The sequence below is a fragment of the Misgurnus anguillicaudatus genome, chromosome 14 (assembly GCF_027580225.2).
Source record: "Misgurnus anguillicaudatus chromosome 14, ASM2758022v2, whole genome shotgun sequence".
In the NCBI taxonomy this organism is placed as follows: domain Eukaryota; kingdom Metazoa; phylum Chordata; class Actinopteri; order Cypriniformes; family Cobitidae; genus Misgurnus; species Misgurnus anguillicaudatus.
The window spans coordinates 35,362,428-35,595,248 of NC_073350.2; the positions used below are offsets into that span (position 1 = coordinate 35,362,428).

The window sequence follows — 232,821 nt, forward strand, 5'->3', positions numbered from 1 at the left end:
ATCACAGTAATAAATAAACCTTACAAATAAAAGAAAAATCTATATTTAGAGCAAAACGTCATCTGTTTCAAAAGCTTGAGAAAGCAGAGTATGACTGTTCAGAGATCAGTTAATGTTGTTGTAGTCTGTTGTGTTTTTAAGCATCACACATAAGAGCTTTGAGCACAGAATTATACAAATCACAAAAACATTCTTAACCTTTAAGAAACTCAATCTGCAGGCTTCTTTCTCACAGTCATGATTTGAACTTTTCTTCCTCATGTGGCCGTCTTCATTTACACTTCACACGCTAGGAAAACCTTTCTTTAGTCCTTCATCTCTAGCTGACCCTGAAACAGTTTCAATGTTCATTTATCTCTGGTGGTGTTTCAGAGACTCAACAGTAACGTCCAGACAAGTCCATGTTCTCCATTAAATATTTCATCCGATACTTCACAAGTTTAAAAATCCAGCTGTTTCAACACAATGACTGCTGTTACTCCACAAACCAGCATGCAAATATGATGCTATAGCTACAAACACAAGAGGAAATTTACTGTAAGAGGCAAAACCGTCCGTCTCTCTTTTACATTAACACAAATGAAAGTAAAGTCACTTTTGAACACTTTATAACTTCTGACCAAAATCTCAGAGAATCACCATCTGACTCACAGTGTAGTTTTTAAAGGTGACCTGTAGGCACGAGACAATGATAAAATCAATAATAAAACACTAATAGACGTCTGTGTTAAAATCAATCTATACAAACAACAAATACATCATCTGAAAGTGACACTGCAGCAGCCAATCAGACATTCAGTAGATGGATTGTGGGCGGTCCTTGTGTCTGATTATATTAAATAAATCAGTGACTAAGAGATCAACACATGTGCTTAGTCAACACCAGCTGCTTTTAAATCTGTCAGATCATCTAGATGGATTACATGAAGAAAAGGTTTATAATTCACTGGCACAAAAAAATGAAACCCATTTTAAAAGCATAAAGATTATTTTGAATTTTATTTCATTATCATGTTAGAAATACATCACAGTTTAATGAGCACTCTATAGGAAAAATGTGTTTGATTGTCAAGAAAATAATCTCACAAGTCTTTAATGGTTTCTAAAGAATAAAGATGCTTCATGATGTCAAAAAACTTGTAACATCTACAATGTAAAAAATACTTTGCTGCCTTAAATTTTTTTGTTAAATCAACTCAGATTTAAGTCATGTCAACAGAGATGAGTTGTCACAAATATAGTTGAGAAAAGTCAACTTAATTTTATAAGTTATAACAACTCATCTCTAGTCAAGATAAATAATAGTAAGTTAAAATGACTTGTAAATCCGAGTTGATTCAACAAAAAATTTTAAGGCAGCAAAGTATTTTTTACAGTATAAAGATGCTTTCTGTTATTGAGATTATAAACATTTTACGAAAGAAATGAATCTTTCAAGAACCTTTGACTGAATTGTTCTTTGAGGAACCGAAACAGATTCTTTTATGGCATCACTGCAAACCTTTCAATCAGTTTTATTTTTAATAGCATTGTTAAAACAAGCAGCATTATCTTTAAGCTAAATGTAATATTTGTTGTTTTGATTTTGAGGTTTACACGACCTGGATGGTTTCTGGTTTGGTTTTTTGAGGGATTTTATTGAAAGGGTCATTCCTAAAATAAATCTCAGAGAAAGAGGGTTTGTGCAGTAAATGAACACATAAGCGGGCACAAAAGATGCATGTAACCCCTCGTGGGGGGCGTCTAGTTTAAGATGAATTACGAAATCGATATGTCACTTTTCACCTGATGGATCGGCCCACCCTCCGTCCTCATCTATAGAGCTCCACTCGACTGAATGAAACGCTTTTAACTCTCCACTAAATTCTCTCAGTCGTCCGCTTCATAAACTAAACCTGAGACTAACAAATCTATTGTGTCTGACCTGACTGCCCGCTATCCCACAATGCTCCTCTGTTCAGCGGCCGTCCCAAAAGAATGAGACGTAAAGAATCCTGATGCCCGTATTACAGGGTTCACGTAATGCTCAGGGTCTGGGGAACACATCCAGAGTTTCCCATCTCATCCAGAAAAGCATTCTTCTGTCCTCCGACTGCTTATCAGGTTCCAGAAAGAGAAAGAGCCAGCAGAACAGATTCAACATCCTTTAAAGTCTCTGTTTCTCTTAAATTCCTAGAAATAAAAATACACATAATGAGTCAAAGTTAAATCTACACAGCTATTAAAATAATGTGGATAGCAAAATTCATTCACCTCCATCAATTCATTTAATCTCACTGCTGACGAGCAGAAATAATTGTGTTTCATTTAATGAATGAGATCTCATGTATGATTTCACTTTTCTGTGTGTGAACACCAAACAATGACAACAATAGCTGATGAAGAGAGATTGTGTTGAATGAGAGAAATGAGTTTGGTGAAATATGCAGGTTTTTTTCAGGTTATATGAATAAAATGAACTCATAAGACTCTTAATATTAGTTTAACACCCTGCAGAGAGGTTAAGATATTGAGCAGAAGGTCACAGCTCTTTATCACAGCTGATCAAAAGGTCAAACATTTCATGGTTTTCCAAATAAATTTGTCATAAAATCGGATTAGAACTGCTTTATCTCGGTTATCATGTGTTTGGCCCTTCTTCAACTCAATCCATAGCATCTCTGAATCCAAAAGATTTTGTTTTTCTAAATCCATTCTGTTGTGGACTTGCTCCGGTGTTTTGGGTTATTGTCCTTCATGGTGTCCTGGAATCCATCCCCTGCTTGTTCCGTGTTTTTTATGTATGGTAGACTCATGAACAGAGATGTTAGCAAGTTCATGCCTTCAAATCTTTGTCTGTCATTCAGGGTTGTTTCTTTACCTCATTAATGAGTCTTCATTGTGCTCTTGGTGTAGATTTTGACTCTTCTTGGTAGAGCAACAGTCCCAAAGCGTCTCCATTTGTAGATTGTTTGCCTAACTGTAGACTGGTGAAGTCTTTGAAATAACTTTGTTACCCTTTTTAGCTTTATGTAAAGCAACAATTCTTGATAGTAGCTACTCTCAAAACTCTTTTCCAACCTGTTCTCACAAATTTCTGTGAAATAGTCACGCATTATTTTGCTCAGTTTTGTGTGGCATTGTCACATTTCTTTTCCATGTCAGTTTCACGTATTTGTTACTTAACTGTTTTTCCTATTTTTGAACAATTGTCGCTTCGGTTTGGGGTTAGATTTGCTGTTTGGGTTAGGATGTCACTTTAAGTGTTGGTTTTTATTATTTTTTTCGTATGCTTTTTAAAACATTGTCACCTGACATTAGGGTGAGAGTTGAGTTTGTGTAAGGATGACATTTTATTTGTTCTAACCCCAAACTGAAGCAACAGTTGTAGGAAATAGAAAAAACAGTTGAGTAACCAATACGTGAAACTGACACGGAAAAGAAATGTGTGGCACGGGCACATAAAAGGGTGGAAATACGTGACAATGTCACGCAAAACTGAGCAAAATAATGTGTGACTATTTCACATATTTTGGGAGATCAGGCATCTTTTTGATGAGGAATGGCTCACATAAGCGTGTTGCAGAGCACAATTCCCTTGACTTAGATGAAGATCAGATCACATATTATGACAAATTTATTCAGAAAACTATCAAATTCCAAAAGGTTCTTTTTCTTGCCACTGTACTAATGATTATAAATTGTGTTTGACACAAAATACACTGATAAGAGATGAAACTTCAATGCATACTGCGCACTTTTTATTCAAAATAACAGTAGGCTATGTCAAACAGATGCAGTATAAACACTGAAAAAATGATTCTCATCCTAATTCAAATTAACATAATCAAAATATTAAAAAATATATAAATAAATTCCAGTTCGCAGCATGCTTTACATGAATAATGAGAGTAAATATCAAAAGAAAGGGTTATTTCATGCAGTTTTAATTACAAAAAGAAAAGTTGGGGATTTTGTTATTTTATTATTTGAAAGACTTTCATGTTTTGTTGTTGGGTTTTTACATGATTACCATTGTGCACTGTGGTTAGTACAGTTATTTAGTGTTGTATGATTAGAGAGCATTATACTGTAAGTGTACATGTCTTGATTTGAAACCACTTACATTAGAAATATTTATGGCATATAATCAGCTTCTGTTTCAGTTGAGTGTTAGTTACTGTATGGTTAGCTTATGTGTGCTGTTGCTGTATAACTTTATATTTCTACATTTAAGTAGAACAAGCATGATTCTCATGATGCATTCTACTTAATTGTGCTAAGGTAACAAAAGACAATTGAGTAAGTTAAACTAAATACATATATCTACATTAAGATCATTTAATTGAGTGCAACCACTTACCTTAAAAAATGTGAGCAAATTCAATAATTGTATGTTCACATCAAGATTTTGGTTCATTCATCATTCTGGACATGATTGATTGCAATGCATTGTGGGAAACAGCAGTCACATCATTATGTTCACTGTGGTATACAGCAGATGTCAGCAGGTGCAGCTCATCCACAGCAATAAACACAAAATTTTCTTATGTGGACAATATACAAATACAAAACAAATAGTGTGGTTGTGTCGCTCTGATTTGTGTGTCAGATCAGGACCGCTTGAAAACATCAACTTATTATCCTTGATTATAAAACTGCTTTACTTGACACACAAAGTCACCAAACCACATTTACTGCTGCTCATATAATTATTAATAAAGATTCATTTCTGCTCATCAAGATGTATTTTCTTGAGGAACAAAATGACCTAAGTAGGTTTTTAGACATATACAATTTAAGTGAACTTGTCCATAAAACAACAACAACAAAAAAACTTTAAATAAGTTTAATTTAAGTTTACGCTTAATTCAAGTAAAATGCTCTGACCCAATTGCTTGTTTTAAGCGCAAATTTACTTAAATTTGATTTTTTTTGTCTAAAACTTAAACTTGCTTTCTTAGGTCATTTTGCTCACCAAGAAAATTCATTTTGATGTAAGAAGTTTTAGATATTTGTACTAAAAACAAGACACAAATACTAAGTAAGAATGTCATTTTGTTGCAGTGTAAAATAAGAAAACCGGGTTGGTTTGATTTAAACCCTAGAGACGGCAGGTGCTGTGACTATAAACTCATTAACAAACTGAGCTTCAGTGACTTTACACACAAAGAGTCACGGTTTACAGCAGTTTGTTAATCCTGGCTGCTGGTTGAATGAGTATTATTACCACACATCATTAATAAAGTCCTCATGCTTTAAGTCGTCTGAGATCAGCGTTATTCATCCCAAGAGCAGAACATCAGAGGATTTGTGTCACTGGATTATTAGCTTGTGTACGACTTTCCCACTTTAATATCTGCAGTGCTCGCTGGGTTCTAATATTGACCCAGATAAAACTTCATCTATCAACTGACTGTTTGTGGAGTCAGCATCAAAAAGCAGAAACACATGAATGACACTTAAATCACACAAAATTCATAGCATGCATCAATTGTTGTCTCTCATTGCTCTTAATGTGTCCAGATGTCCTCCCTGCGCTTCTAATCTAATTTGTCTTAACTAATCAGTAACCGTGTTGAACTTCAAACACACCGTCAGCTATACAGAGATGGACTATGAATTATTTATTTATGCAAATTGAGAGCTTCAGTATGCGTACACTAATCTCTTCCCCAACACACACTTCTTTACAATAACAAAAACTTTTTATTGCTCTTTTTCAGTACATTGACATTCTTGAGGTTTATCCACAAACATTTGTTGATGTCAACAGCTCGTGTTTTGAAGGCTTTGGCTATGACTGAAATATTTTCTTTAATGTCTTTTTGTAATGTGAACAATGATATCGGCCCACCAGCAGATCTCGGTTTCAGGCGGATGCTATCAACTTACTGTCTGTACGCCTCACTGGCTTCATCAAATGATCGTGAAGAGAAGGCAAACAGATAAGACACGAAACCCTGTGGCTTTGTGTTAACACATCAATATAATCAACTTCAGTCCATATAAGTTTGTTTGGGTTAATATTCTGTGGAAAAAGTTTGGATTCTGTCATCTAAATACTTCAATACAAATAAGGTTAAGGATGTATCATAAAAATTACTTTTTATACCCTGTTAAACTTTATTTAAAGAAAATGTTTTCCAGATATTGACTCACTACGTTCATTTTGAATCTATCTTTCATCTTTTCTGGGAATACACATACACATCTTTGTTTTTAGGAGGATTTCCATATTTTAGTTTTTCATTGTTACAAACTTTTTCTTTGTCATTCAAGGATATTTTATTTGCTTGTCATAATTTTGACCGTACTATTCTGTAAAGGATCAGTATTTTTAATACATTTCTTTATCTAACCAATTTTTTACACAAATGTAAATTGCAAGGTGCTAAGCCATATTTTTCTTTTTTTTTTGTAAGGATCTTAAGTCCTACTTGCATGAGGCTGTTAGTTAAGTTTTATTCTGTAAAGATAATGACTAATGATTAAGATTAATGTTTAATGTTCATTTAACTTTGAACAAACTATTGCCCGTAAATAACATCAGTTTAAGTTACTGGCAAACTGCTGCATAACTACAGCATTATTTTTACTGTAACAATAAAAAGTAATAAAATAAAATAAAAGTTACAGTAAAAAGTAATAAAAGTAATAAAATAAAAATAGTGTTTAAAAATAATAAATTGTTTCGGTTCTGTAACCCTATAGGCTACTCATGGTGATATGTAACTATACAATAATGGATAAAAATGAGAAACACACAAGGAACATAGTAAACCCTAGTAAATATTAAGAACTAGCTAGAGCGTCTCAGTTTGTATGTAAACAGACGCGTGTTGGATGTAATGTTTAACTATCAGCTGTGTTGAGTTTACAATAAATACAATTTTGCAAATGTCAACTTTTAGATATTAAAATACTTCCTTCTATCACTGTTTGAGTTAACTAGAAGTTTAACTAGTCACTCTTCAAAAATGTTCAAATATACAAACAGTCACGCTTTTAAAAGTGTGGTTTAGATCGTATCTAACCAACCGCTATCACTTTGTTTATGTAAACAAGGAAAAGTCATATCACTCCCCGGTTAAATACGGTGTACCGCAGGGATCAGTTCTAGGCCCTATTCTGTTCTCCTTACACAATACTGTATGATGCTTGCATTACATGTGAACGGCCCCTATACGATAATAGGATTTGTTTCTCTTTCCCTGTCTCATCCTCAATCCCAAAGCCAATAAAACAGACCCAGTTAATTTTAAATGTTTTAATTCCCAATGAAGCTGTATAAAATAGTATCTATTATAACGTATATCCTCTATAGAATCAGCTATGTCTGGCTCTCTCTTTCAGGGCATTTTCCTCCTGACAAATCTGGTCAGTTTTTTCTCCTAGGAGTTTTTTTCCCAACCCCTAGTGCAGTGTGACCAACCCTGTTCCTGAAGATCCACTCTCCTGCAGAGTTCAGCTCCAACCCCAATCAAACACACCTGAACCTGCCAATCAAGCATTTCAGGGCTTCCTAAACATTAGAGTCAGGTGTGTTGAAGCTGGGTTTGAACCAAAAAAGCTGCAGGAGGGTAGATCTCCAGGAACAGGGTTGGTCACCCCTGCCGTAAGGAGTCAGCTGACATTGGCTTAACTTGAACTCTCTTCTATACGTTACATTATTACTACACTCACTAGTACGGTTTAATCTTAGTCTATGTACTCTGCTTTTATGTTGTCCAATGATTTTTCTGTGTATTCACCTGCTTCTTTTAATATAAAGCTGCTTTGAAGCAATGAAACAATTTTGAAAAGTGCTATATAAATAAAATTGAATTAAAACATTGCTTAATTATTTGCTTCATATTGATCCAATACATCCATTTCACCCTCAACCAATAGTGTGACTTTGGGCGGGACTATCTGTTCACTCAACCAATGAAAGATAGAGCAAATGTTTAGGAAAGCCATTTGGTGACCTTTTTTATTTTTGCAATTCCTTTTGGTCCAGAAATGAAACAGTGAATGTAAAAGAATAAAAAGTAAAAACCCGTGAGGCATTAAACTTTGAACAAAAGGATTAGCGCTTTAATAATTCAATCCTTTACAAATATTCACTGTATACAGCAGCCATTGGCATGAACACAAGAGTCCAGGTTTGATGGATTCAGCCCTTACAGAGACAGAGATCAGACACTTTTGTCATATGACCTTTCATCTCTTTAACCAGAGATCAGATTATCATACTTCTCAATAATTCTCAACACAAACATCTCACAGATATTAAACAAGGCGTGAAATCATAAACATCACCTCATTTCTACTTCATGCCTGTTGGGTGAATCTCACAGATCAGATTTCACCTCAAATAAAAAAATTCATTTTGCATAAACATGTACCTACATTTTTTTTTGAGCCATTGAGATTACGGCTGTCAAAAGATTAATCGCATACAAAATAAAAGTTTGCACAATATATGTGTGTGTTTGTGTGCAACCACTGTGTGCATGCATACACCCATAAACACACACACAATAATTAAAACACATACACATATGTTATGCAAACTTTTGTGTGTGTGTTTATGGGTATATACATACAAAACAATTACACACAAACACACACATATATTATGCAAACCCCCACTTTGTATGCGATTCATTTTTTACAGCCCTAATTGAGATTTGTGATCTTGCATTGTGTTATTCTCTGGACAATAAAACGCATCAGTGTTCATTCTTCTCAGATGTTTTTTTTTGTCATTCTCATTCTTAATAGTAATTAATGTAAGATTCTCATTACTGTAATAGTGTTAAAATAATGCCAAAATTTAGATTTAAATTAGCAGAGAGGCATTACCACCATAAACCTTACAACTTAAACATTTTATTCACACATTTTATTCAGTGATGTGAAAGAGTTATTTTTATGACAGTAATAAGAGTCTGGGAAGAGAATGAACTTCATCGTGGAGAAGAACGTTGGTAACACTTTACAATAAAGTCTCAGTTATAAACATTATTAGTTAATGCATTTACTAACAATAAACAACAAACAGCTAGTGCATTTATTCATCTTTTATAAGGTTAATTATTCATTGTTCATTTATGTAAATTCAACTCATGTTAACCCATACAACTTTAGATTTTATAAATGCATTGGTTAAATGAACATGAACTAAGATTAATGCCATAGGAATATTGTTATTGTTCATGTTAACTAGGTAATGTTAATAAACTGAGGTTTATTGTGAAGTGTTTGTATTTTTGTCATATCTCCACGGCTTTCCTGTCGATGATCAGACAAGACTGCAGGAGGAGAAAACATCTCAATGCATTACTAAAGAAAATTCATCTAGTCCTGAATCGAGTTGAACTAACATGTTAAGGGTGTTAGTTTGCCAAAACGACTAGTTACTGATGTACCAAACTAATTGACTGTCTAGCTATGGAGAAGCTGTGTATGTGTTTGCGTGTCAGTCCCTCGCTCGTGGCGGTTGGTAGTACTGTTGTGTCGGTCGAGATCGGCGAGGTTGTCCGTCTCCTCCTCGACGAAATTCTAGAGAATTCTCATAATAAACATCTTCATCTTCCTGCAGAGCAGTTACCAGGATGTTACTAATACAGTAAATACAAGTGTAGTTCATCAGTCACAAGAAGTCACAGAGACACAAACACACACACACACAGTTTCATTTTTATCATTAATGCAGAAATGCTATTACACAAAAATAAAAGCTCAGAGACAAAACCTGAAGGGCTGCATTACTGTTTAATGTCTAGCAGCAGATCAATGACACCATGAACACCAAACATTTCTGACCATAAATCCCCACCACCCCATTATATTAAAAACCCCGCTGGCCCGTTTCAAATCTCTTCAATATCACCTCAGCTCAGTTAGCTGTATCTGTTAGTTGTCTGTAATGTAGACGACTAAATAGATTTCAAGCTAGCGTTTGAATGAAGTCGTGTTAATGTTTAGTTCCTCACTCAGTTAAGATTTGAACGAGAGGTTTTGCTCCTCACCCATACGTCCACATTCAGAGGTTTGATGTTTTGAAGCAGAACCTCTTCACAGTTCCCATAATCACTGAACACAACCACAGCCGTCGAGCCCGAGGGATGAACCGCATCGATCCTCGCACGGTAAAACTAAAGAAAACACAAAGAAAATACACAAACTATAAGAAGAATAATAATGTGCATCTGAAGAGCATGTAAAGATCAGATTAGAGATGTCACGATTACTGGTTTAATAGTTAACCGTGATTAAAATGTTCAACGGTTAGTATTACACTGCAAAAAATTATTTTCAAGAAAAAATTGTCTTAGTAATATCTAAAAATTATTTTTCGTGATGAGCAAACGACCCAAGAAAATAAGTTTAGTTTTTAGATCAAAAATATTTAAGTGATTTTGTGCATAGAACAAGTAGAAAAATCTGCCAATGGGAGATTGATTTTTTCTTAAACACTAAATTCAAGAAAAAATCAATCTCCCATTGGCAGATTTTTCTACTTGTTTTATGCACAAAATCACTTAAATATTTAACAACTAGACTTATTTTCTTGGGTTGTTTTTCTCATCAAGAAAAAGCATCTTAATTTAAGAATTTTTGGATGTTTTTGCTGAAAACGAGACAAGAGCGCTAAGAATTTTTTTTCTTGAAAATCATTTTTTGCAGTGTACCACTTTATTTTTAAACCCCTGTCCAGTATCATGACCAATATAAGCAATATCATGAGACAAATACATTTATTCATACACATAAAATCAATTTTAAATTTGGTTTGCATCAGTACTTTTTTACATTTGTAGAAATTGTTCACAAAACCATGATAATATTGATAATCGTGGTGATTTTGGCCACTTTAACTTTGATGTAAAATGTTTATAGCATTTTATCTCTAGATCAGATCATCAATGTATGATTTTGGTTTCTGAAGGGTTTGAATGATTTAATTGTTTATCTTGAGGTCTAGTTCGCATCTGTAGACATTCACATAATATTATATAACACAATAAAGTCACATACAGTAAAGAGCTTCAAACATCAAAAGATCATTTTTGTCTGTTTTTTGAATACTGCATATAAATGTCTGGTTGTGTTTTAATAAAGAGACTGAGATATAATACTCAAATCTAATGATGTCAGTACTGTAGATGTCAAACGCTCATGATGAATTCATTTAATGGTTGTATTCAGGTCATATTGTAAATGGACTAACAGTTATTACCGACCTTATTATCTTCCCAGTAAAGCGCTAGACACTGGTCACCAGGTTTCCAGTTGCCATGATTCTGTGTGTCGACTGCATGCGCCGGTGGACCTTTGATTGGTCCTGATCTTTTCTGCGTGTGACTTTGTTTCTGAGATGTTCCTGTGGACTGGGGTTTGATGGGACCACTCCGTCTGTGTTCACAATCACCGTTAGGAAGTTGAAGGTTTGAAACTCCGCCTCCTTTCACCAGCTGATCGTCTGTACAGTCTTTTCTCGTGGTCGTGCCGCCCGGTGCGTCTTGGGTACGATCCATGTAGCTTGAATTGGGCCTTTCTGGTCTACCTTTCTTTCTGTTGTTGGTCTCGTATCTACCTTTAGGATCTGGAGCAGCGGGATTTAATGACTTGGGTGCAGACGGACCGTTCGCTTGGTTCTTCCTAAACGACGATGGATCGGATCTTCCCGGTCCGTCCTGCTCTTTCCATCCGCCACCGTGAGACTCCTGCTGGAATCCTTTAGACCCCGCGTGTTCCCTCGACCCCTGATGGAAGTTTCCAGAAGGACCCTGCTGTTCCCTGGACCTCCCTGCAGAGAAAGATGAGTTTACACGTGAGCTTTTATCATCCCGACATCTCGACCAATGAATCCACTAACGGTTCTCTCCCATCTCTCCATTTCTGTTGCCCTGAGAGAGCGGAGGAGGGCGTTGGGTTGGGTTTTGGAAAGTCTCCATCCCTCAGGAAACGTGGAGGTCTGTCGTTTCTCTGTGATCTTCCATCATTTCGTGGAGGGTGTTGTTGTTGTTGTTGTCTGGGCTGATAGCCGTCTCTGAACGTTTGGTCAGTGTTGATGAAGCTCATCTTAGTTTGGTGATCTTGTTGTGAAGACTGGTTCTTTGACTCTAAAGGGTTAATAACAAAAAAGGGGTCATCATTTCAACCAAACAGCAATTGTGGTCAAATATATTTCAAATGTTTAATGCAGGACACAATTTCTGTTCTACTGAATGAACACAAGGAGGAATATTTGAATCATTTTAAAGTGACTGTAGCAGAAATCACAGCTGAAATGTACTTAATGTTTATTTAACAAGATGCATTTGAACACATGATAAATGTTACGTGTCACACTTTCTCAGTACAAATGAATGAGTTGTAAATAAGAGTCAGTATTAAAATCTTTGTGTCTTGATGCTTTCAGATGGGACACATGACTGGATTGTGAAATCTTAACTACCAAATAAAAAATGCATTAAAGTCACTGCAGTATTCATGATAATGTGATTTTATATCACCCCATTATAATCATGAGATATTAATATTTATCTACGCTTTAGTTAAAGCACACAACGGTTTGATGGGTAAAATCCTGTTCAACAGACAGATTTGTGTTGTATAACAAGAGTTTGATGTGACAGTGGAGTCATTACAGCATACTAATATATCTGATCAAACACGCTCTATACTTATTAACCCTGCGGGGGTCTTCCTAAAGCCATATGTCTGAAAGAGAGAGAGAGAGAGAGAGAGAGAGAGAGATTAATGTAAAGCTGACTAATAGAAGTGTCTTGATTTGGGAGCGGCCATCTGTTTAACAGCATACTGAGAGTTTAAGATAAGAAGAGATTATAAACACTGATAGAGCTGTGAGATTGTACTGAAAACAACACAACTGTTAGTTTATAATACTAGTAATAATCTACATTTACATTTTGTCATTTAGCAGACGCTTTTATCTGCTCTTCTTTGTTTATGGACGTGACATCATCACGCAAAGATGAATGACGTTTTTCCCGGGAAAATTGACCCAACAGCTCAAATTATAAATCATTATTATGAGCAGGATTGTGAATTGGGGCAACGTAAGGAGACTGTTTTCTTTCTTTCTTTTTTAAACGCCCTGACAGATTCTAAAGCTATATTCATGGCGAGAATAAAGTCAAATGATATAAAGTAAGACTAGAAAAGATGTTTAAAAATTATTTCTAAATATTATAGAACTAAGTTTGGATTATCTTGAATTCTTGATTAAAAACTTTTTGAAAATATCAACAGAATATAAAAAAGGTTTCTCAGAGGGACAGAGGTCATACAGTCCAGCAGAATAAAGCCCTTTTCACACAGACATTACAGAAAATGCGTCCGGAATTCGTTTGATTTTTGGTTCATTCACACTGCCAATGATTTTCTAGAATCGGTGCGTGCATTCACACACATACTGTAAAGATCCCGTAAATACATGTGATGCATTTAAAGATCTGAACCATAACTTTACTGTGTGGATGACACTAATGTCCTCACTACGCCACGCCCCTTACAGCATTGTTTCTGTCTCTTGTTCACACAGAATGCTTTCTGTGAATGTTACTGAAGATTCTCTTTAAAGGAGTGATTTTTTTAAATTGATGTGTGATTTTTAATAGTCCTAATCTGCATCTTGAATAGATGTCTTGATCCCAACACTTTTTTCCAAATATCAGGATTTATTTCATGGATCTTATTATTTAGACATTGATCCCATTCAATTCCTGAGTCTCCAGGTACCCATCAAAAGATGATGTTAAAATCCTTTGCTTTGAGCATTAATATTTTATAACAAAGATCTTCATTATTGCTGGATAATCAGTTTTTATATTTTCCAGTGAATCCAGGAATGATTTTGAGTCAGAAAGTTATCTGTGAAGTGGTCTCAATGAATTTTAATGCCAACAATAAAGCATTTGCTTTTGCAGTGAAGACTGAACTTTGATCAGAAATACATATTCCCTGATATTATTCATTCATTTCAAAAGCTGTCGCTAAAGGATTTTTCCTACATGTTCAATAACTGAATTTTATTCATTTTTAACACAAAAAAAATAGCAGGATGCAAACTGGTTTCCTCAGGCATCAATCTATTTTCAGTTATTGTTAGAATTTGTAACCAATTTCAATCATTTTATTAGATAGATTTTATCCAATTTATTTCACTAGAAACTCATTTTCCTCTTTTACCTAGAGATGCACTGATGTATCAGACGCTTTTTGATCAATTTAAAACCATCAATACATCAGCTACAGCATGAAGAGACGGATACGACAGACCCATAGTTTAAAAACTGTGTTTAGTTGTATAATGTCTGTTGTGTAATCCAGTGTTTATCTCTGGATCAAATAATGAAAAAACAAACAATGTCCTAAACTGCAGTCAGTGTTATTTGATTAGTGTAAATAAACAGAAGAAATCTCATTACCATCAATAGAAAACGTTCCCATTTTTGACTCCAGGAAGTCGAAGAGCGTGCTGGGAGCTGACGGTCTTCCTCCAGCCTCCTCATCCTCACCCTGACGTGAACGTCCACGTCCTTTTCCTGTCACAAATCATCAAAAGATCATCAAATTAAAACACATTTACCTCAAGAGCAATGCAAACATCATCTCTAAAACAACATGTTGATGTTTGTACTGATCTAAACAAAGCATGTTTGTACCCGTGAATAAACAAATAAAGAGTTTGGCAGCGTATCGTTTCAGTGTTAATGAGCGTGTCACCTCGGGCTGGCGGACGGCTCTGATCGGTCTGGACTGGTTTGGGTTGGTTAGTTCTGGTGAGCAGAAAGTTAAGTGCTGCCTCTAAGTTATTATTGTTATCCAACAGAGCCTGTCGGGCTGCTTCTCGGTTAAAACCCATCTCCATGATGTCTCTCAGAGAGCGTTCATCAACCTTCACAAAAACAAGATAACAGCATCATAAACCATCAAAAACACATATCATATAAGTGCATCTAAATCCATCCTGTAAAGATAAAAGAAGAGACGCAGAAACTTCCTCAGCACTTCAACTTCAGTACTGTTCACATCAATCTCATAAAAACTACTTCAAATCCAGAATTAAAGACATGCGTCATAAACAAACAAAGCAGATGAAGAACTGTGAGAACATCAGATTATTATTATAAACGTCACTCATCTTGTATTCATCGTGTCTGACGTGACTCAGAAATAATTGATGAATAAAAGCCCACTTCACTTCTTTATGCAAACTTTATGTGTGTTTATTACTGCTCATGTCCTTTTATATCCAGACACAAGCAGACGCCAATATCCATTAAATCAGATTCATACAGAAAATCATGCTAATACACTTCATCTGAACACACAACTATAAAGATACACAAGTGGACAAAACTCAACATCACACATGAATGTGTTTGGTGAACTCTTCATTTTAAATCCAGAGATGTGCTGATATCAAATAAAAATCAAGTTAAGATCCTGGGACAGTTTTCTGAGGTCTTGGGCTCATCCTAATGTCTTTAAAGGGATAGTTCGGCCAAAAATCTTAGACTCCTCTGTATTCAGGAGCAGAGAAACCTCCATAAGTTGCGTAAGCTCTCATCCTGAATGTGGTCGTGACTAAGATGGCAGTGCTACTGGAAGGTAGTTATTTTCGTTAAAAAAGATTTAAATATGGATATTTCTACAACAACACCGCACAGATTATCCTCAGAAGACCTTTGTTTATCATCGTGGAGCTGTTTGGATTTATTTTGTGAAGGATGGACGCCCTTTTTTTGGACTTGAAGGTCGTGGACCCCGTAACGTCACATTTAATTAACTGAAAGATCTAAAACATTTTCTAAAATATCCATTTGTCTGAAAAGCGATGGACATATCCATCTCGGACAGCTTGGGGGTGAGTAAATCACGGGTTTAATATCATTTTTGGCTGAACTATCCCTTTAATAGACTTCAGGTCTGGACTAGACTCATTTCTAGATGGATCTTGACTCTGTGTGCCATATAAGAGAAACTGTATGATTGTATATCTACATGCTTCACTTTATCTATCTCTTATTGATTTAAGAATGTTTAGATATTTGGACTAAAAACAAGACAAACATACTAACTAAGAAAGTTAAAAACTTCATTTCTTCTTCACTGAACAAAGTGAGTGAGTAATTATCAGAATTGTGTGTGTGTGTGTGTGTGTGTGTGTGTGTGTGTGTGTGTGTGTGTGTGTGTGTGTGTGTGTGTGTGTGTGTGTGTGTGTGTGCATCTTCTCCCAGCATCTTACTGCATTAATATTTCATTTCAACACAGAAAACATGACACCAGTGTTCATCATAATGATCTCTGCTTCATCAACCAAATCTCTGTAAACTCCTTCTGGTTTGTTCTCCGTCCACGGCTTTTCTTTCTCATCTCGTTTTCTCTGATAAGCGTCTCGGTTCTTGTAGGTGGAACCTGGATTGGTGAGATTTCCACCTGCGTTACCTCCACCGCCAAACGTACGAGTCTGTCCAGAAAGCATCAGTTAAAACATAAAACCATTACAATCAACATTGCTATAATCAAACCTCTAGATCAAAACAGCTCAGAAAATATGAAGTAGTTCAGTGCTTTGTGTTACGATCACCTCAGCGTTTACAGTTTTATTGTAGGCAGAGTATTAAAAGACTTCAAGATTACATTTGCAAGTTGAAAATCAAACATTTTATAATGAAATATTGGAGAATATTAAGTTCACTGAAGGCCTAAGGATGGATGCAGGTAAATTCAATGATATATATACATGGCTTTAATTCATCAATATTTCATCATGGAGAGGTCGTAGTATATAATGAAAAACAACATGAAGGATTAACATGAGTTTATGCATGCAGGACGCCTCTGATAAGTGTTGTGTATGTATGAGTTAAGATTGTTATTTCTCACTTCAGATGATTCTCATAAATCGCTGAATAAGGGAAAAACTTGTGCATCCATGTTCCTGTAATCGTGTGAAGCCAGCCAATCAGATTAGATCTTATCATTTTCTTGTTTACATCAGGCAGCGTGGGTGGGCCGATCTTTCAGATCATCTTTACACCAAATTCATCATGTTGTCCACATAACTCAGATAATGACAGATCACCTCTTTACTCTTGGCCACCTCCGCAATAGCGGCCGTTCTCTGTTTGGCAAACTCATCGTTGTCGTCGGCGTTTTTGATGGCGTTGGTGGTCTGAAGGGTTTTCCGCTGGTCTAGAGCTTTACTGTCCACCTGCTCCTTATGAACGCACTTCTGAGGAAATGACATCACGATACATAAACCAATGAGAATCATTTCACAGCACATAGCAATCCAGAATTGATCTAAAATCTCATCTAAAACATAGAAAATCTGATACAAACACATCAACTAAATATTATATTTACTATATTCCCGACAGCGTTAAAAAAAAGTTGCCAGCCAGCGGCAGCATTTTTTATGATTTTTTACAAAAGTTTAATGCCTTTCAGAAAATGTTCTTCTTTAATTATATAAACATGTTTATACATCTGCTTTCAAACAAACAAACAAAAACTTCATTTGCTCTCTTTTATCACCTCTCAAATATGGGTCGGTTTCTTCAAAAATATCAAATTTTGAGCAAAAAGCTAAAATAATAGCATTTTTGTAAAGGACTTTTAGAGATCAGATTCAGATTGAGAGCGATGTTCAAAACATACACAGAGTTTTTACTGTTTTTGGATCAGTGGACGCTTCAGTGTTTTATAAGTTGGATAAGAGCGTCACCCAGTGGATAATAGTGGAAATTTAGATTACTGTAAAAACTCATCATTGGCAGGGAAGCGTTTTCTCTTAATTGATAAGAAAACTCGTCAATGGAAGGGAAAGAGTTAAGGGGTCAAGTTGCCTAGATTAAAAAATGGCTTTTAAGTGTTATATAGATTAGTTGTTGGATTGGATGTTGATTGCACCCTAGTTATGATTTGTTCATTAATCTTTTGTTAAATAAGCCAGTGGCTTTTTTGTGTTTATATCCTCGACAGTTTTAGAATGTGTATGAATTTTGTCTTTTTGGGCTTATTATATTTTTTTAAATCTTGTCAAATAAACAACAAATAAACAACAAACAAACAAACAAACACACACACACACAGTAACTTGTGTAATGAATTACACTGCTCAGCAGAAGAATAGTTTATTGTGATATTAATTGTTCTTTTCACTGTTTAATAAAAAATCATTTTCAGTTTAAATTATATAAATTCAGATTCATCTCAGATTTGGTCTAACACAACTACACTTAACACAGAGACACACATAGACTCTTACCTGTCCAAAGGGAACAAAGGGAGGCGGTCCACCTTCAGCTGCGATGTTTCTTCGGCTGTGTTTGGCGAGGCTCTTTATCAATGAAACGGTAAAAGATCTCATTAAAATCCTTCATGACTAACATCAGAAGAATGAATAAAGTTGTCCTGAAACTATCTGAACATAAATCATCTGTTTACGCATCTGTCATGTCTTACTGATCAAATATAACAGATGAAGAAAATTAATGAGACTTCTGTTCCTGTATAACACACACACATCATCACTCTTTATTTCTCTCAGGACTACACTTATAATATTAGTCAAGATGTCTTGAATCAAATTAAAATCATTATTAAATTATCATTCTCTGACCATTACAACTTGTACATCTTACAACTATGATTTTAGTCTCGATTATAATCAGCTTGTGGGATGAGCAGCAATAAATCACTCTTTAAAGTCTTTGTTCATTTGACATCATACATTTACACATCATAGAATTGAGTGTCAGTAAAGAGACTGGAAGAGTTGTTTTGAATATGAGAGGAAGTCTTTATAATACATCAAACAAAGTAAAGATCATATGTTTTTGTTTAATGGCTAATTGAAATCTATACTGATAATATTACAGGTGATAAAGCCATTCTCCAGCCGAATATCAAAATGACCGGCATGATTTACTGACCCTCAAGCAATCTGAGATACAAATGTCCATCATATTTTAGACAAACACATTTGGAGTGATTGTAGTAAATGTCCTTCCTCTTCAAAGCTTTATAATGATAGAAAACAGGGATCAGGGAACAACTTCTGATATTAATTATTCATCCTTCACAGAAGTAATCAACACGGCTCCAATGGGTTAATAAAGGTCTTCTGTGGGCCATTGATGCAATTGTGTAAGAAAAAATATCCAGATATTAAACTTTATCAACTATAATAACTAGCTACCATTAACAACGCCATCTTGGACTCATGTGATTCATGACAGTCACTGCGTTGGAACCGATGACAACCAACGCTCATTACGCTAAAACTCTCTTTGTGAGTCCAAGATTGTGTGACCGGAAGCTTAATTATTATAGTTTATAAAGTTTAAATATGTACATTTGCATTAATTACCCACAAAAGACCTTTATTAACCCGTTGGAGCCGTGTGGATTACTTTTGGAAAGGATGAATGCACTTTTTCTGGGTTTTAAGTCAGAAGTCGTTCTCTGATCCCTGAACATCATGGTGTCATTTTGATATTTGGCAGGAGTATCACTTTAAGGCAGACTCCTCACCCTCTGAAACTCCCATTTCTCAATCATGTGATCCACTTCACCCCCAAGAACAGAGATCTTATAATCATCCAATAACAGGATCCCATTCTTAACCTCCACATTTCCCAGAAGTTTCACTTTGGTTCCAGGTGGAGTGTTCAGACTGAAATAAGAGCAGAAATTTGATTAACAGATGTGTTTATATAAGAAAAGACAAATACTTCAGCACAACAAATATTACAGTCTAATGCATATTATTATTAATGGATCTATTATTATACTTCATAGATGTTTCATTGACTTTACAGCAGCGAGAAAACGTTTGTTAGACCTCTTTAAGCACAATCTAGTTTTTCAAATTTAAGGAAAAATAAATGACCAAAAGAGCATCTCTTTACAGATTTCATGATATATATACACACAAATTCGACTACATTTTGCTGATATGGTGCCCTTGTTGCCTTTTCCAGATATGGCATGAGACTTTAAAATTCAGCAATTTAGCATAATTGCAGTTTTCCGTGGTCGTTCTTATTTCCTGGCTGTCAATCAGGTTATTTTCTGGGATATATTTTAGCTGAGCTTCAAAAAGTCTGAGGCATTTGCTGTAAGTTGGGATTAAAAACTGACTGTATGACTTTAATTAAAGATTAAAGAGAAGAAATGGAGAGAGAGAAAGAAAGAGAGAGAGAGAGATATTTTCCTCACAAACGCTGTGATATCCCGAGGAAAAGCTCTGGGAAACAGTGAATTTTCCAAAATGTGATCTTATTTTCTGAAACCGGTCTCCTTCTCTTTGATGAAATCTTAACCCAAATTATTAAAAATCCATCCCATGCACACTTCTGCTCTCACGCACTGCCCAATAAATGCTCTGATTCTCTCATTATAAACGTCTGCAGGATTTATGGCACCAGATTGTGATGTGAACATGTCAAACATTTTTTACAAGCTTATGAGGATAAAATCACCAACATGAAACTCCTAAAAACAAAAAGGTGTCAAAGCCACTGAGCTCTTATTACTGATCTCTACAGTTTCTGCTCTCAGACAACATTCAGCTTTCATTTAAAGATTAAGTGTCTCATTTCTTCAACACAAGTACATCTAAAAGAAAAGTAGGCGAAAATAAACTCTAAGTTTACACGGTCTCAGAAAATAAAGTCTAGTGTTTGTCCGTGTGAAACTCATCAGAACAATGCTGGGGGGTGTTGTGGGTGTTTATTGTCCAGACTTCTGTTCTCAGTCGCTGTTCCGCTGTAACCAAACTTCACTTTAATCAATAACAAAAGAGTCCCTTTATAGCAGATTATTTCTGATAAAAAGATAAATAAATAACCAGTGTTTCCTCTAGGATTTTTTCCAGCTGTGGCGGCAGGGGCGCCCATGATGATTATAAATGTACATCATTTTTTTTTATGTAGTGTGGATGACAGGTGTAACCAGGGGTTAAATTGGGATTTGTTATGTGGGGGGGCTCTGCGGGGAGGGTACTTTAAGGGGTGACATGTTTAATACTGATGACAGCAAAGCCACTGGTGTGTTTAAATGACATTCTGGACCTCTGATAGGATTTGATAAGTTTCAACTTTAAATCTGTGCCAGAGATTGACCACAAATATTTTATAAAGAGTGTCTGAATTTTAAATTATGCAAATCTATGAGTTTGACACCCTATATCCATTTGTTGCACATGTCATTATGCACAATTGATCAAACTTTAAATGAAGTAAAAGGAATCAACCTCCTTGAATAATTCTATAAGATAGGCTACCCAAAAAGATTAAATTGACAAGAAAAGGTACAACACACAGTATTGTATCATCAACATGTCTAATAAATTAGCAATAGAGCTTCCCTATGCTGGTCAGCAGCTAAAACAATTGTAAGGTTTGATTTGTGTAATCAAAATACATAAATGTATTAAACTATACAAAGAGTTATATGAAGTGTTATCCAGTTAACATACTGTAATTAGATGAGTGACATACATACTTTAGTCCTTAACACGTTTCTACTCTTCTATTAAGTTTCCTCGACGTGGGCACCATTATTACCTCTCTCTCTCTCTCTCTCTCTCTCTCTCTCTCTCTCACGCTCTCTCTCTTGTCTCTACAATGTCAAATGATCCTGTGTGAAAGCGCGTTCTTGAAGTTCCTGAGTTTTTTTGCTCGAGTTGCATAACTTGCGCGAAGACGCGTTTAAAAGGAAAAGCGCGTTTTTCCGCGGCAATTGCGCTGCCCAATTCGCGTCATTTGCATCGCCCCGTGGGAGGGCGCGTCTGATTGCGTCTTTGCATTGACTTTGTATGTAATCTACTCGCGCAAATCGTTGAACTTGCATTGGTGAGTATGCCCCATAATGAATGGAAACACATTATTCCCTTCGCGTCAGTGCACACGCACCAGCGCAGCGAGTACACACGCACAAGCGCAGCGGGTACATTGGCACGAGCAGAGCGAGACCTTCAACCTATGTGCCGGAGCTTAGCCCCGGACGGCCCCGGCCCAATTTAAACCCTGGGTGTAACACTGACTAATGTAATGAGTTTTAAATCTAAACACACTAATGTAAACGCATTGTAAAACTCCAGATATGGCTCGGGCTTTTTACCCAATACATCATTCATTTTAAATCCAAATTCAAATAAAAATCATTTTCACTTTTAAGAATGGCACAGATCATCTTTAAATGCCTATTTATTAATGATTATAAAAGATATATTTATTTCCACATTCTGTGCTTGTATTTGTGTGAGTGAGTAAATGAAGGAGATGAAATGAACAGTGGATAGTTTGATTCTGCGAGATCAATGACAGGGATGAATGGAGAGAACGAGGGGTCGCTGGAATAAAAGAGGGTCTGTTCTTCAAACAGCGGGGCAGGACCACCACACAAAATCCACCTGTACCCGCTGGCCGATCGCCACCACCACGGCTGATGCTCGGCCAGACCGGTAATGGAGACGGGATTGGTGGGGTATTAGCCAATCGGAAGGTTTCAAACTGGGGTTAAAGAAAGGGGAGTCGAAGAAAAGGGCAGAAAAGGTGATTTGGGTTCGAGTAGAGAAAGGGGCTTTACACGACTACAGTGTGTCAGATTTCCTCAATTCACCTGAGAACACCACATAAAGACTGATGGATTGAGAGAAACACTGAACAAACACATCATCTCATATATCACTGCAGTCTGTTACTCCTACAACACTACAGATGTCATACAGATATCAATCATTTCAATAAACTCAATCACATTAAAGGTGCCGTGTGTACATTTTAGTGCCATCTAGTGGTGAGATTGCGAATTGCAAACAACAGCTCACCCCTTAAAGAGCAACTATTGTCCGATTCACATTTTTACATTTCCTTTAAGTAAGTGTGTAATAGTTCAAATCCCAAAGTAAACGATGATGTGAGTTATTGTCTCTGAAATAAATCTCTTTTTTTGGACTAGAACAAACACACGGATTGTAGGCATCAGTTTACTTCCTGGGATTGGTGATGTAGACAAGACCGACATGATCATAATTCCTCACGTTTCAGACTCGGCTTGTAAGTTAACTCCTGTTAGCAATGAAATCTTTCAAACATGGTAAAGAGCGTCACGTTTCCGGCTGACGTAAGAGGTATTCAGGCCAATCACAACGTACAGATTAGCTGGCCAATGGGAGGAGAAAATGCTTTTCAGAAGATCGATGACTTTTGTACAAAATCAATGCATTTAAGGAAGGCAGGGATATCTGGAGCAACAATAATGTACAGTATGTGGAAAATAATGTGTTTTTTGAACCATAACCCACGCAAACACATTGTATTTTACCAAATACACAAAATAAATGAAATAGGTGCACTTTAAGTGTTTTGAGCGCTTTGAAACAATTCATTTTTCAAAGCAATTGGTTCAATCATGATGACACTTCTGCACAGGCACAAAGAAAGACTTTGACTTAATGTTGTATTACAAGAAGCACTTTGAATTTTAAATCTTTTTTGCTATATACTTTTTCTTTTATAGTAACCTATCTATCAAGCATGCACAAAATGCATTATGTGTCACATTCTTGATATCTTAAATCTGTTTTTCTCATTTTAATGTGGCATTGACATCTAAAGAGTAAATGAAATAACATAACACTCAGTCAAAAGCAGCAGCTTATTTCAAACCTCACGGACCCTGCAGTATTTTATAGTCAATACCAGAGTAAAAGTACATCACCAGTGTCCTTCAGTCTGATGTAAGGCCATTACAGGAGCTTTTATTAGATTAAGAGTTGCGTTGAATCAAACTGAAGGCTTCTGGCCTGATCTTGAGCCACTTGACTGTGTCTGATGGGCCGAGACATTATTTCATTACAATAATAGAGACCAATTAGACATGCTATGATTAAATATCTCTCTTACTCAACTCTACAGCCATTCATTTAAGACAAAAACCTTCCAAGGAGAAATCTGCGTGGTATTTATAATCCTAATCACCTTGATTAGTCAATTACAACTTTACTAACTTTCATGTTTCAAATCAATCACGCTGACTGTTTCAAACACAAGAGTTCTCAATCTTTATAAAGTCACACACACACCTGATTTTAGTCATCTGTTTCATCTCAAGGGCGTTGCAGGTAACGTGACCGTCTGTCATCTGCAAACGCAACATTCTGGGTGCCGCCTGGGACTCTTCATGATCTTTAGGAGCCGAAGCGTTACGAATCTTCTGTACCTGAAGAACACAAGGACCCTCCAACTGTGATGGAGACAAAATAAAAGACATTAGATATCGTTTTATAGGAAGTGATCATGTAGATGTACACAATATGAACAGAAGTATTGAGCTTTCTACTATTATCACCCATTTGTTTTGGGATTTGTGCAGGCCAGACACGTTTTCCCAAACCAGACACAGTGAATTAAATGAATATGGACCCGACTGTGTGCACTGAGGCATCGTCATGATGAAACACATGTATTCATCCCCAAACCACTGAAATAAAGTCAAAGCACACTGCGATCTAGAACAATGGTTCTCAATCTGGGGTTCTTAAGGGCCAGAGTTCACAGTGGATCATTTTATATTAAAATCTTTTTAAACTTTTTTTACCCTTATGCTTCCAATGGCAAGTTAATATAGTTAAAAGTTAGTTCTCTGATTTTCTGCCATCTAAATGTGCTTGTGGACGTAATGGCAAAATAAAAGGGAAAGACTTATGTAGAGATTTGGGGGGCTTAGATTGTCATGTATGTACATAAGGGGGTCCCCAAGCAAAAAGGGTGGGAATCACAGATCTAGAATCTGGTGTAACATTAAAATTTGTGCTCACAGAAACGATCACAATAACGCTGTTTTTTTAGAGTGGGTGTCCACATGCTTTTGTATTTATTTCCCAAAACTTAAGCATCCTGGAAGATGTACACATTTATATCTGCATTAAAACTCTCTTTTCTTTCTTTTCTTTTTAACACCATGCCAGTTTCTATTGCTATGTTCACAATTATAAATAAGAAAACTAAATAAGTTGTTTAAGATTCATTTCTTCTAAAAAGAAAAAAGCTTAAGCTCAAGCTCAATGTAATTTCAACAGATAAATCATTGAATGAAATACTTCCACCAGTCATTTCTGGCATTTACATAATCATTACATTTCATTTAAGGTTGTGTGTTAAATTAATGTAGCATACAAAAGTTTGAAATGTTGATCTCACCCAAATGCACACCAGCCTATTTACCAAATATAAATTAAAGAACGATAGTGGTCCATTCCCACATGTCCCCTGTTATAGCCTTAGCTTAGGGCAGTGTTTCCCAATCCTGGTCCTCGGGCACCCCCTCCCAGAAAGTTTTAGATGTCTCCTTATTTAAAACACCTGATTCGACTCATCAGCCTCCTTCTAAAATGGTAAACATGTGTCCCTAACAAGCTGATGAGTTATATCAGGTGTGTTAAATAAGGAGACATCTAAAACTTTCTGGGAGGGGGTGCCTGAGGACCAGGGTTGGGAAACACTGGGTAACAGATCAGTGTTTTTATAACAGTAGCGCCATCTTGTGCGCCCCACATGCAAGTGCATGACTCAGATGTATTTACTACCTGACAATGATTTCTCTTTCTGTCAATTCTTTGCATATCTGTCAACAAAGGCACAAGTCAAGCAGTTTTTTTAAACACAAATGTACCTTTTCTATTCGGCCACTGTTGATGTCTGCAGGCAGGAAACTCTTTCCTATTGGTCTCAGATCAGTCTGTGGATTATATAAAGCATTATTTCTGTTTTGTTTATCAAGGTGTGGTGCATTTTTGTAAAGCCCACACCCATTACACAACACAACACAACACAACAGAAAGGCATTAGTGTTGTACATACAAGACATCAAAACATAAATGAGATCAGCCCTATGACAACATCTGTCCATTAACGCACACACAATCATTTACAAAACAGATCAAGCACATAGACATCTGTTTAATGATAAACTTCAATCACTTTATAAATCAAATCACAAGACAAACTTACATTTAATGCTGCTTGAATGATGTGAGCGAGTGATTCTTTCTGATTATCTGAAGCACTTTTACACTCCTCGATTCCTTCATCTGTGAGATACCTGAGAAAAAACATCAAACCATCAACCTTCAGCATAAAAGAAATCAAAGAGAGACACTCAAACTAATATTACATTCACACCTGACATCACTTTTCTTATGCTTTTTTTAATATTGTACATTTTTGAAGTTGATGTCTTGCAGTGTCAATTTTAAAAGAGTACAAATATTATGTAGGTTCTGAATAAACATGAACTCATACAATTGCATGTACAATTACTACAAATTTAATCAAACAATTAAAAAAGATTCAACTTAACATTTATGTAACTAACTTATCCTGACTGACACAAAACTCTTATAAGAACTTTAAAACTGTTTTGAAAGATGTGAATGACGTTTACTTGACCAGGACAGATTTAAATAATCAACTTTATCAGCTGACGCATAAACTATCTGAACTATAACAAAAACACAACACACACCAATGAAATATTTCACTTAGTTTATGTGTGCTCGTCATTCAACCGCTAACAGCAACCAAACACTTCAAAGCCGAAAGAAACCGACATTTCTAGAATGACTTTAAATCTGCACCGTTTCGAAAAATGATAACTAAGTAATGCAAATCAAACTCTTTTATTTTGTGAGTGAGTAAATGAATGTAAACATGAGATAGCACGAGCAGCATGCTAACAACATGCTACAGAGTTAGCCGTCAGTGCGCGTGAATGACTCACCAGCCCTCGTGAACGAGCGCCGCGCGCAGATCACACATCTTCTCGTGAACTGATAAGCGATCATACAAATAACCGTGTCTGATATCGCATCGTGTATCGTTTAGCGTTTATTCCTGCACGATTAGCTGCTGCTACAACTGCTCGACAAAGACTGATGACGTATGCCCAAACTTCTGACACGTCACAGGTCACCGTGATGTGACGTAGACCGCGGTGACGTCTATTGCTAGGTATGTTGCTAAAATTTTCAAAATGGTTAAATGCTAAAACGAGTTGTTCAGATAGAAAGAGCTTGAAAAAAGCTTTTAAATGAGACCAAGATCATGTATATGGGTTAAAGAATAACAAAATACTGGCCATTTGAAACGCGAAAATCATCACTTTATTTGGTCCCATGTTTTCCATTAAAATTCAAGAAAATGTGTGACCGAATCATGAAAATTATGACGTTTTTAGCTATAACTTTTTAAATTTTTAAGATATTGACCTGAATCTTTCAGGATAAGCTGTTTGCCATATCCTCTACATATTCTACTTCTGAAAAGTCAGATATATTAAAAAACAAACCACTAATTACACCAAATAACACTCTTTATTCAGTCTATATACACAGACATCTACTACATGGCTATAGGGCTGCGTCCCATTCTTTACCATTCAAGCAGATTTTGGTAGAGGTAAAACCACCTGTGGTAGTCGTTCAAATTTATAAAAATTTCGTTCACTTGTAGTTTAGCAACTAAACTAACTGTCTTTACAATTTCAAGAATGTCTTTACGCAACTTCAGTAAAAACAGCGATGATTTTACAAACAACAGACTTTGGCGAGCTCGCACGGCCAGTAGTTAAACATAAAAGGTGGTGACTGAAAACGAGAAGGTACCTATGCTTCTTCCGGTGATGTTAAGAATTAAAACTCAGAAATTTCACCATCAACAAACCAACAGAAACATTATTTTCCACAACACCGCGCGCCGCCTGAGAAAATCTTGAGTTTCGTTGAGCGGAACCAAAAAGTCCGCCGCGACAGCGGAGTTAGCAACATACCTACTATTGCCCTACGTTCCTCTGTGCTTATTTCACTTTTTGAATAAATATTATTTAGCTAATAAATTAAGAGAATTGCACAATATATATCCCTGTAATGCACTTTTGTCCAAATATTGTGATATATCTGATATATGCACCTTCTGTAAAACATTTCTCATCTATTTTTTTTTTCATGTAATGTTTCAACACTTTTCTGGAGTGATTTGAGTTCTTACTGTTTCTCTAAAGTTCATATGAACTATAATTTATGCATTAAGGATGTTGTTTGTAATTTTGAACAACAAAACAAATATTTAGATAGCCTACTGTTAACCCTTTTTATCCTTATGGCAACATTTTATTTTCACAAAGGTTTCTTTAGAAAATACCTGTACTTTAGTAGAATTCTTATGTGAAGTATAACATTTAATCAAATCATTAAGAATTATTAATAATAAAAAGTGTGATTCTTTTTTGGAAAAATTATATTTTGTGTGTGTGTGTGTGTGTGTGTTTTGTTTTGTTTTGTTTTGCTTGCATAGACATAAATGAAGAAACTTCATACCATTAATTAAGTTTATTTGTCATTTTTATATCACATCAAACTGTTAACAGATATGAGACCCACATGCTCTCTAAATCTCTAAATACAACCATATGGATCAAGACTTAATATAAGATTTATTTTAATTGTATGATTATTTATTTTAAGCTTTTATTTTATTATAGTCTGAAACCACACAGCGTGTCAAAGACAACAAGATATGTTACTCAATGATTAAAAAAATCTGTGAAATCATTTTACTATGATGTTTAATAAGTTTTTTGATCCATTCAAACACAATGATCTGACAGCAGGCGTTTAGGGATCGTGTTGTTTCCTGGCACAGCAAAAACAACAAATGAGCAGATCATGGTCTGAAAAGAAGAAACATTCAATTACAAGTTACATATAATGAATATTAATGTGTTAACATTAAATAAATTCAACTCTTGAATGCATATTTTATTTCAATAAAGATAATGTATTATAGGAGACCATCATTATTTCTCACAAGCTGTTGTGAGGAGGATCAGAAGCTTCAAAAACATCTTGACAGCATGAAAGTCTGTAAGAATAAAAGCATGATGTGAGATTTAAAAACATCTACTGTACCATCAGAAAGATTGTGTCAACATGAATGAATGTCGACTGTACCTACCCGAGGACTCCATAGACTCATTCCTGGTTAAAGCTGTGACTCCTCCTGTCTTTGTCATCAGGTTTCTAAGAGCGTCAGTGTTTCAGTCACATGAGAGATTGTGTTGCAGCATCTTGCTGATGGAGGATGTTTGTCGAGTCAACACTGTCAGCTTGTATCTACATGCACTCATATACAGGACGACACAAGATGTTGCTGAGATGAAGATTATCCTCCATGATGTCTCCTCACAACAGAAGCAGAAGCAGAAGCAGTGATGTGTTTGTGTCTATATCAGGTGGTCACATGACTGAATGTTAAAGGACCCATGATGACTGTCCAGAATATCTCCTGTTGAAAAACTCATACGTGCTTCTCAGTTTTTACAAACACAGAGTCAGAGATGTCACAATATTACATTAATGGCACTGTACACACTTGACAGAAGGCTTCTTATGTTATTAGTTTTTTTTTAATTAATTTAGTGTTTTATAAGAATTATCCAAATTTCCTGTAATCTTTGCTTGACAAGATTGTAAAGAACAGACTTTATGGCATTATTCTTTGAGAATGATATATCATACTTTCCCCTTTAAAAAACACTTCTATGTTTTTCTTCTTGATTTATGGAGCTTATGTTTCTCTACATCTTCTTTGTAACATCTGTGTACAAGATGATCATTGTAGGGACTGAGGAACTCAAACAAGCTGTGATCATATTAAAGCAGTTTTTTTCATCAAGGTGTTGAAGTGTTGGATTATTGTGACATTAGCGTGTTGGTTTCACATTGAATGCATGCAGTGTTACACAACTGTTTAGTAATGCCCTTGCTTTACTAGGTTTATGGTTGCATATTCAACAAAAATTGAGGAACACCTAACAATTTAAAACTCATTGCAGACAAATGGACAGATTATAATGGGGCGGTTTCCCAGACAAGGATTAAGCCAGGACTAGTCTTAGTTTAATTAGGAGATATAACTCATTTTAACAAACATGCCTTACTATACTTTTGTGCATTTTGAGGCAAAACAAAGAGCACTGATGTATTTAAGTGAAAGTTGTCTTACATTTATTTTAGTCTAGGACTAGTCTAATCCCTGTCATTATCTGCAAACCTAAGGTGAAGGTAACATGACAACTAAATGTGAATGACACTAATTTCAGTATAGTAAGATGAGCACAATAACAAAAATGAGGTTAAAAATGTGTTGTGTTGTGGTTTGCAGTTGATTAAACAGAGGGGTCCTGCTGGAAAAAACAGCAAACCAGCATTGTGTTTTGGTGAAGGTTTGCTAGTGAACACCAGCTAAACCAGCACCAAACCAGCATACGCACCAGCATCCCATGCTGGTCATACCAGCCAATGTTGTGTTTTGGTGCTGGTATGCTGGTGACCACCACCTAAACCAGCATAGACCAGCGTATCATGCACATCTGGTGAACAGCACATGGAAATATGGAGGAGATGCCAACAATTACAACTCAGTGCTGAACTACATTACCCACAATCCTTCAGTGTGTATTATAGAGGAAAGATTCGGTGTCCTGGCTGCTTGGGTTACTCTATACACCCTCAATACAGACGTAAAGGTTATGTCAAATGACTGGTGTTAGTCATATCCCAAAATCTCCTGGAGCACAGATACCCTGTGTGTATAGTTTTCACATCACTGGCCTTATCAGACTATAAATCTGTGTGGTTTGAGCTGAATAAACAAGAGAACGAATAAATCAAAGAAGAATACTCAATATAAATACACATCATTCAAAATCTTACTCAGATTTACACAAATTCAATTTCAGTAATGAAGCAATAAGAAGTTTTTAATCACTTCTTCATAATTAATAAATATTTAAAAAGTTAGATAAAAAAAGTTAGATGAATACATTTTATACACAACCACCAAACACATTAAAGTTTGTTTGTGTGATCTACCGTTATTGTACAATTACACCGAAACTGACAGGAGTGCAAACGTTACCCCATAGGTGAGGTTCATTATAACAAACGGGTTTGTTGTAACAATTGCTAGAAAATTTAGTTTAAACACAAATAATTCAATTAAATTCTGTCTATATACTAAAGGTGGATATTGTTTATATAGCGGACTATAATAGATAGATATCCACACATTCATCCATCATTCATCCTTCAAGGTTTGGTTGAATGGTTCCACCTGTAACATCTGAAGAACCTTAAATGGTTCTTTGTGGTGATTAAGAGGAAATAGTTCATTGAGCAAGCAAAAATGGTTCTTCTATGACATCACTGTGAAGATCCCTTTAGACACCTTTATTTTTTAAAGTGTAGATTTTGAACTTAGTCTTGTATAGTTTTTACTTCATTTAACCACTCCGAGATCATTGAAACTTGGATATATTTGACTGAAGATTTTTTAATGGAGATCTGTAGTAATAACTCCAAACACATATAAATCTTGTTTTTATTAGCTTTAGTATATCCTACATTAGAGTACTATAAAACAGTACAAAGTTTATATAATGTAGAAAATCTCTAATATTCTAAAAACAAATGTACAAAACCTGAATAAGACACACAACACATTCTCAACAAATTATCAAAATAACATGTTTCAGTTTTAAGTTTGTACTTCCCTTGATCAAGCAAACATTTCTGCTCGGCTGTCCTGTGCTGTTGTGTATATAAACCGCTTTTAATTTAAATCAATTTAGGCTTAAAAAATAAAAAAGCTTTGTTTCTAAAACTGAGTTTTACCTCAAAGAAGTTTCAGTAAAACAATATAAAGACATAATGCTGATCTACAAACACGTCTGAAGTGAGTTAATATAATAAATAAGATTAAAATGCCTCATGACCACAGGCACTGTAAACCAAAGCAATGAAGGTTATAAAGTCAATCTGATGATGTTGAACACACAGCTGTACTGCTATGAGCAAGACTCCATATAAACTACACAAACACTTTGGTTAAATAACGTCTGCAGTCCTGGAGATCCAGTCTGCTGATGAAGACGTCCTGATGAAGATTCAAGGGAGTTTTTATTAAAATGGATGTGATGATGAGACTTGTTGGCAAATTAGTTCAAAGTTAAAGTGGCAATGCAAGTTGAGATAAAGGCCACTAAAGAGAGGCTGCGGCTATGAGTCCTTCACTCGACTGGATGTTGTGATGAAGTTCTGCTTTGCATATCGTGGGTTCTGCACAATGCATTGAGCTGACAGCAGGAGTCTCCTCATCACCTATAAACAAAAACAAAACAGAGTCTGAGACCTGTCGTAAACATCTACACCTTGAAATATTCATGCACATACAATTATGATGTACAAAAATCTGCTAAATAAATTCAAATGTGTTAAACAGCAGTGAGAGTTTTGCAAAGTTACTGGAAGCAAAAAAAAAAAAACATTTATCCGATTAGCACATTTAAAAACATTTACAGAAATGCATTTTTTATTCTGCAGATTTTGGCAGGCACGGATTCTGTCCCGCTGTATTTCTGCCAAATCTTCTGCTAAAATCTCACCGATTCCTGAGGAGGATGAAACGCTGTCGGCCAGAGAGCAGATGTCAGCGTGGTCCGGTGAGAGACCCTCCATCAGAGGAATTGAAAGTTCTGAAGATGGCACAGAAGAGTCATAGATGCCCGAGTCTCTCGGCATCTCCGGAGGGCTCGCCGAGCCGTCCGTATGAAGAACGGGCCTCGGTGAACCCGACGCTTCCCGACTCGATGAACATTCCCCGATTTCATCCTGCAGCGCGCTCGAGGAGGGACCCGAGAGAGACATCACTGCTATTTTTGGCACGGTCGGCAGGATGAGGACGTTGCTCCTAACTTGGCAGTCGCTCTCTGATGGATGTTTTAATCTGACTTCATTAAGCACCAGTCCAGAGTCCAGCTTCTCAAGTCCACCGCGCTCGCGTTTGTTGGGAGCAGGAGGGGGCATGAGCTGCCTCTCGAACCAGTCGGGCTCTTGTGCGATGTGCTGGTGCATGTTGCAGATGGCCACGTAAAGCGACCGACCCGACTTGCTGCGGAAATAATTGCGCTTGCTGACGTTGGGCGGCTGCGGCTCGCGATCGGTCAAGCTGAGCTGTCGAGAGTGAAGCCGGGCGAACAGCTGGGGCAGCTGATCCATCAGTTTGAATTTGGGGGCCAGGCTGAGCGAAGCGGGAATGTCGCTCTCGTGGGAATAGTCGAAGTAGACCGCCATGAAGCGCGACAGATCGGAGGACTTCTGATGCACCTCGCGCATTTTTTCCGCAATCATGGACGTGGCCGCGATGAACAGATCTCTGCTGCTGGCATCTACCGAATTGGAACCAGGGGACGGTTCTCTGTTTTTTTCCTTGGATGTGGCTTTGCCCTTCCGGTGTTTCTTCTCCACAAAATACTTCAGGCCCTTCGAGCAGACGGTGATGATATAGTGAGCTTCATTAATGCGTCTGCTCAGCCAATCCATCTGACCCTCTTTACAGATCTCCAGATGCTCCCAGAGGTCCAAAGCTACCTCACATCCAAACAAAACACAGAAGACATTTAGACACAACACGTCTGAAGTGACCAGAGGTCAGGGGTCACAATGGTGAGGTCTTTATTCATCCAGAACTGAATTTAGAGCTGAATGTGAGTCTGCAGTGGATTTACTGACCTCCTAAAACATTGAGTCACCAAATATATCCTTGTGTGGAGTTATTGTTGTAATCATCTTTTATAAACATACAGGTGTGTATCTTGAGACAAATGAATGGCACTGGATTATTTTAAGATCTCTCAGTGAAAGTTATTTTCAGTTGAGTCAGCTCAAATATGTGTTTTAGTCTAGGACTAGCCCTAATGTCTGGGCTGTGAAACCAGGGGTAAAACTGTCATTAACCAGCATTAAATTAATAGTTAACTAGTGGATAGACAGCATTACCCAGCCTTCTGCAAAACCAACAGGTGACCTTTAGAGTCATTTATGAGATAATGTTAAATATAAAGTTGGTAATAATGTGTTTATGTAATAGTGTGGATTACTGAACTATTCCTTAAACAGGTCTGGTTATGGTTAGTTCTGCTTCTTTTATTGTATTGCCACTAGGGTGCGCCATCTGTTCACTGAATACATTTCTACCTCATATCAAACCTGTTTACAAACTTTATATCAGGGGTTTTCAAAGTTTTTTGTCAGCTGAACGCCCTTGACCCACATTATTTACTTGAAACCCCCCCCACCCCCCCCCCCCATAACACATTTGCATGTTTAACTTTAATAAAATGTATTTTTCATCCATTTTACAGTTTTTATCAGTAGTATTTCACATAGTTATTGTTTATTAGTATCTGTTATTGAAGCTTCATCAGGAACTGTTCTTTTATTGGTCCATTAAACGCATCTGTCCAGTTCTCAGTTTTCTGATATATTCACTTTAAATTCAGTACGGAGCCCCTAAGGGGACATGGAGCAAAAATTAAATAAAGTTTAGTTCCGCGTGCGCACATGAAACTATCACTTGCGCACACGAAACTAAATGCGGTAGTTTTACATGCGCACGCAAAAGTTTCATGTGAACACGCGATACTAAACTTTATTTAATTTTTGCTGCATGTCCCCTTACGGGTTCCGTAGGACAGAACACCTGTTGGGTTGTAAATAAACCTATGCTAGATTGTAGTTAACCCAACCATGAGTTGAAACAACCCACTGCATTAAAACTATCCAACATAGGTTTATTGATTAACCCAACATGTGTTCTGTTCAATATTTACCCAGTATTGGGTTGAAAATAACCCAGCAGAATGTTGTTGTGGAGTTGTATAATAGTTACATGACATGCAGATTAAACAAGTAAAATATATCTTTTGTTCGTGTTTTATTTCGATGTTTTCAATTTTTTAATTCCCATAAAATTTTATAAAATAGTTTTTATTATATAGTATATCTTGTCTCTCTCTCAAGGGTTTTTTTCTTCTGAGGACTTTTTCCTCGTGACTAAAAAGAGACCCCTAGGGAGTCAGCTGACATTGGCTTAACTTTGAACTCTCTTCTATTAGTTATACTATTACTACTCTCACTAGTATGGTTCAATCTTAACCGCTGGATTCTCCTGCTTATGTTGTCCATTGATTTTTCTGTGTTTTCTCCTGCTTTTATTAATGTAAAGCTGCTTTGAAACAATTAACAATAGTGAAAAGAGCTATATAAATAAAATTAAATTAAATGTAATTATTTATTTACATTTTATGATTTAATTCTATTTGATCAACACACAAAACCCATGCAATTCCACGGATAAGCAGCAGGGGTTTGTAAAACTTTTCTCTACACGATTTGGCTTCATAACAAATCCTTTGTTAGACTGAGAATGAGTTTTCTCTGTGAAACATAAAACCACTCCTAACACATTCATTTCCTTCTGTCAGCTAATAAATCTGCTAATACAGGATCATCTGGTGTCAGTTGTTATTTATAGTAATTGAATAAACACAGAATGATGATCACCTCACAGCCGCAGAAGTCCTGCAGGAAAAAGGCGAAGCTCTGGATGACAGCGAGATGTTTGGGACAATCTTTACTAGAGTAACAGATGAAGATCTTGGGTCTCGGCCAAGGCCTGTCAGCATTCAGAGCGGTGGTCTGAGAGGAAGACTCTGAACTTTCTTCATCCAGGTGGGAGTAGATGTTCTCTAAAGAAAAGTTCATGATCAGAGAGGTCAATCTCAAAAGTGGATAAAGAGTGCAATGCTTTTATTGTTTCCATATGATAACTACTGTACCTTTAACCATATCTAACCTTAGTTATCAATTTTAATGCTTTAGATATGTCATTCAACACCAAACCCACATCTACACAACTTACATAATAAAACCAATGCACAAAATACTGCACTGAAAGCTGATAGCTGTTACTATTTTCACTTGATGCTGCGATGGATAAAACTGCCAAAATAAATCCCATAAACAACATCACAGCAATACAGACTTTACCCTAATAAATAAATCTATTATAATGTTTTCTAACATTCATGCTGTACTGACAGGATTACAGAAGAAACAAGAAGAATGACACAAAGACTTTAGATTCCACCGCACATTAATCCAAGATTAACACAGATCACTTTACACATTCTCAACAAAACTCAGACTAGGATGAAACATGACACTCAGTAATGACAGAGAGATGTGAAGCAGACACACACGCACACGAATGCAAACAGAGAAAAAGAGAGAGAGATACACACACACACACACACACACACACACACACATTTACACACCTTGTTGTTTCTTCCGACACATGACGGTGAAGAGTGTAGCAAATGCTGACAAGATGACCAGAGGAACTGTGATGGCCATGGCACGGATCGGTCCGGCCCACGGAGAATGAACTGAAACACACAACAGACATCAGCACAAACACAACACTTCATTGATTTATTTTCTATATTATTTATATTGATCATAAGACATCAGTAGTGTATATATTGATACCTTGGCTCACATGATACTGCGTCTGTTTTCTAGTTGTGTTGTTATCATCACGGAGCTGCAGAAATGAAAACATGGATGTGCTGAAGTTCACTATTGATATATTTGATATATTTAAACAACTTCTCATGGATTTACCTCGATGGCATAAGTTCCTGGTGTGACGTCTTGTAAAACACATGTAGTTCTGGGGCTGTTTGGTTCCTGCGAGAGAGATAGAAACATGATGTCATCATATGTGATTTACACTATCTGCAATCTTATGTCTTATTTGTTGCTGTGAGATGTTAAGAATAAATATTTCAATTCAAAACGCACTGATGCCCATAAAGAAACACTTCACAACTCAACATTTGATTTCAGGCCGTGAGAACATCATCCATTTCATTTGAACCGCTTCTTACTGAAATTTCCTACAGCAATTATTCAGGGTGTGAGTATCTATAGAAGGGTCATCAAATACATTTATAAAGAGACATCGTGACTGAAACTGAATCTCTGAGAGATCCATAAAGCATCAGAAGTCAGGAATCCCCCGCTGGTGGCGTCGCTCACCTCAGATTTCAATCTATTATATCTACAAACACCACCACCACCCAACCCAGCTGCACAACATCTCACTGTGATCAACTTCAGCTTCTCACAACAATACTTTGATATTTTTCAATGAGGACATTGTGTGAATAATGAAGCTTGAAGATACTGCATCAGTAAACAGCTCACATCAATATAAACTACAAGTCTGTAAATAAACACAAACACTGTGATTTAAAGCCTCACCACTAGGGATCTGTTCTGTCAATATTAACTAATGCTGAGTTAGTCCTAAACCAAAACAACATGAATGTATCTTATAGTAGAGTTTGTAAGTGACACACAGTACTGCTGTGAAATCATTCAGGGCTTTAGATTTACATTTCCATGAAGAAACTTCTGTTTCCAACAATGAGCTGAACGTTGAGATCAGCCGGACACGAGCGTACTGTATATTACTGCAGCTGTCTGTGAAGATGATAAAGATTAACCCTGAACATCATCTCAACCTTAACAGCTGCTGCCTTCTCACACAAAACACACATTACACACGATCACAATAACACTAAACACAGTGTTGTAACTCCACTTCATGCTTTGCGCATTAACACCTTGAGTGTGTGTTATTGTCCAATAATTTAACAGCGCTCCGTCAATTATTACTTACATATTTGACAGGTCAGGTGTGCAGGTATAGACCTTTTGCGTGTTTGCAAACAGAGATGACGTTTTTGTGGGCGGAGCACAACTGGTGGCAGAAAGTGAATGCTTCTCAATAGCTGTGTGAAGTGTTTTAGCGTTAAACTGTGATTTTTATGGATCTGGTGTTCTGTAGAAGTCTGTTTCCCCTATATTTCTCTTAAGTGTAATGTTTCTTATAACGTTTTCACCAAGTTACATTTATTTTTCTAAATAAATTAAAAGTTTAAATGGCTTGGCTACTAATTGTTTGCATGTATGTATTGTTTTTTATTTTTACAGTATGAATCGCTGAAGTACTTATAAGAGCAATACTATCATGTATTCTGTATAATATCATTTATTAAATATTTCATAATTTCCTGTTTTCAATTTCTTCCTTATATTTTTAGCCTATGTGTTTGATCTAAAACTATTATGTTTACATACGTTTATCTTCAAATGGTGTCTTCGATGACGGTATACTATAAAAATGAAGGTCATCTATTTTGGCATTCCTATTCTGACACTCAACAGCACAACAAAACATTTTCTAGTGAGTTATATTGTTCGTTTCACTCGTGTCTCATTCATTTCCACTGTTTTTCTGCCACCACATGCGCGCGTGACGTAACTGTGACGTCGACTCGCAAAAGGTCTATTGCAAAATAATGCATACCCATGAAACATTTTTCAACCAATCAGAACAACCAATCAGAACAAAGCCTTACTTCAACAGTATAAAAGGCACCTAACCTGTCCCACACTACCCCAACCCCAAAACCAATTGGACATCTTGAACCAAATTCTAATAAATTATCCACCTTGTAAAGTAGTTCTGAAGATCCATTACATTGTGTTGCAATATTTCACACAATTCTTGTAAACCCAGCAAATATTACTCACAACAAAAAACAACAAATCTCAGTCTTAACTCTGCATATCAGCATGGACACATCACATTTGGTTTAAATACAACAAATAATGTTTATAAATAAACTTAGAAAAATCTTTTTTATTCTCTTCATCTCACAAATCTCATATGACTTCAGAAACTGTATAAGTAAGTGGTTAAGTAGAAATTGCTCACAGGTTTGCAGCGTTTGAGTCTGAAGGGAACTTCCTGTCTCAGCTTGTAATACAGGTAATAAATGCTGAAGCCAAACGTGGAGGGGGCGTGGTCAAACACAATATGCAAATTAGATCCCAGCTGAGAAACACTGAGTATCTTTGGCTTCCAGACTGTCAGAGAAAATACAAATCATTCAGGTGAGTTTCAGATGAAAGATTCCTACACAAGTGATGAAATCTCTGAAGAACTCACATGGTTTACAGACGAGGTTATCTGGACCGAGCAGCACTTCACAACCTGTGAGAGAAAGAGACTTCATGATGACAGTAACACAACTTCAACTAGAACTCAGTACTGATGGTAGATGGTAACATTATTGTTTTATTTATATTTATTATAATGTTCACGTCTAAATATAGGACAGAATAACAGCAGACTCGTTATACAAGTACATGAAGACAGATGTGAAAACACGTGCTCCACAGATTCAACACAACACGTCTATCTATCCACACTGACAACAATTACAGCCCATCAGACTTTACTGAGATACATGAAGAATGAATAATGAATGAACATCGACCATAGATGTAAACAGGAGAACACATTATATTTAATAATTGAATTGTTTTTATCTTTAGTTTTTTATTGTAATACAGGAAAAGTCAAAGTTTTAGGTGAATGCAGACAGCAGAGAGACCGGCAGGAGATTCATGTTTACTTCTCCCAAAAGCAGACACACATGAAGCTCGCGTTATGAATCGCATTTCAGAATGTAATGTGTAAAATCATTGTATTTGTGTTTATGTTGTTGTGTGTATGAGACACTCACTGTTAGTGCGGAGAAACGATGGAGGAAAGAAGCTGTCATTCAGGAAGGTAGGAAACGGCACAATTCTGACCATGTAGTCCGTCTCAAAGGCCAGACCTGTGAAGGGTTGAGAGCTCATCTTCTGTTGGGAAAAACATCAAAATAGCATCATTAGGATAAGTGACCGCTTCACTAATAATATAAATGTGCTGTGTGAAAGACTTACAGCAGTTTTATAAGAGAAGTTAAGCTGTCGTGGATCTTTGAGGATCAGATGTTGACACTGTTTTCCTTCAGGATTTTTGTCCTCCAAATATACTCTGAATCCTCTGATGTGTTCAATACCTGGTGAATGAAAGGAAGTTAGATTTGATAAAAACTCACGGCTTGAATGCACCTGATATGAACAATATTTCAACATCAAGTGCATTAAATATTAAAATCATGTTAAACATTGTTGTTGAACTTTTATAACGTTACTCAAGGTTTGTGGTCAAACTGAAGAATATTTTAAGCTTTTCATATAATGTCAAACTTTTTTATGAATATTTAAACGTTCAGGACGTCTGGGTGCTTGCTGTGGCTGTCAATGCATCGCTTTGTGGTTACTGGGCTGTTGATGTTCTTGTTTAAAAAGATCTTTACTTCTTATTTTGTCTCCTTTATCACCAACTTTAAAGTAGAAATTGTTTTCCATCAGTTATATCCAGCACAGATGTTGTACGATGTTCTCAATACTTCCATAAAACCTGCTTAACCTGCCATACACCTCCAGCACTGGAAATGACGCAAGACTCAAACGCTTGAGGTCAAAGCACGACATCCCCAAATCATTTCTCTTTCATGTTTATTCTCCTCTTTATCCCAGTTTTTAGCACCCCTGAAGGAAGAGAAGGGACATTTCCAGGATGAAAGTATGTGCGCCAGTGAAGCGTTCACGTGTGCCAGCCGTCCTCTCATTTCATTACACTTCAGTCTTATCATCACAGAGGGAAGAAAAATCTCCCGCACTCATTCCGTGTGGTTCCGATTACCGCGGCAGGGAGCGGGCGAGAGGGACGGGTCTTTGTACCGGGGTGTAACTCCACACCTCCATCAGCCGTCAGATAACATTAATAGAGCCGCACTATCACACAACCATCAAAAAAAAGCTGTAAAACTGCCTGTGTGCTCTCGGTTTCTCATTAACAAATCTCCTACAGATGGGAACTTAAAGGTGCTGTAGAATATAAAACTGTATTTATGTAGGCATAGATGAATAATAAGAGTTGTGTTCATGGTAATGACATATTAATTGTTTCCTCCGTCTTATGTAAACCTCATGCATGCAAAAGATCGCTGGAAAACAGACCATTCTCAACATAACACCAATTGTGCTTTACAGTTAAGATGTACACCACAATATTAAATTAATTACAATGTTATTATAATGATAAAAACAAAGTTATGACTACAAAGTTAGCACTATATGCTAGTTAATGCTATATGCTAACGTTTAGGCTCAGAAACGTCCATTAACAATCTCCAAACAATTGATTATTCCTTACAAATCTGTCTCTTCATCTGATACAGACTCAAACATAAGATATGTTTACACACACACAGAGCTACTGAAAGAGAAACAGCCAATCAGAGCAGAGCTCAACATTAATATTCATGACCCTTTCAAATAAGTAATAATAGAAAATCCTAGGGTTGTAAATAGACATGAAAAACTGACTCTGGATCATTTTCTGTGTAGATATCAGAGAAGAATTAACAGATTATTACAATGCATTCTTTGGCACCTTTAATATACTGTACATGACCCTGTCTGTGAAAACCAAACTTAGTCTCAAGTAATTTTTATGATCTAGTTCATATAGTCAATGTGAAATGAAACTTAGATGCTCCTGATCTCAGACTTTAGTTTGGATTACACAAAGAGTCGTATGAATTTTAACGACACACTCAGAATTGTCATTTTGAAATGAATTTTCTCTTTGAGCTCAGATCCTCAGGAAAGACCTCCCACTCAATGCTTTCACCTTTAAAGAGACCTTTAATATACACCTGAGCTGTGTCCAGTCCTGCCCCAGTCAAAGGATTAACCTCCAGTGAACAACAGCACACATTGTCCCGTTCGCCAGGAGAAAGCTCACATTACCAAGTTCAATAGAGCGCTGGCAGACGGAAGCCAAGGACACCCCCGCGTTTCTCTCACCACACACGCACACATTCCTAACCAGGACAAAAAATATCACAGCGTCCCGGTGTGCCGATCTCTCAGTCTCTTGGACAGATCTGCAGGACTGTCAGAGAAAGAGGAGGGAAACTCAAGCTTTGATCAGAAAGAGCAGGAACTCACTTTGAAGCCAAGCTGAGCTCCTCTCCTGTTCCCCTCGCTCGCTCTCTCTCTCTCTTTAGACTGGAGATAGACAAGAGATAAATCACCTGTGTGTGTGTGTGTCTGTGTGTGTCTGTGTGTGTGTGTATAACCACCCGTCTAACACACATGCACTTAAAAACACATCTGCATTGTTATGGGTTTGTGGATGTTAATGGAAAGCACAGACATGACGTCTCAAATGAGTTTTAGGACCGTTTGGGGACACAAACTTCTACATTCATTTGACTTCAACATTTCCAGAAGTCCTGGTGAAGCATTTAACATCCTGATGACGTGACTCTGCCCTTCAAGAAAATTCAATTCAATTTCATTTCTTTTTATTCTTACAAAATTTTGCATTGTTGCAAAGAAGCTTTACAGAAAATACATTTGAGTACAAACAGCAGAGAAATAACTTCATATAACAATACAGAAAATAGGAACCATATAAATACACAGAATACGTGTTAAATATATTTTAATGTACATGTCTGTAGGATCCTTATATTCATAACACTATAAGTTTATCTGTCTTAATATACAGTACAGACATGTAGTGAATGATAAGCTAAACTGGTAAACATAGTGATTATTGTAAAATCATAATTGATTGAATATAAATATATTTACAGCTCTCTAAAATGCTTGATTCTGATTGGCCAGTCAAACTATTCCAAGGTTTGTTCTCTTCAGATAACTACCGCTCAAAACTAATAACACACGGCAGAAAATCATTTTGACAGGTACAGTTTAATACATTAAACAGAAATTAAATATAAATATATCTTTTAATAACATATATGCCATTATATTTACAAATGATTAAACTAAATAGTGTGTTCCTGACATCTTATCTTGTCTTAAAACGGAAAAAAGTTTTAACCCCTTGAGTGTGAAACAAGACCCTCCGCTGATACCCTCATCACTGTTAGGGATTATTTCAGTGATTAACAACCTGCCGTCTATACATTACACCTTACGAAACAGAATCTATTTGTCATTTTGATCCCTGTAGCATCACACAGAGAAAATGTGGTTAATTCGTGTCTGTTGGTAACTCTTGGTGGTAATGTAACCGATTACTTTTAAAGGGATGCAGAACAAAAGAACAGCTTTTAATCAAGTTCACCATCATGACCAGATTCAAACAGAAGAAAACGTACCGAGAGGACTGGCCATCCATCGGACCACCACGGCCGCCTGGCTGTCACAGGACAGATGACTGTACGTGATGTTCCTCACCTCATGGATGGCGTGTTTACCCACTGGATTCCAGTTTATAGAGCAGTCTAAGAAGAAGACAGAGAGACTGAATGAGACCGATAGATGGACAGACAGCAGCTGAAGTTTTCCACATGAGAACAGCGGTGAGATTTTTTGGCAAGCTGAAAGTGAAAGTATGCAGTGATGTGTTGTGTTTTTCTCCTGAAGAGCAGGTCGGTTGTGTCTCTTTCAAACACTGTCACTTCTTAAACATGAGCACAATTAGGATGCTAACAAGATGATCTTTTAACCGAGGGCATTCCCATATGTAGTCGCACACAATGAGGTTTGAATGTCAGGATTAGCTACAGGATGGGACTCTTTAACAATTATAGCACTTTAGGAGCTCTTTAACAGAATGCTTAATGAAAATAACTTTAGACATTGACAAAAAAAATTTACATGAAAAGAAACTGAAGAATTACATATAGGAGCAATGTTTTGGGGGCGGTGGGTGTGATTTTTTTACTGTGGGTGCATTTGTTGTCTAAATAACGTTGGGTTAGGGTTAAATCCAAAGAATAATGAAACATTGTAATGAAACTAATGAGAACCACCAAATGGGCTGAGATGATGTTCTAAACTGCAACAACTAATCGATAAAATCAATAATGAATTTAGGTCTTCTGTCTTTCAGTGGAGTTCTGAATTAGGCTACTAAACTGTTTCCCCATGTTGATGTTTTCTGCGTGTTAGAGATGAAGGATTTGGTTCATCAGTTGTTGGTATTTGAGCTGTGAATATTCAATGGGATGCTTTTGGATTGATTTTGAATGGCCATTGGGCTGGTTTTGTAACGTGGATCTGGCAACCCTGACAGGACAATGATGAAAGCAAAAGAAAGCTGGTTAATAAATTGAATTTCGTCCTTTAATAGAAGTGAGTTTGTATTTGTTTATTAGTTGTTGGGTTTTCATAAAAATAGTATTGAACCACAAACTAATCATCGGTTTTAATATAAGGGGGAAATCCAGGTTTTTATTACTGTAAGTAACAACGCATTTATATCACTTTCATATCATAATGACTCATTTATTTTGGTAATAATGAATAATGTTATCTCTCAAAAAGGTCTAAAGTTGAAGATTAAAATTAGTTTATTAATCTGTGGCTAAATTTTCTCAGCACATCCCTGAAGACTTCATTCATTTGTTTGTTTACTATTTAAAGCTACACAAACTTTTATATTTACGCCTTAAAATCAAAAAGATGATATGAGTAAAACTCTGTAGTGTTGTGAGGATTTTTACACATAAATACCCTTATTTAGCTTTTAATAAGTGAAAAATCAAATTAAGTAAACATTAATGTTTTGTGCGATTAGTCAATTAATCAAAAAATATAATCGCCTGATTAACCGATTATGAAGATAATCATTAGTTGCAGCCCTATCTTCAATATATATAATGTTTATACTGTATATGCGCAATTGAGACTTACTGTCATATCGAAATGTGACTCCAAGTTTGCGAGCAGTTTCATCAGAGCTGGACGAGTATATTCCCTGCAGAGAGAGAAAGCAGAAAATCTTTTATTACACGCCCATCACTTCCACTTCATGTAGATATAAGATATAAGATGTAAAGTTCAGTGTTGTACCGAGACAAACAGTAAGTTGTGTAAGAGGAATGTGAGCTGAAAGCACCCGCACTTCATGTGGTGACAGCCAAAGCACAGAATACCACAATTATGAGACTCCTGGTATTCAACAACACTGAACCCTGTGCCAAACACTAAAGACCTCCCTGATCCAGAATCAGCCGCTTCTACACAACCCATAAAGACACAGGTGAGATAATGAGAGGTTACAGCTGATTCAAGAGCAGAGATTTAAGGTGTGTATCAAAAGAAGTCAAAACAAGAAGGTTTGCGTGACAGCAGCAGACAGACACTACACGAGACCCGAGCGCTCTATAATCAACGTGACAGATCAGGACGGATGTGTAAAGACAAAAAGATGAGAAATAAAATCAAGACTTTAAAATGAAAGCTGTATATATTTCAAGAGAGAAGATGTTAAATCTGTTCTCTTATCCTACACATCATCTTATCTTTCATATAAAGGAAGTCGTTTGACTGAGAACTCCTCCCAGGAGATGAACATTAACAAAACTTTACAAGATAATGTGCTGAGAAAACTCTCTTGTCCTCTCAACAAAGCACAGATTGTGGAAGAAATTGTCAAACGTTAGCCATCCGCTCAATAATAAAGCTCTGTAGTCAAAGACAAAAATCTTTTCATCTCAATAATACCAAAATATTTCTTTATTTCAACTGAATCAATACAAACAAAACAAACCCAACAATTCTAAATTAAGTTGAATTATTAGACCAACAGACCCATGATGATGTTTATGATATAGATGAGAAATTAATTATTATGTGTAGCACAAACATAGCTGCTAAGTTAACAAGGTGTCTTAAGACCAACTAGTAGTTACTTTTTGGTTAGGGTGCATAACAATCACAACAAATCGTTTGCAAAATAAAAGTTTTTGTTTACATCATATATATGTGTGTATGTGTACTGTGTATAATTCTTTATATAAAATATACACACATGCATGTATACATTTAAGAAATATTTGCATTTATATACATTATTACACACGCACGCATGCACAATTATTTTTAGTGCTGGGTAAAGATTAATTGCTTACAAAATAAACGTTTTTTATTTGCATAATATATGTGTGTGCTGTGTGTAATTATAATATTTATTTTAACACACACACACACACACACACACACATGCATGCATGTATTGTATACATTTCAGAAAATTTGTATTTATATATCTTTTTTATATAAAAATCGACCTTTCCATGTAAACTAACTGAAAAATCTATGACCAGTCCTTAAAAAAATGAGATGGCTAACTAGATGACCACTGGTTTACAGCATAACTTCACATATAATCTTGGGAACATTAACCACACATATGTGTGTGTCTCAATATAAAAGCATGATTTTAAATATGACCTTTGTGTTAGAATTGTCCTGTAGTTTGTGTAGACTAAGATGTTTTAATTGTATTTATTCTAATCAGATGATTTAATCGTATCTCTGTATGGTGCTGCAGCTGCCAATCCAGTAAACATGAATGAGATATTTTTCTTACATTATTGTAATTTATGTAGCTATGCAACATTTGAAACCATAGACTCACGACTCTTACGCTTTGCCTAAATGACACGTGGGAACACACATTGACGTACGGTTTATAATGGTTAGTTACCAGATCTGTGGACTTCCTAACTAAACTAATCCCAGTGGAACTGACTGATCAAATAAGTGTCTAATTTAGCATAAACACTTATCTTTAATACCAAAAACATCCCGTTACAATTACTTATCTGCTTAGAAACATGCTGTGAATGAACATATGCCCAACGCTCTTAATGACATCCTCTGACCCATTTCCACAGGATGTGTACTGATGAGGGCACGACCTCCTGACCCGGCCGTCTCACTGACCGTGTACCTGGACCAGATGTACAACCTCAGAAAGACAGACGGACCACCGTGAATTAACAGAGGAATATTATGTCATTTATTCACCTTCATGCCACCAACCAACACTCACTACACTAAAACTCTCCAAGATATCGTTGTTACCAGGAAAAGAGTTATTGCGGTTTGTAAAGTTTGGATATTTTTCATACAAAGTATCATCGATTACAGTCAGAAGTTGTTCCTTCATCCCTGTTAAGCTTGCAAGAGGAAGTATTTTTACTCTAATAACTCCAAATGTGTTTGTCTGAAAGATGATGGACATGTGTATCTTAGATTGGTTGAGGGTCAGTAAATCACGGGGTCATTTTGATATTTGGCTGGAGTATCTCTTTAATGAACTAAAGGAAATAAAAGTACAAAACAAATTTGGTAGCAAAAAACATTTACAGCTCTGGTAGGGAAGGGGGTCGACGGGCCAATTCCTCATTTAGCATCAGAATAAAGTGAGAAAGTCAGCAGGCCCAGAGTTACACTAATGGCCCCTGTCGTCCTGTCCTGGGGTTTTTAACACCGTAAGCCCAGCAGGAGACCGAGGGTCACAGTACAAACAGCTGCGGACCCCTAATCTAATACACACACACACACACACGCACACACCTGTAGCTAATCACAAGAGACTCACACCTAAGAAGGCCATTCATTTACTTCCTCTTATTTCTCTCTATATATGTACAATTTCTTTCTTTTATTTTGGATAGCCTCTTGAGATGTATCATCTCATTTTCAAGAGGATCCTTAAGTCATTTAAACAAACTCAAAAAATATCAAACCTCAGGAAGATGTCCTTTCACTTATACTATTACACTAACTAGATTTGATTAAATCGCTATTATTTCTGCATCTCATGTTTGACATTTCTAGAATAATTCAGTTAATGTTGGGAGTTCTTTCTTTGTGATGACGTCAGATCTCTTTTTGTGTAAATGTGTTTTGGGTGTAGGGGTGCACAAAGCCTCCTAACAACTCTGTCGCTCTCCATCCAACACCTTTTTACAACCTTTCTCAACAAGCAACACCTCCTCCACTCGTTGGCTTTGTACCTGCGGGCTGCATTCGTCCCGCTGAGAGCCGAGTCTTGAAAACGTTCAGCAGTCGTTCGGACGTCTCCGTGTGTTAAAAGCCCCAGGAGTCATTTGGCATTTTAAAACATCAAATGGACACTTTGGTGCTGGGACTGAAGCCCATAAACTCGCTGCATCCCATGTGACAAATGAGCAGAAATGTTGCCCATGAGGTAAAACCAGGAGGTCAGTATTGGGTCAAACAAGGTTCCCTGCGTGTGATTAGGCCTTATTAAGTGACTGTAAAAGAGAAAAGACTGTGTGCCTTTTGTTTATTAACCACGGCCATTAAATGCACAGTGAAAATGACGAGAACACACAATGTCCCGAGTCAAGATCAATCTAACGTGTTCAGAAACTGCTCTGGCTCTTACAATCTGCACTTAAACAAAACGTCACTATGTTTTTGGATGTGGGCAACGGTAATATGATCATTATTTGGGTCATGTACTATAGTAATACTAGTGGTGGTCATTTTGTTTTAATGGTGAATATAAAACTCAAACACTGTAAATAAAAAAATATGATGTGCCTTATTTTATTTTGTTAAATCTACCGAGTAAACTACAAAAAGTCATTCTTATTTTTTAACCAAATATTGAGTTAAAAATAACATAAATGTGAGTCATTTGAGTATTTCTAAATGAACACATTGAGTAAATTCAACTTACAATAATTTTATCATTTATAATCCACTTAAATTTGTAAGAAGGAAATGAGCATAATAATTTTGTGTTGAAACTACATAAATGATTTTGGTAGACATAACAAACTAGGCAGTGGACTTGTAGCTCCCAGAATGCTTTGCATGGAGACTTGTAAGTGTTGTTAAGTGAGATTTTTCTTTGAGTTTTGTAGTTACCATGTTTCAGAAGAGTGCTGCTTGTGTTTAGACTGTACGTGACACAATGACATTCTGCTTACTGTATTTTTTTCAGTGTATCAAATTAGAAATGTGCATAAAAGTCTTGAAATTATATAATTAAAACAAACCACAATTCCATATCTCCATGTTTAAAGTTGACTAACAAGATAAAATGACAAATATTAACTATTATTAATCAGAAACGCTACTATATATCACCACTGAATAGTAAAGTACACTGGAGTGCCATTATAAGAGATGTGTATGTACAAATCTGTTCATTACAGAAAAGGTCAGTTTAAATGTGTAACTAAAACATCTCTCATTGAACACACACACAGACACAGACACACCTGGCACGGCTGATAGAAGTCATTATGATGTCTATTGTGTGGATGTAAACATGTCTGAACAGAGTAAGAGCAGGTGGGAAATGAAGAGCTTCCTGTATCAGAGCAAAACCTCATCTAACCAGGTGTTCAACAATCTGTATAATTATATCCTCTAATACTCCATGTCTCTTATGTCCAAAACCAGATCAACGCTAAACTCCAGGTGAAATACTCACTAAACATTGATGAACTTAGATCTGTGATAAAAATACAGTATAACACTTGACTGAAATGTTTCCCATGATCTTAACAATCTTTTAATCTAAATGTGTTTTTTATTATAGAAATATGAATCCATTTCATTAGAAAACTAAAATGTAATTTCTTTGAATAATTTCTGTCAATTAATGAACTCCTTCAATATTCTTTAAAATGCATATTAGGGTAAGACCTCAATTTAGCAAATTCTAGTCAAAAGTTTTGAATTTATTTTGAATGCTTTTGTTTTCCACATAATTCCTATAGTTGTGTTATTTCATAGTTTAATAAGATTACAGTTATTCTATAATGTGAATATAAATCAAGAATGATGAAGTGTTTTCAAACTTTTGACCGATACTGTATGTTTGTGTAAGTACCTGGTTTAGGAGAACTGTGTGTTTTTCTCTTGGCACGTTACCTCACAGATGAAGTTAATTTAATGAAAACTTTGCCAGCTATGTTACAAGTGTAGATGGTTCTTCTTAAGAGCCCAATTAGCTTTAACCCATATGGAGACAATGCCAGACAAGCCGGCACAGAGCGTTTTTCCCCAAAGGGAAGTATTTGTTTGATCTTTCGCTGGTAAATGCATCCCCCCTGAGATTTTGAAAAGAGCATGTATACTATCAGTTTCTTTTACTGAAGGTAAGATGGGGCATGATGGGATATCTGACCAGCCATAATCAATCAGAAGAGACAGTGCTGCTATTCATCGGTCTAGAATTGTGAAGAACGCAAAAAGCAGAAGGGGCTTTTAGGGACGCTAATCTCTCTGTCATGAGAACCGACTGAAATACTGAGTAGTCTTTCATTTAAAGTCAATGTTCTGGTTTTTCAGAACATCATGGTATCTTTTCAAAAGAACTATATGCAACTTATAGATACCAAATGATACATGACACACATTCAAAGTGAAAAAAGTTTTGATATCAAACATAACATTTGTAGGGCCCTATGAAATCAGTTTTATTTATTCCCAAATTCCATTTTTCTGTTTTCTGGATTCTGTGAATTAGTGCTGGGCAATTAATCTGAATCAACCCGCAATCGCAATGTGAAAAGTTGCAATTAGCAAATCGTGAAAGGATGCGCTAAGAAATATGCAGCGAGTCTTTGTGACAGTCTAACCAATTGAGTGATCGTGAGTATGGCCGTGCTGTCTCCGTATGAGGCACATCAACCAAAATGGCTCTTTCCTAAACTGACGAGCGGTTAACGTAAACACTAAATGCGCTTTGTTGAGCAGTTTGTCCGTATAGCGCTACTTTAGAAATATGAAGGCAACTTCCACCCGCGGTGCATATAGATAAAACGTCTCATTGTAAGGTAATAAAAACAATATAGTTCTTTATGTAAGCTCTTTATACACCACTGATAATATACAGTAGTCATATAGATTATATTGCTTTTCTGTCAAGAGATCTTTTGAAAAGTTACACAATACATCTTTAATAAATTAATTTTAAGTAATCAGAATTATTGTTTTGCATTCAAAATTACATTTTGGTAGTGTTTTAATATTTGTGTATTGCTTACAGAATGTCCTCTCTTACTGTCAGTTACCTCAGGAACACATTTCTCATATCAGTAAACTTACTTAACAGTAAGATCAAAAACATTAAATCTTTTGACTAATTTAGACGGTCTCTTCGACATGGTTTTCTTTATTCAAAATGATTGTTTATAGTTGACCGAGAGTAATCATGTGACCATGTTGTGTCCCGCAAACAGTGAAATGTTTCCTCACATTTCCATCATTTTATTTGCCATTAAGAATATCAGTTCTTTGATGTGGTATCACAATAAGTTTAAAAACGGTTTATAAACAATTTGCCAAATTCCATGAAATTCCATTTTCAATGCTCAAATCCGTGATCCCATCTGTGTTTTCTGAAGGGCAGAAATATGGCCCTACATTTGTTATTTCATCAGCACGACATGTAACGTGTGAAATGTTAATGAGAGTAAAATCAACTATCTAGAACTAACATGTGCTCTCATAAACTTAACTAATTGACTAATATACGAGACAGATTAATGCCTAAGGTAAAAGACATCCACTCATATGTGATAAATCCAGTGAAGAAGAGACGTCACATACAGTACAGTTAAAAGGGTTTGAGAGAGACAGCGATTCTGTGTTTGTTCTATCTACTAGGGGTGTAACGATTAACCGTGCAAATGCGCGTTTTCTCAATAAATTAATTTGAATGAATTACGGTGAAATCCAGGCACATCCAAACTCCCGTGCAGAAACTCCCTTTGTGCCACAGAAGAAGTAGCATTACGAATGCTATTCCAGGAAATGTCTACAGGAATATTTATATCACTGTTCTTCAAATTGTTTTGGGTATTTTCATGATAATATTGAATATTTTATATGATTTTGTTTAACAAGTGTTGCTTTTTTAAATGCACGTTATAAACGACTCCGACTCGTTATGATTTTAGATTGGTAAGGACTTCCTACTGACCAAATGCTGTAGTAGACGCACAAGCTGTGCATTAAACAAAGATCGCAGCCTTGCGATTCAGAATCGATTTCAGACAGGCATTTTTAATGGGACACACGGTTGAATCGTTACACCCCTACTATCTACACACATTTATAATCTTATTAAACTTTAGATCTTAGATCTTTAGAACGTCACCTAAATGGAGAACTGACTGATGTGTGTTCATGTTAAAGTGCTCTTGAGGGTCTTGTTCCTATAAACTAAACCCTCAGATCACATCTCTCACTGGTGTTGGTGGAGAAGATTACTAAACTTGTGGGTGATTTTAGTATAATAACATTACAAAATGTTATCAGTTGTTTGAAATCAAATCTTTGTCCTGACTTTCTAAAAAACACAACATTGCTAAAATGCATATATTTAATAACTTGTTGTTTGTTGGTTTTTGTGTTAAAGTATGTTGTGTGAAAGTATATTAACTTTGTATATCTTCTAAAAGCTTATGAATGGTTTTTTTAATCAATATTAAAAAGTTACACTTTATTTAAATAAAATCTCTCCTTTAACGTCTAAAGAGAAGAGAAACAAGGATTGTTTAGTATTTGATGGGACAAACCTGACCACAAGCCTGTTGAGCAGATCTTTAACACACGCTTCTCATTAACCTCACATATGTTTCTAATCTCATATTCAAAAGAGAGATTTTCTAGGACAATCAGATTTGCTTGTTTGCTGTTATACTGCATCATCACATTGACTCTTTTCCAGTAAAGATCTCACACTGATATAATACACAGCACTCACCAATGAAATTAATAATAAATAGTATATAAAGTTTAGTATATTATCATTTTCTAAAATCAAATCTCTTCTCATGGTAACACTGTGATTAACAGAAACACATCTAAGCTAACATGTTGACATCAAACACACATCAGCGGCTTCACCAGATACTTTCCTCGTGGATACAAGCGCTCATATCATTTCTTGCAGTTGTTTGAAGCTCAGAAATGTAATTTGTGTGGCGACGTTTCCTTCTGCAGGCTCATAGCTGCAGGTGATCATGTGACATTAATGAGTGGGTATCAGTTTTCCTCATCTGTGTAATTACGGCCAATCAGAGCACAGCTTCAGGTCACCGGCTACAAACATCCTGCCGCTCAGACCCAAAAAGAGATTTTAAGAAAAACAAATCTCCAAATGTGAATGAATAAACAAATATCTCTACATACATTTGCTCTCAAACTGTTAAATCGATATCTAAAGGAGCTAAAGGAGCATAAGGGCAAATATATATTTAAGCAAAAATAATGCAATTGAATTGAATTGTGCAGAACACTCAACCAATTAATTTCCTTTCATCTGAAACAGTGAAGATAAAGCTGATATATGTCTCGCTCACACTTCGGGTCAGGAAGAGCGTCTGAGGCCAAAGAGAGGCCGGATGAGGAGGTCAAAGGGGAAACATCTAATGAAGGTCTCTGTGCTGTTTGGTCAAATGCTGGAGGGGACCAGAGATTCAGTCCGTTTCCCATAATGCTTTTCCTGTCTTCCCAGGACCCTTCTGTCACTAAAACACTCCCATATGCTCAAACATTTTCCCTGATGATGTTAAAGGGATACTTCACCGATTTAGCATTCAGCTTTGTATCTGTAGAAACCCGGCAGTATTACTGAATGACCATGTTTCCCTCCATCATTTCCCCCTGAGAGGAGAGATATCTGCATTTTGGTTCTGCAAAAAAGTCCTCCGATGATGCAAAAATCGTCATATTACATCATCAGAGGACTTTTTTGCAGAACCAAAATGCAGATATCTCTCCTCTCAGGGGGAAATGAGGGAGGGAAACATGGTCATTCAGTAATACTGCCGGGTTTCTACAGATACAAAGCTGAATGCTAAATCGGTGAAGTATCCCTTTAAGCACCTCATTTTCGTAAACACAGCCTGTTCACGCACACTCTTGATCTCAAACACGATACACAACATGTAAATCAACGTGTGCCTCTGTGGGAATCAATCACAGGAGGGGTGAAGAATTTCTGTGTGACGGGCACACGGAGATCACGCTCACGTGTTTAACAGACGGACAGCCGTAAGCGGTGATGGGTTTTCCAGCCACCAAACCTTTACACTGATCTAAGATCATAACCCAGCAGCTCTTGACCCTCACAGACACTGAGATGAACTGACCTTTGAACCATCATTCAGTTCACCTTCACTGTCCTGCAACACGTGGCAAACACTACGCTAAAGAAAACCATTGTGATCATTAACAGCAGATATAACACCTAAATAAATACTAACTGGGTTCAATTCAGAGGATTCATTTACTCAAGTTGATCCAAACCCGTATGAATTTGTTGCTAGCTGTTCCTAAATTCAAAGTTTGTTTTACTTTATTACACTGATCACATAGAAAAGTAATAGTACAAATCAAAGCAATAACAATAATTGTGTTTGGACAAACAACATCTAACTACGTGTTATGATAAACTGTTAACATGTTTCTAAGATTGAGGACTCACGTTTCACCTGAAATACAGGTCACACCTGACCACATTACAAATACAAAAACACTGGCTTATGTCAGTTACGCTTCAATCGGACCTTTAAAGATCTTTTGTTGCTCGAGTGCTTTCAGCATTGTGATCATCACATCTTATTTTGGTTATTGTTCGAGATTCACGTTACTTTAAAGGATGTAAACACAGCAGGCAGAAACTTCCAGAAACAAGTCCGGTCAGGCTCGCTGAAACTGAACGACACAAGAGACCCGGCGCTCAACAAAGCCCTTCGTTTTTAACTTCTATAGGACTGGATTAATATTGTGCGGTGATAAAACAGACATTGTGTGTCTGCGCTGCGAAAACACCCAGCGACACACAAAGAAAAGGAAGAAAACACATCACGCCGGCGAAACAAACAATAAACGTCCTCACATGAGAACAGGGGGCTTGTGGGATTTGAAGTTTTGTGTTTCACATGTTAAGAATGAGCCGCTGCCCGCCCCGGGGGCTTCCAGAAATCCATGACCGTGAAGGAAGATCATCTCACAGCTCTAATGGAAAACACAGAGGCCGTGCCAAACACGATGGACGAGACACAAGAGAGGAAAACGCAACACACGTGATGAACTTTCAGCCCTTCATAATAAAGTTACTTCTGAAACTCAGCACAGCCGATCTACAACTCCTCAAATCCACTATATTCGCATCTCATTGCATTGCAATATGTGTCTGAATGGGATTTATTTGGCAAAGCATGTGTGCACTTGTGTTCTTAAAAGAGGTGCAGATGAAGGAACAACCTGAAGCGCTAGACAATTTGTATAATGTTATTAAAGAGTAATAAACATATAAAGAAACTCTGCAAGATGGTTTTCAAATTGTTGCTCACCACAGCAAAGTGTTTAAACATCCACTACATGGCAACACTGACAATTCAGCTCTTTTCTAATCTAATGCATTTCTAAATTAAAACCTATAATAAATGTAGGATGATTTTTTTGATGTTATGTAAACTCATAATACATTAAAAAAGTAAAGTCAAAAACACACTTGGATTTGACAACTGGAGGAACCTCTGGACTTTATTAATGCTGAAAGAAGATCATAACACACAAAGTTGTGGTTTCAATCTACACACCCGCAAACTGGGGACATGAAAGACGCATCCACCCCGAAGCTCAAAGCAAGAGTCGACTGCAAACTTCTGTCCAGGACAGACGCTGTATAATCTCAAATCATTGCCTGAAACCTACAGACAGGAAGTTACACAGCACCAGATCCTTGATTAGACCCGAGCAAAGAGCGACTAATTGATTATAATGACTTCAGTATGTCAGAGAGAAAGAGAGAGAGAGAGAGAAAAAGAAAGAAAGAGACCAGCTCTCTTTACATAATACAAACGTACTCGAGTTTCAGCCCTGAGGGTCACTTAATGATCAGAAACAGCATGAGGTTACGAATCAAGCTCAAATAGCATAAATAAATGCTCAAATTTGTTGCGTATTGAGTTTAGCTGACATTTTATCCATCATACAACATTTTTTACAGTATGATATATACAGGTAGAAGTTCTGTTAAACCGCATTATATTGCTTATATAAAAAATGTGCACCAAGCCTTTAGTTTACTCTGTCCACTATCACATACAGGTGCTTTCAATATTAACAGTTTGGTTGATGATAATGGGAGTGTGATTTAGCTTTTCAACATCACAACTCACTGCATTATAAAATTAAACTGATCTGTCACATGCATGTGTGCGTATATCAGATCAGAGTTTTACAAACAAATGTTCCACTTTCATGCTTTTGAAACCATGATAATATTCATTGAGTTAGCATAAAAGAGTCAACATACAGTAGCATTATAATGTAATATTTCCAATCTAAAAATAATGACAATGTAACATTACTCAAAATGTGAAAACCAAGACTAATGAAACCTCTTACACAGTATCACAGAAAATCATTGACCAATCACAGGCATCCAACCGTGCTGAACAGAGTCAACGTTTAATTCACATACCCAAGTTTACCAATGACATCTTACCATTAAGGTGGAGCGGCAGGGGCACTCGTCCGCTCTAAAGCAGTGTTGTCACTAAAAGACCCCCATCCCACCATTCAAAGCGGTTCACCGAACCGGCCGATTCAGAACTAGCCAACCAGTGATTTTCCCACCGCACAACACAGGACACGGCCTCAACGCTGACGAACTGCATGGATGGTTTTCAATGCACCCTTAAGATGGCACAGAAACAAGTCAGACCTACACCCCCTATTCTGTCTCTTTACCGTGAAACAAACCCCCATCCCCATCATTCATCCCCGGCCAGATGTTACGAGAACAAGGAACCAGAATATGTCAGGGTGTTTTTTTAAAAAGCACATACAGAAAGGCAGGATGTCTGCCGATTGGTTCATTCATCTATCAGGCTTTGCATGAATTTTGAGGAAGTAACTTTAGTTTTAATCCAGTTTAACTAATGCTCCAGAACATACAAATATAACGAATAAATCAATTAAATTATGTTCTTGTTTTTATGCATGCATCCACTCGCCCATTAACTGCATGTCTGATAAACATCAGTCGTCTGGACCACTAATGAATGAGCAGCTCTTGTTTCTAGATTCTTCTCATCCGACTGCTTTCCTTTGAGATTTTAAGAAAACACAATGGCCTGCGTTAAACACCTGTAAACTAAAAACCCATCAAAGCAAAACAAATAGGATTCATTTACATGAGAAGAACTTCAGATGAATAAAGCAGCAGAAAACAGCTCTGTCTTATAGTTAAAGGTGTTTATGGTTTAATACAGATCTCAATGCTTTTCAATTTAATGGTAAAATAAGGAAGAGTTCTCCAAAAATCTTCATTTGTTCAACTTCAAGTTGTTCAGACCCCTTCTGTATTATTATTTTGTTTATTAGTGGAACGCTGGAAGCACAAAACTGCATAAAGTAGCCCATATAACGGTTCAAATACATTTTCTTGCCTTGTATGAAAAGGTCAAGCTGGACATCATTAGGTTGCAAAATTCCAGAAATTTTCAAGGCTGGAAACTTTCCATGGAAATTAAAGGGAATATATGAGAATTAATGGGAATAAACTAGGAAAAATTGCAGAGTTGCCTATAAAATGTAAGTGAAATGTAGTTAAAAAATCTTGCAGCAAAATTTTGTTTAATACGACAAGATTTAATGCAATTTCTCCCCTGCACATTCTTCATTCACATGCACACTGCTTACTGAAGTGAGGTCAGACACCCTGCATGTACTTACATTCATCCATAACATGCACAGATCATTTCTTCAATCATGCACACAAAATAATGTCAAAATGTCCATATGCAAATAACATCAATTTGTTTAAAACTTATTTGTGCTGCATGTTCATTTTAGAATGATTTCTGGAGGGTTTTTGATCAAATAAATCTAAGGCTTGATGATTGATCGCAAGTATCAGGATTCTTTAAAATTTGTATTACTTTGCATGCATGTCTGCTTACGATCAAACTAAATCTTTATTTATGTTTGTATGTGATATACTTTATATACTTTCCTAATAATTCCCATAAATTCCCGTTAATTTTCCAATTTGTATGTGATATACTTTATATACTTTCCTAATAATTCCCATAAATTCACGTTAATCTTCCAATTTGGAATATTTCCAAAATTCCCCAGATTAAGTTCCCATGGAAAGTTTACAAAAATTTACCAGAAATTTACTGGAAACTTTCCGCCCCTTTGCAACCCTAGACAACATCTTTGGCGTTTTACTGAAAAAGTAAAATCATTCAGGACTGCAATGACATAAGACACGAGTGACTGATAGCAGATGTTTATTTCAGGGTGAATTATTAGTTTTAAGGTTTCTTGGAGAATAAACTTATAAGTATTCAAAAACCACACAAACTTCAGTACAGGACAGTCTGCATGTTGTAATATATAAAGCTAAGTTTAAAGATGAATGTTTGTGAATCCATCTACTACACAACAATCCTCAGAGGTGAATACATGAAAACACAGACCCCGATCTCTCGCTGTGTCTCACTGACAGAAAACACTGGAAACTATCCTGAGATACAAGCTAATGTTTGTGAGCTTTGGCTGACATCACACTCAGAAACCATCACTTAACCAGATGGAAAGGTAACGAGAGGTTTGTTAAAGCCGTTACACAGCTGGTAATATCCGTCTAGTAATGACTTTCATTTCTATAACAGAGATATGAAACACGAGGTAAGGAAAGTTATTCTCATTTTTGTGACTTAAGAAATCCTTGGCAGCTGAAATTCTCAGGGAGCTCATCGGAAAGCCGAAGTCAGGATGCCATTGAGCCGAGAGGCCTGGGAGTTCCGGACAGAACAAGGACTTTAATCCCAGTCCAAAAGGCCCCCATCTGAGCTCCAATTGAGCCCCCTGTACCCTCGACCTGAGCCAAGCAAAGCTCAAGAGACATTTAAATATCTACCTTTGTTTTTCTCACACTCCAGAGTCCAGTCGGATTGTGAGGCACACAGGAAACAATTCAGAAGGTTTATGACACAGAACTATAAACATTTTATCTTTATTTCACAGACAACTTTGTTTAAGAAGATGATTTAGAGTCCAGAGGTGATTTAAAACATCTAAATGTCTTCCTACATCTATGCAAACATGGCTGGAAACTAACAATTACTTTAAGAAAACAGTTTTACTTTAACCGTGTTTATACAGTTAAACTATTTTAAAAGATTTTACTGATTCACAAACTGAAACGGCTTGTAGGAAAAGCGGATTAATTTACACCTGAAGTGTTTTCACAGCTTTAATGTTACAGTGGGGGGGGGGGGGGTGAGCTGTGTTTCCTTAAAGGAAACGCCAAAGAATTTTAATAGAGCAAACCGTTCCCTGACTTCCTATAGGAAATGACTTCAAAGCAGCGCTCCACCTAAAAGACAATGAGATTGTGGCAATCTGTCAGTCATTGACCTGCATGCCATCAGCAAACACACACACACACACACACATAAACAGGAAGAGAAACACAAAACAAACACAACACAAAGGTGTGGAGACTCTTTTATAACAGGATACTTACTACTCGAAACAACAAATAATCAACTCTTGAGGAATACAATAATAAACTCTCTAACTAAAAGCCCAAAGTTACTACACAACAACAACAACAACAAATGATTATTCAAAACAGTTTTCTGCAATATTGTTATGTGCAACAGATTCAACCATTTACTTTACTTATTACAAAATAAATATAACCATATATATATATATATATATATATATATATATATATATATATATAACCATATATATATATATATATTTATATATATATATATATATATATATATAACCATATATATATATATATATTTATATATATATATATATATATATATATATATATATATATATATATATATATATATATATATATATATATATATATATATATATATATATATATATATATATATATATATATATTTCATAACAGAAAAGGTGATTAATAACAGTAATAAAACCAACAAGCAGTCAAAATCAATTCCCCTCAACACGATCAGCAAGCTTTAGTTGTGTTATATTAAAACATTGCACCTTGTTTAACATCATCTGTTTCTCTTCTTCTGAAGTTGTTTCACATTGAACTCTGAAGATCTACCAGAAGTTGTACAATAGCGACATAAAGAAGTGCATTGATTTGAATGGAGAAATCTCTAAAGCCTCTTTTAATTTCCATCTTCACATATAGTGATCCCAAGTGTAGCACCATTCAACTTCATCACAAAAGCATCAAAGGTTCAGGTCAACTTCAGCTAATCTCCAACAACAACAGAGTCACTCATCCACACATCTCTGACCATTACACAAATCTGACACAACACACTTTTATATCAACACAGATCTGATACAGGTTTGCTCTTAAAATACAGATTCTCAGTTGCTTAACGTGTTTGGCTCTACAGGTTTTTCACATCATTTGTTAGTGGATTTTGACAGAACAAGAGTTAGAAAAGTTTATAAAAACTTTGTTTAAGGTTCATCTCGCATCATGTTTTTAACCCTTTGAGTTTCTAATAGAAACCTTTATTACCGAGTGCATGAAAGCCAACAAACACATTTGCCCTCTTAAACCTCAAAGTTTTCAACTTTAGAGTTCGTAAACTTCAGTAAGTTACTCAATACGCGACATTAGACCCAAACTAAACGAAGATTTATCACAGTATCTCTTTAAAGTAATGCTAAAGTACTTTAAATGTTTCTCTTGAGGTAACCTGACATGACGAAACATGTTTTCTCTGTTGTTGACAGCATTGTGTCCGCGCGCGTTGTGCCTTTATGTTAAAGATTTAAACCCAATCGGTTTTACCTTGTAGTTGCATTTGTCGGAGTTTGCTTTCTTTCCTCCGTTCACCGCTGCGTTGTAGCACAGAAACACGAATAAAGCCGCGATGAGATGCACGAGCCTCGGTGATCCCGACATTCTCACCCGCACATGAAGCTCCGCGGAGGACAAGTGAAGAGAGCGCTCGAGGTGCACGAGCCTTGCGTGGTGGAGCTGTGTGTGCGCGCACGCGTCCGTGTGGGTGTGTTGCATAGACCGATCAACATGTGACATCATCATATCGCGAGAACGATTCAACGGCATACTGAAGAACCTGCACTCTTAACGCTCTCGCGGTATTTTATATCATAAGCCTATCATCTGCGCAACACCGTATGACGTCAAACACACCTTCCATGTAGTACTGTTGTCACATGACCTTATTACTTTGCGTGGTAAAATAACTTACAGTTGTCATATAAAAATTATTTAATATTTTTTTGTGTAAAAATATAAAGGAAGAGACAAACACACTAAATTGTGTAATACAATATTCCTTGCAGTATATAGTGGTGGCCAATGGTGGCAGGCCTTGATATCACAAAACCAATAATTTATTTTAGAGTATACATACTGCAAATATAGTGCTCCAAACATAACCTGTGTGTGTGTGTGTGTGTGTGTGTGTGTGTGTGTGTGTGTGTGTGTGTGTGTGTGTGTGTGTGTGTGTGTGTGTGTGTGTGTGTGTGTGTGTGTGTGTGTGTGTGTGTGTGTGTGTGTGTGTGTGTGTGTGTGTGTGTGTGTGTGTGTTATTTGTGGCCCCCCAAATAAAATGTATGACATAAAACATTTTAAAACTTAAAATTTGAATTAAATAAAGCATATTAAATTATACAATGCATTGCTGTTTGTTAGTAGTCGTATTTTTCTGATGTTTAATTACACACAATTAATGATAAATTCATGTATTTTATAAAATGTAATAAAACTGAGGCCCCCCTGGCACCATTATCACGGCCCCAGGTTTGAGAACCACTACTCTATGCAGTCAGATATTTCTATACTATACTATATTACACCTGATACTATGAAAGTAAATGTGTCTTTCTGTCAAGCTTTAGGATTAGCAATGCTTTGGCTAGTAGAATCAGTATTAGTGTGTTAGAAAAAAAACTGTATTTCATTATTTTTATATATGCAATATGACTATGTTGCTGAAAATGTTTTAAACACAAAAGAAGCAAAGACATAAAGTTTGTCTCATCTGCTCTGTAGCAAACAGGCACAATGTGCATCCAACTATCCAGTTTCACTTCAAAGGAAGCAAACTGGAGGCAAAAGGAATAAGGGGCATTTGAGCCCCTCTGTCTGTGCAGATACGCCCAGATCTTCTTTCCACTTAAAGCTTCTGATACTATTGACACATACATGAAAGAACATGACCACCGGCAATGCCACAAAAACATTTTTATGATACTTTCATTATGCAGGACCTACATAAACCTGTAAACTAAACAACACTGCCTTAATATTGTGTATTGTGTTTGCTTAATCTTTCTTTCTTGCTAAAAGAAACATGTAACATTGATTATATATTATCTCATAGTTTCTATAAGATGCTTTGGGTCTTCTGCTATGAATGAGTCTTTTCTTATGTTATTTTTTTTAGCCTTTATCAATCTGCAATTAATTTAGATGATTTATTTCAGAGAAAAATCAGTTTATGCCTGGCCTTTAGTCTGTACACACACAGTGCTTTACTTTCTAGCGCCACCAAGTGTTCAGTTATGATTTCAAACTTTGGCAATATTTTGTGTTAATGATCACATCAGTAAAGTATAACATTTAAAATAATAAAGAAATAAAATAATACTAGATATGCTTATATTTTATCATTTATATATAATACATTTACATTTTTAAGCAAATCTTAACATAAATGTGTTAAAATTGTTATAAAATTGGGCAACAACCTTTAGTTACTCAGAAACATTCAATTATATAAAATTAACTTTATAAACTGAAATGTGTAAATGGTAAATCCTCTAACTCTGATTTAAATGTGGATGTCTAGATAGAAACCCCCTGTTGCTCCCTAATCAATACTTCATGGGTTTACAGAGCCCTAAGGTTACAACACATACATTAGTTTAACGAGGGGGGGTGTATTTACCTTAAGATAATGTTAACCTTACCACACTTACAAAAGGACATTCAGAGTTTACCTACATTTAAAAAAATAACAAAACCTTCACGAATAACTGACATGTTAATTCTGACAATAAGCAAAATCATAGCAAGATATTGTCAAAATGTTTTAATTACATAATTTGGTAGAAGACAGAATATATTACATCACAACATATAAACAATAAGAGTAAATGTGAATATTCAGTGTTTTTCTCTGCTGGTTTGTAAATCATTGAGGACATTTTTCACCATCATGAACTGAGATTCTCGATGTGAACGCTTCAGTTTTGCTCTTCTGTTCTGGAACCAAATCTAGAAAACAAACACAGAAAAACATCCTTCAATCATCCACAACAAACACATCATAGACCTCTTATCTATTGAGCTTTATGTAAATAATCCAATAAAACACTACTAAACTAAAGAAAACAAGTTTATTTAGTTAATTAATTCAATAATTTAGATTTTCTATGATATTGTTCTTTAAGATAAACAGGATTATCAGAATTGATTTTAGAAATCTCTTTACCTGAATTCTGTCTTCATCCAGGTGAAGTTTCTTAGCAAGTTCTTCACGTAAATCGATGCCCGGGTATGAGTTCACCTGGAAAACACTCTCCAGTATCTTGATCTGGAGAAAAAAAAAATACAATTAAAGCCTCAAAGTATCCGTTTAAGTGTATTATAGTGTATGTATATCCATGGAAAATATAAACCTTATCAATTAGCAATGTCACATATCAGTAATATGTATTTAAATAAAAAAACTGAGTAAATTAGCCCTGGACTCTCATATATTCAATCACTAGATAATAAAGAATTGAACTATTAATATACATGAATCATTTATGTTTATAAAAGTGTCACAGATGTTTACCTGAACACTTGAGAAAGCTGTCCTCGGCCTGCGACCAATGTACCAGTTCAATGTTCTTCTGTAAGTCTCTCCTGATGAAGATTTAATGTAGTCTTCATTAACCCTTAAATCAACTGAATCATCACTGTCTGAAACAATCCGACGCGTCTGACATCCAGCTTTCACATCTGAAAGAAATAAAGGATTATACGTGAGCTGTAAGGAATCGAGTCAGTTTAGCCAATCGATTCGTTCGGACAGGTAGGCTACTTAAAATGAATCGGTTCAGTTCTCGAAATATAAACATTATTAATTCATTTCTAAATGTCATTTATTATTAATGTTGTAAGAATATTGTTTACACGTCGTTATTTTAAACGCCACTCTATTCGTTCATCATCAACAAGAATCGGCTCAAAAGAATCATTCATTTTACCTGTCCACGGTCGATAAGGAGCCGAAAACACTGTTCTCTGATCAGGTCTGTCTAATCCAAGGATGCTGTCGATGGTGAACACGGACTGTCTGGGCATCGGATTGTCTTGGTGCGCGTTCATGGTAAGAGAAGTCATTTGGAGATGCCAGGTGTCTTCTCGTCTGGTTTGATGTGAAAGCTCGAGTCTCGGCTTTATAAACCCAAGCTAACGTCACTAATTTAAGCTCGAGTCTGAATGTTTTACATGTGAATCGCCGGACCTCACCATGGGGTGTCTGGATCTGCAGGTAATTCAGTGTCCCGACCTGAAGCACCAACCTGTTATCTCTTCTGGGGACACCGAATCCTTTAAAGCCGCTATTGAAGGGGACAAAACAACGCTGATGTGCCATTATTTTTACCCACCAGGTAGAAAATTAGGCCCCATTCCCAGGAATTATCTTCTTCTCATTTCCTTCTGCAGCATCTCCAGCATTATGAGAGCACAGTCAACTAGTGCTTAATCTTATTTACCTTATTTTCTACCACACGAGTTTACAATAATAATAAAGCCTAATGCCGTTTAAACTAATCCTGCTGAATATTCCCTTTCTCTCTTGACATGCATGGAGAAAGATGCTGTGGAGCACAAAGGCACAATGCCTGCTTGGCAATTTGCTGGAAGCCGCGTGCAATAATTGTTTCATTCAATGGTGAATTGATCGCGTCTCGTTGCTTGGCTGCTTTTAATAAATGAGCTGCTTGTTTATTTGTCTTGGGCTCTTGGAGAGCATCAGCACAGCTCCTGTGTGTATCTCCATTGTTTTGCAAAGAAATTACCAATTAGAGTTGTTTAAATGCAAACCGAATGAAAACTCATTAGAAATGAATGGCAACTATTAACACAAAGAGTTAAGGTGCAGTATTGTGTTACTGAGTTTAGCAAGAAAACTGGATCAACATTTATTATAAAACTGTTAAAGGCAAAGCTAAGTTTATATATAAGGGCTGGGCATAGATAAATCTCATATAAAATAAAAGTAATTCTTTGCATAATACATGAGTTTTTGATGCGTATAAATATTATGTATATTTATACACACACACATACATGTATATAAATGTAAGAAATTTTATTTAAATATCTTTTTTATATAATTTAGAATATATAAACATATAAGAAAATATATATACACATATAAATGTTTCTTAAATACATACATGAATGTGTGTGTATTTATATATACATAATAATTACACACAGCACACACTCATATTACTTTTATTTTGTATAAGATTAATCTAGATTAGTCTATGCCCAGCTTTAATATAACTATATAACAAAAAGAATCAGGTGAAGCCCAACATTAACATCTTTCCTATAAAACTATAAACCAATGAAAAGGTAAAGATGAGCTCACAATGTACACAAGGACAAACAACTCATTTCAAACAGATTTTTAATACCAATATCTTAAATGAAACCCATAAATCATGGACTGATTTTGCAGAGACATTTACACACAACACAAACATTTCTTTACTGTTTTTGAATCATCATGATGTGTGAATCAAAGCATCATTCAGCCGCAGTAACACATTGGTTGTGAATGAAACTCTGAAAACTGAAATGATTCTTTTAAACGCTTAAAGCAAGCAATGAAATAAATCAAGGCAATGAATGACTAAATATTTCAATCAGAACTTTGAGTCAGTTTTATCCCTGTCCACTTAAAATAAAGGCAAGATACAGATAAGAAGTTAACACATTAAAATTTAAGTTGAAACATTTGCTTGGGTTGAACACAATATATTGTCCCAGTATGTTTAAATGCAAAGATTTACTGAGGTCTTTAATACAGCTGGATCATAAAAAACAAATATAAAGAAAAAAAGTAACTACAAAAATATGTGTTTTAGTGTTTCCAATTCAAAGAGAAAGAAACATGACAGTGATGTGAAATAAATTCAAAGTGCAGTGTTTATATTAGAGTTTACTAACCATGATCATTTAGATTATTCAACTTAAATCTTAAGAAATATAGAAAGTCTTAGTAATATAACCCCATGAGTGTGTTTGTGTAAATACAAAAGTCAATGAGAAAACACCATATAACCTTATAAAATCTTATTGAATTCTCTCACTGTTAATGTGACATGAAGAAAACACACAGCATTAAAACATTAAACACAGTATTAATAATGTCATTCGTATATGTGCAACATCTTCAAAATAAAGAAACAAGGTCAGCGTTATACTGTATGTGTTCTGTAATGGTAATAGATCCCAACACACATACATATAAAAACCCTTTCAAAAGCTCATTTCATTTCAATAACGGATATGGTAAAAAATACAGGATTCTTACAAATAACACAAGATTTGGGGAGGGTCCCAAAGTGTCCACATATCAATGCATTCATTTTGAGTTGGTTTATAATCTGCAGTAACATCAAATCTTTCATCCTGCTGGAAAACCCTTTAAAAAAACCATAAAGTGACGCTGATTTTTGTAGATCATCGTGTTTTTACCTGACTGTCAGGCCTCGGATTCGCCTTTTTTCTGTCCCTCCTCTCCAGTTTCGCTGTCCTCTGATGGGCTGTTGCTAAGCACCAAGAACTGTCCGTCAGCAGCGGGTGGGTTGGGCCGACTGGAGGCGGCTATTAAACGGCTCTGTTCTTCAAGATCCTGTGGGGTTTAAAAGACAAATAAGAAATTAAATGTATTTATATGAACCAAACCTGCTCAATACTGACTGGATGATCCTGGTTTAAAGTTGCTGTGACCACCATAATATTTATTATTGTTAATAACTACTGCTGTGAAATATATACCTGTATCCCGCAGTAAAAAACAAACAACGTTTATATATTTGAACTAACCTGCTCTGTGAACATTTAAACTCAAGATTTACACATTTAGGAATTGTATTTTTTTACACATACAGTTATATAGGTGTACAAACGTTTTTCAAACACTCGAGGTCAGAAGTTTACAAAAGTGGTTCTTAAACTGGGGGGCCGCGAGATGGTGCCAGGGGGGCCCCAGTGTTATGACATTTTATAAAATACATTAATTTATCATGAATTCTGTCTAATTAAACCTAAAAAAAAATAAGGCTTCTAACCAACAGCACTACTTTGTATAATTTAATGTTTTGTTCAATTAAAATGTTAAGTTTTAGAACAGTTTTTTGTCATAAATTATCTTTGGGGGGCGAAAGAATGCACCGTACACAAGGGGGGCTGTGCGCTGAAAAAGTTTGAGAACCAGTTTCGAGAGTCACTCACCTTTTCTATCTGTTTCTGTTTACTGAGCTCCTCCTTCTGTTTCTCTTTGACTTTATTCATATCTCTCTCTTTCTGTGTGGCTTTGCGGTCCTGTCACAACACACACACACACACACACACACACACACACACACACACACACACACACACACACACACACACACACACACACACACACACACACACACACACACACACAATTCACTATCAGTAAAATCCAGGGCTGTATGGACATATCTCAAATACACAAGAATAGTTAGTAAAATAACATGATATTTGTATAAAGAATAAAGTACTTGTTAATCAAAACTTTAAGGTACACAGTTAAAGTGAGCGTTATGAAGGGAATTATAATGTACTTTTTTAAATAAATGAATTTTCTCACCATCTCAGATTGAAGGGCAATTTGTTTTGCCAGTCCCACGCTGTCACAGATCTGAGCCAGATACAAAGAGCTTACAAATGCTTTTTGGTTTTATATTCTAAATGCAATTATGTGTCCAACAAATATGTTATATTTTATGGTGTGACTACAGCAGTAGCTAACATTTACTTTATTTCTGTACAGTTTCTCTATCCACACCTGAATCCATACACTAAAGCTGTGTCACAATTTGAAGGCTGCGACCTTTAAAGGTTGTATAAGGTAGCAGCACGACTTAAGTTCAGTAAGGTTGTCCCGATTTGAAGGATGCTTAAAATGAAGCCTCACAATACGTCCTTGTTTCTTAGCGCTGTTAAAGGATAGAACGAATGGATCCTTAACATCCCAAGACGTATTGCACGCCTGAAACAGCTGAATATAAGCTGGATGTTTTAAAATAAACAATTAAAACCTTTATTAAATAAAAGTGTGTATTTAGCAGAAAAATGTTTTAGTATTATAAGTTATGTTTTGTATTAATATTATTTTGTGTATGTGTGCGTATAGGTTGATTAGATGTTGGTTAATTTAATCTACATCAACATGTCATATTTTCTAAAATAAATAAAAATTTTCTGGTTCCACAGCAGGTGACGCCAATTATGAATCCTCCGAGAGCTAGATCATCTCATATCAGTTCTCTTCATGGACTTTGGAGGCTGCGACCTATAAAGAACTAGTACTCGCTTTCGAGGTCGCGTCCTTCTAATGACCCAGCCTTCGAATTGGGACACAGATTATATTAACAGCCGTAGAGAGAGACAAAAGTTTTGCACCTTTTCTCCATCATTGTTTGACTCAAACACATAGCAGACTGTGACGGCTCGTCCATCCACTCCACCTCCTGCCGTCTGCAGCACGAAACCAAACAAACGTTTGTTTTCTTGATGAGTTGCACACAACACGACACTGGATAGAGGAAACTGTGACACAACAGATCATCAACACAAGAATCACAATATTTTAATATACACTACAATCATTTGTTTTAACATGAGCCCGTGTGCTGTTAAATGATTGGCTGATGACTCACCCGCAGTCTGGTGACTTGTGTCTGTGGGTCAATGAGTCTGAAAATTAACAAACAAACTGTTAAAAGTCACAGAAAACTGTTAACCGCCTGTATAAATTAACAACTACAGATACATGAGTGCTGGTTTCCAGGGTGTTGCTATGCAGTTCAAACAATGAAGTGTTTTTAAATGTAACAATCTGCACTCCATTCATTTATCATTTATCCAACAATCAATCCATCCATTCATTAATTCATCCAACCATTCATTTATCCATCCATTCAATTTATCCATCCATTTATTCATCCATCCAACCATCCATCCATCCAACCATTCATTTATCCATCAATCCATCCATCCATCCAACCATTCATTTATCCATCAATCCATCCATCCATCCAACCATTCATTTATCCATCAATCCATTCATCCATCCATCCAACCATCCATCCATTCATTCATCCAACCATTAATTTATGCATCCATTAATCCATCCATCAATCCATTCATCCATCCATTCATTTATCCATCCATTTATTCAGCCAACCATCCATCCATCCAACCATTCATTTATCCATCAATCCATTCATTCATCCATCTATCTATCCAACCATCCATTAATTCATCCAACCATTAATTTATGCATCCATTAATCCATCAATCCATTCATCCATCCATTCATTTATCCATCCATTTATTCATCCATCCATTTATTCATCCATCCAACCATCCATCCATCCATCCAACCATTCATTTATTCATCAATCCATTCATCCATCGATCCATCCAACCATCCATTAATTCATCCAACCATTAATTTATGCATCCATTAATCCATCCATCAATCCATTCATCCATCCATCCATTTATCCATCCATTCGTTCATCCATAACTCACTTCAGAGAGTCACATGTGACGAGCAGATGAGATTCAGTCATTCTGAAGATGTTGTGGATGGCTCGAGCTGCCAGGATCTGTCTCATGGTCTCATAGATAACATCTACGTTCTCTGTGGCCTTCACCTCCATAGAGCCCAAGAACCTCACGATGAAGAGCTGGTGCAGGATCGAGTCTGAAGATTCAACACAACCTCAAAATGAAGAGCATCATTAGGCATGAGTCATGTGCGATTCATTGAATATAAGATGCTGTACCTTCACTCTCTTCAGGCTGTGATCCTCCAGACTCTCCAAACGGGTTAATTCTTTTTCCACCAAATTGAAAATATGACAAAACTTTACACAAATTCTGTCATGTAAATCAAGAGGTAACTTTTACTTTATAGTCACAAATAAATGCACAGACCTGCCCTGAGCACCGCTCTTCATCTGACTCGTATGTTCCTCGGTGACGGGCGAGATGATGTCAAACTGAATGGGCGTGTCCGGAGCCACCAGCGAATCCAGAGAGAGAGAGGACAACGCTGGAGAATCAGAACCTGCGGAGCACTGACTGCCCGACCGGACCGCTCTGGGTCGACCTTGACTTTATAGGTAAAGAAAAGTGATGAGAGAGAAAACATGGCATGATATCAAAAACTGTGAGAGAGTCTGAGACGTACGTGTTTGGTCTGAAGCTCTCGTGACGCTGCTGGAATGAAGGTGATGGTGTGACGGCCTCAAGAGCAGACTGATTCACTCGCGCTGCGATTTCCTACCGACAGAAAACTTCACACTTAAACAAACGCTGCATGATCTGAATCATTTTAAACGGTGATTTTACCACAGGTGTACGTGGCTGAAGTGTACGATTTCTTCTGGATTCTCACTGAGATATATCCTCTTAGAGATGTTGTTTATTGTTGCAATCCACTGAAAAGATTTAAACACAACAGAAAACTCTGAAGATAAGATAAAGCCTTTAATATACTTTACAGTCATCATGAGATTTGAACAGTGGCGGCCGGTGACTTCTCTGTCTAGGGCCGATGATGTGAAGCTCGTCAAAACATGTATTTATGTGTTCGCCCATCATGTATATGCATCATGTTAAAATATAGGTTTGTGTTCGGCGTGTAGTGTGAACCTTTATGCATCATGTTAAAATATGTGCCTACTGTAGATGCTTTAAAGGGTTTATGATAAAAGTGACGCTCACGTTTGATTAATCTCATGTGTAATCAGAGTTTAGTGTTAAATTAGTGTCTTGCGAGTATTTTGCGAGCATGAGCATCTTTTTAATCATAAACCTTTTCAAATCATGGATTTTGACATGACACACTTCTGAAGAGAAGTCACCGGCCACCACTGGATTTGAATGCTTTTAAATGAAAAAGATGAAATGAGATCTATGATCCGTTACCTCCTCACAGTCTTTTCTGCTGTCTGCCTGTAATATGGCCGCCCTGCAGTACAGACAGATACTCGTTGAATTAGTTTGTGTTATATACACACAGTAAGAGGTTTAAGATCTGTTACGTACTTCTTGCCATCAAACGCTGTGATTTGAAAGCAGAACCTTCGATCCTCACAGTCGACCGCCATAACAGAACAGTTATCAATGTCCATGACCAAACCTCCGGCCACGGCTCCACGTGATTGGCTCATGAGATTTCCACCCTGGGTGAAGAAGTACTGACGCTCCCACGTTGATGAAACCAGACCTGTTTTACTGTGGGTGAGAAACACAGACTCGTGGGAAATCCTGCTGTTTATATGAATGCTGATGTGATTGACAGGGATTTATATTTTCCTACTTGCGGCAGTTGAGGTATCCGGCCTTGCGGGTCAGATTGCGGTTGACCGGGATAATTTTCGGGTCGGGGTCGGGCATGTAAAGGGGGTCGCTGGTGTTTTCCATGTCCTGAATCATCTGCTGCATTGTTTCGACTTCACTGTCCATCTCTCTGCGAACGCTATAAACAGAAAAAGAGATGAACTCACTAATGTCTGATTAAACACAGATATATAATATCTGATGGGGGAGAACGAAAGGAACAACTAGTAATGTTGTCCTGAACCCTGTGACCGATCGGAGCAGACAACTAAACACAATTTATACTCTAGCTGTAAGGTTCTTTGAATAACAGTCAGCAAACAGATTTTATGCAAATGTATGCAAAAAACAATCGTCTGCATCAGAAAACCACAAGTTAATTATTACACAGCGTCGTACAATAGTTTACATACAGTAGGGTATTACATTTAACTATTAAAATCTTGTTATAATGTAATGTATGATGGCAGATTCATCAATCCTGTACGTGAGGATGATGATGATGATGGATTTACTTCTGTACGCTGGTTCCAATGTTTGTGAGAAAATCCTCCCATTGCTGCGTCAGATTCTCAGATCCCAATTTAAAGAAACTGATCTGATGAAAAGAGAGAAAAATCCTGTTATCATGAACTATAAGAGATCATATCAGATGTTATCAGACATGACATCAGAATAAAGACCTGTGCCTGCATATAACCCAATAACGGCTCCAACATCACCATCTTCTTCTTGTACTGCAGTGTATTGAGAGAGATGAAGTAGTGCATCATGGTCTGGTGTTGCTTTTTCCTGGACGTATAAACGTCCTCCATCACTTCAGATTTCACCTGCAGTGGATTTCAGATTGAGTTTAATCCCCAATAAACACATTTCATACTTTCATTTCCATAAAGTCAACATAAAAACACACTTCTTTCACTTTTATATGTATGTAAAGGGTAACTAGATTTTCTTCATGTGGAAATAATTGGATGGTAAACAGAAGTCTGGTCTCAGTTTATACGACAGAAGTGATTACATTTTCATCTACAAACGTTTTATCTCGTGCACTGATGAATTGTTCACAATAAGGGAAGTGTATTAATAAAGTAAACAGAGTAAAGTGTACATGTAAATTAGTCATCTAAAATAAAATAAGTCAGTTCAATCATTTTAAAAACACAGAAATCCAAAACCTTTTCATTTTCCTTCCGTTTAGATAGACGACTGTATCTGTTAATGGCCACGTCATGATCTGAAATGTTCAAATATGCAGCATCAATAACTTCTGCATCATTTTACACATAAACTTGAAAATAAGATGATAATAATAATAATAATAACAGCTTCTCACCATCACTGGCGATCTGAAACACTTCTTTTAGTGTGAGAATTTCTAAACAGAAAAATGTGAATAATATACAGTCAGTTGATCTTTATCACTAAACAAACAGCTTTAGCAAACAGTAATCTACATGCTCCTGCTTAATAAATAACAGACACAACATTATGCAAAACAGTCAAACTCAAAGATATTTCATTAGAGAATTAATATTCCAGCTGTGTATTGAAATGTAACACAATCCCCCATAATGCATTGCTGTTTCGTACCTTTCAAGTCCCTCTCTTGAAACTGCGTGATGGGAAACATCATAGCGTCGGCCAGCTGAGTGGACAGAACCGCATGACACGAGCTGAGCTGAGACACAACACAAACATCAACTGTAAGAGAAATCTCATCCAACAACAGGATGTGAACCAAGTGTGTGATGTCATTCTGACCTCATCAATGACTTTGGCAAACTGCTGCAGAGTCGAGCTCATGACCTCATCATCACTAGCCAGAGGAAAACGCTGACAAATACAGAGAAAGACGTAAGGAATAATTGATGACTGGCTGTTGAATTATTAGAAAATAAATGCACACCTAAGGTGGAAATGTGACACGACGTGAAGCAGAGTTACACCGCAGGTGTGCATTATTGCATATTAAAAATCCTCTTATACCACAGACATTGATCTGGTAGTTATTTTAAGACATTTGACAGGTCAGGTGTGCGTTTATCGAAAAATAATCAACACCTGTGGAGCATTTCTCAACCAATCAGAATAAAGCATTCGTGGTATAACACAATAATAACAACAACATGAGATATGATACAATTGAGAGATAAACTGTAAAATGATGAACATACAAACTGTGATAGATAAATTAATTAATTAATTAGGGCTGTTTACATAATTATTATACACAGTACATGGACAAATATTATGTATATATAAATTCTAACACATGTATGTATAATTTTAAGGAAAATATATTGATATAATAAATATTTACAAATATATACAAATGTTTATACACATGCATGTGTGTGCATTTATATATACATAATTATTGTACACATTACAAACACATTTAATATGTAAACAAAAACTTTTATTCTGCAAACGATAAGTCACGACTAATCATTAGGCAGTTCTAAAATAAATGTGTAAATCACCTGTTTCTCATAATCCTTCAGTAGTTTAGAGGTCAGATGCGTCGCTGCGCTCAGTTCATTCTGCACACAAACACATAAAAGCATGAATGTTATGAAAATATTCACACATGTCAACCCAAAATCAAAATAGATCTAAATAAAGAACATTACATTTACATGCATGCATTTGTGATAAGTTTAATGTTTGAGGTTGTGATTTATGACAATTAAGTAAATAATACAGCAAGGCAAATACACAAATGACATGTTTAAATCATAAATAATCTTTCAGGCAACAATCTTATTTTCTTTCTTATATTTAGTGGTAAAGAAACAGCCATGTTTATGACAGATTTGTCTGTATGTATATGACCTGTGCATCATAGATCCTCTGCATGGCTGTGAAGAGTTGACTGAAGTAACTGGAGATAGCAACTGCATCTTCTTCAAAAACACCCAATAAAGAGCGCGTCTAAAACAACAAACATACAGAAATATTTCTGATCCTTTAAAGAGCTTTTACTGGCATGACAACTATTACTCATTAACAAAAGAAAGGTGGAGCACAACAACAACACAAGAGATGTTTGACATTATAAACAACCTCAAATCACTTTCACACTGAACTCATGCACAAACTTCAATGATCTCATTGTGTTATATTTCACATTATGAACCATAACATTACAAAATTACTAAAAAGGTGTTGCTTATTTCAGTTTGCATTCAAACCAATACTAATAATAACCATTAAATTAATTTCTGTGGTGTTTTTATTTCATCAGGAAAGATTCTGAATATGTTAAGTCGGAGTAAATATCAGGCTGTCAAAACCTCGTCAAGCTTTCAGTCTAAAACGGAAATGCCATTAATGACATATAAACCCATCATTCACTCTTTAATCTTTTCTTATATTATATTCAAACAATACTTTTACACCATTACTAATATATCTTTAAAGTGTTCTTCTATCATATGATTTATATGTCTGTTTGTTTTGTAATAAGTGTTGTTGCCAAGTCCACCACCCATCATAGCAAAAGCTAACCAGCTGAAAATCAGTCGTGTAAAGCCAGAATCAGTCCGATCACACTCGATCAGACACACAGAGTCTTGATCTGATTTCTTTTAAGTAATGAGATCAGTTGATCTTTGATATTAGTTATGTTATATGTGTTTATTTTCATTAGCTTGCTGCTAAGTGATTGATGATGTTTTACCTGCGGACTGTCTTCTAGAGTTTCTTCTATCGGTAGTTTGTCGATTCCAGGCATGTCTGCGATATTAAAACTAACGCAATAATCGATCTGTTTATTTATTAAGAGTTAAATATTTACGGTTACATTCGCTTTATTCCTCACAAATCAACACCCACCCGGATCCACCCACAAACGCGGAAGTCCCGCCTCCTTCTGTCCGCTGATTGGACGAGGCGCTCTGGACTGTGATGACGTCCATGATTTGTTTTTGATAAATAAAAGCCATTTGTTTGTAAAAGTCTAATTAGTTGTTAAAATATTAAATTAAATCTTGATTTACTTGTTTATGTTTTGTCGTTTGTATTGTGCAAAAGCCTTCCACCAATACGATATTATGGTTGTCACCTTTTCATTATTATAATAATTTGTCTTCCTAAATGAGTTTTTTTATAATAATCACATGCAATGTTAGTAACGTGTTAAATATTGCTGTTGATGGTGTTTATGTAGGTTTATGTTTGTATTATAATTTATACATTTCTTTTTAAAAAAAACTCCAACCTCTATACGTTATTTCTGTACCCCTGCTGAAAAAACAATTAAACCATTACAGAAAATTCTAATGGTTTCCATTTAAATACCAATAGGAACCATTAGCTTTTACCATTAAAACCACTACACTGTAGTGTGTTTTGGGACATTCCATTAGAACCAATAAATTCTATGATGGTGTCTATTGGGTTTTTTTTTTAGCAGGGAGGGCTTTAAAGTCCATTCTTGAGTTTAGCTTTCTTTATAAGTAGATATGTATGTGTGCACAAATGTATGTTTTTATATTTATTCTCTACTATAAAGAGCACAGCAGTAATCCTCTCTAGATCAGACTCTAAATCAAACTTTATCGGCACGTGGCCCCTCTGTGTACGGTGCATCCCTTATTTTTCTGAGATTTAATTGCACAGAATTTATAAAAAATGTATGTATTTTATAAATGTTGTTCACTGCCTCCATGTTGTTATTGTGCTGCACCTTCTTCATCAGACCACAGACTGAATAATGTTATTGCACAAAAACATCCATTATAAAACAATATGCAGGGTTCCCACGGGTCCTTAAAATCCTTGAAAGTTTGTGAATCTAGGAGAAAAAATTCAAGGCCCTGGGAAAATATGAAAATATATGTTTTTGAAAATATACATACATAGATACAGGTCAATGAAAGTGCTTGAATCTATTTTATGCAAGAAGTTTTCTGGAAAAAATCCATATTATTCCCGGTGTAGTGTAGGGTAATATCATAAAATTCTAGACTTTTTAAGCACACGTGCTAAACTGTTCACTTTAAATGCTTATATCTTCTGTATGTGAATGTTGATTCATACCAAAATGCTTTTTTGCATAGTTATGTTTGACACATGAAAACGTCTCGGGTTACGTATGTAACTGTTGTTCTTTGAGAAGGGAACGAGACGCTGCGTCTCTCTTGCCATACTTCCTGTGTCCCTGTAACGCCGTCTTTGGCAATATTTCAGATAGCGATATACTTCCTGGCTCACCCTGTCTTTGTCGTTAAGCCTCATCATTGGTTGAATTTGATATACACATTCAGACGCACTTACCCCTGGAGGCATACCCAAAGTGTCACCGCAGTGACGCAGCGCGAGTTCCCTTGAAAGGGCACTGTAACAATGTATCTTAAAAGGTTACACGATGTAACCTTGCTCTCACTTGAAATGTGACCCCACATTTAGTCCTTGAATTTGAAGTTAAAGGAACAGTATGTAGGATTGTGGCCAAAACTGATATTGCAATCACAAAACTTGTGGTTAAAAACTGGTACTGCAATCACACAACTGGTGGCCAATACACAACATGACAACATAAACATCAGTTAGGGGCTGCAACTCCACTTATTAAATGACAATATCCTGGCCGGACCACTGTTGTCAGTGTTATAAGTATTTGAAATGAAAATGATTTCTTAATGTCTAGTGAGATATCAGGGCCATTTTGTGATTAATTGATATACATTTCTTACATACTGTTCCTTTAACTAAGGTGTGTGAACCCTGAATATGAAAATATCCCCAAGCAAAAAAAAAAAAAGGTTTCTCTCCACATTACTTCGTTCCTAATCTTCACATTACTGGGAGCATCCCATCCACATTCATCTAAATCTCATTTGCTTTGACACTGCTGACTGTAAAGATCATATTCTTTATATAAGATGTATTGTTTCAGTCGGTCTGGCAGAGGAAGAAAACTCATGAAAACTGGAGCTCGTAAACGCAGTCGACCCAAACAGCTCCTGATCTTCAGCCTACAGAGATGCTGCAAACAGCGGACGTTCTCTTGAATACACAACAAAAACAATCATTTCACAAACCATTCAGAATTAAAACGTTATATTAGTAGGTCATATTTTACTTCTGAATCAAAACACAAAGTTAAAGTTTGCTTGTGTTGTGAAATTGCTTTCATATTTGCAAGTATTTTTTTTGCATTTCAAGTGATGAGAATTTTTCAGGACACTCCTGGTCTTCAAATGTTTCTCATATGATTTTGGTTTGAAATATGATTGACATGATGTTTTGCTATCATGACACCATGTGTTTTTGTCAACATTGTTGCCATACAAACCTTGAATTTGACAGATTTCTGGCCACTGTTTCTGCTCCATGATGACAGCCTTGAGTTTAGCACAAAAGCTCACGTGATCGACGTAGTCCAGCATAGCTCGCACCACATTCCCAGAGAGATGCTTCAGCCACGAGACAGAGATGACCTCACAAAACTACAAAGATACAAACAAATCATTTACTTTCACTGTCAAGAAACGTTACTAATAACATTAACATTCTTAAACTCTCAAATCACCAGAGTATCCTTAATGACCGTATTACTCCAGCCTTCATAATCATCAGGAACGTGAGAGCCCTCTCCATACGGACAGTCGAAGCATCGCATCACATCGTAACCATAGTTACACAGCATCCGTAGCACGACATCATCCTTCAGGGCGTACTGTAACGCCGATGGAAAGTGAGTTGTGTTCACCCGACAGTAGTAGTTGACGTTGGCACCGTATCGAAGCAAGATGCTGATAAGCTCATAGTTGCCCAGGCGCAGCGCCACCTGTAGGCATTTCACTGGGTCCTGGTTGGGCATCGCCCCGGCCTCCAACAGTACCCTGGTTGAGGCGACGTCGTCGTTGGACACGGCAAAGTACAGGGCCGACTGGCGCTTGTCGTCATAGTTACGGCGTACCCACGGGTACAGCATGAAGTTGGGGTCGTAACCGGCCTTAAGCAACATCTCCAAACAGCGTGTGTGTCCACCAGCCGCCGCTGAATGTAGAGGACTCATCCCACTGTCATCCACAGCATCACACGTCGTCACGGGTATCAGAAGAGCCAAAGCTCTGAGACATTTAAACATACAGAGAAAATAAAAGTTGCATAAAAATGTGTCAAATGTGTATCAATGATTAATCAAAACTTGCTTTCAAATCGCACTTTTATATTGGGTCTGCACAATACTGAATATTTGTGTCTGACAGAAATGACTAAAATCTTGAAATAAAGCACACTTGTAACTGTGACAGCCTCTGAAAACAGCAAAAAAGCATCTGAAATCTGAAAAGAAGCTGTGTGGTTGAAGGGGTGATGGGGGATTATTTCAAAGTCTTTGTAGTTAAAACAGACTGAAGTAAGGTTTTACATGACAGAGGATATCTGATATATGGCACTTACTCCCGGTGTCCGCGGTGAGCCGCTCTATGGATGGGTAGATGACCGGTGTGTCTGGGTACATTAGCATCAGCTCCGTATTCCAGCAATAGAGAAATCACATCAGGGTTTCCTGAAGCTGAGGCCTCAAACAGGATGGTAGCGCTGTCTTGAGCCTGAGACTCCACATCAGCTCCTAAAGATCAAATACTGCTTATATTCTCATCATTCACTTTCACATCACATACACAGAAAGAGTACAGCACTAAATATCAGATGAGTCTACATAGATCTTATAATTACATTTTCATGACTGTCTCTATCCATTCTAAAAGTATGCAAATGGTGCATTTCATCGGTGCATGCTATTCGAAGAAGAATTAGTGATGGTTCTCTTTTGTTTTTGTTTTAAAGTGATGAGAAATGTGGGACTGAACTTAATACAAGTAAAGTCACTTTAGACTTTAGATAGATGCCAATTCTTAGATATAAATCTAAACCGAGCATGACAAATAAACCTGTGGTGTAATTTATGCCAATGTGTTTTATTAATGCATGTCTAATCACATATGTAAAGTATATACTTTCAGTGTATAGTATAGGTATCATATATAGATATATGTGATCTATGAGGACGTAGATGTTGTGCATCTGTGGTATATTATTCTGCAGTTTTTGACCTTTCTGTAAGAGTGTCCGAACAATCTCCAGGTGTCCAGCCTGTGCCGCTAACGCTAAAGGTGTCAGGCCGTAAGAGCTTCTGGGATCAGGATGAGCTCCAAACTTCAACAACAAGTCCACAAAATCTTTCAGGCCCAGCCGGGCGGCTTCATGCAGAGCTGTTCTGTTGTGCGCTCCCTCTTGATTAACTTTAGCATTGAAGTTTAGTAGAAGCTTCACCATGTCATAATTGTTGTTTCTAATGGCTGTGAAAGAAGAGATTAGCTTAAAAAGATTAAACCTAACTGAACTAAAAGAACCTAAACCTTGTCTGCATGGGTGTGTATACATTTTATTCAAACAAATACGCTCTATAATGAGAATGTCCCTGTCCTAATATCATGATTGACTCTTAATAGCAGTAAATCACATCTTATTTTCTATACATTAATTAAGTTCATCCAACAATTTCATAGTGTTTTAAATGTCTTCTGTAAGCATCATCACACTTGGACACTTTACTGGTATGTACTGACCTACAACAAGAGGTGAGTCTTCCTCATTGTCCAGGCTATCTGGACTACAGGCGTTGGCTAACAGAAAACAGGCGTTGTCTAAAAATCCCTTCTCCACAGCTAAGAAAAGAGGCGTCTTACCCCGACGAGTCCTTTTGTCCTTTAACTCCACATGAGAAGCTGTTGAAGGTTCAGTACAGACAGTTATTCATCTCTGGAGGTCAGATGAGAAGAAGATAACCCTTACGAAAATTAACCATGGTTTTATTGTGGTAAAAGTATGGTTTTTTGGTCAATTGATTACTATGAGCAAAACCATGGTTTTACTACACTAACCATGTTTTTTTGGTCTTAACTGTAGTAAAACCATGGTTAATTTTCATAAGGGAAACACATAGAAAAGTAATGTGAAGCTCATAACAGACCAGTAAAAGTGATGTGAAGGATGCTCTGGTTGCTTTGGCTTGCTGCTTCATGTAAAGGGATGTAACCGGTGTTATCTTCTTCACTAAACGCATGCTGGTGAACCGTGAGCTTCATGAGGGAACCTTCATCACCTGATAACTCATCATCATCATTATAATCAGGAAAGAGTCAAGAGTAATGTTTGAGGCAAATACTGTTAGATAAACACATACTATCACAATATTAAATGTTGGTTTAGTTGTATTTCTTCTTTCTTTACTCTTGTTTTAATAAAGTGCTAATAATAATAATAACATTATATGTGATGTCATCAAATAGCTTCTATATCATATTCTTACCATGTTTAATAGCATTGAAAATCTTCTCTCTCTCTGGGCTGATGTGAATGATCCTACAGATAAATAATGAAAAATCTTCTGTATTAACAACATCACAGACTTTATGTTTTGAAAGATGTAGCTGTTATTTTCACCTGCTAACATCAGATGAAGAGTTTTTCACTTGGGTTTGCTTGCGGCCCTGCAGTAGACTTTCTTCAATCATGAGCTGAGTTGCCACATCCTGATCTAAAATCCCTCCTAATGTCTCCTGATCCATGACACTGTGTTAGATTGATATATTAGGATGATGGTTTACCTCTCCACAGATATTCTCTCCTGTGAGAATGTTAAAGATGTCATATGACCTCCAATACGTCTGACAACTTTCTGCAGCTCATGTGATCGCAAACAAGATAAAGGCTCGCACGAGGTATTATTTACAGTTTACTGGACATCAATGTAATGTATTAAACTTTGTGTGTGTGTCCTTCACATTTGTGTGTCAACATAATATTATAGCACAATGACAATGAAAACAGCACGCTTACTCGGTCTTCACATGTAAAAACTAAACAAACCTCCACACATAGACTTCAAGTAATCAGCACAACCAGGACTATAAGAGAATAAACACAAACGCGCACGCATGCATGCACACACACACACACACACACGTTGACTTTACCTTTCTAAACGAAGGAGTTGTTGTTGTTTTCTCTCTCTCTGTGTGTTTTGGTGGACGTCGTCTCACTGCACAGCTGGGTTATTTAGGTCACACTTCTTCTATAAATACTTCAGTGAATCCAGACCTGTGATGAGACCCTGTGATGAGACCCTCGCACACTTTAGAATGTTGTATGCAAACTACAGACATACACAACACAATCTGCAAAGACAGATCTACTGTCCATAACTGTTACCTTATCTCAGATAACACAAGACAACAAAAAATTATTAATAAACCTTTCATGTATCAATAAATCAACCTTTATGAGACTAAATCAGCAAATACTAAATATCTCAGATGTCTCACTGCTGCTGAGCACTAGATGGAGATATTACAGTTTTTTTCGATTGCTAAACGACAGTGAGCACAACTGGATCTACATGTGCAAAACTCTTACTGTCTGCATTACCAAAAGTCACCTGAACACAACTCTTAACACATCAGACTCAAAACAGCTAAACACAAACCTCACTGAGATAACACACACTGTCACTCACAACAAAAACACTAACATCAAACACCAATACACAAAATACTAACTATTTCAGTGACCTCATACAAAGTAATGTTTTCTTCAAAGAATGATTTATTTATTGATTTATCACATGATTTATTCATTTTTTTTTTTTTTATAATTCTTTAAGGTAAATGAAAATTAGCAGTTTGCTTCAGTAGTCATTTCAGGAGTAATTTACGAAATTACAGTAATGAGAAAAAAGGTAGAAACTAAAAGTACATGAAAGGTAATATTTTATATATGTGAAATTGGAATTTATATTTATATGAAATTGCAGTCAGCAGTGTTTGAAAGGCACAAGTCTGAAATCAATTCTGTTTTGAATGTGTGGTTCACAGTTTTGACAGAAGTGTGTTAGCAAAGTGCTGTAAATCCACAGTGTTGTGCAGGTTGTGGTTAAAGTCATGGGATAAGTGTGTAGAGTTTTGAAAACTGTGTTCAAGCAATGAAAAATGAACTAGAGTTTGGTCCACATGAACTGCTGCTGTGCAGACTGTAGTTAGAGTTTTAAACATGTGACTTCAGTTGTGGCCACTGCCATTTAGCAATCGAATAAAACTGTAAACTGTTTGTATTATTCAGTGAGCAGATGTATATACTGTAGTAGGCTACTCTTCTGAAGTATGCAGTCTGTCTAATGTATGAAAAGTACAGTATACCTGTATAATCTCATAGATTGACTTTGATTGAAGCGCAAAATAAACAAAACAAACCCCTAAAGCACAATATAAAATCACACATTGTACTGATCACACCAACACTCTTATTTCAAGTGAATGGGCTCTATCTTACACCCGGCGCAATGCAGCGCAATGCGCGACGCAAGTGTCTTTCGCTAGTTTCCACCCTAATTTTCACGTTTAGCGTCGCGTTGTTTAAATAGCAAATGCATTTGCGCCCCCTTTTGCGCCCATGGGCGTTCTGTTCTGAAAACGAGGCGTGTTCAGGCGTATTGTTGGCGCGTTGCTATTTTGAGGCAACTAAATTAGACTACGCCATTGACCAACAAAAACCTGGTCTAAAGTCTAAAGTCAATGGCGCAATGTGTTTTATGTTATTTAAAGAGCGCATTAGTAATATGCGCCTATAAACGGGAGGACAACGCGGGTTTGCTTATCACAAAGTACATGAATGCGCAGCAGCACAAAAATGCTTTTAAATATGAAAGATTAAAGGATTGAATGTAAAAGATTATTATTGAGTCTCTTGGACATAAATGAGGAGTAATTATGAGACGTTAGAAGGCGCAAAGAGCTGCTTCACCTGTAGACTGGTAAGTAAATAAATGCTTGCTTTAAACAAATGAATCTGTTTTTAAATGGTTTTTTTAATGCTACCTCACGGATTTAGTGTATATAATCACTCTGTACCTGCGGATATGGTGAGATGAGAAACATTTTAAGTAATGCTTAAAAAAAACTCTTTGCTAAAAAAACGCTGTCCAAAGTGCTGAAACGTGAGGAGAGCCGTTTGTAAATTCTTTATCTCCTGTTTGTTACAAATAAAGTATTTTTAGAGTACAAACCTTATCTTACATACTTGTAAATTATGCTTTGATGATATTGGATAGCCATACATTTAAAGCAATTTCAAGCCTGCTTTTTTACTTCCATGACTAAAAGAAAACGGGTTTTAAAGGTTTTAATAAAAAAATAACAATTTCAATACAAGTGAAAAACAACACAATTATTTAACATTAATCTTAAACTGGGGATCTTCTTCCTCCGCTTAGTTTTTCAGTTTACAAAGTCCGTCGTCTAAATAGGGATTAGACATAGCGCCAGCGCAACTTGCTTTTAAAAGGAATGAGAGCTGTGACTCTCATTGGTTTACTGCACGTTACGCCCAAAATACTCCCATTACAATAGGACCTACCCTTTTCGACCATGCGCTCGGCGCAAAAATAATTTTTCCCGTCGTTAAATTAGCAAAAGTGGATTCGGACACGCCCATTTAGACGTTGCGCTGTGCGCTTTAGACAATGCGCTTAGATCGTTAAAATAGGGCCCAATGTGTTTGTTAAATCAGTGTGAATTAGACATTACAGAATAAAAGCTGACAATAATCCCCAACACAAGAATGTAATTCAGTTTGAGAAATAAAACAATGCCTGAATAATTGAATCAGCCATTAAATTAAAGTAAACACAAATAAAGTGCAAGACAAAATATAGACGAACACACATTTTAGATGTAAGGTTCAAAACAATGAAATTCAGCTTCTCGTAGCACAAAATGATATTCTGGGTGGACACCAATAAAACATATTTCATCATTTCATAACTCATCTTATGTGTTCATCTCCTAATTTTACGGTCTTATATTGCATTTGTTGATTTTGGAAACAGGTTTGACTCTTTTTGCTAAAGCTTCCAATTGAATCAAATGTCGTTTAGGTTGTATTTTTTGTAAAAAGGAATTAGCTAAAAAAACATACAGAGCATCTGCAACAATCCAACTGTGACAGACTTCAACATTTCATCTGAATGATATTAATAAGAAATGAGTGATTGATACAGGTGGAAAAGTCATAGACTGGTAGATAACACAAGACTAGAGTTAAAACAAGCTTTTCAAGGAGGATCATTAAACTTTCCTTTATGTCTAATGTTCCTGGTTCACTAAGAATCAAATAATCACTTATAAGTATTGATTTCTACACAGTTTACTATGAGTCTCTTACACTGTCCAGACTGAGACCTCTCTAAACAATAATAATAATAATAATAATGAATTGATCTCTGTGAGAAATGATGACAGCTAATAACAGATGAGAAAACAGACCGTAGAGGTGCATTGAGCGTCTGCCAAATCCTTCAGTAAGAGAAACTCAACACAAACACACTGAGTGTGAAATTAAACACAACAAATACACAAGATTTCACTATGTAAGCACTGTTCCTGTACAGTAATCTGTCTGTAATCAACTAATTAAGCTATTATCTAACTTATTTTCTATGTACTAAGACAAGCATCACTAGGATTAGTGATTTGAACCAACCTGTAGGACTAAACACTGAATGTGTGCTATATCTTGTATTACAGTTTTGAACTGTGGTGGAAAATAATGTATTGCAATAGCTGTTACATCTATCAGTGTCAAAAGTTTTATGACCCTTGACCTCTGACAGCATGGACACACTGATGATGACCCTATTATGATTTATTGCCCACCTCTATTTTGTAGCTTCATCTGTGTGTTACTGCTCATTTTATTTTATCCATGAAAAACTCACTAGCACGCAGCTGGAGTAACGTCATGTTGATCTCATCTTTTAGGTGTTGGAAGCACCTTTCTATGTTGTAAGGGTGTTGTTATGCAGTCACTGAGGTGTCTTAAGACGTTTTAGTCTCTGTCACAGCTCAATTTCCTCCTTCAATGTAAATGTAAAAATGTTTTACTTGATTTTTTATCCAGCAGGTGAAAATCAATATAACAGCAATAAGAGTTATTGTTATACACAATGTGCCAAAGGTTTTCTGACCAAATGATAGGTGCAGCATAGCAGCTTTACAAAGAATATAAATCCTAATAAGTGAGCTAAAGGACACTGTAGTGAGAATTTGCCCACAACATCTGTGACTGACTGATTGGCAGTCAGTGTGTTTTTCTCACTACAGTGTCCTTTAGCTCACTTATTAGGATTTATATTCTTTGTAAAGCGGCATCTATCATTTCTAAGGTCATTGGCACATTATCGACATTAGGATCGTTTTCATTTTAAATTTCCGTTTTAAAACTCAAATGCTGTAATATAAACAGGGCCTCTCAGTGACAGCAAAACAACACCCTAACAACATAGAAATGTGCTTCCAATACTTAAAAGACGAGATTAACATTATGACAATATACTCCAGCAGTGTGCTAGTGAGTTTTTCATGGACAAACACAATTCACATTCTCTGAAAACTTATGTGATATACAAAACGGAATTTAAAAATAGCCTTTATTAGGATTATAATAATTTTCTCTGAGATTTAAGTGATGTCTTGACAACGCAGTCAGTCAGAAAAAAATTTAGTTGACATTGCAGATGAAATCAACTAAGAGTTTGTGCTTTACACCCATGCACACTTTGAAGGGTAATGTTGCAGAAACTACAACAACTGCTTCTGAGATCATTGACCTAAAACACAAAACACTGCTCGAGCACAACTCAAACACACACAGAGTCAATAACAGATACACACGCTAATAATACAAGATCTTGTGGTGGTGAGCTAAGAAATATTACCTTTTTCTAAAAAGAGTTTCTGATTTAAATAAACCTAATTACAAAGCATAAATGTAATCTCTCAAGATAATCCCACCAGTTTACATCACCACCACATTATTCACAAACTTTCAAAACTGCAGAAACAAATCACACCTGCTCACTTCTCCAGATACACATAAGAATATCCAAACCAATGAACCTCAAGCACCAGCAGGGTTCAGATTAAACTTCAGTGGTTATAACAGATGACAATTTTAAAGCAGAACCTCAACATGTTGACTAATGTGCTCTTGGTCCCAATAGATTTGTCTATTATTATACTGGTGCAGGTAAAAGACTGGGCAGACCCATCTGGACTCAAAGTAGAATATGGTGCACAAACACACACACACACGTTGGCAGAAACAAGCTAATTTCCCCATATCTATACCGGAGGAGAGTGAATCCTTAAATGCCATGCCAGCTACTGCAGCTGTTTTTAACACAAGTCAGGTTTAATTTGGAAAGATTTTTACCCGTTTACCTGTTGTACTAACGTTATTCCAGAATCTGCTAATTAAATGTTGTATTTAGAAAGAGTTCCATTCCATAAACAAAGACACAACCATATAACTTTAAACTTTTCAATAAAAAAAACAGAGACGGCTTATGGAACTGAAAAGCATTCCTTTTATTGTGGATTCAACAAGAACAGTTTATGATCTGGGTCTCTCCTTCTTGCCTTTGTACAGAGCCAGAAGGGACACGTTAGCCACCTTCACAACCTTGAAACGTACACCGGGAATATCACCCACGGCATGTCCCTTACGACCGAACCCTGCAACCAGAACCTCATCGTTTTCCTGCAACACAACAACAACACATGAAGTCAAATCTGAGTTTCCTTGAATCAAGTGCACATCAATCCAGTGGATACATCTCTAAATTGAATATTTACCTCAATGAAGTTCAGGCAACCGTCGTTGGGAACGAAAGCTGTGATCTTCTTGCCGTTCTTGATCAGCTGGACTCTGACGCACTTCCTAATAGCAGAGTTGGGCTGTTTGGCTTCAACACCACTGCAAAAAGAAACAGAAAAAGTGAGCATTTGACTGCAGACGAATGCCTTCATCACTTCACATGTGACTTCATGTTAAAAATCTTACACTTTCTCAAGCACGATGCCTTTGGCGTGAGAAGCTCCACCGAATGGGTTGGCCTTCAGAGCTGTGCCCAAATGAGCTTTCTTGTATTGTTTGTCATGCCACTTCTGCTCACGGCGGTGGTTACGCAGTTTTCTAGCAGTACGCAGTCCACGACACTTGCCTTTAACAGGAAAAAAACACAAGTGTCACATTGTGTTAAATATGAGCAAAAAAGTTAAAAATGAGCACTGAATGTATTTAACACTTCTGTTCATTACCATGGCCCTGGAAATCATATTCAAGTTATTATGTTGCTAGGTTCCTAAAAGAACAGTAATTCCATTAATTATTAACTATAAATATAAACCTGTGAGCACAGATTAATAATATCATCATAACAAGACTTTATAATTAACGTTACTTCCTACAGACTTGATGCATCATTAACATTTGGTGGGCAAAATCATCATGAATTAGCATGAAGCAACGCGAAAAATCGCCATGTATAACAAAAACTGTGAATTGAAAGGATCATGACTATAAAAGTTAAACGTTAATCCTCCATCATCCTAAAACATTGAGGTTCATGGACAGGTCTGTAACATTACGAGAAGCTCATGGCCGCCGCACGTTGCTCTCATAATACAACAAAATTATCTACAATTATTACTTCATAGCAACCATTTCTACATTTACACGTGTGCATAAAACTTTTAACGTCTTCTATATGCGGACAGCATTGTAATTAAACCTAAAACAAGATGGTTTTGTGTGATTTTATTTTCGCTTCACACGTACCCATGATCGCGTGCTCCGAGTCCGGACAGGAAAGAGCGATCACGTGACGCTCTGCGGAAATGACTGCTGAAAGGACCCCAGGAGTAGCCAAAACGAATGCCTGTGCAAAAAACAAAGTCATTAAAAGCATGCTTCTTAACGCTTATCATATTGCAAAAGTGTTCAAGTACACATAGTACAGGAATAGACTATATAATAAATAAAAACAAATGCAATACAATGTGCATGAACTTAGCCGCACAACATTATTTAAAGCAATATATCGCTCATTACAGTATGCATTAAGTATATTCAAAGGAATTAATTTCTTTATCTGAGGCATTTATTCACGATTAACTAACCAGCAGTTGAAGGAAATATTAAAGTATGTTTTTTAAAAGTATGTTTAAATAAGGTAATTTGCGCATACCCTCCCATCATATTATTATTAGTTATTTCTCTAACAGTAAATAAGGAAAGCATGAGCTGTATGATATGGACATCACTGTGTAACTCTTAATATGTGTAATCCTTAATATGCAAAACAGTAGCAGCAGTGTAAATATTTATTTTATTTTTTACTGAACATAGTTGTATCATTACAACCAAAACATAACAACAATTAGGAGTAATATCATAATAGAAAAACAAACAAACAAACAAAAACAAAGGGAAAAATAATAAAAAGAACAAAACAAGAATTATCATAACTCAAATAAAACAAAACAAAAAGTATACAATTAAAATGAGGGCATTGTCAAGCATTGAAAATGGTCGTGCAAACTGCACATGTTCTGAGTGATTTCTTGAAGAGAAAATAAAATTGTCTTTAAATACTGTTTTATCTCTTGTAAAAAGTGCTTATGTATATAAAATCTATTTTTTTTTATTATAAAACCATTTAAATCTCATTTAAAAAAATAACAATTTTAGGACTCAGCAGTGTTAATATGCTACAGCCGTTCACAATCAATGTCATTATCTTTTGTTAGTTTTTACACAGGTAATTAGTTTAGTTTTATGGATCAGGCTTGTTTTGTGTATCAGCAGCAGCAGCGCGCACACTCTGGAAACGGGCGTGGTCGTGTCGCTCCAGTACCTCCCCTGCTGAACGCTGATTGGCCTGCGCGCCTGTCAATCATCAGGCTGAGGTTGCGCCTGTTATTCAGTCAGATTATGAAGCAGCGGAGCAGAGCAGCATCACTGGCATTCTCATCTGGATGTATACATGGCATCACTGTGGCGCCCAATGTTTCTTGCCTTATTTGCTTTGATGATCCTGCAGATGTCTTCGTCTTCTGAGCAGCTGGCTGCCTCTATGGAAGGGAGGTGGGTCGATAGTTTTATTTGAATTCTGTGGTCTTTTATTCTTCACATTTATTCATAAGGTGCTTTAGCTGTGCAATAGAAGCCATGAGACACAAAGAGCATACATACTGTGTGTCTTTTATATTCAAATGGTAATAAACTGCAAGTGTATTCTTTGTCCACCTTTCATACACATTGAGTCTGAAGTGAGACTGAACTGAAGGGCTCTTGCAGTCAAACACAGGAGAAAATCCATCGGCATCAGTTTACAAGGCAAATCCATATTTGCTACTAAAATTGGAGGCAGAGATGATGCAGGAATGATGAGCATCACTGTTGGAATGTAAAGCATCTCTCACATAACATACACTGTCTGTCTTAAACCCATCCTTATCAGATGAATGAGAAATATAAAATGTGTCATGATGAGAAGAATACATCTGTCATTTCATGTTAATGCATTCATTGATCTGCTGCACGTCACATTAAACACATAACAGCTGTAAGATTACATCATGAATATGATCATTTATTATAGAAATGGCCTTATGAATGTTTATGATTAATAATTCATATTTTAATTTTTTTTTTTTGTGAAGGCGTTTGTTCATTTTTAGCCTACTTGTTTATAGACAGGCAGATGGATATACACAATATCTTACAGACACCACAATACAATATATGAGATATTTGGTAAATAACGAAATTAGAATTAGCCTACATTTAGAAAAAGACTTCAGTTTCATGAAGATTGTACTTTTTAATATTATATGTATCAAAGATCTATTCAGCAAAAAGACACGTGAGTTGTTTTATTCAGCTGTAGCCTGTCAGGGTCTAAACTACTTTATATGCTGAAATCTTTGCACTGAACTTTATATTGCAGTTCTTATTAGAAAATAATAATAAAAATAATTTCTCAACAGACACAGATGGAGTTTGAGTTCATGTAGGCCAGTCCAGGCTTGATCTGTGTATGAACAGATTTAATATGTTGGAGTATGAGAAGTTTAATCAGATGGTCTCAGCCGGACGCCACACTAATGTGTGTGTGTGTGTGTGTGTGTGTGTGTGTGTGTGTGTGTGTGTGTGTGTGTGTGTCTGTGTGTGTGTGTGTGTGTCTGTGTGTGTGTGTGTTTAAAACAGTAAGCATATTTCATAGATTATATAAATGTGTGCCCGCTGCTGGACCACATGTTTAGATAAGCAGATCGACAGGAGGATTTGTGTTTTCTAGCTTTACATCTTCATCTCATTCAGTGGTTTGTTTTGTTTAAGAGTTACTATGTTTAATGTTTGCTTGCGACAGACAGACTCTCTGTTTGACTAATAAATATAGTTATGTAACGATAACACAACACAAAAAACCCTCACACAGCTTTCCTGTGCCTGTCTGTTTGTCATGGCAAAGACTTAAACATCCAAAATATGATTACAAAATAATGTCTTTAACTGATTCAACAGACAAACTAGTACAGGACATGTCTAGATGAGGTTAATAGTGCTGGTAAACAAATAGCCACCCCGTGAACACAAGGGCACTTTGACAGGGTCACACTATAGGAGTCCTGCAGTGATACTGGCATTCACACAAACAACACAACACATATCTGCATTCATTATTGAGAAATGAGTGGTCACGCTTTAGTATCCCAGCAAGCAGTTTTGTGTGCACTGAAAAAATCTTTGCAGCCATCATTTTTTGTTTGTTTGTTAAATCAACTCAGATTTACAAGTCATTAGGGGTCAAGCCCAGAATGGGCGAGACCCCTATTGGGATTGTTAGTTTTCTTATTATTATTATTATCTATTATTCTTCTTCTTCCGCCATTGCGTCTATGGCAGCCCATAGAACCGTACGTAGGAAAGTTATGAAATTTGGCACACTCATAGAGGACATTCCAAATAGTCACCACACCAAATTTGGAGTGTCTATGTCAAACCCAATAGCGCCACCAACAGTCCAAATTTTCACTTACATTTTTGGTTATAACTGCTGACCCGTACGTCATAGAAACGCAATTCTTGTTTCTTCTGATTCCTTTGCTCATGCCGATTCGATTGCACCATATGACGTCATTTCCTTTATGCTAATTATTTCGATATTTTGAATTGTTTGTAAAACCTACTTTTTCGAACTCGTCCTAGAGCTTTTGTCCAATTTGCGTAAAGAATGTGTGTGTAAGATCTACAGACACTCATGGCAAAAAGTTATGGAATTCGTGTTGATTCACCAATCCGTTATCGTATAACGCGTCAATGAATTTTACGTAGAGCGCGAAAAAACGGATTTGAGGCTGTATCTTCACCAAAGTTAAGCGTATTCATACGAAACTTGGTAGTTTTGATGGCAGTCACGACCTGAGGGTCCATGCCCAGTTTCGTCACAGCGCCACCTAGTGTTCACGAGATTTGAAAAACGGCTATCTTTGCTTATAACTACTGCAAACTTGAGTCTAAAATTATAAAAGTGCTATTGTTAGATTTCTTGAGGCATGCCGAGTCAAACGATACCAAAAGGTTTTCGGTCGGCCATTTTGGGGGTCAGCCATTTTGAATTTTAACTTTTTTTGTAGGAAAGTTATGAAATTTGGCACACTCAAAGAGGACATTCCAAATAGTCCCCACACCAAATTTGGAGTGTCTATGTCAAACCCGATAGCGCCACCAACAGTCCAAATTTTCACTTACATTTTTGGTTATAACTGCTGACCCGTACGTCATAGAAACGCAATTCTTGTTTCTTCTGATTCCTTGGCTCATGCCAATTCGATTGCACCATATGACATCATATCCGTCATGCTAATTATTTCGATATTTTTAATTGTTTGTAAAACCTACTTTTTCGAACTCGTCCTAGAGCTTTTGTCCAATTTGCGTAAAGAATGGGTGTGTAGCATCTAGAGACACTCATGGCAAAAAGTTATGAAATTCATGTCGATTCGCCAATCCGTTTCCGTACACCGCGTCAACAAATTTTACGCAGAGTGGGAACAAACGGATTTGAGGCAGTATCTTCGCCAAAGTTAAACATATTCACATGAGATTTGGTAGTTTTGATGGCAGTCATGACCTGAGGGTGCGTGCACAGTTTCGGTACAGCGCCACCTAGTTTGAGCATGTTGATGAGCATGCCGCAATGGATTTGCGGCTATATCTTCGCAAAAGGTTTGCACATTCAGTGGTTCAGGGGTTAGTGGTGGTTGTCTACAAATCGGAAGGTTGGTGGTTCAAACCCCAGCTCCACCTGACCAAGTGTCAAGATGTCCATGAGTTATATGCCATAACAGTCATTGAAAAGTGATTTTTTTTTGCTTATAACTACTGCAAAATTTAGTCTAAATTCATGAAAGTGCTATTGTTAGATTCCTTGAGGCATGCCGAGTCAAATGATATCAAAACGTTTTCTGTCTGCCATTTTCAATAACAAAGCATACCCACTTTTTCAAAACTCCTCCTACAGCGTTCGTTTGATTGGCTTGGATTTGGTACACACAATCTAGACTCTAGAGAAAAAGTTTTTGTCAGTTGTTGTATAGCACATCAACAAATATAATGGCGGGCACAAAAATGGATTTGAGGCTATATCTTCGCAAAGGTTTTGCACATTGATGTGTGTATTGGCAGTGGTTCAGTGGTTAGTGTAGGTTGTCCACAAATCGGAAGGTTGGTGGTTCAAACCCCAGCTCCACCTGACCAAGTGATGAGGTGTCCATGAGTGAGACATCTAAGCCCAAATGCTCCCGATGAGCTGGATGGCTCTTGTGTGGCTGACACTGTATGAATAGGTGAATGTTTCACAACTTGTAAATGTCATGAACTGAGGGTGTATGGAATGTTTTGTTACAGCACCACCTAGTTCATCAGTGACATTTTTTGAAAGCCCTTGTAAACTTTTCAGTGCCCCTACTGGTTAGAAGTTTTGAGGCTTTATCTCCAGATCACTTTATCGTATGTACACCAAATTTGGATTTGTCATCACAATCATGACCTGAGGCACCATATTGTTTCGGTGCAGTGCCCCCAGTGGTCAAGTCATTTGAGGCTATATTTCAACATTGCTTAATCATATGTATATCAAATTTTGTGGGTGTCATCACAATCATGACCCAAGGCATCATCTATTGTTTCGGTGCAGTGCCACCTAGTGGTCAAGTCATTTGAGGCCATATCTCCACATTGCTTAATCATATGTACACCAAATTTGGTGGGTGTCATCACAATCATGACCTGATGCACCATCTATTGTATCGGTGCAGTGCCTTCTAGTGGTCAAGTCATTTGAGGCTATATATCAACATTGCTTAATTGTATGTATATCAAATTTGGTGGGTGTCATCACAATCATGACCTGAGGCACCATCTGTTGTTTCGGGGCAGTGCCCCCTCGTGGTCAAGTCATTTGAGGCTATATCTCAACATTGCTTAATCGTATGTATATCAAATTTGGTGAATGTCATCACAATCATGACCTGAGGAACCATCTATTGTTTCGATGCAGTGCCCCCTAGTGGTCAAGTCATTTGAGGCTATATCTCCACATTGCTTAATCGTATGTACACCAAATTTGGTGGGTGTCTTCACAATCGTGACCTGAGGCACCATCTATTGTTTTAGTGCAGTGCCCCCTAGTGGTCAAGTCATTTGAGGCTATATCTCAACATTGCTTAATCATATGTATATTAAATTTGGTGGGTGTCATCACAAACATGACCTGAGGCAAAACCCATTATTTCTACACAGCACTCAGGATTTGAAAAATGGCTATATTTGCCTTAATCTACTGAAAACTTCTTAAATCTTAAATCATGACGGTCATCAACCAATACTTCATTCTGTGCCCTTTTCGGCTTGACCCCGGCATCGCTGCTTGCAGCTATATTTTCAACTTACTATTATTTATCTTGACAAGAGATGAAGGTGACATTTTTCAACTATATTTTATAAGTTAAAACAACTTATCTGTAATTATAACAGTTCATCTCTAGTCAAGTTAAGTGATAGTAAGTTGAAATGACTTGTAAATCTGAGTTGATTCAACAAAAAGCAAATAAAGGCAGCAAATAATTCCTTACAGTGTGTAAAAGACATCTAATATCCGTCCATACACTCCTAGACTAAAACAAGAGAGAATTGGGGCTCTCAGTGATAATTGTATAGATGTCTATCTAACCATATAGCTCAAAAAATAAATGAAATAAAATAAATCACTAAATAAATGACAGCAAACAGCTTGTAAACACTGTTGACTTTGATTGAATATCTCACATTTATTTATCACATTTATTACATCTCAGTTATTTTGGTAAAGCAGCACGCATAACCAAATTCAAGTTTATTTTGGCTTGTATTTACAACTCAATGTCTTGATAAATCCTATTTTTGAATTTCTATGTGGTTTGGGGTGAAACGTTTTTTGGGGTGTTGCTGCCTTCTGGGTCTTTATATTTAAACATTACCTATTGTTCTTGTGTGTGTGTGTGTTTATATATGAAATTAAACTTTTACGTGAAGACATCTGACTTTTATCCAGTGATATTTAGATTGACCTGCTGTCAGTTCATCTCAGCGTAATCTCTCTACAAAACAACCTGTAGGAAAGACTGAGATCACATACAGCATTCATTTAAAGTCTTACTGTGAAGTGTCCTACTTCTCATATTATATATCCTGAGACTTCACCATCTCACGTGTGTGTTGTGTTGTGTGACAGAGGAGATCTAAAGATGTGAGATATGTTCTCTACTCATTAATGTTATTGCTTTGATTTAGTTTTTATTTGAAGTATTTTGGTGAAACACTCGAGATAAAGTTGATACCGAGGAGAAAACCACAAAAAAAATCAACCTCTGAGCAATAAGATTTCCTCTGGGATCAAAGTGAAGCATAAAAACTGACTTGAAAGAATGTTTGTCCGACTTTATGGAGGTTGACGTTGTGACTCACACACCATCAAAGCTTCTTCATATTTATCTCATTCATATTCATGATGTCTGAAGATCAGATCTGCTGGAGGCTTCTGCTCCAATGACAATCAAAATGAGTTGTTGTGAACATGGAGGTTATTTATTGAGGTTTTATTAATACACTTCACATCTTACATTTACAGCTCAGATGAGCCACCATCCCAAGACATCGGTCAGGAAAGTAAGTTGTTTTGAGAAACTAACAATCAAAAGAATCAGATTATCACTGTATAAGCTTCTTGTGTTTTTGTTTCTGATTGTAGACAAAAATAAAGCACTAAAGAGGATTTGCATTGTGACATGATGCTAAATGCTTTATTTATTCTAAATTGCATATGTAATTGAATTGTCTGATGATTTGGACAGACTCTCTGATTGGTTGTGTTCTTGTACAGATGGTGTCGGTGATGAAGGTTCAGCATTTAAAATTGATCTCAGACGATCTCTGCAGGTGAGATGAGACACAAGAGTCAATGTCACCTTGTGCTGTGCAGATTTACCTCAAACAACATCAAATTAATAAAAAAACAGATTACACAAATGCTACATTTTCCAATCAGTAATGTGATTCTCACATCTCACCTTATTCACTTTCTGAATGGGTCAAAGGTTATATGTCAACTGTTTAATTAGTATCATTTTTATGAATTTTACTAGCCTACACTATGTTTGTATTTAGCCGTACGGATGGCACCTGCACGCTCCGTCACACCGTAAGTTACTGCAGACTCCAGGAGCGCTGCTTTATTCTCCTCTGAGCGTCGTGCACAACGGGAAAACCTGCATCCTCTTTAGAGCCCGAAAACTGGCCATCAGATACAAGAACCACAGTTTAGTGGACCTGACGGACCGAACCTTCGGCCCAGCCGCAACGGTGGACACCAAAGGGTCATTCTGCAGTAAAGATAAAGCCATGTGAGTTCAGATGTTATTTATTTCATTCATGGGTTTAGATGACAACAATAAAACAATCAAGTCCATTATGTTCATATAAGCACTTTTTCCACCAACATTACTGTATGTTCTCAGTGGTACACTCCCATATACCATAAACATGCCGTCATGTGATGTTTTTATTCTCCAGACTAAATCTACGTTTCGGTGATGTAGAAGACCTCAGAGGCCTCTCCATCAGGTAGCACTGAAATGTTGCAGTTATTAATCTACAAATGCTTTGATCTCAGCAGTGCAATGCTACTAATAAAAGACATCTTTCATGTGTGATATAATGAAAACTGTCTTTATATCCACAGGCTACAAATGTCAAACACCTTCTACGAGTCAGCAGGACAGAACTGGTTTACTCTGGATAACGTTCACATCCACTACAACTGGACGTACGAGGCCACGTTTAACGCCACGGATGTGTACGCACCCTCCACCAACTCCTACCACTGCCAACATGTCAGCAGTCTCCAGAAATACGACACGCTGCTGGTACCCAGCGCCGGCACGGATCACGCGGCAAACTGGCACATCACATTCACCGACTTCCAGGTTGGCAGGCAACACTTATTGTGGGGTCCATGAATGGTTCAAGTTGGAATTGTAGCATCTTGTGTATTTTTAGCTGCTGGTGGGTGTCGTGTGATTACACAAACATAAAAGCATCTTTAAGAGAAGTGTGTGGTGGAGCATACAGCAAATTTACTTTAATGTCTAAAACTAGGAATTATTCTGCTTCCCAGGACAAACACTTGTGAATGAATTCAAACATGTTTATGTCAATGTAAGCCACAGATGATGAATGTGATGTGACATCGCTGTTTCTCCTTCATTTTCGAACAGATTCAAGCATTCAACCTTCACTCCAGTAAGTTCGCATCGGCCAGCGACTGCGCGACCTTCTTCACTCCAGCGATCCTCATGGGTCTGATCACATCTCTGATCCTGCTGCTGGTGTTGGCGTACGCTCTGCACATGGTGGTCCATCTAAAGCACATCGACCGCTACGAAGAGCACAAGACCACCGTCTACTTCCCTCGCAACACAGAAGCCACAGAGTCCATAGAGAAGAACAACTCCTAAAGACTCTCAGCAGATGAACAACAGATCTCTGAACGAGAGCTCGGGAAGCCACGGCGGCGGACGCAGATTTGACTGTAACTGTAAGAAACGTCCCAGCTGTTTAGGACTGACTGCACCACGGCAGTGACGTCATTGTGGTGGGACAGTGAAAGTCCCAATCAGGTTCCTTTGGGAGCTTACAGACTCACTATCACAGAGGATTTCTGCCGGTTCTCACCAAAAATCCAGAATCTGAAAAAGGTTTTGAAAGATTCAGCGTCAGGTTTCGTGAGTTGTGGATGTCTGCTGGAGCTCATGAATGAAATAGCACAATAATCATATATTCTGCGTTTCTATTATCTGTCTTTGCTTCCGTTTGACTGATAATGGCAAGTTTGTATTTAAATATGATGCTTCTTTACAGTCAACATGAAACGTCCGCATTTACGCAACTGTAACGTGACATATTTCAGATTGAAACAGGATATTTCATGTAAAGTGCACAATTCATAATAACAACACAAACCATTCAGACTTCATGTTGACTTTAAAATTATAAACTGTGAATAAACCGTTGTGATGTACTATTGTTTCAATTTGCCAATCCATTCTCAATTTCTTGCCATTAAGAATTTAACTTTTAAAAGCGTAATGCATTTCTGTACTGTTGGTGCCGAGCGACCAGAAAAAGCTCAAACTGAAGCTAACTATTATTTCAATATATTGTGTAAGATTTTCCATACAGTGTGTAACCAGCATTTACAACATACATCATTAATAAAAATCCCTTGAGGGTTTGCAAAAAATAAGTCATTTTAATCATTACCAATGTTACTTTCAAAAGATGTATTTTTGAAATGATTGCGTTATTTTTTGTTATTTGTAATTTCTTCTTTCATTAGTCCTATGTGAATGCTTTTAAAGCTACACTTTTGGCAGTGGTAAAATACATTTTTTTATGAACAACTTCAATTTTTATCAACAATGACTAAAGCTAAACAACAATGAAAGCAACATAACACGTGTTGTGTAGTTAACCTGCTGCATGCCAAACCCATAATGTGCTAAATAAAGGGGAAAAGATGTTTAGTTTTTTTTTTAATGTACACAGATTAATAGTTTAACTTATTGGTTGAGCGGGCATTTATCAGATAAATGAAGATTGAAATGAACTATGATGTATTAATGTTTGATTGATTATTATTGTCCTATCAGTTTCTGTTGAGTTTAATAAAACCAGCAGCACAATAATAATAACTATGTGTTTTCTTTAAACAATATGAGATTACTTGAGCTTTACATGACATGCAGTTCATCTGAAAAGTGTTGTGTAAGATTGCACAACAATAATACAGTTTCTTTCATTTAGAGAGAAAACGTGAATAGCATTGAAACAGAGCAACTAATTTAAATACATAATACATAAATATTTATTTATGGATATAAAACACAAATTCAAGTATTTGCAACATATGAAAATTCCTCAAACTAAAGAGCTTCATTACTGTGATCTAATAAAGTTTACAATCTAAATATGTAAATCCAAAGAATGTTTTAATCATAGATTCATTTTTTGGTTGATTATCATGCTGTCTAAAAATAATTTTTTGTTTAATCGTTTATTCTCTAATCGTCCCAAACTTTTTCCCTTGGGGTTTAAAGGGGACATATTACGAAAATCTTAAACTTCCATGTTTAAGTGCTATAATTGTGTCCCCAGTGCTTCTATCAACCTAGAAAATGTGAAAAAGATCAACCCAGTAACTTAGTTTTGGAAAACCATTCTCTGCAAGCATGTGAAAAAATAGCTCATTGTAATTTGGCTCCTATTGTGATGTCAGAAGGGGATAATACCGCCCCCTTTATCTGCACTATCCAACCACAACACAGCTATTTAGTACAGAGAGAAAAAGAGAGAGAAATTAATTCACAGCACAACTGAGTTTCAATTGCAACAAACCACCATCATTGTGATCAGTGTTTGCACTTCATCCGCTCATTTGCATTTTTAAATGACACACCCAAAAACGGCACACTTTTGCTCAGGCCTACAAAGTGGCAATTTTAACATGCTGTAATTAATTATCTGTGAGGTATTATGAGCTAGAACTTCAATTAAGCACTCTGGGGACACCAAAGATTTAGTTTACATCTTTAAAAAAAATCTCATAATATGACCCCTTTAAGTAAATAAACGAGGCTGAACTCTGGCGCCCCCCTAAGGAGGTTGGTAACCACTGCACCAGAGGAATCAATGGCCATTGTAGAATTATTGCGTACAGTTGTATGGGGTATACTGTACTTTATATACAACTCTCGTGTTTCTTTTGTTTGTATTGTCTTTCATATATTTCTTATAAATAAAATTAACAAATATTAAATGTTCATAACATTTTATTTTCCAAAAGAACTGTACGAGTTTTATTATTGAGACAAGGGGTTTCGTCACAAGTCTTAACATGATTAAGCATACGCTAAGGTGTAATAGTTACAATAACTAATAATAAGTAAAGAAGTAAAATACAGTAAGAAAACACATAAACCGACTTGTTTTATAAACAATTCCCATATAAAATATGTCGAATCTGTTGTTTTGAATGTCACGATCGTCTGCATTCGGGCAGTGAGTGAGTGACGCGCGCTGTTTGCTCACCGTGTCCTCATGTTGAGTCTGGTGTCGGGTCTCTCCGGCCGATTATTTAATCGTTTTACGTCTCCGTCATCGGTTCTGACCCACATCAGTCGGTTTTATAGGAATATGGAGAGATGCGTGGTGCGGTGCGTGCCACACGAGTCCAAGCTGACCATCTCCTTCAGTCTGGACGGCAGCAACAAACAGATGCTAAGAGAACAGACGGAACCGCTGGAGAAAGTTCTGGCCAGAATATCCAACAGTATCATCAAAGCACAAAACAAAGAGAAGAAATCAAAACGAAGTCGAGGTGACGCAGCTGAGAAACCAGAAATCCGTCTGTGCGTCAATGGAGAGCCGGTGGCTTTAGAAACCCTGAACTCAGACGCCTGGCAGGACGGAGCTGTGCTGCATGTGGGAGAAAATCAATACAAGGTGGAGAGAAACCCACCGACATTCACTGTATCTGAGTTACCTTCATCTCTCATGGCTGGCTTTCCTGTCTGTCCTAAGATGGAGGTCGAGTTTGGACACGTGAAGGACTGTGAGTTCAGATGGTTCAAGGAGAGCTCACCAAACTCTCAGATGTATGGAGATCAGGACCGATGGAGGGAGGCAGGAGATGAACGCGTATTCACACCATCAAATCTAGACATTGGGTTGAAAGTCATGCTGAAGTGCACACCAGGGAACGGATCCAGGTTTGGAGAACCCAAAGAGCTCGTGTCTGCAGGTAAAGTGGAGGCTGGTCCAGGCACGTGCACGTTTGATAACAGACACATGTACACCCAGAAGATCACCGATGAGTCTTCAGTGAGGGTTGTGTCTTATAATATACTAGCTGACATTTATGCTCAAACAGACCTCTCCAAAACCGTCCTGTACCCTTACTGTGCTCCCTACGCACTGGAGATTGACTACAGACAGAATCTGATCAAGAAGGAGCTCTCGGGTTATAATGCTGACATCATTTGCCTTCAGGAGGTCGATAAAGGGATTTTTACAGATAGTTTGTGTCCTGCGCTTGATGCTTTTGGGATGGATGGTGTTTTCAAGATCAAGGAAAGACAGCACGAGGGTTTGGCGACGTTTTTCAGAAGGTCCAAGTTTAAATGCCTCAGTCAGTATGATATTGTGATAAGTGAGGCTTTGAGGACCGACCCTCTTCATCAGGAACTACTGGAGAAAGTGTCCACCAACCCCAACCTTAAGGAGAAGATAGAAACCCGCTCAACATCTCTGCAGGTATTTTATTTCATGTGTAAAGATCATTCATTTATCTACAAAGCCCAAGAAACTCTCTACAGCTCTGGTATTCCTACTGCAAAATTCAGCCAAGACTGACATAAATAAGCTGGTTTAAGGTGGCAGTAGCTGGTTAAAGCTGCTGGGTCTGCTAATCTTCCAGCCTGACCAGCAAAATCCAGCTAGACCAGCTTAAAAAGTGACCAAAACACAGCTTGACTAGCAAAATCAACTAGCTAAAACCAGCTCACCAGCTTATGCTGGATTTTTCTGTAGGGATCCCACAATTCTTTAGTGCAAAACTAAACTAACCTGCATGCGTCTCTACTCCACCTTAGGTGACTGTTTTGCAGTCATTATGTGACCCATCCAGGGTAATATGTGTCGGAAACACGCACCTGTACTGGCATCCTAATGGTAAGTTTGAAATTATACTAAATATTTGTAGCATGCATTTGTTTACAAAATGTTTTTAGGTTATGAAAAAAAACAACTTTTGAAGATGAGTTTCAAAGCCAAGTTTTTGAAAACGACACCATTATTGTTTCTTTATTCGTTGTTTCTTCGCCACTTTATATTGCAGAGTCCCAATAATAAATAATATACACAATAATGTAATAAATCAACCATCATTTTTCGAAACAAAACTGCTGGAAGCTTTCGTGTCTTGATTGTTTGTATTTGCTTTGTTGGGATGGGAGAAACATAGCTTTTCGAAGATGATTCACTCAAAATCTAAATATGGCACAACCTGCTGGTGAAAAACAACAAGATCTCAGTTCAAATATTTGACACTTTTTACTAAATAATTGCAAAGGTTTATCTAAAAAATATGTTAAGCCAAGAAGTAAAATTGTCTTCTGTGTTTTTAGTTTTATTTAAAGTAAACAGATCGTAAAAACTCTAGCTCCTATTTTAATTATTCACATGTTTGTCATTAGTCAAATCACCCGTCACTATCCCTGTGTAGTGTGTGCTGTTTCTTTACAAAGTGACATCGCCATCTACTGGCCTATCACGCAGCATTTTAATCATGTTTGCAGATCCATGTCAGCTAGGCTCGTTTTGACAACGTTGTATTTTTTCTGTTTTTAATACAATCGTAGTTGTGTGAACGTGTACCCTGAGTTAGTAAAAGTTCCTTCTCTGTTGTCCAGGAGGAAATGTTCGGCTGGTACAGATGGCTGTAGCCCTGAAACACATCAAGCAGGTGGTTACAGAGAATCATCCTGGAGCTGCTGTGATGTTCTCGGGTGATTTTAACAGCACACCCTCCTCCGGACTCGTCCAGCTCGTGTGTCAGGGATCCATCACGGAGAACCACGACGACTGGGCTTCCAACGGTCCAGAAGAACTGGTTCAGATTGAACTGTTAAATCCTTTCCAGCTCTTCAGCGCCTGTGACTTTCCAGTCTACACAAACTACGTCGGGGGCTTTCAGGGGTGTCTGGACTATATTTTCGTGGAGCCACACGTTCTGCAGGTGGATCAGGTCATTCCTCTGCCCAGTCATCCAGAAGTCACGGCCTGTCAGGCGTTACCAAGCGTCTCGCATCCTTCTGACCACATCGCACTGATCTGTGACCTCAAGTGGAAGTGAATTACATCTAAATGTATTGTGTGATGATGTCTACAGAAAATGTTTTATAATCAAGATCATATTGATTTTATCAATTAAATGATTTTAGTTCTGTATTTCTGTGTGATAGAAACTAATATTTATGAAGAGTGACTGTGTGGGTCATTCAGCAATAAACAAATCTTATTAAGATATTCACTGCGTTTGCATACAGCCTGTAATCAATGTTATCTTTCTTATATTATTTCTTATCTTTGACAGGATGTCTGGTAACATCTCTATACTGGTAGTAAGTTTCTCCATAACTTGCTTTAGGTTTACTGAATGTGTAAAGACTCATTTAGACTGTAAAGGAGACTCATTGCAAACTACACAGACTGAATAGCTACGTCATGTTTGACACATTTCATTGTTATATTGCATTATTAATGACATTATTATAGTAAAGCAATGAATGTTAACGTATGTAAAAGGTTCCTTTTATGCAAGTACTAAAACAGCCACATTTGACTCAAACCCGCAGTAATATAGTTCAGACTTTTATTTGAAAGGTTTGGTAATATTAAGAGTTAAAATCTGGGAACATCAGATGAATATCAGCACAAATTCATTCAAAGTTTCAACATATGTGAGAATAAATGAGATGTTTTACTCAACTGGTTCATGTTCAATTGAAACAATGCTAATATGAAAATAAAGGCAAACACATTCACATGGTAAAGCACGGTTGATTTAAGGCAACTGTGATTCGACTCCAAACATAAAAAACTTCTTATTTACAAAACTGATGTGAATAAACGCCTCATCTGTTGCCAATCTATCTGATCACTGCTATAAACACAATGTTCTGTTAGATATAATGAACTGAGTTGTGGGAGCAAAAATAATTGAAACATTTTTATCATTGCTTAAAAACAGAAAGGTCAAGTTTGGTTTATAGATAAAGTTGTTCTGTTGTGTACTGTAGTACAATGAGAGTAAATCAGAGCAAAAGCTCTTCAATCATTTCATATTTATACGACTACAAACTTTTAGTGGAATGATAATGAAAAGAAAGAGAGCAGTAAATGTCAGTCAGGTTAAGAATCAAAACAGAAACGAATTACAAGGCACTGCCAATGAAGACGTTGATGTATGAATTTTTGGTAACCGCTATCCTTGTCCTTTGAGAAAATGAGCGTCCTGGTTGAGTTTAGCGTTTTGAGAGCTGGTCAGAAAGCCAATCTAATCCCTCATATAAACCGGTTCCTTGAGTCGCACAGGTTGCCTGGACGTACCACTGATGGTTAAAGAGAAAACCACATTAAATAAGTTATAGATTATACCTCAGAGGGGTATTCCAGAAAGCTGCTTATGAGACATTCCCGGGTATGTTTGAAATTGAAAATGTTTATGTATTTACTGTGTGCGCACATTAACTCTAGGTTACCAGTATGAACTAACTTTTAACATGTGTTTTGGAACCAACATGATCAGGGTAAGCAGGTTTTAGGTCAATCGAGAAAAAGTTCAGGGTTTCGGTGATGATAAGTTAACTCTGCTTTCTGAAATACACCCCAGGACAAGAAGTTCTTGTTTAAGTACTTAAAATGTACAATAAATCTTATACGTGAGGAGGATTGAATGCACTTTTGTAATAAAGATGAACACCAAAGACTCACAGTTCTGCTCCTGAGCGTCTGCAGGCCGAGTTTGTCGGTCATCTCACTGATGGCCATGGCGTTGGGTAAATCCTGTTTGTTTGCAAACACGAGGAGAACAGCGTCTCTCAGTTCATCTTCCTGGAGCTGTGTGGAGAGAGAGAGAAACAGAAGATCTGCAGATTGAGTCAACATGAAACACAAACACCTCTCGTGAACTTTCACAACTGATGTTTTTACTGAACATTCACAGAAACATCAGGGAGATTTTAATAAAAGAGTAAGTGGTGGAAATGTTAAGTTCATGTTGTCAGTCAGTGTCTGGGGTTTTGTTGTGTTACAGGTACAGCATGAGTAAAACAGAAAGAGGTTTTGTGTGTATTATTTACGGTGTGTGTGTGTGTGTTTTGATAGGAAGGGTGTGTACTGTTACGTTTCCTCCTCACCATCTTCTGAAGCTCCTCTGCAGCTTCTTGTGTTCGCTCACGATCATTACTGTCCACAACAAAGATCAGACCCTGAAGACAACAATAAAGATAAACATCAAAATCAAAATGGATCAAATTCAAAAAGATGTCCCACCCTACCGATAGAGACATCATCTCTCACGTCCTTATAGTGGTTCACTACAGGAACTATCTGACATCATTCACAAACATCACACAGCTCTTAAAACTTGATAAGCTATGAATGAGTGTAGTACTCCAGAAAACATTACATCACTCCAGAGAATTTATCTAACGGAATGAAGATTTTATCTTTAACACTTCAATGAAACCATTTCATCTTTATCTATAGAAATATACCAATCATGTTTAGTTATACACGTCAAACATTCATTCTAATGAATTTGTATTTTGTACAATGGCAAACCTGGAAGAGAAGAAAGAAAACAGAGAACTATGACTTCTCTAAATGAAACTTTAACTTAAACACTGAGCTGAGCTGCTGAGTTAACACTAACCTAATCTCAGTCTAAACACTGACAATCACTTTGCTGTTTTCTTCACTTCTTTAAGTGGCTTTGAATGAAAGCATCTCATCAATACCCAAATACTGACATCCTCCTCATTTAATGAACACATCAAGTCAAATATAGCTACAGTCACGTGTGTGTGTGTGTGTGTGTGTGTGTGTGTGTGTGTGTGTAGTGTATAATGACATGTTAATTATGCTATAACCATGGTTTACGGGGACACAGGAAGTTTCCCCCATAAATGGAAACGCTAAAAAAACATAATAAATGTTAGTCATAGATTAAGGACTGGCAAAAGGGTTTTTGTGACATTGGGGTTAGGGACTGGTGTGGGTTAGGGGAATAGAATATACCAGTTTGGACAGTATAAAATGCATTGCGTCTACGGGAAATGTCCCTGTAAACCATGTATGCCTGACTGTGTGTGTGTGTGTGTGTTTGATAAGAGTGAAACTCAATTATGAGAGAATGAGCAGCGAGCACAGATCATCTGCTGTGAGATAACATGAGAGACATTGATTTATTTACCTGTGTATTCTGAAAGTAATGTCTCCATAGAGGTCTGATCTTATCCTGACCACCGACATCCCATACAGTGAAGCTTATGTTCTTATACTCCACCGTCTCAACATTAAAACCTAAAACACACACACACATACACACACACACACACACACACATATGCACACATGATACTTTTGCAGAGTAATAACAGTGATGTTTCAGATTGTTAACATTAAGATCCACAGAGCTTTACTGAGATACACTGAAACATTTAAGAAGCTCAGATGTAAAAGCCTCTAAATGACACCTCTGTCAAAATACAGATGATGATGATGATGATGATGATGATGATGATGATGATGATGACGACCTCTCAGCACATTTAATACATTCATTAAATACTTGCTCTTCAAATCAGCCTCAGGTCATTCAGAAAATATCTGATAAAAATGCTCATTTACAAGAAAACATGAGAAGCACTGAGAGGGTTTTGCATCTGAGCTCCTCAATGATACGTTTATTCTCACAAACCTGTCAGAATATTTTATCACTGTAAAATCAGAGTAATATCTAGCAGGATTAATGTAAACTACCCAACAGTATACAAATCCCAGAATGATATCTGATCATATTAAATGAATATTTTAACATCAGTTTAAGTCTTTCTGTTTTACTCACCTATAGTTGGTATAGTTGTGACTATTTCTCCCAGTTTGAGTTTGTACAGGATTGTTGTTTTCCCAGCAGCATCCAGACCAACTTAATCAAGAGAAAAACGAAATCAATCATCTATTGTTAATCTTTCATATGCTTGGCAAACAAACTAGTTTAAAGTGACCCATTCATTAAATGGTGACCAGCTTGACTTTAAAATGAACTCACATCAGTCACACAATGACATTTATATCAATATTATTTTCAGCATTTAAAAACATTTCATCAACAAACACATTAACAATTTAGATGCATTAGATTTGTCAAAGTGAACTGACAGAAATAATCAGATTTAACTTACCCATGAGAATTCTCATCTGTTTCTTTCCAAAGAGACGAGAAAAGACGCTTGAAATAGTCAGACCCATGTTAACGTTAACTTAGTCAAAGACGAAAGAGAAGAGAAGTGTGAGAGATATAAATCAACAGTTAGCCTTTAGCACAGCGCGTGTCTCTCTCTCTCTATACTTCACAAACTCTCTCACTGCAGCTTCACTCAACACCCTTCACAAGCGAACTATAATTACTCGTTTTTACTGTTTATTCTCTCTTTCTTTTTCTGCCTCTCGTGCACTTATTTCTCTCTCTGCGCTGCGGTGCTCGCGACTCTCTTCTCTCACACACACACGTCACACTGTTTTCGCGGCGGCGGCTCCAACGCGGTCGAAATGACGTCACAGGTGCCACATCACGCAAAACGGATCGATGCCAAACTGTATCGAAGTCACTTTAGGTAGTGATGGGAGATTTGAAGCTTCGAATCAATTGAATCAATTGCTTCGAATAATGACTCGAAATGACTGTTTCAAAGCGCAACAACTCGAAACAGCTAAATATGGCGCCACCTGCTGGTGAATACGTTGTAAAAGCAACAAGATCTCAGTCCAAACATTTGACATTTTTTACAAAATAATTGCAAATGCTTATTTTAGAGCAAACAACTCATTAACACTCTAGATCTTAATTATAATTATAATTATGTTTGTTAAATCTATCTATGAACAAAAAGTAAATCAAATGGTAGCGTTATCATTCAGAAGGATGAACGTTTTATGAACTTGCATTATTAAACTGACCCGATTCATTTTAGACGCTGATCAACTCCCCCTAGTGGTAAACCGTCGGATTTTCGAAACGTTATGACGTAATGAAGCCTCGTTTGCTAAAATCACGTGACTAGCCCAGTTTGAAACACGCTCCGAACCACTGATTCAAAACAAAAGATTCGTAAATATTTATTTCACGAAGCACTGGCCGTTTCTCAATCCATTTGTCATCAAGACTTATTTCAGAATATTAACAATTATAAAGTTTACTGTTATACTTAGTTAATCGTTGTAATATGGTTATGACTTGCGAATGTAATGCTCAGTTAACTTAAATAAACCAGGCATGATGACGTATGGAGCCTGCATGCGACCTCTGAAGGCTGCAGGCTTCGGATTGAGAAACGGTCAATGTTTTGAAATCGTCCATCAATAAGTTTAGGAAAGTCTCTCTATACAAGCCTAATTAAAGTCCTTCCTACTTGAATAGAGGAAGATATAACTTTAAATCGCGCATACATAAGAACACGTGTCAATCATCTGATTCATATTTTAAGTTAATGTTATGCACTACACTGAGATCAAAGAAATGCCCACAGGCCAAAATGCAATTTAGGCAAATTGGAGATACCAAATTGTCCCTCCCCCAACCTGTGGGTCAACTGAATAAAACTTGTGTATGGATTATCGCCATGAATATGAATTGGGTTAAGAATTAAAGGAAGAAGAAGATCAAAGAAATGCAAAGAGGAGCATAATCTTATGCATTGAATATAACATCATTTACTTTCCGAATAAACAATTCTGTTATTTATTTATTTTTATCTTTTATTATTCTATCTAGGCTATCTGTCTGTTTACCTGAAAGCAATTAAAGTATACACTTTCAGTTAATCTCTAAATGATTGACATGAATGACACAATTTAATAGAATATTTAGTTGCAATGTCCTTTATTAGAAAAATATTCAGGCAAAAATTCATATAAAATACATATAGCCTACTAATTCAGGCCAGACCTTTCATAACAAAACAAAATCTCCAGATTTATGTAACAGTAATATACTGAATGTAACATACAGAAAAGTGCATCATTTAAAACTCGGTTTTGGACAGAAATCAGGATCTCGTATTTTCTTCACAAACAGTTCATGCTACTAACAGATGAAAAATAAAGTTTGACATTGGTTATCTTTTGGTTAGCTGTTCAGAGAGCCATTCCAGTCCTTCATATAAACCTGATCCTAGAACTGCACAAGTTGGCTGAACGTACCACTGAGAGACAAACACAGACACATTGTGTTACTTCATATACAACTGTTATTACATTTCACTATAAAATATACAACTAACATCTTCTAGTTATATATGAACTAAAGAGTGTGATGATGAGCTCACCTGTCTGTCTATGAGTGCATGTAAACCCAATCTGTCTGCCAGCTCATGACTCGACATGGCTTTGGGTAAATCCTGCTTGTTAGCAAGTACAAGCAAAGCGACATCTCTCATCTCATCCTCCTGGAGCTGAGAAAGAATACAACAAACCTATTAAATATAGACACTCCTGTATATTTATAATGAATAAATATAGATTCTTGTTGAGAAGTTATGATGTATACAGACAGAAAACAATGATGGGGAAATATTTAAGGAGATATGAAAGAAAAGAATCATATTGAGTTCTGCTGCTGCTGTCTCAATTCTCTCAAGATCACTGCTGTCCACCACAAAGATCAAACCCTGAATTACACAAATAACTCAGATCCACATAACTAAAGTGCTTTACTTCATATCATGATGTGAATGTAATAATGTTCCTCTGTTATCTCAGTGTTTGAATAGTAATGTCTCCAGAGGCTTCGAATTTTGGTCTGACCACCAACATCCCAAACAGTGAAGGAGATGTTCTTATGCTCAACCGTCTCCACATTAAAACCTAAAGAGACAATCCACAAGATTCAGTAAACAGGACAAAATAAGCTTTTATTTGTTAACATGAGTAAATGCATTAGCTAACATGGAATAACAATAAGCAATACTGTTTTTCAGCATTTATTAATCTTTGTTAATGATAGTTAATTCCAATACAATTTTTCACATCAGTTTATTGTGCATTAACTCATGTTAACAGTTACAACTTTTAATAAAAAAATGTTTAGGTAAATGCAGAAATTAACATGAACTAAAATTGTTGTAAGAACTGTGTTAGTCCATGTAACAGTTGCTAATGTTAACTCATTAACAAAAACAACCTGTAAAGTGTTATTTTTTTAAATATTTTTTATTCTTTAAATGTACTGCCGCCAGAGGCGATTCTAGGGTTAGAGCTTTAGGGGTGCTGAGCACCCAATGAGCTCCGCTGCCACCACCCGCTCTTTTTTCCTACAGAAACCAATAATATGTCTATTGTAAAATAGCTTTCATTTTAACATTGGTTCAACTAACTCCAAAATAAAGATTTTTTGGAGACCTTTCAGGCATGAAAATGGGTCAGGGGTGAAAAAGATGAGAAGAATATTACCCCTCTAGGGTCCGGGAGCATGCTCCCCCTTAGAATTTTTTTAAAATTACATATTTTAAAGCATCAATCTGGTGAGTTTTCAGATGCATTTTTTGCCAACCTTTTTATTTCTAATTAATGGTGAGCTAGCACATTTTTGCCATTAATGCCATATTAAAGTATCAGGACAAAAGGTGGGCTACACCAGCAGTGTGGGTATGGCTTTATGTGAATATACAGTGTATCGTTTGCCTTTGTCAAAATGACAAATCTCCTAATTTATAACTTTTATGCCTACAACATATGGTAGGTTTATTAATAGTTTGTTAATTTGCAGCTTTTCTTTTAACAGTCCTTTAAGTGAACCATTACCTTTACTATATGTCTAAAACAAAACACTTGTGACTCCTGCACTAAGGGTTAAAGACGTTATCACCTTCATATTAGTCTACATGTGACAAACTAAAAAAATATTTATTGTCTAGTTTGATAGTCAGACAGTTAGTGATTTCACACATAACTTACCGGTAGCCTACTGGTGGTATACAGTGATATGTAGTTGTGATATGTAGTTTGTTTTCACTCTGTTCCAAACGCCATGTTTTCATGACGACTGACCAGAAAAGACGCCCGTGATATCATGTTTACATGACTCCCGATTGTTAAAATAAGTCTCAAATTAACGATAAATCATACAATAAACTTTAACAACGGAGACACACGTATGCAACTTCGCACTGCATGCGTCTTGCAGAAGAACATTGTATCCGGCGCTACTTCTCTCCGTTTAAGTCTATGGATGGACGAGTCACCCAGGTACTTTGCTACTCCGCAGCGCGCGGGTACCAGCCGGATTTAAATAATCCGAAAATAAACACTTATTATACGTGTACCATGGTGATTCATTATAAGACAAAAACACGACTTGAAAGATTGATTCGTGATGTACTCGCTCATTATAAACATAACGTAAACATTTTGTAAGATTTGAACAAAAAAGTTGCATCACAACACTAACTGATTCTCACTCTGCGTGCGTGTGTTTCACGCTGAATGACGGACGGGCTAAGCGCTGCAGGTACAGAGAAGTAGAAGAGGATGACACCATTTGCTAAGCGGGGAGGTTTTCATTTTCTACCTTATTATACATTTTAAACCACAAACTACGGAGTATGTTTTGGACATTATTTAACCTGGTCAAAGACGAACGAACATTTTAGAATAATTAAATTTCTTGCCCCAAGTTTTAGGGGTGCTAAGCTCCTTTTTAGGGGTGCTGAAGCACCCCTAAAAAGGGGCTAGCCTCGCCCATGACTGCCGCTATGTCTTGAGGTTCTTACCAATAGTTGCAGGCACGTGCACAGATAGGGCTCAACCTGTGCAGAACACATGCCCTTTTTGTCCTTACACTCCGAAGTGCCCTTTTTTTTGGAGGTGTTTTATTATTTTTTTTAATATATATAAATTAATGCTATTGTCAACCATTTACGTCTGTCTGTGTGTTTTACAAATATATTTATCAAATAAAATTATTAAAAAACGAAATCTTTTAGGATCCGCTCAAACTGTCTGTCAAACCTCTTTACTCCGCCCCCTGAGTGCAGCGAGCTGAAGTTCCACACAGCAGTCAGTCAGAGCAGCTGAACGTCTTGCAACGGTAAATAAGTTTCTTGTTGTTTGAGTACAATGCTGTCTCATTACGAAAGAAACACTATATTTATAACGGCGCATGTTTTATAAATTTGAGCAGAGCCGAATTATCCATAGACGGGATTGGGCAATCAGGGCAGGGCTCCAAACTGCGACCAAATGGAGTTTTTGACAAAGCGCAAGCAGTTTTTAAAAAGTGTTCACGCATGTGAAGGGCACCCGTGACAACAATACGGAATGCAAGGTCGGGTTTTTACCGCTTTTTTTGCATGACGCGTCTCAATCGTTTAACTAAAGTCAACACATCTCACGCGAGAAGACGCGCCCACGCGGGTAAATGTTTAGCCTACATAAACACCAAAAACATTACAGATTAGAAAGACATCAGTTAGGAAAACTGGATAGAGACGAGAAACGTGTAAAGGATCATACAAGTATGTACATTATATTGCCCTGTCATTCATTACAGTATGCTATCAGGATATAACTTATTGTATATGTATGTACGTTATGCCTTGAATTAGTCAAGGGAGTTGTATGATTATTTGGTTCATAACTTTTTATTCTGAAATCAACTGCATAGAGTTAAGTCTATTTAGTATTTAGTAATGCAGTTATTTGCACCTTCAAAAGACCAAGGTTCCTGGTCCTCAGCACAGTTTTTGCCAGGTAGGCAGATACATGTTGAATATGCTAATGGCATGGCTATAGTGTAGTATAATCTCCTATTTTGATCTTTAATCTCCTATTTCCCCCTCTTCTCAATCACATACATAAACATGTTAACCAAATAATAAAAATTAGCTTATAAAAACCAAACAGAATACCTTTTTTTCTTCAAACATATTTTATTTAACTTTATGTATGTAAGCAGAGGAAAAATTAAAATTAATATATTCTACAAATAAATAAGAGCGAATACACAAGAGCACTTCACAAACACATGACTACAAATAGGCCTAATACAGACAAACACCCAGGATGTAAATTGTTAAAGCCAACTTACAAGGCCAGATATCCTTTGCACTGCATAATGCCAAGCTATCATAAAATGTCATTTTTCATTCATTAATAGTGATTTCTTCAATCATTAAGTGAATAAATATAAAGCTTTTAAGATGATTATTATGTGATATTTATTTGGAGTGGGTGCCCTTTTTCAGTTTCAGCACATGCCCCTCAAAAGGTCTGTGCACGGCCCTGAATAGTTGGAATGGTTGTGACAACTTCACCAACTTTGAGTTTGTAGAGGACTGTATGTCTTTCCTGCTGCATCCAGACCAACTTACAGTACAGAAGAAAGATTTACATTCACTTTACAATACAAATACACAACATTCACAACTTCAATATGGATGAAAATAATCAAATGATGAATATGTCAAATATCTTATAATGAATATATTCAGCTTTGCCTTATATAGACCATTTCATAAGACATAAACAACACTGTGCTCCAGAAGCTCCTCCTGTGTCAGTTTTTAATTTAACATATAAAGATTAATTCATTTCTTAATGTTAGTTAGTTAAACAACTAAAACAGAAAGTGTTTGATCAGTCTTGTGAAATGGTATTTATTGTCATCAAAATATTTCTTAACGATTGGAAATTTAAGGAAAGAAATACACAACAGCGAAAATAATAAAAAGTTTGTTTACTCACGCATAAGCAATTTCGTCTGTTTTTTGGAAGGACGAAGTAAAAGAGAGAAGACGATGCCCATATTTTACTAGGAGCGGTTTGATGTTCAGATGTTTGTGTGTCTGTGATCTGATACTCTGTTGTGTTATTGAGTCACAACAGCGCACTTTCACTTTGATTGACAGCTCAACACCGACACGCGCAGTTTCTCCGGTGGCACTTCCAGCGCGTCCAGAATGACGTCACATTATAACCAGGTGTTGTGTCGAACTCAGTTCCCCCCATGTTTCCCTCTAGTGTAGTGCCCCTATAGCGTTTTCATCACGTTACATTTAGAAAGATTAAAGATTTGAATTGGTTATACTAAAAAGGCATAATATCATGTATTTTATAATACAATTTATTAAATATTTCATACATTTGACAGTTTTCTATTAGGGTATTTCTTTTAAAATATAGCCTGTCTTTTTCTTTTTTTTCCTTTACTGGTTGTTTTAAAAATGTAATGTTTGCATTCATAATTAAATAAATATTATACATATAATATGATTTATACTGTAAAAATAATTGACTTACCATTAAAAACAATACAGATACATTACAGAAATATATACATAATTAAACCTATAACGTGATAAAAACGCCATAAAAACACTACACTGAAGGGAAAAATAGGGGGAACAGACTTCGACACAACACCGGCATCTCTTATCTTTTATGATAGACAGACTGACCCAGATGACCTGTATGTTATTACAATGGTATATTTTATAGTTGCCAGTTTCTATGCTTTTATCCATTCTATACTTCTTTATATCCTAGGCTACAGAAAAGTACTATTATAAATTATACAACAATATGTTTTCATTTGGTCTGGCACGTTATTACTGTTTAATAAAGACATAATAAATTCAAATTCACTTTTTAGATGCATTACATGATTGATGGTTAAATATTTAATTTAAGCGCATTGATGATAGATGGTTACATCACATTTGAAATGATTATTTAACAATCACACTATATGATTTAGCTGAAGTATACACACATAAGGTGTGTTTCTCCTGACAGTAATGGATCTACATCAAGCTTGGTCTTTTGTTTTCATGTGTGAATGAAATGTTTCTTTATATTAACACATGACCTTCAGTTTGACTAGACTGTACAGATAATGATGTCATCAATAATAATAATAAAGCATTAAGCTCATCGTCAGGAAATCTGCCTGTGTCACATGTTCATTGTTTAGTAGTAGGTCTATATATCATTCAATATTTTAGTAATATTTCACTAGTAAGACCAGATAGTTTTACTGTCACACAAGCCCTGTGGTTTGATATGTGGATATTTTTATTAATTACAATTTGTCATGTAAAACTTTTCCAGGTTGACACAACAAACTTCAATGCTTTTCTGAAGAGTATTCGGCATAAAACAAAAGTAAAAAGAGACATTAAACACATTAAAATAAGTCGGTAGTAAACTAAAGACGTCTTTCACATTAGCCAATGGTGGCACATGGAAATGTTTCGGCTTGTTTTTATTCTGGAAAAGAAAAGGAACATAAAACTGGAAATTCCCCATTGAGAGACCGCCGGTGCAAACTTGACATGAACATCTTTCCTTTAGCACACAGCAAAGAGCGAGAAAACAGTCAGACCATCACTGAACTCTCGGAAACATTTATACACGATTATCTCTATAAACATACTTCTCAGTTATACACTACATTTGAAAACGCCTTTAAATTTAAATGTATTTACATCCGTCTGTCAAGGTGAAAATAAAGTCAAAGCAATTATTTCTGACAGTTCTGTTCAATTCTGGACCTGTAGATTCTCCCTGTTAACAACAACAACAACAATATTAGTTAGGAAGTGAGAAAGATCGGAGTAAGAAAACAACCGAATCCTGTGAAGTGTGAGCCCGTGTGAAAACACATTTCCCATAATGCAACAAAAACATGAAGAACAAGCAGAATTGGGAAGAAAAGTGCTATTTACAATTTGCACAAAAAAGTGTTAAGAAATGAATGACACACAGGTTGTGATGTTTTCATACAGTTCAGATCATATACACAAGTCTTCTGCTTCACTCTTAAATATACAGCTTTTCATTAAGTGAAGTATACAAGTTTACAAAGATATATCTGAAAAGGAGGCTTATGTAATAACTTATAATGCCACGTTTACTGTCAGACCAGATGTTTATAGTGACAGCTCAGGTGTCCACGTCGCTGTGTTTAAAGTAACATGACTGTACCGAGCGAGAGCTCCTGGATGTCTCTCAGCACAGTGTTTAATAATGTAGTGCGCCGTTCACACAGTCAGGTGTTTTCAGACAGCAGCGTCCGTCAGTTCAGCACAATCCCTTTATATCCAGATGATATGAAGTATTATCTAAACCAAACTAGTTTATCAGCAAACATCATCAGTCTCTTCCATGTTGAATTCAGACCTCTGGGAAAAAATGAATGTGAGGTCGGGGAACGGAGCGGGATTCAGAGCAGCTCAGAGATCAGGAAACCTACTGGGATCCTCTTTGTAGTCATTGGGAATCGTAAAGATGGACTCGTCAAACTCATCGTAACGAAACTCTTGAAAGGTCACTGTGGCAGTGATGGTGGGAAACACAGGGATGTCTGCAGTAGAGAAACACATCATCATCAGGACACATGCTATGTTCATTATTAGATCCAATTAAATAAGATGATATGAAAGTGTGCGTGCTTACCTAATTTAACAGGAAATCCAGGTGGGAGTTTCATTTGAACAAATTCTCTGAGTTTATTAAAGTGCTTGAACGGCGCAATCACCTCCAAAACATTTAATAACCTGTAAAGAAACTCCAGTGAGGTCGATCTGAATGAATATTAATGTTTAATGACATCTATAAACACAAACTTACGACTCAATGCCCAGTGGAAAGTCCTGACTCATGGCTACAGTAGCTTTAAAGTTCTTCTTACTCTCTTTACACACGAGCTCTCGGCCGAGATGAGGAGCTCTGAGGAGACATCACCGTTTATTACCTTCAGATCAATTTTACAACACAATGTTTCAGCACTGTACTGAAAGATCCTCATGATGTGTTTTACAGCAGCACACGTGTGGTGTTTGTGTATTTTTACACATACTTTCCTGTCTCTGTGCTGATGTACTCCTCCCAGGATATAGTGTTAGGAGAGGGAGCGGTCAGTGACTGACGCCTCACCGGCTATCAGAGAAAAAGAGAGAAAAACAACATAAACACGACACTTGTTTACATGACTTTAACCATCGTGATACTGAACTCACCTCGAAGTTCTGCTCGATGAGATTTCCTCCTTTACTGAAGCTCTCCATGATGGCCTTGTTCCTCAGAATGTCCTCCTCCGTCAGGTGTTCACGTCTCTTTCTGGACTCCAGAACAAGACCGTTGACCATGTAGAAATCTGCTAGAAAATTCCCCACGCGTTCCTGTGGCAAGGATCAATGACGAGCTCAGTTTCCAAACACAAACCTCACATAGAGCTGATGTTTAATAAACTCACAGTTTTATCTTCTCTGAAGAGCCAGCCCGTCTGCGCCCGTGAGAAGGTGATGGATTTGGTGGAAAGAGTAGCCGAGTAGATATCACTGCTCATGAGGATGTCCACCTCTTCTTCTGTCTCCATCTCTGATTCCTGAAACAGATCATCACTTATTTAAAATATGAACGTAAAACTAACACTAAACTGTAAGTGGTGTTTACTGTAATAAGAACTTTGTAGAGATTGAAACTCACTTCATGATGGATCCGCTGATAAACCTTCTGCTCGTTGTCTAAAACTACAAAAGACTCAGATGGAAGTGCATCACCGTTGAAGATGAAGCTCAGATCTCCTCGCTGACACTTCATATCGGTGAAATCAATTAGTGTCGTGTCCAAACTAATACAAAAACACAAACACATGAGAAGATAACACGTCTGTGTCTGTCCTCAGCTCATTCATTTAAACACATCTGACTTCATTTCATTCATAAGTGATTGTTACTTTACTTCTTAAACTTCACTGTCATACAGGTTAAAATCAACATGAGCATAAATAAATGACATAAACACTCTCTCTCTTTTTAAATAAACTGTGGTTTTACTAGTTGTCTTGTTTATATGTGAATCTTGCTGTGTTTTCAGGACACAGAGCTTTAAATCAATGTCTACTTTATAAACAATGAACCGATCAAATAACACAATTGTAATATACAATACAACACACTGTTTTCATTCATGCACATGTGTGAGAATCAACACAGTTTTAAACAGGAACAGAAAACAACGAGAGACTCAAATGTTTATCCGAAATCATTATTCTGGTGACTAAAATTTTTATTTTTTATTTACAAACAGAAGAGAGAGAATTGTGGGTAATGAACCAATAACAAAATCTGTCCATGAATGGCTGTCAAACTCAAACAGAGATAATAGAGTAAAACCATCCGTCATTGATAGAGAAATAATCTGCAATGAAATAAATATGACTCAGTCTTTACCAGAGTAAATACAGTATCTCATCTACTGATCCACAGACAGCACATTATTATTAATATAGAAATATAAACCTGTTAAACTAAAGATGATCTATGACAGCTCGATGTACTCTCGTTCAACTGTATCGTGTGGAGTTGAATAATAAACCATACAGAAGTATTTATTAATGATATCTAACTTACCGGATGTTAATACCCTGTTTGTAGATCTTGCAGGCATCCGAGGGTAAAATCCGTGAAAGTAAAGGCACTGTGGGATTTAAAAAAACAAAAACTAAATACACATCTGCAAGACACTGACATGAGATCATCAGAATGTAAAACATCATCAGTCCTCCACAGAAGACGCTTGTGTCATGGACAGTATATGTTTACATTGAACCAAATCATCTGTTCGTAATGGTATTGATGGATCAATCGGATTGAAAAGTCTTCATGTAAACACCTTAATCAATACGATTGAGGTCGACTGGATGCAAATTTGTATTGTATTGAAATGTGTGGTGTAGTCCAGTCTGTGATCTGATCATCAGGAGAAAAGTAAGCGTGTAAACTCATGAATGGTAGTATTTTCAGTATCAATCAGATACCTTGTGCACATGCGCAGAAGAAATGTGCTTAAGTTCACATCTTATATTTACTCTGTTACTTATGCATCACGTCACATAAACATGCAATAGCAACACGCATTAATTAGGTAAAGGGGTCACACGCTGTACATTCTGTAGGGTTCATGCAATAAAAAATAAAGCAATAAAAGCCTTTAGGAAAAGTGTGTTTTCATTGCCTATCTCTGAAAACCTCTTTAATTTCTCCAACTCAGCTGTGAACATTTATCCAGAGATAAGCGTGAACTGAAGTTATTACATCAGTTATTGGGATTTGGACTGTAAATAGTCATTGGGATGCTTTTGGGCTAGTTTTGAATGTCTATTGGGATGGTTTTGATACGCAAATCTGGCAACCCTGACAGTGCACTTGTGTAGACTTTGGGTTCAGATTCTATATAATGTACATGTAAACCAACATTTTAATTAAATTGTAATGTTTAGTGTGCATGTAAACTGTATTGTCATAACCCGCAATCGTATTCAATTTAGTCGGACTGACAAAATGTTCTGCATGTAAACATATCCAGTGTTTGACCAGCAGGGGGAGTAACTCTGTTTTACTTATGAGGCCACGCCCACAAAGACCTCAAACTCATAAACAATCCCAACCAGTAAACACACAGAGAAATGATGGATAGATGTGAACTCACCCCAGCTCTGAAAATCCCAGTGAAGCTATAAATAAAAATCTCAAAGCTGAAGAAGAGCAAACAGGACTGAATGAATAACAGATACAGCGCTGTATACATCAACATCATTGTGTTCATTCAAACTTTAAAACAGCTACATGAACTACGACATGTTCATTTCTTTATCTGACAAACATGAATCACAGTATTCATGTTATAACCCTTCATAGATATTGAGTGAAGTATTTCCTGATAAAGTCTTCACCTCTTTCAGAGCTTTCAGCAGACGAGGTCTCTTATCCTCCACACTTTCTCGTGACTGTTGTTTCAGTTTACGCAGGAGAGCCGTGACTGTAAGAAATACAAACGTCATCAAGCATGAAAACATCATCATTCATCTGATGAAGATTCAACACAAACACACAATATGACAATACTGTAAGAGGATGCAGTGAAATGTCAAGTGTAATGTTTGTGATCTGCCACGATCAAGACACTAAACATCTCACTTACTAATTCATTACTTAATATCTTTCTCTATGTTCCATCTTTATCTGTACATTTTGTTTAAAAAAAACAAAACCTTACTAAGTAACCCTTGGCTATGTATAGTGTGTTGTAGTGCACTTATGCTTTGCTGTTCTTGTGTTGATCTTATTGTTTACCTCATTTGTAAGTTGCATTGGACAAAAGCGTCTGCTAAATGACTAAATGTAAATGTTGTGAATCACATAGACAGAAAGAGTCTGTATGTTTCTGATATTAAAGTCAAGGTCAGACAGATAAACCAATGTTTGTTAGTATCTTTAAATGTGAGAACAATGAAAAGGTCTCATTTGTTTCTTTAGTTTAATTTATTCTTTCTATTTGTCTGTAATGCTGCTTTGGATCAATGTGTCAATTTTCAATGTTATTTCATCTCTATAACACTTTAATAATCCCATCATACCACATCAGATTCACAATGAGGCCTTCAGTCAACAAAACAAAGACAAAAATGATGTTTACGTAGATTAGGAAGAAGCTTTGGGATTGTCCTAAAGTAAGTGTCTGTACTGTGAGTAATAATAATACGATAAGCAGTGTTTATATTCTTCAACCATCATCTAGTGAAGATGAACACATGACAGAGTCTTTCATTGATAAAATTCAAGCTCATTTTCTCTATCAACACACAAATACACAACTACACTTCACTGGATCATCTTATAGGATGTAATATGGATATACATTTACACAAACTTATTTAATCACTCATACATTTAATTTTACTCATTATCCTATTACTAACTTAACTCATCCAGAACTAGAGAACATTCCTGTTAATCCTACATACAGAATAATCCATCAGATAGACTGACAGACACTTGTGATGAATGATGACAGACAACTCATGATCATGAAAATCTAACAGCTTTCAGCCTAAATGGACAAATGATTCATCTGACAGCATCACTATCATATCATTCATCTATTAGGTGTGTGTGTGTGTGTGTGTGTGTGTGTGTGTGTGTGTGTGTGTGTGTGTGTGTGTGTGTGTCATACTCATATCATCTCACAAACACACACGACTGATTCATAACCGCCTTCAGAGAGACACTGAATTAATAAGAACTGCTTTCTAATACTCCTTTATACAGACAACATATAGGGGTGGTTTCCCGGACAGGGATTATTTTAAACCACGACTTAAGTTTAATTAGGAAATGTAACTAGTTTGAACAAACATGCCTTATTAAAAACATTACTTGTGTGCATTTTGAGTCAAAACAAAGGGCACTGGTGTATTTTAAGATATGTCTGTGTAAGTTGTTTTCAGTTTAGACAGCTATTATATTTATTTTAGTCTAGGACTAGTCTAATCCCTTTCTGGGAAACCGCCACATAAAGTCTTATAGGAACACATGAACACATTTTAAATGACTCTAGTAAGTTTAAATGAAACTGTAAGAATGAAAAGGAAGTAATCAGACTAGGGCTGCATAACAAATAATCGTTTGCAGAATAAAAGTTTGTGTTTACATCATATATATGTGTGTGTGTGTGTGTGTGTGTGTGTGTGTGTGTGTGCATAATAATTCTGTTTATACAAACACACACACATGCATGTATATATTTAAGAAATATTTACATGTGTATCTACATTTATATGTATAGACCATTTCATTGGGTGCACGTGCACTGACGCGATAAGTGTCTGGTCTGAACTTTACTTCCGGTTTCTGTTTGTTTAATGGTCTGACTAGTTGCTGAAACTGAACTCTTAGGGGTGGTTTCCTAGACAGGGACTAGACTAAACCTAGACTAAAATAAATGTAAGAGCTGTTCAAACTGAAAACAACTTGCACTGACACATCTTAAAATACATCAATGCCCTTTAACTCAAAATGCACGCCAGTAATGTTTTTAGTAAGCATGTTTGTTCAAACCAGTTACATTAGTAGTTAAACCAAGGCCTAGTCCTGGCTTAAGCTAATCATGACCACGAAAGCCGCGTGTTTATGTTGCTATGCGGAAACCGTCTATATATAATTGATATATAAATATGCATACCTAATAAATACACATTTTTTTGTGTGTGTATTTATATAAACAGAATTATTATGCACACTACACACACACACACATATATGAGCCTTGTATTCTGCAAAGATTAGTTGTTATGCAGCCCTAGATCAGATATGTCATATAGAAAACATCTGTTAGATATCACACACAAATCTTTACCACAGTCACCACATCACGACACACACAGAACGTACTCATCTGACGATCTCCATAACTGATGGCTTCAGCGAGTGGACTCCAGCCCTGAGCGTTCTTCACCTTTACTGGTGCATTATGGGCCAGCAGAAGATGAGCACATTCTGATCAACACAAACACAATTCATCACATACTGAACATTTCATTAACAAGAAACTCATCATGTCTGTAAAAACTCATTCACTAACAAAAATCTCTTGCCATTACACATCATCTAACTGCTCTACTGTAAATGTCACTTTATCAACAATATATCTGTTGTTTTATTATTTGTGTCATTATGCACACACGCACACACACACGCACACACACGCACACATCACACCTCTTACTAGATGAGCTACAAAAAGGAAACCGTACCATTAAAACACAACACCCAATTTAAACATTAAAGCCGGCCCAGGAGCTTCATTTATCATCTGCAGTGGTCACAAAAAAAGCACATTCATTTGCTCTGAAGATGTCTTACTCTAGATTTCCACTGTCACACACACACACACACACACACACACACACACACACACACACACACACAATCTGTCACACACTTCATCTTGTCTTCATGTTGGCAGCAAAAAACAAAAGAAGAAGATAAACAGTGGGCTCCATTTTGTTGTGGTTATTTGTGAGTTAATGTGATCTCAGGTCAGGTTAAACCTCATTCTCTTTGATACGGGTGGAGTTGTGTGACGTTTGATGGAGACAGGTCACAGGTGTATTTAGGGTGGGGTGTATTTATATCATAGAGAGATGGCAGTGATTCAGTTCTTCTGACATTACACCACAAACATCTGTACATTACTTACATATCAATCAATGTGTAAACTAAACCTGTCAAGTAAACTCCACAAGAAGAACTATGATGTATGAGACTATTTTAGGATTTGGCAAGAACATTTATTGCTTGGTACAATTAAACAAATCCATTGGCCTAAATTCTTCCCTCAAATTCCACCGTACAGATCCTGTGTGTTTATATGAATCAGTTTACAATGATCACGTGTCAACACAAGTCATCATTACAGATCAGTTTAGTTACATTACACAGCCTTGACTCACCTTTATGACCCATCATAACAGCCAGATGCAGAGGTGTGTTACCTGTAAAAGATGAATAAATCCTCATTAAATAAAGAGATTATAGACTTTCAACACTCTTACTGTACACTAATGAACATACAGCTGTGTTCAGACATGAACTGTACAAACACACAATCAAACTTATTTTACATTTCCTCTGCATTTCTCCAGAGACATAAATGTGGGTCTGTACAGTTCACCTTTGAGTCCTGAAAACATCTGAAACAATCAAAACAACAAAGCTCATGATGTCTATAAAGCAGAATTGAGTCTGGTTCTTCATAATTCAGAGAGATTCAATGAATCAGAAATGACTTCAAGGATAAACTGATTATCAAGCACGACTCTTTTCAGATTGACTTTTAAAACATTTTACACACTACAGAAGTTTCTACAAACACTTTTTACTTTTGTTTTGTGTTTTACAAACCAGAAATCGAATCTAATGTTTAGGTAAAGTACTACACCATTCAACAAATGTAAAGAATGATAAACAATGACAAAGATGCTGCATGTATTTCTCTCATGTAAAACTGAAGACAACAAAGATTGAAAAAAATGAGTCTGTCACATCTTAAAGAGCTGCACGATGCAGATAGGGAGCTAACTAGTCTGATATGACTCGGTTAAGTTCAGTAAAACAAGGTTCAGTAGCACTAGTTTAATTGATCACCGTGGAATTTCTCTTTAATTCTTTTGAAGTTGTGAAACATAAAACATTCAATCACTGTTCTAGATTAAAATGGTTTTGAATCATTATCATCACTACGGTATTGGTTCACTCAGATCTCTGCGGTTCGGAATCATTTGGGTTCTAGATCAGCGCATCATCACTATGTTTGTGGGTCAACGGGGTTCTTGATCAGCACATCATCACTATGTTATGTCTAGATCACCATGTTATTGATGGTGAAATAGTTTGTTGTGGGTTACAGTGGTTCTAGATCGTGTATGTCTCACCGTGCACATCCTTTTGCGCGATATTCTGGGTTCGGATGAGCGATGACAGCTTCCGCACGTCGCCTCTGAACACACACTCGTGCACGGGATACGCGCTCTCAGATTCGCTGTGGTTCTGCTGTGAATTGGATCGGATGATCTTATGATTGTTGCTGCTACTGAAGATCTTGTTGGTTTTGTTGGCTTTGATGGGCCCGGTGGCCGCCGGCTCCTCGTCCGGCTCCAGCAGATCCAAACCCGACTTGCGCTCTTTGCGCACCGAGCGGATCTTCTCCCCCGTCATACTGACACAGATGAGCGGTGTAGAACAGCAGCCCGCACAACATGAACACGCTCCGGTGACTCGACGGAAACTGACTGGAACGAAACACACACCGGAGCGACGCGTCGAACGGTAAACAAACGACACTCACACCCTACGAGCTAGAGCCATCTGCCATCTTCCGCTCCAGCTCTCGCGAGAATCACTCGCGGTGTGGAATAGAGGCAGGAGGTGATCTCGCGAGAACGAAAGAGGCTCGCCCTCATTGCAAAGAAACAATCGCGAGAAGAGATAACCTCGCGAGAGTGAGTGAGCGCTTCTGTTTTTCAGACAGGAACAAAGTGTGGAATACACAAAAGGGGCTGTAATAACATTACATATTTTACATAAGTTATTTTCATCATAGTATAATAAATTCCTGTTTACAGAGCGGGACAATCATTTTTATGATTTCAGTGTTAAAGGAGATAGTCTGGACATGCGCACTGTCCGCTGCTGACACCTGCTGGACATTCTTAAAGTTATTTTGTCTCCATTTCATTTACATTTTGAATAAAAAGCGACATACTGTATAAATGAGGAACCTACAAATATCAAAAATATTCGCGGTAAACAATGTCAAGTTAATGAGCAAGATTAGCACACAAACAAGAGTAAAATGCAGTTGTTTGAATGTGTGGTGATTCATGCCGCGCGTGCAGTCACAGGTCAGTGAGGTCAGTGACGTCATTCTCATCATCAGCTGTAGTTCTTCAGTGAGTTTCTCTCAACTCTCATTATTAGGTTACACAAGACAAATTTCACACTTATTTCATTTCAATCAAACGGACATCTAATGGAGGTTTAAAAGTCATCATGACATCTGCTTATAAGTAAGTATTGTTTAACCCTAACTTTAAATATATGTTTAGTTACTCGAAGGACTCACTGATTTTTGAAAGGTTTATTTAAATATGTGGAGATGATTGATGTTGGTAACATGACAGAGAATTTAATTTTCTCATAATTCAAACTTAACTGGTTATTACAAAATGTTTTCGTTTAAAACATTAGTGCAATTACAGATTTCCATTGAATATTATATTATTATATACCAGTTAACTAGTGGTTAGACTTATTATGCAGTTGTTTTTTTTCCAGTTGTTTCCCTTTTATTTCCAGGCTATTGTGAAAGCATTTAAAGAACCTGTTCATTGTGTGTGTGTGTGTGTGTGTGTGTGTGTGTGTGTGTGTGTTGTTCTGTGTTACTACAACATTCTTTGCCTTTTTCAATTTACTAACATTAACATAGTTATATTCCCTAGTGAAAAAGTATATTTAATTTTGAAATACGCAATACGATATGCGTTAATTCTCCATAAAAAATAATATAAGTAATATACATATGTACAATACATATACTGTTCTAAAGGATACTAAATAATGTATTTTAGTAATATGCTTTTAGTGCATTGTTATAATGATAACTTTAGGATACAGATAAAGTATACCTAAAATATATTTTAAAACAAAGTTATTATCAGTACACTTTAACAATTGCAAATAAAAAAGTTTACTTTTAGAAAATATACTAAATTGTAAGTATTTTGAAGTATGTTAAAAGTTTAATTGTAAAAATAAGTACAAATGTGTTAGAAGTATACTTTTAATATATTTAAATATGGTATTGTTAGTATATTTGTAATGTACTATTGAAAAGTAAAATATGAAATTTGAAATAGATATTTTTCACCAGGGTTCTTTATTTCATTGTGGTACTTAAGTTAAACTTTAAACTAAATATTTTAGTGTAGCTAACAAACACAAGTGAATCTAATAAACAAACACAGTTTAGGTGTAAGTAAAGACGAGTGAATAATACAATGATTTAAAACAGCTGTCGATTCTTCCTTCAGAATGTGCAGAATTATACTGTGGGATGATGGATAACCAACCTAAAAGAACTAGTAATGTAAGTAAATGATCACATTTATCAAATTATACATATTTACAAATGATTGTGAAGGAGCTGAATGCAGCTGTGTTTATAATAAATGAAATGAATGTTGACCTATGAACTTAGATATTTTGAATCTTGTAAATGGGATGTGTTGTGTTATTGTCCTTTTATCTTCTCTACTGTTTATTTACTCTGCTTCCATTTATTGGGATCATATTAAATTTTTCTTGAATTTCTCTGTTTTTATGAGATGGCCTCAAGTGAACCTGATCATTATCAATCCAATGAGGAACCTCAACCTGGTGACCTCATTGAGATCTTCAGACCAGCCTATCAGCACTGGGCTCTTTACCTGGGTGATGGTTATATAATCAACCTCACACCCGTGGGTCAGTATAACATCTCAGTGTTCATATACACACACACACGCAAAGATATAACACGGGTTGTCTTTACATCATTCATTATCGCCATGTGTTTTCTGCTGTCAGATGAGAGTCAAGCCGCAGCCGTGTCCAGCGTGAAGTCCGTCTTCAGTCGTAAGGCGGTGGTCCGCATGCAGCTTTTAAAGGAGGTGGTGGGAGGAGATTCATACAGGATCAACAATAAATATGACGACAATCATACACCTTTACCTGTCTGTGAGATCATACAACAAGCTCAACACCTCATTGGACAAGAAGTGTCATATGACCTGTTGGGCAGCAACTGTGAACACTTTGTGACTTTGCTTCGTTACGGGGAGGGCGTCTCTGAACAGGTCTGTCTATATCCTCCTCTGGTTCTACCCAGAACTGCTGTTTAATATGAGATAATATGTGTGATATTGTGTGTGTCCACACAGGCGTCTCGAGCTATAGGAGCGATGAGTATAGTTACAGCTGCAGCGAGTGCTTTCTCAGTGTTGGGACTCATCAACACACGATCCAGGAACAGACCTTGAGAAACACTCAACACATAAACTCATCTGAATTAGGTTTGCTGCTAGACTTTTCATTTAAATAAACTGACTATAGACTGCAGTGAATAAAGCACCAAAAGTCTATGGGAAAAATGAATGGGCTTTTTGGCGAGAGAACCAGTGTACAAAAATACATCATCCCTCCCTGTGGCACTCTATTAGCCCATAGTTTACTACTTTATTATATTTGTTAACAATTTAATATGATTTTGGACATGTTTGAGTGAGGCCACAATAAAGCATTCATTGAAATGAATTATATACAAAAACATTTCAAAAAGAAACTATACACTATTTAACCCTATACACTAGTCTTGTGTGTGGAAATGGACAGAACTTTTTAACAAATAATAAAAATGAAGTCTTTAGTAATTGTCTTTTTCATTTTATTTTATTAATATGTACAGTACAATTCAAAAGTAAAGTTACTAAGTAAGTAAGTTTTTTAATTAATCTGATGCTTCTGTTAACCAAGGTGGCTTGAAAAACTGCCATAAACATTAGAAATGTTGCAAATGATTGTTATTATTTAAAGTGACTGTATTTATTTATTCAGATTTAATTTTACATTTATTTAGTGCATAAATGATCCAGAGTCAGTTTTACATGTTCATTTATAACCCTAGGATTTGTCTTTATAATGAAATGGTCTATTATTACCTTATTTGAAAGGGTCATGAATAATAATGTTGAGCTCTGCTCTGCTACTTTCTACAGCACCTTTAAGACCAACCTGAGGATCTGCCTACAACCACAAACATCTCAGTCTTCTCTACAGATTACATTCATATGTTAGGGTTAAGTTATTGTAATAATTCAGTTATCGACAGTGTGATCAGGTAAAGTTTTACCTAAGAAATTTGCACAGTTTATGTTAACGCTCGCTATGCACTCTTAAATTGACAAAAACTCTGACATAGATGTATGGCACAAAATTGATATCTACATTTATTTTTAATGAATAAAAACCTCTAGATTGTTGAGAAGTTCAAGTTACTGTAACATTAGAGAAACCTTCACCCATTTGGTGTAGTGTCTGTTTAAATATAACCTTTAAGAAACATTGTTGAAAATAATGTTTTTATTACAAACTCAAAGTGTAGAAAAATTTTTGAGCACAACCAGGGCAGCCATACATTAAACAGAGCAACAACAGTGATGATAAACCCAGAGGTGATGCTGATTGGTCAAGAGTTCAGGTGTTATGAAACAGAGATGCTGATTGGTCAAGAGTTTATGTGTTCTGTATGGCCTGCTGCATAATAACAGAGCAGAGACTCAGTAACTGTAGATACTCATCTGCACCGTCAGTCAGACACTTATCCACCTCCTGAAACACACAAACATCCATTAATAATGAACATTAATACTACACCAGATGTGTCCAGACTGCTTTACTTACAGCCATTTTCTCTGTGATCACAGATTTCTGCTTATCATTCAGCTTCTCTTCAATGATGACTTCATGTAACTGGTTAAGAATATTTGTTCCAGCGTAACCCTCATCAATCAAATCCTGTACAATTAAAGACCTGGTTTAGATTAAGACCATCAAATGATGCTTTACATGTAGATTTTCCCCACACAAAGCTACTGTCTGACTTTTCTAATAACACTGTTATGATGTTTTTGAGGTTGTGGATAACTTTCTGTTGTGTAACTCAATCAGAGGAATTCAACATTAGTTCTTAAAAACATGTTATTAATGGAGAGACCACAGGAGGATTTACTCTCACCTTCACCGCAAGCTCCAGCTTTTCAAAATGACCTTTGTAACAGATCTGCAATACGTTTTCAATCACTTTAGGTGGAACCACCTTAAAAAGAAAAACTAGTTTTAGGAACTCAAACAGTGGTAGTCTTGAACAAGTCTCCAGTCCGCACTCACCCCAGCGATCTCGATGATGATTTTTTCAGTAATTTCCCGCTCAGAGTTGAGTCTCGCAGCACTTTGGAGATATGTGATGGCTTTCCTGAGATCACCTTCTGATACGTGCACCAGAGCTTCAATTCCCTTCAGGAGACACCACAACACTTTTCACTGTTATATTACCTTCAATGAATTACTATTACAGTAAATCAAGTACTTTGTAAATAAAAGCAGCTTCACAGACATCATTTATAGTTTATTAATAAATATGGGTGTCTGATGTGGCGTTTACCTCTTTGCTGTACTTGAGATTTTCTTTTTCACAGATCTCAAGCAGACGTTCCCGTTGAATGTCATTGGCCAAAGGTTTAAAGCGAAACTTGGAGCATCTTGAAGTCAACGGCTCAATGATTCTGAAATGAGAGAGCGAGTCAGTGGAAGAAGCTCATGGTCGTGTTTCAATCTCTTTTGGCGTGTATATGAAGAGAGGCACGTGTCTGTGTGTTAGATTCGCACCGACCTGCTGACGTAGTTACAGATGAGGCAGAAACGTGTGGTCCGAGACTCTTTCTCCATGGTGCGTCTGAGAGCCGCCTGAGCAGCAGAAGTCATGGAATCCGCTTCGTCCAGGATGATTATTTTAAATGGTGGACAAGGCTTTCCACTGGGATTAAAAAAAAGAGAAAAAAACGTAAAAACACAGCATCAGTCTAGGAGTGTTGAAACAGATGGGTCAGTTACTTACTCCGGCCTCGTGCCCGCCACCGTCAGCTGGGCAAAGTTTTTCACCTTCTCACGCACCACCTGAATGCCTCGCTCATCAGACGCATTAAGCTCCAGAACTCTTTGTCGGTACAGCTCGGGTCTACACACAGAAAAGGAGAATAAATCAGGACGCTCTGTGCAGAGAGATTTAAACAGGTCCAGAATTCAAAGCTTTTACCCATAGAGTTCTCTTGCAGCGGCGAGGATCGTGGAGGTTTTTCCGGTTCCAGGAGGGCCATAAAACAGCAGGTTGGGAAGCTGCAAACCAAGAAATGTGACTCTTTAGATCAGGGGTGTCAAAGTTCATTTCATCCTGACCCAAATCAGTATTACGGTTGCTCTCAAAGGGCCGATTGTATTTGTAAGACTATATGAATGTTTAAACTCTTTTATTACATTGAATAATTACCTCTGCATTTGATGACTACTGGTTTTGTTAATAACTCGATTAATCCCTAGCTTTAAAAGTAGAAGTCCAGGACAAATAATGACGACAGTGTTTTTTTTTTTTAAGTATACAACTATTCTACAGATTATTTTAAAATGAAGTGTGGTAACAAGAAGACATGTTGTTTGTGAGCACACTTGTGTTATAATCCTGTGTGAGAGAGAAAGAGCAGATTCTGTGCTTTGGAGAGTGTGCACATGCGAGGTTCTCTTATTGTTCCTTATTTACATTCAATTATCAAAAAAAGATTTTCCAGGTGCCTTAGTACTTAAATGTGCCAAAAAATGCATTGTAATAATCTGTTCAATTATTCTCTGATAACTACACAGAAGGTTTGTGGCTTTATTAAGTGCAAAAATGATCCACAGTCAGTTTTACATGTTCATTTACAACCCTAGGATTTGTCTTTATAATGAAATGGTCTATTATTACCTTATTTGAAAGAGTCATGAATAATAATGTTGAGCTCTGCTCTGATTAGCTGTTTCTCCTTCAGTAGCTCTGTGTGTGTGTAAACAGATCTTATGTTTGAGTCTGGATCAGATTTTGAGGAATAATCAATTGTTTGGAGATTGTTAATGGACGTTTCTGAGTATTAAATTTGTGTTGTTTTTTTCAGTATGGACCTGCAAAACGTAACTGTAGCGTCAATAGTAGAACTTCAGCCTAAACTAGCATTAACTAGCATATAGAATTAACTAGCATATGGCATTAACTAGCATATAGAGCTAACTCAGCAGTCACAACTTTGTTTTTATCATTGTAATTAATTTAATGTTGGGCGTACATCTCGACTGTAACGTCACAGTTGGTGTTATGTTAAGATTGATCTGTTTTCCAGCTGCCTTTTGCATGCTCCTTAAGTTTACATAAGGAGGAGCAAACAATCGTGTTTGAGGCTCATGATATGTCATTAACATGAACAGAGCTCTTATTATTCATCTATGCCTACATAAATATAGTTTGGCACCTTTAAAACCCACTGAAGAAGAGAGATGTAGTGCATCACGGTGAAAAATCACTCACATCAGCGCCCTCTAGAGATTTCTTCAGTACTGCCACCACCTCCTCTTGAAAGGCAACTTCATCCACACACTTGGGTCTACTGTAGATCAAAAACATCACCAGATTATGACTTAGTAGGTGTTAGTATGACCAAACCTGTCTATTAGTGAACATATAGTCTATTAGTGAACATATATTCATTACAACAGCTTAGCTTAGCAAAGAACACATAATAAATAAATAAACCATCTCATGATTATAACAGAACTATGTCTCACTATTTCTCCACCCAGGGAACAGCTCTCTGTTTCTTCTCTCCACCTGATGATGATGATGATGGTTTCTGAGCTTTAACACTCTGTGATGAAGCACCTTTCAAAAACGCCTGCATATCTCCTCCTGCATATAAACACAACACACATACTCTATATCAACAGAGATGACAATCATTTTAATACTCAAATAATAGAATATATTATAAATGTTCATAATAATCATAATGTATTATTAATATTGAATTAATCTTTTTCCCTTGACGTTAATTTGACCTCCAAACTGGAATAATAAATTCAGATATGCGCTTACATAAAGCAATCCAGACCTACGAATGAAAGTAAATCAAAATAAATCTCTATGAAATAAAATAAACTTCGGAGTTGTTGACACTGCGATGCAACAGATTCCCGCCAGTCGCGCAAATATGTCAGCGCGCTGACGTCACTACCGCGCGCCGTTTGCTGCTGCATTGGAGAATACCAAACGGCGTTTTTGCCCCCTTGAAGGGCACTTCGGAAAAGTCTCTCCAGATAAAGAGAAAATTAAAGAGTTTTTCATGGCTCCATTCGCCAAATGTATTTTAATCGGCCACACTATTAGACACAACTGCGCTACTCCCTGCAGAGTTTACACAGCCAGAGCTTTGGTCTTCGACGGGAATAGGGTATAGGGAGGATCACTGTAAATTGGAGTTCGCCCTCATGTCTGCCGGATCACTGCATGACAGTGCACGGACTTTGACATTTATTCATGCTAAATAGAGTTATCATCATGTGTTATTTAACTGAGTGTTTTCTTCGTGTTTGTAGTTTTACAGTGATTTAGGTGAAGAAATCACTCCATGTTTATTCATATCACAGCCACTGAGATGTTTGATGCGTGATGGACGTGACGTGTGATCGGTATCTCGGTGCTCTTTTAGTTTTGTCCCCACACAGCTGGACGTTGTTGCATCAATTTTTAGTGGGAGTGATGTCAAATTTAAGACAATATTCAATAAAATTATTTGATTTTGGAATCAATCATTTTATCAGTTTTAAACATGAGAAAATGTTATAGTTTTTCCTTAAACATGAAAGCCAGTACATTTGTTTTTTTTAATTACTGTCTATTTAGAATGAATGCATTTTTGTATTACTCGCTCTGCGTTTGTCCTCATAATTTATACAAAGTCATAAAAAATTGAAATTTTATTGTCTGTGAACAGTGTGTTTGCGATCTATTAGTTTGGTCTGCGCCGTCGTGCGTCATTGCGTCATTACACGCTCAGTGTTTTTGCTTCGTCTCTTTCAAACAGCGGACAGGCTCTTTCTTTTACATCTTCAGTTTTCTCAAAGTTTTTACTTTTGTGCGTCACCTGATGTCCGTGTGTTTGTTTTTGTGGATGTGGAGCGGCACGAGCCCCGCGGGACCCAGTTTTAGACAGTTTTTGGAGGCGTTTTATTGCGCATGTTCACGAACCGCCCGAATGAACGCGGATCAATAAAACACTGACATCTGATCAGACATCTGATTAAACGCCCTCGTCAGATTAAACATCAGCATTAAAACACCGAGAGACAACAGAACAGCCTTTCTTCGAGCGAGTCCCGGCCTGGAGTCCCGCAGCCTGAATCCGATCAATCTGATCGATAGCTCATCAATAACTGATGCCGAGGAGCGCGAGCATCCACCTAAACGCGGAGATGATGCGCATGCGCTGATTAGCAGAGCGTTATAACAGATAAACACACGTTTCTCTCTATATATGACATCCTGATCAGACTCATCGATATCGCGTCAGTATCAGACAAATAACGCATGACGAGGAGCCACTGACGAACCTGAGATCATCTTCATCACATCTGTCCATCATCTTCATCACCCCTGTCTATAACCTTCATCTCTGCTGTCCATAAACATCATCATCTTCATTCCCACCACTGTTCATCATCATCATCATCATCACTGCTCTCCATCTGGCCCACAGCTCTTGTGTGGTGTTTGTGATGGTCTCAGGTCGGAGGTTTGGGTGAGGATGCGATGGTCACTGTAGGCAGCAGGTGTGTTCTCTGTCTCTCTCGGACTGGATGTTTTGAGCAGCTCAGGTGAATGTGAGACCCAGAGTCATGCAGGCTGCGCCCTTCCAGTACGACTTCTACAGTGAGGAGAACGCGCCCAAGTGGAGAGGACTTCTGGTGCCCTCGCTCAACAAGGTAACAACATCATCATGTGTGTCACACCTGCTATTCACATGTCTCCTTCTGGGGTCTTATTTCATGAACATCGATGTAATGATCTAAATAAAATCAGATCTCTGTAGATTTTGGAAAGTGCTTGATGGTTCATGAACTCTTCTGATAGTTGACTGGTGCTGTTTAAAACTGGTTTTCAGCAGGTAAATGGTGAGGTCCTTGTTGTCATATTTGTGCTCATGTAATGCAGATTAATCGGGACAGATTATCAGATGGAGATTCAGATCTCATACGTTTGTCATCATGGTTTTTCATTTTCATGATGCAAATCAGAATCAAGCTGCTTCTCTGGACTGTACTCTGGATCCAAAATGGCAGCATGCTGAATGCAGTTTCAGCTTTATACAGACTGTGTGTGAGTGTGTTTGTGTGTGTGTGTGTGTGTGCTGAAGATGACAGTGTTTCTTCTGACATTGAATCCATAGCAACAGCAGGAAGTACAGAATTCATTGTCTGATAACTGATCAGACTCTCACTGTTTATCAAGTAGCAGCCTGGTCGGGTCTCACAATACCTGCTGAGCTCCACACCTAGACGCTATATTTAGATCTTATTCATTTAAAGGGGACATGTTATGAAAATCTGACTTTTTCCATGTTTAAGTGCTATCATTGAGTCCCCAGTGCTTAACCTAGAAAATGTGATAAAATAAAAATCAACCTAGTTACTTAGTTTTGGTAAACCATTCTCTGCAAGCATGTGAAAAAATAGCTCATGGAAATTTGGCTCCCCTTGTGATGTCAGAAGGGGATCTTATTATAATAATACCGCTCCTTAATCCGCACTGTCCAATCACAGCACTGACCTTTAGTACAGAGCGAGAAAATAATTGAAAGCACGATTGAGTTTCAATTTCAACAAACCACCATTATGGCGATCAGTGTGTTTGCATTTCATCAGCTCATTTGCATTTTAAAGGACACACACCCATAAACAGCACATTTTGCTCACACTTACAAAGTGATAATTTTAACATGTTATAAATTATCTAAATGATGTTTTGAGCTAAAGCTTCACATGTGTACTCTGGAGACATCAAAGTTTTAATTGACATCTTAAAAAACATGTCTCCTGAAATGTCTCCTTTAAATGAGTGAAGCATAGAAATGTTCATGTGGATGGTCAACATGTTGAAAACACAGTTATTAGTGATTAGTGGTATTTATGGTAGATTTGTTTTCTTCAACAAACTCATTGAAGTGAAGTTTATACTTCTTGATAAGGCCAGACAGATTTTAAATGATTGATATTGGTCACGGTCAGTAATTTTGTCAATGTAGAGTGTGATGGTTTGTAGACTGTATGTCATTTGATATTAATAAACAGTATTATATTAAGTCATTCAACACCTTAGTTAGTATGAGTCTAGTAGAGAATAAATCCCTAACATCAGTGCTTATAGACTTTAGTTCAGAGTAGTTAACAACAGCTGTGGATTCACATGTGATAGATAATCTTCATCTGAAAAACATAACAAGTGAACAAAACCCTCCTCATAGTAAGAGTCTATTAAATGTGCTCATGTATTCCCTACAAGCCTGTTTTAAATTCATGTTAACATTAAATGTGTCATCCAGCTTAAATAAGATTTATTGTGATTTTCATTTGTAGTGAATGATGTGGGTTGATGCTAGAAATAATGCTGTTATATTTACATGATTAGTTGTTGATTTGGGTTTTTAATGTCTGATTGTATATCTAGTAGCAGCGAGGCTGATGATGGCTTGTACCGCATGACTAATAGTGGCTATTATTACGTAGTACTGCAAAAGTGTGTTTAACCCACTCATCTGGATATAAATGACTGGATTGCACATGATGTCAAATATTGAAGCCACTGCGCCACCATATTGGTATGCCCAAACATTTCATTAAATTAATTTCAGCTTATCTGAATTTAAATGATAAACACTACTTTACCAGTCTCTGCATTTATATCTGAAGACTTTTTGTACTTTCTGTACATACAACACAAATGTCCTAAGAATGTACAGCTATTTATTTAAAGACGCTCTATGCATTTTCAGCATTTTTGTCAAACAGCGACCCCTAGAGTTGCTAGGAATACTTGTACTCTGTACACCTCCAAAAATAATGGCCAGGTAATGTTTCACAATTTCATACAAAAATTAGGCTACTGCATAGTCTACTAAACTACAGATGATGGTAATAGGATAATAAGAAGTTTATTCCAAGCGTAGACTAGGCATATAATTATAAAGTAGCCTACCGCGTTTGCTGGCTTATAACGTTTTTACATGATTGCAGCTAAATCACAAGTAAACAGTCTATAGTCTATGTCTACTGTATTATTTCATGTGTGTTCTTGTAAACATTACAAAATGCCATGACAAAAGTTAATTGTGTACGTTGCATTATTTCATAACATTGGTCGTTATAATGTCATTATACATGATTATTGCGATTTATCATAATAGTTTGCAAATTGTGCATGTTAAAACTAGTATTTACAACCTCTAGGCTTATTTATGTCCTGATAATTATGTAAGATATTGACAACTGTTGTCATGATAATTGCATGACATACTACAAGCAAGCGCAACAACATACAACATAGACCACAAACAAGTTTACAAATAAGAGATTTACTTACTAGTCCATCAACAAGATCGCCAGATCAGCATCCCATCCAGTGCTGTCTTTAAGCTCACGCCAACGAGTAAAAACCTGACGGAGTGGGACTCTTGTCTCAAGGCTCAAATTCGCGCGTGCAGTTGTTGTTTATAGGCTTGATCGACTTCATGCGGTGCTGCAAAACCGACAGCCGGATGACATCAAAGTGCCGTCTCGGATCATTCTCGCGGTACTTTGACGTGATCCGGCAGTCGGTTCTTGCAGCGCCACACGAAGTCGAACAAGCCTAACGTGTGTGACGTCGTTGCCGTAAAGCAAGTCGTGATTCTCGCGAGATTTGTCAGGGGCGCTCCTCTCAAGCTTGCGTTGCTGTTTTTTTTAGCGGGCGTCCTCCCCGAGCTTCAACAGAAGTATAATTCGCCCTACTATGACTTTGTTTAAATAACAAATAACTTTGAAGCTGTTATATTAAGGTAAAATAGCTGCATAGTGTGTCTTTTAAAGTTGTTTGTTTTCCTCATTAAACAGTGAGTAAGTTTAGTTACATTCATGTTCATTACATATCAGCATTATTATTGAGAAATGTACTTATGTATGCTTGTAGTATGCTAAAGTAAAATGTATGCTTTAAGAACAGATATGTGCATGCAGCTGAATTCATCTTGTACAATAATTTGCTGTTTTTGCAGTTATGTTATAGAATATTGTTTTTATTCGTACAGTAAAATGTTTTAAGATGATGTTCAGAGCATGTATTTTGAACGTTTTAAACAGTGGTTAAATGACAGTTTGATTCAGAATATAAAAACAACAACCAAATTTCAATGGAAACTTGCATGCTTGTAAAAAGCCATAAAAGATGAGATGTCCTGTATATTTAACCTCTGTCTGGGAAACTGGCCCTTAATGTCATAAGTTTATTTCTATGCATTTACACACTTGTGTCATTACAACAGAAGGCAGCAGACACTCATTTTAACATCTTCTATAAATCCCTTATCCTCCTCGATTTAAACAGAACCATTGCAAATAACATCAGAATTAATTTACATACACACATCCTAAACTATATCCTATAAACTAACTGATAAGCTGTAATCCGGGTAAATTTAGATCATGATTTTAAATGTAAGTCAATGAGGTTGGGCTTACCAATATGGCCGCCGGTGGCGTCACCTCCCGCTATTACGTTAACATTCAATCCAGTCAGTTATATAGACATCAGTGATTATTAAGATGTTTAGTTATATCTTTTGTTACTTTACATTGTTTCAGTGTGAAATATAAACATTCATTTAAAGATTCCTGTAATTAACTGTAATAATAATGAACACACACACAGTACTGTAGATTCCCGGTGAGTATGAGCGTGTCACAGAGCTGCCACAGGAATGTTGGGAATGAAATGACAGTCATGTGATCCAATCGTGGAATAGCAGACACATGAGATGAGGCAAAACAGAAAGTAAAAGCAGCACAGATGTTGTCATCATGAACTCTTCTAGTTGAAGTTAAGTTAAGTTAAGTGTTAGTTTATGCAGGCCTGCACTAGCTGAGCTTTCTCAGGGTTAAATTCCTCTCATAAGTGAGCGTTTTTCTCCACACCCTTCTGAAGTTCATCCACTGTCAGGTACCCAATAAACAAACATGAATGTGTGTGGATCAACTGTACAGCACAGCAGTGTGTATTGTTTAAGATGATGTTACAGCGCTGTTTCTTTCTACTGTACATCTGTGTCAAGTCAGACTTTCCCCAAACAGACACAATCATTAATATTAATAATAAGAACACTCAGATGATGAGCGTCTGATCAGCAGACAATAATACATTACAGTTATCTTCATTATTCAGAGCTGAGGGTTGAGTACATCACCTGTAACCCTTCACTAACCCTAAATAGGGGTCTGATCCAGCTTATCAAATACAATCTCAAATTCAATCTCAATGATAGAGAGAAAGATGTGACGTGAGACAGGCAGTCTGCTTACTCAGAGAGAAATAGTAAAAATAGCAGAAGGGTTGAGTTATACAGAATAAAAGTCATTAATATAAAGTCCTAACACTTTGTGTTTTTGTGTGCAGGTGCTGAGTCAGGTTCACCCGAAGCTGTCGTCCCAGCAGGAGGCGCTGCAGTACATCGAGGGTTTGATCTTGGTGCTGCTTAACACACTGTGTCAGGCTCAGCCGCGGACCGTACAGGATGTGGAGGTGAACACCGTTGCCATGACAACCGCATCATTACATCTTATTGCTCGAGCACATTATCACCTTTCACCGTGTGTTTCATATATGCAACATCATGCGCTGTATGTAGCACGTCAAAACAACACGTTTGAATCATTTTAGTTTGTGTTTACTCATTTAACACTGCATAGGAATAAACAGCAATATTTACTGTATATAAACTATATCTGCTTATTACTAAAACATCTACGTGTAGGAAAGAGTTATAACGCAGAGTTTTGAGTCAACTTTATTGGAAAGAAATAAATTAAACTTGCCAACAGTTTTTGCTACTGAGGTTATTTAAATTGAGTAAGTTTAGCTTACTGTTAAAGCTTCACAGTAAGCGGATGTCAACAACACTGACAAGATGCAAGACGTGTGTTACATCATCATACTGAGCATCGTGGGATTGTTTTGATGACATGATAGCTGTAAACAGACTCTTTAAATCTTCTGCTGTTGACAGATATTGATATATATATATATTAAATATAAAAGTAATAATACATTATATTACAATCAATGTACAATTGTGGTCCTTCAAAACCCAATTTAGATTTTTAAAGGGATAGTTCACCTAAAAATGAAACTTCTGTCATCATTTACTCACTCTCATGTTATTACAAACCTGTTTAAATGTATTTGTTCTGATCAACACAAAGGAAGATATTTTAAGAAATGTTTGTCGTTGACCCCGTTTACTTCCATAGGATTGCATAGGACAAACATTTCTCAAAATATCTTCCTTTGTGTTGATCAGAACAAAGAAATGTATACAGTATAGGATAAAGTGGATCAAGCAGAAACGTGTAAGAGTTTTAATAACATTTATAATATTGAAATGAATGTTTTGAATGTTGAGTTATTCTGTGTGTAAATGAAGACGGTTTAATCTCTCTTCTTTATGATCTCAGTCATAGACATCACTAACTAACTCATTTGAACTTTTTTGTTTTTGTGCGTTTGGATGGCGTGCTTACAGATGACTGGTTTGAGGTGGAAAGGTGCTTTAGTTACTGGTGAAGTTTTTAACCACAGACCTCTCAGCTGGTTTATCTCCTCACCATCACACACCTGATGTTCAAGCATTTGTTTGTGTCTTCATTGATGTGTCCTCAGCTCATATCATTTCATGTCTCAGACCCGTGCCGTGACTTTTATCCTGTGATGATTCATCTCCTCCGGCTCTTTCTGTGTCTCTTATTTTGTGTCTGTGTGTTTTTGTCAGGAGCGCGTGCAGAAGAGTTTTCCTCACCCCATTGAGAAATGGGCGATCGCGGACGCTCAGGCTGCTATAGAGAAGAGGAAGAGGAGGAATCCTCTAGCGCTGCCCGTGGATAAAATCCATCCGCTTCTGAAGGTACGGCACTCACGCGACTCTTTATATTTGAACGTCTATCATGCTGTTTAGTTAAAGGGATAGTTCACACAAAAATGAAAATTCTGTCAGCAATTCTTTACCATAAACTGAATGGGTTTCTTTCCATAAATGATAGTAAGCACACAGTTGATGGTGCTCCTTGACCTCTATAGTATTTGTTTTTCCTACTATGAAAGTTCGGGTTTAGAAAAACATACGAGCGAGTTTGGGTGAACTATTCCTTTAATGTGACTCAATGTCCTTCATCAGTGGTCACCAATCCTGGTCCTCTCTGCAGAGTTTAGCTCCAACCCTAATCAAACACACCTGAAACAGTTAATTAAGTGTGTGTGTATGTGCACATAAAATGTTTACTGTAACAGCAAGAAGTGAAGACATCGCAGAGTTCGAGCGGCCATCATGCTATTCCCAACCAGCAGAAGGCGTCATTGACTTACACTCAAAATCATGATCTAAATTCACTCGGTTTACAGCATATCGGTCACACAAGAGTAACTTTTAGGATATGTGTATGTAAATTAATTCTGATGTTATTTGCAGTGTTTATGTTTAAATCGGACAGGAAAAGGGATTTATATAAATGTTAAGATGAATGTGTCTGCTGCATTCTGTTGTATGACACAGATGTGTAAATAAAGTTTTATGACATTAAGAGCAAACACAGTCAGCGTTATTTCTCGGAATAAAAACGTATAATCTATGGCTTTTATAAGCACAGTGGAATTTAAATTGTGTTGTTTTTATATTGCTGAATCAAATGTTAGTTTAACAACCATTTAAAACATTATCTTAACTGTTTTAAAATATATTTCATTAACATCGTTAACGCATTTTACTGTATGAACAAAAAGAATACTGTATAACATAACATAACTACAAAACCAGCAGATGATTGCATTCACATACGGTACTTAAAGCGTGATTATTTATTTAGATTTCAGAATGAACACGTTTGTCATTAATAATAAATGTGCTGCAGTCTGTCCTCTGATCTGATACTGTAATAAAGATGAGTGTATAAATACTCAATGTTTAAAAAGTGAAATGTACAACTTTAAATAAATAACTATGTATAGGACGTTTGCGTTGTAATAATGTACAGGGAGACTTCAGATATAAAAGCAGAAACTGGTAAAGTAGTGTTTTATCATTGAAATCTGATAACGTCTTATTAATTTAATAATATGTTTGGGTATACCAATATGGCCGTGCGGTGTCTTTACAATGGTGACGTCATGCACAATCCAGTCATTTATATACAGTAGATCAGTGGTGTGAGTTTCTCTGCAGTGTCTGTCATGTCCTATAGAGGTCACTAAAGTTTAATACAGTCCTCCTGTCACTTACATCAGCATCACCTGTGAGTCTCTTCTTCTCTCTTTCAGGAGGTGCTGGGGTACAAAATTGACCATCAGGTGTCCGTGTATATAGTGGCCGTGCTGGAATACATCTCTGCAGATATACTGAAGCTGGCTGGGAATTATGTACGAAACATTCGGCATTATGAGATCTCGCAGCAGGACATCACTGTGGCCATGTGTGCTGATAAGGTATCACACATGACGAAAATCGCTCAATTTGTCTTTTACTTTGGTGATACATTTTTTGCTATTTTGCTGATGTAATCAGATCCATGTGATGGTTAAATCATTTAATCTAATATTACATTATTTACCACTGAATATTCAGTATAAATGATACTAATACTGAAACACATACTGATAAAATGTATATTTAGTAAAGTCACTTTGGATAAAAGCGTCTGCCAAATATATAAATGTTAATGAAAGAAATAAAGTCAGAGGAACCCTATCAGAGTTTACTTATTGTTGTTTTGTCATAAAGATTAGAGTGAAACATGTCAAGATAACCAAAGTCCCATTAACCCAGGGTTAATTCCTCCTGTCAGTCATGATCTGTCTCAAGCTCCGCCCCTGTTGCTATGGTTACAGGTGTTGATGGACATGTTCCATCAAGTCGAGGAGGACTTTAGTGTTTTTCCTTTGATGGACGAAGAACCGTCAGCGTCTGAGGAGCAGGCGTACTATGATCTGGTGAAAGCATTTATGGCCGAGGTACGACAGTATCTGAGAGACCTCAACCTCATCATTAAAGTGTTTCGCGAGCCCTTCGCCTCCAACACCATGCTGTTTTCACCTCACGTGAGTCTTCCAGGTCTTCATCACAACCACGCTCCTCCTCGTCCTTCTGCAGGTGAACTAAACTCTTCTCTCTCTGCCTGTAGGACGTGGAGAACATCTTTAGTCGAATCGTAGATATTCACGAGGTGTCTGTGAAGTTGCTGGGATTGATTGAGGATACGGTGGAGATGACGGATGAAGGAAGCCCTCATCCGCTGGTGGGCAACTGCTTTGAAGATCTCGCTGAGGTGAGACATTCAACATTAAACGCATCAGGAGAACCCATTACAGATAAAACAATATTATTATTATTACAGTTATGCCACTGGTCTGTTGAATGCTTTATTCTGATTCTGGTTGATATGTTCCACAGGTGTTGATTATTTTTGGATGAACACACACCTGACCTGTCAAATGTTTTTAAAATAACCCCCAAATCAATGTCTGTGATATAAGAGGAATAATTGACTGCACTTTCCACCTTAGCTGTGCATTACTTTCTAATAATTAAACGGGCCGTCGTCAGTTATTCCTTACATTATTAATCCTCCTACATCTGACATGTTGTAGTCATTGTGATTAATTTTGGTCAAGCCGTGATTGTTGATTTTACTCTGATCACAAAACTTTATCTTTAGGGCACTATTGTTAAGTGTTGGTCATGAAGTCATTGTTTGAGTTTGTGACTCTCTCAGACCACTTGGCCGTCCGCTGTACCTGAACACTTTACACCGCCTGACCCCGTGTCCTTTTGAACACGCCAATGCTTGTTTTCGCTCGCTCTGTAACAATACAGGTCACGGCGGGCGTGCCGGGTGTCATTTATTAACTCTCGGGTGTTGGCCATTTTCAGGAGCTGGCCTTTGACCCGTATGAGACGTACGCTCAGGACATCCTGCGCAGCGGCTTTCACGATCACTTCCTGAGTCAACTCTCTAAACCTGGAGCGGCCATATACCTGCAGGTCAGACACACACCCAGAAGATGAACTGTGTTTGTTTATTCAGTCCGGTGACAAACCGTTAGATGATGGTCAGGCTGTTCTGGGGTCAGTCTGTGTGTGTGTGTGTGTTAGTAAACTTCTTTTTCATTCCAGTCCATCTGTGAGGGCTTCAAAGAAGCAGTGCAGTATGTTTTACCACGGTTACTCTTGACCCCCGTCTACCACTGTCTTCATTACTTTGAGATATTAAAGGTAAGCGTTGTGTGTCCGAGCCTCACCAATGACAGACAGACAACCAACCCTTAGAAAAATGATCCATGGTTTTTGCCACACCATTATTATTGGCATATCCAGGGTTTTACTAAAGTAACATTTACTACAAAATTCAGTTTTAACTCTAGTCGCCGCATTTGAACTCTAGTCACTGTGTTTTTGTGGTTACTATAAGTCATGTGACCTTACAGAGCATTACTGCTGATTCTAGAGCCGCTCAACATCCCAACAGCCCTAAGCTGCTTTGCTAGATTCTTTTAGGGGGATTTATTGAGCAGAAATAATAAAATCTTTGACTGTTGAGTATGGCAGTAATAGGGTGATTCTCACGAAACCATTGAAACACTAATGATTTTAGCTTTAAAATGTGTAATATAGTAACATTAAAAAGCATCAGAATTAACACAATACTGTGTTCTACCTTGCACAATGTGTGATTTCAACATAAATTTTATCTCATTTTCTGCTGAAATTCTCATTACCGCAATGTGTCCAGCTGTGTTTGAACATGCGTTATGTTGTAATTTAATCAAATTAACACAAAAATATTAAGAAAAAAAAAATAAATGGATGTTTTGCTAGACTACTTTAGATGACAGAAAAAATATTTACTGAATATTCATGTATAATAATAATGAAGAAAAATTAGGAAAATTATGTGGTCATGCCTGATGTTCTCATCCTCCGCAACACTTTTTGAGAACAGTTTAAGCACACATACAGAATTTTAATAAAGTTTGATTTTGAGTGACCAAGCACATGGACCAGTTACTTCAAGACTGCTACCAGGTAAGATCATTTTTTACAGTTAATTTGAAATATTGTCTTGTCAGAATGCTTACACGACATTTTGATTATCATTACCGCAACAGATGCTTATTAAATGTTAATTTAATTAATAGAAGCATAATACTTTGATTTTAAATGCATGTGCAGAATCTCCAAATTATGTTCTTTCAGGTTTGTCATGTCATTTTGAAAATATGTCAGTGTTGATGTTTTCTGACTGTTGCGGTAATGAGATTTTTTAGGACTAATTTTTTTAATCATGTTACAAAAAGTGTTAAATGATAAGTAAAAGTTACTCCAGACTTTGTTTTTCAATGTCTGGTGGGAAAAAAAGTAAATTTAAGCAATTTTTACATTTTCATGCTTGACATTTCTAAAACCAAGTTTTCGTGAGAATCACCCAATATAATGTTAAACATCTGTCAGTATTCATCACCTGAGACGCTCATGATAGTAAGACATAATACAATACTTCATCAATGAACATATAATAAATGATGTACGCTCCTCTGCTCTTCTCATTTACTGACTGTTAAATGTCTTCTCTCTTGATTAGTAATTAATATTCAGTTGAAATGAATTTGCTGACTGTGATCTTGTCTGTGCTCAACAGCAGCTGGAGGAGAAGAGTGAGGATGAGGAGGATAAAGAGTGTTTGAAACAGGCCATCACAGCTTTACTAAACCTACAGAGCAGCATGGAGAGAATCTGTTCAAAGAGTCTGGCCAAGAGACGACTCAGGTATTAAACATATAAACACACACACACACACACACACACACACACACACACACACACACACACACACGCACAGACACACTCACACACTCACGCACACACACACACACACACACACACACACACACACACACACACACACAAACATTATAAACACTTACATGCACTCACACTCAGTCCTGAGCTCCTCCACCCATCAGCCCCTCATGTGTTTCCCTTTGACCCTAAAATAGCCCCTGAGCCGGGACACTGGGAGGGGGGGCCGTTACGTCAGGGTTTGGGCCGCCCGACTATTATTGTTCTCAAAACAACAGAGAGAGAGAGAGAGAGAGAGAGAGAGCAGCATACTGGCTTCAGAATCTCTCTTCATCAATGATATAGTTCTCTCATCATCGTCTCTTATGTTCTTGATGTTCTCCTGATGGACTCTATGAATAATGACAGTTTAAGGTCTCAGTGACCTTCATTTCTTTAGTTTTGTGTTGTTGGTGTTTGCTGTGATTTCATGCGCTCTTATATGGGGAAAGGATGGCTGATCTTACGGTATGTGTTTTATTTTCACCTTATATTAACTGACTATTAACTGAGTCTTTAGACGATGTATTTGATGTATGAATTCACTTCCTGTCTGACTTTGGCTCGTGTGTGTTTAAACTAGAACAAAGACTTAACTTGTCCCGAGTTAACCGACCATCATCATCGGCAGATATTTCTATGTTTGTAAAATCACTCAGCAGTTCTTGTGTTTGTTCAGCTGATTTTCAGAAATGAAGTTGTAAAGTTTAGTTTATTGAAGAAGGTGATTGTTTATTATTTTGGTGTATTGTTAAACAGCGCTAGACACATTGTGTTGATGATGTCTATATATAAAGAGGGTGTGGAGGAGCTGATCTGACCTGAAGGTGGCGCTCTTCTTTAATCTGCTCAGACCTCACGCGTGTCCTTCAGGGTTCACACAGGTCATGGAAATGCTGAAATATCACAGAATATTTAAAGGTTTATTCCAGTCATTGAAAGTCAAAGAATTGAATATTTTTTGTAATGAAATATCAGGGATTTAGTTGTCAGTTAGGGTACTGCAAACTTTTTTTTGTTGCATTTATCAAAATGTTGTGACATAAGGAATGTCCAGGTTGAAGCCTCCAATGATTTCCATTTATTGGTATTGTTTATTTATTTCACGCATTTGAGCTTTATATTTTTATAAAATCACAGTGTACACTACATTATCAGACTCAGATGGGTCATGAAAATTCAGCTGTTTAGTCCATGAAAGTCAGAGAATTTGACATTTGTCTTAGATTGGGAATCCTTAAAAACACACGGATGGCTCCAGACTTCTGTATTTCACTCATTAATGTTTATTAATGTCATTGCATGATTTGTAACACACCACGTTGTTTTTAAATGCAGATTATACGAGAGATAATCTTATGATGTAACATCATTGCTTCACCCCATGTTAGCAAATGATTAAGAATCAGCATGTCTCCTTCAGGTCCTGGAAGGATCTTCTTTAAAGTGAGATTAGGCAATGAGAAGTGTTTCAGTGTTAAACCTTCATGATTCACTTTAAGTGTAGACAATGCAAGTAGACGTCCATTTTCAAACAATGTCCAGAGATTAGTTTCCTCTCCAGTGCTGTGATGCTAATGTTTTAATCTAATACTCTCTCTCTCTTTCTCCTCCAGCGAGTCGGTTTGTCGTTTCTACAGTCAGCAGATGAAGGGCAAACATCTGGCCATCAAGAGGATGAATGAGATTCAGAGGAACATCGACGGCTGGGAGGGGAAAGACATCGGCCAATGCTGCAATGAGTTCATCATGGAGGGCACGCTGACCAGGGTGGGCGCCAAACACGAGCGTCACATCTTCCTGTTCGACGGTCTCATGATCTGCTGTAAATCCAATCACGGTCAGCCGCGTTTGCCGGGAGCCAGCGTGGCCGAGTACCGTCTGAAGGAGAAGTTCTTCATGAGGAAGGTGGGTGGAGGAGACCTCTGATGATTTATTCAGGCTAGATACATGACATGAACGTCACGGGTGGTTATGGTTGGATGGTTTAACGGGTTAAAGTGGAAAGATGATGAAGGTCAATAATGGACGTACTGAATGGCAGTTGAAGTCCAAACGGTCACGAGCTGGTTTGATGTTCGACAGGTGCAGATAAACGATAAGGACGATAAAGAGGGCGAGTATCGGCACGCCTTCGAGATCATCCTGAAGGATGGGAACAGCGTGGTGTTTGCCGCCAAGTCCGCCGAGGAGAAGAACGGCTGGATGGCGGCGCTGATCTCGCTGCAGTACCGCTCCACGCTGGAGCGCATGCTGGACACGGCCATGCTTCAGGAGGAGAAAGAGGAGCAGATGAGGCTTCCCGGAGCCGAGGTTTATCGATTCGCAGAGCCCGACTCGGAGGAGAACATCGTGTTCGAGGAGAACGTTCAGTCCAAATCCGGCATTCCCATCATGAAAGCCGGGACGGTGTTGAAGCTCATCGAGCGTTTGACCTTTCACATGTACGCCGGTGAGTATCAGGAGGTGACGTTTGTGCGTTTTTGTTGTTGTGTGATCTGTAGCCGCTGGCTGAGGATTTGCTGTGGTCAGATCTCAGAGCAGTGTTTGTTGCTTCACTAATGCGCATTACTGAATTATTACACAAGTTTGAATCTCAACAACAACAAGAACGACTGAATGAACAACACAAACACCAGAGGTCTCATTCTGATCATTTCATCCATCTGTTCTTATCTGCATGTGTGCGTGTGTCTGTGTGTGTCTGTTGTGTTGTGTGTAAACTCTTTAAACAGAAGCTCAGGCACTAAACAGAGTTTTCTAATAAATCTCTCAACATGAAGCTTTAATGAACATTAATGAATCTATTATTGTACTGTGGGGTTAAATCCTCTGAAGTAAACTAGTGTTGGTTTAGTGTCAGCTTGTGTCAGGAACACATCCAGATCAGAGATTTTACTCTAAACACGCTCAGAAATGAAATATTTGGGTTGAATAATAATAGAGACTTTAAATAATGACACACATTTAAGTATTTTAAAGAGCACCTATTATCAGATTCATGATTGCCTTTAGTGTGTATTAGATCAGTGGTTTTCAAACTGGGGGCCGTGAGATGGTGCCAGGGGGGCCCCAGTTTTATGACATTTTATGAAATACATTAATTTATCATGAATTCTGTGTAATTAAACCTAAAATATAAGGCTACTAACCAAAAGCACTACCTTTTTGTATAATTTTGTATAATTCCGCAACTTATACAACCCGGAAGTAGCGCCTCACGTGAAAGAGAAAGAACTCTGTGTATGTTTTAAAGATCGCTCTGCATCTGATCTCTATCAAAAGTCCTTCACAAAAATGGAATTATCTCAGCTTTTTGCTCAAAATTGGGTGTTTTTGAAGAAACCCTCCCATGTTTGAGAGGTGATTACAAGAGAAATAATGAAGGTAGGATGAAACGGGTTTTTTTGTTTGAAAGCAGAGGGTCTGTTCTTTCATCTGATATATTGTTTGTTTATATATTTAAAGAAGAACATTTTCTGGAAGGCATTAAACTTTTGTGAAAATCATGAAAAATTCTGGCGCTGGCTGGCAACTTTTTAAAAAAAAAACGCTGGTGGGGAAAGAGTTAAAATGTTGAGTTTTAGAACAGTTTTTTGTCACAAATTTTCTTTGGGGGGCTGTGAAGGAATGCACCGTACACAAGGGGGGCCGCACGCTGAAAAAGTTTGGGAACAACTGTATTAGATCATGTATAAACAACACACAGATTGTAGACAACAGTTTACTTCCTCAGTCTGTTGATGTTGACACGACGCTCATTATCTTAACTCCGCCCACTTCTGACTCACAGCCTGTAAGATTTTACTACTGACTAAACCATGATTCAAACACAAGTGTTGAGCAGTGAAGAGTCGCGCGTGTTGTTTGTTGTTTCTACGATCAGAAATGCAGACATGGTTTTAATGTTTTAGTATCTTTATCTTACCAATCTGTTATGTTCGGATCAAGCCATGCTGGTAAAGTTGATCGATTAGCTTGGGTTTGTATTGATGAGGTAGTTAGGGTTAGGTATTTACTTCTGTCATTATTGTATTTCAAATATATTTCCCTCACATTTCCGGCTGATGTCAGAGGTATTTATTCAGGCCAATCACAACGTACTGGTTAGCTGGCCAATCGGAGGACACGGTGCTTTTCAAATTGATGAGTTTTGTAAAAAATCTGAAAGTTTCAGAATGACAGGGATTTATAGAGCAACAATAATGTATGGTATGTGGTAAATAATGTGTTTTTTAAACCCAAAAACCACGAGAACACAGCAATACAAAATAATGTTGTTTTGATTAATGAAATCTTTAATAGTAATAAGATTGGATGTGTTTGTGTCTGTATGAGCGAGTGAATCTGAATTCTTGTGTCGGGCGTCCCCCGAGTACATTTCCTGTACCAGAGCGTCTCTGAGGTAAATATAGCACCCAGTTTTCCACTGAAATCTCAAACCACTCACACCTACTGCTGTCTAATAAGACAAGAGGAAACAGACAACTGTGTGTGTGTGTGTGTGCGTGTCTGTGTGTGTGTGTGTGTGTGTGTGTAATAAATGCAGATCATTTTGGGTGGAGAGAGAATAACAGATAATCAGTGAGCGAAGACCTCTAACACACACACACACACACACACACACACACACTGTTATGTGTGTGTTGTGGATGTGTGCATGTTGTGTACGTGTGTGTTGTGCGTCAGCAGTGTGTCTGTTTCCTGGTGAGAATAGTTCCAGCTGATTGTTTATAAATGAGTGTCTATTGTTTGAGAACAGCACAGATCCATCACAGTGAAAACTCATCTGAATGATTTCTGAGTCTGTGAGTGAATCTTTCTCAGCGGTTCTGTAGTGATGCTGTAGATTCAAACAATAATAATAAAGCTGCCTGTCATAAATGCACACATCTGCCAAAGGTTTTCTCATCTTTAAGACAAACACAGAAGTGCAGAGATCAGTCTTATATTTAGTTTCTTGATGCTCTGTATGTTCATATTAAACAAAAGAAAATCTTTGTTGAATCTTTTACAGATCCAAACTTTGTCCGAACATTTCTCACGACGTACCGATCGTTCTGCAGACCTCAGGAGCTTCTGGATCTGCTGATAGAGAGGTGAAACTCACTTAAACACTTCATACTACTTTTTTTATTTCACATTATATAATATAATATATAATATATATATATAAGTAGTTTCAGTTAAGTTTTTATATTTACATTATATATCGACATTATATTCATGAATTATATAAAAATATTACAACATTATATATCTACATTTTATTCCATATTCCGTTTATTTCTTTAATGTCTTTGACACACATACACACGTGACAAATTCAGGTTATTATAATTCATTTATTTCAACTCATCATAAGGGAAGATTTAACTGTGTGTGTGTTTTGTATGTGTTGTGTGTGTGTTTGTTTTGTGTATGCACTGCAGGTTTGATATTCCAGAACCCAAACCCACAGAAGCGGATCAGATGGCCGTTGAGAACGGTGAACAGCCGCTCAGCGCTGAACTGAAACGTTTCCGTAAGGAGTTTGTGCAGCCCGTACAGCTCAGGTACAAACAACTTCACCTGAGACACAAACTCTTTAACAGATTAAAATACATGTTTGAGCTGATTTAATTTAAAAACACTTTGTTCTGACTGATTTTAACATAAATGAGTGATATTGTTTTGTCTTAAGATGCACACCTGTATGGTTTTTTTGTCAGGTATGCTTGTAAAAACTTCTTAAATGACCTAATCTTAATAATGCCTAGTACTGGATTAACCTAAACCCTGTCTGGGAAACACATGAGCAGTAACACCGTACAGATTTCACCAGAACATCAACTATAACTGAAGGATTCGCTGTATTCAGTCGAGGCTGTGAGGGAACTCCATAATGTACAAATGTTATTTAGTTAGAAATTAATCCAGCTTGTGTTGATCCCCGTCAATGTGCTTAAAAAAACTTACAGGAGAAAAGTTATAGGAGTATATTAGTGTTTTAAAGAAAAGTAAATATGCTAACAACAACATGAGAAAATTAGCAATTAGCCAACAAACAGGCAAATAACAAAACAGATATTATGCATACAATGTGCTATCATCTGAAATGAGGTCAAACATCCCTTCTCATTCTAGCAATCCATGATTTCTGAGGTTCTTTGTAAATTTGTAAACGATTCAACGAATGTATTTTTTATGGCTGAATGACAAACATCATGATACTAAACAATAAGATAAAAGCTCTGGACGTCCATCACTCACAGCCTCAGTTTGGTATTAACATGCTGGTGGACTGAATACAGCGTATAGAAACTAGACACACCGATCTCAAACAATACTGTGAATAATCTCATTCTGTCTGTCTGTCTCTTTGTCTGTCTGTAGGGTGTTGAATGTGTGCAGGCATTGGGTCGAGCATCATTTCTATGACTTTGAGAGAGACGCTCAGTTACTACGACAACTGGAGGAGTTCATTGGAATGGTCAGAGGTACAGAAACAAACTTCATCTGAAGCTCTTAATGTTGTGAAAATGTGAAAGATTTACAGCAATGAGATTTCACTTTCTTCTGCTCGTTTCTAACGTCATGTGATCCGTCTGCAGGTAAGGCCATGAAGAAGTGGGTGGAGTCAATCACAAAGATCATCCAGAGAAAGAAACAGGCTCAAGCCAACGGTCCCAGTCACAACATCACGTTTGAGAGCTCGCCTCCACCCATCGAATGGCATCTCTGTAAAGCCGGTCAGACCGATCAGTTTGATCTCATGACCCTTCACCCCATCGAGATCGCCCGACAGCTGACGCTCCTGGAGTCTGATTTCTACAGGTGACCTCATGTCTTACAAAACAATTCTGTCATCACTCGTCTCTCTCTAAACCTGAGAGATTTCTCTTTATAAAACCTCATTATCACAGCACTTTGGTCCCAAAAGATTCCTATTAAATTGTCAGAGAGTCTTCTGTGTGAACACAAACACGTCCTGTAAATGTTCTTGGATCGCTCCTGTAAAGAGGACCTACAGTATTAACATTGCCGTAACATTCACAGAAAACATTCTGTGTGAACAAGAGACCGAAACAACGCCGTGAGGTGCGTGCTGTAGTAAGATGCGCAGGTCTTTGCAACAAGAAATGATGATTCAGATCTTTGACGCAGAGAACAGATTTAAACACAGATCATGACGAGAAATCTGCAAACTGGACTGAAGTAAAGATCTGTGAACACTGAAACTGAGATCATTCACCAGTATTACAGAACAGACATCACACGCTTATTATCATCTTATCAAAAACGAAAATGCACGCGCGTGATTCCCTGAGAGAAATCACAGATAATTATCAAACTTTAGATGCTACAGAAAACGTGTCTTTATGGGATGTGTGTGAATGCACGCACAGATTCCAGAAAATCATTGGCAGTGTGAATCAACCAAAAATCAAACCAAAAAAACGGACACATTTTCAGTGTATTTTCTGTAATCTGTGTGTGAAAAGGGCTTAAGAGAGAGCGATGCAAACAGATCAACTGTCAGTGAAAGACGACACTATAGATAGATGATGACAGAATTGTGATTTTTGGCTGAAATATAATGTTGAGCTTCATTATTGTTGATACACAGTTAGTGTTTTATTGTCTTTCTTTCATTATGAGGGAAACTGCTGGATTTCCTGTTTGTATTTTTATTTTCTGCTCGGTTGTCGTCTGTCTCTGAAGAAAATGAACCATTTTAACACAATGGAGCGTAACAGCTGTGACACGCACACACACACACACACACACACACACACTTCCTTCATCTCTGTGGGAACAGGCAGTGAGTGTTTTACCCAAGATCACCACCTCACCTACATTACCCATGAGGCCATTGTGTACACACATACACACAGACGCACACACAGACGCACACACAAACACACACAGTAGAGGTCTATGGGTCAGCGGTGCAGAGGGTTTGTTATTTTCAAGAATATTTGCATGAGGTCAGTTTTTTTCAGTAATTTGTGACCGATTCCTGTAGGAAGTTGAGTTTGTTCATGTAAACATTTCTTCCATCACGTGCACTGAATGAAGTCACATCAGTATGAGAGTAATCATCAGCTTTGATTTTCCTCCTATAGGGCGGTTCAGCCGTCAGAACTGGTGGGCAGCGTTTGGACTAAAGAAGACAAAGAGATCAACTCACCCAATCTGCTGCGAATGATTCGTCACACCACTAACCTCACGCTGTGGTTCGAGAAGTACGTCACGCTTTTCTGACTTTGGTTCAGAGCGGTTTCGCTCTCGAGTCTCTAAAGGTTTCTTCTCGTCTCTCAGGTGCATCGTGGAGACGGAGAACCTGGAGGAGCGCGTGGCCATCGTGTCGCGGATCATCGAGATCCTGCAGGTGTTTCAGGAGCTGAATAACTTTAATGGCGTTCTGGAGGTGGTCAGCGCCATGAACTCTTCTCCTGTGTATCGACTCGATCACACCTTTGAGGTAAGTGAACCTAAACTTCACAGAGATCAAACCCTAACCTTGAGGTACATTGAGACGGGGAGGCAAGCCACGAACTTTACTGAAAACTACAGTATAGGTGCGAGCAGGGCACAAACTAACGCAGGGTTCATTGTAACACAGATTTCTACAGGGGCGAGCAATCTGTGCTTTTTCTCTTACTATCAGAAGATCTTCTGAGAATTTGTGAAAAGTTTTGATGTGTTTTGGTTAAGATATTGAACAAAGAGTATTTTGGAGACATAAAAGTACATTTCTATAAGTCACCAAATCCAACCTTATATTATTTTAATCTCTATCTTGTTACCTAAAACATAACAGCATTTTGAAACATGTCAACAACTCCTAGTAACTGATAGCTGCGATTGAACACATTTTTACACAGCGGGGTTAGTTGTCACACAATGTTAGAATTAAACTTCATGTATACAATGATAATGAAAACAATGTTAATACTATTCATCAAAATGATAACTTTAATAGAATATCAGGGGAAATAACTCACAATTTTCATTTTTCCTTTCAAACAAATCTAATTCTATTCATCGCTGCAAAAAGGATGATTAGATGAAGGATGATGGATGAATGAATGTGTGGATATCTATCTATTATAGTCAGATATATAAACAATATCCACCTTTAGTATATAGACAGAATTTGATTGAATTATTTGTGTTGAAAAATTTTCTAGCAGGTGTTTCCACTCCTCTCACTTTCGGTGTAATTGTACGATAACAGTAGATCACACAAACAAACTTTAAGTGTTCATTTGTAGCAGAGATGTGTGTGTTGATTGTGTAAAAAAAATGATTCATCTAACTTAAATATTTTTTGTATAATAGAGCCAAAGCCAGGCATTAGATTGTGCCGCGCTCTCCCCTTTATTTTTGCCAGGTTAAAGTCTAAAGATGTAAATGCAGTTCTGTACTGTGATGAAGGTGAATCTTGAGATTAACATGATGGTTTTATTTCAGCAAATCCCAAGCAGACAGAAGAAGATTCTAGAAGAAGCTCATGATCTCAGTGAAGATCATTATAAGAAATATCTGGCTAAACTCAGGTCCATCAATCCTCCGTGTGTGCCCTTCTTTGGTACGTTTCATCATAACCTAATTCAGCGTTATCACTGTAGCAGTAAAATGTGATGTTTGTATCACAGACACATTAAACAACAAAGTGTAACGCGACTCTTGAAACATTTTAGAGATTTATTTAACAAATATTCTGAAAACGGAAGAAGGAAATCCAGACTTCCTGAAGAGACACGGCAGAGAGCTGATCAACTTCAGTAAACGTCGGAAAGTGGCAGAAATCACCGGAGAAATCCAGCAGTATCAGAATCAGCCGTACTGCTTACGTGTGGAGAACGACATACGGGTGAGATTTACATCTGATGTCACGTCTGTGTTTTATTTACGTCTAAGAGTCAGAGTGAAAACTGAGATATATAATGAATTTATTCTCTTTCAGAAATTCTTTGAGAACTTAAACCCGATGGACGATATGATGGAGAAAGAGTTTGCGGACTATCTGTTTAATAAATCTCTGGAGATTGAACCTCGAAACACTCGCACGCTGCCTCGATTTGTAAGTGCACACGTAGAGTAACACGACCTCATCATCTGAACGTTCACATTAAACGTGCTCACACATCACAAGCAGAAAAGTGCAGATTTATAAACTAGTTTGAATTTTTTGCTTTTCTGTAAGTGTTTTCTGAAGGGAACTCTTGAACTGAGATTTGCTAGTCGTCTGATTTCCAGTCAGATGCAGTAAATCTATTTATTGTTATAAACAGACCCCTGTTCTTATTGTTCTACAGTAAACACAACAAGCCTGTGTCACGTGACGGCAATAAGACATGAAAACATTTCTTATAAACTGATTCTGGTCTCATAGGCAAAGAAGTACAGCTGGCCTCTGAAGTCTCCGGGAGTTCGACCGTCCACCGTCCGCCCGGGCACCATGCGGCATCCGACGCCGCTGCAGAACGAGCCGCGTAAGATCAGTTACAGTCGCATACCGGACAGCGAGACGGAGAGCAGCACGACGTCCGCCCCGAATTCCCCTCGTACCCCACTGACACCTCCACCTGCATCAGCTGCCTCCAGCAATACTGAGATCTGCAGTGTCTTTGACTCGCCACAGGGGCCGTCCAGTCCCTTTCATTCCAGTATGTGAATGACACACACACACACACACACACACACACACACACACACACACACACACACACACACACACACACACACACACACACACACACTTATAAGGAGGTCTGTGTTGAGATCTTTTGATTATACTGAAGTTACCTCCACTAAATATTTGATGCCATAAAGCACAGGACTGCATGAATCACTGTTGTAGATTTGTAATTCGTTCTCAGCCAATCAGAATCATGCGTTCAATGACACTGTAGTATAATAAGCATTTATTTGATTTCTAATCATTTTAATATAATTATAATTCTTCATAAGAATATAAATAATTTTATTAAAGGATTACTTCATTTTCATAAAAAAAAATGTGTTAATTTACTCCCCCCATCATGTCATCTAAGATGTTTATGTCTTTCTTTGTTCAGTCAAGAAGAAATGAAGGATTTTTCTCCATCTAGTGGACTTTAGTGGACCTCCACAGTTTACAGTTTCAATGCAGCTTCAAAGGGCTCAAAACGATCTCATAAGGGTTTTATAACACCAAACAATTGTCACTTTCAGCAAGAAAAAAAAATTAATATGTACTTTTAAACCACAATTTCTCGTCTTGCACTAGCTGTATGAGGCGCCAGTAAGACCTTATGTATGACTAATGCTCCAGTGTTTACAATTGTGGAAATAGAGGAGCATTCAGACATTATTGTATGAGGAATGATACTAATTAATGTCTTTGTGTCAGTTTATTGTTTAAAAAAGTGTGTTTGACATATGTAACGAGTAGGGCTGGGTATCGATTCAGATGTTCCAGATTGATTTGATTTTGATTCTCGATTGAATTTCGATTACGGTTCTCGGGTTGGATTTTATACTCGATTCTGGATTCAACTCAATGAATAAAGATTTTATACAAATACTATATTAATAAAAAAAACAGTAGTTTACAAGTGGTTAATTAATAAAAAGAAATTAAAAGCCACAACACTATCATCGTCGTCTTGCTTGAGAATGATTTCATACCTCTGACTTTTTATGTGAAGGTGGCTTCAACGTCGATGAAGCACCTGAAATCGCCATTTAAGCACTAAATGAATGACTGACAGGCTCGTCTTTTTGCCCAGCCCTAGTAACGAGTGACCTTTCAACATGATTACGTAAGGTCGCGCTGGGGCATCACACAGCTGGTGCAAGACAGGAAGTTGTGGTTTGGAGGTGAATGTTTTTTATTTTTCTTGGTGAAAATGATGATGGTTTCTCAAGATAAGACCCTTATGTCTCGGTTGGGATTGTTTCGAGCTGTTTGGGGCTGCATTGGGGCTGTGAACTGTTGAGGTCTAATAGAGAGTAGATGGAGAGAAATCCTGATTGTTTTCCTCATGAAACTAAATTTTTTCTCAACTGAACAAAGAAAGACATAAACATCTTAGATGACATGAAAGTATTAGGATTTTATTTTTATGAAAGTGTTGACATCACTGCACAGCCTTATTTCTCTGATTATCAGTTTGTGGTTTGAGAATGTTGACTAATGATAATTGAAACTAACTAACTAACATGAACTGTTCATTCACTAGGAGACTAATGTGTCACTGCTGATCCTGAATCAGTCTGTATGTGTAGATCAGGTCTTATGATGGTCTGATAGTAGATGAGTGAGACACATCTGTCACTTTCTCTTTGATTTTCTCTGCTTTCTCACAGACAGTGACAGTATTTTTGCACCGGTCGCATTGCCTCATGGCCCACGTTAGTATAAACTCACTGTCTGTCTCTCTCTTACTGTCTGTCAGTGTCTCTCTCTCTCTCTCTTTCTCACTGTCTGTCTCTCAGTTGCGAGAGCATGACCTCATACAGTATTGTGCAAAAGTCTTAGGTCTCCATTAGAGGAGTTGTTTTTGTAAAGCTATATTGTGCATGTTTTATTTCAACAATAAATAAAACAATAATTATAGATGATTATTAAAACGAATTTTACAACAACAAAACTGCTGGTGGTGACCTAAGACTTTGTCAGGATACTGTATGAATATAAATAGGCAAATAAAGAAGTAAAAAAACAACTTCCTAACATGAGTAAAAGTTAAATGGGACAATATGAAGTCTCATCTGTCTGTCTGTGGTCATTCATAATCAAAAGTGTTGTCATGTCTGTCATCAGAAAATTTCACTTTCTCTCATTTTCACCCTCATTACAAACCTGTACGCTGTTAAGTTTCTGTGCAAAAAAATCCAAAATATGAGTAGCATTTCCTGATCTCTTGATGTCCATCATTACACTGTGTGTGTGTGTGTGATGTGTTTATTGTCATGTGAGGTCATCACTGAGTGTCTGTATGTGTAACTCATATTATCTGTCTCTTTAAGGGTCGTCTTCTGTGTCATCTATGGTGGGTTTCCTCAGGAGCGATGACACCCCAATACCTCCACCCGTCCCGCCACGCCGTCGCCCAGAATCTGCCCCAGCGGAGTCATCGCCCTCAAAGGTGCCCATCACTGCGACCTCTGAACTTTATTACTAGTAATGATTTGCCATTATTAGTTATTAAGGACTGGCAAATTTAAATGATAATTCATCTACACAGAACACAAGCTGAAACTGGTTTCTGTCAGATTTACTCAAAGTTAAAGTCTTATTGGTTTGATCGTCCTGGCGTGCATAAAAGTTTTGCATAAACTTTAACCCTGTAAAAGTTTGTGTTAATAAATAGATTTAAAGTATGTGATGAAATTTTGTTGTAATGTGTAATGTTTGTGTGTCTGTATTTCAGATGATGTCGAAACATTTAGACAGCCCTCCTGCGATTCCACCGCGGCAGCCCACATCGAAGGTTTACTCGCCGCGCTACTCTCTCACCGAGCCCCCCGACAGCCCACCGACACTGCCTCCCCGTGAGCCCGTGAGAACGCCGGACGTCTTCTCCAGCTCCCCGCTCCACCTTCAGCCGCCACCGCAGGGCCGTCGATCCGAACTGAGCCAGACCTTTTTCCCCCCGTCTCCGTTCAGCCCGCACCCGCCGCAGACGCCGTCGCCGCTGGGGCCACGGAAACACCTGCCGTCCCCGCCGCCGTCCGACTGCGGGCCGCCCGTGCCGCCACGGCAGAGCACGTCCCAGTCGCCTATCCCCAAACTCCCACCCAAAACCTACAAAAGGGAGTCGGCTCACCCGTGTGTGCACCGTGACGGGCCGGCGCTCCTGGAGAACGCCAACCCCTCATAAACGAGAGGACTCGAATCGTTCCTGAAGCAAAACTAAGAGGACGAACGAAAAACACTTAATGCGTCATTCTAAGACGACGATTGTGTTTTCATCAAGTGCAAATCAAGTTAAAGATGCCTGCCCAGCCATTCACACTTGTCTCGTTTATTGTCTTTCATGTTGCTGTCGTTTATGTTTTGTCATCGTTCCACGTCGGTTTCATTTCATCGGTTTTGTTCGTTTTATTTCCGTCTGTGCGTTGGGCCGCTTTTTTCCTGCACGTAGCCGGACGGACTGAGAAACGAACAAGAAATACCTGCGGCCGTGCATCCGAATCGGCGCCAGAGACTTCACTGCCTGTTAAATAATTCTTGTCCTAATGGAGAGGAGGCGCTAATAATGGCTGGAGACAGAGACTGATGCGACGTGTCACCTCAATACGCTTGAAAAAGGGACTGCGGATAGCGCCGATGTCTTGACTCGAGGACTTTAAGTGTTCGTGAGCCAGTACGCTGAAGAGTGCCGTGACTTTAAGGTACCCTCGCACACCAAAGAGGTACTTGAGAAATATTCAAGAAACACAAGTGATTGTCCTTTATGTGTTAAAACTTTGATTTTCTCAATCATTTCTGTTTTGCCATTAAGTATGTAAAAAAACAACAACAATTGCCTTCTTAAAACAAGGGAATAAAAGTGTTTCTACCACTGTATGTCAAACACAAGCGATGATGAAAATGTCTTGATGAGTTTCTTCAGTGTGAATTCAGAGGACTCGTATATTAACATTAGTTTTATTTCTCTCTGATGAATAATGTTAGTCAGTGTTTTTCCTAAACATTCATCATTTTTTTGCATTTAAGCAGGTGCTTTAATCCAGAGCCGTTTGTCTTAAAAGAAAAAAACAATAGGTGTGAAATAAAGGTATTCCTCCCACAGGCCAAAAACATGCAAGTTAGATAAATTGGAGATACACCCAACCTGTGATTGGATTAACTGGTTCTCGCCGTGAATATCTTGCCATAGATGCTGGAATGGTGTAAAGAAGAAATAAAGGTAAGTTTCTGCAGCAGCAGTGAAATGTAAAGAAGATGAAACTCTTTTTCAGGATTAATTTCCAGCCTTTCTCAGAGAGTTAAACTTCTCACTGTGTGTTATAATCCATTAATCACTTTGCCTTAGACCAGGGGTCACCGATCCTGGTGTGCCGACCCCCTTATGGTCTCATACAAAACCAGTTATTGATCACTTGGCTTTCACAGGTCAGCATGGTATCTCTGTTATTGAAATCACAAGAATGCAGACTTTATCTCTTTTACAAAGTGTCTCGGTGTAAAATGAATACTAAAGTCTAGATTCCCTTTATCTCAGGCCTAGTCCACATGAACACATAAAACCTGGTATGAATGGCAAACCAACAGAAGGCCATATATCCCTAACCAAAAAGCCATCAGAGTCTCACCTAAGCACAAACATCATCATCACAGGCCAAAAACTCCGGTTTCACCGGGTACATGACACTGCAACCACAGTTTCTAACAAACTTAGGACAACACTAACCTAGCAGGAGTTTTCAGTAACCTGGTACTTGCATGAATGGGTTAAACTGCACAGAAAAGGCTATGGTTTTAAAAATGCCTGTGTTTGTGTCATAGACTAAATAAAGATGGACATAATATCTGTGACTGCACACATAGGTTTGTGAAGATCATTTTTTGAAGCCAGTAGTCGGTGCTTTCCATCGCTATCTTGGCTGCGCATCACTCGTGGATATCTGAAAATGGGTAAATACCTTACATTTATACAGCGCTTTTCTCAGTACTCAAAGCGCTTTACATATGAATGGGGGAATCTCCTCAACCACCACCAATGTGCAGCATCCACCTGGATGATGCGACGGCAGCCATATTGCACCAGAACACCCACCAGCTTATTAGTGGTGAGGAGACAGCGTGATATAGCCAATTAGTATGAGGGATGATTAGTAGGCAAGTTTGGCCAGGATGCCGGGGCACACCCCTACTCTTTTTCAAAGGACATCCTGGGATTTTTAATGACCACAGAGAGTCAGGACCTCGGTTTAACGTCTCATGCGAAGCACGGTGCTTTTTTGACAGTATAGTGTCCCCGTCACTATACTGGGGTGTTAGGACCCACACAGACCACAAGGTGAGCACCCCCTGCTGGTCTCACTAACACCTCTACCAGCAGCAACCTGGTTTTCCCAGGTGGTCTCCCATCCAAGTGCTGACCAGGCTCAGCCCTGCTTAGCTTCAGTGGGCAAGCTGTCTTGGGCTACAGGGTGATATGGCTGCTGGATATAAAGAGGCGGGAGAGGCATAAAGACGTGTCCAAGTCCTTAATTATGCAGAACTTTAAGGCTTAATATAATTTAAACATGAGTTACAAAGAAATGCACCCCCTCACAGTTGTCATGAAGGACAAAATTAGCTATACAGACCAAAAACACTTTTTGTACCAGGTTGTAAACATTATTTTTCTGGATGTAAAGTTGGGCCTTTTAACATGGAGGTCTATGGGAATTGACTCCCTTTTAGAACCAGTCGATGAATTGCAGTTTAATTCACTTCCGTATTGGCTTTATCAGAGAGATCAGAAGGTTGGCTCTCGGTTCATTAAAAGAAACATCATCCTGTTATTTATACTGACAGCTCACCTTCTGCTATTCTGGACGTGACCCTCAGACCTTAAAAATACAAACATTTGTTTTCATGCATTCCCCTCTAAACATTTATTACAAACATTTGAATTTGAAACAAAAAGATCTAAAATAAATGAGAAAAGTGAAAGGGGTCCAATACTTTATACATGTGTACATGTGTGTTATATCAACATCTCTTATATAAACCTGAATCTGTCTGATATGAATAATCCAGTAGATGTTTATGATAATGAAGGTTCAGTACATCCGTTAGTGTAAGGATTATTCTCCATTAGACTCTGAACTCTGGCCAGTATGATCTCATTGGCGCAGCTGCAGTCTCCAGGCCTGTAGGGGGCGCTGATGGTCAGCACATTCGCCACACACAGATCCTGCCCATCTTCAGTGACCGGGACTCGGTTTTTCTCCAGCCACACGCGCAAACTCTCCCTGCGTGACCGGAGCTCATCCGGGCTGAGAGCCGGCGCTGTGTCTGATATAAACAGACTCTTCATCCGTCTGTCTGTCTCATCTGATCCGCTCCTGAGGACCTGAACCTCTCTAATTGCGTGACCCAAAATGACCCTGACTAACGCCCGATCAGTCCCCTGGAAGCTCACCAGCACCACACTGTAAATAAAACACAACATCATGTCACGCAACATCAAGCCACTGATCTGGAGTCATATGTGTTAATTATTAAACATCTAAACATAAGAAATACTATTTTTGTAGTTGGCACATTTTTGGGGATATGATTCCCCTACTGAAAAATCCAGCAAAGACCAGCATAAGCTGGAAGCTGGTTTTAGGTGGCAATTGCTGGTCTAAGCTGGTCCTTCCAGCCTGGCAAAGCTGGTGGGTCAATTGGTCTTCCAGCATGACCAGCTAAGTCCAGCTAGACCAGCTTAAAAGTGACCAAAACACAGCTAGACAAGCTTATAAAATATCTAAAACACAGCTAGACCAGCTAAACCAAGCTGGGAGACCAGCTAAAACCAGCCCACCAGCTTATGCTGGTATTAATTGGATTTTTCAGTAGGGTCCTAAATGAATCATTCTTTTGAATCGATTCTTTATAGTAAACCAGCCCTGGGTTCCAGTTCGTTTTTATGACCTTCCCTCGCTAACTTCCCTCAGTCTCGTTCACTCGGAGGTACGTCATTGCTTACGTTGTACGAGTGTCCACTACTGCTGGAACACTTGAAGGTTCAAATGGATCGCCCTAAGCCCTTGATCACATGGAAAGTGGAGACCGCCCCCTCCATCATTTGAACTGTGCAAAGCGCGAGTTACTGAAGTGACGTCACAATCGTGTTGCATTGTGGGATATGGAGCTGCCTGAAGTGTACATATGAAGTAGACTCGCTCCCTCTGTCAAAATCGAGGGCGCGAGGGTCTGTCCATACAAACTTACCTCGTCCACTTGACGAAGTGGAATGCACTTCAAAAGGGCGACAGGGAATAATCAATAATATTGTTCCCTTCCTCAATCAGAATAAAAAGATCAGATTCCCTGTGGTTTGTGCTGTTCACACTGTCATGCATAAAGAGATCTGGGTCACATATAGGGCTGGGTATTGGCAAGGGACTCACGATAGGATACAGTATGTTGCATGCTGTGATACATTGAAGGTGTTTTTAAATTTTCTGCCTTTTTTTACTCCCGCTAACTTCCGAGACATTGGCCGTATATGACAGAAACTGGACAGCAACAACTGTACACAGAGGGATTATTAAATCGTTAAAATACAGATAGTAGAGATCGAAATATCGGCACACTATCGTGGGGAAAAGTATCACAATAGTTCGATATTTTTGCACAGCCCTAGAAAAGATCAGATTTGAACTGCAGTGTGAACGTAGCCAAACTGTTTCGCATCTTACTGGTGCAAAGATGAGAATGTGTCTCTTTATTAATAACACAATCACAATAATTAAACGGAGTAATCAACAGATATTTAGAAGCTCAATTTAAATACTGCAAATGAGTTCTGTTTAATTTTTTTGCAACACTATGCTACTTTGTAAACACCATTTGACTAAATAGGTCATGAACTGCTAAGACTGCAAGTGTGTGTTTTTGGGTTTGTGGACAGGCCCACTATCTGACGGCAGAATGAAGTGTGGTGATTAACCTGTTTGTTGAAATGATGATTAACTTAACTTACCTGGCAGAAACGGGATCAACGGTGAACACGAATCCCTCAAACCGCTGCTGATCGTGAGTCGTTACACAAACCTCCTGATTGACAAACTCCCGCCACTGCTGGGGATTCATCTCACTCCACTTCATCATCATCATCAATTCACACACAATTCATAAACACGCGAAGTTTTCTCCATAAAAAACGCAGCGTGTGGACGCATGACGTCATCACGCTAAACGGTCTTGATTGGGCAGCGGGTTCGGGCGCAGCATCTTGGGAAATGTAGTTTGTGTTCTCTTACTGTGCGCATGCGCGGATTAGTCTCGTCTGTCAGGTTGCTGTTGTCGACCGTTTGATAATTATTTGACAGCATGTCGCGATACGGACGACACGGAGGCGGTGAGTCCGACTAAATATCGACACAAAATGTATGTGTAAGCAAAATGTTTAATTTCTCAGAGTTAGTGTTCGGTTATTTCAGAGTTAATCAGAGAAATGTGATGGTTTAATGCAGATGTGAGTTGTGTGTTAGCGCGAGCTGCTAACTGTAATGGCGCCCGCGATCACTCACTGCTCAAGAACAATTGACTTAACGTTACTACAGCAAACAACTAATAGTAATAAATGATAATAAAAGTCGTCAGTATTTCGTCGAAGATGGGATTGTTTGAATGTATGCGTTGTTAAAGGTTTGATTTCAGTATTAAGGTGAGTTAAGCGTCCGTTACTGTACTTGTCAGTGTTGTCTGTAAATCTGTTGTATGGATTAATGTTAGTCACGGATTTGACGGATGTATATATATATATATATCAGAGCTGTAACTTTTATATATTTAAATCTTAAGCTTGTTATTGCCTCTAAACTCTTGAGTATAATGTTAAGCATTGGCAGGTTTCGCTCTTTGTGTCAGAAACGAAGGTGTATGTGGGTAATCTGGGCACCGGGGCCGGTAAGGGTGAGCTCGAGCGCGCGTTCAGTTATTACGGGCCTCTGAGGACCGTGTGGATCGCGCGCAATCCTCCAGGATTTGCCTTCGTGGAGTTTGAAGACCCGAGAGACGCAGAGGACGCGGTGCGTGGACTCGACGGGAAGTGAGTGACCATTACCTGCTCTTTATTATCCCTGTCAGTCATGCACGTGAACGTGTCGAGGTGCTGCTGTTGTTAAATACATTTTAGAGTAGGCAAGTACAGCGTAATGGAATACGGAAGTGAGTGTTGTTACCTATTCGACATTAGGATCGCATTGTTATATACTATAAAAAATAAACCTGCCTGTGTAAACCCAGATGAAGTCATTTTTACTAGATAATGTAAAAAACATTCTGTGAAAATATAATCTTGATATCTTTAATGTTGACTAAGATCATGTCAAAGATTGAAATCAGTGTAATGATTCAAATCAAACTTTGTTGCTCGTTATATCAGGATTTGATTTTGAGACTTTAGGGGACGTGCACGCCAAAGCGTTTAAACGCCAGGCAGACACCGACTGTAGGGGGTTGTGCACACCAAAACTTTTAAACGCGCCTGAGAACGCCGAATGCCAGCTGTTTCTTCAGCTGAGCGCTTTGGTAGCTGTGATACTTTAGCTGTGAGCCGGTTGGTTGCTGTGATACTTGTCCCGCCGCTCCTCCACTGTGATTGGACAGCCGTGTGAGAACTGACATTGACGAGTGGAGCTTTTCACCCAAAGTTGAATATTTTTCAACTCTCGGCGCTCCGCGTTGAGCGCGGAAAAACCACAGAGCGCCGGTTTTCAGCGTGGAGGACAACCGCTAGCTGCTGGCTTATTTGAAACACGCTGAGCTTCCATTGGAATTAATTGAAAACATGCGCCGGCCCCGGACGTAAAAGCTTTGGTGTGCACGCCCCCTAGGCGTTTGCTGGCTTTTTTCAGCTGAGCGCTTTGGTTGCTTTGTTTATCAGCTGTTGAACAATGCGCCGGTTGGTTGTTGTGATATTTGTCCCGCACTTCCTGCACTGTGATTGGACGGTTGAGTGAGAAATGACATTTATGAGCTGAGCGTTTCACTCAAAGTTGAACTTTTTTCTGCACCTTACCTTAACCTGGTTTTCACAGACAGGTTCACATAGTAAAGTGTATAACATCACAGTGAGTTGTGTGTATATCAGACGGTAGTGTTCATGGATCAGAACGTTTTCAGTGGACACAGTTGAGTGTATGGTGGACACTCAGTATACCATGCTATGATGATTTGGGACGTCCTCATATCAAATACTATTATGTGAAGTTGAAAACATGCGGCATGTTTATGTTTGTAAATAAACAATGATTATCATTTGGTGTTTGGGTGATTCGTGTAAGAATCATTCAGGCGGTTTTTGGATTTGTTTATTGGCTCATTTGGACTTTACTGACATCATCTGAGGTTGATGTTAAACTCAAAACGGTCTTCAAGTGACTGAAGCTACTTAATTAAAAGTTCAATGTTAATATGAGGAGTTTATAAATAATTATTGTGATTTTTACTTGTATGTTTAATAACAGCAGTAAACGCGACTCATTCATTCATGTTTAACACACAGTTACTGGTCTGTTTCAGAGTGATTTGTGGATCTCGTGTACGCGTGGAATTATCCACAGGAATGCCTCGTCGTTCCCGCTACGATCGGCCACCGACCCGGCGTCCCTTCGACCCGAACGATCGCTGCTATGAGTGCGGTGAGAAGGGCCATTACGCTTACGACTGTCACCGTTACAGCCGTCGTCGCCGGAGCAGGTAAAGTGTGCCTGTAATATCAAGTGTTATTGTCCAGATAAAATCACATGGTTATAGTGTTCCTGATGCTGCTCAATCTCTGGCTGTCTCTTCTGTTTATGTGCTTATGGGTTTAACTTGTGTTTTTGGAGGGGGGTCGGGGTGCCGTTTGTTCTTATTTAACTGATTTTTTTTTCATTGTTCTTGGGATTTCATTTAATGACTGACCTGGTCAAAACCTTTCAGGTTTCATCGTTTGATTCAGAGAATCACGATCCTTTACGATTTCATGAGGCATCTAGCAAATTCCACGCGTTCGATCGCCTGCTATGACCGGGGCACGAGCGGCCACACCCCTTCACTGAGGCTCCTCCCGCTGCTACTTAACTATTCATAGCCCCTCCCCCAACCCAAACCAGATGAGAGCGCCAATCCGAGTAAATTCGGCTAGTGATTCGAGCCCACGGTTTTGATAAAGAACATCGAGACCTCGGCAGACCACGATAGAAAAAGCGCCTTGCACACTTCTATCAAGTCTCAATCAAGCGATTTGGCTGTCGGTATGATCATCGTTAGAAATCGAAGAGAACGACTAGATGCAGAGGTCGGCTGATGATAGATACTTCTAGATCGTCTAGATCTGCTAGACCTCGACCTGCAAAGTGTCAAGGTTTATTTCAAGTACCAATTAATGTGTCTCTCTGTGTATCATTACCATTGCCTGAACACAAATGAATCGTAATGCTGTATTAGGGCTGGGTGAATAAAGGGTTAATATATATATATATACTGTGTCAGTGAGGAAGAATTATATTTAATGTTTTTCATCAGATGCACCAATATACTAAATAACTAACTAAATTTGAGTGATGAGAATTTAGCGCCTATTTGTAACCGAAGTGCAAGTCAGAGACGATGTTTAAAGACGCTCTCATACAGACGTTAGACGTGGATTAGACGGTTATCTAATGTCTTAGGATACTGTATTTTATATATATTTAATGTGTAGCCCAGCCCTAATCTATAAAGTTAAAGTGAGGTCAGATTGTGATGATCAGTGAATAGCTGATTTCTCTCTTCTCTGTGTTTCCTCCTGCTTTCGTATCGTCGCTCTCTGGACTCAAACAGGTCTCGTTCCCGCTCACGGTCCAGATCCAGAGAACGGAGACACGGGCATTCTCACAGTCGGAGTCGAGGCAGAAGGTTTGTGCGCTGTCAGACGCTCTTCTCTTTTATTTGAATGTGGATTTTGTCAGCAGTGAATCTGTGTCTCGTGTCTCAGATCCAGGTCTTTTTCTCCTCGACGCTCTCGCTCCGGATCTCCCAGACACTCTCGATCTGTGACGCCCAAACGATCCAGGTGACTTCTGCTTGTCACCAACTTTTCATTTTGTATTCATTATCTGTTTTCTGTATTTTGATGGTGCTGTTTTCCAGTAAATGAAAACTCTGGGGCAGTTTTCTGGACAGGGTTTAGATTAAACAAACGTATCTAACAAAAATCAATACTGGTGTGCTTCTTGAGACAAAACAATGGCACTGATGTATTTTCAGATATGTCAGGGCAAGATGTTTTTAAATGAAGACTGCTCAAACATGCATGTGTGTGATGAAGACTTTGGCCTGATCATCACTGTACAGTTTTCTGCTCATAATTGATGCTCACAGTTATTTTTGTTGATTTTTTTTGTGTTGACCTCTGTAGATCCAGATCACGCTCTCGCTCCGCCCCCAAGAACAGGTAACACATAAATGCACCTGGTCTGTTTTTATTGCTTTTATTTGGATAAAATGATAATGTCTTTATTTACGTGAGGTGGTGTTATTTGGTTCTGTAGGTTGGACTCGGTCAGGAGGTCTAGATCTGGTTCTCCAGCGAGGAGGTTTGTAAAATGCATCTGGATGTGATGTTCATCTACACTGTGATGTCATCATGCGCTTGATTTTGTCGTTTTCTTGTTTCAGTCGGTCACCATCACGCAGTCCTGTCGGAAGTGAGAGGAGTCCAGTGAGAGACGATTGATCTTTATCAGATGATTTGTGTACTACGGGGATTAAGTTTAAATGTTTAATGCAGTAGAGTTAAAGTCATACATTAAAATACAAACATTCTGCTCTTCTATATTCTTTTGTTCTCGTCTCATCGTATGAGGGTTCTTCTGTAAAAAAATCTCTGAGTTGACTTTTAGATGAGGAAATATTAGATAGATTTTCTATTTGGTTTGTTGTGCAGTAGATGTTGATGTACGGTGCACATACACCTGCATTTGTTTGGGATTTTCTATGTGTGTATTAAATATTAATAAAATGTGTGAGATTCATCATGTTGTTGATGATTGTGTTTCCCACAGAAAAAATGTGTTTCTTTATGAGGACAGTTAAGTTTTGATTGTTAACTGTGGGTTCACTTATGTCACCTCAACTCTGTGTTCACTGCTTGTAGTTCTGTTGATAAAGATTCAGCTACATCTTGTTTAACCGGTTCTAGCTTAACCTAGACTTAAACCAACAGCAGGGGTGTATTCCAGAAAGCAGGGCTAATTTACCATCAGATTAACGCTGAACTTTGGGTTGATCAACCCCAAACTTGCTACTCAGGGCATGTTGGTTCCAAAACACAGTTAGAGAGTTAGTTCAATCAACCCGCTGAAAGTAACCCAGAGTTAACACACACACACGGTAACAACATCAAGGCATCGTCAATGGATCACAGATTTCACAAGTCACCATGGAAATGGCAGTGAACTTAAAAGTTTTTAAATGAGAAATAACATTATAAACATTATAAAATATTTATGTTTTATGATCGGCTTAAAAGTGTGTGATTACAAAATAGATAAAATGAATACAAACCTATTTTACCCCATTTAAGTCCAATGTGTCTCAACGAAAATACACACATTTTAAAGCCTGTACAAATAATCAGATTTATATATGATTTTAAATATATTCATTATGATATTTTCCCTTACAAAAATTAAACATGGTTTTACTACGGTTAAAACCAAAAAACCATGGTAACAGTAATAACATGTTAACCACAAAATAACCTTGGTTTTCAAAAACCATATTAACCATGGTGAGTGTAGTAAAACCATGGTTTTGCTAATAGTAATCAATCCACAAAAAAAACATGGTTACTACAACTTTACACCAATAAAACCATGGTTAATTTTCGTAAGGGTTGCGTCACATAAAGTGCATAAATCTGTCATAAGGCTTATTTACAGTTTTTTTTTTTTTAGATATGATTGTATTGTGCGTGCATAAAATGCACTATGATTATATTCACTATATTGTACTTATTTTACTTCTGCTCCTTTGGGTGACCCTGTTTAGTTTTTGGACTTTATATTGTATGACACTGTATCACCATCTTTTTTAACATTTACTGACCCTATTTTAAAGCTTCCTTACAGTCCTTACAGATTTTCAATAATTGTGTGTGATGCTTTTCAGTACACTACACTTAAAATGATCATTTATTTGCATTGGACAATAAGAATCTGTTGTGACAGAAGTGGAGAATAGAAAGGTTACATTAGTGCTCATAGTAACATCTTCTAATATGTCCTGTATCATCTAATATAACCAAATATCTTAATTTCCCTTTGGCTCAAAATCAGCTGCAAAAGGGCCATTTTAAAGAAAAAAAGGTGAATTAGAAAAAGACCAACTATAGATCAAATGTAGAGAGGGGACTGAGGATCTGAAGTGCATGATACCTATGAAATATATCTTTATAATTTTATTTCATTATGTACATGATTCTTACTGATAATAGGAAATCTCTGACCACTATGCCATGTCTGTGATTCAATGATGCTTCACCTAATGATGAGATTATGAGCTTCAAAGTTTGATTTTAACCTGATATGATCTTATGCAGTCAATATTAAAGATATCATGATTATATTTTCACAGAATGTTTGTAGAAGACAGTAAATCATTCAATATTAACTTTATTTGGGTTTCATACGTAAGAGTAGAGACTTGTACAGAGCCATCACATTTAAATGAGTTTGTTTCTCTTTTTTTGATTCAACCACTTTTATAAATTCCTATAAAAGTGTTTATATGCAAACGGTTATAACAAAGATGTTTTGAGAGATGTTTGTGACCGAGCCGATCATGAGCCCCAATCACTTATATTGTGTTCTTTTTTCCTACTATGGAGGTGAGTGGGGCTCATGATCGGTTTTGGTTGCAAGCATTTATCAAAATTTCTTCCTCTGTGTTCATCAAAACAAAGACATTTATTCAGGTTTGTATCAACATGACGGTGATAAAATTATTTGGGTGAACTATCCCTTTAACTGAGTGTGTCTTGGGAAAATGTCATGTAAACACAAAGGGGTGGTTTCCCGGACAGGGATTATCTTAAATCAGGACTAGGACTTCGTTTAATTAGGAAAAATAACTAGTTTTAGAAAACATGCCTTACTAAAAACATTACTTTTGTGCATTTTTATGCAAAATAAAGGGCACTGATGTATTTTAAGATATGTTAGTGCAAGATGTTATCAGTTTGGACAGCTCTAACATTTATTTTAGTTTAGGACTAGTCTTATCCCTGTCTGGGAAACCACCCCAAAATGTGCTATACAAGACAATGTGATTACTGTTTGTTTCACTACGGGGCGGTTTCCCGGACAGGGATTAGACTAGTCCTAGACTTAAACGCTTTTAGAGCTCTCCAAACTGAAAACAACTTGTACGGACATATCTTAAAATACATCAGTGCCCTTTATTTTACCTTAAAATGCACACTGGTAATGTTTTTAGTAAGGCATGTTTGTTAAAACTAGTTATATTTCCTAATTAAACTAAGGCCTAGTCCTGGATTAAGCTAATCCTGGTCTGGGAAACCGCCCCCATATGTTTTTATAAAAATAACATTGTAATTATACTATAATACGACTGTTTAATATAATACTATATGATGTATTAGTTCTCATAAAGGAATTGGAAGAGCACCTATATACATATATATAAAGTTAAAAAAAACATCACTGCAGTAAAGTCACTATGCTGTTAAAAGTCATACATTAAAACGCAAACAAAGACTATTCTATATAGGCTACTTTTGTTCCTGCTTCATTATAATATTTATATTACGAGTCTGTTGAATGCTTTATTCTGAAGGGTGAGAAATGTTTCAGAGGTGTTGATTATTTTTCTGTAAGCCGCACACCTAACCTTTTAAATAACCACCAGATCAATGTTTGTGGTATAAGAGGAATAATTGACTCCGGTTCTTTAAATTATTTGACAATAATACACAGCTGCAGTGTAACTCTGCTTCACGTGGCAAAGACCCGTCGTCAAATTATTCCTTACATCATATTTGTTCATGACGATAAGTACGTATAAATGTGCGCATTATAACTTTAAATGAAGTAAAATACCTTGTGAGATTCGTGAGCAGCAGCAGCAGCAGGTGGCGCTGTTGTTCAGTTTATGTTGTTGCTGAAGTTTCACACAAATGTCGTTTGTTTCTTTAACAATTCATGCAAACACTTGATATATAACCCAGACATAAACCAGTCATATTCTGTGTTTCTAAGTGAAGTATGTTATTGTGTTTGTGAATGGTGCGGGGGCGGGATTAAGCAGATTTAAAGGAAAGGTGTTTGATGAACATATAATACGTGCTGAGACCAGTCAGTCAAATCTGATCTCTTCATATATTATAACTGCTTCTAGATCAGATTCACAATGACAAAACAAATGGACTAACATCACTGCTAGTAGTGTGGGAAATCATCTTTATGTAAAAAGATGTCGACCTGTGTGTGTGTGTGTGTGTGTGTGTGTGTGTGTGTGTGTGTGTGTGTTATTGAGGATATAACAGCAGGTCATTATTAAACATCTCTCTTCAGTCTGTTGAATGAGCTGAACAGAGCACACAGATCTGTAATATAATACACATTTATGCATTTCTCAGACACTTTTATCCAAAATGACTTACAGTACCTTAAAGGCGGCGTGTATGATCCCTGAAAGCCAATGTTGATATTTGAAATCACCTAAACAAACACGCCCTTACCCCAATAAAATCTGGACCTTCTTTTGATAGACCCGCCCCACACATATGTAACCCAGGCAATGATGTCAGTTACACACCCCTTACTGCTGATTGGCTACATTGTGTTATGGTAGTAGGACTGTCACTTTTCGTTAAAAAATTGATAAAAGAAAGAAAATAAAGAATTCCAAAAGTGCAGTAGGCGTTGCGAAAGACAGAAAATACCCAACAATTTTACGCGCCTATCAGCCGTTGCATTTACTGTTTTGCAAAGAAAATAGAGGACAACGGCAATAAACCTGTGCAACACGCGAAACGAATGATAACCCCGAATAACTTGAGGAGTTTGATATGAAAGCACTTTGAGTTTTGGACTGAAAAGTGTCGTTACATTCAGTAAAAAAACACACATGGCCTGTTCTCAACTTAAAGTAAGTCTATTTTTGAACAGTTGTTTGAAATGGATTGAATTTTGGAGATTTTTGAATTGCCCAAATCATAAATGCAGCCGGATTGAAGCTTGCAGTAATGTTTTTCATTTATGTTTTTCATTTATGTTATGGCAGCAGTCCACCCTGCATATAGACGTTTCATCGGATGCACGTGCGGTGACGCGATTACGCATCTGGTCGGAACTTCACTTCCAGTTTCTGTTTGTTTAATGGTCTGACTAGTTGGTAAACTGAACTCTGGAACTAATACCTTGTGGAAAATAACAAATATTTGGCCTTGAAAATGGAAATGAAACATGAAAAATAGATTTTACAATTGATTCAATAAACACTTATGTCTTAAAAATCAAAAATGATTTTTCACAAAAGTGACAGCCCTATTTGGTAGTCGCCCGACCCACTTTTTTAAAGAGTTTTTCAAAAATCATGCACCCTGCTTTTAGGTCACAAGCTTTAGACAATTTCATCGGACGCACATGCGTTGCCTGGACTGAACTTCACTTCTGGTCTCTGTTTGTTTACTGGTCTGACTAGTTGCTAAACTGAATTCTTGAACAAATAGATGTTTGTTTATGTTGTTACTGCTGAAACCGTCTATACGTCAGTATATGTGTGTTACTTGAGTTCAAACCCGTGACCTTTTTTTTTTACGCTGGTAACGCACTGAACTATATAAGCACACACACACGTCACTGTATTCACAATGTTTTCTTCACCGAGTTGAGTTAATGGTGGATAATGGTTTGATAGGTTTATAGTTTCAGGCTCAAGTATCTTTAAATGTTGCTGTAATTGTGATCACATGTGAAAGGAAATGTACAAACACAAGTAGTTCCTTGTTTCAGATCTATTTCGAAAGATCTGCCTGCTCATCCCATCGCTGTGTCACACGCACAAGTACACACACACACACGCGCGTGCGTGTGTGTGTGTGTGAAGTAAATCCTGTTTGTTGAAACCTCCCATATATAATCTACAGGGTAAAGTTAGACTATATCGATATTATAGTGGTGGTTTCCTGGACAGAGATTATCTTAAGCCAAGACTATAGGCCTTAATTTATTTAGGAAATTTAACTAGTTTGAACAAACATGCCTTACTAAAAACATTACTTGTGTGCATTTTGAGTCAAAACAAAGGGCACTGATGTATTTTAAGATATGTCACTGTAAGTTGTTTTTAGTTTGGACAGTAGTTACATCTATTTTAGTCTAGGACTAGTTTAATCCCTGTCCGGGAAAGCGCCTGTTAATGTTTTAATATATTGTATGTTGTGTGCATGTCATGAATAAAACCTCAGTTGTGGCAATGGTTAGTTACTAAACTGTCAGTATGTCAGCTTCCTCTGGCCGTTTCCTGTCCTTGTTTTCTTTCAGCTGTGAACGCTGGCATGTTTTGCAGATGACGAACATGAAATGAGCCTCACAGTTGTGATTCTTTAACATTCAGACTGATATTGTTTAGGTTCATCTGTGAAATATAACACTCACTCGTTTACTCTGTTAGTGTGAAGTTTGACTTCATGTGCTGATGTGTGATAGATGAGTTCATGTCACGCACATGCACACACACACACACACACACACACACACACACACACACACACACACACACACACACACACACACACACACACACACACACACACATATTCACACATTTGGGTTCACATACACAAACAGGCAATACTACAGTGATTTTAATAATAGCTAATATTAACAGTTGACAAAGTCTCTTTGTCTGGACTGACGATGACGTTAATAACACAGTAAACATTCTGAAGTTGTCTGACACAGAATGTCGTGGATTTTTTCTGGAGAATCAGAGACTGTTGAGATGTAAAATTCTCGACAAAGTAATTTGTTAAAGAATTGTATCAGACAGCTTGAAACACAATACTGGTCATAGGGTGTATACACCTGCATTGGTAAAATGCAGCCCAGTCTCACACAGTTGCGTATAAATAGCACGAAGTGTAAAAATCGTGCAATACATACGCCAAACTCCACTTTGGCGTGCATATGACACCCCAGTCCTTCCCATTCACTTAAACAGTACATCTTTTTTTGTCGCTTTATTTATTGGTTTCTCGATTTTTCTTTTGCCTTTTTTACCATTTTCGCTTGGGTTTAGGGTTAGAACAACTTTTTGTTATATAAAAATTACATCCTAACTCTAACCCCAACTCCAAGCGACCATGGCTTAAATATGGACAAAAACATGGAGAAACCTGTATATTAAATAACATCATTAAGCAAATCTAAAATCTAACCTTAAAACCCAAGCGAAAATGGTTTAAAAAACAGAAAAAAATTGGGAGCCAATAAATAAAACGACAAAAAAGATGCACCGTTTAAGTTAGTGTGGAGACTGGCGTATCATATGCACGCCAAAGTGGAATTTAGCGTATGTATTGATTTTTACACTTCGTGTACGCATCTACGTGAGACTGGGTAGGTAAAATGATGATGACAATGACCCCGTTCTGAGTTTTTCAGTGATTTTAAATAGTGCCCCAGTTTTAGTTGCCCTCCCATTCGAACAATCTGTTTGTACTGTGCCTGTATCTTTGCGACCTTTAAGTTGCTACACAAAGAGACAGCCATTGCTGGTAAAATACAGTGCCTTTGTTTTCAAACGCATCATAAAGCTATCTCGCTATTCTTACCAACGTCACACGTCCCCCATCCAGGCCTAAACAAGCAACAGAGAGACAACTTAATTCAATTAGACCACATTAAAAGTATACCATATAAAACATTTACTAATCTTTAAGATAAAACACTCAATATTTCTTTACCATAAGAACTCAACTCTATTGTGCTAAAGTTAAGAAACTTTTAATTGATCTTTTACTTGAACTCTTTCTGTGTTCTTCTGATCAATTAAGCTCTTTTCCTGAAGGTGAAGGGCTTCAAGTTTACATTTATAAGCGTTTACATTCACATCTTTTTATATCTGTATGCATGTGAACGTGCTGCTGATTCAGAGCAACAAACTCGGTAAAATTCACTTCATCTGATTCTTCATTAACTGCTGTAAAGACAATGATTTGTGTTCCTTCATTATAGTCTTGTTTTTATTTAATCAAATCAGTTTGTTCAGTAGCTGTATGAGATGAAGGATCACATATTTCCTATATGTTTATCATTGTTAATATTGTTTGTTGTATTTTGCTCACTTCTCTGTGAATCAGGCCGGCGTGTGGATCGGACCGCAGATCCACTGAATGTAGGTCAACAGGACTATTTTTATTCAATCATCTGTACAGCTCAAATTTATCTTCAGACTTTTTTTACACAAGAAGGTTTTCAAACATCAACCCATCATTTTCTGTTTCATGTTTTACAGAAGTGCACAAAGTTTCAGTTATCAGATAATGAACTTCTCTTACAGGCTCATCTTGACTTCTGTTCTGACTGACCCTTACCATACTGTCAATACTTTTTAATCCAATAAATCATCTGACCCATCTCCTTTCATTACAGTTAAGCTATTTTAACTCAGTTCTTCTCAAGATATTAAATAGTTAGTTAAAAATGTCTTGTACAGCCAAATTGATTCTACACAGCAAATTATTGAGTGATAAAAACGTAGTGTTGTACAGTCAGAGTTAAAATCTGGTGTTCATTTACAAATACTTCAGGCTTTAACACTTGTTAGCGTTAATACACAGTTTTCTTTTTATGTGTTAATATAAAGTCAACACCAGCACTGCGTCTCAAACACTTACATAGCTCGAGTAAGAGTGTGATATTTCAGAATATAATATAGCTTTAGATGTTTTTTACACTAATGAGAATGTGCATAGCAATTGTTTGCAATACATGTAAATGGTTAATGGATGCTATAAACACTTTTTATTAGCAGATACTGTATTTTTTTTACATTAACAGGATGCAAAAATAAAATAAAATGTGTAAATGGTCATATTTATTGAAATGATTAAATGGATGCATTATTAGGAGAATATTAGGCTAATTAACACTCACGTTTGACACTTTATTTACATTTTTAAAAGATTCTCTTTATTTATATTGAAAATAAATGCATTTTCAAAATGATATATGATATGAGAAAAAAAGAAAGCTAGGTTGCCAAAGAGTGGATTAAAACTGGCAACTTGATGGGTTTCACGTGTTCCACTATCTGAAAATAATGAAAGATGTCAATTGTTTCAATAGTTTCAATCAGATTAAGAGAGAAACTGATAATGAGAGACTTTTATTTGCACTTGTTTATCTCGCAGTTGACAGCGTTTGTTAAAAATAAACCTTTCTTCACCTCAAAAACCCAACATAATGTCTAATAATGTCAGGCTGTTTATCTGTCATGAACTATTTAAAAACACGAAACCTTCTCAGCAGCCAGAAAACAACATGCAGATTTCCTTTTTACTCATCACCTGTTTCTGACTAAATATATTTCAGTAGTTTACCTGAAATCTTTTCTGTTGTCAGTGTAGATGAGAAAGTTTAATGTCAAGATCAAACTCTCAGACCTGCAGCTCATCAAACTTCTCATCTATAATCTATAAATCTTATCTAGAAGATCCATCACAGCCCTTTTATTAGACTTTATTACAGCGCATCTCTGTCCTACATCAATCTCTCAAGTTTTTCAGGTTTCTTTTGTTTCTAAGAAGATAAAGCAGCTGCTGTATAATACGGAAGCCGAGAACGGCCATGGACTTTTATTTTTATTTTGTATGGATTTATTTTTTTTAAGCACTGTTATCTTGTAATAACAACTTATTAATTCGTTATCACGATATAACAAGTTTTGTTTTCTCGAGATAACGAATTAATTGATTCGTTGTCTCGACATAACAAGGTTTGTTTTCTCGAGATAACTAATTAATTATTTAGTTATAACCAAAGAAATAATTCGTTATCTCGAGATAACAAAGATTGTTTTCTCGAGATAACGAAATAATTAATTCGTTATAACGACATAACAAATATTGTTTTATCGAGATAATTTTTTTTATTATTATTTTTTATAACAATAATGTGTTCGTCTTGAATTCATACGAATGCGCTCGCGCTGCCACCACGGACTGCTTCCTACCGACACTGGCTGCAACAAGCTCTATCCTGTCGGTAAGTTGTGCGATCCATTTGTACACGTTTATTTGTTAGTTGACTGGGTTTGTTTATGGGTTTAGCAGATGGGAGGCTGATCTTGTTTAGCAGATCTTGTTTAGCAGATGGGAGGCTGACAAACTCTTAGCTAGCTATATATCCGACTGCTTCAACTAAGGTAACGTAAATGTAGGCGTACGGTTACTTAGCAATGTGATGTGAAACGTGATTAGACGTTTATTCATTCATTTAATAGTGCTTTGATATGTGTCTGGGTTTGTTTAGAGGCTACCGGTTAGCAGATGGGAGGCTGACAAACTTTAACTATCCGGCTGCTTCAAATTAACGTAAATGTAACTTAGGCTAACCCTAACTTAGCAATGTGTTGTGAAACGTAATTAAATGTTTATTAATTATTTTAATAGTGCTTTGATATGTGTCTGGGCTAAGTTAACGGATGGAAGGCTGACAAACTCCTATCTGTCCTGGCCGGCTGCCTCAGCTAAGGTAAGTAACTGTAGCTAGGCTAATGTTAATTAAGCAATGTAAGTTAATGTGAAACGCGTAATTAAACGTTTATTAAGTATTTTAATAGTGCTTTGATATGTGTCGTGATTAGTATTATGGTTTGATGCACAGCATTACAATACGGTATATGTCGAACGTCACGTGACCAAACTGGAAAACCGGTTGCAGGTATTTGCTATTGTAGCATGTTATTCCCTGCTAAAAAAAACAATAGACACCATCACAGAAATTCTATTGGATTTATTGGTTTTAATGGGAATTTTATTGGTTGTATTGGAAACTCTAATGGTCTCTATGGGTCTCTGTGGGTCTAGTGGTATGTATTGGTTCAATTGGTGGGACCATTAAATCCTGAATTTTGTAGTAGGTTTTAATGGTAAAAGCTAATGGTAATTATTATTTGTGTTCTGTTCTTTTTTGTTGTAATATCTGAATGTATATGAGAAGAGAATTCCTTTGTCAAAAGCTATAAAGTATAAAAAGTTAGTACATTTTCTTTTACTTAGGTTTAAGATGTTAATTAGCATTATCGTTCCTATAGCTCATAAAGGCTTCATGTATGAAAACAGCACCATGTCAGCGTAGACCATACAGAACCGGAAGTGATAGAGCCTGTTTTCCGCTTTGGTCACGTATTACATGGTCAAATCAAAATGTGGCTATTAAATAATCAGAAGAACTATGACCAGGGGTGCACATAACTGGTACGCAGGTACGCATGCGCGATTAAAATAACAAATTCAGACTTCAGACAGCATGCCAGTATGCAAGCAATGGTTAAAACAGTGTGCAAATGCCAACTAAATTAATGTTTTCTTGCACTTGAGCAGACATTTTGACACAAAACAATCTCAAAATGCTGTGATTATAGTAGTACACAGTCTTTTACACCTTAAATGACTATAAGCAGTTGAGAAATCAAATGCGTGCATAACAATATATTGAATCTGTGCACTTAAAGTGATAGTACTCAAAAAAATAATGTGTTGTTACTTAACAACACCTAACTATTGGGTTCTGTCCAATACTTACTCAGCCATGGAAGCAACCCAGCATGTTTAGAGTGTATAAACTTGATGCTCTTTTCAAACCACAGACAAAGAAAATCATAATATTCTTGTCTTGGTTGAATAACTTTTTATCTGATTACTTTATTCAGTTTCTGTCCTCTACCTGAAAACTACAGACCAACCTGAAAACATGAACAGCACTGTTTATTTAATTTGTATGTTTGTTCTATTGTATTTATTTGTGCTATTGGTCATAATAAGATTTTTTTTATTACAAACCATTTACTTGTCTTTAACAATATTTGAAATTTATATTAGGCTAGAAGTTATTTATGAAGGTTACATGGGTTAAAAACAATAACCAGGCATATTTTATTTAGCCAACATTATCGTCTACTATGCTTAAAGGAACAGTGTGTAGGATTGTGGCCAAAACTGGTATTGCAATCACAAAACTTGTGGCTAAAACTGGAACTGCAATCACACAGCTAGTGGCCAATACACAAAATGACAACATAAACATCAGTTGAGGGCTGCAACTCCACTTTTTAATGACAATATCCTGGCCAGACCACTGTTGTCAGTGATATAAGTATTTGAAATGAAAATAATTTCTTAATTTCTAGTGACATATCAGGGCCATTTTATGATTGACTGATATAAATTTCTTACATACTGTTCCTTTAAACCAAACAAATGGCAAAGAGAGTAGTCAGGAGATTAGTGATGATGACAGCATGTAGGATGTCTGTGCCATAAATAATGTGAGTACCAAGCAACATCTCCAGCTACTCACTTGAGAACCAGGACAAAAACCCCCTGACTATGACAACCCTTTTGTATAAGGGCCAGCAGTCAAGAATTGAACAACTTTGTTGCAGTTGCTAACAATGACTTGCCTAGAAATCTAGACGTACCCTAGTGGCAGCAAATTTAATTTGTGGTTCTGGCTTGTCAGGCTAAACAATAACTAAATTTACTGTTGAATCCTAGAGATCGCCATGGACCAGTTTCTCTCAGCCTTGGGAGAAAGGGGTGTTCCTGAGGAGAACCTGGCAAGAATGGCAGAGGACAAGGTGAAGTAGCTACACAATCTTTGACAGGTCATAGGTCCGAGCGAGGATTTGGGAGAAACATGCGGGATTCTAAATTTAAAGAGGGTGCTAGAGTCTGTCAGGACGTCCCCCGCAATGGGGTGTAAGGTTCAGGGATGAAAACAGGGCGCTTTTCGGCGCCTCCCGCTTTTTTTCACATCAGTTTGGGTGACTTGTGTGAATCATGCAGATCCGAAGAGGTTTTTTTACACTGCGCGGCAAAAAATCATGTACGGGAACCACTAGTGTTTCTTCGTGCTTCGTATCTATAGTAACAAATTTCTCCCCGAGACCAGAGTTTGGCACCGCGCTTTCCGGTTTCACACCGCATGCGTATGAAGACAGCGTTTGACGCGCGTGGCCATTGTGCTTTCACACCGGCTGTGTTTGCCGAGCATGCAGTTTAATAACAGTATAAAAATCTCAAGTTTACATTATTTTACATTCATTTATGAGCAAAACCTCTTCAATAAGTGTTTTGACGTTGAGCAAACGTGATAATTACCAGGTACACACACACACACACACACACACACACACACAAGAATACACAACTACATACACAGACAGACACACACACACACACACGCACACAACTACACACAAACAAACACACTCACATACAGAACCACACACAAGTACACACACACAAACGTACTAGCAGAAACACACATAAACATATACAAAACACACACACACACACACACAAACAGACATACACAAACACATACAAATATACAAACACAATATTACGCAAACATACTCGCACAAACACACAGACACAAACACACGTACACAACCACACACAATTACACACACAAACACACAATTAAACACAAATACACCAACACACAGACAGACACATGAACATACACAACACACACAAAACACACAGACATACACAACCACACACAATTACACACACACACACACACACACACACACACACACACACACACACACAATTAAACACAAATATACTTACACCAACACACAGACACGCACATGAAAATACACAACATACACAAAACACACAGACATACACAAACACAAAATTACACAGACAAACACACAATTAAACACAAATATACTTACACCAACACACAGACAGACACATGAACATACACAACACACACAAAACACACAGACATACACAACCACACATAATTACACACACAAACACAATATTACACACACAAACATACTTGCACAAACACACAGACACACACATAAAAATACACAACATACAAAAAACACACAGACATTATACTCTACAAACAGTACAGTATGAATTAATCCTCTGTACATTCCTAAACCTAACCCTCAGACAAACCTACCTACCAAACTAACTACTTGTCTGTCTGTCTGTCTGTCTGTCTGTCTGTCTACCTACCTGTCACAAGGTGGCAATAATGACTTATGTCACAAGAATAAAATGATTATTTTTCCTTCCAAAATGTTCCTTCAGTGTTTTCTAAATAGAAAAGTTCTGATATAGGCAGAAGAGGATAGAGTAGCAAAAAAAATTACTCAAGTAAAAGTATATATATATATATAGGGGAGAAAAGTGCCAAAAGAAGTGTTCTCTAGAGTCAATTGTTTATATGTCGAAGTCAATCTCTCTGTGAATAGCTCTTTTAGAGCCTTCTTTTTCTGACTGTGATTATGACATTATATCTGCTTTTGTGTTTTAGATCGATCAAGACATTGTAAAGTTCCTTGGAGAAGACAAACTCTCTGCTTTTATTCCTCGATATGGAGACCGTGTGTTTGCCAGAAACTGGAAGGAGTTATCCTCAAGTGAAAGGATAGAGGATACAGAGCAAAGGAAACATACTTTAATAAATAGACTAAGAGAGAAGATGAAACTTCCATCCACTGCCTCAGCCACAGCAACCAGCAGCTTTAAATCTAAGCCTACACTTCTTGGAAATAAGAACGCTGAAAAGAAGACAAGGAAAATTGAACTTGGCTGGTTGAACTACCAAGATTCTATGTACAAACAAGTTAGAAGGCCTACTGGGGGTGGAACAAGAGAGATAGTTGTAAGCAAAGATGATACTGTATCCACAATTATTGAAAAAGGGAAAACCCTTTTTTTCCCCAATGGTACATCGATGAAAGGAAAATTAGAGGACTTTGAGGTCATGCTTTCTGTCATTGGTTCTGATGAGCCCCTTGAGGGTAGCGTCACAGTTGGAAGTTTGTTAGAGCAAACTAATTACAAGATCCTCAGACTATACCTCTGTACAAAGCCAAAAGATTGTAGTGATTCTGAGCTTAGTGATGAAACAACAGACATGCCCTTTTCACCTGACACATCCAACACAATTGGGTCAGTTAAACATCCATCCTCATCCAGCCCATCACTGCTCTCCCCTACTCCTGTCAAAAGACCTCGGTACGGCAGTTGGAGTATTCCCAGTGCTACCTCAACACTCCACACAACTCCTGCTTCTCAAACATCAGTCCAGCCTCTTATAGATCTATCCAGTGATGATGAAGTTATTGTATATGAATATAACACCAACATGCCTTGTGAACTTGTCGATGGTCTTGCAGACACACTGATATACTCACCTCTACATGTCAATACCACAATAAATCCAGATTCCTTGCCAGTTAACAGCCAACAAGAAAGTGGCACAAACACAGTCTCAGAAAATCAAATAGAAACAGTAGTGGTAGCTGAGATGGAAGAAGCTATTATTGACTTTGTGGATTCTGAGCAGGCTTTAAGTTCCACCAGCACGATGGCCACTGGTTTCTTTGAAAATCCAGAGAATATAGTGGAGAAGCAAGTCATTGTGATCCGCAAAACACAGTGTGTTGTGGACATGATTAAAGCATTTACAGACGACTTCATACTGGATGCTAATATTTCAATCAGGCGTGTGCTTGAACGTGGTGAGGTTGAGGCTGGAGTTGGGAGTGGGGTCACCAGAGACTGCCTCACTGATTTCTGGGATATGTTTTATGCAACAAAGACCTGTGGAACCAACTACAAGATCCCAATTTTGTACCACAAATTCCAAGAGAAAGAGTGGACTGCTGTTGCTCGCATCTTGGCCTTTGGATGGCAGAAATTTCAGCTATTTCCAGTCCAACTTGCCCCTCCGTTCCTTACAGAGGCGCTATCTCTCTCCTCCTCAGACAATCTACTGGATGCTTTCTTTAACTATATCAGCGCAACTGAGAAGGATGTGCTAACTGAGGCCATTAGCAACTTCAAAGGGGCAGATATGGATGAACTCCTTAGCATACTCAGCAGTCACAACTGCTGTGTACTCCCAACTGAGGAAAATCTACAGAGTCTTGTGGAGGAAATAGCCCACAAAGAGATGGTACAAGAACCAGCATTTATCATAAAGTGTTGGAAGCCAATTCTCAGGTCTATTGGAGAATCCATGAGTACGGAAGGACTGAAGAAGATTCTAGATGATCTCAAACCCAAGGCAAGAAACATTACCAAAACCATCAAGTTTCCAGAATCTATGTCACTGGAAGAAAAAAATACCTCAAATCATCTATTGAGATTTGTAAGAGAAAGAGATGAGAAGGAGCTTGGCCTATTCCTTAGGTACTGCACAGGGTCTGACTTGTTCCTATCTAAGACTATTAAAGTCACATTCACAGCAGAACAGCCACAGTTCGACAGGGCACCTTTGGCTCACACCTGTAGTTGTTCTTTGGAACTGGCATCTAACTACAAAAACTATGCAGATTTTAGAACAGAATTCATCTCTGTGTTGAAGAGTGGAGTGTGGGTAATGGATTTGGCCTAATAAGGCTTTGTTTGCTTAGACAGCAAATTAAAAACTGCACACACATTTTGAAGGTTAGCAGCGTTATCTTTTATAAAATCCACAAGTTCTATATGTGGAGAGCAGATGCATTGTCATAGTAGAAGGAGATTGATTTTTCTTTTCAATTTATGATCTCTTTAAAATTCAGTTCTGACAGCTGACAGGGACTGTGGGAAAAAAATCACAAAACAATTTAAATGTTACAATGTATTCTTGGACAAGTTGTGTGTAAAAACTGGCCAACTGTTTGTGGTTGATGTTTTTCCATTGTTGTTAAAATTAAACTAGGGCTGCATTATGATTAATCGGGATTAATCTATAGCAGAATAAAAGTTTTTGTTTACATCATATATGTGTGTGTACTGTGTATAAATAACGTATAGATAAATACACACACATGCATGTATATATTTAAGAAATGTGTACATGTGTATATACATTTGTATATTTATGTATACATTATATTAAATATAAATATAAATACTTAATGTATAAATATATATTCTTTCTTAAAATTATACATGCATGTGTGCATATATACATATTTGTTGTAGACAGTTCACACACATGTACGATGTAAACAAGAACTTTTATTCGGCTATAGATTAATTGCGATTCATCGTTATGAATCCCTAAATTAAACCTAAAAATAGTTCATAAATTACAGTGTAAAGCTATGCAGATCTTCAAACCTGGAAGAGTTATATTGCCAGTAATGTTCTAGGTTGTCAGTGTCAAATGTGCTATATATATATACATTTTAACCACACTTAAAGTAATATTTGACTTAGAACTAGTTTCAGTAGTCTTACCTGAAAAACTCAAAATCTTACAAGGAAATCTTGTAGTTTGTACAATTATTTTGTTTTGATTAATTTGATTTAGAATACCCACCTCCATAGGACCCTGCACTTTCCCGGGTCCATGTTCATGTTACTTAAATGAAGGCACTGGCTTATGAGTTTGCAATGTTTGCAAAGAAAATGTTTAATAAATTAAACTATGTCAACTGTTTGTAATTTTCACTGTCTTTTTTAAACTGTTAATGTGTTGTGTTGACTAGTCGATGAGTCAGTTCTAATGCTGAATTAGTAATGTCCTGGAAGATTACAGTAATTAGTAATTTCCTGGAAGAGTACAAGGACATATCTGATGAGCATGGTATTTAAAGAGCCCTACCTTACAATGATTTAAAAAAAAATCATAGAATGGACCCTATATTTGTTACACTTAAGGGACACAGACTCTCATTTTATGTAAACTTGTCTTTTGGTCGCAAATCTGAGAATATTTTTATTAAACCCAAACTATCGGTCAAAAGTTTGGGGTCACTCACTCATATTTTTTTTCATATTACAGAATAATAATAAACTTGTCCAAACTACGGCATAACACAAATGTAACTGTGAGACTCATGTTTGTGACTAAAAGCATCCAAAATAAATCAAACCCTGTTATATTTTATTATCTGAAGTGCAGTCACCCTTTGACTAGAAATTACAAAACCGTACGCCAAGAAGCTTCTAAAATTTTAAATTTAGGAATTTTAGAATTTTGAGTATAGATGGAGTTCATATTTAATCTGGGCTCTTATTGGCTGCTTCAATATTTAGTGCAATATTTAAAAACTAATATTTTAAACTAACATTTTAGTTTTCAAATAACAGAAATTAATCTGTTTGGCACAGGTATATTTTTGTCTACAAAAGTAATTTCAAGCATTTAACCGTACACCAGATTAAATTATTTTTAAGATCATAGTTAACATTTTAGTCAAGTGACCGTAAACATTTAAACAGTAGTGTATATACAATTATGTGCAAAATAATAGCAGTGTAATAATAAAAGTGAAAAAAGTGCAGACATGTTATAGATTTTATTTCCTTATTTCAAATGTATTGAAAACATTACACATTCAATTCCAAATCAAAATATTAACAAAATTTACAAGTCTGTCTTGTTCTTGTAAAGGGAAACAAAGAAAACAAATATTAAAGGAATAGTCTACCCTTTTATTACCTCAACTTAGACAAATTAATACATATCTATCTTATTTCAATGCGTGCACTGTACAGCGCGTCGTGAATGTGTTAGCATTTAGCCTAGACCCATTCATTCCTATGGTACCAAACAGGGAAGCCACCAAACACTTCCGTGTTTTCCCTATTTAAAGACTGTTACATGAGTAGTTATAACAGCAAGTGTGGTGCCACAAAATAAAACTTTTTTTTGGTACCATAGGAATGAATGGGGCAATTTTGGAAATTTAGCCCACTCACCGCATCCCGTATTCACCGAGTTAGATAAGTCCACACATAACTTTCCCATCTCCGTGCGCGCTGCAACTCTGTCTGACGCAGCCCCCACTAGCTTAGCACAAAGTCTGGAAGTGAACGGCTCCAGCCAGCACACCGCTCCAAACAAGTGACAAAATAACGCGAACACTTTCCCACTCGTGTGTTGTGATTTGCACAGTCACACCGTGCACAAATAACAAGGTGATATGAGACACAGCCATCTTTTAACAGTATACATACTGGGAACTATACTCTCTAAAGGCGAAGCACTGCTACTTGGGCGGAGTGCTTTGCTCGCAGCACCCGAGAAGCCCTCTCGTGAGGAGCAGAAAGTTCGGTCAGAGTTGTGCAAATCACTCCGCCCAAGCAGCAGCGCCTCATCTTCAGAGAACATAGCTCCCAGATCGCTGTGTCTCATATCACCCTGCCACCTGCACACGGTGCGACCACACAAATCACAACACACAAACAGGAAAACGTCCGCGTTATCCTGCCACCCACCGGGAGCAGCCCGCCAGCTGGAGCCATTCACCTCCAGACCCCGTGCCAAGCCAGGTTAGCGGTGTGTGATTCAGACAGAGCCACAGCACGCACGGAGATGAGAAAGGCATGGACCTACCCAACTTTGGGGGATACGGTGAATAAGCCAAATTCCCAAAATCTGGGTGTGTTCCTTTAAGTGCCCTTGCTGGTCCCCATTATGAATCTGGCCTACTACACAGAAATCACATTATCTTAGTAAAACATTTCAACACACAGCATCAATGGATGCAAATGCCAATGATACTTGAGAAATGTAAATTTTTAGAGAGGCATCATTGCTGGAAATGCCACCACCATCATCATCATCATCATTATTAGTACCATAGACAGTACATCTGTCTGTATGCTACAACAACATCAGAGATGAGGCTCTGGCAGGAGTGCTCTTATTAAAGGCCTCAGGTCTTTGTAAAGTCGTATTGCCTCTGTAGCGTTATGACACAGTTCTATGTTGTTTTCTTCCATCACCATCAAACAGAGCTCATGCAGGTCATGGTCGCAGGGAATGTCTGTTTTCCACAGACAAATGTCCTCTTGGAGAACAATTCCAACTCTTTCATACTGTAGTGGATGCAAATAATCTTGTGTATGATAGAGCTCAGGTACATTGTACATCAAACATGGTTTTCCATGATAATTAGGGTGTCCGTTTCCACCTGGTCGAATGCGATGGTTGTCCCACATTGTCACAACGGTGTCTAGCTCATTCTGCAACACAAAAACATGAGGATTTCAATACCTATGATGACTTATTTTGAAAATAGTACATGGAAGAAGACACTTTAGGCGCCTTACACCGAATATATCGTCATTGTGATTAACAAATGACTTAGGCAATTATTTTAGGAAGGTGACATTATTTATTATATCTCATTATAGCATAATAATGGGGAAATGCAGTAATGTTTTATGCTATGCTGGAGTTATTAGTAGAATAATACCGTGCCCCAGCTTCCAGCACCATAGTAGCCTTCATAATGAAGACAAGAGTATTGACTGCAGGAAAAAAAGCCTACATATTGATGCAAAACAGGCTTGGAGAAGAAGAAATAAGTAGTTACAGAGAAAAAAGTCCGGAGAGCTCAGAAGTTTAGACACATGTTATGAGCTCTATTATGGGAAGATTTTAGTCGTATTATGGTTAATAAATGCACACACAATTATCCATGTACTATAGATAAATGTGGTGAATGTATTTTACTAACTTCAAACAAATGCCATTTAATTTGAATCTATGGAATTAGGGATTTAATGATTGTGCAGCGATTTATACAAATACAGACATGTTTGCGAATAAACATGTTCTGTTCTGCATTAATAAATAAAAATTGCTCATGCAAAAATTAATCCATGCATTTGTGGATCAGAATACATGCATGCATTTATTGACATCTTGTTCGAATCAATCGTGCTTGGTTCATTTGGATTTTGGGACTTCCTTTTCGTAGTTTAGGTAAAAGCTACTTGTCTGAGCCTACAGACAGGTATACAAGTGGAGCAGGTGGCAAATTGATATTTAAGCTGGTTCATATCAAAACAACACAAAAAACAGCTCTGAGATGTAGGCTACTACACTCTCAGAAATTAAGGTACAAAAGTTGTCACTGGGACAGTACTCTTTCAAAAATGTACACCTTTGTACCCAAAGAGTGCATATTAGTAGTTCAAAGGTACACAGCAAAATCCCCAGTGTTAAATTAACACTGCTCAGTGTTTATATAGGTCCACACTACAGAGTGCAATCTGTGACTTTATCCTCTCTATCATCATCTGTGTTTGAAACCTAAAATTGCAGTTTACATCTTGTAGAGTTATTCATTAACTTAGGTTTAGATGTTTGCTTTGTTTTATTTAAAGTCGCCATTATGGTGATTAGTGTTTGTAGTTGGACTCTTAGTTGGACTTTTTGGCTTGTTTGTTTTTTCTGGCTGCTGTGGCTTTGTGTGTTTGAGGCATGTTTGTTGTGGCGAGGTAAGGGGACTGTAGTGCGGTTCTATGTTGGTGGTTGGGATATAGTGTCAGACATGATCTAAAAAATTGATTTATTATTTTTGTGTTTGCTTACTCACCAGAAGTATTTTTTCTGTCAATAATATGATACTAAAGTATGAGATCTGGCACTCTTATATCAGTTTGTCTTCTGAAGAATTTTGAAACACTGTACAATAAAAAATGGACAGACAGTTGTCTAATAGACACACAAACATTAAGAATCGGGGGATTGATCTCAACGATGGTGACAATAAAATTAAATGCTTCATGCTGCAATGCATGCTGGGCATCAACAAATTATAAATCTCAGTCAGAATTCCTAGAATGCACTGCGGCATAAAAAAATCATAAACATTTTGACAATTTTCTTTTGTCACCAGTGTTGAGTGTCGTTGTATCAAAATCTTCAGGATGACAAAATGCTATGAGTGTGTAGTATCACATTACTGAGAGAGAAAGATACTTCTGATGAGTGAGCAAACACTAAGTTAATAAATACATTTTCTGGATGATAACGTTTGACATTATGTATCAACCACCATAATAGAATTGCAACATGGTCTCTTCTTCGCCATAACAAATATGCTTTAAACACACAAAGTTATAGCAGCCAAAAAAACCCTGAACAAGCTAAAAATCAAGAGTCAAGAGTCCAGCTAAAACAAACACTGATCACAATGATGGTGTCTTTAAATAAAACAAAGCAAACGTCTAAACCCAAGTTAATGAATAACTCTACAAGATGTAAGATGTAAACTGCAATTTTAGGTTTCAAACACAGATGATGATAGAGAGAATAAAGTCACAGATTGCACTCTGTAGTGTGGACCTATAGACGGGTTGCACGGCGACGTCATTAACTGGTTGCGCGCGCAACCGAGAGGCAAAAAGAAGAGACGTGCATTGAGTTGTAGGCTAGTAGCTGTGTCTGTAAGTCAAAATGCCAAGGAGTTGTTGCGTGTAAAATAGTACCAACAGAGTCAGTGCTGGGTGCCTGATGTTAACATACCAGTAGATGCGACTATTACGTTACTACCCTAACATTATAATTCATACATGTATCACAGTAACGCTGCAAAAATAAAGACAGAAAAACAGATCCAACTAAAATCAAGTTTTATTTATATACAAACAATAAAGAACGCTTCAATAATTAAGGTTGTTGCAGTAGCGAATCAGCTCACCAAGCGGGCTTTCTGCCTCCTGGATGCGCGCGCACCCTGCAATGTTTGTAAACTTGCAACCCGTCTATATATACACTGAGCAGTGTTAATTTAAAGGAAAACAACACCATTTTTACTATGTTCTAACTCAACTTAGACAAATTAATACATACCTATCTTTTTTCAATCGTGCACTGTACGGCGCGTCATGAATGTATTAGCATTTAGCCTAGCCCCATTCATTCCTATGGTTCCAAACAGGGATGAATTTAAAACACTTCCATGTTTTCCCTATTTAAAGACTGTTACATGAGTAGTTACACGAGTAAGTATGGTGGCACAAAATAAAACATTTGTTTGGATCCTAAGAAATGAATGGGGCTTGGCTAAATCCTAACACATTCACGAGGTGCAGTAAAAAGATTAAAAGTGCACGCATTGACAAAAGAGTGGTGTATTAATTTGTCTAAGCTGAGGTAAGTACATGGTAAAATATTGAAAAACGGTGGTGTTTTCCTTTAGCACTGGGGATTTTGCTGTGTGCCTTTGAAGTACTAATATGCACTTTGGGTACAAAGGTGTACCTTTTTTGAAAGGGTACTGTCCCAGTGACAACTTTTGTACATTTATTTCTGAGAGTGTATTGAAGATATGGACAGTGGAGGACTTACTTGGATAATCTTAAGAAAGCAGAATTGGATGAGACCCTTGTCTATGAAATCCCCATTAAAGTCTCCAGTTGCCTGGAACTCCTGGAAGACGTCCCTCCAATAGCTTGCGTTCTGTCTCCTGTAGATCCCCCACCAGCTTTCGATCCGTTGATTTGCTGTACTGCGTCCTTGGAACACACACGGCCCATGCACAACGCCAGTCTCATCTTCTCGGAAGAAGTGTTGCAGCCTATTAACATGAACATTCTCAGTTCCTAAATCCGATCGGATTATTTTTGGACACCCCCCGAGTCCCGTGACTGCATTCATAAAGTATGCTGCAATTACTTTGGGGTTACTATTGGAACAGTTTGCTTGCATCCAGATTATATGACGCGAAAACCCATCAATGCATCCGTTTATTCCAATGCCGAAAGGAGTCAGCTTGTCATAAGAGTCCATATGCCATAAATAATTGGGCCCTGGGACACTATAACATCTTCTCCGAAGTCTTGTTCCTCTCCGTTGCTGTACGCCCTCTGGGTCAAGATGTGACTGAATCTCCTGAACCATGTCTCGAGTCACGCGCAGTCCAGCCAATCTGCACCTCTCGTGCATCATTCGGTAACCATGAAGACGACCCGGTCCTCTTATCTGGTTGCTAATGAAGTTAACAATCTCAGCAGCATCGCTTAACCGTCGTCTGTAAAGTTGTAACCGGGCTAGTCTTCTCCTTAAATGACGAGGACTAATCTGAAAGCCATCTCTAACAGAAAGGCACAATGCAATTTCTGCCTGTGTTAGACCTTGATTGTAGTACATCCTGATGCGTTGATCAATAATGTGATCTGCCATTTCCCTGGGACACACTTAGACCAGATAGTGACAGCAGCTCTGAAGGCTGAAATCAGGACAATCACATTAACCAGCATCAAACCATAACAATAAACACGGCACATATCAACGCACTATTAAATGAATTAATAAACATTACGTTTCACATTGCTAAAAGTTAAGGTTAGCCTACATCTACGTTACCTTAAGCAGCCGAATAGAGTTTGTCACTTACCGGTAGCCTCTTAACAAACCCAGACACATATCAAAGCACTATTAAATGAATTAATAAACGTCTAATCACGTTTCACACCACATTGCTAAGTAACCGTACGCCTACATTTACGTTACCTTAGTTGAAGCAGTCGGATATATAGCCTCCCATCTGCTAAACAAGATCTGCTAAACAAGATCAGCCTCCCATCTGCTAAACCCATAGTATAAACATGTTCAAGTGCTAAAAAAATAATAATTTAGCAGCAGTTTAAAGAAAGATGGACATCATACAGTTTAGAAATAAAACACGACAGGAGATGACGATGATATGATAATGATGATTATTATTATGTGCTGTGGAGAAACACACACTTTATTTCTAATTATCATTGTTTAAATGTAGTTTTCCTAAAGTGTCTGCTGACTTAAGTGTGAAAGTATTTTTATAGACAATATTTCTTGACGCAAATATATTTATCTGTCTAGATATATTTTTATATATGACTTTAGTTTGTAATGGTTATTGTGGTGTCAGACTGGTTCAATTGTTATGAGACTTAAAACCAAGAGAAAATTCCCCATAATTCCAGTTCCTCATATTTTACCCAATTCTGAGATTCCCCTTCTTAAAATAAAATGATTTGATTGAGCAACGCAGCTCTTAGTTTTTGTGTTTTATATGTGATTTTCATCAACTTCAATATGTATCATATTCATATTATTTAAGTTGTTATTTATTTAATATACATTCATATGTTTATTGCATTTATTAATATTTTTGTTGTCATATTACAGAAGTCGTCGGTATGGTGTGACGCAAGTTCCCCTCAGCCAATCAGCTCCGCCTTCCCCTCAGTCAGTCAGAAGCTCATCCAATAAGGATTCGACGTGATGTCAACTCCGCAGCAGAGGCGGGAGTGTGCGTGAGCTCGCAGCGAGGTCGTGAGCGCATAGACCTGTACCGGATGAGTCGCGTGCGCGTGTGCGCTGATATCAGACCGTCTGATTATTAATCCAGAGCGAGTGATCATCTAATCGTTTGATTGATCGATCGGTCGATGATGTCCGCGCTGGAAGAGTACGAGCGCGCGCCCAAGCGTCTGAAGGTCGCGACTGAGGATGAGCTGGAGGAAGGCGAGGAGTCAGATTCAGCATCCGCGGGGCTCGTGCACGATGAAGATGATGAAGAAGAAGAAGATGAAGGGCAGAGCAGAGCGCGCAGGAAGGTCAGACTGTCACGTTATTACCCGTCAATCACTGTATGTGTGAATTATCGTCAATATCATAATCTTCATATAACAGACACTTCATCTCACTGACTTCACTTTGACATGACGCACGCTCTCAAGAGAGAAAAACGATATAATAATATTAAAAATAAAGATAAAGGTAAAGTTATTGTCTGCAGTAGTTAAAGAAATATACCGCACTGTCTGTGTAGAGCAAAGTGATCTCATTAAATAACCACGTCAAGAAAAACTTTAGACAGCTAACTTACCACTCTAAACTAACAAGTATCTTAGATTAAATATCAAGTCATGTTAGGTGACTATGGTAAACATCACTATACCATGTTATTTTCGTCATTTTTGATTCAGTCTTTTTCACTCAAACTCAACATAATTATTAACTGTTTAACAATTGAGTTAATTTCTGATTTAAACATCGTGTCTGTCTGTCTGTCTGTCTGTCTGTCTGTCTGACTTCTATATGACAGCACAATATGATGCTGATGAGAGTGAGACAAGTATCATAATCATCATCATCAAAGGATTTGATGTAAAATACTCTTATGTTTGATGTTTGCAAACGTTTCGTTTCATTGACCGAATTTTTACATCGTATTAGTAAAATGCAACTTGTTATTTATTTCACGCAGTTCAGTTCTGACTGATACGTCATGATGAGAAATGGACTGTGTGGACCTCAATGCATTCTCTTAATACGGATTACATTTTGTTTTTTTTGAATCATGTAATGAATAATTGACGGCGGGTCGTTAAATTATTAGAAATAACGCACACCCAAGGTGGTATTCGCGTCCTGCCGTTACACTGCGTGTGTGCGCATTATTCTCAAATAATTCAAAAGACCGGAGTCAATTATATCGCTTATTTTAAGATATTTGACAGGTCAGGTGTGCGCGCGGTTTACAGAAAAATAATCAACACCCATGGAACACATCTCAACCAATCCCAATACAGCATTCAACAGGCCCGTAATATAAGGATCAAATAATTATCGGATCAGCAAAACTGGAGGTTGGAAAATAAAATAAGAACAAAAACAAGAAATTATAAGCATATAAAATAGAAAAGATTATAGTTACAAATAAAGTCTAAGTAGTATTAAGGTACTAGGGATGGGACAATTACCGGTTTCACGGTTAACCACGATAAAATGTCATGACAATTAGTATTATCATTTAAAATTTAATTATCATTACAACAGTGTTTGATTAGCGTGATTTTTAAAACTCGCTGTAAATCCTGTCCAGCCAGAATCAGTTTGACGCAGGCGCGCACATGCAACATAATGTTTTGCACAAGAAGGCATTTAAGGGATAATGTATTCATTCACGGTAAACTTATTAGACAGATTTATTAATTTTTTACCACAGAAATAATTACAGGGACATGAAATATTAAATTGTGATTTTCAAAAATAAAACTTGTTCAAATGTTTTCAGTGTGTGTATCAGTTCTTTTTGAACATTTCCATCTCATTTTACCAAAACCATGATAACATTGATAACCGTGATCTCACTATAACCATCATGTGAAATTTTCATACTTTCCCATCTCTATAAGGTACATATATAGAATCAAATGAATAATAACATTGTCTTCTTCATGCTATTAATTAAATATAATTCATCTTTTTAAAGCTACAGGAGATGAGATGATTGTCATTTTGTTGTTTAATTAACATAATGACACAAACATAAGCGGATTTCTTCAGGTATTGTGCCACTTTAATACTGAATAAGCACGGATCCATATACTGACACACACCTGATTTGCATTCACTTTAAGACATACATTTTATGAGAATACTTGCAAAGACTGTATTATGAGATCATTTTGTGTTTGTGTCCTGTCAAGCGCATAGAGATGCTGTGTTTGCGTGCTTTTTGTGACTATGGGTCCATTTGACAGCTCACTTTAACATCTTCTCACGCTTAAAATGTTTTAAATGGCTTGAATGTTAACATTTGCAAGATATAGAAACACATACAAATGATAAACTTTCTATATAAATTGTTATTTATTTCTGAATGATGTGTATTTGAGTGATTTTTATTAAAGAGGTTATAATTTATGTGTGATTTCTTCTGCTTTTCCACAAAAATATTTTGTTTCTTCTGACTGGGTGGGCCAGCTGTCAATCTGAGTGAGCCAGTGCCACCCTGGCCCTAATGTAGCCTCGCTACTGGTGTAGCATATTTTTTACATTTGTACCCATATATGCACTCTTTAGGTACAAAGGTATACTATTTGAAAGGGTACCACCCACTGACAGCTTGTGTAAATTGTGCACATACAGTAAACAACCTAAAATAAAAAATATATCATGGAGCTATATTATGGGCAGTTTCCGACATGGTTTAGATTAATCTGCCACTAGGCCTATTACTAGGTTATATTAGGACATTTAAGTAGTTTTTACAAACAAACCTTCCAAAAAACATTACTGGTGTGCGCCGTCTTGAGACAAAACAATGGCACCGATATAATTAAGACAGATCAAACATGCATTTTAGTCTTGGACTAGGATAAGACCTGTCTAGGAAACTGCCCCTATATCTCTAAAGCAGAACATAAGCCCAGTCTAAAATTAAATCATGTATTTTTAGGGCTGTCACAAATTTCAAATTAATTATGCACATTAAAAAAAATACCCCATAACATGTTAGACTTAGCTTTAGAAAATAATAATATGTCTTGATAAACATTCACCTTATTACACACCATATAATGTAATGTATAATCAACAAGTGTATTTTTGCATATAGCCTAATACAAGTGGTGCAGTGTTTAAGAATGAAAAAGAAAAGATTTTAGGATGTTATTTAATAATTATGACAAGACCATCATGTTATATAAGACACCAAAAATCAAAGTGGAGAAGATGATCATGAATGATTTTTTGGGTCTGATATGAACGTAATACATTAAAACCTTGAAGGTAGATATAATAATGAACACTTTTCAGAAGTTTAAACTGTGATCCTCACCTCCAGATGAAGTAATAAACTGGACTGATGATTTAAATGTTGACATAGTCATATGTGATTTTGTTATGTTTCGTAGATCTGCTCCACTCGTTCACTTCTTCACGGGAACTGTTTAGTTACAGTGTCGTGTGAGCTGCAGACTGTAAGCAGGTTGGATTTCATGTGGCGCTACGCAGACGATTGGTGATGTCGAGGTACCGCGAGAGCGATTAGAAAGCAGACTTCTCCATGTGATTTCTCGAATCGCTCTCGCGGTACTTTGATTTCATTCAGATGTCAATTTATGAATGAAAGTGTCAAAAGTTTGTCACACGCTGTTACCTGTCCTTGCACTGTTTTAAGTGGGTATACGGAAATCCTTGAGCTTTCCTAGTGGGTATACTGCGTATACCTACGTATCACGTTAGACTACACGACTGAAGAAACAAACAAACAAGGAAAAACAGAGTTACAAGACCATAATTACTCTAGTAATCTTTTTCATTTCACTGAGCGCTTCCTTTTCGCGTTGCTCTTTCTCGTTATCTGTAAAGCTCATTCATGACTCTCATTTCACGTATTTTATTATACTAGCATCTATGGGTTTCAAAAACACTAAACGCAGTGCGTTATATCCAGCACCAATATGACTGACACATATATTAACGAATTAAATGCAGCACCAAACAATTCAGCACCAACCAAATTAAAACGACTGAACAAATCAAACGAACGCAAGCCCAATTGTAAGTCCGGCTATGCTCAGATCAGTATCATGATAATAAAGTAGGGGCGAGCAGGGGTGAAAGTTCCATTTCAGAACAGCCGTTTCTCATTTCGAAGGCTGCAGCCTATGGAGGTCGCATATGCAGGCTGCATATGTCATCGAGCCTGTTTTTTAATTTGAGTTAACTGAGCATTACATTTGCAAATCATAAAAAGAAAATTACAACAAAGCATGATTAACAAAGAATTCAACTTTATAATTGTTAATGTTTTGAAATAAGACAGTCTTGATGACGTATGCAGCTTACAAATGCGACCTCCAGACGCTGCAGCCTTCGGATTGAGAAACGGACAATATCTTGCCTCATTGTTCCACCCCAAGCCAGTGAGTCATCACTGAGATCAATTGCCTTCAGTCTTTTGGCCGTTTGCGTTCACACGAACTTGAAGACATCTTACTGGGACGAGACTGTAGGTTACTTTATAATTTTCATAGTTTGTGACGTGCACACCACCGCAGGGAGCACTTCCTCACCGGTGCACTGGTTATGACAACCGTCACAGCCCTAATACTGATCCCATGTCATGTGTCTGACAGTATGAACTAACTATGACAACACACATGCGTTATATTACAGCCGCCTGTTTAGATGCAGAAATCTGCCACACGCCATCATCTCAAGAGTCTAACTGATGATGATGTCATGCCCATCTGATCTCTGAGCAGTGTTTGAGATGGACACAGCTGTTTTTATGAATGTTTTATCAGTGTACAGCAGTGTTTCACAGAGGAAATCTTTGACAAGCTGCCATCCTCATGTTGTAAATGTGGTTTTGTTTTCACAGTTATTGACATATTGGTCAACACACAAAGTATTTTACATGACCAAGTTAGTGACATTTGCTTTGCAATTCAGAGGACATGCTGTAGAGCCTTCAAAACAAGCAAGATCTGTTGAGATTTTACATTTATGTTATGTACTGGCGGCAACAGATTGTTCATGTTCAAAGATAAAAGAAGTCTTAATCTTCTACAGTAAGTTACTGGCAACCATCTGCATAATTACAGCAAATCTTTTACAGTGCAGTCTTTTATAGGAACAAACAATTTATAACATTAATACTGAGTAAGTGGACATTTGCATCTGTTGGTATCATCAAATAGAAAATCTTTCACCTGATAACAGATTAAAGGCCCTCTAAGCGAATTTGTGAGACGTCACTTTTTGTCGACGTTTAAACTGTTTTTAAACAAATGGAGCGCAGCTAACTCCTCCCCCTCCCTTCCGTGCTTTCATGAACGCGCCCAATCCCCACCCCCAAATCCTTCTTGTCGTTTATTGGCTGGAACACTTTGTTATGGTTTCTGTTTGTAGGTTTGGCCACTTTGTGTTTATTGCAGTTTGTGGAGCCTGGGCTGTCTACAGAGATCACGTTTTTTACAGTTTGATCAGCAGACAGGCAGCAAGCAGATAGTGAGGAGATGTTTGCTGTATGTAACAAAAAATGTTTTTTTTACACAAATTGTTTCCAGGGATGCAACGATACCACTTTTTCAATTTTCGATTCTGATACCAGAATTCCAGGAGTATTGGCCAATACTTGCTGATCCGATACTACTGTATTTTTTTTGAACAATTAAAATTGCATGCACAACACACAAAATATTAAATGTGTTGAGTGCTTTCTACGGAGCCCCTAAGGGGACATGAAGCAAAAATTAAATAAAGTTTAGTTTCGCGTGCACATGTGAAACTGAAACTAAACTTTAAAAAATAAATCTGCGCATGAAGATTTCGCGTGAGCACATGAAACTAAACTTTAGATTTTTTTACTCCAATGTCACCTAAAGGGCTCTGTAGCTTTCTGCTACATCTAGTATAATTTTTAAATTTTTAAAACTATAATTTCATTTACAATGTACAGGTTACAAGAACATTAGTAATTATTAAACATGGCAGTGTTTAGGAGAACATATGAAGAGTTTGGTTCCAAAACGCGATAAACGCCATTTAAAAAAAAGAGTGACTGCCAAAATCAGTATTATATCAGGTCAGTTTTTAAAAGTAAATGCTTAATTTTACGCAAAATCCAATCTTCGCAGTGTTATTCTGTCATTTTTTCTCCCTTTTTTCACAAAACGAAATCTATAAAATCAGATCTTTAAAATAGCCGTAAGTAATCCACTGAGAGGCGAGCGTTTTAGATGCCAAGTGCAGTTTTAATAAACATAAAACAAAATCAAGAACAAACATGACATGACAAAGAAACTCTCTCCAGCCGAACATACAGTAACATAAGTTAATCAAAGCTTGACAAAGTACAATGGGAACATAAGGGCTATTATATAAAGAACAGGACACATCATGGAACAGGGAAACTAGAGACAAACATGGCAAAACATGATATCAAAATTAAAGACATGAACATGAGAACTACAAAATAAAAGACATTACAATAGCCTACAGTAATCGTGTGTGTGAATGTCGCGTTTCATCCGTCCGCTTCAGCAGTGCATGAACTTAAATATCTTTAAATGTGCGTTTGTTTCTTCACATTATTACAGTGAGGCAAGGCAAGGAGAGCGGATCCAACTGCAGTTTATAGAGTTTAATAATAAATACAAAAAATACAAAAATGAAACATGAAAAAACAACGACTGAGCACAGGCAATGAACAGACGGTATTTGAACATGACAAGGACCAATCACAGAACAGAAATAATAAATCACTATGGGAACAGATAGGCAGTGGGCGGAGTATGAATTAATATGTTCATGGCAACAAACAAGGAGGGTGGAGCAACACTGAAACAGGGCAGACACAGACAGGACTTGTGACACACATGAAGCTATCGAGTGAATTAGTAAGACTTTTAGGGCTGTGCGGTATGACGGTATTTACCGTTACCGTGAAATAAAATGTCAGACGTAACAGATTTTTCTATTCCGTCTATACCGTGGAATGTAAATAAGTGGGCGTGGCTTACCCCTCACTCCCGCATGTTTGACTGAGTATGACGGGGAACATGTTAATTTGTTATAACTGGATTATTTTGCGAGTTATTTGTGTAATTTCATAATAAGCGTCAGTGAATCCACCGTGGGTCTCTCTCACTCGCACTGTGCTCATGCAGCAACAGGTCTCTCGCATGAGGTCTCTTGAGGCGTGCACAAGGAGCTGCGACGCCAAATTAAGAAAGCTCTGTAAAGTTTTCTGAACTTTAAGCAAGCTAAGACAAAACTCGTGTTTATATCAGTGACACGTGCGCTGCTGGAGCGATGTAGTTTGAAGCGCTATTTGCTTAAACATCTTTAATTAGAAAGATGAGAAAGAGATGCAATGGTCTAATAGAAAGTAAAGTGCGTCACGACCTTAAAACAGACTTTATGGTCACCACCTCATAGCATCTGTCATATTTATAATATCTATATCTAGACATCGGTCTCTCATATACAGGTATTTATCCTGCCTGTAGGTTTGTACATATTCATACGTATTGCCTATTTTTAATGTACTTCATGCATAAATACAAAATACAATGAATGCATAATAATTATAGATTCAATAGTCTATAAAACTCAATTAAAAACAAGATTCTGTCTATCAAGACTTCTGTTGTTAAATTCTTGGCATTTTCACTTTAACACTAACTCTTCCATATTTTAAAACTGTGGTGAGCATTTAGTTAAAAGCTATAGGTGTGGTTTCCTGGACAGGGATTAGCTTAAACCAGGACTATGACTTAGTTTAATTAGAAAATATAACTAGTTTGAACAAACATGTCTTACTAAAAACATTACTTGTGTGCATTTTGAGTCAAAACAAACATGTATTTTAAGATATGTGAAGTTGTTTTCAGTTTGGACAGCTTTTACATTTATTTTAGGCTACGTTTACATGGAAACAATCTGAAAAGAAACCGCAAAATTGGCATTGCGTTATCACTTTTTATTCCGCGTTTATACGAGCATTTTGAGGGGGAAATCTGCTTGCATATGCTGACGCAAAAGTGTGTGATATTCAATGTAGTGTGCACTCCAGGCGGCTAGGTGGCAATGTGAAGCACTGACACACAACAACACCAAGTCCGTGTGGCTGCGTACAACCTTCTTCCTGGTTCTCCCAGGTCTCGTCCAGAGCCGTCTGGTTTGCCTCCGACGAATTGGCACATCAACAGTTTCACTGAGGTAATTAATGCGCCTTCTCTGATCAGTAATAGCTGCTGTGAATAATTCGTACAACTGCTGGAAAGACTTGTATATTTATCAGAGCTACTATGGCAACTTGAAGGACCGACGTATGGAAATAATCTGAGATGTTTGTTGTTATTTTCCTGAACTGGCGCATGCCTGTGACGTAAACGCATACGTGGCGAGAACGCGACGGTAGATCGTTTTTAAGATTTCCACTCTAAAGGGTGGTTTCACTTTTTTGCGTTTTTTAAGCCCCCAAAATGCTGTCGCCGTGTAAACGAAATGCACATCCGATAAAATATTTCTACGTTTTCACCCTTGAGCGTTCTCGTGTAAACAGGCCCTTAGTTTAGGACTAGTCTAATCTCTATCCTATAAACTGAAAAACATGTATACCGCTACTGTGAAAAAATGGATTTTTGGTCATACCGCCCACCCCTACTTTGAATATTGTGCATAAAAACGTTTATAGTGCTTTCATAATACTTCGTCCTTTTAATCACTTTTCAGTAACAACCACAGGTAATGCCTAGTATTGGAATTTGATCGGTCCTGTTATTCCGATATTTGATTCAGAAAAAAAGGCCCGGATGTGCCCCGATACCATTCCAGACTAACCCTAACCCTAAACTGAAGAGAATCCACTCCACTTAAGTTCTTTCATCTCATTCTTGTGCGCATGACCTAAACTTACAAATGAAGGAGCGAGCTGTGTTGAGATGATCTTCAGACATTTTCAGCGATTGGTGACATCTCTGTGTTAAGTGTCAGAGATGAATAAGTGTGATAGTGAGATCAGACACATTCAGGTGGATGATGAATGTGTTATCAGACATTTCAATGACTTGTGGGTGAGATGTTGATAGAACTATTGTTCTGGAATCAGTTTGCATCTTTAATCTACCCTACCTTTAATGTCTATGCAAACAGTAGCCAGTGTCTATCTGTCTGTGTGTCTGTCTCTGTTTAATTGTGTGTGTGTGTCTCTGTGTTTGTGTTTATGGTCTGATGAACTTGTGTGGGTTCTCCGTGGTTCCTCTAATGGGTAACCTGTGGAGTATCTCTATGTGTTCCTCATTATCGGTTCTGACAGGCTCAAGCTGACGGACAGATGAGAAATACATTTAAATGCATTTTGTGTTGTCAGAGGATTCAAATCTTTGTTTTCCTCAGAAGAACTTTGAAGTGTAGTGAAGTGTAAATAGTGAAATCTTGAATTTGTCAGAATCTGAGGTGTTTTCAGAAATCCTAACTAAAAAGATAATAATGTGTATGCTGTGAACATGAAAAACAATCTTAATCATTTTAAAAGCATTTCTTACGCAGTCATTCTTGTGTGTGTATGTGTGTGTCGTTCTTTTTGCATGATGTCATTTCCTGTTGCTGTTGTTGCTGTTGTCATTGGTTTGCAGAGGAAGTGTCGATGTTATCTGCTGCAGTGTTTGTAGTTTGTGCAGGTTTCTCACATCCTATATTAAATCTTTATTTCATTTCATTTATTCTCACACTACAGAATGATCATCTTTATACACTATATATATTGATGCTAATATTGCGATGTGCGATTGCGATTATACTAAATGGTATCATGAGTCAACTTGATGGGTTTTAAGGAAAATTCACACACAGTTTAGCTAAAATGTGTATTTGTAAAACTAGAAATGTTTTCGTATTGCCACGTGATGTAGCAACTGCTCAGTGTCAGTAATCCTAAAACCCAAAATACCGCCATACAACAGACATAGAGTTTTTTTTAGCTACCAGATCACTGTCAACCTCCTCTGAATCCATCTTTGCTCTGGTATAAGTGACGACGCACACCACACGTGCATGCCACACGTGCACTGCCTTTTTTGTTCATTTTTCTTTCTTTTTTTTAAACAGAAAGGAAAATCATCAAACTGTTATCAGAAAGTTTGTGTTAACAAGTCCACACATTTATTTATTTAATATAATTGCAACATTTTGCTGTCATATAATTGCACAGGCTGACATCGCGATTGCGATGCGATTAATTGTGCAGCACTAATATATATATATATATATATATATACACACATTATATATGTTATGACTTATGTTGTTTTTGTTACTTTTAGTTATAGGTCATATATTAAAAACATGCATTTAAAAAAAAGATGCACACATGATCTTGTATCCAGTATTTTGCCTTTTAATTACTGAAAACTCATTTTTATTTTTTAATATTATAAAAACAATTGCAGTTAAACATTGCAAGAGCCAAATGTTAATAGTTCAACAATGAACATTGCACAAAAGTATTAAAACATGTATTTTTGTATAGCACTAACTGTACCGCAGACCTCTTAAACTTCTTTTGTTTATAACGGTTTAACTTTTATAAATTGTTATATTTCAAGTTTTCACAACATAAATCCAGTCTTCACGTAATGACTTAAATTGCACATCATGTTTTCTTTTTGAATATTTTAAAGATATATAGACTAAACCGCCTTTCCATTGTACACTATCCAAACATGTCGTAATAAAATTTCAATTTTTTCGTAAATCTGTGTCAACATGGGAGAGAAGCTCATTCCAGCGCAAGAGCCTTTTTAATTGACCAATATTAGGGTGTGACGAGATTAAATATGTATTGCGAAATTAATCATGTCAGGAGATTTCTCGTGGAGGTGAAATGTTGGCCGTTTCTCAAACAAAAGGCTGCATCCTTTGGAGATCGCATTTGGAGACTGTATACAGTCTTATTACAGAATATTAACACAAATATAAGTGTCACAGCAGATTAAACCCTCACTCTGACTTTACATGATTTTATCTTTGCATGTTCTTGCTCAAGAATAACAGTGTCTATATCACTTCTATTGTAAAGAATTGGACAAATATTAAAGGTTTACATCTGAACAGAAGCGGATCCATTAGCGCCCCCTGCAGGCATTTGTTATAATACATAATTGTAAGGAATGACAGAGTCAGGATCCCAATGCAAAAGGTACTTTTATTTGACAATGAGGAAGTGTAGGAGAAGACTGCCGCTGATGAAATAGAAATAAGAGATGCCCCGGCCCACCACGGCACGGGGAGCTACACGGGTATCTGAACCCCAATATGCGGTGAGGCACGTAAGCCGCTCCTGCGTGCGCCGCAACACCCGAAGCCTGAACAAGAGGGCTTTCTCTCTACCCAGGTACAGGGGAGACGCCAATCGGATTACCAAGCCTCAGCAGCGGGGCACCGCAGGTGGAGAAATAGGTAAGCTGATGAACTGATCCAAACGGGCATTCAGCAGACGCGATGGCAGTCTATGGACACAGAGCGACACAGTTATTAAAGACCCGCAAAACGGGCATACCCTCAGGGCACAAAACCTCCGCTGCTGCTCGCTGTGAAGTTCAAAGACAGATGGCAAAGTCTATGGGAGGAACAAAGTCTCTCAATAGTCCAAAAGCGTGTAGCAAATCCATAGCGGAGAGATGGGTATCCACAGTAGAAGGATCAGCAGCTGAATCTCTGAAATAGCGAAAAGCAGATAGCGCAGACTAATATTAAAGTCAACTAGACAAGACAAGACACGATACGGCGACATACATCAAATGACGGACTCGCAAACACTCAGGGGAAAGAAGAGAACTCTTACTAATGCCGATTGGGGAATAAACAATCTTCAGGTGAGGATGACGCAGTGAGGAAATCACAGAGAGCAGGAACACCTGTGTGAGGCGTGCACATGAATCTGTCAAACAAACACAAAACTACAAAGGAAAACAGGGCACACAGCAAACCGGTAAGACCGAAATCATGACAATAATGTTGGTAAATGTGTTTACTTGTTTTGATACTTTTTTAACCAATTATCTAGGACAGTCCTAGATTAGTTAAAACATTTCAAATTAATGTGATCCAAGTTTCCCATTCATTTTTAATCATTGAGGATTTCTTAAAAAATTTATAAATCTCGTCTCGTTCTCGTGAACCCAATCTCGTGTCTCGTCTCGTCTCGTGGATTAAGTGTCTTGTCACACCCCTAACCAATATATTTATATATACTTAGTAATTTACTTATCAGTAATCAATCGTTTCTAAAGGATTCAAGTGTTACTGCTAAAGTTAAACACAAAGGGATTAATAATTTTCACCTTGCACACAGTGTTTTGATTGGAAAACACTGAAATACACCCCTTCTGGTCGGCGTGTCACATGCGGTGTAGTTGCACAAGTTTATTTTTTATTTTTTAAAAGGTAAATGTAACCACGCTGATTTTAAATCATACAAAGGTGACCAGCGGGCCACCAGTTGACTAGCCCAGAATGAAAGGAGAAGATATGTTGATGGTGGTTGAGGGCTTTTGAAAATCTTCAGATATTTTACTGCTTGATGTAAACCACTAACATAAAGTGTGTGTTTGTGTTTGTGCTGGATTGAGATGAATGTTCTGCATTTATAGTAAAGAAAATAAATTCAATCATTTATACATGTATGATCAAGACATGCTTACTCACACTATTGTTAGATCAGGTCTCCACACCAGATAATATTTAGGATCCAGCCCTGGACGCCAGATCCCGTCTGAAAATATCAGTTACTCAGCAGAGCTGTTAATACAAAAATTAGTCTTCTGTCAGTCTAGTCGTTGATCGAGAAGACGAAGTTTATGATGGTAAAAAGAACAGAATTGTTCTCAGTTGCATGATGTCTCAATGTTCAAACTTCATCTCCCCAGCATAAATTCAACATGCACTGTTATACCAAAACTACTTAACAGTAACAACCCATAAACGTTGGGCTTCCATAAACAAAACAACCTAACCTAACCTAACCCCACAAACATGAGATGAATGACAATGAGAATGCATATGCAAGGAAGAATTAATAAGAAATACAAAATATAGAAATATGATCAATGAATAAATAAATAAACAATAATATATTGATAAAAATGATCAAATAATGAAATTGATATTGATAATAATAACAAATAATCAAGTAATTAATCAACTAATGGTTATAAAATGATTATGTAAATAAACGATTAGAAATAAACTGAAGAACACAAAAATTAAAACATTTTGCACGTGAGGATCTAAGAAAGGATACAAGTATTTATTTTACATTGACACTAGTGTTGTTGGTTGTGTAGTGTTGTTTGTATACTAGAGATTTTTTTTGCCTTAAACAGCTGAACCTCAGTGTGAGGGTTTATATAAACGAGACGTTCGAGTGTCACGAGAACTCTTTATTTCAGTTCCTGCATTACTGCATCACTTTCAAATATTCATTTAACAAATCTCTATAATCAGATTACAATCTAATTGCATTAAATGTGGCTGTGACAGCTGATAAATTGCAGTCATGTGTTTGTGTCTGATGTCTGAAAGTTTGATCTTGCATTAGTACTAATAGGGGTGGTTTCCCAGACAGGGATTAGACTAGTCCTAGACTAAAATAAATGTAAGAGCTGTCCAAACGCTCTGTATTGTGCATTATTTTAGTTGATAATTTGTGTTTTTCAGTAGATGTTGAAGAATCGTGTCTGGTTGGAGATGCATTGCACGCCTCGTGTATCTGATTCTGTAGCTTTTTCTTGTTGACATAATCAGATTTTTACATGAATTTCTGCTGTGTCACAAACACATGTAACACACTACACAGACACTCACGCTCTGTTTGTCATGATTTTGCATTACTCTCTTTCTGTGTAAATAAAGGGTGTAAAAGTCATTTTGATGTGAGGCTGTTTACACCTGATATTAACTCGTGATTTGGTCGATGGGATCACAAGTGGACAACACGAAAAACAGGTGTGAACAGGGTGTAAAACAGTTTGAGCTTGTTCACTTTCAACCACATCTAGAGATGTAGTTACACAGTTATACAGCGAGGTGGGTGGGGTTATACAGCGAGGTGGGTGGGGTTATACAGCGGGGTGAGTGGGGTTATACCGCGAGGTGGGTGGGGTTATACAGTGAGGTGGGTGGGGTTATAAAGTATTTTTGAATATATTACATTTTTTATGATTTTATTAAAAGCGCTTCATGTTTTGTGAACTCAGCTAATGTTTTGTCTTTATAGCAGAATGAGAGTAAATCTCTCTGTGTGTTGTGAAGCACTTTCTCTGTCCATTTATTTTTCTTGCATCTGTTTGCTATTTTTTATCTCTTTTAGACACTCTGCTCTTTCACTGACTACTGTTACACCACATAGATCCTCCAGTGACCACAAGCAACACACACAGACACACAGACACGCAAACACACACACACACACACACACACACACACACACACACACACACACACACACACACACACACAGACACGCAAACACACACACACACACACACACACACACACACACACACACACACACACACACACACACAAACAAAATAAATTACTGTAGTTCAAAACATAGCTAACGCATATTTCAACCATTAAATTGACCATAAGAATTAACATTACTGCTAACTGCGGATCCTGGGTTGCATAAAGCACCTTACGTTTTTCTCTTAAAGGGGCCATGTCACAATATTTTTTAAAGATGTTAAATAAATCTTTGGTGTCTCCAGAGTACACATGTGAAGTTTTAGCTCAAAATACCATATAGATAATTAATTATAAGATGTTAAAATTGCCACTTTGTAGGTGTGTGCAAAAATGTGCCGTTTTGGGTGTGTCCTTTAAAGTGCCCATCTTATGACTGCTTTTCCACAAGTTAAATAGGTGTATGAGTTCCATAAAGCATGTTTCAAAAGTTGTTTGCTCGAAATAGCTTGTAGGAAAAGATTGTTACCCATCTCTAGGAGCCTCTGTTTCAGTGCAGTTCAGATTGAGCCGTTTTGAGCTAGTCATTACATATTTATTAGCTGCTACTCCTTTGATCACGCCCCACTACTAACGTCATGTGCACGTGCATAGTGATATCAGTACAGACCATACTGTGTTATTATTTTATATATTATTATTATTAACGGTTTATGTTGCCAACAGACAAATCATGCAGAAAAGTATCACTAATAAGTACACTACAGGAGAAGAAACTCATGACACACAAAGATTCCAGAGTCAATTGTGATGTAGCAGTCTCAACAATAAACTTGTTTTCCCAGGACAATGCTAACATATTCCCGTTATAAAACATTTTCAAACGCATTATTTTCACAAATTACAGAAATTGAAGACCCGGCGGGGGATGTATACTGCTTGTGGACCGCGTGCTTATTGCTAGAAGCTAGCGGGAGGTCCAGACCGTAAAGTTATAAGATGCTCGGGGGTTAGCCTCGTCAGAAAAGCCGGGGCGGTAAGGCCCGGTCTCGATTAGTTTGGCAAAACACTTTTAGTTTGGCAAAGCACTATTACTTAGTTCTTGTAGAATTGTAAAATAAAGCCGTTAAATTTTTTTAATCTTCGAAACCACGCTGCAAACTATCTAGCCTGCAAAAATATCTATATAGCCTAACTTACTGTCTACAAACAATAACATATACATTTAAAAGGTATAATTTACGGCATTAGCATCAATGTATGATCTCTGTTTTGAGATACAGATGCTCATAAATGTGGTATTTTGTGACAGAAGATGACAACATGCAAAATATAACGTGACTTTTTACCTTTTGTGTTGATATAGCGATCGCGAATCGAATCCAGTCTGTTTCAGATGTGTGAATAATCCATGAAAGTCTAATAAAATACATTCAATGACCATTTTTGTCCACAAATGCGTATAATCCGTCAAAGCTAAGTACATAGTCTGTTGTTTACATCAGATTTCACATGAATGTCTTATCGCCTACAATCTGAAGACTATTTGCGTCGTAACACACTGTATATGAGATCACATTTTAGGTTTAAACTTTGTTTTTAAAAGTAGGCGGGAGTATAATCCATAATATCCAAATAGCGCTGTTATTTCAGTGAGACATGATAACAGCAGGGTGTCAGCGAAGTGACTGACTGCTCTGTGCTCTCTCTAGCTCCTTGGGGGGTGGAGACCTGCGAGTGGGGTGGTGGGCGGGAAAATTCAAACTGAATGTGACGAAACGGCTAGTTACGTCACAACGGAGCTGAGTTTGAACTTGCAAACACTGATCGCAATGATGGTGGTTTGTTGCAATTGAAACTCAATTGTGCTGTCAATTATCTTTTCTCTCTGCACTTAATTGCAGTGACGTGGTTGGACAGTGCAGATTAAGGGGCGGTATTATTATAGTTATTATATATTGTTACAGTAGCAACTTTAGAGAAAATCATGGATAAAGAAATGGATATGGAAAAGAAAAAAGAATGATTTGAATTGATGTCGCTCTACATACGTCATCTGGTGTTAGCCAGGCTACGAAGAGCTAATGGTTACAAAACTGATAAACAGGTGGAGGACCACCGCCAGGCTCTACCAAAATACATCTTTAGGGCGGATTCACCTGTCCTGACTGGAGGTTTAGAGAGCAAAGCTGAACCAGAGAAACAGCATAACACAAAGTGAGAGAACATTGTCTCACATCAAATCAAACTAATTACTGCTATGAGAATAAACTATTTTAAAGATCATGAAAGGCATAATATCTGACAACAAATACAAAACGAAGAACAAATAACAATCACAACAATTGATAAATAAATACATTTAATGACAGTGTTTTTATGTAATTATAAGAGCAAATATAGTAACAAAAAAAATACATACAAATAATAATTAAAACATATAGCAAATATCCATTCATCTAAAATCTTACAAGCTCTTGAAGGCACGTTATATAAGACAATTTTATTAAGTCAGCTTATGTCATTTAAGATTATTACAAGCCTGTGCAGCATTAAGAGGATTCACGAAGGGCGTCACGAGCCATGATCTGCAGGGGTAACCACTGTCCCCCGAGCAAAAGGCCACTGTGGATTCCAGACTCAAAATCTCTCCTGATCTTGCTCTCGGCCAAAATCCTGGAGTCATGTGCACTCCCAGGCCATGATGCAACCACATTTCCTATTCTGCACACACTAACTGCACATTAATTTGAATGGTAATTTTTTCTGTTCACGTATTGGTGCCTGAATTCTGACATGTGTGCCCTCAATTATACCACTTATTTAAGGAAACCCTGCTTTATGAAAAAATTAGGTTTGAATGGCATCCTGTTCATGATGAGATGGAAATGTGACGGTTTGGCTGAAATGACGCAAAGGGCACCTGCAACCCCAATGAATATCTCTGCTCACAGACGATTTATGAATGTGAAAAACATCTCCCACTACAGACTGGAAACTCCCAGATGCAAAAAAACAAAGTGCTATAAGCAGCTGTAACACCGCTGGTAGTGAGTGGTTGGATCCATCTAATCCATAAACTCAGCCATGTCATCACATTTGTGTAACTCTTAAGGTAAAGATTTCACAACCTTAGACTATACTTAGTGAAATCATGACAGTTTTATGCAACACTAAACAGTACAGAACGTGGACAATTACACTTCATTTTCAAAGATTAATATTTGGTTATTATATTTATTGGTTCTTCCTAACCCCAAAATAGCTGGAAGAAATTTGAAAAAAGACAAACCAAAGCTCAGGTCTTCGAAGGTTAAGGGATTCTTAAGTAAAAAATAGATTGTTAAGGGAAATGACGTTTCACTTACAGAAACGCTTAAGTAACACCTAAGTGTTTTTTCTGCAACACCCTTAAGTTTAAGAGAAACATCAGAGTGAACTTAAGGGAAATGACGCTTACGGTGCTTTATGCGACTGGGCCCTGGATATTAAATCCACACAGCGGTGATCAATGCTCATCATCTCCCCTCATCTTTGGAAGTTAACTTCAGGTCAGATGCGTAACCGTGGCAATGCTCTTGCGTCTGATGAAACGTCTATAAATGTCAGTGTTTTCTCATTAAAGTTTGTTTTATAATTGGATGTTTTTTGTATGCTGTGTAATATAAAGGAGAGATTTAAACATAGATGAGATGACAGATATGATCTCAGTCTGATTTGGATCAGAACACACGCACACACAGACTTAGTGGGGACTTTCCATTGATCGAATGTTTTTCTATACAGAACTAATAATATTGTCATTTACTCTAAACTGAACCTTTACACACACACACACACACACACACACACACACACACACACACACACACACACACACACCTTTCCATCTCAGTCAAACAGTGTAACACTGTGTCATTTCATTTCATTTTAAAGAAGTGATATAACAGAAGATCCAGTTACCATAGTGACAGCAGACGGGTTTAGGTCAAACCTGAGCTGTGTGTCTCTACTGTTTTCAGAAATCCTCTGAAGAACTACAGGCACCATGGATCCAAAGTAGTGATTGTCTTCTTTTCTCTATCGTTATTATATCTGAGTGAAATGGCTTTTGAGAACTGATTGGATTATTGGAAGTTGGGCCATGTTGCTGATCTTTTTCTAGGGGAAACAAGTCTCTGATAACCCCGCCCTTACTCCATTCCTTGTGACAGAAAGTACATTTAGATTTAGTCATTTAGCAGATGCTTTTGTCCAAAGTGACTTACAAATGAGGTTAACAATAGAGGCAATTATAGCAACAGAAGAACAGCAATACATAAGAGCACTGGAAATAGTCGCATCAAGTCCATCACAGTATACATAGCCAAGGGTTAGTTTTTTTGGTAAGAATGTATAGATAGAGATCAAGAATAAAAAGAAAAGATAGTAAGTCTTATATAAGGTGGTGAGGTTATGGCGGAAGAGATGGGTTTTTAGCAGAGTCTTAAAGAAAGCTATAGAGTCATTAGATCGTGTCACGACCGGCAGATCATTTCACAGTTGTGGAACAGCTCCTGAGAAGGTACGCGCTAATGTTTTTTTCCCTTTTTGAGACGGCACCACAAGCCATCGCTCGGTGGCAGAGCGCAGGGATCGCGAGGGTACATAAGCCTCTATAAGTAAGTGAAGGTAACCCTAACCCAGTGGTGGTTTTAAAGGCCAGGAGCAGAGCTTTAAATTTGATGCAAGCTGCTATAGGAAGCCAGTGTAACTTGACAAAGAGAGGAGTGACGTGCACCCTCTTTGGCTCATTGAAGACCACTCTTGCCGCTGCGTTCTGAATCATCCGTAGGGGTTTGGTTGTGCAGGCTGGAAGCCCAGGAAGTAGTGCATTGCAGTAGTCCAGCCCGTACAGGACAAGAGCTTGGACTAGGACCTGCGTAGCATGCTCGTTTAGGAAAGGCCTAATTTTCCTAATATTGTAGAGGATGAATTTACAAGAGTGAGCGATGCTCGCAACATGCTCAGTGAAGCTAAGCTGATCAACAATGACCACTCCTAGGTTTTTGGCCGTCCTGGAAGGAGTGACGGTCGAGGAACCTAGCTGAAGGGAAAGGTTGGCCTGAATCTTAGGTTCAGATGATATGACAAGCAGTTCTGTCTTTACAAGTTTAAGGTGGAGATGGTGATCCTTTATCCAGAGTGAGATGTCCCTCAGGCATGCCGAGATGCGGGCAGAAACCATGGGATCATCAGGGTGGAACGACAAGTTGGGTTGAGTGTCGTCCGCATAGCAGTGTTAGGAAAAGCCATGTTTTTGAATGACAGAGCCCAGGGATGTCACTTATATCGAAAAGAGCAGTGGTCCAAGCACAGAGCCTTGAGGCACCCCGGTATCGAGACGTTGGGGTTCGGAGACATTGCCTCTCCAGGATACACAAAAAAGAATAAAGGTCGTTTTGAGGAGGGGAGGAGATTAGCTCTGAAGATTATGAAGTCAAATGAATTAATGATAATAATGAAGCACAAAGATAAGTCATTTATAAAAAAAACACCACAATTTCATGGTCACTTTAAGACCTAGAGCCCCTGATAATGAGTTTGACTCCGGTTCCCACTGATGACTCCTGATAATGAGTTTGACTCTGGTCTAGACTGAGATGAGTTGTAAGTTTGTGCTGGTTTGTGTTAAAGCACTGAATCATTGAATTACTCATCAGTCGTCTGTTATGGTGTAACTGATGTAGGAAGTGCTTTGATGTTTTGATGGGTCTCATCGGGGCTTCTGTATGGGGTCTCTTATTTCATTTCCTTTCGTTTCTAACCTTTAAATCCAGATGCAGGAAGCTGTTAAACCGGGTCACAGAGTGTTGCAGCGCTGCAGTGTTGCACACGTGTGTTTCTCTACATTATTTTCCAACCGCAGACGTGTTGTAGCACTGCTAGGTAGAAAAACATAAAAGAGGAATGTAAGAGAAGCAAACTATGCTTGATTTCAAATGAATAAATTAAGCCAGTAAATCCCATCATCATATCTTACAGTGTGAAATGACATACGCTGATGATTTTAAATGTTCGACAATGATATTGTTTAGTTTCTGATGTTTTTTTAGCTTTCTGTCAGTGCTTGTTTCTGACTTTATTATTATTATTCTGAAGGATGTGTCCATACAGTGAAGCTGAAGGTTTGAAGATCTGCTGTTGTTTAAGTCGAAGCTGTTTGCCGTTTGGTCTTTGTGGTCGAGAGAAACGTTTAGGAGTTTTGCAAAACAGAAAATGGAAAGCTTGTGTGATGCATGCAAGGAACAGAGCAAAATGCAGGTTGTTTGCAGCGGTCCAAGGGCACGTGTGGTTTTACATGGAAAGAAGAACATGTTGTTCTGCTTCTTTCATTTTATCTTTAGATGCACCAATAAAGACATGTTGGCAGATGTTTAAATGCAATTCAGTATTGTTAGATGTTCAGCACTGATCTCAGAGCAGTAGATCACTCAGAAACACCTCACTGAAACACTGTGATTGTAATAGATAGATGCAAATAAATGCTTGTGTTTGACAGACTAACTGCTGCTTATTTCAGGATGAATATTTGTCTACTGGAGTTATTCATTTATAGGATTTTTCTTCATTATATTAAAGTTGATTATTTCTAACCATATAAAAGCACACAGTATGTTGATCATGTAAGTGATTATTCTTTATATTCACCTACTACACAAGCATAGAATCAAAGTTCATAAAAGTCCCTCTAGTTATTCTAGTTATGTTTATCTATTTTGACGTTCATTAATGTAGACATAATTTCTCATCTTTGTCGATAGGAGTCGTAATCTAACATGAACATAATAGATAATAGATTGATTGTGAGAGAGGTTTTATATTCAGCAGATGTCAAGTCTTATATCACAGCACACTTTTTATCATTCATGTTCATTGTTTTCTTCACATGTGAAAAATAAGTATCTAACTTTATGTGATGATGAATAGTATCAGGACTGACCGAGCGTTACAGAAATCAACACTTTCATTTCTATAAGAGAAAATAAGAAGTGAAAAAAACAAATACAATAAATGACTGTATGAACAAGGTGCAAAATAAAACAACAGTGATGAAACAGAAGTGAATGTGTGTTTACAGTAAAGTTAATTCAGTTCATCTAACAGCGTCTGACTCATCGTCTAAAGTGCTAGAGATCTGTGTGTTTCACAGCTTTAGAAATGTGATGGCCGATCTGTCAGAGAAATCAGTGTACTGAAATAACAATAATCCATCTCAAGAGATTTTACACATTTCATTTAATTTAAAATCATCTCTAAGACTGATCAGACTTACTGATGCTTTGAAACTGATGGTCACTTATACAGAAATGAAATTTGACCTTCGACCTTTAATGGTTTCTCCAGACTCCTTTTGTCTTTCATGTACCCAGAAATGTCTAGTTTTCATTTTCTTTCTTTGTCAAACATAAAGCAACAGCAGGTGATCCACATCCATTATCAGGAATGTAAAGGCCGTTCACAGTTTAATGATAACTATAACTTTATTAGCTTCCACATCACCAGACGATAACTTTATGTTAATTTGTTTACTCACTTACCTTCAGTGGCTTTAACTAATACTGCATATTTCCTTAAAATAAAATAAAATTAAGTTTTGTTTATACGGCCCTGAACGCTCAGTTTTATGATTAGGTTTGATAGTTTTCATCTTGACCATTTCATGTGTTGATCTCATGTCCTGTATAATAAACTTTGTTCTCTTGATCCATCTCATGTTACAGTAAAATGATTGAGATGTTTGTATCTGTGATCTGCAGGATAAAAGCTCTGAGACACATCGCATCGCTCCGTCTCCGGTGGTTCATGTCCGTGGATTGTGTGAGTCTGTGGTGGAGGCTGATCTGGTGGAGGCCTTGGACAAATTTGGAAACATCTGGTAAATTTCCCTTTTTATTAGCGTTTTATTATTGGCCTTGATCTCAGTTCAACAGATCCATGTTCGTCTTACAGCTTGAAATGAACGCTTCTGGGCTATTGTGATTTGTTTATGTGAGATGTGACCTGAGATCAACTCAAAACTGCACTCGTCTCGCACTTTTATTTTATTTAAGTTAATGAAAAATAAAACTCAGCACTACACCATCACTTAATATGATTTATATAATACCTGCTTAACTGTAAAGCAAACATTATTTTAACCTGCAAACACAGACTGAATTCAGTAGATCTTACACTCGATGAAGCCATAAAACTCCACACGAATTCTGCAAATTCATTTTTTTCTTCTTCAATGTTAAAAATCACCCAGAAAACAGATTTCACTGTAAGTAAATGTACAAAAGATAAATTTATCCAGTCAAACAGTTAAAGGAAATAATCCTTGTCTTTGGTCTTGGTTGTGAACATCCACTGACAGATGCCTTAAACTCTTCCCCCATTGACAAGTTATCTTATCAATTAAGAGAAAACGCTTTCCTGCCAATGACGAGTTTTTACGGCAATCCATATTTCTGCTATTATTCACCAGGTGGCGCTCTTACCCAACTTATAAAACACTGAAGCATTCACTCATTCAAAAACAGTAAAAACTCTGTGTATGTTTTAATCATCGCTCTGAATCTGATCTCTAACTAAAGTCCTTTACAAAAATGCTATTATTTCAGCTTTTTGCTTAAAATTTGGTATTTCTGAAGAAACCGACCCATATTCTAAGGGTAATAAAAGAGAACAAATGATGATATGATGAAACGTTTGTTCTTTCATTTGATATATTGTATGTTTATATATTTTAAGAAGATCATTTTCTGGAAGGCATTTAACTTTTGTAAAAAAAAATGCTGGCACTCACTGTCGAAAAAAAAGAGTTAACAACAACATTGAACTTTTTTGAAAATATGCTCATTTTCCAGCTCCCCTAGAGTTAAATATTTGATTTTTACCGTTTTGGAATCCATTCAGTCTGGCGCTAGCACTTTTAGCATAGCTTTCCATAATCTATTGAATCTGATTAAACCATTAACATCACACTCAAAAATAACCAAAGAGTTTTGATATTTTTCCTATTTAAAACTTGACTCTTCTGTAGTTACATCAGTGTACTAAGACCGACAGAATATTAAAAGTTGTGGTTCTCTAGGCCAATATGGCTAGAAACTATACTCTCATTCTGACGTAATAATCAAGGACTTTGCTGCCGTAACGTGACTGTATGAGGCGCAATGATATTACGCAGCAGCCGAAATAGTCCTCGAAGTAGCTTTCAATAGCAGGGAATATTTTCAGGCACGTCATAATATCATTAACTTTAGGGGAGCTGGAAAATTAGCATATTTTCCAAAAAATTGGAGGAAACTGTGGTCACTTGCGTAAACATAGCTACTGTGTGTAAGTTAAGTTTTTCTTAAGTTTGACTGACTAATTAATTGGGGCTTTTTGGATTCAATAAGACTAATCTACAGTGTTGCCAACTTGGCGACTTTGTCGCTAGATTTAGCGACTTTTCAGACCCCTTTAGCGACTTATTTTCAAAAAAGCGACTAGCGACAAATCTAGCGACTTTTTTTGGCGTTGTTGGAGACTTTTGGAGACTTTTTACGTGACATTCACTCTTCTCAATGAGCAGCTACCGCTGCTTCTGTGGGCTCCACCCCCGTCCCAAAGCATTCACAGGTGGTCTAGTCCTCGCGCAGCAGAGCAGAGTCTCTCCCAGCTGCAGTCAGGACAGGAGAAGTGGTTATCTATCCGCGTCCAGACGGCATAATCGTGCATGCGGGAATCCGGAGCAGGTGGATCCCGCGATGGCTTACATAAATGGCGAGATGTAAATGTAAAATGGTCTTTGAATAAAATGAATGACTGTACATAAAATAAATGTACTTGAGGGAGCTGAGCAGCAGCACATTTAGAACAGACAAACTGTACGGAGCTGACGCATTAATGGGCTATTTACCTACAAAACAACGCTTCCGATCATTTATCAGTGTATGTTTTGAAACTGGACTGTTTGGACATATAAACATGAACATACACACATTTCGTTTTATGAGAACATAAGCAGTTAAACAAAGAAAACATTTTCAAGCATTCATGTGTATTAAAATAAAATTTTTGACAGTTCAGAGAGAAAGAGAAACGTGAAATAATGTAGTAAGCCAATGTAGTAAAAATGCAAATGCGACGTGATGACGTCAATATTATGCAAATGACGCAATGACGTAATCTAGCGACATTTAGCGACTTTCCAAGCAAGCTTTAGCTACTTTCCATTGAAAATAGTTGGCAACACTGCTAATCTACCTTTCATTAAACTGACATGACACATTTACTGACATCATACTTCAAAATGCTTTGATCAGCTGCTGTTAGCTAAAACTTTGCCCGTGTGTTTTCTTTCTGCAGTTATGTCATGATGATGCCCTTTAAGCGTCAGGCTCTGGTGGAGTTCGAGGACATTCAGAGCGCTGACCGCTGCGTGTCGTGTGGCTCTCAGGAGGCCGTCTACATCGCCGGTCAGCAAGCCTACTTTAACTACTCCACCAGTAAACGCATCACTCGACCCACCAACGCTGACGATCCCAACAGTGGGAACAAAGTGCTGCTGCTCTCCATCCAGAATCCACTCTATCCCATCACTACGGTAACCAAGAGCTGCTGTCTATTATTACCATGGCAACTGGACCCACAGCATCACTATAGACGGTTTCGGTGGCCACAACATAAACAAATGGCTTTTGTGGACCAAACTTAACTGCCTGTAGACTCCTCTCTAGAGCAGATTATTTCTGATAACAAGTTAAATAAATAACCAGTAGATGACTGTAGTTCATATCATAGCTAAAGCGTATCAATCATTACACTGAGCTAACGTTACTGTGTAAAATTAATCTATACAATGTCAACTACAGATCCTTAAATTCTTGCCTGGCTGCCAAATCTACACAGCAGTGATCCATGCTCACCATCTCCCCTCGTCTTTAGGAAACACAAACATTTTTATTTTCCACAAAATATTTGTACCAGAGCTCAGTTTATCTGCGGCGACGTGCATGCGTCCGATGAAGCCGTCTATAAAGTTAACGTCCACATCTCTTCATATAAGTTGTTTAAAACAGCTTACCGTTTATTTGCCGAATCTCCCGCGTCCTTCGTACACCGTCTGTTAACCCTAATGTGTAAACAGTACTGCTGATCAAGACGCAGGTTGTTCCCCAGTTCAGTTCAGTTTGAAGTCATGTAATAAAATATTTGATCTCGAGCAACTGAGCAACTTTCCGCATTTGCCACTGAAGTAAAAATATCAAAATTCAGAGCGTGGATATGAAGTCATAATCCCGCGCGAGGTAACTTCTGCTTTCTCATGGAGTTTGGTACAGATGTGTGAATGATGTCTTACTGGTTATAAAAGTCGAAGCGTCACTGTATGTGTGTGTGTGTGTGTGTGTGTGTGTGTGTGTGTGTGTGTGTGTGTGTGTGTGTGTGTGTGTGTGTGTGTGTGTGTGTGTGTGTGTGTGTGTGTGTGTGAACAGCACATTTTTGTATTTACAGGTAAAGTTATTCTGATAAAGTCATGATCATTTAGAGAAATGACTGTGTGAAAGAGAGCAGCGTTCACTGATATCAGACAGACTTCAGATCAGAACACTTCTGAACATTACATGACTCTCATGAGACACAACAAACACATTATCGTCTGACCTCTGATCAGCAGCTCTGATGTGATTTTACCCTGCTGCTGTATTAAATGAGTTTTACCGTGTTTAACAGGTGTGGTGTTGTGTTTCAAACTCTCCTAGGATGTTTTATACACGGTCTGTAATCCGATAGGAAATGTGCAGCGGATCGTCATCTTCAAGAGGAATGGGATTCAAGCTATGGTGGAATATCCTTACTGTCTGACATCTGTGTGTTTAATGAAAGGTTTATGATGTTTTTTTCCCAGCATTAGCTTTGAAGTTTTTCTTTGACTCGAGTCACATTTGAATCCATCCAGAATGCACAGAAGGCCAAGGCGGCGCTCAATGGGGCTGACATCTACGCCGGCTGCTGCACGCTGAAAATTGAATACGCTCGGGTAAATGTGCAGCGTTCACACACACACACACACGCTTACACACACACGACCGGATCTAACACACATGCAGTGGACTTCTGCTCTCTCATTCCAGCCCTCACGCTTAAACGTCATGAGAAACGACAATGACAGCTGGGATTATACCAAACCCTTCCTACTGAGACGAGGTACAGACACTCTCATTTCTCTCTCTCTCTCTGATGATCAGTTCAGTTTCTTTCTTTTTCTTCATGTGTCACTGTCTGAATCTTTGAGAAGTGAATTGTGTGATTTCAGTGTGAACAGAAGTTGATATCTGCAGAATGAATGATTGTCTGTTGTGTGTTTCTAGAGCGTGGTAAAGGCAGACAGAGACAGGCCATATTGGGCGAGCATCCGTCCTCTTACTCAGATAATGGATACGGTCAGTGTGATGTTTTTAGGTCTTTTATTGACTGATAAACACATCATTAGATTCTTAACTGCTGTAACCTCCAGTGGCTTATTGTTTGTATGAAACATCAACAGGAGACGCATAATAAAAATCATCAGCACTGAGAGTGAATCTGATGTGTTTGTGTCTGTAGGGTCTCACTGCCCTCTGCTGCCTCTGCCCAGTAATAATCGATTCAAACGCTCTTCTCATGACGTCTCAGAGGTTGTGTCGTATCCGCTGCCACAGAGCTCCTCCTACATGGGCCACACCTCCAGCTCGGTTGCCATGGTGAGTGGCCTCCATCCATCCAAGATGAACTGTTCACGCATCTTCAACCTCTTCTGTCTCTACGGCAACATTGAGAAGGTAAAACAGCCTGAATGTCACGTGAACAAGCGTACAGTCTATTCTGTGTACTGTAGTCTTCACACACACAACTATGTAGTAACATATCGTATACTGCACAAATACTACAAATATGCTTTTGCAAATGTGTGTGTGTGTGTATCTGTGTGTGTGTTTGTGTTGACAGGTGAAGTTCATGAAGAGCGTTCCAGGTACGGCTCTGGTAGAGATGGGTGATGAATATGCAGTTGATAGAGCGATCACACATCTTAACAGCATCAAGGTGTTCAGCAAACGACTCAATGTCTGGTGAGGACCACACACACGCACGCATGCACACACACACACACACACACACACACACACACACACACACACACACACACACACACACACACACACACACACACACACACACACACACACACACACACACACACATTCACTAACAACAAATATCAACAATACATTTAAATGCAAAGTTGAAAGCAAATATGTTAATTTGTGACCCATGCTGGCAAAATGAGTCGGAATGAGCAAATTTTCAAAAATGTGTTATTTATATTTCGACATTCTCTATAAAAAACTTCTAAATGCTGTATGATTTGTTGGCATCTGACACAAAATGTTAGATCTACAGCTGTTTGAAGAGTCAGCAAAGTCAGTTTTGAGAAAATCAAGTAAGTTAAAGATTTTTAAGGGTTTAAAACTGAATCTCCACATCCGTACCTTAACATCACAGTAAAACTAATAGATTTAACACACAAAGTCAAAAACAATACTATAGGAAAAATATATGCTCAACTTTTGTCTTTCTTTTATTGTTTGATTGACATTAAGACAAACAGCTTTAAGATCTAATATAATCTTACACATCAGATATTTTTACCCAACAGTTCACCAAACATTCACTTAAAGGCAGGAGTGCACGATATCTAAAAAAACACTTTGGAAAAGAGAGTCGGGCCGAGTACCAAAACACACTTGTAGCTAATCAGCAGTAAGGGACCGACATCGTTGTCTGGGTTGCGTATGTGTGGGGCGGGTCTATCAAAAGAAGGTCCAGATTCTATCGGGCTAAGGGCGTGTTGGTTTAGATGATGTCTTAATTGTCAACATTGGCTTTTAGAGATCATGCACCCCACCTTTAAGACATAACAGATGTCTGTGTGCATACTTCTGTCAGTCAGCGCAAGGAAGATTGTTTACATGTCTTATCGCTCTTCATAACTCTTTTAACATCAATCAAGTCCTGCACTTTATTTTCTAATTCCTGCACGTTTTAAAACTGAAACCAAAATGTCAGATGCACATGTGGATGGAGACACCTCTTTATATTAGATTAAGGGGTTATGAAGGTACACCTCAACAAGGTACAACATACAATTAAAGATCATTTTAGATGTTTAATGACTATTTAGAGCATTGAGATCGCTAGATGAGGGCTTATGTACTTATTTTTATGAAAACCTCATCTTTCAACAAAATCAATATTTATATATTTTCTTTTGCCTCAAAATTAGACCGAGCACATTCTGACTCATTTTGCCAGCACAGATCACATATATATATATATACTGTATATATATATGTGTGTGTGTGTGTGTGTGTGTGTGTGTGTGTGTGTGTGTGTGTGTGTGTGTGTGTGTGTGTGTGCCACTACAGTTGTCTATAGTGATTCTTGTTTGGATTATCTGTGAAATAACCCAGAACGAGTGCAGATTGTTGACAATTATTTGATTGATAAAATATCACCTGCTTGTGTTCTGTGTGTGATGTCTGTCTGTCATTTTCTTCTTGTGCTTCCACTTTATTGTTGTTATTTCTCTCTCTCTTTCTCTCTCTCTCTCTCTCTTTCTCTCTCTCTCTGGTCAGCGTGTCAAAGCAGCACGCTGTGATACCCAGTCAGGTCTTTGAGTTGGAGGACGGAACCAGCAGCTACAAGGACTTTGCCATGACCCGTAACAACCGCTTCACCAGCGCCGGTCAGGCCTCTAAAAACATCATTCAGCCTCCGTCCTGTGTCCTTCATTTCTATAATGTCCCGCCGTGTGTCAGCGAGGATGATCTTCAGCAGGTGCGTCACATCTCTTTAGCAGCTCTGACACTGCTTTATAACTCATAGTTGATCTCTTCTGTCTATTCACACATGATATTTAGTGAGGGTTAACAACGGGTCGGTTCAGTTCAGTCAGTGACCTTCAGTGCAGGTTCAGATGTGTTTTTTATCACAGGACTCTGTAGATCATTTATATTCTGTTGTGTGTCTCAACAACTCCCTCTGCTGGTTTCTCTCCTCCAATGTCACATTTTGTGTTTTCACAGTTATGCACAGAGCACGACGTCCCAGGATTCATCAAATACAAAGTGTTTGATGCCAAACGTAAGTTTATATCAGCTGCCGAGGTTTGTGTGTTCATGTATATCATACAGGAGACTATACTGATACTACATGTTTGTTTGTATCTGCAGCAAGTTCAAAAACCATCTCTGGACTGCTGGAGTTTGACAGTAAAACTCACGCTGTGGAAGTTCTGACGGTTCTCAATCACTATCAGATACGAATACCCAGTAAGCAAACACTTCACATTTACATAGCTGTGCGTCTGGCACGAGTCCTCAGATTTGAAGTAAAGCGTCATGACATCACACATCCACCTGTAAACACTGTGTTGAGATCAGTCCGGATTTGTTGTTTTACAATGGTTCAAACCCATACACACTGAAGCTCTGTTTCTCCACGTCATCACATCTCTGAGACGGAGCGAAGCGTCTGCGGGCGGAGGGTCTCACATCATCACTTTGTTCTTTTTTGCTGTTTTTGGTCGTCTTTGTTTTTTCCAGTACACGTCTAACCGGAACTGAGACTCGTCTTCTGGATATAAAACATGACGATGTCACAATAGGCGGTGCCAAGAAGAGCAAATGAATGATTTTAATCCGTTTCTCTGGACGTCTTCGGTAACAATCTGACACGTCAAACGTGTTGGGTGGACATGGAGAGCGATGGAGACTACGTGCTTATGCTGTGTCATTTACATATGTATATGTATGGCATCAGGTTTGGGTAAATGAAAGCGCTTAACTAGTGATGTGACCTGTAATTGGTCATAGGTTTTTATTAGAAATGGAGGCAGTTTTAATGAGATGATAAACACACTTTTGTTCACACTCAGTTCAGTGATGATGAAGACGATCAGATTGTGCTGAAGTGTATGAACATGAATCACACTGGACAACATCATCAGATGTATATGTTTAAAGGGAAACTTTACCCGTTGAAACATTCATCTTTATTGAAAGTGGGTCGTATTTGTAGTCGAAATGTAACATAAATTCAGAATTTGGTCCCTAGTTGACCGAAAAAAGACAGAATGTGACTTTAGGGCGCATTTGTATGGAAAACTACAACTCCCACAATGCACAGCTCTGTAAGCCACTCCCACTAATTCAGAACACCACTCAGCTGTATGCTATTGTGTACATAAATGCCATGTTAGTATAAGAAAGAAAATAGAAACACTCACTTTATAGTCAGACGTCCCTGCAGGCTTTGGCTGTCGCTTTCAGTTTAGGATTCTAAAATATATATCCAGGACGCTGCTGTCCATATACGATACGAATCTTGGGTGGTTGGTTCACCACACAAATGAATTGTGTCATAGGAGCAGGCTTCACTCAGTTTCTTATTTATTTTTAAAAGCACTTGGCCAAATGTGTAAATAATCCCAAAGAAGAAAATGCTGCACACAAATGCATCCACCGCACAAACACGCCGTGCAACAAACACACACGTACGCAAAGTACCTCTCTTCCCTGAGACCATTCACCACACAAAAATCAGATCAGGATATGGACGTTTGTGTGGTGAATGGTCCCGAATTTCTTTCAGTAGGCACACAGCGAGAGTACAGGCACTACTAGTCCGTCCAAGCTTGAGCCAGTCAGAGGCTGAGGCTGCGACCTCCTCCCCGGGCTTCTCTGCTTTCTGATCCTCCATCTGCCTCAGCTCTTCGCTGTATTGTGTACTTCCATATCATATCGATTACCTTCCGCTATTATTGTAACATGAAGTCTGGCTCGCTCCACATCGTCTCTTAGCTTAGCATAAATATAACGGCTGATCGTTTTTTTTTCGAGTATGTTTGTGTATTTTTGTAAGTCCCACCCACTGATCTGTAATAGGTCTGTAGGGTGAGTGGGTCCCACCCATAGCCCCACCTTGGAAAAATGAGGAATGAGTGTTTGTAGTCTTTTGCCTTCGACAAAGATACAGCAGTTCCTTCTTTCAATGACCCAAAATAAAGCGGTGGGCCCCGCGAAGCAGTGGGGTTGCAGTGCATTTTATACAGCTAAGGGGCGTTGTTAGGCACAATGTGAAGCGGGATGTCTAAAACCCCCTTGGCTGTTATGGGGTGCACTGTGGCCCCACTGCTTCGTGGGGCTTATTGCTTTTCTAAAACGGTTACTTCATATGCATAACGTTAGCAGGATTTCATAAAATAAAACACAAATAAGTTGTAATTATATTAGTACAAATATTACTCTTCCGCCAAACAAAGTAGTTCCTCAGAATCAAGTGTGGTTGCAACAGAGCGCAGTTCTCAAACAACACAGACGCAGCAAAGACACAATGAAAATATGATTAAAGACGGTGGTGTTTATTTTCATAAATCAGTACGTAGCAACAGTGGCGCAGTGATACTTCTGTAATGCGGTCTGAACCGTGGGGTTACCGGGGTATTTTATCACAGCTTAGAACGCGTTTCAACCAATCAGAATGAAGAACCAGAACGGGCCGTTTTATAATGCCGATTTTTACATCATTGAAAGAAGGAAGCGCAACACTGACATCTGTATTTTTTCCGTCTCAGGGGAAACTGAGGGAATCATGCATGACCATTTAAAAACATGACTGGGGTTCTAACGATACAAAGCTTAATGCAAATGGGTGAAGTTTTCCTTTAAACATGTGTGAACTAAACATGCTGCTGTTTTATATTCTTTTGTTTTATTTAAATAAGAAATGAGATTTTCAGCATAAAACATTAAACTGATGGTCATGTCATGAGAATCTTTTGAATATCTGATCTCACGTCTTCAGTTGAATCAATGAAAATCTTTTGTTTAGAAAGTTAAACTGCTTAATGTTACAAACCTATTTGGATCTGATGAGTACAGCAGAATCTTACATGTCGTAAAGTTTTTTTTTTAAATAAATGTCAAAAGGGTAAAAGTTTTTCTGGTTGCAAAATGAAACAATCTCAGATGTGTGGACATCAGGGTAAGACAAATTGTCTGATTTTCATTTGATCAGACGTGGACAAACGTATCAAACGCTGACCTGAAACAAGAAAGAAACCTCCTGAAGATTGAAACGGACAATAACTGAATATTATTTACTACAGTAATCATCATTTATTTCGGCTGTATATTTGATGTAATTGACACATCAGCACGTGTGCAGTTCACTGTGAGCATGTCCTGTCATCAAAACATTCACAGGTCTATAAAAATCTGTCATTTTATGAATCTTTTGTTACAATAATAAACGTTGAAATGATGTCATAGTTTCAGACAGACCTTCAGTCTGAAGATCCACATTCATCTGTGTGTGTGTGTGAGGGAACAGAAGTACAATCATCCAAACCGGTTTGGTTTGATTTGAGCATGAGATGAGTAAATGATAACAGAATATGACATCAGAGAGAGCCAATAATCCTCATCATGAACACTTGTGAGAACATTCTTGACCTTCAACAGTCCATGAAATAAAGATGTAGATCATCAGAACCAGACAGCAAGTGTCTGACTTTATTTCTCCTGTTTGTCTCGTCTCATCTAGACGATGAATGAATGAATATTTGACAGATTTATGCCTTTAAAGATACAGATGAGCTGAGACTGTAATGTATATGTAGTTCCCCAGCAAACATAAGGTCAGCGGTCCACCGGCGGACCACCGGCGGCAAAGTTGGCGGTCCACTGGCGGATGCCGTCAGCGGCTCGCCGGAGTTTTGCCCATCGTTTTTCCAGCGGACCACCAGCGGCAGCCGCTACTTTTTTGACGGAGGTCCGCTGTCGGACCGCTGCCCCAGATAACATAAGACCAGCGGACCAGCGGCGGTCCACCGGCGGATGCCGCCAGCGGCTCGCCGGAGTTTTGCCCATCGTTTTTCCAGCGGACCACCAGCGGCAGCCGCAGAGGTCGGAGGTCCGCTGTTGGACCGCTGCCCCAGCTAACACAAGGCCAGCGGCCGAGCGGCGGTCCGCCGGCGGATGCCGCCAGCGGCTCGCCGGAGTTTTACCCATCGTTTTTCCAGCGGACCACCAGCGGCAGCCGCAAAGGTCCGCTGGTTTATACCGGTAATGGTTGCTAGCTTCCCGGTCGGTCCGTGGTTCATAATTGTTTAATCACGCTAACCAAATGTCTTTCAACACAATAATAAACAATTTACATCAGCAACTGCAAATTTATTATGGTCAGTAAACAGAATAAATATTCAAATGCATATACATTTATTATCACATGCATTAAAACCAACATGACTTCCAAATAAAAACAACCAGTTTACACCTTTCTGTACCCATGCAAAGTTATCCATGATTTTACCATCATTTGCAGTAACACATGGTAAATATAAAATCAACCATGGTTTCACAACAATAATAAAGAATAAACATTCTCTTACAACAGCATAGGTTTATAGTACTACATTTTAGTAACCACAAACTTTACCATGATTTAAAAATATATGGTTACCATGGTTTCACTCCAGCATTACTATAATACTACAATAGACCATTTCAAAAGATGTAAACAACACTGGTCCAGAAACACTTCCTGTTTCCGTTTTTTAACACTAGATAAACGTTGGGATAAAATAAACCAACAGAACATATAAACCTGAATTAACTGAAGTTAAACAAACATCTTAAAGATAATAATATATGTGAAATAAAAAAATAACTGTCACATACTGTAACAGGAAGTGTTTCTGGACCAGTGTTGTTTACATCATTTGAACTGGTCTATACTGTCCAACAAAGCCAAAGCGCAGTAACTATGCATTTGGTCAAAATTGAGTTAAAGGTTGAAATGGGCTATGTGAGATCTGTTGTCTTGTGACAAAGTGTCCTGGTTTAATTTTGTCCCATCACAGAAATGTGTTTGCCAAAATTGCAGTAACAAGTTTGACTGGCTGGTGTAAAAGAAATTTAAGAACTTTTTTCTCGGTTTTAGTGTTTGCGTAGTTACTGCACTTAGAAGAAGAAACTTTTTCAACCCACTTTGTGTTGTTACAATGTCTGTAATATGTACATTAATAATATTTGGATGATGCAAAACATCATTTTGGCAGAGTGTTGTGGACAAATAAAGGGAAATAAATCAGTAAAATTAGCTAAAGAATATTTTTTCTAATATAAACCTATATTGTATTTGTAACAATATTAAGTGGGTTGAAAATCTGTAGGGTTGCGCTTTGGTGCAGTAATTACAACATGTTACATTTGGCAGTTGTGTATGTCCATCTATAGATGCCATCATATAATGTCTTTGTGAGTGTTTACGTCTTCACAAGTGAGGCTGGATCCAAACAGAGCCGTAAGCTCTAGTTATCTTATGATGTGTATCCTGATGGACAAAAACAGAAAAGCAAAATGAGAAGGATTAGGATTGCTGCTGTTCATATTATTTCAAGCAAAAGCTCATTTGCGCATTTTATTATTTAATTACTGAAGAACAAGGTCATAAGATGTCTTAGTGTATGTGAATGCTTGTCTTAGAAGTAGTTTTTTTTTTTTCTAGATTTAGACTGCATGGGAGAATTTAGGAGTAAAATGTGAAAAAGCCTTGCCTTTTTATTGTATTTTATTAAAGAGCAATTACGGTCCGACTCATGATTTTACATTTACTTTGGTCTGTAAGTATGTATTAGTACATGTTAACGATATGCATAAACAATGAGTAACAATGACTTTGTATTGCGTGAGGCTGCCTGAACCTCCATGTCATTTCTGGCTTATAACAAATACCACAATGCCTAAAAGCTGCTGCGTGACAGGGTGTGGAGCTAACATAGCCTGGCTCCGCCCACCTACGTGCTGCCGCTTAGTTTTCATTAAGTACAATGTCTGGGACTGCTGTGTACAGTTTTGTTTTCTCCTGTAAAAATCTGCAGGACCAATCAGCGAACAGAGGTCGTGCGTCAGTTTGAGTTGTAATTCAGTAATGGCAGCGGAGAAAGACGTGAGAAAAGCTATTTAGTCCGTTGTTGCAAAACTGCAGAATATACAGAAGTTAAAGCCGGAGCAAGAACAATGTTTGCTAAGTTTTGTTGGTCTGATCATTCAAACTTGTTGTTTCCAGCCGGCTTTGGCGCATGACATACGTCACGACCACACGTTAACAATTGCCTATGGCAGATCCTGAGTGACTCTGGGCAGATCCAATAGTTTTAAACTTCAACAGAAGACCCCCCTTAATGGAAGTAATACTTTGCAATGGAGCGTGGCCAGACTCCCTGTACAAATGAAATGAATGTACGAGAGTCTGGTTGGACCAGGCTTGAGCTAACAAGCCAAAAACCCAGAAATAAGATTTTATAAGCTGTTGACACAAAAAAACCTAGCGTTTCAAAGACACAAAACTGGATACAGGCAACTTGTCATAGTACTACTACAAATAGAACTATGCCCAGTTGCCCACTGAAGGGAAACATAATCAGCGATTCACTTTTGTCTCCTGAAAGGCTGAGTTTTATAACTTGGTACTAAAAACTTATTTCTAGGTTTTTCAGCGTGTTAGCTGTAGACTCTGTCACGCAGCAGCTTTCAGGCATTGTTTTGATTTTTGGTTATAAGCCAGAAATGCAATATAAAGTAAATTGAGATGGTTGGATTGTTTTCCCCCGGTGGGCGTGGTTTTCAAATAATGCGCTGTCTCTATAATTGCTCCCGCTTTTACTCATAGCCTACACATTAACTCCTGTCAGCATTGCATTGTGACCGAATCCTTCAAACAGGAGCGTCACATTTCCGGCTGACGTCAGACATATTCAGGCCAATCACAACGTACATATTAGCTGGCCAATCAGGGACACAGCGCATTTCAGATCGATAAGTTCTGTACAAAATCAATGCGTTTGAGGAAGGGAGGAAATCTAAAGCTATAAAAATGTATGTGTTTTTAACCGTACACCACGCAAACACATTGCATATTATACCAAATACACAAAATTAACATTGTTTTTTACCAATGAAATTGGATGCACTTTATAAATAAACCACAACCTTAAACCTGTAAACTGCAATGTATTAGTTTGAGGTTGTACTTACTAGTTATGAGATTCACAGCACCTTAGAGATGGTTTCTGACAGGTCTGCTTCGACTCTGCTGCACGGATATCAGCATGGAAAATCTACAAACATAACATGCAATTTGTCACAAAGCAATCAATATTGATTAAAAGGATGTGAAACACTGAAAAGAAAATTAAAGTATACAAAATATAACAGAATCTATGTTTTTAGGTTTACTTGTTTATTTAATATTGCTCATATGGTGCCACTCACGTTTGGATGTTAAAACCTTCCTGGAATAACTGCTATAAACGCAGAAAAATTACAAGATGCATGGTAATATGTTGTGGAAAAAAGTGAGTTAATATGCTCTCAACCTGCCTGAGTTTACATCTCTGTCTGTGGCGCCCTTCAGAAAATTTTGAAATCTTCAGCTTTTCTTCTATTATAGAGGTTATTTTGGTCACTCCTAAAATAAAATAACAACTTTTTGTATATGTATGTTCACGATAACACGTGTTTGTAAGTTACTAGTTTCACCAAATACTCACGCTATATGAAAGTTTTTTCACCGTTTAACTGTGCAGTACATTGCATATTTTAGGCTAAACAAAGTTGTCTAAGTTACTTCCAATAATGCATTGACAACCTGAACAAAGCTATCACATCATCTCATCAACACACGAAGTTGCTTTTTAAAAAGCCAAAACTTAATAAACAATGCAAAAGCTATAGTCACCATAACATTTTCACTTATGAAAAGCGTCCACATGCTATCAGACTTTCTCGAAGACAAAAAAACATTTCTATTAAGTAAATATTCAACACAAGCGTTTCTGTTACGTGTCAATAATAGTTTTGAGTATTATTTGTGTATTTTGAGGGACTAAACTTACCTGAAAACAATAAAGAAACCCGTGAAAGACGAGCTTCGTCAGTCCCACCTCATGGTAATCTTCTTCCGTTTTAATGGCGGTTGGCAACTAACTTTAATAGTGCATTACCGCCACCATCTGGACTGGAGTGTGGTACTAGAGTCTAATCCTTTCAAAATATGAGACAAATTTGGAAAAAAAAAAAAATATATATATATAATCTAAATTCTTTTAATTAATCCTGTTTTCCTCAAAAATTCAATTACATACTTAAAACAAATTCCACCTGAGCTTATTTGTAAAATGTCCTGTAAATTTAACCTCATGTGTTCACCTTGCAATTGTGCTATTAATCTTTGTCTTTCATCCTGATATTTAATACAGTGTAAAATAACATGCTCTATTGTTTCTGAATTACCGCAAAATTGACAGTTGCCATCAACATGCTTCTTCATTATTACCAGTGTATTGTTTAATCGTGTGTGACCATATCTCATTCTTGAAAATACATCCTCCTCCTCCTTACTTCTGTTCGTATTTCTGCCCTTTCCCACTTTGTTCTGTATACTATAGTACTGTCTTCCAGTCTGCCCACTGTCCCATAATGTTTGCCATTTTCCCTTCATTTTGTTTTTAACCATACTTTTAATTTCTGCTTTACTGTAATTTACCTCAATATCTATGTTAGGCTTTCCAGCTGCTTGCATAGCGTATTTATCTGCTGACTCATTTCCTACAACTCCTATATGAGCTGGTACCCATACAAGAGTTACATCAATTCCTGACCTCACCAGATTGTTTGCCACTTTTAGAATATCATATACAATGCCCTGCCTTGAGTTTGACTGAAACGTTTTGATACTAATTAAGGCTGAACTGGAATCTGAAGCAATTATTGCCTTCCTAGGCCTATTGACATCCACCCAAATCAAAGCTAGCCACACAGCAATCAACTCTGCTGTGTAAACGGCTAAATCATCACTGATTCTTTTACCCACTTCAATTTTTAATTTAGGGATAACATAAGCAACCCCCATTCCTGAATCCGTCCGTTTAGATGCATCTGTATATATAATTAAATCCTCCCTATACCTCTCCATTAAATAGTTCTGCACCCTGTATTTGTCTATGTCATTTTCTTGCTTTTCTTCTAATAGTCCCAAATCAATGGACATCTCTTTAAAAACCCATGGTGGATTAACTGGCAACGCTACAGTAGGACTTATTTTTAACTCATTAATCCTCATTTCATTTACTTTATCATTGATGACCCAACCAAAACTTCTGACTTGAGCGTTTCCACGCTCTTGACATTGCTTCAGCACTGATTGACTCATATGTTTTTCATTATGACCTCTCAAGTTTGCCCAATACACAAGGGCTAGCTGATCTCTTCTAAGGTGAAGAGGCATTTCTCCCATCTCCACCTGGACTGCTGTCACTGGCGTGGTTTTGACAGCACCACAGCATAATCTCAACGCCTGATTTTGGATCACATCCAACTTGTTCAGCCATGTTTTGGCTGCAGATCCATATATTAAGCAACCATAATCAAATATAGACCTGATCAAACCTGTATAAATTGTTCTTAAAGCATGTCTACTTGCTCCCCACTCAACTCCGCACAAACACCTCATTACATTTATTACTTTTTTGCACTTATCAATTATTTTTTGAATATGCATTGCCCATGTCAATCTTTGATCAAACCATATGCCCAAGTATTTAAAGGAATCAACCCTTTCTAACTCATTAGCAGAAAGTTTCACTTTTATTTCCTTGGCCAGTTTCTTTCTTGAAAAAAACATTATTTTGGTTTTATCCATTGAGATCCTAAAACCCCATCTAATAGCCCAATTATCCACTACATCAACTGCTTGCTGAATCTTATTCATCACAAATTCCACATTCCTCCCTCTTTTCCATAATGTACCATCATCTGCAAACAATGCTACATCTACAAAATTCTCTACTTCCTTAAAAATGTCATTAATCATGATGGAGAACAATAGAGGACTGATAATACTCCCTTGCGGAATACCATTTTCTACCTGATACCGCTCACTTGTCACCCCATTTATCCTTACTATTATTGATCTCTCTGACAAAAATTCCTTAATCCATGTAAACACTCTTCCCTTGATTCCCATATGATTTAACTTAATCAAAACCTCATGGTAATCCGTATTGAGAAAGAAGGCTGTTCGACTTCCTGCCTGCGGCCCCGCCAGAATTGACAGACGGATGACGTTAAAGTGCCGCGAGAGCGAGACGAAATTACACTTCGTATGAGTTCTCGAATCGTTCTCGTGGTACTTTGACGTCATACAGCTGTCGGTTCTTGCAGCGCCGCATGAAGTCGAACAAGCCAAAAAGGGCACGTGTTCGGCGCGCAC

General features: G+C 37.5%; 20 protein-coding genes and 1 long non-coding RNA gene across 31 annotated transcripts; 8 read left to right on the forward strand and 13 right to left on the reverse strand.

The window, feature by feature from the left end:
• Positions 1–8,036: 8,036 nt before the first annotated feature.
• On the reverse strand, positions 8,037–26,999 carry tdrd3 (tudor domain containing 3). Its single transcript, XM_073876416.1, has 14 exons — positions 26,800–26,999; positions 26,031–26,121; positions 25,693–25,758; positions 24,104–24,264; positions 19,546–19,687; positions 18,278–18,349; positions 17,090–17,239; positions 16,322–16,471; positions 14,725–14,896; positions 14,427–14,543; positions 11,855–12,095; positions 11,214–11,775; positions 9,999–10,124; positions 8,037–9,562 (listed from the first exon to the last, which is right to left on the reverse strand). Exons 1-14 carry the CDS (start codon positions 26,835–26,837, stop codon positions 9,446–9,448), a joined length of 2,205 nt encoding a protein of 734 aa, XP_073732517.1. The 5' UTR covers positions 26,838–26,999; the 3' UTR covers positions 8,037–9,445.
• Positions 27,000–29,011: 2,012 nt separating this feature from the next.
• On the forward strand, positions 29,012–30,899 carry LOC129428113 (glycine N-acyltransferase-like protein 3). Its single transcript, XM_073876440.1, is given in 8 exon segments — positions 29,012–29,751; positions 29,783–29,789; positions 29,850–29,928; positions 30,111–30,139; positions 30,240–30,308; positions 30,424–30,545; positions 30,547–30,582; positions 30,584–30,899. Coding segments are annotated over 8 exon segments (618 nt in total). The 5' UTR covers positions 29,012–29,635; the 3' UTR covers positions 30,744–30,899.
• Positions 30,900–31,441: 542 nt separating this feature from the next.
• il17rd (interleukin 17 receptor D) lies at positions 31,442–60,758 on the reverse strand. 2 transcript variants are annotated; one of them, XM_055183446.2, is made up of 13 exons: positions 60,573–60,758; positions 44,633–44,696; positions 43,093–43,218; positions 39,788–39,906; positions 39,583–39,703; positions 39,003–39,047; positions 38,769–38,920; positions 36,605–36,670; positions 36,470–36,524; positions 36,256–36,366; positions 35,480–35,664; positions 32,521–33,505; positions 31,442–32,236 (listed from the first exon to the last, which is right to left on the reverse strand). In XM_055183446.2, exons 1-13 carry the CDS (start codon positions 60,684–60,686, stop codon positions 32,118–32,120), a joined length of 2,262 nt encoding a protein of 753 aa, XP_055039421.2. In that variant the 5' UTR covers positions 60,687–60,758; the 3' UTR covers positions 31,442–32,117. The 2 variants fall into 2 exon arrangements, with proteins under 2 accessions (XP_055039421.2, XP_073732519.1); XM_073876418.1 differs by lacking the exons at positions 43,093–43,218; positions 44,633–44,696; positions 60,573–60,758 and adding an exon at positions 41,909–41,937.
• A 2,071-nt stretch (positions 60,759–62,829) lies between these two features.
• hesx1 (HESX homeobox 1) lies at positions 62,830–65,036 on the reverse strand. Its single transcript, XM_055184053.2, has 4 exons — positions 64,010–65,036; positions 63,595–63,761; positions 63,247–63,348; positions 62,830–63,029 (listed from the first exon to the last, which is right to left on the reverse strand). Exons 1-4 carry the CDS (start codon positions 64,143–64,145, stop codon positions 62,919–62,921), a joined length of 516 nt encoding a protein of 171 aa, XP_055040028.2. The 5' UTR covers positions 64,146–65,036; the 3' UTR covers positions 62,830–62,918.
• Positions 65,037–65,431: 395 nt separating this feature from the next.
• Positions 65,432–75,297, reverse strand: appl1 (adaptor protein, phosphotyrosine interaction, PH domain and leucine zipper containing 1). Its single transcript, XM_073876419.1, has 22 exons — positions 75,118–75,297; positions 74,271–74,369; positions 73,919–73,978; positions 73,197–73,268; positions 73,026–73,113; positions 72,769–72,810; positions 72,611–72,669; positions 72,116–72,262; positions 71,948–72,030; positions 71,413–71,571; positions 71,139–71,327; positions 71,019–71,061; positions 70,465–70,528; positions 70,279–70,363; positions 70,023–70,202; positions 69,872–69,921; positions 69,615–69,789; positions 68,738–68,774; positions 68,481–68,627; positions 67,666–67,716; positions 67,281–67,370; positions 65,432–66,678 (listed from the first exon to the last, which is right to left on the reverse strand). Exons 1-22 carry the CDS (start codon positions 75,169–75,171, stop codon positions 66,529–66,531), a joined length of 2,124 nt encoding a protein of 707 aa, XP_073732520.1. The 5' UTR covers positions 75,172–75,297; the 3' UTR covers positions 65,432–66,528.
• Positions 75,298–76,832: 1,535 nt separating this feature from the next.
• On the reverse strand, positions 76,833–81,563 carry asb14a (ankyrin repeat and SOCS box containing 14a). 4 transcript variants are annotated; one of them, XM_073876420.1, is made up of 10 exons: positions 81,431–81,514; positions 80,898–81,026; positions 80,764–80,816; positions 80,425–80,556; positions 80,021–80,179; positions 79,505–79,750; positions 78,849–79,020; positions 77,974–78,517; positions 77,737–77,890; positions 76,843–77,447 (listed from the first exon to the last, which is right to left on the reverse strand). In XM_073876420.1, the coding sequence occupies exons 2-10, from the start codon at positions 81,020–81,022 to the stop codon at positions 77,275–77,277; spliced, it is 1,758 nt and encodes a 585-aa protein (XP_073732521.1). In that variant the 5' UTR covers positions 81,023–81,026; positions 81,431–81,514; the 3' UTR covers positions 76,843–77,274. The 4 variants fall into 4 exon arrangements, with proteins under 4 accessions (XP_055041069.2, XP_073732521.1, XP_055041064.2 ...); XM_055185089.2 differs by having other exon boundaries at positions 76,850–77,447; positions 80,898–81,081; positions 81,431–81,563; XM_055185094.2 differs by lacking the exon at positions 79,505–79,750 and having other exon boundaries at positions 76,833–77,447; positions 80,898–81,081; positions 81,431–81,563.
• Positions 81,564–86,851: 5,288 nt separating this feature from the next.
• Positions 86,852–88,286, reverse strand: rps23 (ribosomal protein S23). The gene is made up of 4 exons (XM_055185005.2): positions 88,128–88,286; positions 87,351–87,510; positions 87,143–87,263; positions 86,852–87,047 (listed from the first exon to the last, which is right to left on the reverse strand). The coding sequence occupies exons 1-4, from the start codon at positions 88,255–88,257 to the stop codon at positions 86,901–86,903; spliced, it is 558 nt and encodes a 185-aa protein (XP_055040980.2). The 5' UTR covers positions 88,258–88,286; the 3' UTR covers positions 86,852–86,900.
• A 920-nt stretch (positions 88,287–89,206) lies between these two features.
• Positions 89,207–98,644, forward strand: atp6ap1la (ATPase H+ transporting accessory protein 1 like a). Its single transcript, XM_055184088.2, has 7 exons — positions 89,207–89,435; positions 95,524–95,561; positions 95,776–95,831; positions 96,060–96,295; positions 96,465–96,515; positions 96,634–96,877; positions 97,169–98,644. Exons 1-7 carry the CDS (start codon positions 89,335–89,337, stop codon positions 97,406–97,408), a joined length of 966 nt encoding a protein of 321 aa, XP_055040063.2. The 5' UTR covers positions 89,207–89,334; the 3' UTR covers positions 97,409–98,644.
• A 1,348-nt stretch (positions 98,645–99,992) lies between these two features.
• On the forward strand, positions 99,993–103,046 carry pde12 (phosphodiesterase 12). Its single transcript, XM_055184084.2, has 3 exons — positions 99,993–101,264; positions 101,603–101,681; positions 102,422–103,046. The coding sequence occupies exons 1-3, from the start codon at positions 100,050–100,052 to the stop codon at positions 102,862–102,864; spliced, it is 1,737 nt and encodes a 578-aa protein (XP_055040059.1). The 5' UTR covers positions 99,993–100,049; the 3' UTR covers positions 102,865–103,046.
• A 323-nt stretch (positions 103,047–103,369) lies between these two features.
• Positions 103,370–107,486, reverse strand: arf4a (ADP-ribosylation factor 4a). Its single transcript, XM_055184091.2, has 6 exons — positions 106,979–107,486; positions 106,642–106,722; positions 105,988–106,097; positions 104,930–105,001; positions 104,505–104,630; positions 103,370–104,122 (listed from the first exon to the last, which is right to left on the reverse strand). The coding sequence occupies exons 1-6, from the start codon at positions 107,043–107,045 to the stop codon at positions 104,036–104,038; spliced, it is 543 nt and encodes a 180-aa protein (XP_055040066.1). The 5' UTR covers positions 107,046–107,486; the 3' UTR covers positions 103,370–104,035.
• Positions 107,487–108,668: 1,182 nt separating this feature from the next.
• On the reverse strand, positions 108,669–113,757 carry LOC129427547 (ADP-ribosylation factor 1-like 2). The gene is given in 7 exon segments (XM_073876442.1): positions 108,669–108,997; positions 109,121–109,247; positions 109,392–109,462; positions 109,606–109,658; positions 113,069–113,129; positions 113,131–113,156; positions 113,535–113,757. Coding segments are annotated over 7 exon segments (486 nt in total). The 5' UTR covers positions 113,596–113,757; the 3' UTR covers positions 108,669–108,910.
• A 1,083-nt stretch (positions 113,758–114,840) lies between these two features.
• Positions 114,841–124,514, reverse strand: ankrd13c (ankyrin repeat domain 13C). The gene is given in 13 exon segments (XM_055184085.2): positions 114,841–116,154; positions 116,247–116,347; positions 116,421–116,519; positions 116,650–116,729; positions 116,810–116,971; positions 117,046–117,177; positions 117,279–117,423; positions 118,205–118,271; positions 119,283–119,328; positions 119,527–119,612; positions 122,024–122,128; positions 123,085–123,126; positions 124,066–124,514. Coding segments are annotated over 13 exon segments (1,479 nt in total). The 5' UTR covers positions 124,349–124,514; the 3' UTR covers positions 114,841–116,023.
• A 111-nt stretch (positions 124,515–124,625) lies between these two features.
• plaat1 (phospholipase A and acyltransferase 1) lies at positions 124,626–127,599 on the forward strand. The gene is made up of 5 exons (XM_055184092.2): positions 124,626–125,199; positions 126,223–126,278; positions 126,517–126,655; positions 126,758–127,026; positions 127,111–127,599. The coding sequence occupies exons 2-5, from the start codon at positions 126,246–126,248 to the stop codon at positions 127,207–127,209; spliced, it is 540 nt and encodes a 179-aa protein (XP_055040067.2). The 5' UTR covers positions 124,626–125,199; positions 126,223–126,245; the 3' UTR covers positions 127,210–127,599.
• Positions 127,600–128,290: 691 nt separating this feature from the next.
• On the reverse strand, positions 128,291–133,559 carry rfc4 (replication factor C (activator 1) 4). 2 transcript variants are annotated; one of them, XM_055184086.2, is made up of 11 exons: positions 133,415–133,559; positions 131,594–131,714; positions 131,337–131,415; positions 130,041–130,120; positions 129,843–129,962; positions 129,618–129,761; positions 129,390–129,510; positions 129,116–129,241; positions 128,964–129,044; positions 128,630–128,743; positions 128,291–128,557 (listed from the first exon to the last, which is right to left on the reverse strand). In XM_055184086.2, the coding sequence occupies exons 1-11, from the start codon at positions 133,428–133,430 to the stop codon at positions 128,462–128,464; spliced, it is 1,098 nt and encodes a 365-aa protein (XP_055040061.2). In that variant the 5' UTR covers positions 133,431–133,559; the 3' UTR covers positions 128,291–128,461. The 2 variants fall into 2 exon arrangements, with proteins under 2 accessions (XP_055040061.2, XP_055040062.2); XM_055184087.2 differs by lacking the exon at positions 133,415–133,559 and adding an exon at positions 131,901–132,059.
• Positions 133,560–133,646: 87 nt separating this feature from the next.
• sos1 (son of sevenless homolog 1 (Drosophila)) lies at positions 133,647–159,560 on the forward strand. 2 transcript variants are annotated; one of them, XM_055184080.2, is made up of 24 exons: positions 133,647–133,786; positions 138,504–138,629; positions 139,876–140,007; positions 141,414–141,578; positions 141,981–142,190; positions 142,274–142,417; positions 143,023–143,133; positions 143,266–143,364; positions 144,788–144,915; positions 146,604–146,895; positions 147,073–147,439; positions 150,005–150,086; positions 150,420–150,542; positions 151,363–151,466; positions 151,581–151,803; positions 153,096–153,215; positions 153,292–153,454; positions 154,447–154,564; positions 154,677–154,849; positions 154,943–155,059; positions 155,372–155,645; positions 157,330–157,374; positions 157,993–158,111; positions 158,397–159,560. In XM_055184080.2, exons 1-24 carry the CDS (start codon positions 133,700–133,702, stop codon positions 158,844–158,846), a joined length of 3,972 nt encoding a protein of 1,323 aa, XP_055040055.2. In that variant the 5' UTR covers positions 133,647–133,699; the 3' UTR covers positions 158,847–159,560. The 2 variants fall into 2 exon arrangements, with proteins under 2 accessions (XP_055040055.2, XP_055040057.2); XM_055184082.2 differs by lacking the exon at positions 157,330–157,374.
• Positions 159,561–161,545: 1,985 nt separating this feature from the next.
• On the reverse strand, positions 161,546–163,822 carry gemin6 (gem (nuclear organelle) associated protein 6). The gene is made up of 2 exons (XM_055184096.2): positions 163,656–163,822; positions 161,546–162,114 (listed from the first exon to the last, which is right to left on the reverse strand). The coding sequence occupies exons 1-2, from the start codon at positions 163,787–163,789 to the stop codon at positions 161,727–161,729; spliced, it is 522 nt and encodes a 173-aa protein (XP_055040071.2). The 5' UTR covers positions 163,790–163,822; the 3' UTR covers positions 161,546–161,726.
• Positions 163,823–163,906: 84 nt separating this feature from the next.
• Positions 163,907–168,678, forward strand: srsf7b (serine and arginine rich splicing factor 7b). The gene is made up of 8 exons (XM_055184090.2): positions 163,907–164,033; positions 164,546–164,726; positions 166,202–166,378; positions 167,486–167,560; positions 167,640–167,717; positions 168,063–168,098; positions 168,196–168,240; positions 168,323–168,678. Exons 1-8 carry the CDS (start codon positions 164,006–164,008, stop codon positions 168,378–168,380), a joined length of 678 nt encoding a protein of 225 aa, XP_055040065.1. The 5' UTR covers positions 163,907–164,005; the 3' UTR covers positions 168,381–168,678.
• Positions 168,679–177,502: 8,824 nt separating this feature from the next.
• On the forward strand, positions 177,503–185,373 carry LOC129416646 (uncharacterized). Of its 3 annotated transcripts, XM_055171002.2 has the most exons (5): positions 177,503–178,099; positions 178,207–178,268; positions 178,347–178,428; positions 180,453–180,535; positions 182,248–185,373. In XM_055171002.2, the coding sequence occupies exons 4-5, from the start codon at positions 180,461–180,463 to the stop codon at positions 184,336–184,338; spliced, it is 2,166 nt and encodes a 721-aa protein (XP_055026977.2). In that variant the 5' UTR covers positions 177,503–178,099; positions 178,207–178,268; positions 178,347–178,428; positions 180,453–180,460; the 3' UTR covers positions 184,339–185,373. The 3 variants fall into 3 exon arrangements, with proteins under 3 accessions (XP_055026977.2, XP_073732523.1, XP_055026978.2); XM_073876422.1 differs by having other exon boundaries at positions 177,503–178,188; positions 178,224–178,428; XM_055171003.2 differs by lacking the exon at positions 178,207–178,268 and having other exon boundaries at positions 177,503–177,939.
• An 840-nt stretch (positions 185,374–186,213) lies between these two features.
• On the reverse strand, positions 186,214–192,267 carry LOC129416841 (uncharacterized). 2 transcript variants are annotated; one of them, XM_055171264.2, is made up of 3 exons: positions 192,190–192,267; positions 191,026–191,905; positions 186,214–187,907 (listed from the first exon to the last, which is right to left on the reverse strand). In XM_055171264.2, the coding sequence occupies exons 2-3, from the start codon at positions 191,857–191,859 to the stop codon at positions 187,557–187,559; spliced, it is 1,185 nt and encodes a 394-aa protein (XP_055027239.2). In that variant the 5' UTR covers positions 191,860–191,905; positions 192,190–192,267; the 3' UTR covers positions 186,214–187,556. The 2 variants fall into 2 exon arrangements, with proteins under 2 accessions (XP_055027239.2, XP_055027238.2); XM_055171263.2 differs by lacking the exon at positions 192,190–192,267 and having other exon boundaries at positions 191,026–192,147.
• A 675-nt stretch (positions 192,268–192,942) lies between these two features.
• LOC129427786 (heterogeneous nuclear ribonucleoprotein L-like) lies at positions 192,943–226,045 on the forward strand. The gene is made up of 13 exons (XM_073876423.1): positions 192,943–193,280; positions 215,235–215,353; positions 217,816–218,053; positions 219,210–219,295; positions 219,391–219,487; positions 219,582–219,654; positions 219,819–219,890; positions 220,054–220,268; positions 220,435–220,556; positions 222,123–222,324; positions 222,573–222,630; positions 222,720–222,816; positions 222,948–226,045. The coding sequence occupies exons 1-13, from the start codon at positions 193,113–193,115 to the stop codon at positions 223,003–223,005; spliced, it is 1,605 nt and encodes a 534-aa protein (XP_073732524.1). The 5' UTR covers positions 192,943–193,112; the 3' UTR covers positions 223,006–226,045.
• A 710-nt stretch (positions 226,046–226,755) lies between these two features.
• LOC141369528 (uncharacterized) lies at positions 226,756–230,512 on the reverse strand. Of its 2 annotated transcripts, XR_012373320.1 has the most exons (4): positions 230,447–230,512; positions 229,932–230,019; positions 229,587–229,669; positions 226,756–227,883 (listed from the first exon to the last, which is right to left on the reverse strand). It is a non-coding gene; the product is annotated as an uncharacterized lncRNA (long non-coding RNA). The 2 variants fall into 2 exon arrangements; XR_012373321.1 differs by lacking the exon at positions 229,932–230,019 and having other exon boundaries at positions 226,757–227,883.
• Positions 230,513–232,821: the final 2,309 nt, after the last annotated feature.

Coding starts and splice junctions, on each gene's coding strand:
- tdrd3 (XM_073876416.1), bottom strand. CDS start 26,837: ATGTGTGATCTGCGCGCGGCGCTCGTTCACGAGGGCTG. Junction 19,688..24,103: donor AAACAGATGACTAAAATCAG/GTGTGTGTGTGA, acceptor CTCTTATTTCAG/TCTGAACACTCCACCTGGAA. Junction 12,096..14,426: donor GGGAACGTTTTCTATTGATG/GTAATGAGATTT, acceptor TTAACCCTTTAG/AGTCAAAGAACCAGTCTTCA.
- il17rd (XM_055183446.2), bottom strand. CDS start 60,686: ATGTCGGGATCACCGAGGCTCGTGCATCTCATCGCGGCTTTATTCGTG. Junction 43,219..44,632: donor AGTCACATTTCGATATGACA/GTAAGTCTCAAT, acceptor TCTTCTTCTTAG/ACTGCTCTATAAACTGGAAT. Junction 35,665..36,255: donor GTGTCGGAAGAAACAACAAG/GTGTGTAAATGT, acceptor ACTTTTCTTTAG/AGAACATCTACTCCCACCTG.
- hesx1 (XM_055184053.2), bottom strand. CDS start 64,145: ATGACTTCTCTTACCATGAACGCGCACCAAGACAATCCGATGCCCAGA. Junction 63,762..64,009: donor TCCTTATCGACCGTGGACAG/GTAAAATGAATG, acceptor TATTTCTTTCAG/ATGTGAAAGCTGGATGTCAG. Junction 63,030..63,246: donor TGGATGAAGACAGAATTCAG/GTAAAGAGATTT, acceptor TTTGTTTTCTAG/ATTTGGTTCCAGAACAGAAG.
- appl1 (XM_073876419.1), bottom strand. CDS start 75,171: ATGCCTGGAATCGACAAACTACCGATAGAAGAAACTCTAGAAGACAGT. Junction 73,979..74,270: donor AGAGGATCTATGATGCACAG/GTCATATACATA, acceptor GTTTGTGTGCAG/AATGAACTGAGCGCAGCGAC. Junction 72,031..72,115: donor TGGGTTATATGCAGGCACAG/GTCTTTATTCTG, acceptor TCTTTTCATCAG/ATCAGTTTCTTTAAATTGGG.
- asb14a (XM_073876420.1), bottom strand. CDS start 81,022: ATGGATCAGGAGACATTAGGAGGGATTTTAGATCAGGATGTGGCAACT. Junction 79,751..80,020: donor AGACTCACCTCTTGTTGTAG/GTCAGTACATAC, acceptor CTTCTTTCACAG/CCATTAGAAACAACAATTAT. Junction 77,891..77,973: donor CGGTCATTAAGGATACTCTG/GTGATTTGAGAG, acceptor GTATCTTTGTAG/TTTTGTGAGGTCATCTCTGT.
- rps23 (XM_055185005.2), bottom strand. CDS start 88,257: ATGCTTTTAATGACTTTGTTTTTTGCACAGGCATTCGTTTTGGCTACT. Junction 87,511..88,127: donor CTCGGAGCACGCGATCATGG/GTACGTGTGAAG, acceptor TTCCTGTTAAAG/GCAAGTGTCGTGGACTGCGT. Junction 87,264..87,350: donor GGCATCGTGCTTGAGAAAGT/GTAAGATTTTTA, acceptor TTCTTTTTGCAG/TGGTGTTGAAGCCAAACAGC.
- atp6ap1la (XM_055184088.2), top strand. CDS start 89,335: ATGGCATCACTGTGGCGCCCAATGTTTCTTGCCTTATTTGCTTTGATG. Junction 95,832..96,059: donor ATCTCAGACGATCTCTGCAG/GTGAGATGAGAC, acceptor GTTTGTATTTAG/CCGTACGGATGGCACCTGCA. Junction 96,516..96,633: donor CTCAGAGGCCTCTCCATCAG/GTAGCACTGAAA, acceptor TTATATCCACAG/GCTACAAATGTCAAACACCT.
- pde12 (XM_055184084.2), top strand. CDS start 100,050: ATGTTGAGTCTGGTGTCGGGTCTCTCCGGCCGATTATTTAATCGTTTT. Junction 101,265..101,602: donor CCCGCTCAACATCTCTGCAG/GTATTTTATTTC, acceptor ACTCCACCTTAG/GTGACTGTTTTGCAGTCATT. Junction 101,682..102,421: donor CCTGTACTGGCATCCTAATG/GTAAGTTTGAAA, acceptor TCTGTTGTCCAG/GAGGAAATGTTCGGCTGGTA.
- arf4a (XM_055184091.2), bottom strand. CDS start 107,045: ATGGGTCTGACTATTTCAAGCGTCTTTTCTCGTCTCTTTGGAAAGAAA. Junction 105,002..105,987: donor ATTACTTTCAGAATACACAG/GTAAATAAATCA, acceptor TGTTGTCTTCAG/GGTCTGATCTTTGTTGTGGA. Junction 104,631..104,929: donor CAGAGGAGCTTCAGAAGATG/GTGAGGAGGAAA, acceptor CTCTCCACACAG/CTCCAGGAAGATGAACTGAG.
- plaat1 (XM_055184092.2), top strand. CDS start 126,246: ATGATGGATAACCAACCTAAAAGAACTAGTAAT. Junction 126,279..126,516: donor AACCTAAAAGAACTAGTAAT/GTAAGTAAATGA, acceptor TGTTTTTATGAG/ATGGCCTCAAGTGAACCTGA. Junction 127,027..127,110: donor GGGAGGGCGTCTCTGAACAG/GTCTGTCTATAT, acceptor GTGTCCACACAG/GCGTCTCGAGCTATAGGAGC.
- rfc4 (XM_055184086.2), bottom strand. Junction 131,416..131,593: donor GTTCCCTGGGTGGAGAAATA/GTGAGACATAGT, acceptor TTTGATCTACAG/TAGACCCAAGTGTGTGGATG. Junction 129,045..129,115: donor TCATCATCGAGATCGCTGGG/GTGAGTGCGGAC, acceptor TTTCTTTTTAAG/GTGGTTCCACCTAAAGTGAT.
- sos1 (XM_055184080.2), top strand. CDS start 133,700: ATGCAGGCTGCGCCCTTCCAGTACGACTTCTACAGTGAGGAGAACGCG. Junction 142,191..142,273: donor CCATGCTGTTTTCACCTCAC/GTGAGTCTTCCA, acceptor CTCTGCCTGTAG/GACGTGGAGAACATCTTTAG. Junction 150,543..151,362: donor GTGCAGCCCGTACAGCTCAG/GTACAAACAACT, acceptor GTCTGTCTGTAG/GGTGTTGAATGTGTGCAGGC.
- gemin6 (XM_055184096.2), bottom strand. CDS start 163,789: ATGATGATGATGAAGTGGAGTGAGATGAATCCCCAGCAGTGGCGGGAG. Junction 162,115..163,655: donor GTTGATCCCGTTTCTGCCAG/GTAAGTTAAGTT, acceptor TTTTATTTACAG/TGTGGTGCTGGTGAGCTTCC.
- srsf7b (XM_055184090.2), top strand. CDS start 164,006: ATGTCGCGATACGGACGACACGGAGGCG. Junction 166,379..167,485: donor AGCCGTCGTCGCCGGAGCAG/GTAAAGTGTGCC, acceptor GGACTCAAACAG/GTCTCGTTCCCGCTCACGGT. Junction 167,718..168,062: donor GTGACGCCCAAACGATCCAG/GTGACTTCTGCT, acceptor TGACCTCTGTAG/ATCCAGATCACGCTCTCGCT.
- LOC129416646 (XM_073876422.1), top strand. CDS start 180,461: ATGGACCAGTTTCTCTCAGCCTTGGGAGAAAGGGGTGTTCCTGAGGAG. Junction 180,536..182,247: donor CAAGAATGGCAGAGGACAAG/GTGAAGTAGCTA, acceptor TTTGTGTTTTAG/ATCGATCAAGACATTGTAAA.
- LOC129416841 (XM_055171264.2), bottom strand. CDS start 191,859: ATGGCAGATCACATTATTGATCAACGCATCAGGATGTACTACAATCAA. Junction 187,908..191,025: donor GCTTTCTTAAGATTATCCAA/GTAAGTCCTCCA, acceptor TTTGTGTTGCAG/AATGAGCTAGACACCGTTGT.
- LOC129427786 (XM_073876423.1), top strand. CDS start 193,113: ATGATGTCCGCGCTGGAAGAGTACGAGCGCGCGCCCAAGCGTCTGAAG. Junction 220,269..220,434: donor TCTACGGCAACATTGAGAAG/GTAAAACAGCCT, acceptor TTGTGTTGACAG/GTGAAGTTCATGAAGAGCGT. Junction 222,817..222,947: donor CACTATCAGATACGAATACC/CAGTAAGCAAAC, acceptor TTTGTTGTTTTA/CAATGGTTCAAACCCATACA.